Source organism: Amblyomma maculatum, chromosome 4 (genome assembly GCF_055883805.1).
Source record: "Amblyomma maculatum isolate TAMU_Amacu chromosome 4, ASM5588380v1, whole genome shotgun sequence".
In the NCBI taxonomy this organism is placed as follows: Eukaryota; Metazoa; Arthropoda; class Arachnida; order Ixodida; family Ixodidae; genus Amblyomma; species Amblyomma maculatum.
The window spans coordinates 179,997,212-180,230,049 of NC_139347.1; the positions used below are offsets into that span (position 1 = coordinate 179,997,212).

A 232,838-nucleotide genomic window follows, 5' to 3' on the forward strand; every position below is an offset into this window, starting at 1 on the left:
GCGCACGATGTCCTGTACTCAGTTTTGGAACATGTAAATGTGGGCAGCATAATACTAGACGGGCTTAAAATGGTTTACAGCAGCTGTACAGTTCAAATAATTGTCAATAAGAACCTGTGTGAACCCATCCCTCTGCGGTCCTCCGTACGGCGGGGATGACCGCTTTCACCATTGCCTTTTGCACTTTACCTTGAGCCCTTCTGTTTAAGCCTTATTAACAACGACCGAATAAATGGCTTCAGGTTTCAGTCATCTAATGTTAAAATTCTTGCGTATGCGGACGACATTGCTGTATTCTGTAGTGACCGCGGGAGAAGAGTGTGGGCTTTTGGCACGGAAGCTGGGGAATTACACCACCGTTGTTCGCGAATCTGCAGTGGACAAACATGCCGTCGAACTACTTGGGTGTGCCTCTCGAGCACTATAACAAGAGCGCAGATTACTGGAACGAGGCGACGTCAAAAGTGAGCGAGAAAGCAAAGGCATGGCAAGGACGAGACTTGTCGATGTTTGCGAGAGCAAAAGTATGCAACATTTTTTTAATTGCCAAAGTGTGGTATATTTTGCAGTTTCTATCTATGTCGCGTGTAAATGTTCAAAAAATGTATAATGTATTTGCTGTGTTTATCTGGAATTCAAGTTGGGAGAGGTTCAGAAGAACCAATTTGTTTCGAACAGTTCAAGATGGTGGTCTGGGTCTCGCGCATTTGTTTGTTCGCCAGGTTGTGTCCCGTTTTATGTTTATGAGGGATTAGAAAGACCCCTTCCTGCGCTCAATGATGCAGGTGCGTCTGAGCAGGGCTCTTCCTGATTTTATAGTATCCACTGTGAGATCGCCAACTTGTGGCGCTAGAGGTTATTTGAAAGAACTTGTTGACTTGGTGCAATTTCTCAAGGTTCGGTTTTCACAAGAGTATCTGAGCACTGTAAAGAGGAAAAAACTGTACAAAGATCTTATAGATGTTATCATGCCAGTGCCTCTGTATCGTATAATAAACTCTGGAGGCCTAGGACAAGATGTTCTTAAAATAATTAAAAGGATGCCAGTTAAAGCAAGTACAAAAACATTCTTCTTCAAACTGCACACAGGTACCTTGCCGGTTAAGACATGGCTACATGACAAAGGCATTTTTGTACCATGGACAACGAACTGCTTGCTGTGCAAAAAGCCAGAAACCGTTGAACATGTGTTCATTGAATGTTGGGACGCGATCTTCTATTGGGATGTCCTTCAACGTACACTAAAAAGGAACTACCTTTAACACCGATTGGAATCCGCTACTTACCAACAGACACAGATGACACAGGTGTCCCTTACGACATGATTATGCTCTTCGGCCTCCATAGTTTATGGAAACCTCGAATGGCGGTACGCAATGCTGATGTAAACGTCCGAACTACAAGGGAAAACTTTGTGGAAAGTGTATGTTATATACGTGATGTGTACCGAGTGCAGAAAGGCCCACCCGCGTGGATGAGTGTGCTTGACGATTTAGTTCAAATCAAGTCATTTTAACTTGTGACCGGCTGAAGCAGCCGGGGTGCTTTTAACAATGTATCGTGCTTGTCTCAATAAAAAGGCTAAAAAAAAAAACAGGATGGCCGAGCGGTCTAAGGCGCGAGACTCAAGGTTAAATGCCTTGCATACTAGTATGTGGGCTAAACGAGATTTCTGGTCCACGGATGTGGGCGTGGGTTCGAATCCCATTCTGACACATTTTTTTCCTTCGTATATTTCGAGCATGCAGTACGGTGCTTCACTTGAAATCTCTCTGGTGGGAGTGTCAGGATGGCCGAGTGGTCTAAGGCGCCAGACGCAAGGTTAAATGCCTTGCCTACTAGTATGTGGGCTAAACGAGATTTCTGGACAACGGATGTGGGCGTGGGTTCGAATCCCATTCTGACACATTTTTTTCCTTCGTATATTTCGAGCATGCAGTACGGTGCTTCACTTGAAATCTCTCTGGTGGGAGTGTCAGGATGGCCGAGTGGTCTAAGGCGCCAGACGCAAGGTTAAATGCCTTGCCTACTAGTATGTGGGCTAAACGAGATTTCTGGACGACGGATGTGGGCGTGGGTTCGAATCCCATTCTGACACATTTTTTTTCCTTCGTATATTTCGAGCATGCAGTACGGTGCTTCACTTGAAATCTCTCTGGTGGGAGTGTCAGGATGGCCGAGTGGTCTAAGTCGCCAGACGCAAGGTTAAATGCCTTGCCTACTAGTATGTGGGCTAAACGAGATTTCTGGACAACGGATGTGGGCGTGGGTTAGAATCCCACTTCTGACCTTTTTTTCCTTCGTATATTTCGAGCATGCACTACGGTGATTCACTTGAAATCTCTCTGGTGGGAGTGTCAGGATGGCCGAGTCGATTCCACTTCCGGCCACCGAGCGTGACGGACGTGATTATCATGGGCTCCCAAGGAGCGGATTCAGCGGCCCAGCTGGGCCGTGGTATCAGGAACACGGAAAGGCCTGCCAAGGAATATGAACTGGTTCTACCGCATCTGCCTACAGGTTCGAGTGTTTTGCATACTGTTTTTTTGCACGGCGACGTAAAAGCCAGGCCGTACCAGGTGGAGCACTTTCGAGACTCCCTCGCTCGTCTTTCACTGCTGCCGGAAGTGGTTGCCCTCGGGGCATATCAAATGAATCAAGTGTGGGCGGTAACGTTTAAAGGTGAAGAGGCAAAAGCGGAGATTTTGCAAGCTCAAGCTTTTGAAGTCAAGGAACACCGATGCGTGGTCATTGACCCCTGTAACCAAGGGATCAGGTTGAAACTTTTCTGGCTGCTTCACGGCGTGCACGACGATGATGTGCGAGCGGCGTTGGCGGCTTATGGAAAAGTTACGGAAATATCAAGAGACAAGTGGAAAGTGCAAGGGTGTGTCGACAAGGCTTCAACGACTCGAACGGTCACGCTGAAGCTAAAAGTGGGCGTTACCATCGAGGACCTGCCGCATCAGCTTCGGGTCGCCGAGGACGTCGCACTCGTCCACGTCCCAGGCAGAGCCCCGCTTTGCCTCCGGTGCCACGGGAAAGGTCATATACGGCGTGAGTGTCGTGTGCCGCTCTGCGGGCTGTGTCGTCGCTACGGCCATGACGAGTCCCAGTGTGTGAGCACGTATGCCAACGTTGCAGGCCCCGTGCCGAGTGAAGTGGCAGGCGAGCACTTGATGGACGCAGTGGACGCCGAGGAAACTAGCAGTGGAACCACTGAGGATGCAGAGCTGAAGAAGAATCCTCTGAGAAGATCCCGGCCCTTAAATAACACTGAGTCAGTTGTGATTGTTCCGTTGCCGAATGTTGCTGGGACCGAGACACCCACGAAAGAAGACGGCAATGCCAGTGCTGCAAGCCCAGCTTCGGCTACGCAACACAGTGAGGAACAGGGGGACACTGAAGCTGAGATGCCAGCTGCTTCTACCTTGCCTGTGAAGCGGGTGTATGAAGACAGTGTCAACGCGGAATCAACCCAAGGAGGAGCGGAAAGCGGACAGCCTCCACTGAAGGCGGCCCCCCTTCGCCGGGCGTCCTTCAAGCCAAGGCCAAACGTGCCCCCAGACCGGAGAACTGTGTCACCTGTGCCTCCGCCATAGCGGGGGTACCCTTTCCGGTCGAGACGTTACAAGCCCGGTCCATGATCGGGAGCAGCGCTTGGAACGACGGACGGACTCGCCAAAAAGGAAGAATGGTCATCCCGTGCAACAGATCAACCGCAATGCTGTCTTTCTGCAAAAGCGATGTGAGTGATATGTTTCGCGATTTATAATTTCTTGAGATGGCGGCCCATTTAACCACTAGCTTACGCGTAGCCACGCTAAATGTGAGGGGGCTGTCAACGCGTCGGAGACAACTGCAGCTGAACCGCATTCTGCTGGAAAATGAAATTGATATGCTAGCAGTTCAAGAGAGCAAAATGGAAAGCGAACAACAAACATAAAATGGCTCAAATATATCGTTCTAGATATAGTGTTTGCGTTTGTCATGCGGTTGGAAGATCGGGGGGATGTGTCATTTTCATTCGAAATTGCATAGAGTGCGTACAGTCTGTGTTCTCGTGTGAGAGTGGTCGGCTTTTGATATGTGATTTCAGTTTTTCTGGATTGGACTGGAGAGTGATCTGCGTTTATGCGCCTACTAGAACGTCTGAGCGCGAAGAGTTTTTTCACTATATGAAACCATTCCTAATACATGAGAGGCGTGTTCTCCTGCTTGGAGACTTCAACTGTGTCTGTAGACCGGAAGATAGAACAACAGACCGTGGCCTTCGTGACAAAAGGGCAGAGTTACTTATTGACATTGTTAATGAGGCAGAGCTTGAAGATGCTGGCTGTATACTGACGCATGAAGGCCAAGCAATGTTCACGCACTTTCAAGGTAGCTGTCATGCAAGGTTGGACCGAATATATGTTCCCATTGATTGTGTGCCCTTGTGCTCGGAATATGAAACACTTCCCATGAGCTTTAGTGACCACTCCCTCGTAATGATTACTCTAGGCATGAAAAGTAAGGCAACAAAGTTCAATTGGGAGCTGTGGAAATTTAATGAAAAACTGCTGCTGGATGAAGAGTTTACCACTAAAGTTAAAGAATATATTAAGCATATGTTACAAAATGACTCTAATTTTATGCAAGCATGGGAGCAGTTTAAGTGCGAGATAAAGATAGCTGCTATTGACCGAGCATGCACTCTCCGACGTAAAGAAAGAGAACAAGAAAAAGAACTTCGTAGCACACTTGAATACATGCTTAGCATGGAGAGCGTTAAGCCTGGCTTGTTCGCCCAAGATATTAAAAAGATAAAAACCAAACTTGAGGTGATGGACGAAGAGAAGTATCGCGGTGCGGTGATAAGAGCACGCAGCGAAAAATTGTGGCTCGGAGAGACGCCCACGAAAAGGGCACTTAGTGACGAAAAAAGGTACGCAGTGTCAAAAGAGATAAAAGAAATCTGCTATCAGAACGTAGTTACCTCGTAAAAAAAAAAACGATTGAACGGGCGTTTGTAGAATTTTACAGCGAATTGTTTAGCCTGAAAACACCGGACATTGAACGCTTCAGAAAAGACTTTCTGTCGCTGATGCCAAGAGTAGAAGACGAAGTTGCGCAGACACTTGAAGCAAGTATTATTTCCGAGGAAATTGAGGCCGTTATCGGGGAATTAAATTCCAATAAGTCACCCGGACCAGATGGTCTTGGTGCTGCCATATACAAGGCCTTTCCTAATGAAATGGCTGTTTTACTGGAAAGAGTAATTAGTGAATGCTACGAAAAGAACGTACCTCCTCCGTCTTTTCGAATGTCACACGTTGTACTAATCCCGAAAACAGATGACCCAGTTAAGCTTCAGTCTGTAGCGTCTTACCGTCCTATAAGTCTAACGAATGTTGACTATAAAATTTACATGAAAGTATTAGGGCGACGACTCCAACGTGAAATTACTTCTCTTGTAGGCCCACATCAGACATGCGGTATAAAAGGAAGGACCATTTTTACTAACATACACGCAGCAAGGAGTGTTCTCGAATGTTGTGACGCGATGCATGACCACGTAGCCATGATGCAATTAGACCTCCACAAAGCATTTGATAAAGTGGCACATGAAATTTTGTTCTCTGTTTTAGAGTATGTCAATGCTGGTTCCGTGATTACAAAGGGCGTGAAAATGGCTTACGAGTGCTGTTCAACGAGACTGGTCGTGAATAAGCAGTTAACTGATCGTATACCTGTTCAGTCGTCAGTAAGGCAGGGCTGTCCTCTGTCTCCCCTTTTGTTTGCGCTTTATGGAGCCTTTCTGTCTAAGATTGCTTACAAGGCCAAACATACGCGGTTATAGATTTTTTCAAAGTGAAGTTCGGGTTTTGGCATGCGCGGACGATATTGCGGTTTTTTGTACTGACCATGAGAGCGTGCAAGAAGTTGTAAAAGAAGCCACTGCTTTTTGCACTGCAAGTGGAAGTGAAATTAGTTGGGCAAAGTGTTTAGGATTTTGGCACGGAAACTGGCAATACGCGCCTGAATTATTCTCCAGTATGCAATGGACCACAACGCCAGGCAATTACCTTGGTGTGCCACTAAAGCATTACCGTGAAAGCAAGGAATGTTGGGCCGGTGAAGTTGAGCAAGTGAAAACCCAAACAAACAAATTGGGAGGACATAACTTTTCTATGTTCTCAAGAGCTACTGTTTGCAATATGTTCCCAGTTGCAAAATTTTTTTACATGCGGCAAGTCTTATGTATTTCAAGAATCTCTGTTCAAAAACTGCATAGGCTATTTGCCACGTTTGTGTGGGCTTCAACATGGGAGCGTACCAGTCGATGCAATCTGTTTCATACGGTGCATAATGGTGGACTGGGACTACTTAAAGCAGATTGTAACTAGGTTCTTTTTTTTTGCGCGAACAAAGCGATGTTTTTCTTAGAACGGTAATCCAAGTGCGACTGCGTGATTCACTGCCGGAATATGTAGTTTCCACTATGTCTACAGGGCCAATGGCTCTAAGTGCTTTTCTTCGTGAAGTTGTCGCGTCTTTCCAAATAGTGAAGGCGAGATTTTCAAATGAGTATATGTGTACTGTTAAGCGAACACGGCTTTACAAAGATTTATTGGAAACCTTTTTACCTGTGCCTCTTTATCGCTCTGTACATGCTTTGGGTCCGGAGCGGGACGTGTTGAAAAGAGTGAAAAGAATGCCCATCAGATCGTCCGCTAAATCTTTCTTTTTTCAATTGCATACCGGCACTCTTCCGGTGAAGCCATGGCTGGAAAGCAAAGGCCTTTTCGTGCCTTGGTCTGCTGACTGTTTAATTTGCAAAAAGCTGGAAACCATAGTGCATATTTTCCTTGATTGTCACGATGCGGTTTTTTTGTGGGACGTGCTACAGCGTACTATTAAAAAGGACTTACCAATAACGCCGTTTGGCATACGCTACCTTCCATGCGCCCAGCCAGGAGAAGTGCCCAGTGATTTATTGGTCTTGTGTATGCAAAGCATATGGAGAACGCAGATGGATGTTCGCCATGAGCATGTTGTCATACACCCAGCCCATCAGTATTTTGTTGAAAGTGTAATGTACACGCGTGATGTTTTCGGAGGGCAATCTGAACCACCGGAATGGCTGCCAGTCTTGGACAAGCTCATGTCACTTAATCCATTCTATCGCAGATAACCTGTCAGAAAGTGTCTTGTTTTTAATTCCATGCGACTTTTCATCGTTCTTTGTAGTTGCCATGTCGGTAATAAAAAAAAAAAAGTAAGGATGGCCGAGCGGTCTAAGGCGCCAGACTCAAGGTTAAATAAACGAGATTTCTGGTCCACGGATGTGGGCGTGGGTTCGAATCCCACTTCTGACAAATTTTTTTCCTTCGTATATTTCTCGCATGCAGTACGGTGCTTCACTTGAAATCTGTCTGGCAGTGTCAGGATGACCGAACGGTCTAAGGCGCCAAACTCAAGGTTAAATGCCTTGCCTACTAGTATGTGGACTAAACGAGATTTCTGGTCCACGGATGTGGGCGTGGGTTCGAATCCCACTTCTGACAAATTTTTTCCTTCGTATATTTCTCGCGTGCAGTAAGGTGCTTCACTTGAAATCTGTCTGGCAGTGTCAGGATGGCCGAACGGTCTAAGGCGCCAAACTCAAGGTTAAATGCCTTGCCTACTAGTATGTGGACTAAACGAGATTTCTGGTCCACGGATGTGGGCGTGGGTTCGAATCCCACTTCTGACAAATTTTTTCCTTCGTATATTTCTCGCGTGCAGTAAGGTGTTTCACTTGAAATCTGTCTGGCAGTGTCAGGATGACCGAACGGTCTAAGGCGCCAAACTCAAGGTTAAATGCCTTGCCTACTAGTATGTGGACTAAACGAGATTTCTGGTCCACGGATGTGGGCGTGGGTTCGAATCCCACTTATGACAAATTTTTTTTCCTTTGTATATTTCGAGCATGCAGTACGGTGCTTCACTTGAAATCTGTCTGGCAGTGTCAGGATGGCCGAGTGTTCATTCTACTTCCGGCTACCGTTCGGTGCGGACGCAGGATCATGGGCTCCACCGGAGCGGCGATAGCGGCCCAGGCTGGCCGCGAAAACAGGTCCGACGCAAGTACTGATAGCGAGTATCAGATCGTTTTGCCTCAGCAACCTACAGGACGTGTTGCGTTAAACACGCTTTTTTTTGCACGGAGATGTTAAAGCTAGACCCTTCCGAGTCGAGGATTTCCGCGATGCGCTCGCCGAGACGGACGCGCTCCCCGAGGTTGGCGCATTGGGGGCGTATCAGGTAAATCACGTATGGGCTGTCACTTTCAAGACCGCTGAAGCCACAAAGCGCATCTGTGCTTTGAAAGAGCTTAACGTTAAGGGGCGACGATGCATTATTTTCGACCCTCAAGACCAGCAAGTCCGCCTCCCACTTCACTGGATGCTCCACGGTGTGGCTGACGAAGAAACGTAACCGAAGTCACCCGTGAATGATGGCGCGTCTCGGGTGTAAACGAAAAAGGCTCCACAACACAGTCCGTACTCCTGAAGTTGAAGACAGGGATGAAATTGGATGACCTTCCCCATCAACTGAGGGTAGCAGGCGAGTTGGCGCTCGTCGTAGTGCCCGGAAGGCCTATGCAATGTCTACGTTGCCACGGCTCCGGACACGTGCGACGCGAGTGTAAAGTGGCGCGTTGCTCTCGCTGCCGGCGCTTCGGACACGCGGAAGTGGAGTGTGTGCGCACGTACGCGGCGGCAACGGTACCAGCTATGAGAGAGGAGACGCCCGAGGACGTGATGGACGTTGCCGAGGCTGAAGAAGCAGCGAAGGAAACTCAAGACAACACGGGAGGTTCCGCAGTGCCAGATAATGTGGCGACATCGAATGGCACGGATAAAGAGGTGTGCGTGGACACCAGCACTCAAGAGCCAGCGTCGGCTGTATCGGAGTTGTCCTTGAAAGAGGACGTGTTCAGTCAAGGCGCCGCACAACAGGGACCAACAATGAGTGTGAGTGCTACCACGGAAGTCGGAGCTCGGACAACGGGCACCGCTTGTGCGCCAAAGCGTCCGCATGCTGAGGCCGGCAACTGTGCTGACAAAGGGAACCTTAGCAACAACGAGGAGCCACCAGCGAAAGCGACACAGAGCCGACGACCACCGTTCAGGCCCAAACCTAATACCTCGGCAGTCAGGAAAACCGCTGAAAAGCCTTCCCCGCAGCAAGTCGGGCCCATCATAAGTGATGGCGGTGGGACCTCTGGAACTGTCTAGCGGCACGCTAGACGTGAAAGGTAAGCGCCTTGCTCCCGGTGTCCTCTTTATGCATGAAAATGGCGATGAAACAGGCCCTGAGCGTAGCAACGCTTAACGTCCGTGGGTTGGCAGGGAGACGAAAACAAATCCAAGTACATCGGCTTGTGACAGAGCTAGACATAGACGTGCTAGCGGTTCAAGAAACCAAAGTGGAAGGGAAGGAGGCGACTGGGAGCATGGTGCAGCGTTTCACGTCAAGGTATGATGTGGCTGTTAGTCACGCGGTGGGTTCATCGGCTGGGTGCCACCTGCTTGTTAGGCGGTTGCCAGGACTGACAGTGCAGGCCGTGACCTCGTCCGCATGTGGAAGGCTCATTGTCTGCGACGTCGTTTTTCACAATAGCGAATGGCGCGTTCTGTCTGTGTATGCACACAATACTGTTGAAGAAAGGTTCAACTTCTTCACAAGCATGCAACGATATTTAAGTTCAGAGAGGAAACTCGTGGTGATGGGGGATTTTAACTGCGTGTTAAGCGCTAGAGATAAGACCTCAAACCGTGCCTACAAAGACGCAAGCACCGACTGTTTGTCCCAGATGATTGGTGAATTTTCGCTGGAAGACGTTGGGGAGTGTTTGGATGGTGCGCGCAGTGTGCTTTACACTCATTTCCAGGGATCCAGTCATGCGCGACTTGATCGGATTTATGTATCGTTGGATGCGATACCAAACTGTCAAAATTATGCCGTTATCGTGATTTCGTTTTCCGATCACTGTCTTGTGAAGTGCAGTATTGGACCTAGAAATCAAAGCAAACATTTTCTCTGACTCTGGAAGTTAAATTCTAAACTCTTAGATGACCAGATTTTACGTGATACTATATTAGAGAAGATAAAAGAAATAGAGAAGCGACCTAGCAGTAACATTGGGGAGCAGTGGGAGCTATTTAAACAAGAAATAAAGATGAAAGCGATAGAAAGAGGTAGTTACATTCGTCATAACGAAAAACGAGAAGAGGCAGGACTAAGGTCAACACTAAACATGTTAGTTGCTCAGGAAAGCAAACAGCCGGGGGTGTATAAAGATGACAAGAAAAATATTAAAAAGAAAATAGAGTTAATGGATGAGGAACGATATCGTGGAGCGATCCTTCGTGCAAGGTTTGAAAGATTGACAGCTGGCGAGGCCCCCACTAAGCGAGCCCTCAGTCTCGAAAAAGCACACGCTTGTCGAAACGAAATACTAGAAATAGAATGGAACGGCAGCCGTATGGCGGATAAGGATGACATAGCAGGTGCGTTCTATGATTACTATCAGCAGCTATTCCCAATAAGGGACATTGAGTTGGAGAAGTTTAAGGGGGTGTTTTTTTCTTCATTACCCCTACTGGACAACTGCACAAAAGAAAGACTAGAGCAGGTAATTTCCGAGCAAGATGTAGCACGAGCAATAGAAAACCTAAACCCAGGGAAGTCGCCTGGGCCTGACGGTTTGAGCGCAGCTTTCTACAAAGCATTTAAGGAAGAGCTATCCCCGCTGTTGGCAAAAGTTTTTAACGAAGGTTTCCACCTTAAAGTGTTGCCGCCTTCGTTTGCCACGTCACACACTGTGTTATTACCTAAAACTAATAAAACGGAGAAATTAAGATTTGTGACATCATACAGACCTGTATCACTAACAAATGTTGGTTACAAAATCCTTATGAAAGTTCTTGCGGCCAGGCTGCAGACAGTAATTCAAGAGATAGTCGGCACCCATCAGACTTGTGGCATCAAAGGACGGTCCATAACTACTAATATACATAAGGCGAGGTGCGTGCTGGAGTGCTGCGACGCTGTTTGCGCTAGGGTCGCGGTTCTCCAGCTCGACTTGGAAAAGGCTTTTGATTGTGTTTCTCATGGTGCTTTGTTTTCTATTTTGGACTATATCAACGTGGGTTCTGTTATCAGAGAGGGCGTGGCCCTGGCGTACCGAAACTGCACCACGAGATTGATTGTCAACAAGGAACTGGGCGATCCAATAAATGTGCAACGCTCGGTGCGCCAGGGCTGCCCCCTCAGCCCTCTTCTGTTCTGTATTTATATAGAAACTTTGTGCTTGTCTATTATACGAAGCGAATTTGTCCAGGGCTTCCAAGTGCATATGTGCGAGGTGAAACTCTTGGCGTACGCAGATGACGTAGCAGTTTTCTGCTTGGACAAAGAAAGTGTACTCAAGGCTGTTGAGATAGTGAAAGAATTCAGTGCGATCTCAGGAAGCCCAGTAAACTGGGGAAAGTGCTTAGGGTTCTGGCATGGGGAGTGATCATCGACACCCAATGTTTTTGCCAACGTAACCGGGGTCACAACACCGGTGAAGTATTTGGGCGTACCTTTGGAATGCTATGAAGACAGTGATACATTCTGGCGTGCCCAAGCTCAAGAAATAAGCGAGAAGGTCGACAAGTGGAAAGGGGCGCTGCTATCTATCTTCGCACGAGCCACTGTGTGCAATCTGTTTTTTGTGGCAAAGTTGTGGTATGTCATGCAGGTACTTCATTGTTCAAGGTTAAATGTACAAAAGCTTCATCGCGTTTTTTCAGTTTTTATTTGGGCATCCAAATGGGAAAGGTGTAGCCGAGATAACTTGTTTCGCCGGGTTCGAGAAGGTGGACTTGGGCTTGCTCATCTATTTGTACGCCAACTCGTTAGTCGGTTTATTTTCCACCGTGACGTCTCAGACCCTTTCTTACGTACTGCGTGCCAAGTAAGGCTCGTTCGGGCAGTGCCCAATTTTGTTGTCTCTACGAGAAGTATTCCAGGGCGAATTTCCAAGTTTTTTCAAGAAATAGTAAGCAGTGTCCGAATTTTAACTGCTCGTTTTTCGGTAGAATACTTGAGTACAGTCAAAAAGAAGAAACTGTACAACGATATTTGTGACAACCTTTTTCCTCTTCCTATGTACAGAGCCTTGTACAGCGAGAGTCTAGGTCAAGACGTATTAAAACGCGTGAAAAGAATGCCAGTTTCTCCGGGGGTAAAGACGTTTTTCTTTAAGCTACATACAGGTACATTATCGGTGAAAACATTTTTCGAAGACGAGGGTTTTTATCTGCCTTGGGGTTCACAATGCCTAATATGTAAACAACCAGGGACAGTAGACCATGTTTTTCTGCACTGCTGGGAGGGGGTTTATTTTTGGGACGTATTACAAAGACACTTAAAAAAGAATTACCTTTGGATCCACACGGAATCAGGTTCCTGCCGACTGATAATGAAGATGATGTACCCCTAGGCACCGTAATGTTGCTAGGATTACACAGTCTTTGGCGGTCCCGAATGGCGGGCTTCCACGTTGACCCTGAAGGTCGCCCTGCAAGGCTCTACTTTCGCGAGTGTATGTACACCTTTGTTGAAATGCACAAAGCGATGAGTGCAGTCCCAGCATGGATGGTGAAAGTTGAACCATTGGTAGAGTTGAAAGAATTTTAACTCGACAACGTCAACCCCAATAGGGTCAACGGCTTTTTTTACCTGTGTCATATTTATGTGAACATCACGAGCTGGAGTGTTCAGTTCAAGTTGTGTGTCAACCTTGGTTATGTTTATGACAGCCGGCAATAAAGAAAAAAAAAGAAAAAAAGGATGGCCGAGTGTTCTAAGGCGCCAGACTCAAGGTTCAATGCCTTGCCTACTAGTATGTGGGCTAAACGAGATTTCTGGTCCTCTGATGTGGGCGTGGGTTCGAATCCCACTTCTGACACATTTTTTTCCTTCGCATATTTCGAGCATGCAGTAGGGTGCTTCGCTTGAAATCCGTCTGGTAGTGTCAGGATGGCCGAGCGGTCTAAGGCGCCAGACTCAAGGTTAAATGCCTTGCCTACTAGTATGTGGGCTAAACGAGATTTCTGGTCCACGGATGTGGGCGTGGGTTCGAATCCCACTTCTGACACATTTTTTTCCTTCGTATATTTCGAGCATGCAGTACGGTGCTTCGCTTGAAATCTGTCTGGTAGTGTCAGGATGGCCGAGCGGTCTAAGGCGCCAGACTCAAGGTTCAATGCCTTGCCTACTAGTATGTGGGCTAAACGAGATTTCTGGTCCACGGATGTGGGCGTGGGTTCGAATCCCACTTCTGACACATTTTTTTCCTTCGTATATTTCGAGCATGCAGTACCGTGCTTCGCTTGAAATCTGTCTGGTAGTGTCAGGATGGCCGAGCATTCTACTTCCGGCCACCGAGCGTGACGGACGTGTTCATCATGGGCTCCCAAGGAGCGGATTCAGCGGCCCAGCTGGGCCGTGGTATCAGGAGTACGGAAAGGCCTGCCAAGGATTATGAACTGGTTCTGCCGCATCTGCCTACAGGTTCGAGTGTTTTACATACTGTTTTTTTGCATGGAGACATAAAAGCCAGGCCGTACCGGGTGGAGCACTTTCGAGACTCCCTCGCTCGTCTTTCACTGCTGCCGGAAGTGGTTGCCCTCGGGGCATATCAGATGAATCATGTGTGGGCTGTAACGTTTAAAGGGGAAGAGGCGAAAGCGAAGATTTTGCAAGCCGAAGCTTTTGAAGTGAAGGAGCACCGATGCGTGGTCATTGACCCTTGCAACCAAGGCATCAGGCTAAAACTTTTCTGGCTGCTTCACGGCGTGCACGACGATGATGTGCGAGCGGCGTTGGCGGCTTTTGGAAAAGTCACCGAAATATCAAGAGAAAAGTGGAAGGTGCAAGGGTGTGTCGACAAGGCTTCAACGACACGAACGGTCACGCTGAAGCTAAAAGTGGGCGTGACCATTGAGGACCTGCCGCATCAGCTTCGGGTCGCCGAGGACGTCGCACTCGTCCACGTGCCAGGCAGAGCCCCGCTTTGCCTCCGGTGCCGGGGGAAAGGACATATACGGCGTGATTGTCGTGTGCCGCGCTGCGGGCTGTGTCGTCGCTACGGCCATGACGAGTCGCAGTGTGTGCGCACGTATGCCAACGTTGCAGGCCCCGTGCCGTGTGAAGTGGCTGGCGAGCACTTGATGGACGCAGTGGACGCCGAGGAAGCTAGCAGTGGAATCACTGAGGATGCAGAGCAGAAAGAACAATCCTCTGAGAAGACCCCTGCTCTGAAAGAACACCGTGAATCAGATTTGATAGTTCCGTTGTCAAATGTTACTGAGACCGAGACACCCACGAAAGAAGACGGCAATGCCAGTGCTGCAAGCCCAGCTTTGGCTACGCAACACAGTGAGGAACAGGGGAACACTGAAGCTGAGATGCCAGCTGCTTCTACCTTGCCTGTGAAGCGGGTGCATGAAGACAGTGTCAACGAGGAATCAACCCAAGGAGGAGCGGAAAGCGGACAGCCTCCACTGAAGGCGGCCCCCCTTCGCCGGGCGTCCTTCAAGCCAAGGCCAAACGTTCCCCCAGACCGGAGAACTGTGTCACCTGTGCCTCCGCCATAGCGGGGGTACCCTTTCCGGTCGAGACGTTGCAAGCCCGGTCCATGATCGGGAGCAGCGCTTGGAACGACGGACGGACTCGCCAAAAAGGAAGAATGGTCATCCCGTGCAACAGATCAACCGCAATGCTGTCTTTCTGCAAAAGCGATGTGAGTGATATATGTTTCGCGATTTATAATTTCTTGAGATGGCGACCAATTTAACCACTAGCTTACGCGTAGCCACGCTAAATGTGAGGGGGCTGTCAACGCGTCGGAGACAACTGCAGCTGAACCGCATTCTGCTGGAAAATGAAATTGATGTGCTAGCAGTTCAAGAGAGCAAAATGGAAAGCGAACAACAAACAGATAAAATGGCTGAAATATATCGTTCTAGATATAGTGTTTGCGTTTGTCATGCGGTTGGAAGATCGGGGGGATGTGTCATTTTCATTCGAAATTGTATACTGTGCGTACAGTCTGTGTTCTCGTGTGAGAGTGGTCGGCTTTTGATATGTGATTTCAGTTTTTCTGGATTGGACTGGAGAGTGATCTGTGTTTATGCGCCTACTAGAACGTCTGAGCGCGAAGAGTTTTTTCACTATATGAAATCCTTCCTAATACATGAGAGGCGTGTTCTCCTGCTTGGAGACTTCAACTGTGTCTGTAGACCGGAAGATAGAACAACAGACCGTGTCCTTCGTAACAAAAGTGCAGAGTTACTTATTGACATTGTTAATGAGGCAGAGCTTGAAGATGCTGGCTGTATACTGACGCATGAAGGTCAAGCATTGTTCACGCACTTTCAAGGTAGCTGTCATGCAAGGTTGGACCGAATATATGTTCCTATTGATTGTGTGCCCTTGTGCTCGGAATATCAAACACTTCCCATGAGCTTTAGTGACCATTCCCTCGTAATGATTACTCTAGGCATGAAAAGTAAGGCAACAAAGTTCAATTGGGAGCTATGGAAATTTAATGAAAAGCTGCTGCTGGATGAAGAGTTTACCACTAAAGTGAAAGAATATATTACGCATCTGTTGCAAAATGACTTTAATTTTATACAAGCATGGGAGCAGTTTAAGTGCGATATAAAGATAGCTGCTATTGACCGAGCATGCACTCTCCGACGTAAAGAAAGAGAACAAGAAAAAGAACTTCGAAGCACACTTGAATACATGCTTAGCATGGAGAGCGTTAAGCCTGGCTTGTTCGCCCAAGATATAAAAAAGATAAAAACCAAACTTGAGGTGATAGACGAAGAGAAGTATCGCGGTGCGGTGATAAGGGCACGCAGCGAAAAATTGTGGCTCGGAGAGACGCCCACGAAAAGGGCACTTAGTGATGAAAAACGGTACGCAGTGTCAAAAGAGATAAAAGAAATCTGCTATCAGAACGTAGTTACCTCGGAAAAGAAAACGATTGAACGGGCGTTTGTAGAATTTTACAGGGAATTGTTTAGCCTGAAAACACCGGACATCGAACGCTTCAGACAAGACTTTCTGTCGCTGATGCCAAGAGTGGAAGACGAAGTTGCGCAGACACTTGAAGCAAGTATTACTTCCGAGGAAATTGAGGCCGCTATAGGGGAATTAAATTCCAGTATGTCACCCGGACCAGATGGTCTTGGTGCTGCCATATACAAGGCCTTTCCAACTGAAATGGCTGTTTTACTGGAAAGAGTTATTAATGAATGCTACGAAAAGAACGTACCTCCTCCGTCTTTTCGAATGTCACACGTTGTACTAATCCCGAAAACAGATGACCCAGTTAAGCTTCAGTCTGTAGCGTCTTACCGTCCTATAAGTCTAACGAATGTTGACTATAAAATTTACATGAAAGTATTAGGGCGAAGACTCCAAAGTGTAATTACTTCTCTTGTAGGCCCACATCAGACATGCGGTATAAAAGGAAGGACCATTTTTACTAACATACACGCAGCAAGGAGTGTACTCGAATGTTGTGACGCGATGCATGACCACGTAGCCATGATGCAATTAGACCTCCACAAAGCATTTGATAAAGTGGTACATGAAATTTTGTTCTCTGTTTTAGAGTATGTCAATGCTGGTTCCATGATTACAAATGGCGTGAAAATGGTTTACGAGTGCTGTTCAGCGAGACTGGTCGTGAATAAGCATTTAACCGAGCGTATACCTGTCCAGTCGTCAGTAAGGCAGGGCTGTCCTCTTTCTCCCCTTTTGTTTGCGCTTTATCTGGAGCCTTTCTGTTTAAGATTACTTGCAAGGCCAAACATACGCGGTTATAGATTTTTTCAAAGTGAAGTTCGGGTTTTGGCATACGCGGACGATATTGCGGTTTTTTGTACTGACCATGAGAGCGTGCAAGAAGTTGTAAAAGAAGCCACTGCTTTTTGCACTGCAAGTGGAAGTGAAATTAGTTGGGCAAAGTGTTTAGGATTTTGGCACGGAAACTGGCAATACGCGCCTGAACTGTTCTCCAGTATGCAATGGACAACAACGCCAGGCAATTACCTTGGTGTGCCACTAAAGCATTACCGTGAAAGCAAGGAATGTTGGGCCGGGGAAGTTGAGCAAGTGAAAACCCAAACAAACAAATTGGGAGGACATAACTTTTCTATGTTCTCAAGAGCTACCGTTTGCAATATGTTCCTAGTTGCAAAAATTTTTTACATGCTGCAAGTGTTATCTATGTCAAGAATCTCTGCTCAAAAACTGCATAGGGTATTTGCCACGTTTGTGTGGGCTTCAACATGGGAGCGTACCAGTCGATGCAATCTTTTTCATACGGTGCATAATGGTGGACTGGGACTACTTAAAGCAGATTGTAACCAGGTTCTTTTTTTTGCGCGAACAAAGCGATGTTTTTCTTAGAACGGTAATCCAAGTGCGATTGCGTGATTCACTGCCGGAATATGTAGTTTCCACTATGTCTACAGGGCCAATGGCTCTAAGTGCTTTTCTTCGTGAAGTTGTCGCGTCCTACCAAATAGTGAAGGCAAGATTTTCAAATGAGTATATGTGTACTGTTACGCGAAAACGGCTGTACAAAGATTTATTGGAAACCTTTTTACCTGTGCCTCTTTATCGCGCTGTATGTGCTTTGGGTCCGGAGCGGGACGTGTTGAAGAGAGTGAAAAGAATGCCCATCAGATCGTCCGCTAAATCTTTCTTTTTTCAATTGCATACCGGCACTCCTCCGGTGAAGCCATGGCTGGAAAGCAAAGGCCTTTTCGTGCCTTGGTCTGCTGACTGTTTAATTTGCAAAAAGCTGGAAACCATAGAGCATATTTTCCTTGATTGTCACGATGCGGTTTTTTTGTGGGACGTGCTGCAGCGCACTATTAAAAAGGACTTACCAATAACGCCGTTTGGCATACGCTACCTTCCATGCGCCCAGCCAGGAGAAGTGCCCAGTGATTTATTGATGGTCTTGTGTATGCACAGCATATGGAGAACGCGGATGGATGTTCGGCATGAGCATGTTGTCGTACACCCAGCCCATCAATACTTTGTTGAAAGTGTAATGTACACGCGTGATGTTTTCGGAGGGCAATCTGAACCCCCGGATTGGCTGCCAGTCTTGGACAAGCTCATGTCACCTAATCCATTTTATCACAAGAAACCTGTAAGAAAGTGACTTGTGTTTTTAATTCCATGCGACTTTTCATCGTTCTTTGTAGTTGCCAAGTCGGTAATAAAGAAAAAAAAAAAAGTCAGGATGGCCGAGCGGTCTAAGGCGCCAGACTCAAGGTTCAATGCCTTGCCTACTAGTATGTGGGCTAAACGAGATTTCTGGTCCTCTGATGTGGTCGTGGGTTCGAATCCCACTTTAGACACATTTTTTTCCTTCGTATATTTCGAGCATGCAGTACGGTGCTTCGCTTGAAATCTGTCTGGTAGTGTCAGGATGGCCGAGCGGTCATTCTACTTCCGGCCACCGGCGTGTACGGACGCAGAATCATGAGCTCCGGCGGAGCGGCGATTGCGGCCCAGGCTGGCCGCGGTAACAGGCTTAACGCAATCGATGATAAGGAATATCAGCTCATTTTGCCGCATCTGCCCACCGGACGTGTTGTTTTCAACACAGTTTTTTTGCACGGAGACGTACGAGTGCGACCCTTCAGGGTTGAAGATTTCCGGGACGCCCTGGCCAAGACTGGTACGCTCCCAGGCGTGGTGGCCTTGGGGGCTTACCAAATAAACCATGTCTGGGCGGTGGCTTTGAGCAGCACTGAAGCAACCAAGCGGCTGGTAGCCTTCAAGGAGCTCCAAGTGAAAGGTCGACGGTGCATCGTCATTGACCCGGAGGACCAACAGGTGAAGCTACGGCTCCACTGGATGTTGCATGGCGTGGCGGATGAGGACATCCGAACTTCTTTTGCGGCTTTCGGTGAGGTGACCGAAGTGACCCGTGAGCGGTGGCGAGTAAAGGGCGTGCTCGAAAAGGGCTCCACAACGAGAGCCGTACTCCTGAAGTTGAAGCCCGGGATGAGGATAGAAGACCTGCCTCACCAGATAAGAGTAGCAGGGGAGTTGGCCCTTGTTGTGGTGCCTGGGCGGCCAATGCAGTGCCTGCGCTGCCGAGGGACCGGGCATGTGCGCCGGGAATGTAAAATTCCGCGGTGTTCGACATGTAAGCGTTTTGGCCACTCCGAGGAAGATTGCGTACGAACGTATGCAGTGGCCACTGCACCGACAGCGAGGGCGGACATGACGGAGCACCAAATGGATGTCGCAGAGACAGAAGAGGCCGCAAAGGGGGTCGGAGAAGCTGAAAAGCTAACAGCAACGACAGGCATGTTAGGGCCCCCGGGGGGCGGTGACAAGATACTCAGTAGGCCAGACAAGGAAGTCACGCTACCGAACAACGGACCGTCAGAGGAAGAAAGTGTGAGCGATGCCGAGAGCTCAAAAACTGAACTTCCGGAGTCTGCGGGCCGACAGGAAACCCTTGAAAAGAGCAGCGGCCGAGCGACCAACGTCCAAGGCCCTGCGAAGCGTGCCCACGACGAGAGCACAAGTGAGACAATCCAGGCAGAGGCAGCTAGCAACGACGAGCCGCCGATAAAAACGCCAATAGGGAGGAGGGCGACCTTCAAACCAAGACCGAACGTCTCGGCGGACAGGAGAGCTGCCGAAAAGCCGCCCCTGTCACAAGGTCTGCCAGTCCAACCTCATGGCTCTGGCGTCAACGAAAGCGTCTAGCGCCATGCTAGACGTGAGAGGTAAGCACCATGCTCTTGGCCTCTTTTCACTCTAAGAAAATGGCTTATGAACTGTCACTAAAGATTGCGACCCTTAACGTGAGAGGTCTAGCAGCGAAAAGGAAGCAGAGCCAAGTCCTGCGCCTTTTAAATGAAAATGACATCGATATACTTGGAGTTCAAGAGACAAAAGTCGAGGGTGAACAAGAGACCGAGAGCATGGTGCAACGTTTCACGTCGCGGTTTTACGCAGTTGTCAGCCATGCAGTCGGTACTTCTGCTGGATGCGTCCTGTTTGTGAAGAAGTTGCCGGGTCTTGTAGTGCAGTCGCATGCTTCATTTCCGTCGGGTCGGGGCGTGGTCCTTGATTTTAGTTTTTGCTCGGCTGAGTGGCGTGCTGTTTGTATATATGCACCTACGATAGTTGATGAGAGGGCTGCTTTGTTTGATTTTGTTGAAGAGTATTTAAACACGGATAAGCAACTTGTCTTACTGGGAGATTTCAATTGTGTACTGAGGTCCGGTGACAAAACTAGCCTTCGTACATTTAGGGATCGTAGCACAGAGGTACTTTCGCGCTTGATTGACGAGTTTGCACTGGAAGACGTTGCAGAGTGTCTCACGAGCGAGCGACGGGTTCAGTATACGCATTTTCAGGGTGCTAGCCACGCCCGCCTTGACAGAATTTATGTGGCCGCAGAACTGGCTCCAAAATGCCAGGATTATCATGTTTTGGCGGTAACGTACTCAGATCACTGCATGGTTCAGTGTAGAATTGGACCAAGAAAGGGAGGTAGCGGTTTTAATTGGGAATTGTGGAAGTTAAATAATAAACTGCTGAATGACGAGCAATTCACCAGACTAGTAGAAGAAGAAATTGGTAATATTTGTCAGGAGGACACCCACGAACTGGGTCAAGAATGGGAACTGTGTAAGCAACAAATTAAAATCAAAGCTATAGAAAAGGCCAGCTGCATACGGTTTCAAGAAAAACAAAATGAAATGCATTTAAGATCTTTGCTAGATAAATTGTTAGCCCTGGAGTGTAACACGCCAGGGTTATACATGGACGACGTTAGAAAAATAAAACAAAGACTTCAACTGAATGACGAAGACCGTTATCGCGGAGCACTGGTACGTGCGAGAGCGGAAAAATTGGCCATGGATGAGACGCCGACAAAAAGATCGTTGGGAATAGAAAAAGCAAATGCAAGGTTAAATCACGTGGCAGAGGTAGATTGGGCAGGACGCACAGAAACCGATAACGAAGGAATCGCGAAAGCTTTCCGGGAGTATTATGAAGAGCTATTTTCGTCCCGAGAGGTTAATTTGGACCGTTTTAAAGAATCCTTTCTTGACGCGATGCCAAAAATTGATGACGAACAAAAAGAAAGACTGGAGCGGCCAATAAGCGAAAAAGAAGTGCAGCAGGCAATAGAAAATTTAAACCCTGGGAAATCACCCGGGCCTGATGGCCTGAGTGCGGCTTTTTATAAAGCGTTCAAGCAACAGCTATCTCCTTTGTTGTGTACCTTATTTAATGAAGCGTATGAGCTGAAGGCACTGCCTGCGTCTTTCGGATCGTCGCACACAGTACTTATTCCGAAAACTGACCAACCAGATAAGCTTAGGCAGTTGTCGTCTTACAGGCCCATTGCTCTGACAAACGTTGATTACAAGATTTATATGAAGGTACTTGCTGGCAGACTACAAACGGTTATATGCGAACTAGTGGGCCCTCACCAAACGTGCGGTATCAAAGGGCGATCCATCTTTCAGAACATTCACAAAGCGAGAAGTGTGCTCGAATGCTGCGACGCAACTCATGCGTGTGTTGCTTTACTGCAGTTCGACTTGGAGAAAGCTTTTGATTGTGTGGCGCATACTATTCTGTTCAGTATATTAGACCATGTTAATGTCGGCTCTGTTATTCGAGAGGGAGTGGCCTTGGCGTACCGTAACTGCACTACGAGATTAATTGTCAATAAGTCACTGGGGGCCCCCATCAACGTACGACGTTCGGTGCGCCAAGGTTGCCCCCTCAGCCCTCTTTTGTTCGGCATTTATATTGAAACATTGTGTTTAAGCATCCTACAAAACAATGACATTGATGGTTTTCGACTGCAGGAGTCAGAAGTCAAATTGCTGGCTTACGCAGACGACGTTGCGGTTTTTTGTGTAAATAAGGAGAGCATAAAGAGGACAGTGGATGTGGTAAAACATTTTAGCAAAGTCACAGGGAGTAAAGTTAACTGGGGTAAGTGCCTGGGATTTTGGCACGGAGAATGGCAGCTGACCCCCGACACTTTCGCTAATGTGTCGTGGGTTACAACGCCTGCAAAGTACTTGGGTGTGCCCTTGGAATTTTACAAGGAAAGCGAGCCATACTGGCTAGAGCAGGTCAGAGAAACCCGTGAAAAAGCGGAGAAATGGAAAAGCGCTCAATTATCAATATTTGCAAGAGCCGCAGTTTGTAACCTGTTTTTAATTAGTAAGTTATGGTATGTTATGCAAGTGTTGCATTGCTCCCGCGTAAATGTGCAAAAATTGCATCGAGTTTTTGCGGTGTTTGTTTGGGCCTCGAGTTGGGAGAGGTGCAGTCGGACAAATTTGTTCCGGCAGGTGAAGCATGGAGGGCTTGGTCTGGGTCATTTGTTTGTGCGACAGATTGTCAACCGGTTTATGTTTTTTAGGGATGCCAGTGATCCATTCCTGCGCACAGTGTGTCAACAAAGACTTGGTCGAGCGTTGCCTGATTTCGTAGTTTATACGCAATGTATGCCGGGATCTCTTTTTGGATTCTTTAGGGAAATTGTTTTGAGCGTGAAATTCTTAAGCGCACGTTTTTCGAAAGAGTATTTAAGTAATGTTAACAGGAGAACATTATACAAGGATGTTTGTGAAGTGGTGTTCCCGGTGCCATTGTACCGAGCTTTATACTATGGAGGCACAGGAAGTAATGTATTAAAACGCGTAAAGAAAATGCAAGTTGCTACGGGAGCTAAAACTTTTTTCTTTATGCTACATACCGGTACTTTGAGTGTAAAATCATTTATGGAGGAAAAGGGTATTTTCCTACCGTGGGGGGCCCAATGTCTCATCTGCAAACAGCCAGAGACAATAGATCACGTGTTTTTGCATTGCTGGGAGGGGGTATATTTGTGGGATGTACTGCAAAGGACAATTAAAAAACAGTTGCCACTTGATTCCCATGGCATTAGGTATTTGCCATTGGATAACTACGATGATATGCCGTTAGACCAGGTTATGTTAATGTGCCTCCACACTATATGGCGCGCACGAATGGCTGGTTATCACTGCGATCCAGATGCACGGCCAGCCCGCATGTATTTCCGTGAAAGTATGCAGCGATGGCTCGACGTGCTTAAATTGAAACCATGTGCTCCTGAGTGGCTGTCAAAGCTGGAAGCTTTGACGGTGCTCAAGGAATTTTAAAATGACAATGCCTGCCCCTCAGTGGGGGATAGGCAACGCGAACTAGCTTTGTGTACATATATTATTCCTTTGTTCCTGTTGTTTTGTTTTCCAGTGCGTTGTATTTGTGTCAAAGTCAGGCAATAAAGAAAAAAAAAAAAAAGGATGGCCGAGCGGTCTAAGGCGCCAGACTCAAGGTTAAATGCCTTGCCTACTAGTATGTGGGCTAAACGAGATTTCTGGTCCACGGATGTGGGCGTGGGTTCGAATCCCACTTCTGACACATTTTTTTCCTTCGTATATTTCGAGCATGCAGTACGGTGCTTCGCTTGAAATCCGTCTGGTAGTGTCAGGATGGCCGAGCGGTCTAAGGCGCCAGACTCAAGGTTAAATGCCTTGCCTACTAGTATGTGGGCTAAACGAGATTTCTGGTCCTCTGATGTGGGCGTGGGTTCGAATTCCACTTCTGACACATTTTTCTCCTTCGTATATTTCGAGCATGCAGTAGGGTGCTTCGCTTGAAATCCGTCTGGTAGTGTCAGGATGGCCGAGCGGTCTAAGGCGCCAGACTCAAGGTTAAATGCCTTGCCTACTAGTATGTGGGCTAAACGAGATTTCTGGTCCACGGATGTGGGCGTGGGTTCGAATCCCACTTCTGACACATTTTTTTCCTTCGTATATTTCGAGCATGCAGTACGGTGCTTCGCTTGAAATCTGTCTGGTAGTGTCAGGATGGCCGAGCGGTCTAAGGCGCCAGACTCAAGGTTAAATGCCTTGCCTACTAGTATGTGGGCTAAACGAGATTTCTGGTCCACGGATGTGGGCGTGGGTTCGAATCCCACTTCTGACACATTTTTTTCCTTCGTATATTTCGAGCATGCAGTACGGGGCTTCGCTTGAAATCTGTCTTGTAGTGTCAGGATGGCCGAGGATTCTGCTTCCGGCCACGCCAGTGAACGGAAGCAGGATGCAGGGCTCCTCAGGAGCGGCTTCAGCGGCCATGTCAGGCCGCGGTAACAGGACTGCTGAAAAGGACAACACTTACCAGGTCGTTTTGCCTGCACTTCCAACAGGTCGGTTTGTTTTGAATACCGTTTTTTTGCACGCCGATATCAGGGCCCGCCCGTACCGGGTGGAAGATTTCCGGGATGCTTTAGCACAACACTCGCTAATCCCCGATGTTATCGCTATGGGGGCGTATCGGATGAGCCACGTCTGGGCCGTCACTCTCAAGGATACTGAAGCCGTCAACAAGATTGTCAGTGTAGGTGAGCTGTCTGTGAAAAACGGTCGCTGCTTGGTGATTGACCCGGCGAACCAGGACGTGCGACTCAAACTTCACTGGCTACTTCACAACGTGCCAGATGAAGATGTTCGTGCTGCATTTGCGCCGTACGGAAAGGTGTCAGACGTTTCCCGGGAGCGCTGGCGTGTTAAAGGTATGCTGGAAAAGGGCTCTACAACCAGACTCGTCACGCTGAAGCTCAAAGCTAGCATGAAGCTCGACGACCTGCCGCATAAGCTGAATGTTAGCGGTGAGCTCGCGCTCGTCATTGTGCCAGGCAGACCCCCGTTGTGCCTACGCTGCCGGAGTACGGGTCACATCCGCAAAGAGTGCCGGGTTCCTCGCTGCGGAAACTGCCGACGGTTCGGGCATGAAGACAATCAGTGTGCACGAACCTACGCTAGCATTGCCGGACCTGGGACCAGCGAAGACTCGTCCGAGTTAATTATGGACGAGGCGGATGCGGAGGAGGCTGCTGACATTAGAGGTCAGTCAACGAAACAGGACGCGCCTTCCATGACGGTTTTAACAAAGGATAAGGTGAGGTCTCAAATGAAAAGAATGAACCTCGGCATATCTTGAACGCTCCATCCCAGGACCATGAAAGCGAGTCAAAGGAAGGGTCAGAAGACTTAACCAAATTTTCTGACGCTGGGGATCATCTCAGTACTGAGCCTTCCTGTACTGATGCCATGGAGGTTGGGCCGGAGACAGCAGCCTTAATTGCCGCGAAACGTCCGCATGAGGTAAGCGTCGAGGAGACTCAGCTGCCAGGCGGTGTTTGTGGTGAGCCGCCGCCGAAAACTTATGGCATCCGAAGAGCCACGTTAAGACCGAAGCCGAACTTCTCGGCCGACACGCGGCAGGCGGGGAAACCGCCTCCGTAGTTTTTGTGGTGACCTGAACGATTTGTGGGTCGGCTGCCTACCGACCAGCGTCACGAACCTTCTACAGCCAAGTGGTGCGTGTGTTAGCAAAAATGAAACACTGGGCTTGGACTTCGTTTGAATGCATCCCGACATTCTGCTGGCAGGACATTACATGCATGCATACGCCGCTCTTTGTCAGAAGCGGAGGCCACGCAACCATGAAGGTAGGCACCATGCCGGTACTGGCCTCTCTCTAGTACATGACTCTCAAGCTTAATTCGCCGTTACACGTAGCTACTTTGAATGTTAGAGGACTGGGAGCGAGAAGGCGACAATGCCAGCTCAGTCGCCTCCTTGTGGATAATGATATAGATATAGCAGCTGTGCAAGAGTCAAATATTGAGAGCCAAGAAAGCACTGACCGTATGGTGGCTTCTTTTCAAACAAACTTCTATGTGTCTGCATGCCATTCTGTTGGTGTCTCGGGTGGATGCCTTTTATTCATACGTAACACGCTGGGAGCAAGCGTAGAGTCCGTTTTTGCCTGTCCAAGTGGTCGGCTTTTGGTTACCGATTTTACCTACTCTAATTTATGCTGGCGTGTTGTGTGTGTGTGTATGCTCCCAATTCAGGGCGTGAGCGTGAATTGTTCAGTCTATTGAGTTGTGGTTGAAGGTCGACAAAATCTTGCTTGTACTTGGTGACTACAACTGTGTGTGCGCTGCTGTGGACCGAGCGGCCAAGTGTAAACCTCGAAGAGACAGAAGCTCCGTGCTGTTGAATGCACTTGTGCATGAGTATAGCCTTGAGGATGTTGGTAGTGTGTTCTCCACTGGAAACCAGCCAGAGTTCACGCACTTTCAGCGAGATAGCCATGCCAGATTGGACAGGGTGTATACCTCGGTTGATCTGGTCTCCCTATGTACTGCATATGAGGTCAAACCTGTGTCTTTCAGCGATCATTGTCTCGTGAGTGCAGTGTTTGGTCGCAAAGGAAAGAAATCGCGCTTTAACTGGTACCTATGGAAACTGAATGCCAAACTTCTTGCCGATGAAGAGTTCCTTACTGAAGTTAAGACAGAGTTTGAAAATCGTCTTGCTATGCGACCAGTAAGTTTTGCAGCGGAATGGGACAGCTTGAAAGAGTGGGTCAAATTGAAAGCCATAGAAAACATTAGTAAGGTGCGGTACAAAGAGGAAGAAAAAGAAAAAGAACTGAATGAACAACTTGCTCTTTTTTTGAGCATGGAAAGTACTGTGCCAGGGCATTTCGCCAGTAAAATACGAGAGCTTAAAAGTGAGCTGGAAACAATCGACAGCGAAAGATACACAGCGGCTGTCATACGTGCAAGGGCTGAAAAACTTTGGGCTGGAGAAGTGCCGACAAAACGAGCCCTAGCAGACGAGAAAAGATACGCCTGCCAGAAAGAAATAAGGAGTATAAGGTATGCCGGCTATATCACTGAAGATGCTAAAGATATTCAGCGTGCCGTAGCAGAGCACTTCGAAGAACTGCTTAGCGCTAAGCTTGAGACTGTAGGCGGCTTTCAAACAGATTTTCTAAGTCTGATGCCTGCACTGGATGACGAAAGTAAAGCGCGCCTAGAAACACCGATAACGTTGCAGGAGATAGAATCTGCAATAGATGACCTGACACCTGGGAAGGCCCCTGGGCCGGATGGTCTAAGCGCTGCCTTCTTTAAAACTTTTCAGCAGTATGCGACTCAGTTTATGCTCGATGTAATCACTGAAGCTTATGGACGTAATACTGTTCCATTGTCTTTCGCTACATCGCACATTGTGCTAATACCCAAGACAGATGATCCGGAAAAACGACTGTTGGTGGGGTCATATCGACCGATTAGCCTCACCAATGTTGACTACAAGGTGTATATGAAGGTTTTAGCAAAAAGACTGCAAAGCGTAATAAAAAAACTGGTTGGGTCTCATCAAACGTGCGGCATCAAGGGTCGATCCATTGCCACGAATATACATGTCGCAAGAACCGTACTAGAATGTGTTGATGCACTCGGTGGTCAGATAGCCATGATGCAGTTAGATTTGGCGAAAGCCTTTGACCGTGTTTCTCACGAAATTCTTTTTTCCATTTTGGAGCATTGTAACCTTGGAAAAGTCATAGTGGAGGGTGTTAACATGGCTTATGCGAACTGCACGACCCGTATTATTGTGAACGGTGAACTGACTGACAGCATCGCAGTACGTTCATCGGTAAGGCAGGGCTGCCCACTCTCACCCCTGCTTTTTGCACTGTATTTAGAGCCACTTTGCTTGGCTATCATTGATAGCAATCGCATTTTAGGGTTCAAGCTGCAATCAGCACACGTGAAAATGCTGGCATATGCTGATGACATAGCAGTGTTTTGTGCAACTAGAAAGAGCATCTGTGAAGTTACGGGTGTCGTCCAAACATTTTGTGATCAAACCGGATGTAAGATCAATTGGGAGAAAAGCTCTGGGTTTTGGCACGGTGATTGGGACGTGACACCTGATTTCTTCTGTAAGCTGCGATGGTCTGCTCTCCCAACGCGATATCTAGGCGTGCCTTTAGATTGTTATCGAGATGCCAACATGCACTGGATGGAAGAAACATCCAGAGCGAAAGAAAAAGCGGATGCGTGGCAAGGAAGGCAACTCTCAATGTTTTCGCGCGCTTCTATTTGCAATGTTTTTCTTATTTCAAGGCTGTGGTACCTCATGAATGTGTTGTGTGTCTCACGAACCTCAATTCAGAAAATGCACCGCGTTTTTGCTGTTTTTATTTGGGCATCCACATGGGAAAAAACCGCCCGGACGAACTTGTTTATTTCTGTTAAAAGGGGCGGGCTTGGCCTTGCCCATTTGTTCTTGCGACAAGTGGTTTCGCGATTTATATTCCTGCGTGATCAAAAAGATACCTTTCTAAGAACTGTGATGCAAGTGCGATTGCAGAGGCTGCTCCCTGAATGGATTGTGTCATGTGAAAGCATGCCTGGTACTGTGACTGGCTACCTGCGCGAAGTTGTTTTTTCGTGCAAGTTGCTGGAAGTGCGGTTTTCTTTTGATTACCTTTTCAATGTTCCCAGCAAAAACTGTATAAAGATCTCATTGACGGGATTCTGCCGGTGCCTTTTTACAGGGAATTACACTGTGGAGGCCCAGGGCAGGATGTTTTGAAAAGAGTAAAGAAGATGCCCGTGAGGCCATCTGCTAAAACGTTCCTTTTCAAACTTCACTCTAATACGCTCCCTGTTAAAACCTGGCTGAATGAAAAAGGTATCTTCGTCCCATGGACAACAAATTGCCTGTTGTGCAAAAAACCGGAGACAATTGAACACGTCTTCTTACAGTGTTGGGATGCTGTTTTTCTGTGGGACGTCCTCCAAAGGACAATTAAAAAGGAACTTCCCCTAACTCCGTACGGAATCAGATTCCTACCAGTGCAGAACGATGATGCACCTTATGATTTAATTATGCTTCTTGGTCTCCATAGTTTGTGTAAAACACGAATGCAGGTGCGTCACGCAGATATAAATACACGATCTGCGCGTGAAAACTTCATTGAAAGTGCAGTGTATATACGCGAAACTTTCAGGATGCAGCAGGATCCACCACATTGGCAATGTCTATTTGATGAGTTGGTGAACCTGAAAAGATTTTAGCCGCGTACGCGTTAGCTCAAGTGTAGTTGACGTGTTTTATCATGTGTATTTTTGTTTTCTGTTTCACGGCAATAAAGAAAAAAAAAGTCAGGATGGCCGAGCGGTCTAAGGCGCCAGACTCAAGGTTAAATGCCTTGCCTACTAGTTTGTGGGCTAAACGAGATTTCTGGTCCACGGATGTGGGCGTGGGTTCGAATCCCACTTCTGACACATTTTTTTCCTTCGTATATTTTGAGCATGCAGTACGGTGCTTCGCTTGAAATCTGTCTGGTAGTGTCAGGATGGCCGAGCGGTCTAAGGCGCCAGACTCAAGGTGAAATGCCTTGCCTACTAGTATGTGGGCACATTCTACTTCCGGCCACCGGCGTGTACGGACGCAGAATGATGAGCTCCGGCGGAGCGGCGATTGCGGCCCAGACTGGCCGCGGTAACAGGCTTGAGGAAAACGACGATAAGGAATATCAGATTATTTTGCCGCATCTGCCCACCGGACGTGTTGTTTTCAACACAGTTTTTTTGCACGGTGACGTACGAGTGCGACCCTTCAGGGTTGAAGATTTCCGGGACGCCCTGGCCAAGATTGGTACGCTCCCAGACGTGGTGGCCTTGGGGGCTTACCAAATAAACCATGTCTGGGCGGTGACTTTGAACAGCACGGAAGCAACCAAGCGGCTGCTAGCATTCAAGGAGCTTCAAGTGAAATGTCGACGGTGTATCGTCATTGACCCGGAGGACCAACAGGTGAAGCTACGGCTCCACTGGATGTTGCACGGCGTGGCGGATGAAGATATCCGAACAGCTTTTGCGGCGTTCGGCGAGGTGACGGAAGTGACCCGTGAGCGTTGGCGAGTCCACGGAGTGCACGAAAAGGGCTCAACAACGAGAACCGTGCTTCTGAAGTTGAAGCCTGGGATGAAGATAGAAGACCTGCCTCACCAGATAAGAGTAGCAGGGGAGTTGGCCCTTGTTGTGGTGCCTGGGCGGCCCATGCAGTGCCTGCGCTGCCGCGGGACCGGTCATGTGCGCCGGGAATGTAAGATTCCGCGGTGTGCGACGTGTAAGCGGTTTGGCCACTCGGAGGAAGACTGCGTACGAACGTACGCCGTGGCTACTGCACCAACAGCGAGGGCGGACATGACGGAACACCGAATGGATGTCGCAGAGACGGAGGATGCCGCAAAAGGGGTCGGAGAGGACGAGAGGGTGACAGCAACGACAGGCATGTTAGTGCCCCCGGGGGGTGGTGACGAGATGCTCGGTGGACCAGACAGGGAAGTGGCACTGCCAAGCAACGGACCGTCGGAAGAAGAAAAGGTGAGCGATGCCGAGAGCTCAAAAATTGAACTTCCGGAGTCTGCGGGCAGAAGGGGGACCCTCGAAGGGAGCAGCGGCCGAGCGACCAACGTCCAGGGCCCTGCGAAGCGTGCCCACGACGGGGGCGCCAGTGAGACGAATGAGGCAGATACAGCTAGCAACGACGAGCCGCCGATAAAAACGCCAATAGGGAGGAGGGCGACCTTCAAACCAAGACCGAATGTCTCGACGGACAGGAGAGCTGCCGAAAAGCCGCCCCCGTCACAAGGTCTGCCAGTCCAACCTCATGGCTCTGGCGTCAACGAAAGCGTCTAGCGCCATGCTAGACGTGAAGGGTAAGCACCATTCTCTTGGCCTCTTTTCACTCTAAGAAAATGGCTTATGTACTGTCACTAAAGGTTGCGACCCTTAACGTGAGAGGTCTAGCAGCAAAAAGGAAGCAGAGCCAGGTCCTGCGCCTTTTAAATGAAAATGACATCGATATACTTGGAGTTCAAGAGACAAAAGTCGAGGGTGAACAAGAGACCGAGAGCATGGTGCAACGTTTCACGTCGCGGTTTTACGCAGTTGTCAGCCATGCAGTCGGTACATCTGCTGGATGCGTCCTGTTTGTGAAGAAGTTGCCGGGTCTTGTAGTGCAGTCGCATGCTTCTTTTCCGTCGGGTCGGGGCGTGGTCCTCGATTTTAGTTTTTGCTCGGCTGAGTGGCGTGCTGTTTGTATATATGCACCTACGGTAGTTGATGAGAGGGCTGCTTTGTTTGATTTTGTTGAAGGGTATTTAAACACGGATAAGCAACTTGTCTTTCTGGGGGATTTCAATTGTGTACTGAGCTCCGGTGACAAAACTAGCCTTCGTACATTTAGGGATCGTAGCACAGAGGTGCTTTCGCGCTTGATTGACGAGTTTGCACTGGAAGACGTTGCAGAGTGTCTCACGAGCGAGCGACGGGTTCAGTATACGCATTTTCAGGGTGCTAGCCACGCCCGCTTTGACAGAATTTATGTGGCCGCAGAACTGGCTCCAAAATGCCAGGATTATTATGTTTTGGCGGTAACGTACTCAGATCACTGCATGGTTCAGTGTACAATTGGACCAAGAAAGGGAGGTAGCGGTTTTAATTGGGAATTGTGGAAGTTAAATAATAAACTGCTGAATGACGAGCAATTCACCAGACTAGTAGAAGAAGAAATTGGTAATATTTGTCAGGAGGACACCCACGAACTGGGTCAAGAATGGGAACTGTGTAAGCAACAAACTAAAATCAAAGCTATAGAAAAGGCCAGCTGCATACGGTTTCAAGAAAAACAAAATGAAATGCATTTAAGATCTTTGCTAGATAAATTGTTAGCCCTGGAGTGTAGCACGCCAGGGTTATACATGGACGACGTTAGAAAAATAAAACAAAGACTTCAACTGAATGACGAAGATCGTTATCGCGGAGCACTGGTGCGTGCGAGAGCGGAAAAATTGGCCATGGATGAGACGCCGACAAAAAGATCGTTGGGAATAGAAAAAGCAAATGCAAGGCGAAATCACGTGGCAGAGGTAGATTTGGCAGGACGCACAGAAACCGATAACGAAGGAATCGCGGAAGCTTTCCGGGAGTATTATGAAGAGCTATTTTCGTCCCGAGAGGTTAATTTGGACCGTTTTAAAGAATCCTTTCTTGACGCGATGCCAAAAATTGATGACGAACAAAAAGAAAGACTGGAGCGGCCAATAAGCGAAAAAGAAGTGCAGCAGGCAATAGAAAATTTAAACCCTGGGAAATCACCCGGGCCTGATGGCCTGAGTGCGGCTTTTTATAAAGCGTTCAAGCAACAGCTATCTCCTTTGTTGTGTGCCTTATTTAATGAAGCGTATGAGCTGAAGGCACTGCCTGCGTCTTTCGGATCGTCGCACACAGTACTTATTCCGAAAACTGACCAACCAGATAAGCTTAGGCAGTTGTCGTCTTACAGGCCCATTGCTCTGACAAACGTTGATTACAAGATTTATATGAAGGTGCTTGCTGGCAGACTACAAACGGTTATATGCGAACTAGTGGGCCCTCACCAAACGTGCGGTATCAAAGGGCGATCCATCTTTCAGAACATTCACAAAGCGAGAAGTGTGCTCGAATGCTGCGATGCAACTCATGCGTGTGTTGCTTTACTGCAGTTGGACTTGGAGAAAGCTTTTGATTGTGTGGCGCATGCTATTCTGTTCAGTATATTAGACCATGTTAATGTCGGCTCTGTTATTCGAGAGGGAGTGGCCTTGGCGTACCGTAACTGCACTACGAGATTAATTGTCAATAAGTCACTGGGGGCCCCCATCAACGTACGACGTTCGGTGCGCCAAGGTTGCCCCCTCAGCCCTCTTTTGTTCGGCATTTATATTGAAACATTGTGTTTAAGCATCCTACAAAACAATGACATTGATGGTTTTCGACTGCAGGAGTCAGAAGTCAAATTGCTGGCTTACGCAGACGACGTTGCGGTTTTTTGTGTGAATAAGGAGAGTATAAAGAGGACAGTGGAGGTGGTAAAACATTTTAGCAAAGTCACAGGGAGTAAAGTTAACTGGGGTAAGTGCCTGGGATTTTGGCACGGAGACTGGCAGCTGACCCCCGACACTTTCGCTAATGTGTCGTGGGTTACAACGCCTGCAAAGTACTTGGGTGTGCCCTTGCAATTTTACAAGGAAAGCGAGCCTTACTGGCTAGAGCAGGTCAGAGAAACCCGTGAAAAAGCGGATAAATGGAAAAGCGCTCAATTATCAATATTTGCAAGAGCCGCAGTTTGCAACCTGTTTTTAATTAGTAAGTTATGGTATGTAATGCAAGTGTTGCATTGCTCCCGTGTAAATGTGCAAAAATTGCATCGAGTTTTTGCGGTGTTTGTTTGGGCCTCGAGTTGGGAGAGGTGCAGTCGGACAAATTTGTTCCGGCAAGTGAAGCATGGAGGGCTTGGTCTGGGTCATTTGTTTGTGCGACAGATTGTCAACCGGTTTATGTTTTTTAGGGATGCCAGTGATCCATTCCTGCGCACAGTGTGTCAACAAAGACTTGGTCGAGCGTTGCCTGATTTCGTAGTTTATACGCAATGTATGCCGGGATCTCTTTTTGGATTCTTTAGGGAAATTGTTTTGAGCGTGAAATTCTTAAGCGCACGTTTTTCGAAAGAGTATTTAAGTAATGTTAACAGGAGAACATTATACAAGGATGTTTGTGAAGTGGTGTTCCCGGTGCCCTTGTACCGAGCTTTATACTATGGAGGCACAGGAAGTAATGTATTAAAACGCGTAAAGAAAATGCAAGTTGCTACGGGAGCTAAAACTTTTTTCTTTATGCTACATACCGGTACTTTGAGTGTAAAATCATTTATGGTGGAAAAGGGTATTTTCCTGCCGTGGGGGGCCCAATGTCTCATCTGCAAACAGCCAGAGACAATAGATCACGTGTTTTTGCATTGCTGGGAGGGGGTATATTTGTGGGATGTTCTGCAAAGGACAATTAAAAAACAGTTGCCACTTGATTCCCATGGCATTAGGTATTTGCCATTGGATAACCACGATGATATGCCGTTAGACCAGGTTATGTTAATGTGCCTCCACAGTATATGGCGCGCACGAATGGCTGGTTATCACTGCGATCCAGATGCACGGCCAGCCCGCATGTATTTCCGTGAAAGTGTGCAGCGATGGCTCGACGTGCTTAAATTGCAACCATGTGCTCCTGAGTGGCTGTCAAAGCTGGAACCTTTGACGGTGCTCAAGGAATTTTAAAATGACAATGCCTGCCCCTCAGTGGGGGATAGGCAACGCGAACTAGCTTTGTGTACATATATTATTCCTTTGTTCCTGTTGTTTTGTTTTCCAGTGCGTTGTATTTGTGTCAAAGTCAGGCAATAAAGAAAAAAAAAAAAGGATGGCCGAGCGGTCTAAGGCGCCAGACTCAAGGTTAAATGCCTTGCCTACTAGTATGTGGGCTAAACGAGATTTCTGGTCCACGGATGTGGGCGTGGGTTCGAATCCCACTTCTGACACATTTTTTTCCTTCGTATATTTCGAGCATGCACTACGGTGCTTCGCTTGAAATCCGTCTGGTAGTGTCAGGATGGCCGAGCGGTCTAAGGCGCCAGACTCAAGGTTAAATGCCTTGCCTACTAGTATGTGGGCTAAACGAGATTTCTGGTCCTCTGATGTGGGCGTGGGTTCGAATTCCACTTCTGACACATTTTTCTCCTTCGTATATTTCGAGCATGCAGTAGGGTGCTTCGCTTGAAATCCGTCTGGTAGTGTCAGGATGGCCGAGCGGTCTAAGGCGCCAGACTCAAGGTTAAATGCCTTGCCTACTAGTATGTGGGCTAAACGAGATTTCTGGTCCACGGATGTGGGCGTGGGTTCGAATCCCACTTCTGACACATTTTTTTCCTTCGTATATTTCGAGCATGCAGTACGGTGCTTCGCTTGAAATCTGTCTGGTAGTGTCAGGATGGCCGAGCGGTCTAAGGCGCCAGACTCAAGGTTAAATGCCTTGCCTACTAGTTTGTGGGCTAAACGAGATTTCTGGTCCACGGATGTGGGCGTGGGTTCGAATCCCACTTCTGACGCATTTTTTTCCTTCGTATATTTTGAGCATGCAGTACGGTGCTTCGCTTGAAATCTGTCTGGTAGTGTCAGGATGGCCGAGCGGTCTAAGGCGCCAGACTCAAGGTGAAATGCCTTGCCTACTAGTATGTGGGCTAAACGAGATTTCTGGTCCACGGATGTGGGCGTGGGTTCGAATCCCACTTCTGACACATTTTTTTCCTTCGTATATTTCGAGCATGCAGTACGGTGCTTCGCTTGAAATCTGTCTGGTAGTGTCAGGATGGCCGAGCGGTCTAAGGCGCCAGACTCAAGGTTAAATGCCTTGCCTACTAGTATGTGGGCTAAACGAGATTTCTGGTCCACGGATGTGGGCGTGGGTTCGAATCCCACTTCTGACACATTTTTTTCCTTCGTATATTTCGAGCATGCAGTACGGTGCTTCGCTTGAAATCTGTCTGGTAGTGTCAGGATGGCCGAGCGGTCATTCTACTTCCGGCCACCGGCGTGTACGGACGCAGAATCATGAGCTCCGGCGGAGCGGCGATTGCGGCCCAGGCTGGCCGCGGTAACAGGCTTAACGCAATCGATGATAAGGAATATCAGCTCATTTTGCCGCATCTGCCCAACGGACGTGTTGTTTTCAACACAGTTTTTTTGCACGGAGACGTACGAGTGCGACCCTTCAGGGTTGAAGATTTCCGGGACGCCCTGGCCAAGACTGGTACGCTCCCAGACGTGGTGGCCTTGGGGGCTTACCAAATAAACCATGTCTGGGCGGTGACTTTGAGCAGCACTGAAGCAACCAAGCGGCTGGTAGCCTTCAAGGAGCTCCAAGTGAAAGGTCGACGGTGCATCGTCATTGACCCGGATGACCAACAGGTGAAGCTACGGCTCCACTGGATGTTGCATGGCGTGGCGGATGAGGACATCCGAACTTCTTTTGCGGCTTTCGGTGAGGTGACCGAAGTGACCCGTGAGCGGTGGCGAGTCCAGGGCGTGCACGAAAAGGGCTCCACAACGAGAGCCGTACCCCTGAAGTTGAAGCCCGGGATGAGGATAGAAGACCTGCCTCACCATATAAGAGTAGCAGGGGAGTTGGCCCTTGTTGTGGTGCCTGGGCGGCCAATGCAGTGCCTGCGCTGCCGCGGGACCGGTCATGTGCGCCGGGAATGTAAAATTCCGCGGTGTTCGACATGTAAGCGTTTTGGCCACTCCGAGGAAGATTGCGTACGAACGTATGCAGTGGCCACTGCACCGACAGCGAGGGCGGACATGACGGAGCACCAAATGGATGTCGCAGAGACAGAAGAGGCCGCAAAGGGGGTCGGAGAAGCTGAAAAGCTAACAGCAACGACAGGTATGTTAGGGCCCCCGGGGGGCGGTGACAAGATACTCAGTAGGCCAGACAAGGAAGTCACGCTACCGAACAACGGACCGTCAGAGGAAGAAAGTGTGAGCGATGCCGAGAGCTCAAAAACTGAACTTCCGGAGTCTGCGGGCCGACAGGAAACCCTTGAAAAGAGCAGCGGCCGAGCGACCAACGTCCAAGGCCCTGCGAAGCGTGCCCACGACGAGAGCACAAGTGAGACAAGCCAGGCAGAGGCAGCTAGCAACGACGAGCCGCCGATAAAAACGCCAATAGGGAGGAGGGCGACCTTCAAACCAAGACCGAACGTCTCGGCGGACAGGAGAGCTGCCGAAAAGCCGCCCCTGTCACAAGGTCTGCCGGTCAGGATGGCCGAGTGGTCTAAGGCGCCAGACTCAAGGTTAAATGCCTTGCCTACTAGTATGTGGGCTAAACGAGATTTCTGGTCCACGGATGTGGGCGTGGGTTCGAATCCCACTTCTGACACATTTCTTTTCGTTCGTATATTTGGAGCATGCAGTACGGTGCTTCGCTTGAAATCTCTCTGGTGGCAGTGTCAGGATGGCTGTTTGATTCCACTTCCGGCCGCCAATGCGAACGAACGTGTTATGTTGGGCTTCGTTGGAGCGGATACAGCGGTCATGTCTGGCCGCTGAAACAGGCTTTTTGTTTCGGACAGTGATTATCAGGTTGTACTGCCAAGTTTGCCTAGAGAGCGATTTGTTGAAAACACGTTTTTTGCACGGTGATATCAGGTCCCGCCCATACCGGGTGGAAGACTTCCGTGGTGCGCTTGCTCCGCTTTCGCTCATGCCGGATTTTATCGCCCTAGGGCATACCGCATGAACCACATATGGGCCGTGACCTTCAAGGAAGCTGACTCGATGAAGAGGTTTCTTCGCTTTGAAGACCTGTAAGTCAAAGGTGCTTGGTGTCTCGTCATCGATCCCGCAAACCGAAATGTCCTGAAGGTACACTGGTTGCTCCACAGTGCACCAGACGAAGACATGCGGTTCGCATTTGCAGCTTTCGGGAACGTGACATGTTTCAAAGGAGAGGTGGAGAGGCGCATGGGGCGTGTCGGATAAGGGTTCAACCACAAGACTTGCGACACTCAAGTGGAATGCAGGCGTCAATCTTGACGATCTTCCGCATCAGGTGAGCGTCTGTGGCGAATTGGCCCTAGTGATATAGTGCCTGGCAGGGCTCCGCTTTTCCTGCGCTGCCAAAGTACAGGTCACATACGGCGCGAGCGCCGCATTCCGTGAGGCAGCTCTTGCCGGCTGTTCGGACACGAAGAGAGTCAGTGCACTCGCACATACACAGACATCACCAATCCCGGCAAAAACGATGAAGTGTCCGTGTTCTACATGGATGAGGCGGACGCTGAGGAGACTTCGAAAGCAGGAAACGGACCAGCGGCCAAGGAAGTTTTGCAGCCTAATCTTAAAGTCCTGGTGCCGCAGAAGCCTAATGTTCACGCCAGCCCCCCTCCCTCCCTCCCCCCCCCCCCCCCCCCCCGAGAAAATCAAAAGACGCTGACCAAGAGTAATCTACGTTGAATAACCCGACGAACGACGACAAATTGAACATTGAGAACGCCGAAGTAACCGCAATGGACGTTACTCAGGTAGCAGCTGGCTCCGGTGCCGGTATACTTCCCGGAAAGCGGCCGCGTGACTAGAGATACCGAGAGTGAGCAACTGGACGGTAGTGGCAGCGGGGAGCCGTCACCAAAAACAACCGGGATGAGAAGGCCGCCTTTCAAACCGCGGCCGAACGTCCCGTCCGAGCCAAGGTTGGCGGTGAAACCGCCTCCGTAATCCTTTGATGTGTGTGGCCAGGTGGACATGGCAAAGATGCTGCTGGCTATGATCTGTACGACGATCTGGATTGGGGAGAGCTGCATGGAGGCTTTATGCTCTGTGAGCTTAGTGTCGTTTTGTTGCCCGCTACGAACTCTAATTAGCGGGGCTTTTGTTACTAAAACATGGCGGTTAATCTCGATGTATCACTTCGTTTAGCATTTTTAAATGTGCGGTGTTTGGGTGCAAGAAGAAGACAAAGCCAACTGCGTCGCCTATTTCTTGAAGATGACCTTGACCTAATCTCTATCCAAGAAACTAAGACTAAAATCGAAGAGCTAACTGATCATGTTGCCGCATAAAAGACGACGTCAAATATGATGAATGGGACGACAAGCGCGAGCCTGCAGGAGAAGGAAGTTTGAGCGCTAGACTCGTCCTGGTCGACTATTGAACCCGTCCGATCTCTGGGCCCTCCTTGCCGTTCTACCGATACGCGACACTGGTGGAGCGCGCTGGGGTATGCATAAGACTCCTCAGGCAGTTTATAACGGATCCCAGACATCGACACGCCGGTCCATCGTGCTACCTGACTGTTTACTTTTTTTTTGTACCGCGCTAAATCAGTTATATTTCACTGTTAAATTCTACTGACGTGCTATCTGCTACTGTCGCCTACCAATGAGAATATTTCAGTAGATTAATCCCCCCTCCCCCTCCTGAATATTGCAGGATTAAGTGTGACATGTACTCCACCCATTCTAACCTCGTGATATTTTGTTTTGTGCGCTGATAGTGGCAACAATCTTTTAAGTGATATATCTTCCTTTATTTGTGCAACATATTAAGATGCATGACCTAAGCGCAACACGTGTCATTCTGTCTATATACCTTGCACCTCCATTACATCACGCGCGTGGAATCTTGTTTTGATATTTTGATGTTTATTTGTTGATAGTGGCTGGTAACGTGTTCTTCGATTGTGCATGTATATAAGAAATAGGAACCGACAGCTTCTTTCTACATTCCTTGACAAAGGCCGGACCCCGGCCGAAACGTCGGAATAAAGTGTTGTTTGTTCCACCATGTGTCACCTCCTTTAAGTTTATATATATATATATATATATATATATATATATATATATATATATATATATATATATATATATATATATATATATATATATATATATATACACTCTCAAGGTTCGTATACAGACAACATAAATACCCAAGCAAGTAGCAGGGGGGACAGCGGCCGATGTAGCTCAGTTGGAAGAGCACCGCACGCAATATATCCGGAGGTCGTGGGTTCGGTTCCCACCATCGGCACGTTGTTTTTTCTGCTACTTTTTGTTTAATTATCTTCCCCTAAAGAAGATTACATTACTAATTTCTTTGATTATCCAAGTAAACATTAAAAAAAAAAGGACATAAAGTAACATCCCCTACGCTTTCCTTGGCCTCGCCGACTGTTGGCTTCTTTCCTTCATATAGATATATAGATATATATATACCTATGGCTTCAAGACTACCAGAACCGAGACCCCCGTAAGCTACAAGCAGATCAATTAAGGGGAAATGAGGGTGCTCGTTATAATACATGAAGGAAAGAAGCCAACAGTCGGCGAGGCCGAGGAAAGCGTTGGGGATGGTACTTTCATGTCTTTTTTTTAATGTTTACTTGGATAATCACAGAAATTATTAATGTAATCTGATTAGGGGAAAGATAATTAAACACAAAGTAGAAGAAAAACAACGTGCCGATGGTGGGAACCGCTCTCGATCACGTTCTACGTGACGCTGGCGGTAACAAAGGACGTTCCACGTCCGCCGCTATGGTTGAGGGTGGCGCTGGTGAACCTCTCAAGGTTTACAGCTGCTGTTGCGCTGACACGTGCACGACGCCACGGCGGCGAGGGAATTTGCCAGCGACGTTGTCCGAAGCTAAGTGCGCTTTTATATTTATTGTTTAGCTTTGAAAGCGTATTCTCCTGCATGCGTTAAAGCACTAATTTCAAATCATAGGACCAGGGAAAGCGGAGGAAACCGATTTTCCCTAGGTAGGTGTGTGTGTGGGGGGGGGGGGGGGGCTGCCTATGGGTCGTAAAGTAAAGGAAGACATGGGGGGCGAGGAGCTGGTGCAATGTGACGAGTGCAGGCGCTGGTGCTACATGGATGAAACTGGTTTTGAAAGCTTAGATGACGCGGGGGAGACTAGTTTCTCGTGCAAGTTGTGCGTTAGGTTTAAGGAGACCATTCTGAGGCTGGAGGGTGAATGGGCCATAAAGATTCAGGAGCTCGGGAGGGACCTGAAAGTTGGGAGGGAGAAAAGGATGACGCTGGAGGCACAGGCAGTAGAGCTGGTTAGGATGGAAGGGGCAAAGACCGACCAGCTAGAGGAGATAGGGTCTCAGCTCAGGGAACAAAAAAAGCGAGCCGAGCTGGAAGGTCAGGTGAAGGCGCTTATGGCGCGGCCAGCTAAAGACCCCGGGTCGGAGCAAAGTCAGGGGGTGGATGAGACCAGCGTGAAGTCCCCTCAGGATGAAGGAGATGGAAAGGAGGCGGGCAGAGAAAATCACCCGGTGGCGGTGGAGTCGCAAGAGGCGGCTACACGATGCTACAGCGAAGTAGCAAAACAGTTCGCGGGAGGGCTAGCGACAAGCCCGGAATCGCGCGAGAAAGGTTAAACGCCGCTACGACAAGAGAACCAACGAGAGCGAACCGGGCGGCAGTTGGCGCAAGCTGGAGATGAAAGGCTAGATCGTAGGAGAGTCCTGGTGGTGGGGGACTCAAATGTAGCAAGGTTTGAGGAGGCTGTCCTAGCAACAGTGAAGGGTGACAGGCGTTTGAAGGTGGAGGCCCAATCGGGGAAAGGTATGGTTGAAGCGATGACCAAAGCCCAGGAGGTGGTAGGGAACAACAAGGATGTAGAAACCCTGGTCATCATCCATGCTGGACTCAATGATGTCTTGAAGGGGACGAGCCGGAATCTCGGGAGGCAGTTACAAGTAGGTATATATAACATAAAGGAGGCCTCTGAGAAAGTACACGTGACTGTATGCACAATCCCGGAAGTAAAAGGGCAGTCCAGCAGAACAGAGGGCAGAGTAGTCGAGGCCAACCGGATCATTAGGAGCCTAAGCCGACGACTTGGGTACACCACAATGGAGGTTAACAGGGATGTGTACGAGGTCGGCCTCCACCCGTTTGCACGAGAAGGTATCCACTACAGCCGGGCCACCGGTAGGAGGGTAGGAGGCAGGATAGGCCGCCAGGCAACAGCGTTTTTAGGAGGGCCCAGAGCCCTGAAGCCACCAGCGTAAACAAAGGCGACCAAGAGGACGAGCATAGACTAGGGAAACATAGAAGCCAAGGAGAAGCAACAGGCATAAGCGCAAGAGCCAGATTAATTCAGACATAGGGTATATTAACATGCAAGGAGGCAGGAATAGGCTAAAATGGGAGGAAATAGAAGAGCAGCTTAGGCAGGAGAAGTTAATGGTTTATGGATTTGTGGAGACGCATCTTCGGGACAAGGAGCAACCACCCTGTAACCCTGATTATGCATGGGAATACTGCAACAAAACAGAGGGCAGCAGAAAGGGAGGGGGAATTGGGGCATTTATCCATAAAAGTACAAATTTGCAAAGAGTCAAACAGGAATGTAAGGAACATTTATGGCTAAAAGGAAAAGTGGCAGGGGAGCAAACACTCCTTGGCTTTGTATACCTGTGGACAGGAGCAACTGCCAAAGAGGAAAACAAAAAAAAAATTGGTAGAATGTATAGCAGGTGACATTAATGAGCTAGGAAAAGGATGCGAAATAATTATAGTAGGGGACATGAATGCTCATATAGAAGATATAGATGGATACACAGACTCGACAGGTACCATGCTGCTGGATATGTGTGAAAGACACGACTTAGTTGTCTGTAACAGTACTGAGAAGTGTGACAGGGTCATAACGTGGGAGGTAGGGAGTCTGCATACAACAATGTATTATGCGATAATGTCACACAGGACGTACGATAGGCTAAGGGTCATGAACATAGATGAACATGGTGCCAGGAGTCTAGGCAGTGATCATAAATGTTTCAAGATGAGTTTTGGAATAAAAACTAATTCAGGAATGAAACATGATGACCAGCCAGATGGGATCTTTTACTCGGAGCAGCAAATAGAAACAGCAAGCACCCAAATTGAAGCAGTAATCTCTAAGGATAATAAAGCAGAGTGGACATACACAAAGTTAATGGGACTGTTTGGGCTAGAGTTGGCTAAGGTACGAGTCAGGAAAAAAAGGACAAGACGAAAACCAAAGAGCTGGTGGGATGGGGAGGTGAAGAAGGCCATAGAGAAACGTCAGGAAGCCTCCAGGGAACACAGATATTCTAAGCATAGGGGAGACCCAGAAGCAGACGTTGAGAGAAAATGGGATAAATACATAAAATGTAGAAGGGAGACATCCTACTTAATCAATGAGAAAATTAGAAGACAAGGGTCCCAGTGGCTGTCAGAAGTAGACAAAAGGGATAAAAATGCAGCTAAGAAATTCTGGCAACATCTGAATTCCCATAGTAATAAGACTAGCCTAGAGCAGAGGTCTATTGTTACAGATCAAGGTATCCGGCTAGAAGGGGAAAAGGGAATAGAGCATATACGACTAACGATGTCAGAAAAGTTTAAAGAACAAAGAAAGGTCGTAAGTGCCTTAGTAGAGGACGATAGACCGGTTAGTGCAATTGTTCCAATTGGACAAAGAGAGTGGGAAAGGGCTGAGAAGAGAGTACCAAGTAGCACATCAGCAGGCCCAGATGGTATTCCTATTAGGTTATTAAAGATGTTGGGCCCAAAGTCTAAGGAAACGTTAAGAGAGGTGGTGAGCAAAATGTTAATGGATGGCAAGGTTCCTGATGAATGGAGACTAAGTAGAATGAGCATGATATATAAGGGAAAGGGGGACAAAGCTGACATAGGCAGCTACCGTCCCATAACAGTAACATCAGTGGTCTACAGGGTGGTGATGCAGATTATAAAGGACAGAGTGCAGTCATGGGTAGAGAGCAAGGGGGTGCTGGGAGAGCTGCAGAATGGCTTCCGGAAACAAAGCAGGTTAGAGGACAATCTGTTCTCATTGACACAGTGTATCGAGGTAGCAGAAAAGGAACACAGACCCCTATGGCTAGCTTTTCTAGATATCAAAGGAGCCTATGACAGTGTACATCAAGAAGACTTATGGAGTATTCTGGATGTGTTAGGTGTGGAAAGCGGAGTAACCAGTCTTTTAAAAGATATTTATAAGGATAACCAGGTGCTAATAAAATGGGAAAAAAATGTGTTGAAGCCTGTAGAGGTAAAGAAGGGGCTTAGACAAGGATGTTCCCTGTCACATTTGTTGTTATGCTGTACCTGCAAGGATTAGAGGCTAAACTAGAGGGGAGTGGACTCTGCTTCAACCTTTCTTTATTCAAGCAAGGAGAATTTATCCCAGTCATTACCAGGACTAATGTATGCAGATGATATAGTACTGATGGCTGACAACAGGGTAGATTTGCAGGAGTTGATGGATATCTGCGGTACAGAGGGAGATAAGTTAGGTCTGCAGTTTAGCAAGAAAAAATCGGCAGTCATGATTTTTAATGATAATGAGGCCGGCGAACATAGGATACAGGAGGACATGCTGGAAGTAGTGGATAAGTACAAGTATCTTAGGGTGTGGATAAATACTGGAGCTGAATACCTAACGGAGCATGAAAAATATGTGGCAGCTAAGGGAAGTAGAAATGCTGCCGTCATGAAAAACAGGGCGCTGTGGAATTACAATAGGTATGAAGTGGTGCGAGGGATTTGGAAAGGGGTGATGGTTCCTAGTCTGACTTTTTCCAATGCAGTCCTGTGTATGAGATCAGAGGTCCGAGCACGGTTGGAAATTAAGCAGCGCAGGGTGGGTAGGTTTGCTTTGGGAGCTCATGGGAATACGCCAAACCAGGGTGTGCAGGGTGACCTGGGATGGTCTTCTTTTGAGAGCAGGGAAGCTGGCAGCAAGATAGCGTTTGAGCAACGATTGAGAAAAATGGGAGAAAAGCGGTGGGCTAGGAAAGTCTTCAGCTACCTCTACATGAGGAATGTTGACACAAGATGGAGAAGGCGGACAAGAAAATTGGCAAGCAAATATTTGGACAGCAGTAGGGGGACCAGACAGGAATTATCAATTAAGAAAAAGGTTAAGGAAACAGAGAGGGGTCTGTGGAAAACAGGGATGGAGACTAAATCAGCATTAGAAATGTACCGAACTTTCAAGCATGAAATAGCCAAAGAAAATATTTACGATAATTCTAGGGGCAGCCCATTGTTGTTCGAGGCTAGGACAGGAGTACTGCGGACTGAGACGTACCGAGTCAAGTACCAAGAGATAGACACGCTGTGCAGGCCTGGTGTGTGGGGAAGATGAGGAAACGCCTGAGCACTTAATAATTTCCTGTAAAGGGCTCTGCCCTATAGTTCAAAGCAATGGGCCAGATTTAGCCAAAGCATTCGGCCTCAAAGGATAATGAAGGGAAAATAGACTTTAAAAGAGTAGAAATAACCAAACGAAGGTTAGCTGATTGGTGGCTGAAAGGGAGGCAAGAATAGGTCTACACTATATATTACTATTCACGGCTAGGCGGCCTGTGGCGCCGCCGCCCTATTCAAAGGGTTCAGCCTTATCCATCCATCCATCCATCCAGGTTCGTATACAGACAACATAAATACCCAAGAAAGTAGCAGGGGGGACAGCGGCCGATGTAGCTCAGTTGGAAGAGCACCGGACGCGATATTCGGAGGTCATGGGTTCGGTTCCCACCATCGGCACGTTGTTTTTTCTTCTACTTTGTATTTAATTATCTTTCCCCTAATCAGATTACATTAATAATTTCTGTGATTATCCAAGTAAACATTAAAAAAAGACATAAAAGTACCATCCCCAACGCTTTCCTCGGCCTCGCCGACTGTTGGCTTCTTTCCTTCATGTATTATAACAAGCACCCTCATTTCCCCTTAATTGATCGGCTTGTAGCTTACGGGGGTCTCGGTTCTGGCAGTCTTGAAGCCATAGGTAGCGTAAGAGGGTTCTAGCACAGCTTTCGCCCTCGCTCTTGATCCCGTTCTACGTGACGCTGGCGGTAACAAAGGACGTTCGACGTCCGCCGCTATGGTTGAGGGTGGCGCTGGTGAACACTCTCAAGGTTCGTATACAGACAACATAAATACCCAAGAAAGTAGCAGGGAGGACAGCGGCCGATGTAGCTCAGTTGGAAGAGCACCGGACACGATATTCGGAGGTCGTGGGTTCGGTTCCCACCATCGGCACGTTGTTTTTCTTCTACTTTGTGTTTAATTATCTTTCCCCTAATCAGATTACATTAATAATTTCTGTGATTATACAAGATATCCTCGGCCTCGCCGACTGTTCGCTTCTTTCCTTGTTGTGGCTTAGTTAAGGAGGGGCGTGAGGGAGGGTATTAAAATCTTTCAGATTTTTAGTGTAGTGTAATGTCGTTGTACGTGATCAGCCGATCCTTGGCGCTGCCTAGGTCCTCGGTATTTGTTGCTCGGTCGACATATGCTCGAGCAGCAGAATGGGTCACTTCGTTACCGGGGTTGCCCGAACGGGCTGGTACCCAGATAAGTTGTGTGGGTCGGCATGTTTGATCGTTGGTAGGTAAGAATGTGGTCGAGAAAGCATGTAGCTGGCCTCGGGCGAAATTTTGTATGGCAGTATTAGAATCGCTGAGGATAAGTGTTGGCAGTGGAAGAGACTATCGCGATGGCTATAGCGGATTCTTCCGCTTCTGCAGATGTTCGGGCAATGATGGAGGCTGATGTGATGTGTTCGAAGCGGCTTTATACCACACATATCGCGTACGCTGAGCGGTGTGGATATTCGGCGGCGTCCACGTAAATCGTGTCGGGTTCGTTCCCATGTGCTCTATGTAGGGCACATGCTCGCCATCCGTCTGGCCTGGTTATGAAGGGGATATTTTTTTAGGAAGTGGGTGGACAGTGAGGTGATCGCGGACTATCTTTGGAACTGCATAATTAAGTTTCCACTGGAGGGGCACTTAATAGCCTAAGTTGGACATGGGAAAGAATGTGGTGACCAGTTGGGGTAGTGGAGAGCCGTCCTAGTTGGGCTATATGCGGTGGGCTTTCACTAGTTCGACGATGGTGTCTTGTGAACTCCCATGCTTAAGTCGATAGGTAGTGGTGCGTTTAGGTAAGCCAAGGGCTGCCTTATAAGCCTGTCTGATGACAGCGTCCACCTTCTCCGTCTGTTTTTTGTTGGATATAAGTACGGAAGCGAGTAAAAATTGCGGCTTATATAAATGCCTGTACTAAGCGTCTTAGCTAGGTCATGCTCGCGCATTCCACGGTGCTTGTTAGCTATACGTGTTTGATGAGACGGTTGATCTAATGTGTTGTGTTAGTGAGTCTGAAGAGTGTATCCGTGTTGAGGCCGTTGTCTTGCATGAACATACCTAGTAATCGAAGTTTATGAGCTGGTATTGGCTGACCATCAATGGTGATGAACATAGGAGGGTGGTGCATGCTTCCGCGGGCTTGGATAGAGTATAACTGGCTTCACGAGGAAAAGCTTGTTGTCAGATTTTTCTTGATCACTTACAGACAGCCTGTCAGCAAAGTGTAGATGGATTCGAAGTTGAAAGAACCTATCGCTGCATTGCATTGGTGATTGCCTCTACACTTAGTTGGCGCGACGAGTACATGCGTACTCGGGGTATCTTCAGGACGCCCATTAAAATATGGATGCCTGCTAGGATCCGCAGCTCTTTAGCGTTCGTCTTCACGGACCTACCTCCTCTCTCTTGAACAGAATACAGATTAGTCTGTACCGCACATTCATTCCAAAAGTCTTCAGGGAAGTACACTGAAAAGTACTTGTAAGGAGAATTTGGCTCTCGCCCACTGATATCAGCTGGAACTTCAGCGATGTTCACACTTGTGAACCTGAAAAAAAAATTGCTATCAAGAGTTTTTTTATTTATTGTAACTACTGCTGATATCTATTTTGAATTGATTATACAAGTGCTAAAATGTAAAGATTTGAAAATAAACACACGTACGTTTTAGTTTTCCACATGCACGGTGCTGTTGAAAGCTGGTTCGGTTGATCCGTCAGTATCGTCACAGCTGCTTTCTCGGTCGGATTCGTCCGAACTTTCTGCGGAATAGTCGATGAACTCTGGATCATCACAGTCTGACAAATACGCATCACTCCAGAAGAGCCTGGATTTCTTCGTCCGTGAGGTACTTGCCTGTAAATCACCACAGAACAACTGAATCCCCAAGTACCCAATCGGGTACCTGAAATTTCACGCACACATAGTATGAATGTTTCGTGCAATACTCGTACTAAACATGTCACAGCAAGGTCTGTAGTATGTCTTCATTATCACAGCTACAAAGTTTAGGAGGAGGGCCGCAAGGCAACGTAACAAAACTTTACTTACCGCGGGGACGAAAACGTGCGCGTGGGCTGGAGGAAGCCATGTTTGACCGGCGATGCGGCAGCCGCGGCATAGGGTGCCTCGATGTAGCGCGCCGCCGTACAGGGTGGAGACACCGCCTTCGACGGCGCCATGTTGGGGTAAGCTCAGATACGGCGGGCTATGGAGCGTCGGTCCGATTTCTTGTCCAGCACGCGCTTGCGCTAGCAGGCTCAACTGTATACCGTTTTTACACACATACTCGCAATCCTGGGCGCTTTTTTGCTCGAAAAAAAAAATGTGAAAGCAACTACTGCTTGCTAGCATGCGTATACTTCTAAGAGTAAATTATCAAATTGCAGATGGTAAGCATTTCCTCTTTCGCCGTCACGGATGTTCAAATGCGGTTATTTTGACGACTGGCTGTTTTATAAAGCAATGCATTTTGCACTGCCGGACATGAATGAGTTTATGAGGTGCATAACATTCAATTGCGTCTATTGCTATAGATCAACAACCATGTGTACGTTTCAGGGAGCCGTATATCGAAAATAATTTGTATCGCAATGGCCCATCGTAAACCGTAGAAAAGACAGAGCAAAAAACGATGCGTAAATCAACCTTTGACACGTGTCGCATGCTGATGCACACGGCATTTTATTCCAAAACAATCCTTATTAAGAATTTGAAGCTGATTTTAGATGCACGCCTAGGAGACATTTTTTAATAAAAGTTGGCGCCAGCTACAGTTTTGCTGCCGTACCCACCATTCGATTTATCTGGCTGACTTAGCCAACTGAAGTAAATGCGCAAGCGCATCGTCCCAAACCGCTCTAACAGTCTGTTCATAAGCTTTGGGTATCCCGCGCAAAAATTTTTACACGCAATCAAACAATGTCGGGACAGCTGTTGACTTGAGGAGCCACCGTCCATACACTGTGTTTGCCCTCGAACTGGCGCTGAAATGAGATAGGCGACGAAACAGCTAATCATTTTGCGTATTTTGTAGTGTGCACGCAAATGAATGAAATAATAAAAACATTATGGAAGCAATGCGATATTTGCATGTACGATCGCAAAATTTTTCCATGGATGCCAAACCAGCGACTGCACTAATTCGGGTGTCAGGCGGTCAACTTTAGCTTCACCTAAATTTGGCTTAACCTCCGACGAGTACTTGCGGTGACGACAGGGTGTGAATATCGCCTCGCGATGCGTAATTATAATACAGGGAAGGAAAAGCTACATTCGGGATGAACTGTTGTACTGCGCAAGAACCTTGCTTCCTCACGACCGCTTTCACAAGATGATGCCGCTACACCTTCCAGCTCACGAGAGCAGTTTCTTTGAGACTTGTCGAGCTGCCAATCATATGCTTAAAACGACCTAATTTTCGTGAGAACCCAACTTTTTATATTATTGCGAATCTCAAACACCTCGCGTAAAACTGCTCCTGTGTATAATTTAAAAAGAACGGCTTCAGGTGACCTGTTATCTCGGTTTCGCGAAATATTGTACTAACGATAAGCCCGCTTGCCAAATTCCAGCGCGGCCAACTCACGGGGTGTTTTTTTTTTTTTCGACCAAAATAATTGTTACAAACTGCGTCTCACTTCCTACTCTGTCGCGAGATGACGTGCCATCCGTCGCTCTCCAATGTATTATTTCCCGAGAAGAACAGAGGAAATGTAATCTGTGTGAATCTGAAGCCTCGGCGGTTGCCACCAGCTTTCAAGATCGAGTGTAAAGGGGAGCGATCTAAAGGGCACAATGGTGCATTCCTTTGACAGATACAAGGCTCGACCTTCTCCACATGTTCTTGGTGCGGCTATGAACACAGAAAGGCAGATCCTCAACAACAGATATTATTGTGTGACGCTACGCGTATGATACTAAAGTCGAGTGTCACTCACTGAAAGTTACACTAAATTTCCCCGAGTGACTACAACATAAGCAGACGCATTTGTCCATATATTTAGCTTATAAGCCCTCACGTACGCTGAAAATTCAAAATTTACACTTAAAAACACAACGCGCTACTCGCGATGCCAGGCATTGCGATGCTTCGACCTGCTTCAACGTTGAAGAAGGCAGACCAAAATCTGTTGCGCACAATATGCTAGATGGGGAAGCCAAAAACCACACAAAGCTCGTGATTACAAGCAGATGGGTGAAGCGGCGTGAGATAATGTCATTCCAAACAGAACTGCGTAACTGCGTTGGGCGAGTACAAAAATATCGTTTAAAACGATTTCGTATAAACAGATACAGACCGCAAGAAAGACGACACGCTCACATACGCAATCGCTTGTGTGTGTTTGTCATCTTTTTAGTGGTCTGTGTCTGCGCTAGACCTTTTTACACGATTGAAATGCACCTATTCGCTCAAAAAAATTATGAATGCATAAAAGAAGCACAGGTATTGTGGCTTACTTCGCAGTCTTCACGCTTCACTTTCGCGTCCCATACATTTCTCCGTCTCTTATCCCATGAAGAACGAAAACATCTGGCTCCTTTTTTTTTTCTTTTTTGCTGAGCCAGCACACAATGGAACACAACAGCCTGGCATGCTAGTTTTCGCGACTGAACACAGTTCAATCGCCCAGCACCCAGCGCACACCGCAACCGCTTCGGACACTCCGCAGCAACGGCCCGAAGCGGCTTGCCCCAAGATGGCGAGCGCGGTGGCACGAGGCTAGACGAGGCATGCCAAAGGGTGTCACCACCCTGTACGGCGGCGCTGGTATCGAGGCACCCTACCGGATGGATGGATGGATGGATGGAATATAAGAGCGTCCCCTTTGAAACGGGGTGGTAGCAGTAGCTATCATGCTCATTTTTCTCCCTAGATCTTAATTATTGATTTAGAATGGTTAACTAAACCACCATTCTATTTATTAAATTTTGTTCCTACATTACTAACATTATGTCACTTCTCTGCTTTTAAGCCACCAATCTTCCAGTCTTTTTTTGCTAGTTTCCACCGCCGGTTTATTCACCCGGCCACTGTTATCTTTAAAGCCCAGAGCTTCAGGAACAGTGATTGCGCCTGCACCAACTTCCGGATGGATACCATTACATTCGAGTGTGATATGGTCAATTGTTTCACTGGAGTTTCCACATACAGTACATGCGTCATCTGCATTGTTAAATTTCTTTTTGTAGCTGCGTGTCCTAAGGCACCCTGATCTAGCTTCAAAAAGTAGGGCACTGCCTCTTGAGTTATCAAAGAAATCTTCCTTCCTGATCTGCATTTTCCACTTTCGGTCTAATTCCACACTCTGTTTCTTTTCCATCGAATTTATCCAATTTTTACCTTCTGTGTTTTTCATCTGTTGCTTAATGCTCTTTATTTCTCCGTCCTTGTTACTAGCATACTTACTAGTTAGTTTCCTGGTTCTTTTCCTCCATTGTGAGTCAACGCTTTTTAGGTACAGGTATTTAAATACTTTAGCTGCCCATCTGTTACTGTCCAATTTCCTCAGGCGTTCATCATATAATATTTTACTCTGAGCTTCCCGTACTTCGAAAAATGCTCAGCCCATATCTCCCTGTACCGCCTGATTTGTAGTTTTGCCGTGGGCACCTAGTGCTAATCGTCCAACGGATCTCTGATTTGTTTCTAATGTCGACTGTACCTCTGATTTTAGGCACGAAACCGCATTTCCGAAAGTAAGTCCGGGCACCATAATTCCTTTTCAAATACCCCTCAAAACCTCATACCTATTGTATCCCCACAATGCCTTATGCTTCATTATCCCGGCATTCCTTCGCCCTTTGGCCTTAAGTGATTGCTCATGCTTTCCAATGTATGCCAATCCTTCGTTTACCCATACCCCCAGATATTTATATTCTGCTACTCTAGGTATTTCGAGGCCTTGTATTTTAAGACCCTGGTCAGTTGAGCCGTTGAAAATCATATCAGACCCGACTTAACGGCGCTAAAACTAAAGCCTAGAGCGTCCCCTTCGTCTCCGCAGTACTTAACTAGAGTTTGCAATTCTTCTAGACTCTCAGCTAGCAGCACAATATCGTCTGCATGCATCAAACCGGGGAGGCGCTGCTCTACCGCCTTTCCTCCTAATCTATATGACAGGTTAAAACCTAAGTTACTGTCTTGTATCCTCCGTTCCAGGTTTACCATGTAAAGCATGAACAGCACCGGTGATAGAGGACAGCCTTGTCTTAATCCTTTGCATACTTTGACATCCTCCGTATTTCTTATCCCTTCCCACGTAATTTCTACTTTGTTATCCCGGTATATTTCCTGTAGGAACTCTATTAACTCATAACCGATACCTTCTTCTTTTAATATGTTCCACAGGAGTTCCCTGCTTACGTTGTCGTACGCCCCGTCTATGTCCAGGAAGGCCAAATACAAAGGTCTATTTTTCACTCTAGATATTTCGATGCATTGCGTAAGCACGAACAGGCTATCATCTAAGCGCCTACCATTTCTAAAGCCGTTCTGAAGTTCTCCGAGTATCTTGTTACTTTCAACCCATGCTTGCACCTTTAATTTCACCGCCTGCATGGCTAACCTGTACATAACAGATGTTATGGTAATCGGCCTGTAGGATTTTACGTGCATCCTGTCTCCTTTCCCTTTATAAATCAAATTCATTTTACTCTGCCGCCAGCTGTCTGGAATTTGCTTATTCGTTATGACTGTTTCCAGAGCTTTTAACAACGTTTCCTTACTTTTTGGACCGAGTTCATTAATCAGCTTGATCGGAATTCCATCTATTCCTGTAGATGTGTTTTTAGGAATATTTTTTTCTGCCTTTTTCCAGTTTAGATTGGTCAGTTCTAAGCTGCTTTATATTCTGCTACCTTGTGTTGCTTCCTGATTTGCGGAGATTACCCTATCGTCGCTCTTAAATGACTCGGCTATAACTGATGTAATGTAGTTCACTGCGTTATCTCCCTTTAAACAATTTCCCTCGTTATCTTGAATCCGATCCTGCTTTCTTTGATTCTTCTTCCCTAGCCAGCTTATATGGTTCCAGAATTTTCTTGCTCCGCCTCTAGTGGCATCGTGTATATCAGCCATCCAGCGATCGGTGGACTGCCTTATTTTACTTTGGACGAAGGCCTGCACTTGAAGTTTCTTTTGTCGATATGATTCCCATTTTTGGTCGATTTCCTCCTGAGATATCTGTACCTTCTTTGCCATTCGGTGTTCCCTTGAAGCAGCCCGTCGTTGTTCAATAGCGAATTCCCTGATTTCCTTATTCCACCAGCTCCGTGGCTTCCTCTTTCCATTCCAGCGGTTTGCTACTTTAACCTCGTGAATTTTCCTCCTTATGAGTAGTTCTACCTGTTCATAATTCCAGTCTTCCATGGGGCTTTTTTTTATTGCTTCCTCTATGTCTGCTGCTATCTGCGCAATTTGATCGTCGTTTAATTTTGTGTTTACGTTTTGTCTAAGTTCCATTTCTTTTTTCATCAAGGACCTCATCTGCAGACTAATACGTTTATGATCACTTCCCAGACTACACTCCCCTTCTTCGTCTGTTTCCATTTTTGTGACCTTGCTATAAATTTCCTGTGACATTAGACAACAGTCAATGGTCGTCTGCCTGTTGCGGAATTCCCACGTGATTTTGCCTTCACATTTTGTTTCTCTATTTACTATAACTAGATCGTGTCGCTCACAGAATCTAGCATTAGCTTGCCGTTACAATCCGTGTATCCATCCAGATCGTCGATGTGGCCGTTCATGTATCCCAATAGAATAATGTTGGCCCCGTTTCCAAACTGGCTTATATCGTCACTGAGACATTCAACAAGATCCCTGTTTTCTTGCCTGCATTGATGTCCTGTTCCTAAATAAACTACCCCTAGCCATGTTCTTATGCCGGCAATTGTTCCTGAAACCCAGATATGTTCTTTACAAGATGATTTAATTCTTTGCCAATTTGTTCCCTGGTGTATCAACATTCCTACCCCTCCACCCTTTTTTTCCGTTCTCGTTCTGTTGCACCCTTCCCAGACGTAGCCCTCTATAAACGGCGGATCTTCTAGATCCCTGAGATGAGTCTCGCAAAGAGCGTACACACCTATTTTGTCATCCTTCAACTGCTGTTCTATCTCTAGCCATTTCGGTCTTTTTCTACCTCCTTGCATGTTTATGTAGCTGATCCTAGTGTTAAATTTCTTTTTTGTACTTTTCTTTCTCGACCTACTCTTTGCCATTTTTGGGGGCTCAGCCTCCATTATTACACTTTCTTCTGCTTCACTTCTAACTACCTCTGTGCACGGAGTCCTCGCGGACCTCCTAAAAAAGCTACAGCCCTGCCTGCCAGGCGCCAGCCGATCTCTGCTCCCACCCTTCTGTTAAAATGAATGCCATTTCGCTGAAAAGCCCTACCAAAACCTGCTTTATGTACCTCCCTGTTTACCTCAACCACTTCGAAACGCTTCTCCAGGCTTAACTTTCTTATGTCCTGATTAACTGTCATCACGTCCTTTTCCATCTTTCCGTTCAATCCTAGCACCTCTGGTACTGTGCATACAACTATCTGCGTCTGCTGTGCTATCTCCCTGGTCTCGTCAACTCCCTTAGCTAAACTTTCCACCACTCCTGCAGCGTCACCATTTAGGACATCATTTAGCCCCGCGGCTACTATTACCATACTGCGCTCTGCGGAATTCTTCAACAGCCTATTTTTACTCTCTTTTAGCACTGCCCTCATTGTTCTCCCTGGGAAGGCTCCAACCAACACTCTCTTATCACCCCTTACACGTTCCAAGATATCTCGCTTGCACCTGTCCATGTTAGAATCTCCGGCGATAAGCACCTGGGCCTTCTCTCTCCCTCTCCCAACTGTTGGCTCCTGCTTTCGGTTATCTGTGTCCTTATCTCTGGGATTTTCATTCTGCCTTACTTCTTCCTTTTTTTCCGGCGTCTTAGCTGCTTCTGACGGTTCGGATCCGCCTGACCTACTTTGCTTATGCCTTCCATGCCAGTGCTGGCCCCAGCCACGTGGCCCGCCTTGGAATGTTCGTCCTCGTTGGTTCCGAGGATAAAGTCGGCCCCTTTTTTTTTCAATTTGAGTAAGCTGTCCAAGCAGTTTCTGATTTTCCGCTCTTAACAAACGTACTTCATTTTCTAAATCATCCACACGAGACACTAAACTGCCCCTTTCTTGATCAAATCTATCCAGATGCGCACTCAGTACGCAACACCGACACAAAAAGTCGCTGCCTTCCGCTTCACCTACAGAGTCAAAACGCGTTTCCTTGAGATTAACCTGCGCCTCACACTGAGTACACTTTACCTTCTTTTGATTGCACATCTTAAGCGCTCATCGACTGAACTATATCTATTACGAATTCTCGGAATATACAAATTGCCTAAAGAAGACACATGAAACGACTAGCAAACACGCGTTAAAAACCAATTCTGCGAATGCCAATAGCCTAGAAAAAAATTATTTATCTAATTAGATAAGATAGCTAAATAATGAACGCCAAAAAAACCTAGCTGCCGGCACGAAAAACCAGGCCGCTAGGACCAAGAGCTAAAATCTATTCTTTAGACTGCACCTTACCTAACTAGCTGAAAGCGAAATAAAGTTAATGAAAGAAAGAACTCATCTATTTGACGCTTCGGAAGCTCCCGCTAGAGTCCCTAGAAGTATTTGCTAGTCTGCCGTCCGAGCGGGGTTCCCTATGGAACCGGTTGGCCGCTTCCCGGATGAAAGCGCAGGGACGCGACCACGCATTCGGAGCGTGGTCGCGTTGTGTACGTGGTGCTGTGGCGGTTGTGCCGTACTGCGAATCTGCGCCGCGCTGATCTGTTGGTGCCGTGGCAAGGCTCGTGCACCACGTGCACTTTTTTTCGCTCGTGAGCCGGAATGCGCGCAAATTAGCTAGCATGTGTGCAAGTGTGCCTTTTTTATGGATATGTGATCGCGTCATGTCCAGAAAACGGGGTAAGCGTGATAGCATGTGTTTCTTGCCCGGGTGCAAGACCGGGTAGCGCTCGTGCAAGGTGAAATGTTCTCTCTTCAGGACACCGAAAGACGCAGGGAAGAGGCACGAGTGGGAGCGCAACATCAAGCGCGGCTGCAAAGGCAATAACATTGTTTATTGTCTCAGCTAGGGCATAAAGGAATATGCAAAACGAAAATTAAAAGGCGTAATAAATGAAAGAAAATAGACTGGCTGTGTTCTAATAAAATTCAAGGGAGAACGATGATAAGGCCCTTGCGTGCAAGCAATGTACGAAGATGGGTTGCTCGGTGAAAGGCCCACTGCCGTCAGGTGCCGATATTGTCGGCTTCAGTGGCGGGCAAACCCACAAGTGCTGAATATCTTCCTCATTATTTTGTGAGTTGCAGACAGGAAATCCTGGACGTTGATATAAATATCGGTATATATAAATATCGGATGATCCGGATCGGGGTTGCCCTCACATTACTGTAACACGAATAAACTAGTGTCGACGTTTGTGAGCGACACTTCAAACCCTGCTTTATTGAGCGGAGTTTTAAGACAGGTAATTGAGATTCCACGGGATGCTACGCAACTCACGAAGGATGCCATCTCAACGCTGTTTCCTGACACTCCAAAATACTTGTTGAAACCCCTGCCTCTCAAGAGAAAGGAGCGCAACTTGTACGAGCAAAAACAGTCAGCAGGGAGACCTGCAGAGAAAGAAAAAAAGTGCACTGATCCTGAAGCATCAGTGGAGCCAGTTGAAGAATACAGCGGTGGTGGATCGTGTGACGTGAGCCTGCTCCAGGAATGCAGAAAGCTGCATGCCACCGCCACTGGGGACAAATGTCGATCTTTCTGATGTTGAACAATGAACATTCGCATAGTGCCACTCAAGCGAGGACGAATCTCCGGAGGCAATTGCCATCGGCGAGTTCTGTTCCATCGCAGTGGTGAAGCTGCCATGAATGCCGCTATGTGCATTCGAGGAAAAAAAGTCAAGGAGATAGCTGTAAAGTCGACAGAAGAGGTAATTAATCTTATTCAGGACATTGCGAAACTCAGCTTGTGTCCTGGAAGCGGATTGAAGCCTATTACCAAGACCTTCCCACCTACAATGGGCGTTGCTTAATTTGCGACGAACTGTACCATTATTTCTGATGCAACATGCATATATAGCCTGCAAATACTTGCGAAAGTTAACTCAGAACACCCTGTCAAGAAGAAGAAAAAATTAAGAAACAGACTTCTATGTCTTGAGCAGTTTGTCGTACGAAGAACAAGGTGGCAAAGCTGGTAAAAGCTCTCGGTGAAAAGAAAAATGAAAATGAACACCTTCAAGTACAGAGTTTGAAAGAAGTGTTAGTGCCCTTCCTCTCAACTAACAGCTGGCTGTTAAAATATGTTTTAGAGGTTGCAAAACGGAAGTCAACAAAAGTGATGGCATATTCTGATGAGTGGCTACTAGGCTTCCTAAGTACCAAAGAATGCCTATCATCAGTTTGCCTGAAGCGCGGTGCGATTTCAAGGGCTCGGGTTCCCATCTTGCGTGCTTTAATTGTGCATGCATCCGAAAGTTTCTAGTTCTACATACGTGTTATAACTTAGCTAAACGTCCGAAGAAGTTAAGACGAAACTATAGCGTGGATGAAAACGCCGGCGACAGCGCTCCGTTGCTCGCACACATGGTCCTTGGAGCCTAGAATGTGCGTCTAGTATAGTTCTCCATGCAAGCGCAATTGTTTGCACAAAATCCTCAGAAGTCTTCATTACAATACGGCACGGCGGTAGCTTCAGCAGGATAATAGGGTATAAAAAGCAGCTTCGTTTCTACATCGGCTCAGGGGCGTGCGCGCAAAACTTCGCTCACGAAAAACAAAAGTCGCATCCGTGGTTATGCCAACAACTCGGCTGCGAATTCAATATTACGACTAAACTGAAATCAAAGACTAAAGAGCGGCATCGCATGCACAAGGCACCTGACAATGAGCATGCAGCGAATGCATTGTATTTCGAAGCGCACGGGCGCGCGCGTCGTCTGCTCCGTCAGCAGTGGCGCACTCCGGTTCACCGCAGCGCCACCACGGCGATCATTCAGCGGCAGCCACCGCCGCGGCCGGCGGACGACAGACTAGCAATATTTCTAGGGACCCTACTCCCGCTGTCGCCAGTCCGTCCGTTTCCGGTAGCCACGTGCAATCGGAGGAGCGATGGAACACGCGTCCGCACCACACGGCTGTCAACTGTCAACTCCGCGGCAAGACATACAGCGCCATCTCTTGCACAAAGCGGAAAATACAATGTACCCAAACGGGTAATACGGGTCTCAAAGCCAGCATTCCGTTCTGCAAATCACTGTCAAATTAGAAAACGAGGTACCCATTTGGGTACCCGCGGAGTTTATCAGAACCTCGGGTTTAGTGGAGGAAGATGCAAGGCCTATTGAAGCTGCGCACCTCGACACCATATCCACCCCCTTCTGAAGAGTTTCTTCCCTGCTACCTATATTCCCAGTGGTGGTCCGCAGGGTGATATCATCTGCATATAGAGAATGGGAGAGGTTTGGGATATCTGTGACAGATTTTTAGCCATGTGGATGAGTGATGTTAAATAAAAAAGGGAAAAGAATGATCCCATCGGGGTGCCCCTATTACCGAGGGTAAAAGTGGGGAATTTTAGGGGACCTAACCAAATTTCTGCAGTGCGATCCCGGAGAAATGCTGAAATGTAATCTCATGTTCGGTTTCCCACATTCAGATTGAATAATGCACCCAATATAGAGCAGTGATAGACATTGTCAAATCTCTTTTGCAAGTCTAGAGCCAGCAATGCTCTTGTGTGTTTGCAGTGCCGGGGACGGAGGATGTCTTCGGATATCTGTAGCATGACATCTTGGGTGCATAGGTGGCTGCGGGAACCGGGCATTGTGTGAGGTAAAAGGTCGCGGGTTTGCATGTGTGTGCATGTAGCCAATTCAAGACGTGTTCAAAAAGTTTACCAAGACATGAAGTTAGCGAGATGGGTCTAAGGTTTGATAGAGTGAGCGGTTTACCGGGTTTACCTGAGGGTGCGTCCATACTGAGGAAAGCGTTCCCTCTTGCCAGTGTTTCTTAAAGAGTTCTGTTATTGCCTCGACTGAATTTTCATCAAGGTTTATGAGTGTTTTGTTCGTTACCTGATCGGCTCCTGGAGCAGACGTATAGTGCGGAGCTGGAGCACGGCTGCTCTGACTTCACACTTTGTGATGTCTTCGTCTAGTTCATGATTTTGGGTTCCAAGGTACTGCGATAAGGGTATCTTCGGTGTGTTTGTGAGGTATGCATCTTTTAAGGATTGAATAATTGGGGGGGCGGGGGGGGATTACCGTTGGTGTTTCATCCTCCCGCCATCTTGGGGCTGGGATGTGGGTGGGATCAGTTGAGATACAGTGGTAGAGAGTAGCTTAATTTTCTAGAGCAGTTTGAATCTTGATATGTTGCTGCTGCACCTGCTGCTCGAGCACCGCTATCCGCGAGTCTATTCCAGCTGTCCTTGCGTTCGTGCTGGCGGTCATAGATTCGAATTTTCCAGCAAGCTTCTCTTTGAATAAAGTTATGGAGGCGACCAGATCAGGTTTTTGGGAGTCGACCTCTGTTGGAATGTTTTTGTGAAATGCTTTCCGTTTGGCGCAGGTGTAGTGTTAGTGGTGGATGCCGAGTTGTTGCATGATGACGAGGAAGTGAAGTGAGACGAAGTTGGAGGGAATGGAACCTCTGCGGGGGAAAGCCTGTGAATTAGCGTTTGCATTTGCTGAGTGAGGTTTGCAGTATGGTCATTGAGTTTTTTTATTTGATCATTCTGTTGCTGAATTTGCAATTGTCCCGAGTTTCTAGCTTTTCTTTAAGCTGCTTATTTTCCTGGACCAGAGAGGGAGATCGCGGGTCCTAAATCGCCTTATTTTCCGGCGGAGGCTGGTCGGCGGGCGGAACTTCCTGGCGTTGGTCGAAGCGGCGGACCTGGAGCGGACGCGGTTAGAACTTGTCTGGTGCTTGCTTCGGGATTCCCGGGTTGTTTGCTTGGCGTCTGTACCAGCTGCTGAGGTGTCTGTCTCGTTGCCTGGCCTGCTGAAACGCTCTGAGCAATTGCGGGAGCCCGTAAAATGGGGACCGCGCCGCATAGAGTGCGTGGGGTGGACAAGTTGGAGGGTCGGTGGGTTCATGGGTGTCTCCACATCGTTGACGTAAGTCCTTTTTTGGGTGCCGTGCGGCGTGCACACGTCACTGCGCCCTGCACGACGGCAGTTGAAGCAAGCTTCTGCCTTGGCGAGTTATTGGTGTGGCCGCTCCATAGAAGCGCAGCTGTTTAGAAAAATTAGCATCGATGAAGGTGGCCAGAATTGATTTGGTAGGTCCGAGTTGGCGGGCATCGGTGATGAATAGGGGTTTTGGTTGAATGGTTCCAGCTCCGTAAAAATTTCCTCAGATTTTTGGTCACAGATGGCATTAAAAATGATATGCCGTGCGGATGGCTTTGTCCGGAGGAGCGATGTACGTTTTGAGTGGGCAGTCTTGGTCGATGATATTGATAGGTTTATATATCCTACATATCGGCTGGCACGGTCGTTGGCTAGCATGCTGATAGTAGAATTGTGACTGGGGTTGAGTTGGATGGCATCCGGCGTTAGCACTGCGTCAATCGGTAGCTGCAGCGCGGAAGAGAGACAGTATATAGCCTCCGTTGTGTTTACTTAGGGATCGAGGCCTCCACCGGGGCGAAATACGATGGCAAGGTCTCGTGTCGGGAGCTTGGGTGTGGAAGAGACTTGCCTTGCGTAGGCTGCTCCGGTGTGGCCGTCGGCCGGTGGCCGAGGAGTCGATCTCGTGGTGGATTTCTGGGCAGCGAGAACGTCGGGGTGAGCCTACGTCAATCCTCCATGGCCCGGTCCTATCTCGATGAAGAATTAGAAGTCAATGGTGAGGCTACAGTCCCATCTTCAGGGCGCACCGTGCCGCTGTTGGTGGGCCATGAGGTCGAGGGAGTCACGCGCCGGCCTGGCGTTCGGGGTTAGGCCGGTCTAGAGTGGCGGTGGCCGGCTCCCAGAGCAAACTTTTGCTCAGAGCAGAGTTTTGCCGTAAAATCGGGAAGGCGAACCCGAAGACAGGGTGAGCAGGTGCACATGTATGCGTCGACTGCGACTACTCGAAACATGAACAGTAAAAAATTCTGCACTCACAGTCGAAAATTGGCCGAGCTGATTCGATCGGAAACCAAGCGTCCGTGTCAAGCGCCAGGCAAAGAATCCCACGAGGGTAGGGAACAGCGTCAGCGCAAACGAATACCCGGTCCTGACATTTTCCAAAAACCCTATATGAAGAGTCGAAAAGAAACGGCTGACTTAGTAGGCACCACATGCTTGACAGCAGGGGGTGATCAACAGAGCGATGGTTGTTTAGGTCACTGGGTAAGAATTTGTGCTTGTCTGATGAAAGTAGATCCGTGGCGAGTAAGATGTGGACAAGGGCGGAACAGAGGCGGCAGATGTGGTAGTTCTATCAGTCTTTCTCTTTGGCGTTTTCAGAGTGCAGCGCCTGCTCTCATTAAGGTTGTAATCATCCAGTCAAGTGGCAGGGCTGCTCTGAGACGTGCTGTGAGTGAGGACACATGCTTAGCTGTTGCTTTCTATTATCTGGTGACCCATTCCAGAGAGTTGTGTAGTTTTGGCTGCTGATGAAGGTAGGTGCTTGGCTGGGCATGACTGTCTCGGAAGCATGTTGGTTGAGAACTCGCACAGGGTATCCTGGCCGTCGACACACACTGTAATGGTATCAGTTTGGAGATACAAAGTGCATGGCACAGCGATTGTTTTTCAGCTGAAGTCGGGTCAAGAATACCTGTTTGATGACAAACTTCTCTTTGTGGTGTGGAGAGAGGCAAGGAACGTTGTCAGCCATACGTTTCTCATTGCTGTAAATGTAGTGTCTCGATTGTCATGGCTGATGGCATGATGTTTTAGGTGCAAACAATTAGTGCTGCCCGAGCAGTGCACGCTGCCAATAGCAAGCACTACTGCTTGTGGCTGTATGGCCACGGGCACCTGTGATGAGGTCTTGGTCTTTAGCACATAATATATTCAATGCCATGTCATCTAGTGTGCTTTGTTGCCCGTGCTGTTGAATATGCTGTAAAAACCAACTGCACATTAATTTTGGTCACGACTCAATTTAAAATGTACTGCTAACAGGATTATACATCTTATCATAGGAAGTGGCTTGTTTCAAAGTGCCAACTGCTATGGCTTCAATGCGAAAGCGGTTAGGCCAATTGCAACACCTAGCATGTGATGTGCTGCGATCTTACCAGCAGCGGGCATCTCGTTTCAAAAAGCATATCACTAGTGCTGCTGCACTGTATTCTTGCTTCTAGGTACCAAGTTAATCTATCACTATTTTTATATATTGAACTCAGATAGTGAAATACTTTGATATAATGGAAGTGTTTTGTGATCCCCTTGGAGTTCGGTATATCCAGGTTCGACCGTACTTCTAAGTATCGCGGCAACAAAACTGTATGAGATGAGACATTAGTGCGAGCAGGCCAGTGGATATTGGCACCATGGAAATCCACTTTAGCGGCTTGTGTGGTCAGAAGTACTAGAGTGAATTGGTCAAGATTTTGTCGTTACTTCGCTTCCACTCATAAGTGGGTACATAACCATAAACACCTGTCCCCTTGTGCTCAAGCATGAAGGAGCATCATTAACAACACTGTTTTTCAAGAGTGACATTTTTAATATTTGCCAGCTACCGAAGTTCTTGTGCTAGATGCATTCCAGACGAGTTGCGTATGGGCGGTTGAAGAGTAAAATCCTGAGGGCATTAAGGTCACTGGAGTTAACGTCAAAGGAAGAAAATGCTGTCAACCGAAAACAGGATCAAAGAGATTTTGTGTTCCCGAGGAGTTTCACTGCACATGGCAATGACAGAGGGCTAGTGTCACCAAAAGGATATGGTGCCAGGTTATGCACCAGTCTACTAACAGTCCAGTCTATGCCAACGTTGAGTGGACGACATCGGCATATTCAGTAGAGACCATGAAAATGCTACAGCAACGAATAAGCTGCTTACAGTGAAACAGCCTTGGAACCCATGGTGCCGGCTAGCTGCACAGCAGGGATAAGGAAACCGATAACATTCAGTACACAGCTAGCTACAAGCCATATGTTAAGTTGGACTGGAGTGGAGCGATGGTAGCCGAGGTCACATGTCTTTGATAGCAGAGTGCCAAAAGGGCACGGCTTGGATCACAAGAAGCCAAACTTCACAGAAAAACTAAGAGGGAGGGCAATCCACAACCCAATGGGGGGACTGAACACCTGTGACTTACGAGATTTGAGGCTTCAGCATCCTCTTAAAGGAGCATAAATATCAAATTCGCCAGTTCTGGATTTTATTCATATGGCGCTCACGGCTTTCAAAACAAGAAAAGTAGATATATGATGTATGGTGGTGTTTAGCTGTGATAATAGTAGCAGTCAGTGATGCCGGAAGTATATTTTCAGTGAGAGGGGCTGGAAACAAATTTGTTGCTCTATAAAAAACAAATTTATGTGAAGCATCTCTAATCCTTGCCTGCTTTTGTATTTTGAGAGTGTCAGTAACATAATATTTTGTAGAAACAAAGTGGTTTCAGGTTAGGTTACAGCAAGAAAATGTAAAGTAGGCAGGAAGTCAGGTGCAAGGAGGGGGGCCTGAGCCTCCACATGAGGATACTTGGGGGGGCTCTAACCCTCACACCGCAGTTCATTACAGCATCCCTGGGAGCAGTGGCACTTGGCAAAAATTTTGGTATCGTCCACGTGAAGCTTCCAAATACCCTCAGAAGCTCACCACCGCTTTCTAACCATCTCCCCGCTTCATTAATTCTTACCTTTATCCTCCAGTGGCAGTATCTACAATATGGGCATATCATAAGTTGCTGGATTATTGCTGAATGCAAAATATTATAGACAACCAAACATTTAAAAAACCAGTGTCCATTACCAGAAGTAAATCTCACAACCATGCATTTGTGTATGATAGCCTCAGATGCTTATGTGCCATTAAGGCGGGGGTCCCACTTCGGCAGCGCGAATGTGCCATTTTAGGCAATTTTTGCGTGAGCATTCTGCGCGTTGTTCTTTTTCGAAAATCACAATGTAGGCATCATTCGAAAGCTTAATATCCGCTCTGTCAAATGATGTGCGCTGCTTTAGTGTGCCAACGTTATCAACTGCAGATGACAAATTCGCTAGCGTCGTTGATATACCCTACTTCGGATTAATTTGCTGAAGAAACTGCTGCACTTAGAACAGTTTCCTTTGGCCTACACATAGAATGGGTATTTATTATAGGAAACGTGGTGCGTAATTAGCTTTAATTTAACCAGAATTTGATCGACAGCCTTTTCAACATGGTAAAGTTTGGCTATTTTGGGCACGAATATCTGCGCTCTGTCAACGTGCACAGCAGTAAATTTTTTACCACTTCGGGCGCACATTATAATAGTTAAGTGTACGAAGTTTCATCGAAATTTATTCGCTAGTTCGTTTTTAATTACCTTTCCAATTTGAAGATTTCCATAATACTGCCTCACATCGCATAGCTTGACCAGAAAAACCGCTCATTCTATAGCCTAGGAATCAAGCATGGTGAAACTAGAATAGTCGTTATTTGTGAACAATGATCGCAAATTGCGCTTTATACAAATAGCACGATTATACTGAGCCTTCAAATATAATCAATTTTTCGTACACGACATTCAATCGAGAAGGCCGTCATACTCAACAACGTGAGCCTTGTTTGAGTTGGCTTTTTTAATATTGTATTACTGTAAAATAAAGTTAAAATAAGAAGCACAAACCATGGTGATAATTAGTATTTGCACCTGTATTCGGACATTAAAGGGTTTTTACTGCTAGCGCCATCTAGGTAAAGCAGCAAAAGTGTGAGTTCATTCAATTGCCAGGAGAGGCGCGCGTGACTACACTCCTTCAAAGTATTGAAGCTAGTCAAGAAACCTAGAAGTCAGCTTCTCTGCAGTGCAAAAACCCCTTCACCATGGCGGCCAAACCTGTTTTGGGGGCACAAAACAGGTGCAGTGCAGGAGACGTCTATTGTGGTAATAATGGACACGTACATTTCCTGCACCCCTCTTCTTCTTGTCGCAATTATGGAATTAAGAACCCCTCCGTTTGTGAGTGCCATTCACAACACCTCCCCTGCCCCTACCTCCTCCAGGCTCTCAATAGTGAAGGAATTCTGCTCAACATGTTTGCGCATGACATCAGGCTGGACATACAGCGCGTTGCAGAATTAGAGGCGCGATGTAGAATGCTTCTCCCAGCTAAACCGCGGAATCCTTGCAGTTCAAATTTCGCACAGAAATCACATTTTGTCACTAGTATTTTTTAATACTAAATTTGTTTGGGGTACTTGCCTGATTCGATCAAAAGAAGTCAGATCTTCCCATCGCCTGCGGCGGCGGCGACGCCAGACGAACCGCTGCCCCAGCAATGGGAATGGTGGCGCCACCTCATGCTGCTTACAACAACTCTGTAGCCGGAAAAGAGGGGGCGAACCACGGTGTTAGAAGTACTTTAGGTGATACGACGGCGCGCCTCCGCCATGCAACCGCCGCGGAGAACATTTGGACGAACTTCCCCAGCAAGCCGAGAGGTGGCGCCACACTGAGCCGGGCCGGCGGGCCGCCGGGCCGGAAGGGCCGGCAGCGTCCCCGCCTGGAGAAAGAAACGTTCGCACGTGCAGGTCGTGTCATTTTGTAGCCAGCCTTTGTGTGGTGTTTGACGGTCGTCGGCGCTCTCCTGTTCACGAGAATTGTTACACGCAGAAGCGATAATTCTCAACGACCGTTGTGTCCAGTCTCGCAGTGTTTGAGTAAGTTATGGGAAAGTGACGACATGGGGAGAAAGTGCTTCGTTCCTCGATGTAACTCCGGTTACAAGACGTGCTCTGAAAAGGTGTCCCTGTTTGCTGCTCCAAAGGATGAAAATCGCCTAAAAGCATGGCGACACATCATACCTCGCAAGGACCGCTTGCTGCAGCCGAATGACTACGTCTGCGAGAAGCACTTTGAACAACACTTCGTCACCAAAACATGGGAGGCTCGTTACAACGGCCAAGTGCTGGCAAGTTCACCACGAATAGCTGCTCTGGCTAGAGACGCCATTCCAACTATTTTTCCCGGATGCCCGGAATATTTGTCGAAGAAGACAAAACGAAGAAAAGAGCCGATGGATCGTCAGAACCCCGGCGCCCCCAAACGTCGCCGTGCTGCTGACGACTGCCGCACACATGCATCCAATGACGGCGGAACTTCAAGCTAACTCAGGCAAGCATCGAGCGTGGACAGTGAATGTGCGCCTGAAAGTTGCTCAAACCCGAACAGTCCGGATGCTGAACTCATAAAAGATCCCTTCGAGGAGGTTTTTAATAATCTTCGGTGCATAACTCTGCCAACTGATGCGTGGGCATGCCACAAGATTGACATCGATGGGCTGCGGACGATTGTGTTCTCTGAAGTGCAGATTTCTCGAGCGGCAGTCGTGCTGCCACATGCGGTCGTGGCTGATGGCACGTATAACTATATGGCTGCTCCCCCTAGCCATATAATAACAAAGAAAGCTGTCAGCATCGACTCGGACCTGGTGGTAACTGTTGCCTTGCTAGGTAAGCGTGTGACTCTCCAGTCTCTTGAAATTAATTGTGACATAACATGCAATGCTGATATTGAAAAGCTGTTGGATGTGCACCAGAAGGTGCCTTTGTTGATGTCACTAGCCGGTGGCGGCACAACAGCTGTGCCTTCATTTTAAAGGGTACTGAGACTGCATGCACTCGCTGCAAGCACCTTGAAACAACGCTTCGAATACACTACAATCGCATGCTGAGCAAAAGTAGAGGAAATAAGTCTATACGGTACGTCCGCGTGAGAACTGCTAAAAAGAGCGAAGGTGCGGTCTTCAGAAGGGCTCAGTATGCTCTGAAGAAATCAATTAGCCGTCTCACAAAGAGAGTGAAGACACTGACCACTCAGCTCAAAGACACTAAAAAAAAGTCGTCCATTTCTGACGAGGATCTAGATGACAAGCTTCGGCATTTGAAGCTTCCAGAAGGACAAACAACAGCTATCAAGGAATGCATAGCAGCTGCCAAATGCACCACCAAAACGAGCAGGCGCTACACCGAAGAGTGGCTTTTGTTATGTCTTCTCTTGCATGTCCGTAGTCCATCAGGATACTCTTTCCTTAGAGACAACATCTTGCCACTACCTTGCACGTCAACTATAAGGAAGTATTTATCTATGGTGCGTGTTAATTGTGGTTTTGACACCCGGTTTTTCTCTGCGTTCAAAGGAAAACTAGCGACAAAAGATAGTTTTAAGCGGCATGGAATTCTGATTTTTGATGAGATCCATGTGCGCAAAGAAATGAAAGTTAATGCAAGAACAATGACTTACACTGGCCACGCAGACTTTGGAGACGAGGTACAAGCGCCTAACCAATTGGCAGACCATGGACTAGTCTTCGCGTTTCGCTCTTTTGGGGAAAATTATTTCCAACCTATCGCAGTCTTCGCAAGCCGTGGGCCAACAAAAGGGACCATATTGGCACAACTTATAATAAAGGCTATCCTTCTACTTGAAGATGCTGGTGCACTTGTTGATGCAATTGTATGTGACGGTGCTGCAACCAATCGGTCAATGTGGAAACATTTTGGTGTAACAGGAGCTCTAGACGGCGCCAAAAATAGCTTCTTGAACCCTGCATGCGACAACCGCAATGTTTTTGTTTTTTCGGACGCACCACACCTCATCAAATGTGTACGCAATCGCCTGTTACAATACAAAATGTTTTGCATAAATGGGAGCCGAGTGCTGTGGTCGCATTATGACAAGCTGTATGTAGAGGACACGAAATTTGAAGGCCGACTCAGGGCATGTCCAAAACTGTCATTTTCTCATTTGAACCCAACCAACACAGAAAAGATGAGAGTAAAGCTGGCTACTCAGCTATTTAGTATGAGCGTCGCGAACGGCTTGCAGTTTTATTCCAAGCGAGAGATCGAGGGACTCAGAAACGTAGAAAGTACAGTTGAATTCACAATCAGAATGAATAATTTGTTTGACGCACTAAATCGCAGACATGCAAACGAAGGCCTGAGGTTGGGTGGTCAGGATGTTAAGGTGCTGGAGTCTTCTTTACAGTGGCTAAATGAGTGGCAGAAAGACGTCAAGGCTGGAAAAATTGATCCCCGTAGCTTTTTATCGGACTCAACTGCTGAAGGGCTGCGAGTGACAATTCTTTCAACAATCCAGCTTTCTGCACACCTCCTGGAAACATGTAACTTCAAGTACGTCTTGACCGCAAAATTTAATCAGGATGCCCTGGAAAATTTTTTTGGCGTAATCCGTCATGCAGGTGGCCAAAATGAACACCCCTGCCTGCCAACTTTTCTGCAGCTTTACAATATGCTGTCTATTTACAGTCTCATGAGACCTCCTAAGTACGGGAATTGCCAGTTGGAGGCTAAAGAAGAACCACGTCTGCTGAGTCTGTCTGATCTGACAGCCGCATTTTTGGAAGATGCGCCCAGTAAGTCTCGATTGGAAGAGCTTAAGGCAAGACTTGATAGCTATGTGGAGAGCGAAATTGAATGCGAGGCTGTGTTTGAGAATGTCTCCGTGGAAACCAGTGTGACAGACTCCATTGTTTACTATGTGACAGGCTTTCTGACGAGGAAGCTACTGAAAACCACTAGTTGTTCAAAGTGTAGACTAGGGTTAGTAGCCACAGATGATGTGGCAAGAAAGCCTGAAGCAGCTCTCGTTTTATGCAAAACACGTGGAGGGCTTAAACATCCTCACTCTGCGCTCTTCTACTTCATGAAGCAGACTGAAGAAATATTCCAGAAGCACGCTGACGATAAACAAGTGTACGACATAGCCATAGACTATGCGCTAGAAAACTTCACTCTATCTTTTCCATGTGCGGAACACAAAAGAGATATAATGGCACAAGTGTTGCACTATTACGTAGGATTGCGAATGCGCCAATACTGCAAACAGCTCAAGAAAAATGAGCCGAACAAAAGCCAGAACCTTCGAAAACTGTCAAAGCTGGCATAAGCAGTAGTCCGACTTTCTATTGAATGTAATTGGCTCCCATGAGATGATAACCTCATCAAAATTGAACGTAAGATGAATGCTCCAAGTATTATTATTAGGAAACCAGCCAGCACGCAACTAAAAGGTCATGAGATGTTCGATACGAACTATTTATTAAAAACCGAGAAAGAAAAATTTCTTAACGCGCGCTGAGCGCCTGCAGTCAACGTTTAAGTTGCTGGGCTGTCCGGCTTTTCCACTCACAGTACAGACTCCTCACAACCCTCATTTGGATCAAAATATTTTATTGAAAAGCAAAACATGCGTATTTTCACGTCTCAAACAAAGCTAAGTGTTCACTGAAAAAAAAAAAAAAAAAAAAACTTCTGCCTTCTGTTACATGTCATTCGGCCTGCTTGATCATCCTTATATTATGATGACCCTGCATGCAAATCTTAGCGAAAGATTCACATTTTTTGGTGAGGTGTGGTTAAAGATATGTATTACTTGTACAGTAGGTACAGCTTTGCAATGTGTCGTGTATTTTTTTTCTACTGTTGCTGTAAATATTTTGTTAAAAATATCGTCACTACTGTATTTGTCCCTATTTAACAAGTGCTATCATTGCTCATTATTTCCCTGCTTCACTGGCGTTTGTCAAAATAAATCATGTGTATCCCAGACTCTGCCAATTTACTTGCCTCATTTCCTCTGCGCTGCAGAATCGCATCTGCAGCTTGTCTGTAGCTTCACACAAGTACTAGCTTGATATTAAAAGTATAGATATATATATTGCCTAGCCTCATGAACCGAGTGGGTGGCATTAGGTATGAGAAAAATAAATATTAAAATGGTGAACATAGATTATATTAAATAGCGCTGCGCCGCCCCACAGCACCTAACCATTGCGTCAGCAGTTCGGTATATCGCGATCAACGGCGATTTCGCGCTCAAAACCGCTTATATTTGATTGGCATGCACACTAAGGTGTTTCGCGCTAACAGTGCCATGTAACATTAATGGTATCCGCTTAAGGCGAGTAAATGCAGCGTCAGAGTTCACATGATCACCCATAGGGCAGGACGAGAAACAGGCTAGACGACCGGCACGGGCGGCCCTACTCACGCTAGCGCCATCTCGGGGCGGACGACGGAAGTTGGTACAAATGTTTGCCGCCTGCGGAGGCGTCGTCGTATCACTAGTATCACCTAAAGTACTTCTAACACCGTGGGGCGAACGTTTCTGGCAGAAGGTTTGAGTTGTTGTAAGCAGCATGAGGTGGCGCCACCAGTCCCATCGCTGGGGCAGCGGTTCGTCTGGCGTCGCCGCCGCCGCAGGCGATGGGAACATCTGACTTCTTTTGATCGAATCAGGCAAGTACCCCAAACAAATTTAGTATTAAAAAACACTAGCGACAAAATGTGATTTCTGTGCGAAATTTGAACTGTAAGGATTCCGCGGTTTAGCTGGGAGAAGCATTCTACATCGCGCCTCTAATTGTGCAACACCCTATAGAAGTATTCTGCGCTGCACCCAACTTCTGCCCTCAAAACAGGTTTGGCTGCCACGGTGAAGGGGTTTTGCTCTGCTGACTTCTAGGTTTCAGCAACCCACCTATACTACTTTTGTGCTGTGAAGTGTTTTGCTTGTTGCTATTTGCATTGCTGTTTGTGAGGTGAGTGTCACACTTTTCAAAAATTCATTGCCTGTCGAAACAACTTCTTTCCGCAGCAGATCCGGTTTCAAACATCCCATAGAGGAAGAATTTCGACAACTCTCTCACCTGATGCAGATGCTACAATTCATGATATAGAGGAAAGCAGAGAGTGTCAGTGGAGTGAAAGGAATGAATGGATACCTGGAGGCACCACTCGATTGAGAACGTGGTGCGAGACACCGCTGGTTCTTAGCACAAGGAGACGCATCTACTCAAAGTGGAAACACGAACAGTTCATTAGGGAAGGACCGCGGAGTGAAAGTTGTTTTTAGGTGACAAGACATGACACGCACACTACGTGCGTGCACATGTTTTGCGCGCATACACTGTGGTTTATGCGGGGGCTATTCGCTCGCACGAAGAACCTGCGCATGGTCACTGCATCATCCTTTGCACCCCTGCATTGTGTGCGAACAGTGGACGCTCGCCTGCAGTGCTAAGCCGCTAACCTTCACGCCCAATCGCTGAGGGGCTTTGCGCTATTTTGTGCTTTTCTGAATATGCTTCTGACCCATGTACTTTTTCCCTCACGCATTCGTATTTCGCCAGGCGCTTCAGGCTCGGATAGCAAGTGACACGGCTAGCAAAATCCAAACAGAATGCGCAGAATCTTCCGGTAAATTTACATGTATCGGGCTTGCTTTTCGGCTGGCGACAAAAGTGCAAATTTATCAAAATTAAGACATGCCTTGACAGATTGCAGGTTGCTTGGACGAGGTTCTTCATCCGTGCGCGCAGTTGGTCCAGTGGTATTTCTTGCAAAATCTAGACATTATGTGTTGACAGCGAGTGCTACGGATATCGCCACGTTATGCTGCATGGTGTGCTGGCAAAATGCTCGCACGTCACATCACGATACGCCAGCTGGCGTACCACGCGTATGATCCACCGTTTAGATGCTATGTGCGTCATGCGACTCTCAAATATTGGTCGAAAAAGGAATAGGACAGTAGACCAAAAGAAATAGTTTCGGCCGGCGGTATCGAGCGGTTGTCTCCACATCTTCGTTGGTGCCTGCTCTGTTCCCTAGAGCTTTCAGTTGCACACGTGTGCTTAGGTGCAGCTGTCCTCTCGGAAAGCACCGTTTTGAATGTAGCTTCGCAACCGCTACAAGAAACACAACTGCAAAAGGACGACGTCGCATACGGAATACAGATGAAAAAAAAAGAAAAAGGAAACGAAGGAATTCGACGCTGCTGAACCGAATTTCGAGCGTTAGCTGAAATGAGAATGTACACTGTTTTGGTTCAGTGCTTTTCATGCTTATAAATATTACAAATATGTGCTCATAGATAATCAAAAACCAGACGTCATCACCGATAATCATCGTAATGAAACGATAATGAAACGTAATAGCTGTTGTACGTCTGTCTAATTGTATTTGATCACTTACGAAGCGTGTATGGACATCTTCGCAAAGGTGGGACAATTGACCGCACTACGCTGCGTGGAAAGAGAGAAGTTTCAACTGCAGACAGCGTAACATAGACAAAGTGACACCGAGAGGGCAGCTGGGCGCATTTCACTGTGACAAGAGAAAAGTCTTGCCTACATGTAAACCGAATTACCGGATTCCTTCGGCGCACACGCAGTGGTATTAGTGGGGCCAAGTAGTGATAATGCGCGTGCGCAGCCGGTACTCTCTATGTGCGTCTACGCTATGCTCAAAATAGTAAGCCTCGAAGACGTGGATTCATGTTTCAAAGCCAGGGGTCTGTTTTAATAATAATAATAATAATAATAATAATAATAATAATAATAATAATAATAATAATAATAATAGTAATTATTATTATTATTATTATTATTATTATTATTATTATTATTATTATTATTATTATTATTATTATTATTATTATTATTATTCAATGCACCGTAAACGCTTTCGCGGACATTTAGTGCATGTGGTGGGTTGACGGAATGGAGCGTGTGTCTGTATCGGGCGGTCGTGCAGAAGAGAGTACTGTTATCCACCGCGGCAGACGCACATCGCCACTGTTTTTAGACTGCCGCAATGAAAAAAATCGAACGTATTTATTAGCACAATGACAGCCTCCCTTTACGAGCGCACATGGTCATCCCCGATTAGTCATCGCGGTGAAATTCCAAGCTTTTTGGGTGTTTCTTGCACCTCATTTCGGTTTTGTACCGAAAAAAAAAAAAGTAACTAAACGTCGCGTTTGGTTTTGACATCAGTTCAGTTCAGTTCAGGCGTTCAGTCGTGTCCGACTCTTCGTGACCCTATGGACCATGTCACGCCACGCTTTCCGGTCTCTCACTATCTTCTTAACATCACATAGCTTCATAGGACATAGGTTTTGACATAGGACATCGTTTTCTTCACACCTTCGAACACGTCAGTTAGTTTTAGTAAAGTAAGTAGAGGAGGCTGAGAATTTTTGCCTCCGAATGGCTGAATGTCGATTGACACCACCGAAATGAAATATGCGACGATGTGTGGAGCGGAAATCACATGACAGTCTGATTCGGCGCGCAGTTTTGACGCCGAGGTCATCAGCGGCATTTTTCTTTTTTACTGAAAGCATTTCCGATAACAAACATGCAAAGCAGTAAACGAAAATAAAACCAAAGACTAACGCTAGTTGTAATCCTTACTGCTTAGCATCAAGGAGCCACGTGGTCTTACTCAAAAAGATTCAGAAATATAAGCATAGTAGCACAGCTAGCAGTGCGAAAGCAATTCCAAGCAAACACGCAGATGACACGCGGCAATATCTACCAAGGCAGCAGTTGTTGCTTCCCTCAGGAGATAGGAGCCTGAGTCTTGCACGAAGGCACATTCACGAACTGGGCTGAACCTGTTCAATTCGTTTCGAAATGATTTTTGATAACAATACCACGTCAATTCGATGTAGACAGCTGTATGTCGAGACCTTGTGGGTGAAACCCACAGTTGACCGCGTCGAGTTATCGCTATAGCTTCGTTCCCACGTGTAGCGAACATCACCCATTTTTGCTGTGCACAGATAACAAATGGCTACCACGCCTTGCAAACTACTTTTTTTTTTTTTTTTTTAGTGATAGGAAGGCAAATTTCCACTCCTTTGCAATGATAAAATCGGAAATAAATGAGAGGGAATGGAAACATAATGTTCAAAAAACAAAATGACTTGAAACAACATCGCCGCAGAAGAAACTGCATAAATATTCGGAGCATCTGCCATTTTCTTGGTTTACAGAAATTGCTTCAAGCGTCTATCAACTTGAATCTTGAGCGTTCACGAGCATACTTCAGCCGAGTGATTGGAAAGTCATTCTAAGGAGTTCTTGTGTGGACAAAAAAAGTAGGAGGATAAGGGTTAGGGGCAACAAGTGGCCCTGAACCAGCTCTGCCATTGTTCAACTCTAATCCTGCTGAAACGCTGCATGGCATAGTGAAACAACAAAACATTGGGGTGAGGTCAACGAATTGCCACCATGATTGATCTCATGATAGAGGAAGAGAGAAGGACAGGGACTGGTCATTTTGGGCAAGGGCTAAAAATATACAGGCACGAGGGACAGGCAAAGCGCTTTGTCCCATGTCTCTCGACCATCCCTGCCTCTTTTTTGCACTTTGTCAAAATGAGCAAACTCCACCAACTAGCCCAAGAAACAGCATTGCAGAGAGACAGTGTGCCTAAAGCTCATAGCCGCTTTTTGTAAGCCTGCAAAAGCTAGTAAATTCAAACTAGATTGACCAAAATTGACCAAAATAATCTGGGCATGCACTGGGAAAATGTTTTGTCTAACATGAAAATGAATACATTCCGATGCCTGTGCTGCTTAGCATTCGTCAAGTTTTTTCTCTCAGTGTGGCGATTGAAGAAAGTATAAAGGCATACCACTTCCCCACAGTACATCCAAAATTGTGTCATGTTGGGGGTAGAAGTGGCGTGGGGTGAAGGGAACTACTGGAATACATAAGCCCCGACTCCAAACACACATGAGTCATGCACTGCCGCGCTAACGTCGTCGCACGCGTCAGCCAAAGCCGGTCTGCGCATGCGCGCAGCGCCTGCGTGCATCGCGAGCTCTGATGCTCTGATCTGTCCCTGCCAGATATCTGGCGCGTGCTACACACGTCGAAATCTAGCGAGGGGTTGGGACCGCGCGGCTGTCCCCTACTCCGTTCTTCTCGTCCTGAAGTCCACTTAGCTCCCCCTGCTTCTTTTCTTCACAGAGTGGTTTTCTTCAGGGTTTTCAAATTTTCTCAGTCCGCGCGAGAGGGTGAGCGAGCCAGCACCACGAACATGCAGGTGCATTCCCCTTTTGCGACGCCTGCCGTGACGGCGGCGCTGACGTCGCGGCGCATGGAAAGTGCTTTGGAGTACCCGCTTTATTTATGGCAGTTACGAGGGTTTACCTACAGAAGGAATGTGAGGATTGACAGCCATGTTTGTCAGTTCTTCGATTTTCCTTACTGTTTCCTCGGGCTGTTTTTCTTTTTTCCATCAATGATGAAACAAACCCTTCACACATTCGTGGGGACAATGTTTGCAAACGGTGTAGGTTCGCCAGTACTTGTCTAAATGGGGCGATCCCCCCCCCCCCCCCCCCCTTCTTCATTGGAACCGCAGATGAATCAACAAGGGTATCTTACTGTACGATCCCCAGACATGTAAAAAGAATTCCGGGGCTGGTAAATTTCAAATCATGAAATCATTGTCAAGAAACACGTGCTAGTTGCAAAGCGGCGCATATTTAGATAACTGCTCGTGATGTCTCATTGTTCTGGTCGTCTTATTGCTCAGAATATGTTTATTTATATATTTTATTTACATTACCCCTCAGGGAGGCATTACATATATTTTGAATATATTTCAGAAATATGTTGCACTCACGCTCTCGAGTGCTGCTAGTATGGCAGTCCGCTTTCTCAACGCACCTTATAGCTAAAAATGTCGCAACAAGAGCGCAGACTGACTTGAAACTAGAGCTCGCGGTAGTTATTGTAGCTGGAGTACCATTACCAATGTACGCTTACTACCAGCGCTGGTGCATTCGCCTTCAGCCCACCTGCTCATGTTGCTGTATATAGCACAAGGAGCTCAATCTAAAACATCAATCTATTCGTTGTGTCGTCTTCTGACCTTGTGCTCCCGTCCACGTTCCGCGCTGTCACCTCAAGATGCATAAGCAACACGCCCAAGCTGCTATTCTAAATAAAAACAAAAATGGGGGAGGGGGAGGGGCGGTTAGCTTACCGTCAACACTATATAGCCTGGTGTGTTTCAATGGAAATGCCTCCACCCCCCCCACCCCCCACCCCCACCAGGGAAAAAAGAAAGCGGTCAGCGCGTTATGGAAAGGAAAGTACGCACACCCACATATATCAGCGCGCGCGTTTTTTTTTTCTACTTTTATTACAACAGAAAAATTACCGACGATTACGTTACTTCCTAATGCGAAATTTGAGCATATCTCATTGGCTGTTCCAGCTTTTCGATAGATTGGGGCAAAGATTTCGAGCAAGACATGTATGTACAGTTACAGACAACTTTGTTATTTTATTTTTTCACACGTATTTCTTCAAGAAACACTCCACTAACAGTTCTTGACTGTCATGAAGGAAGCTTTGTGGATCAGGAGTTCGCGTAAGGCAGCGTATGGACCTGTAGGAGCGTTGCGCAGCGAAGAGATAGCAGCGACTGACTGATGCCGCTGACGCCGCTAGCGAGTCAAGTCAACATGGCTCTGCGTTTCGGCTTAGGATGTATGCACCGCGATCCACTTACACCGGAAAACACCGTCGCCACCACAAAGGAAAAAGGTAGGGAGAGGGGGGGGGGGGGGGGGACACGCAGCGGCGAATGGTGGCAGGAGCGTGCGCTGCCCTGGCTGCGGAGCTGGTTACGAGGGACAACGCAGACGGCGACGCGAAACGCAGGAACGGGCGCCAAAGAGCTGGGCTCTAAAAAAAAAAAAAGGAAAGCTGTTCAGCACGCCAAATGGCCACATCAGGGCAGCGCGAGGAAGTACATGTCCGGACAAATTCTAGGGGCAGTAAGTAACAGAAGGGACGTCTTGCATTATTCTTTTGTTGCACATACAACGACAGAAACGAATCCTTTGACTCCAAAGAATGCCTCAGTGGCAGCCAGTTATGCATTTTACCGTGGTTAGCGCGAGTGATTGCCGTTCTATGCTTGTTATGAAAGAAGGTGATGCTGGTAGTGAATAAATAAATAAGTAGAATAAATATATAGAAAGTACACTGGATTCGCAATGCAGCAAATGCGTACCTCTAACCAATGAAGAGTACAGAGGAGATTCAAAGGGGAAGGGTCGAGAAGGAGCGGTCTAACGCGCTTGCGAAACTAACCCGCTTCTACTGGCGACGTTGCCTCATAACTGTCTGCTACCCTCCCCTCTCCAATTCATTTACCCCAAAATTTAGCCTGAATGCGTTGCGGCAGCTGCGTGGTGCTTACCCTTTTGGTAGGTATTTCACACCTATTTCGCAATGCCGACTCTCCTCTCTAAGGTAAAATGAAATTGGCCATCGCCCTTTTCTCAGCTCATTAGGTTACCAACGTCAGTTTCTATGGTTAGAAAAGCCCGAACTAAAAAAAAAGAAAAAAGAAAATGATTACTGTTGATTGAAACCGACTTTATTGCAATTTTATTATGTGCAATAACGTTTGATAAAAGTAGTTCTGCACCAGAGAGCTCGCAAGAATATCCTTAAATGCCATAACTTCAAAAGTGATAACAGCTCAAAAGATGGGTATCAAAGGAAAGACAATACAGGTGTCGATTTCAGCCAGAGTTCATGACGAAACCACCAAAGATATATACTTCGTCTCACAAAATGTTTTTAGTACTGTGAAGGGCCGGGGCGCCATGGACCAAGAGCACTTGGACACTTGAGCGCGAGCTAGGCAAACGCGTTTCCCCCTTTTTTTTGTACTTTGTAACTAATGTACAAAGTTCCCCGTGTAATTTCTTGTTATAGCTCCCCTCTGCACTTCCCCTCGCTTTCCGCTCCCCATCATTTTGCTTTCCCGCCGGCTGCAGCTTGGGCGCTTCAGATTTTAGGTAGCAGTTGAAGGGGCCGGCAGCACTCTTTTCCTTACTTTTGTTTGAATAACCACTATCCACACCACCTATAATAGGCAATTGTGCTCCCACTGTCGCCCTTGCCGATTCGAGGGGTGCGTCGGAGCACAATTACCTATTACAGTGCGCATTTGAATGGGCCAGGGAGCCCCTGCCTTTAGCAGTGGTGAAATCTCTTGTGAGTCAAAGTATAGTATACAAGGGCCACAAGATATCTTCCATCATATCGCACCTTTCCATTTTGGTAATACACATGAGCTATCCTGAACATATATCGACGATGTATCATCAACTCGCTCAAGCTTCCACTCTATCCAGAACAGTGAACAACAAAACGAGGTGGTACTTTTCATTTACGTTATGCACATTCGGTCATGGCCGAATCGAGCGGCGGCGGTCCGCGTCGCCGCTCAAGTTCAGCCGTGGTAAGGCAAGCTAGCACCCCGCAGTCCTGCTATCGGCAGTAGTCAAGCTAAGAACAGGTGAACGCTTCCCCCTGCGCACGGCGGGGAGGAGAATGGGGCTTTGAAAACCCACCCTCCAATAAAAGAAAGCTTCTCTACAAAGCAATGGTTGGGTCCCTCGGCCAACTGGGGGCAAGGCCGATAGGCACTTTCTCAGTCCTGAATCAGTGGCGTAGCCTGGTGGCACAATTTGAACTAATTCCAAGATGGCCACCGTGGGACCCCCGCCTTAAAACCCAAAATGCACACATTTTCTCAGCCCAACTTCATGGAGTCTACAATGATACCTCTCAAGGCCTAGGTCACTTCTGGCTGTTAACTTCTATAATTTTATGTGAGGTAATATTAAAGCACTAATTCCAAGTAACACAGCAGGCCGTACACTGCCGATGGGTGTCACATGCGGTTGACACCCATCATTGAGCTTCAAAACTTGAAAGCCTGACATATATGATTGCAGCAAATAAATATTGAGTAGGCTGTCTTCTCTTTTTACATTTGTGGCGATATCAAGACTATATCTCAAGAGACAACTTAAAGACCCATTGTAGTAAAACAAATGAAGTGCTTTTTTTTAAGGCGGGGGTCCCACGGTGGCCATCTTGGAATTGGGTCAAATTCTGCCACCAGGCTACGCCACTGATTCAGGACTGAGAAAGTGCCTACCGGCCTTGCCCCCAGTTGGCTGAGGGACCCAACCTTTGCTTTGTAGAGAAGCTTTCTTTTGTTGGAGGGTGGGTTTTCAAAGCCCCATTCGTCTCCCCGCCGTGCGCAGGGGGAAGCGTTCCCCTGTTCTTAGCTTGACTACAGCGGATAGCAGGATTGCGGGGTGCTAGCTTGCCTTACCACGGCTGAACTTGAGCGGCGACGCGGACCGCCGCCGCTCGATTCGGCCATGACCGAATGTGCATAATGTAAATGAAAAGTACCACCTCGTTTTGTTGTTGTTCACTGTTCTGAATAGAGTGGAAGCTTGAGCGAGTTGATGATACATCGTCGACATACGTTCACGATAGCTCAAGTGGATACCAAAAATGGAAAGGTGCGATATGATGGAAGATATTTATGTGGCCCTTGTATACTATACCACGGCCGCTCAATGGAGGCGCACTTGGTGCGGCCCGTCGCGTCGCGCCTCAATGGCTGGGGAAGCGCGTATTGGGAGAAGTTACAGTTTCCGCCGTCATTCTCCGCGGGGGCGCCACCACTCCAGGACAAGACGCCGCCGGCACGGACGAGCAGACGACGCGGAAGGAGCGCGCTGGCTGGGTTGGCGCGTGTTATCGTTTTGACTACTCAGCATAACAGCGTCCTAAGCGTATGCAGCACCATGCCAGGCCACTGCTGTGTGCCGCTGTGCACCATGAAAGCAAGAAAAGATCGGTTACCATGAGTTCCCGTGCGATTGACAACGTCGAGCAGCATGGCTGAAAACATATCTCGGGAGGGCTAGGATGGAAGAGGAAGCCAGTGGGAGCCGAGTGACAAGTCACTGGTATACTCACTACACTTCACAGATGACGATTACAGGAAGAACATAAAACTGAAGATCCTGCTTCCTTCAGCTGTCCCCTCCGTGTTCCCGAACTGCCCACATTACAAGTTACTCACGCGGGCTCATGTTGAGCCAAACAACCTTGAAAAAATTAATGTGCGCAGGTCAATAGCTTTATTTTCCCCACTTGTTATAGCTACACTTCATTTCCTCCTGGACAACCCCCCGTGTCATCCTGAAGCATGTGTGTTTCAAGATAGCTGCGCTACGATCACTTTTATGACGATGATATCAAAATGGTATGCCCTGCCCAACATCGCATAAGTGAAGCCATGGAGACACCAAGAGGAGCCGCTCTATTTGCCAGATGACGAGCGACTATCTTGGTTAGAGTTGGACTTTGCCATATCGAAGACATTCAGGTCCAAGCAGGCACGTCAAAGCAAAGGCTAACCCAAGCAAACGTACAAGCAACAATCATGACAACCAGATCCACAGTGGCGCTAATTAAGTACCTTCTTGATCACATCAAGTATCTTACAACAATGTCTTCTGTGTGCCTGACTAATGCATTGCATTTACCCGAATCTTATTTTCAGCTTCCGATACGCCCTAAAGCAGGCTCTGAAAGCGGGTCTAAAGTATCGCTTTTTAGCAGCCTAAGGCAATTCAAAGGCGGGAACGACAAAGTGGACGCAAGGGCTGCAGTTTTCACCTCGGAGAAAATACTGAAGGTACCACTAGCGAAAAAAAAAAAAACATCGACTGATGTTATACACATTTTGCCATGTTTTGTGCAGGTTGGCATCTTGCAAGCATCGGTCTGCAAATGCACCTATCAACAATCAGCAGCTATAAAACTTGGAATTCGCGATTATGAAAGTCGTACCTTGCCAACTGCCATATCACGTCTGCTGCGACAGAGTTTTCGAGTCAGCTTGGATTCACTCATGTGTGGTGTGAACCAGCAGCTGAGATAGAGTTAGCACCGATTGCATTCTTGGCTGATTACCTTGCATGTCCATTTGAAGAGAAAGTATGAATACTTTTACAGAATCTCATGAAACATTTTTATTTATTCTGTTTTCAGTGCCTGCCCGTGTTTTCATTATTTATAAATTACCAAAGTTTAAATACCTTCTAGTGCTTACTTTAGAGTGTCAATAATTTTATTTTATTAGTCCTCATCCATTTATTAACTTTGTGCCTTGTGATTCCTGCAAAACCCTCGACTTATCAAAATTCTTGATGACGGACGCCTAAGGCATCTGAAAATGTTTAGACCATGAACGGTTGTTATCTTTATGTGTTACCTCCCCCCCCCCCCCTTATGTAATACCCCACCCGGGGCCTTTAAGGGTATAATAAATGATGATGATGATCACCATGCACCTTTGTTAGCAAGGTGATGAAGTGCCCGGAGGTCAGAAGCAGCAAGCTATGCAACATGTTAGTTTCATCCCTTCTTCCCTATTTTGTGCAATTTCCGGAGTTGATTTGCGATAGAGAAGACCGCAGTCACACTAAGGACCTAACCAAACTAATATGCGACCACTGCTGACCAACTGGACAGGCAAAATCAATCTAACAGTGGAAAAAATCACGCTTGCACATAACCTTTTTCGAGGAAAGTTCTTCGCTTGCAAAATAAGCTTGCGTGCCTTCTGTGCATCACGCGACTTCATAATCAAACGAAAAAAAATTGCCTGAGCCTGCGGGCGTGTCGATGAACTGGCTGTCTTGTGTTGTTTCTTTTGCAACAGTTTGTGTTAGCTAGTATGTTTAGGTGGTGGTACCCACTTGAATATTATTTCCAGTGAAAACTGAGGAACTGGCTGAACAATAATGTTGAACGCTACGTCCTCAATTGTAAGTTTCCAGAAAAGTGCGCGCTGAATAAATGGCCCCAAACCTTGTCCCGATTTCAAAATTGTAATATCTAATACGTTATTACAGTGGTTGAAACGCAACTAAATGGGTGCCCACTCAGCGAAGCACACGACTGCCTCGATTCTCGTTGTAAACGGAAGACCACGAATGACTTGGAAAAGCCCAGTGATGATGACATGCCGCTTTCACCTTATCAATAGCAAACTTGCACGTAGCATCACTTAATGTGTGAAACGCCGCTCATAAATCCTAAATTGAGCAAGCGCCGACCACGCGGACACCGAAACGAAAGCACAGCCACGGCCGCTGCGCGCAGCTCTCCGCCCGGACTCGTCCTGGAGCGGTGGTGCCGCAGCGGTGGCGATGAGAACTAGGCGCAATACTGCACGGCCGGTCTCGAGGGAGAGAGCGCGAAACGCGCTCTCCCTCGAGACCGGCCATGAATACGGCTCTTCTGGGCGACGCGACGGGCCTAAAACCCCTCTATCCAGAGATAGGCTTTAGACGGGCCGCATCCAAGTGCGCCTCCATTGAGCGGCCGTGACTATACTTTGACTCACAAGAGATTTGCCCCACTGCGAAAGGCAGGGGCTCCCTGTCCCATTCAAATGCGCACTGTAATAGGTAATTGTGCTCCGACGCACTCCTCGAATCCGCAAGGGCGACAGTGGGAGCACAATTGCTTATTATAGGTGGTGTGGATAGTGGTTATTCATACAAAAGGAAGGGAAAGAGTGCTGTCGGCCCCTTCAACTGCTATCTAAAATCTGAAGCGCCCAAGCTGCAGCCGGCGGGAAAGCAAAATGATGGGGAGAGGAAAGCGAGGGGAAGTGCAGAGGGGAGCTATAGCAAGAAAGTACAGGGGGAGTACAAGAAAAAAAGGGAAACGCGTTCGTCTCGCTCGCGCGCAAGTGTCCAAGTGCTCTTGGTCCATGGCGCCCCGGCCTTTCGCAGTACTAAAAACATTTTGTGAGACGAAGTATACATCTTTGGTGGTTTCGTCATGAACTCTGGCTGAAATCGACGTGCACCTGTATTGTCTTTCCTTTGATACCCATCTTTTGAGCTGTTTACTTTTGAAGTTATAGCAATTATAGTAGGATATTCTTGCGAGCTCTCTTGCGCAGAACTACTTTTATCAAACGTTATTGCAAATAATAAAATTGCAATAAAGTCGGCTTCAATCAACAGTAATCATTTTCTTTTTCTTTTTTTTTTAGTTCGGGCTTTTCTAACCATAGAAACTGACGTTGGTAACCTAATTAGCCGAGAAAAGGGCGATGGCCAATTTCATTTTACCTCAGAGAGGAGAGTCGGCATTGCGAAATAGGTGTGAAATACCTACCAAAAGGGTAAGCACCACGCAGCTGCCGCAATGCATTCAGGCTAAATTTTGGGGTAAATGAATTGGAGAGGGGAGGGTAGCAGACAGTTATGAGGCAACGTCGCCAGTAGAAGCGGGTTAGTTTCGCAAGCGCGTTAGACCGCTCCTTCTCGACCCTTCCCCTTTGAATCTCCTCTGTACTCTTCATTGGTTAGATGTACGTCTTTGCTGCATTGCGAATCCAGTGTACTTTCTATATATTTATTTACTTATTTATTTATTCACTATCAGCATCACCTGCTTTCATAACAAGCATAGAACGGCAATCACTCGCGCTAACCACGGTAAAATGCATAACATGGCTGCCACTGAGGCATTCTTTGGAGTCAAAGGATTCGTTTCTGTCGTTGTATGTGCAACAAAAGGCAATTTGTGCACGAGCACAGTCAATAACGGCTTGATGAGTCGATAGAAAATCGTATCCGAGGATGATATCATGCGAGCAGTTCGGCAGAACAATAAACTCGATGGGGTACAAGACGTCTTGAATGAGCACACGGGCTGTGCAAGATGCGGAGGGGTGAATGTGCTGTGATGAGGCGGTGCGGAGCGAAAAGTCGGAAATCGGAGTGGTCACTTTGCGAATTCGACGGCAGAGCGCTTCACTGATGACGGAGACGGCTGCACCGGTATCGACGAGAGCGAGAACTGTGGCGCCTTCTACAGAAACTTTGATAACATTAGCGGGACGGCATGGAGGACTTGAGGAATTCGAAACAAGCGCAGTTCTTGCCCCCGGAACTGCGACTGTTAGTTTCCCTCAACGGTGCTGGTAGAACGTCGCAGCATTGGAGAAAGCGATCGGCGCCGAGGAGAATGTGATCGACGAGTGGTATAGGTTTGGCGATCTTGTGGGACAAATTGAGAACCGGGCGGAATCATTTGCGAGCGTGAGTCGGTATCGTACGGGTAAAATCGAATGTCAGGCTGTGAAGGTTGGAGGCGCTGGCGACAAAGGCGCGCAACATGGCCCGGTCGACCGCAGGCATAGCAAATCGGAAGGTTGTCCGTAGTACGCCAAGGTTTCATAGGATGTGGGCGGAACCTTGAGGGTGGGGCTTGAAACGAAGGCTCAGCATGCGGCGGTGAACGGTAGGCAGGGACCTGCACATAGGAGCCAGACGTGGGCGAAGGTGGTGGCCTAGCCGTTACTTGGGCATACGTGAGAGGTGCCGTCACAGGCGGCACCACGGGGTTGGACGGCAAGGCATCAGCGACGTGTTCTTGCACGACACGGCGTATAGCAGGGGCCAAAGATGGAGCCAGTTCAGGAACGAGGCGGCCCGAGTCTTGAAAATGGGGAAGGAGTGAGATTTGACGTGCGACCTCTTCACGAATAAAATCTTTGATCTTTTGATTCAGCGGGCTCCCTTCAGAAGTTGGCGAACCACCCAGGGCTAATGCGGATACGCCTTCGTCGAACACACTGGAGCGGCGCCTAGAAGCGCGCCGCTTGCGGAGCTCGTCGTAGCTCTGGCAAAGCTTCACGAGTTCACTAACGCTGGTGGGATCTTTCGCTACCAGCATCTGGAAGGCGTCCTCAGAAATGCCCTCGAGGATGTAGCGGATTTTGTTTGCTTCCGGCATGGCCGGGTCGACTCGTTTGCAGAGATCAACGACGTCTTCTATGTAGCTGGTAAAGGTCTCATCAGCGCGCTGAACACGATCGTGTAAACGTTGTTCGGCACGAAGCTTACGCACTGCCGGGCGGCCGAACACTTCCGCGAAATTCTTTTTAAATGTCGACCAAGATGACAGGTCAGCCTCATGGTTGCGAAACCAGAGGTTCGCCACGTCCGTCAGATAGAATATGACGTTACTGAGCTTGTATGAGTCATCCCACTTGTTGTAGGTGCTTACTCTTTCATAGGATGACAGCCAGTCGTCGACATCTTGATCGGCCGTGCCGCTGAACAGGCAAGGGTCACGCTGGCGCACGACGCCAGCACACATGATCGTGGGTGGAACGGCCGGCAGCGTCGAAGTGTCTTGCATGGCGGTCGTAGAGGGTAGTGTACGACTTCGCAGTTCCAGTTTGGGTGGGATCGTTTCCGGCACCTCCACCAATTGTAATAGGGCGTTTATTGACGCTCAGATGGAGAGCTGTGAGGACAGGACCTTGCAGCGTACTTCTTCTTCGTCGCACAACGCACAGGTGCATGTCGATGGCGATGACTATCACAGTACAAATGCAAGACGTCCCTTCTGTTACTTACTGCCCCTAGAATTTGTCCGGACATGTACTTCCTCGCGCTGCCCTGACGTGGCCATTTAGCGTGCTGAACAGCTTTCTTTTTTTTTTGTTTTAGAGCCCAGCTCTTTGGCGCCCGTTCCTGCGTTTCGCGTCGCCGTCTGCGTTGTCCCTCGTAACGAGCTCCGCAGCCAGGGCAGCGCACGCTCCTGCCACCATTCCCCGCTGCGTGTCCCCCCTCCCCCCCTCCCCCTACCTTTTTCCTTTGTGGCGGCGACGGTGTTCCCCGGTGTAAGTGGATCGCGGTGCATACATCCTAAGCCGAAACGCAGAGCCATGTTGACTTGACTCGCTAGCGGCGTCAGCGGCATCAGTCAGTCGCTGCTATCTCTTCGCTGCGCAACGCTCCTACAGGTCCACACGCTGCCTTCCGCGAACTCCTGATCCACAAAGCTTCCTTCATGACAGTCAAGAACTGTTAGTGGAGTGTTTCTTGAAGAAATACGTGTGAAAAATAAAATAAAAAAGTTGTCTGTAACTGTACACACATGTCTTGCTCAAAATCTTCGCCTCAATCTGTCGAAAAGCTGAAACAGCAGCCAATGAGATACGCTCAAATTTTGCATTAGGAAGTAACGTAATCGTCGGTAATTTTTCTGTGGTAATAAAAGTAGAAAAAAAAAACGCGGGCGCAGATATATATGAGTGTGCGTACTTTCCTTTTCATAACGCGCTGACCGCTTTTTTTCCCTGGTGGGGGTGGGGGTGGGGGGTGGAGGCATTTCCATTGAAACACACGAGGCTATATAGCGTTGACGGTAAGCTAACCGCCCCTCCCCTCCCCCATTTTTGTTTTTATTTAGAATAGCAGCTTGGGCATGTTGGTTATCTTGAGGTAACAGCGCGGAACGTGGACGGGAGCACAAGGTCAGAAGACGACACAACGAATAGATTGATGTTTTAGATTGAGCTCCTTGTGCTATATACAGCAACATGAGCAGGTGGGCTGAAGGCGAATGCACCAGCGCTGGTAGAAAGCGTACATTGGTAATGGTACTCCAGCTATAATAACTACCGCGAGCTCTAGTTTCAAGTCAGTCTGCGCTCTTGTTGCGACATTTTTAGCTATAAGGTGCGTTGAGAAAGCGGACTGCCATACTAGCAGCACTCGAGAGCGTGAGTGCAACATATTTCTGAAATATATTCAAAATATATGTAATGCCTCCCTGAGGGGTAATGTAAATAAAATATATAAATAAACATATTCTGAGCAATAAGACGACCAGAACAATGAGACATCACGAGCAGTTATCTAAATATGCGCCGCTTTGCAACTAGCACGTGTTTCTTGACAATGATTTCATGATTTGAAATTTACCAGCCCCGGAATTCTTTTTACATGTCTGGGGATCGTACAGTAAGATACCCTTGTTGATTCATCTGCGGTTCCAATGAAGATGGGGGAAGAAGGGGGGGGGGGGGGATCGCCTCATTTAGACAAGTACTGGCGAACCTACACTGTTTGCAAACATTGTCCCCACGAATGTGTGAAGGGATTGTTTCATCATTGATGAAAAAAAAAACAGAAAAATAGCCCGAGGAAACAGTACGGAAAATCGAAGAACTGACAAGCATGGCTGCCAATCCTCACATGGGGAATGCACCTGCATGTTCGTGGTGCTGGCTCGCGCACCCTCTCTCGCGGACTGAGAAAATTTGAAAACTGTGAAGAAAACTATTCTGTGAAGAAAAGAAGCAGGGGGAGCTAAGCCTTTAGGACGAGAAGAACGGAGTAGGGGACAGCCGTGCGGTCCCAACCCCTCGCTAGTTTCCGACGCGTGTAGCACGCGCCAGATATCTAGCAGGCATCAGAGCTTGCGATGCACGCACGCGCTGCGCGCATGCGCAGACCGGCTTTGGCTGACGCGTGCGATGACGTTAGCGGGGCAGTGCATGACGCATGTGTGTTTGGAGTCGGGGCTTATGTATTCCAGTAGTTCCCTTCACCCCACGCCACTCTACCCCCAACATGACGCAATTTTGGATGTAGTTTGGAGAAGTGGTATGCCTTTATACTTTCTTCAATCGCCACACAGTGAGAGAAAAAACTTGACGAATGCTATGCAGCACAGGCATCGGAATGTGTTCATTTTCATGTTAGACAAAACATTTTCCCAGTGCATGCCCAGATTATTGTGGTCAATTTTGGTCAATCTAGTCTGAATTTACTAGCTTTTGTAGGCTTACAAAAATCGGCTGTGAGCTTTAGGCACACTGTCTCTCTGCAATGCTGTTTCTTGGGCTAGTTGGTGGAGTTTGCTCATTTTGACAAAGCCCAAAAAAGAGGCAGGGATGGTCGAGAGACATGGGACAAAGCGCTTTGCCTGGCCCTCGTGCCTGTATATTTTTAGCCCTTGCCCAAAATGACCAGTCCCTGTCCTTCTCTCTTCCTCTATCATGAGATCAATAATGGTGGCAATTCGTTGACCTCACCCCAATGTTTTGTTGTTTCAGTATGCCATGCAGCGTTTCAGCAGGATTAGAGTTGAACAATGGCAGAGCTGGTTCAGGGCCACTTGTTGCACCTAACCCTTATCCTCCTGCTTTTTTGTCCACACAAGAACGCCTTAGAATGACTTTCTAATCAGTCGGCTGAAGTATGCTTTTGAACGTTCAAGATGCAATTTGATGGACCCTTGAAGCAATTTGTCTAAACCAAGAAAATGGCAGATGCTCCGAATATTTAGGCAGTTGCTTCTGCGGCGATGCTGTTTCAAGTCATTTTGTTTTTTGAACATTATGGTTCCATTCTCTCCCATTTATGTCCGATTTTATCATTGCAAAGGAGTGGGAATTTGCTTTCCTATCACTAAAAAAAAAAAAAAAGAAGTAGTCTGCAAGGCGTGGCCGCCGTTTGTTATCTGTGCACAGCAGAAATGGGTGATGTTCGCTACACGTGGGAACGAAGCTATAGCGATAACTCGACGCGGTCAACTGTGGGTTTCACCGCAAGGTCTCGACATATAGCAGTCTACATCGAATTGACGTGGTATTGTTATCAAAAATCCTTTCGAAACGGATTGAACAGGTTCAGCCCAGTTCGTGAATGTGCCTTCGTGCAAGACTCAGGCTCATATATCTCCTGAGGGAAGCAACAACTGCTGCCTTGATAGATCTTGCCGCGTGTATTCTGCGTGTTTGCTTGGAATTGCTTTCGCACTGCTAGCTATGCTACTACGCTTATATTTCTGAATTTTTTTGAGTAAGACCACGTGGCTCCTTGATGCTAAGCAGTAAGGATTACAACTAGCGTTAGTCTTTGGTTTTATTTTCTTTTACTGCTTTGCATGTTTGTTATCGGAAATGCTTTCAGTAAAAAAAGAAAAATGCCGCTGGTGACCTCGACGTCAAAACTGCGCGCCGAATCAGACTGTCATGTGATCCGCTCCACACATCGTCGCATATTTCATTTCGGTGGTGTCAATCGACATTCAGCCATTCGGAGGCAAAAATTCTGAGCCTTTTCTACTTACTTTACTAAAACCAACTGACGTGTTCGAAGGAGTGAAGAAGACGATGTCCTACGTCAAAACCAAAGGCAACGTTTATTTACTGTTTTTTTTTTTCGGTACAAAACCGGAATGAGGTGCAAGAAACACCCAAAAAACTTGGAATTTCACCGCGATGACTATTCTGGGATGACCCTGTGCGCTCGTAAAGGGAGGCTATCATTGTGCTAATAAATATGTTCGATTTTTTTTCATTGTGGCAGTCTAAAAACAGCGGCGATGTGCGTGTGCCGCGATGGATATTAGTACTCTGTTCTGCACGACCGCCCGATACAGACACGCGCTTCATTCCGTCAACCCACCACATGCACTAAACACTAAATGTCCGCGAAAGCGTTTACGGTGAATAATAATAATAATAATAATAATAATAATAATAATAATAATAATAATAATAATAATAATAATAATAATAACCCAGAAAACCATATTATATTCAATGGATATTCAATGAACATCCATAAATAGATATCCGATGTCCATATGATGTTTACAGAAGTTGATATTATGTTGACATAACATCCATGGAATGTCCATTTTGACACTTGTGGACGCCCATATAATGCCCACAGCATGTCCACACACAATATTGATGAGACATTAAATGATATTGTGTGGATATTAACCAATATATTTTTTGGTGCTGCGAGTTGTGCATTAGGAGTACCCTACTTTATAATAAGCGAGTAATTGCTCAATAATGTCCACCCAAGCACCATATGGCTCCACCTGGGTGGATATTATTGAGCAATTACTGGCTTATTATAAAGTAGGGTGAGTGGGCGTTACTGTGCAGCTACTACCATCCTGCAAATATACTTCTCTTCGGGGGAAATGCCCTAAATACATTTAGAGTGCACTAAGTAATTGATTCCATACTTTGCAGCAACAGCTGAAAATCACCAAGAAAAATTGTTGTTGTACAGTCATGTTTATTTGGTCATTTATGTTTTATTTTGCCTCTGTGATATCAAGTCCGAGGTGCACATTGATGACCTGCAAATATACAAATGCACATATATAAATACATGACAATAGTAACGGCAGCACATTTATCACAAACATGAAAAAAGTAGAATGGTGGGTATGATGCAAATGAAGCATGTTCATTGATGCAATCTGAGCTTGGTAAAATGAACTCAGCAGCAGTCGCAATGCACTGGCAGTATATCCTAAACAAGCACACTTGTGGAGACAGCACTCTATTCTTCACAAAATATTTTGAAAATCCATGGCAAAAACTCATATTGTAAGCACACTGCAAGAAGTGGTAAAGACAGCCCTTTTAATATAAACAGGAAAAAAAAAAGTGAAATGGTGGGTATGCTGGAAGGAAACTGTTCATTAGTGTAATTACACCAACAATATACACATACATACAACGTAAACATATGCTGGGCCTTGCAAACAGTGGAAAGGATTTTGTTGCAATCTTCCAGTGTTCACGGGGCAACATTCAGCTTAAATTAAAAAGCAACATGTGTAAGAAAAAACATACAAGACCACCAGGGTGTCACTAAGTATGACAACTTAAATGAAAGGAAATTTCAAGGAATGAACACAGGAAAATTTTAGATAATGTTAAAAAATGATTAAATTCAGAAAACTGCAGCTGACTCCCAAACAAGAGCAAAAACATAGCAAATTTAAAGATAAGAACTTTAATAGCTATTAAAACCCAAGCCCTTGAATGCCTGCTATATATTCGAGAGTAGCAATGAATGATGGGCTCTTGGTAGTCTTTCACCATCACAAGACAAGGCCGGAACTGCCTTCTAGAGCTGCGCTAGGAAGCTGTCCACTTTACTAATAAGAGGTAATGTATATGGTAGGCGGCAGGACTGCCCTGCAAAGTGTTTTATTCAAGTTCAGGCTTTTCTAGACACCCAAAATCGCATCTGATTGCCTCTAGCTTGGCTGCCATCCCTATAATGAACAACAAGTCCCACACGCATGCTTCTTTCTAGAGGCAAAGAAGCGGCACTGTGTATTTTGCCCACATTGACGGTTCAATCATCCCAGCTCGAACTAAACGTCGTGTATTTTTAGCAATGTATGCCCTCAACCGAAACGATAATCGACTGGTAAAGTCACCGCCACTAAGATTGCACTCACCATTTTAGCTGTTCTCCCGCACAGTCGTCTGGTGCTTGGCCGAATTTGGGCGCGGGACTACGTGAAGCACACAACAAAAAGGCCGCCGTTGCGAGAACAACACAAACACGCGAAAGAAAAAAAAAAGAAACAAGCGAACGAACCACCACAACAACGCAGCAAACTGAGGCGGCTGCCACAGCAATGCTGGCGGTGGCGCTAGCGGCGCGGCCGGTGGCGATGACCGTGGCTACTAAGCTGCCAGCTCTGTTGTTGGTTCTCGTTTCGGAACTCTGGCGTTTGTGACTGCGCTCGTTTCGGAACACTAGCGTTTGGGACTGTGAACACAACGTGAGGAGTCTCTACAAAGTTTGGCCTTCCGCACGTGTTGGCAGCCATGAAAAAAAAAAAAAAAAGAAATGCGCCAGTCGATAGCCTAAATAATTCCTTCAGAAAAAAAAAGGACCAAACATTGAGTAAACATCTCTCCGACCTTGTCTCTCCCCTGTATGAGACGACACATGCGCAATATGTTTGTGCTATAACTTCAAGTTAAATATACATCCACTCAAAGCTTTTAAGCACTTTTCCTAGATTTCTATACACTGAAAGAACATCCACGAAATAATATCTTTAGAATATCCACTAAATGATTATTTCGAATAATCCTCTCAATATCCACACAATATCGACAAGTGACATTGGACATTAGGGCTATTTGTGGACATCCTCTGAATATTCATGGTTATCTGGGTAATAATAATAATAATAATAATAATAATAATAATAATAATAATAATAATAATAATAATAATAATAATAATAATAATTATAACATGAATCCACGTCTTCGAGGCTTACTATTTTGAGCATAGCGTAGACGCACATAGAGAGTACCGGCTGCGCACGCGCATTATCACTACTTGGCCCCACTAATACCACTGCGTGTGCGCCGAAGGAATCCGGTAATTCGGTTTACATGTAGGCAAGACTTTTCTCTTGTCACAGTGAAATGCGCCCAGCTGCCCTCTCGGTGTCACTTTGTTTATGTTACGCTGTCTGCAGTTGAAACTTCTCTCTTTCCACGCAGCGTAGTGCGGTCAACTGTCCCACCTTTGCGAAGATGTCCATACACGCTTCGTAAGTGATCAAATACAATTAGACAGACGTACAACAGCTCTTACGTTTCATTATCGTTTCATTACGATGATTATCGGTGATGACGTCTGGTTTTTGATTATCTATGAGCACATATTTGTAATGTTTATAAGCATGAAAAGCACTGAACCAAAATAGTGTACATTCTCATTTCAGCTAACGCTCGACATATTCGGTTCAGCAGCGTCGAATTTCTTCGTTTCTTTTTTTTTTTTCATCTGTACTCCGTATGCGACGTCGTCCTTTTGCAGTTGTGTTTCTTGTAGCGGCTGCGAAGCTACATTCAAAACGGTGCTTTCCGAGAGGACAGCTGCACCTAAGCACACGTGTGCCACTGAAAGCTCTAGGGAACAGAGCACGCACCAACGAAGATGTGGACACAACAGCTCGATACCGCTGGCCGAAACTATTTCTTTTGGTCTACTGTCCTATATTCCTTTTTCGACCAATATTTGAGAGCCGCATGACGCACATAACATCTAAATGGTGGATCATACGCGTGGTACGCCAGCTGGCGTATTCTGATGTCGCGTGCGAGCATTTGCCAGCAAACCATGCAGCATATAACGTGGCGATATTCGTAGCACTCGCTGTCAAACACATAATGTCTAGATTTTGCGAGAAATACCACTGGACCACCCGCGCGCACGGGTGAAGAACTTCGTCCAAGCAACCTGCAATCTGTCAAGGCATGTCTTAATTTTGATAAATTTGCACTTTTGTCGCCAGCCTAAAAGCAAGCCCGATACATGTAAATTTACCGGAAGATTCTGCGCATTCTGTTTGGTTTTTGCTAGCCTTGTGTCACCCGTTAATAATTAAGGGGGGCTTATTAACGATGTGCCCTTAACGGTGCGCAGAGTGAGTGGGGGTAGCTGTTCCGGTCGCAAAGGAGATACCCTCGACCTGCGTGGCAAGCTCAGCCGGAATTCAACTACCTTGTAGTGACAGAAGGGGGTGGCCGTTTGGTGCCCAGCTGTCGCCGGTTCAAACCAGAGTAAGGATCGGAGTCAGAAGTAACAAACAAAACATAATTTATGCACAGCAAGAGGCGATACAAAGGAATACACAAGAACACTTGAAATGCACAGACGAGAGGTTCACAGAATACAAACGCTAAGCATGCAACTACAGAATGATTCAATAACACAGAGGTTTTACAACAGATCAAACACGAGAGAAGTTACATAAACAAACACCAAATTGTTCACCGGGCACTGTTGCAGTCCGACGCCTCAAGAGTCACGATGTGGCCGCCATACGAGACGAGCGCCGCTCCCTTGCAGGTCCGTGGGCTTGCCAGCTGCGGGTGATCCCCGGGAGTCCAGCCGAAGCACAGGCGAGCACGTCGCAAAACACTGACGAACTGACTGACTCATCAAGCGGCGCGGTCTCTTTAAATGGGGCGCGCCGCGTCTGTTTGTTAGCACGCGTCAAAGCTAGCGCGCACACACACTTAGCTTCGCTGGTTATAGCGCTCTCTCTTCCTCCCGTCGAGCCGCGCGTCGTCATTGGCTAAGTCCCATAGAAAATTCTGGAATTTTCTGGCGTATTCCAGACCGATGAACCACCGTCCTCCCCGGGCAATGGGAAAGAGGGTCACGGCAACGCGTACAAAGGTACGCGCTCTCCCGCGCGGGGAGGGCGGTTTTTCTCTCCATGCTTTCCACGCGACGCTGCGCGGGCCTCGCGCCGTACCGGCTTGATGAAAATGTGCGCCGATTTCGTGACACCGTGTCACTTGCTATCCGAGCCTGAAGCACCTAGCGAAATATGAATGCGCCAGGGAAAAAGTACAGGGCCAGAAGTATATTCAGAAAAGCACAAAATAGTGCAAATCCCCTCAGCGATTAGGCGTGAAGGTTAGCGGCTTAGCACTGCAGGGGTGCAAAGGGTGATGCGGTGACCATGTGCTGGTTCTTCGTACGCGCGAATAGCCCCCGCATAAACCAGTGTATGCGCGCAAAACATGTGCACGCACGCAGCGTGCGTGTCATGTCTTGTCACCTAAAAAAAAGCTTTCACTCCGCGGTCCTTCCCTAATGAACTGTTCGTGTTTCCACTTTGAGTAGATGCGTCTTGTGCTAATTGAACCAGTGGTGTCTCGCACCACGTCCTCGATCGAGTGGTGCCTCCAGGTATTTATTCATTCCTTTCACTCCACTGACACTCTTTGCTTTCCTCTAGATCACGAATTGTAGCCACTGCATCAGGTGAGAGAGTTGTCGAATTTATTCCTCTATGGAATGTTTGAAACCGGATCTGCTGCCGAAAGAAGTTGTTTCGACAGGCAATGAATTTTTGAAAAGTGTGACACTCACCTGACAAACAGCAATGCAAATAGCAACAAGCAAAACGCTTCACAGCACTTCACAGCACAAAAGTAGTAATAGGTGGGTTGCAGAAACCTAGAAGTCAGCAGAGCAAAACCCCTTCACCATGGCAGCCAAACCTGTTTTGAGGGCAGAAGTTGGGTGCAGCGCAGAATACTTCTATGTCCAGCTAGCTGATGTCATATGTGCAAACATGTTGAGCAGAATTCCTTCACTATTGAGAGCCTGGAGGAGGTAGGGGCAGGGGAGGTGTTATGAATGGCACTCACAAACGGAGGGGTTCTTAATCCCATAATTGGGACAAGAGGGGTGCAGGAAATGGACGTGGCCATTATTGCCACAATAGACGTCTCCTGCACTGCACCTGATTTCTGCCCCAAAAACAGGTTTGGCCGCCATGGTGAAGGGGTTTTTGCACTGCAGAGAAGCTGACTTCTAGTTTTCTTGACTGGCTTCAATACTTTGAAGGAGTGTTGTCAGGCGCGCCTATCCTGATAATTGAATGAGCTCACAATTTTGCTGCTTTTACCTAGATGGCGCTAGCAGTAAAAAACCTTTAATGAGCGAATACAGGTGCAAATACTAATTATCACCATGGTTTGTGCTTCTTATTTTAACTGTATTTTACAGTAATACAATATTAAAAGGAAGCCGACTCAAACAAGGCTCCCGTTGTTGAGTATGGCGGCCTTCTCAATTGAATGCCGTGTAGGAAAAATTGATTATATTTGAAGGCTCAGTATAATCGTGCTAATTGTATAAGGCGCAATTTGCGCTTATTTGCAACAAGAACTACTATTCCAATTTCTCCATGCATGATTCCTAGGCTGTAGAATGAGCGGCTTTCCTGGTCAAGCTTTGCGATGTGAGGTAGTATTACGGAAATCTTCAAATTGGGAAGGCAATAAAAGCAAACTAGCGAATAAATTTCGATGAACTTTCGTACACTGAACTATGATAATGTGCGCCCGAAGTGGTAAAAATTTTTCTGATGTGCACATTGATAAAGCGCAGATATTCGTGCCCAAAATAGCCAAACTTTACCATGTTTAGAAGGCTGCCGATCAAATACTGATTAAATTAAAAGAAATTATGCGTTATTTTCCCTAAGACAAATACCCATTCTATGTGTGGGCCAAAAGAAACTGTTCTAAGTGCAGCAGTTTCTTCAGCAAATTAATCCGAAGTAGGGTATATCAACGACGGTAGTGAATTTGTCATCTGCAATACCACCTCTCATGCAGTTGATAACGTTGACACACTAAAGCAGAGCACATCATTTGACAGAGCGTATATTAAGCTTTCGAATGATGCCTACTTTGTGATGTTCGAAAAAGAACAACGCGCAGAATGCTCACGCAAACATTGCCTAAAATGGCACATTCGCGCTGCCGGAGTGGGACCCCCGCCTTAAACTAGCCAAATCCATCAAATTAAAACAAAGTGAAATTTCCTTTTAAAATTGAATGATCATCTATAGATAATCTTTCTGCAAAAAGTTTGATACCAAAAGGCTGCCAATTAAGACCAGAAACTGTGAGTAAATCCTGTCACATAAAAATTGAGCCAAATCCTGCTCATGCATGGATCAAAATGAGCCAACTCTCTCAGCTGCAGCCTCAAAGGTCGGACTGTTTAGAGTGTTATTCAATTATTCCTTCCTCAGCGCTACTTTCTCATTGACTGTCAAGGATATGCAAAAATGAGTAGGAGATATCTACTCGGAGGTCAAAATGATGGGATCATTAACCCCACTGTGGAAAAAGCAATGTTTTGTTTCCGCTGCAGACAGTGTGTAAAAGACTGCATATAACAGTTAGGCAAGTTAGCAGTGGCTTTCTCAATTCAATAACATAAGCGAAACAGCTGAGGCAGGAAAGAAACAATACCAGCTGTTGCCTTGTTTTGTGCCCTGTATGTGTCTAGTATTTCACGATCACCCCTGAATAGTCAATGGTACAGCGAAATATGTACAATAATTCTGATTAATATAATCTAGTAGTTTCTGCTGCCGAAGTGTGAACAATAGAAAAGAAGACTCTAGCAGAAACCTGCTATTAGTGTTTAATTGCTAGCTTTAAAGCACAGAAGTGCTGCTGATTGCAGACAATAAATATTCTGTTTTCCTGTTTCATTCCCAGTATAACCAGTTTTAGGTATTTTTTTCCTGAAGAGAGCCTAAAAACAGCTCTAAAAATATATATTTTCTTCAATCAAATATGGGCCAAATTTAATTTTTTTAAGAAGAGTCAAATCCAAAATGTAATTGCTGATATTGTCTAAATTAGTGTAAAATTTCATTAAACTCTGGTGTCAAGTTTCTCTACCTGAAGCACATAAAAAATAGTGCGGATATCTTTACAGCTCATGCTGATAACAGTGTTTCGCATTTTTCTGTTTGTATTTACCTGGATTCGTCTCTGAAATACAAAAAACACTTCAAAGCCATGTTGCTGTATGTTACTATCACAAATTCAGCCGAACACACAAGACCAGGGCTCTCGTCACCATGAACAAAAATGTGAGCGCTCAGCAAGCAGAAATTGCTGATAGACTGAATATCGATCTTTGATTGGCAGCTGAGCCTCGTGTCAACTATGTGCCAACATTAAGCGGGAACGCAACTAAAGGATGGCAAGCAAAGTTAGGCCGAAGATATGCAAAGATGTGTAGCCAGCTGGGGATCAAAATATATGCACAAATACATCAACTCGCATAACATTACATACAATTTGAACAAAGCAATATGCACTTTGAAAACTGTACACAAAACGAGAAGGCCGATTCACAGTTGTGAAATTCTGGGCAACAAGTACGTGTTTAGACCTTTCTTTTATGGCTGAAGTTGACTGAAGCCGATTTTTTACTTCCTGGTGGCCGCAAAAGCAAATAAGATTGCTATGCTTTGCTCCCACTATCAAATACGGTGGACTAATACAGCATACACAAGTACTTTGACCAGAGAACCATATTTTAATTTTTTGGGTGTTCAGCCTAGTACGACCACTTTGTAATCAAAATGCCAAGAGTTCAAATTCTAGTGAGCTTGTTTTTTTCTCCTTTCTTGTAACTTGTTCGAGCACTATCAAAGACTGCACCTCATGAGACTGCTACCAGGCATTTTTAAGTGCGCTTTTTAAAGGAAGTGATGCACTGCAACACTGGCTACGAGCTGGCAAGCATTGGTCCTACTTTGACAAGGTTAGTAGAGTGAAAGCTCGTTAATTCAAACTCGAAGGGGCCGAGAAAATTGTTCGAATTAAGCGAAGTTCGAATTACCAGTCGGGCACTGGAATTAGCGCCATCGTGGCCCACCGTGCTGGCCGAGCCCACATGTTGATTCATTACCATGAGTAAAGAGGGCTAGGCGCAACTGCACGTTTACGGAGGGCGATTCCGATAATTTTTGCAATTCAGCCGCAACGGCGAATGAACGGGAGTAATCTGTCAGTCATGCGCCGCAAACAAGAACCGGAATGCATTCGTGTGAGTAGCGAGCTTCAGAACATGTTTATTTACACGAAAAAATAATCGGTAATGTGCGTTTGCTTGCGTTTCTTGTGCCGCGACTCCACAAGCATCGACTGCAGCTTGCCCAAGAGTTCCAGCGCAGGATCCAATTCTCATCGGCGGAGTATTCAATTTCGGTACAAGATTGTGAAAGCCAACTTTGGTCTAAGGAAAAGGACGTTGCCCTGCAGTGAATATAGCCTGGCTGATGATACATACCTCGAGTTTGTTTTGACCGTTATCGGCCAAGGTTCGGCCACGTTTCTTAACTGGGGTAGATAAGTTAGCCCCATATTGCGCTGATGTTGCTTCCCTCCTTCAGCCATTATGTTGCCTTCTAAGAACTAGCCTTGTTCGATGTGTTAGATTAAATCAAATTAAGATGGAGATGCTCAGAAAAGCTTGGGTCATTTTGTTTTTTTCGAAAGCAACAAAGGAAGGTGATGCCCATGAGGCATGTGGTGCACTTAACTATGTGATATGTGCACACTCTCGTTTGAAATGAAACTCTGCTTATGAAGATGTTTAAGGAAGCCACACAAACGGCGAGTTTGGAATAACAATTCTCTTTGTACACTCCCTTTGCCCCACGACCTCCTTCTCTGTCTTTCAGCCCTTGCGCTTTTTGGCCCTCTCCATGTGCTTTTTCTTGACATGGTAGTTGAGCCGGGCCTTTTTCTTCCTTGCCTTGAGGATCTCCTCCTTGGTCTTGAGCTCACGGCGGAAGTGCTTCTTGGGGCCCTTCTGGCGAGCAGGGCCACTGTGACGTTTTCCCAGTCGGTCTGAATGCACAGGACAAGCAGACATTTAGCAATGTGCGCTACATACTACACACCAGACTCCAGCTGTATTACACAGAAAATGGGTATCTCAGAGGAGGCAACATGGGCAGGTAATACCATGTAATGTGCAATAAAAAAAAAAAAGGCAATGCAGTACCATTAGGATGTTTGCAACACTAATCCAACCAGATGTGAAACACACTGCAATCCATGTACATGCGCAGCCAGTTTTTACAGTGGAAACATAAGCACCAACCAACGCATCTACCAGCAACGCTGGACAACACCACCATGAAACTTGAAACTCTTGGCTAACTACCTCTTTATCATGTGCCTGCTGCAGAAGACACAAGAGTGTGTACAATTTCGACTTCTGTGCTATTAAGCATCTCACATGAAGTCAATGGAAAGTTGGAACAATTAAGGAGCTCTGAACATAAGTTGATCTTCAGCGGGCTCTATACATAATTTTCATGTGCTCATGTGGCTACCGTTTGATCCATGCAAGATGGCTGAACTAAGTCACGAGACTTCAGCCATTTCGCTCATAGTCTTCTGCACTGGCAATTTTCAACACTGCGACTAACAGCAGGGCTGAAATGTGTGTACATTTCGTGGTAGTGCTTTGCTAGATGAGTGTGACCATGCTTTCTCTTTACTTTCTGAGACTGTCTTATACAAAAGGGAGGAGAACTTAGGTGGGCATTCATGCTTGGAGCTGCAGCGCGAAAAAAATTACACAGAATGCGAGGCAGGAACAACACATTATTTCTATATGCAAAGTATGCATGCTTTCTGAAAATGGAATAACAATTACATATCCCTTCTATGTCCACACATCATGTGCATTGCAATGAAAGCTTTTTTTGGTGCTGGTAGGTACTTCTCCTGTGAAGCCTCCTTACTCTGGAGTTATGCTTTAAACTGCCAAGGGTGTCACAGTACTCTTTCCACCCATTTCGTTCCTTTTCTAAAAGGGTGTCTCGAGCATTCCAACACCCTTTATGCATGCACACACCCTTTAAACGTACACTAGTGTAAGGGTGTTGTGGCTTCAAGTGGTGTAAAGGGTGTATGGTAGCTGTCAGACCTACATCTCTGCACTTAATCGCTAAAAATGCTTTTTTAATACGATGTGATCTAGTCAAGATTTCCATTAATGGACAGGTAAAGGCTTGGTACGTGCACCTATGACTGCAATTTGTTTCATTATAATTTAAGAATTCACTAAATTATTTCAGCACAAGCACCAAGTGCCACTGATTCTAAGTGAATGCTCGCCCAAATGGCGTACATAACTGCAGCGAATGCGTGCCTGTCGTTTTCAAATATAGGGCTCACATGCCTGTGGTGTTTTCGGTGTTAAATGTTGTCACCTGCATATCTTGCATAATTTCACATAATTATGTGGCACACATGTTACTGTGTAAGAGTGCTTGCTGAAGGTTGGACCTTTTGGAGGAGTTTTTCTTTCGAATACTATGTCAAAAAGTCGTGTTGTGAACGACATGCAGACATACAAAATATGACTCCACCGCAAACAAGAGCAGCCATGCTATGACAAATATATCTGGCCATTGTCATTTTTGTAGGGGACACTATAATTCTAGTGCATAATGAAATAACTCATCAGTACCTTTATGCGGAGACTGTTCAGCTTCCTCCTAACAGTGCACTTAGAACAGAAATAGCAAAAAAGCGGAGGCAGTCAGTTTCTGTTCAACTGCAATGCCGTTGGGAAAAGGGTGTACTGTACTCAATAGCCATGTCGCCACGAAAGGATGCCATGGCAATGACCAAGCACCAAGAAATTACTGGTGCAACGCTGTGTGCCACCCATCCTTCCAATTGCCTGTGTTCCCTTTAGCCTTCCATGGCCTTTGGCCTGTCACTGTTGTGACTGCTGTTTTGGAGCTTTTCAGTGAACCATTGGTAATGTTAACAGATTCGCGACAAAAGCAGTGTGTGTACACATGAAACTGAGGCCTATGAGTCTAACGCTTACCCTCAGTGTTGAGCAGCATATGCAGGAGAAGGACCATCACATACTAACTCATCTCTTTAATTAACCTCGAAGCTTCCAAGCAAAGAGATGCCATGGCAATGACCAAGCACCAAGAAGTTACTGGTGCAACGCTGTGTGCCACCCATCCTTCCAATTGCCTCTGTTCCCTTTAGCTCGAAATTCATTCACAAATAATATTTGGCCCCCTCGAATCATTAACATCTGGTTGCACAAAACCCACCTTCATAGCAACTATTTGTTTTCGAATTCTGCTCTCCATTTTCGCTCAGTTCAAGCCTTCAAATGTCTAGCCCCAGCGTCAATGACCTTTGCCACTGCCGATGGCATGCTGGCTTTCACTGCAACACAAGTGGCATTGTTGTTTGGTGGTGTAGGCTAGGGCACACGTTAAGCCTAACCTCTTGGGATCTGTCTCGAATTTTTGTATGATGGCAAAAAGCTCGTACCCACACTGAGCCACTGCTGCGCATGCAGGCTGACACTCAAGTGGAACACGCTGATGCCCAAGAACCAGCTGCTGGGTGGCCCCCCAGGCTTCCACCAGCAGACCCCATCGCCCCCGCTGTCACCGCCATTGTGCAGCACCAAGGGGGAGCATGTGCGTGGAGCCGGGCAGCTCATGGCACGCAGAGCTGTCCCGTGGCCAGCATTTGCACTCATGGCACCCCCAAAGGAACCCTCCTCAAAGGCAATGTAAAGATGGGACCCCCCCTTCCTTCCAGTGCTGTCCCACGTTGTGTTTGTCACCATTGCTCTGCCACTGCTGTGGGCAGCCTGTGCCTTCAAATTGCCCGCAGCGAACTTGAACGGAAACAGTGGCACCAGTGGCCTCTGTCTTTTTGTGCGCGATTAAGTTTTGTTTGATTGCGAGAACTACAGCCAGCAGGGTTGCCTTGCTGGGAGTGAATGGTGTTTGGTGTTGCGCTATTAAATTGCTCGCGCTCTTTGGCTGCCTCACGTGGCTGCCTCCAAATGGGGAGGGTTGCCTATCAATATTACAATAGTCTGCAATTTTAATTAACCTCGAAGCTTCCATGCAAAGAGATGCCATGGCAATGACCAAGCACCAAGCCCCCAATGCATGGTCACTAGGTCCAACCACTTTAAGAATAAGTTCTTTACCATGTTCCCTTTTATGATCCAGTTTTGTCATGCATTTAATGCTTCCTTTCTCACTGTTAAATGCTTCTTGCACCATTCACACTGCAACAGAGCAGACTTCACAGCTGTAAATGAAGCTTTGAAGACATTTGTTCTCATAATGAATTTATTTATAATGAGCGCTAAATATAGAGTGAACAGCATGCAGGCTATTGGCTGTGAGGCCAACCTACCAGCAATTGTTCTATTATGTGGTAACGACTTGCACGAAAACCTGTATGGCCATGATTTACTTCAAAAGCTATAATGGGCAATAATACTATAAAAGAAGCGTTTGTCTGATTTTGTATGTCACTAGTGTGCACTGCGCCAGTCTTTGACAGGGTGTGCAAATCACCGCTCGCATTCAGAGAACCAATAGCTAAATGCCTATAAGCATGCTTATCGCACATTACTGCTAAAACACTCAATTTCTTCTTGTATTATTTCATGTTATGCATATTACTCTGATAACACTCAGGGCGATTACACACAAACACAACTAATAGCCTCGCACAGAGCGAACTGATATTTCGTTGTGTGCATAATTATGACATAGAAAGTTGTATCATGTGCAAACCTGGTTGTATTTGCAGTATATTTAACTGAATAAACATCTTTAGAGTTTACTCTGTGAAAATAACTGAATTGTCTTTGTATTCAAAAGCTATAAACTTCATGCAGCTGAAGAGTTCGGTGGCTACACTGTTGTGAAGTTAACATTGCCATGCAAACAGTGAAGCAAGTTAAAATATGTGAGGCATTTAGTAGTCTGACTTCCCGCACTCGCCAAGTTGGTGTGCCACACTGTTGCTCGTCCTTTTTAACTTTTATTTTTGCGTGTCAAAAATAACAGGCTGACTGAGAACACAGCTGATGCTAACACTGCTACACTCACTGCATAATATTGTCATTGAAGACGAAGCGCGCCGAAACATGAAGAAAAGTGATATCGCACGGAAGTATGAAATTACACAGTCCACACACACTACGATAATCAAGAACGGCAGCAAGATCGACGCCATTCTCGACTCATGGCATGCGCCAAGCATGCCAACGTAGAAGCCGCACTTTACAGGTGGTTCTTGTATGCTCGATTAAAGAACATCCTGCTCAGTGGACCCATCATGCCAGTAAAAGCTAAGGATATAGTCTTCACTCTTGGTCATGATGACTTCCAGCCGAGAAATGGAGCAGCAGCGTGGGCACGGAGCCTGCTGAGGATGAAGCTGTCGCGGTTGCAATCACTACAACAGCTGATGGTGTCGCCACGAGAGCCTGCTTAGAGCAGCTATGGGAGTCTGCTAATGAGTTGGACCTTGTGCCTCCATGTCTGCCCCAGATGGATTTCATTTCGGCCGACGACGAACTTGTTGCCACGCGGGACTTCACAATTGACGAAGTTGCTGGGAACGTCATAGAAGGGGCGGATAGTGCCTCGGAGAATGACAGCGATGACGCTGGTTGCGCCCCTCCGCAGCAGCCATCGCGGCAGTTGACACACTACAGATGTACAGTCATGAGCAATATGAGAAAGAACAAATATTTTGCACAAAATTGAGAACATTCTCGGTACTTCTCTATTAAATATGATGGCGACCTACAGATATTATGCATCCAAAGGAAACTTCTTTAAAAAACTAATCTGTTCTTGTCAAACAAAATTACAGAGTAATCAATAAATGAATGCTCAAACTTTGTTCTTGTTCATGTAGCTCATGACTTTACCTCGGGAGTTCAGAGCAGAACTTCGGTTCGCAGTTAGACGGTATGAAGGCTGCGATCCGTGAAGACCGCACTTGCAAAATGGTTTCAGGGGATGATGGACCACTTCATCCAGCAATGATAAAACAATTTATTCAAACTTGTCGCTTTTTTTCATAGTCCAGGGCCCGTTATCCGAGTTTGCGTCGTTATCGAAAGTGTCGCTATCTCCCTGACCTCGAGTCAGCTGATTGGTGGAAACGCCGGAATATGATGTTGCCACCTCTTCCGGTTCCATAGTGGAAACACCTGGTTCCAGCGTTTTGACCAATCAGATGAGTCCAGGTCACATGAGATAGCGACACTTCGATAACGGCGCACATCTTTGAATACGGGCCCAGATACAATAAAATAGCGGATACAGGGAAGCAATTTTCAATTCCCGCCGACTTCGTTATAGCCGAGATAGACTGTATGTCCACGTGTACTGAACAGTGAGAACTCACTGACATTATCGTACCTTGTTAAAGACTGATTCCACAAAATGGCTCAGACGCAACTCTTAAAATGCAAGTCGCAAAGCAACATAATGTTCATTATGCTTGAATGCGGCCTGGGATTGTTTGACCAACCCTCTGACAAGATAAACTTTTGAGCAGTATAGTAAAACAGTTATAATACCCCCAAAGCTCAATCTGTAGAGGACAGGAGAAGTATTTTAATCCCTCCTTCACAGCTTTACTAGCACTCTAAGTAGCTGGATATACTATGGAATAGCAGACCCTGTGGCTGGGAGCTTTTGACCAACCCTGTCAGCCCTCGCGAGAACCGGTGAAATCCAAGACACTGCAGAATGATAGACATAGAAAGACCCCAGGTGGTTGAAATTAACCCAAAGCATTCCACTGTAGTGTCTTGCTCTGCTTCATTAAACCTCTCACTCATCCATCGCCTCAGGGCACTGCTCGGGTGTCTACCAGACTGTAACAATTACTGCACCTTTCTTCTTTTCCATGCGAAATATCAGTATTTTTTCACAAAAACTGATTGAAAAGGTGATTCGTCCTTAACATTGTGCCTTCGAATATTAATGGCTTGAATCGTCATGCAGCAAGAAAACTGAACCACACAGACAAAGAGGGAATGAGTCAACCCCATGTAACAATCTCCACAGAAATTGGTGGAATAGGTACAGGATTCTCACTTCTTTTGTCAGGAGGCAGCAAAGCAAAAAATGCACAGAAACTACCGGACAAGCAGCTCTCAGTCTCACGTACAGGCACACTGCTGGTCAATAGGCGACACTACCTTTCACAAACTAGTACTGAAATGTAATAACTGCACTCAAATTTGTGCCTAATTCTTCCTGAACCTTTTGAATCTGTAGTGTGTGTGCTGCGGATCCACAAACTGTAGCAGGTGTCATGTTCGGTCAAGCTCGAAAAGTGTCTGTCATATCCACTCATCCACAAGCTAAATACATTATTGCATGTACACGAGCGGTTTTCAAAACTGTTGTGACGGTGCGGGCCACGTGACACCGCACCTGAAATGCCTTGTCGTCACTATATTCCACAGTGATGCCAAACGTGAGCTGCGCTACACAAGATGCCAAAATTGTTCCCCCATGTCGCATGCCAGCTGTCCTAAAATTGCTTGTTCCTCGCCAATGCGATGCACTGTACAAACTGATGGTGAGAACATTGAAAGTGTAGAACACATGTGCGTAAATTTGTGTTATCTGAAATATCACCTCATCGAAACGAACAAAACTGGCACTATACTAAAAGTGCAAGAAATGCATTCATGCAAATGTGTTTATGAATGAGAGGATTTGTTTTTAAGAATTTGTAAGATCCAGAAACTCGCATCCACTAGGTTTCTAACACTACCTCTTAGGCTACTGTGAATTAGTTAATGCTGTTATTTTCGTACCAAGATCAACAAACGTTCTTCAGCCCTTGCCATAAGTGCACTGGCTTGGCATCTGGCAGTTCAATTACTATATGTCAGGATGGATATCGTGAGTGGCTGATGTGTGACTAGCAGGACAGTGCTTATACCTAATGTACTGCTCCTCTGTACCAAGTTAGAACGAGGCTACCCAGGCCTGAAAAATAAAGTACAATTTCAATGATACAGTAGAACCTTGGTGATACGAATCTCACTGGGTTGTGAAAAAATTCGTATAATTGAAACAAAAGAAAATAAGTATGCAGAAGCATGGGAAAGGCAGTCGCGCATCTCTGTTTACGTCCGAGAAGGTTTATTACGGTTGCGCGGCCACAGCTTGCCACTCACGGCGCACACAGCTCGACAGGCGATCGCGGCGTTGGTGACGCGCGGGCCTCGTGCCTCCGCGCATTTCTCACAGCGCGTGCGGCACGACAAGAAATGGCGATGTGGCAGCCGCGTGACACCGCAGACTGCTCGCGTTGCGTACAGTGTGACTAGCAAAGTCTACAATGTGCGGCCTGCACGTGCCCGCCGCGTGCGCCGCCAACCAATACTCACGGCTGCGCGCCGCTGAAAACTTTTCGCGCTCTGGAAAACGATTGCGATGCCGGCAATGTGCAGACCGCCCACCTCCACGTACTTCTCGCAGAGTGAACAGCATGACTGAAGATGGCGACATGTGGGTTGCGTGGCGCCGTAAACTGCTCTCAGATCGCTATAGCGGAGTCAGTGATGTCCGGTTTATGTGCACCCACCGCTACCAACTACGACAGTTGCGACGTCTGCGGTTTATGGGCCACGTGCCGCTGAAAGCTTTTCGTAGCGTGAGCCCGACAGAAAATCGCGACGTCGGCGAGGTGCGGACCACGCGTCACCGCTAACTGCTTGTGATGCGTATATACAGCGCGGTTGCCGATCGCGGAGTCAACGATGAGCGGGCTCTCAAGGTTATGGTTCCAGTTCACGCATTCGCATCATCTGTAGTGGCACGGGAGAGTGTTCGGACCATCCGAAATTTTGCACATTGTACACAATGCACTTTGGCTGAGGAATTTCGCGATTTCGTATCATGCTGAAATTCGTATCAACCAGATTTGTATCACCGAGATTTTATTGTATAATCACACAGGGTTGCAAACTATATTTGCGTCACTCAAGACAAAGTCTACGTATTTAGGTAAGGGAAATACAGTCGAGTCCACTTATAATGATACCGGTTTTAACAATATATTGGTTACAAGAATGAAAACCTGCTACACTGTCCACTTTTGTATGTTTTCTATGGTAATATACCCCGCTTACTACAATGCCCTCTTGCCACATTATCGGTTATAACAATAAAGTGTGGCTCCTGAGTGCTCGTGCCAAAAGGTAGTGGAATGCAAAATCCTAGAAACGAAAAAAAAAAAAAAAGAAATCCAGCTGCTGCACCCTCCCCACCGCGTGCTCGTACAATAGAACCTGTTTTCTGGCCTTTTCCGTCATAGAGTTCTCTGCATTGTAAGCCACGCGCGCCTTTTTCCCGCTGCCCTTCCACCTCTCGAAACAAAAATGGACTGCGCCCATAGCTCTACACTGTGCCACCTTCCGAAACACAAATGGACATCGCCAACGCGCTCACAGCGCTGACCTGCTCACTCGCCCGCTCGCCCCTTATTTTGCTCAGCTCTGCCAACGGGTTTGGTTGTTTGTGCAAGTTGACTGCGTCGAAGTCGTTCCTGGCCACGCGGTTTCTCCGCCTCGTTTGAATCGCCGCTGAAACGAAAGATAGCTGATCCGCCCGCTGATTATCGGACGATGTTGCCAGTGAAAAGAAGCGCGCGGCTATCGATTTGGAGACGAAGTGCAGTATCGTGAAGGAGTACACACTATTGCAACCGATGGTGTTGACGATCATCCGCTCCGCTGAGAAGTTCGACAAAGAAAAGTCCTGGCTTGACAGTGGGTGCAAAAGCGTTCGACAAGGCGCCTGATGACGACAGTGATGGCGACGACAGTGACGAAGCGGTAGGGCAGGCTGCCTTAAGATTGTTCTCGCAGGAGGCCCTGCAGTTGATTCAGTCCCTCCACGGCTTTGTTTTCGCAAGGGACCTTCTGCTGCACTACGTGGGGTACCTAGATGCCACTGAGAAGGATGTCGACGTGCTTCGCGTGAGGCAAGCAAGGCTAACAGACATGAGGTTTTCTCGTGCAAGGCAGTGAGAAGTATGTGGTGAGATGCTTGTGGCGATTTCACCCCAGGGGCCTGCGTGCCCAGATCTCCTGCATTTAAATAAAAGTTTTGTCTCTCTCTCTCTCCCTTCACCCCAGCGTTACTTCGGGATTTCTCAAGCTGAGAGGCAGCTGCGGCAACCTTCTCGTATTTTTACAAGACCCCTTTCGGGGTGACCAAAACGATGTCTCGGCGGAGCTCGCATGTCACTTGCCATCCGTGACCCCTCTTTGCAGTTGTTATGCTTTTTTCGTGCAAACTGTTTATAACAATTATCGATTATAACAATAGAATTTCCGTGGCACTCGAATATTGTTATAAGTGGACTCGACTCTATACTACTCATGAAGGCTTATTGATGGCTGACAGTGTCTAATTATGGTCACTTGGCACTGTTCGTGCTGGTACTACGTGATTGGTGACTGTGGTGTGGAGGATATGTAGGCAGTGCTCAGTGCTTGTGAGTTCAGTCACGACTTGTGCATTTTTCTTATCTGTAGCAGTGTGGCAGAGAGTTTGGGATGCCCAAAATCGTGTACCATGCACAATATGCACACATTTCAGGAAACCATCTGTACTGTCATTCCGAAATTGATATGAACCATGACTGTGTCACTGATATTCCACTGTATAATGATACCAAAATGAAGTTCCATTTCATTTTTGTCTTTGCTGCCACTGGGTGAGATGATTCCTTTGCCCTTGCAATTACTGGGCATGAGCCTCTAATAAAAGAGTTAACATGAGGCATGGCATTGCTTCATTCAGTGGACAGGAAGTACAAGAATTAAACGGAATCGGTTTCAGAATCATTTTATTATGCATACCTAGGTCTGCAGGTGTACTGTGGCAAGCAAAATTAAGAGACTCCAAATTAGAAACCGTGCTGAACTGCATGCGGGTGCCACCTGATGCACCTGTTGAGCTGAGACTGGTGCATTGTGTCGTGCTCTGCTATTCATTGTGACATGGTATGGAATTTGGGGGAGGGAAGAAAAAGTTTTACCTTTTGTTTGTGATCGTAGGCATTCAAGTACCAAGATGTCCTCTTTTCCCACTCACTCATTCATCCATCAAAAAAAAGAAAAAAAAAAGAAAGAAGGGCTGCACATCCTAAGATTTGATGTGAAGCTCCATACCTCATAAAAACTCTGCAGCTGACTCAAACAACTGTCAGCCATGCCTGCCACTTAAACTCATGTCATTCTGTGTTAATGAGCTGCTGCTGCCAGACATGAGTTGGCTGTTTGGGAGCATGAACCCATCAAAAGGTATAAATAAGGTTAATCCCGAGTAGCAAACTTCTGTCTTCAGAGTTATGAGGTAATCTTGCGCCACAGACACAGAAATAACTGACTGTGATTATGGGACAGCTCAGTACTCACCGCAGGCAGACATCTTCTGCTTCCCGCGGCTGCTGCCAGCTCCCTCCTCGTCGTCGTCGTCACCTTCACTCTCTTGCTCACGAGCGTCCATCTGGGCCTTCTTCCTCCACTGCTTGTAGCTAGGACACTGAGTCAGGGATCTTTTCCTCCCATCCAAATCACACATTTTACACCCAGAATGCTTTGCAGCTAGAAATGATCTTGTTTTTGCTGTATGTTGCAATGAAAGTGGTATAAGCACTACACAGGGTGAAACAGCATGCAATTGTTAAAAAAAAACGCTTCAGTTGGATACTTTGTGGCCCACCACAGGTTGCAATATGCAAGGACAATACAGACTAAACTTTTATCCATGCCACAAGGTTTTTGAGCCCTTTGATTTGGCTGAATAATAAGCAAGCCTACCTTCTACAGCTTTCAAATTAACAGTACTACTAATAACAGTACTTACAATAGTACCATATATAGTACCATATATGCTTTAGTAATGAACTTACTTTTTTCAAGAAAAACTGACATCAATATTGGAGGAATATTTATTATGAGCGGAGAAAGTTGAAATTTTTTTTGGTTGGTTGGTTCATGGAAGGGAAAGGCGCAGTATCTGTCACACTTGCTCTGTGGACACCTGAACCGTAAGGGAAGGGAGGAAGGTGGGAGTGAAAGTGGATAGAGAGAAAGGGGGGGCCGTAGTGGAGGGCTACGGAGTAATTTCGACCACCTGGGGATCTTTAACGTGCGCTGACATCGCACAGCACACGGACGCCGCTTCGTTTCGCCTCCATCGAAACGCAGCCGCCGAGGCCGGGATTCGATGGAGGCGAAACGAAGCGGCGTCCGTGTGCTGTGCGATGTCAGCGCACGTTAAAGATCCCCAGGTGGTCGAAATTACTCCGTAGCCCTCCACTACGGCCCCCCCTTTCTCTCTATCCACTTTCACTCCCACCTTCCTCCCTTCCCTTACGGTTCAGGTGTCCACAGAGCAAGTGTGACAGATACTGCGCCTTTCCCTTCCATGAACCAACCAACCAAAAAAAATTTCAACTTTCTCCGCTCATAATAAATATTCCTCCAATATTGATGTCAGTTTTTCTTGAAAAAAGTAAGTTCATTACTAAAGCATATATGGTACTATATATGGTACTATTGTAAGTACTGTTATTAGTAGTACTGTTAATTTGAAAGCTGTAGAAGGTAGGCTTGCTTATTATTCAGCCAAATCAAAGGGCTCAAAAAGAGTCAAAATTTCATATCTATCTCGCCTTTCGTTCATTCGTCCTGTCTTTAATCATCAACAAAATCAGGTGGTTAGCCCGACCGCTGCCAGCTGCAGTTGGATGGAGGCGAAATGAAGAAGCCTCCGTGTGCTATGTGATGTCAGTGCATCTTAAAGATCCCCACATAGTCGGAATTACTGTGGACCCCTCAACTATGGTATCCCTTTCGCTCTTTCAACTTTCACTCCCTCCTTCCTCCCTTCCCTGATGGCACAGATCATGTGTCCATGGTTCAGGTACCCACGGAGCAAGTGTGACAGTGTGACAGATACTGTGCCTTTCCTTTCCTGTGAACCAATTATTATATTATGATCCAATTCAAAAGCTGCTGCTATCACGCATTATAATAATTTTTAGGATCGCGTTCACCCCAATCCGGGTAATAAAACGAACATTTCGATCCCCAGGCTTACGCAGCTGGGCGTGCCAAGAAAGCCACCTAGCGCACAGTGTCCAAGAAGAGACATTATCAGAACCATCTCCGAGCCCAAAATGGGGGGCAACAAAGCTTGCGGTTTGCTTCCTAGAGATGCTGTGCTTAGCACATTACTCACTCAGTGTTGCTAGGCCTAACTCATCTCATCAAACTCAGTGTTGCTAGGCCTAACTCTAACTACTATCTCCCTCGGTTTGAGCGGAGAGGGCGCGGAGGCCATAAATCCCGAAACGCGGCGGAACACGGGCCTTGGAGAATGCGCTGCAGAAAGAGCCGCCATTGACATGTCTTCTCGGGAAGACGCCTGGACGTCCCTTTGAATCCGTCGTCCACGCTCAACCTACCAAGGGCAGCGATCGGAATGTTTGGGCCTGAGGTTTGCGTGTGTGTGTTTATGTGTGTGTGTTATCGGAAGTGTAGCCATCGACGTCGTTTGTCTTTGTGACTGCTTGGCGCTTGCGTGAACTGAGAGAAGACCTCGTAGGCCTAACTCATCTCATCAAATTGCAGTGAATGTTTGCACCTAGTCACCGGTCATCATAAAATGTCGATCCTTGTTAGCAGCTCACTGTCCCAGAATAACCTCCCAGTAGGATGAGCGTACGACTGGTTTCCACAATACCTTCGGCAGACGAACGCCACGTGACACCGACGGCCGCAGGTCACACACACACACATGGATCACCATCATGAACTGCATGGCTCAGTGTTTAGAGACCAGATATTGTAGGGTGTTTCTCAAATGGTGCTCCGCGAACACTATGGCGTGTGTGAAGCGATTTTTGGTATCCGAGAACACCCATCCTCAAAAACAAAATTGTGTAATAGCTCTGGCCTGGCTAGACACAGGTTCAGAGCTGATCTTAGTTTCTCGAAGCAAGAGAAACATGAGAGGAGTGCGGAAATTGACAGTGTGAGAGAGAGAGCGGCTATGGCGTTTGTTGATGCCGCCATTTGTGAAACTCGAGCTGTGGATGCATTGCTGGACGAGGCTGCAATGCGAGGCTGCAATGCAATGGGTCTTAGTTGTCCAATGAGTGAACAACACGGTGCTAGAAGCTGAACGTTTTCTAACAGTATGCACACTTGTGCCGATGGGTCGCCTCTTCTTCACGTCATTTGCAGGACGCGCTGGCTTATCAAGTGCGTGTTTTTAGAAGCCAGTTTAGTTTTGACTCAACTCGAATTCTGCAAGCTGCTGCCAGAAACAATCTGCACAAGATTCCCACCCCCTTGTCTCAAGGGGCCCCACCACTTCCACTGGTCAACCACTGCCTTAGGATGACATGATCCCTGCCAGTATTGTTTTAGCAGCAGCCTGTTTTACTCTGGGCGGTTCACTCTGGTAAGCATTGCATCACCCATACTTTCCAAAGACTCCATGGAGCCACACTAACTAGTTATAAAAATGCATGCCACCACTTAAAACTGGAACACATATTTGGGGCTTCGTTGCGGTCTCTTGTAACAGCTACACCCCATCAAAATCTCACAAAATAAAAGTGGGGCATTGATATCTACAGTTCAACAACCTCCTGAGTGACACCTGCACTTCTTCGGCACGCAGTGTACTCGCAGCGGCAAAGGATACACGTCCGACTTGTACGATGCTGGAATCCAGGCACCGCTCTCCGTTCGAATCTTTTTCTTCTTGGGGTCCTCGTCACGCACAAAGCGCTTCTTCTTGCGGTCCCTGAAATGGGCCACAAAGTGAAGCATACTTTAATCCACATCTTCTGTTATGCTTTCAACCTTGAAGAAACTACTACCATTGGTGGTGAGGGAAGCCTGTGCTGTTGACTGCGACAATCCTATTCTTTTCACAGCGCAGTGGTATTGTTATGCAGATGACACTAGCAACTCCATATAATAAAAACCCTTTGCAAAGCTTTGCACAGGCCCTGTGTAAAAACAAAAGGACAAATAAAAATCATGAATGAATGACCGTAAAAACTTCTTAAGTGGTGTGGGGATGTTTTCCTGTCAGGAATCGGAAATTTTGAAATTCTTATGCCAGAATATAATAACAATGAGATTCAAGGTGCTATAAGAACAGGGAGACGGACATAATTACGGGCGAAGTTAAAGCTGCCCCAAATGTGTGCCTTGGGTTGGTCAACTCCTGGAAAGAGGCTGCACACTCACAGCACCAGTGATAGGGACAACATTTTGGAGCAGCTTTGTAGCAGGTGAAAATTCAGTTTGGTGCAGCTTGGTGCAGCTTTTTCATGTTTTGGCATCGGAAAACCTAAGAATGAGAAATAACATAAAAATGCAAATATAAAAGGTTTTAAAAAAAAATGATGACGCATTTCACGAAGATTTGAATGGCTCAGGATTCCAGGCAGTCACATTAGCCACATCTGCATTGTTTCTTAAACTGCGACCAAGCTTACTCGTTGTTTTAGAAGAAAAAATACATCAAATATTGTGCTGTTAAAAGCTAGAAATTGTGTTGAGAAACGTCCACCTCAATTTATTTTTTAATTTTCAGTACCACTTCAGTCCACACAGTCAAAAATAAGCACACGACTGCGTTCCTGTGTTACAATGTTAACACTTTCAAACAAGCTTCATTTGGAGTAACTGGGTAAGGAAAGCCAGCGTGAAGAAGCAGGTCAAAGGGTCTGCTCAGAGATGGGCACAGTGCCACTACGCTTGCGAGCTGCACCAGACCATGACGTCATGTCACAATGCAGTGGAGGCTTTTTGCAGCCGAACAAGTGTTTGTGTTGTGCATGCACAGCTCTGTTTTCATCTACAGATGAAAAAGAGTTCGGCGTTGGCGTATGGTTCCCACGCACTTGGCCTAAACTTACTCTTTAAGTGTTTGCCACGAAGAGGCTCGGCTGAGACTTCCTTGCACGATATAATTCAAGCTTGTGTGGCAGAAGGCGTCCAGCATTGGCACAATTAAGCTGTAGACCACGTGTGCACACTTGGCTCAATTTTATTAGGCCTATTTATTTGAATCCACCTTCTACGCGGAAAGCTAGATTTAATGTGGTCCTAATGTGCAAACAAACTGGAAGCTCGAATACTGACGGTGCTGTGAGAGCACGCGGAATTGAGGTCCCTAGATTCAAGCTCTCAGCATAGAGAGCACCCAAAACCTTCCTTGCGGTCTTACGTTGAACTTACGGCACATGTGATGGTGCTGCGCAAAAGCCTGACTAAAGCCTGAGTAATCTAGTAGGGCTCAAAAGTAGTTTGACTTGAGCCCAATGAAAGCAATTTGTGTTTTGTGCAGGCATTTGCCGCATTGCATGGGAGATCGTTGAAGCACAGTCCAAGCAAATGTGCAAAACATGTGCAAACAGTTAGAAAACGAAATGTACATCCCATCGGTTATTTTTCTCATCAGTCATCTGACGAAGGGCCATACTAGTCAAGGCTGAGCACATTAGGCAGCAGCCTCAGCTTCTGTGAATTCTTCAGCATGGTGAAACTGCTTGAGACAATGATAAACCCTTCTCTGCATTCTCCTTGGCTCTAGACTGCTGGAATATGTAGTGTTCAGTACAATCATGGCGAAACATCACCAAAAATCACCCTTCTGCAGCAGCAATGGGCAGACTGCTGCAATTGGCAGTGCTGAGGGTATTCCGTTGATGCTAGAACAGTGACATGAACTCTCTGGTCACAGAGAAAAACTCCCCGATGAAGGACAAATCCGACAAGGTTGCCTGAAGATACGTCATTCCTGTAGGACTAAAGAAGAAGTTGAGCTAGCCAGTCAAGATGGTGCCTTAAGTTGAAAGCGCAGCAGCAAAAAACATAATACAAATAAACCCCCCCACTGACCACTTCAGGGTGCTCTTCTGCTTGCGGAGGAGCTTGTCGTCATCCCCCGTCAGATCCAGCACTGCCTGGGATGCCTGCTGCTCAAAGGTCTTCTCCAGCTCCAGCCTGCACAAAGATGGGGCACGGGGTGAGCCTTCCAGATTCTCAACCCCAATCAAACTCGACAGAGCTTGTTTCGCTTCTACACAGCAAGCTTGATCACTGCCGAAGAGATTCCATCATCTTACAACAGTACTGTGGCGCCACAGTCGCCCCCAATAATTTCGTAGACGTGCAAACAATAACCCTATCATTTAACCTCAATGATCTGTTGCACTGATAATCTTCACTGTCAGAATAAATTTACTTGTTTTAGAGAAGCCGAAGATATTTGTGCACTTTTCAAAAGCTCGTGTTGGTTGTTTCTGCACTGCTGGCAATAATTTTATTGTACTTGCTGCAACGTTTCAGAAATGGGACTCCCTTTCTTTTTTTTTTTTTTCCTGGTAAATAAGCTCTATAATCTAAAGTTTCTCAATTTTTCAGTGATTTTGTGGCTCTGATTTCATTCCTCAGCGTGCTGTGATGAGTGCTCTGTGCGCGAAAGTGCACGTTGCCACCGCGCGAAAGCCTTCGAAATTTTGACAAAGTTCCAAGCTGTTCTGCTGGCTTGATAGACTTTTGACTCAATGACCGTTGAAACCACCCATGTAACGGCACTCAAAGGCCTTTAAGCCAAGAGACTATCAGTATGAGGTCCCCTGAAATGCCCGCGTGACAGGGGTATTTCCCTCGGTCAGTCCTTCCCAACCAGAGTGAGGAACGTGTCTTTGCATCACTGATTAGAAGAAAGGCCATATCAAAATCTATGAGCATGACACAGGCTCCTCCATGTGGTCAAACAAAGCAAAACGCTAGAAATAACAGTGTCACCACTCTCTCAAAACTAAAGTGTCAAATCTTGAGAACAATGCTTTCCACTATTTGTTCTTCTCTTGAATTTTGTGAAAAGCCTGTGGGGGTAGCAAAATGCAGCAGAAGGCTAGTTAAGCATTCACTGCATTTCTACAGGTGCGCTACAGGTGAAAACGTTCTCATTATTCTTTTTTTTTTTTCGTAACAAATTTTCAGTTCTGTAGTTTCGCGATGCACTGTGCGCAGGGACGACTTGACTGATAATGAAATTTTGCGCAAGAAATCTCGTTGAAAAGAGCAAATAAACAAATGCGGTAAAAATAAACCTAAGTTGCAAAGAAATTGGATGAACAAAATGAGCAACAAACCAGAAAAACGACAGTGAGAAAAGGTGTTCAAGGTTGGCCCCTACATTTGCCCCCCCTGAAAGGGCAATTGTAGCCTCTGGCGTCCTTTTGAATGCAACGTTTCTTTTAGCATACAGCGCCCTCTATCCCTTGTTGTGGGTTGCTGCATGTTAGTAACTTGGCTGCATACCCATAGCGTGCACCAGTCAAGACACTTTTTGAACACATAAAAACCTGAAGAGCTCGGATGTGTACCCATGATGCCCTCTATGATAAATTCACCCACGGCAGCCCCCACAGAATTCTTCATGCCATTCTTGGTTGTTGCTGATTTTCACAATGACAATGCGCCTTTGTAGCCTTTGTTTTAAGCCAACGCAGGCCTATAATCGCTGAAATGTAAACCTGAAACTAGTGCCTTCCTCGTTTTAGGGCACCGTCAAAACGGCAGCGTTAGGGGTGCTCTACATTTTCAAAAGTGTGAATAGTTTTTGAGCGGCGATTCAATTCAAATTTCACTTTCGATGCTCCAACTACTCGAACCTCCTACACGTTCAGAAACTGGCGGCGAACATTATGCCATTTCCTAAAGACAGTATCCTGCATCTGCAATGAATTTAACTTACTCTTTCTTCATGCAGTCGATCACGAGCTTGTCACAAAAGCCTGCCATTTGTCAAGGTGCTCATGGGCATTGAGAGCTTCTGTGGAATGCTGTGTTGTACAGTCATGTCTCAATGTAGTCAATGGCTGGATACGCACTGACTGGCAGCGATTCTCTCGTTTTAGACAAACTACAATAAGAGACATGGCGTGAACAGGAGCGGCCTGGCTTCAGCAGGAAGGAACGAGGATGCAGCACACATGCACTGTTGCAGTTTCTTTGTGGAGGTTGCTCTTAATTTATACCAGTTAGAATCTAGGAACTGCATATCATATGACTCAATGGGCAAGAAAAAACGTACAACAGAAGCAAGGGTTTGAATTAGGCCCACACAACAGAAACATGTTCCGTGCAGTGTGCAGGCTGAAGAATCTAATGGCATAGTTTTGTTTTTGCGACTTCAGTTTGCGAGACCGTTTGGGCTCATCGTGAGCCTTGCAGGGCAGTAAAACTGATAAGCAACAGCTACGTTGCCATTGCAAACCATGGCTATTCTTCCATCGTCTTGTGAATGCTGAGTTTGGGGGAGGGGGCACTCCACAACTGGTGCTTTGTGTTCAAATGTCACGAGGAAGCATAAAAAGGATGGTCCTGCTCGTGCTCCAGCTCAGATTGCTACTCGCGTCTGTTTCGAGGGTAATGTGCTGTTGCATTTGCTAGCAAAGCATTGTGCCTTGCCCCTTCAATAATTAAATTCAATTGTTTATTTCTATAAAATATATGGAGGAGGCCAACCATTATCAATTATACGAACGTCATGTCCAACTGTGACAGCAGACTTTTTTGTCATCGCTATGAATTTTAAGGAAGGTATTATTCTACAAAATAAAATTTATCACTATTATGACTACATGATTCCCCTAACCTAGTAGGCCTTCCAGATGTAGTAAATTATGCTGATGGTGGGTGATGCTTCTTTTTTTATCTCTGTACTAAGAAAAAAGTTTGTTTTTAGTTTGAACTACTATCTGTAGTGATATATACATACAGTAAAACCTCGTTAATTCGAACTCGGCTTATTCGAAATCCCGCGTAACTCGAAGGTTTTCAGCGGTCCCAACATTTTCTATGAAAATTTTGCTAGATAAATTGAACAGTCAGCGCGCCTCAACTCGTTTAATTCGTCGGTTCTGACTGTGGCCTCAGTGATCTGCGCTATGCAGCGCGCATCTCGGAGGTTAGAATCAGTTTCCAGAGATGCCACTAGGTGCCACTAGCACCACTAGGTCTTTCCGCATTTCCATTGTACCTTTTGTCTACCCTTTGCGTTGCGGTCGTCGCACAGTCCGGTCTCGTCGTCTTCTCCGCATTTCAACCTGTTCTGAGCCCGGAGTGGGCGTGTATGTGCTGTGTTCCTCGTTTCCGACCACGTGCATAGAGTTTCTGAGAAGAAAATCGCCTTCGCCGCGTGGATGTGCTGTGCTCTTCGTTTCCGACCACGTGCTTGGAGTTTCTGAGAAGAAAATGCCCAAGTATAAAGCCTTGACACTATGCCAAAAGGTGTACCTGATTGAAGAGGCAGAAAAATGGACGAGGTCCAAAACGCAGCTGGCAGAAAAATACAACGTTCCTCTATCAACCCTTTCGACTATATTGAAAAACAAAGCGAAGGTTCTTGAAGCTTACGGAAAGACCCATTCGGTGAAGCGGACAAGAATTCGTTTTACAACCTATCCGGACGTTGAAGGCGCTCTACTGAAATGGCTACAGCACGCAAATGCAGCGCACCTACCTGTTAATGGCATGCTGCTACGTGAAAAGGCCAATGAGCTTGCCCTGCGGCTGGACCATGAAGAATTTAAGTGCTGCAACGGCTGGTTGTGCCAATTTAAAGACTGTAACAACCTCACATTCGTGACAGTGTGCGGCGAAAGTGGGAACGTTGACACAAACATTGTCAAGCAGTGGAAGGCACATACACTGAATCCACTGCTTCAAGAGTGTGCAGAGGATGATGTTTACAATTTAGACGAAGCTGTATTGTTCTACAAAATGTTCCCAACAAAGACGTTTGCACCAAAAGATGTGGTTGTCAGTAGAAAAAAACAACTGAAGGACAGGATAACCATACTGTTGGGAGTGAATATGTCCGGCAATCATAAGCTCCCACTGCTAATCATTGGGAAAGCAGCAAAGCCTTGATGCTTCAAAAATGTCCGACTCCCTTCCAAGGACGATGTGCTCTATAAAAGCAACCGAAAGGCCTGGATGACAGCAGCGCTTTTCGAGGAGTATGTGCACCACCTCGACCGCAAGTTTGCTGCATTGGGCGGAAAGTTGTTTTCATTGCGGACAACTGCCCAGCCCATGGTGATATCCAGAATTTGGAGGCAATAGAGGGTTTACAAAAGTACGTCTGGCAACCGTGAGCGGCACCCTGATCCCGCGCTGGCCGCCATATTTTGTTCGCTCCATCCGTTCGCTTCGTGTCCGTCCGTCAGCGCTCGCCGTTCTGTTTGCGCTTTTCACGTTTTAACCTAGTGTGCTGTGCTTGGACCTCTGTTCGGTCCCTGGCGGTTTCTGTTAGAGACGCCTAGAAGCGTATTTTGACAGCCGAGACGTGGTGGGGCCCACCGGCTTCGCTGCCAAGCGCAGTTACAAATTGCTCTACGAGTCGTGCATGCCCCCCCCCCCCCCCCTCCCCGGCAATCCGCAGCGTCATCCATATATCCAGGTACAGTATCCAGAATTCTGTAATGTGGATTTTTTTTTTGTCTGTGCGCCTTTGCTGTTTACTTAAATGCTTATGAGAGATCATCGCGAGTTTGCTTGGTTTGTGCAATCAGCGTCGCTCATCCCACTGGAAGATACTTGGTTGATGAAATGAGCGAGGATGCATTTTATTTTATGATAAAAGGATCGTGCGTAATTTCACGTAAGTTGGACTGGCGCTTAGCACTTTCCTTCCCATGCAGTCGACGCAGTAGTTTGCATGAGTCTCGGAAATAATCGGGGGCTGCGTAAGAAAAAAGTGCCATGGTAATTTGTGCTTCCAGTGATTGAATATTGATTGGTGTGCGATAGGCGATGACGAGGTAATCTTTGTAATTAATTGATCAATTGATGAAATAAAGAAACGAAAAAAAGGAAAAATGGGAAAGTAAGGGTTTAAAGGTGTCAGAATGAAAAACCAGTGCTTAGTGATGCTAAGGAAGAAAATTTAGAATGTGTAATTGAAATAATTGAAGAATGTGTTCAAAAGTGTCAAATTGATCAGAATGGAAAGGCGATTGTTGCTGACGCATGCGTATTGGTGTATAAAAATATAAAACGTCAAATAAAATAAAAATAAAGAAATGATAGACATATAACATAACATACATAACATAGAAATATAACATACATAACAACATATAACATACTACACTTGTGTTTAGTATGTTACTTTTGATGAATTCATATTTCACTGCATTGTATTCTTTTCGCCCCTCCTGCTAGGGCCCAGTTAGGGCCTGCAGTATTTGGTAAATAAAATAAGTAAATAAATAAAAGAGCTAAAATATAACACGCGAAGAAAAAACATTGTGTGTGTGTGTGTGTATGAGAGAGAGACACTATCGCGTTATACCTTTAACGGCGGAGCTTAAGTGACCCCCTAATTTTTCTATAACGATATGATATAATATAAATCTGATTTTATGAACACAGCCAGTTGCACAAAGCAAAAACACTTCGCAGTAATGTGAGTTGACTTTTCAAATTTCTTTTCGTTTCAGCCGAGTTCTTCCTCCCCCGAGTTCCTCGAAGCTTCCAATGTAAGCACTTTCATATGAGATTACGGCTTCAAATGTTTACTTTCTGACAGAGGGAATAAACAAGAAATCGACATATTTAAAAATTCCAGTGAATTTCAGGTAGCTGTGAATTAGTGAACCATCGGGTGACTCGAAAAAACACAAAAGTGAAGCGCACGCTTCGTTATTTTATCGGCCGCGCTGGCAGGTATAAAACCTGAGCTGCGCGCTCTGGACATGGACCGGTCGAAACAGGCTGTACGTGAGCATGTTACAACACACTAGTGGGATGTCATCTTTTCCTGCTTTTCTAGACGCCGCGGGTTTGGCAGCCGCTTGCTTTTGCAGCGTGAAACACGCACCTCCGGCGCAGTAGACAACCTTATTGCTCTCTGCACCAAGCACTACCATTTCGTACGACTGTGAAAAGTAGTTTCGGTAGTCATGCCCGCGTGTCTTAAATCAAATACACAATGGTAAATGTAACCTACGTACAAAATGTTTCAAAGAGCGTATTTGCATAATAGCATTCGTTACACATGCATTGCTCCTTCTCCCGTGTCCTCCATCGCAGCATAAGTTTATCCTTCAAGTTCACAAGGCTCCAAAGCGCGCAAAACAATTAACCTTGCTGTTTTAGGTGATAGCACATTCTGTGAGCTAGCTCCCAGTCAGAGGGACGTGCAGTAATGCTTTACATGATGCAAGTGACCTTTGTAAAGCCGATTAGGACTGCAAACGAACGGTCGCATACACGTATACCTTGATTCCGTGCGCGTCTATGACGGTGCGCTGGCTGCAGAAGGGCACGCAACAACATGCTGGCATCATTCCGAGTAGAGCTTGGAGCTAACAGCGACTGCTGTGATGTTAAAAAATGAAACAATCGCTTGTGAGCATTCCAATGCACCTTGTGGTGCATGCTTGGGTTCTACGAAGGCGCACGTTGACAGCGTACTCGATGGGACTGAGCAAAACATGGCCGCCGCGCACAGTTTTTGTTTCTTTCACTAGATGGCGCTAACTTTTGTAAAGCCTCTATTAAGCTTATCTTTCTGCCACCGCATGTGACCGCAACATTTCAGCCCATGGACCATGGAATCATCCTGCATGCAAGGAAGATTTATCGTTACCATCTGTTGAAAAGGATCCTCCTCTGCTATGACAATGGCAAAGAGTGGATCTTTTAGGTGCCATTTGTTTAATTGCGTAAGCCTGGAAGCAAGTGAAGGGCGATTTGATTCAGCGTTGTTTCAAGCACGCTGGGTTTTCTAAGCAGGAAGATGCCGGTTTGCCCAATGAAGAGAGTGACGGTTGCAATGACTTGTCTGATACCGATGGTGTGTTAGACAATGAAAGGGAGGCACTGTGTGTGCGCATGAACGACATCGCTGAAGATGACGGCGGCTGCAATTTCATGAACTACATGAATGCAGAATGTGATGTACAAACGTCGTATGCAGACTTCGAAAGTGAGATCACTGACAGAGGACATTCCGACAATATGATCCTGATGTTGAACCAGCCCGTTCACTGGCTTTAGCTGCGGTCGTAGAGTCGTTAAATGTTGTGCGCAGTTTTGTGGAGTGTAGCGGTGGTAACAGTGATATGCTGTGCATTGTTAGTCAACTGGAGGACATGGCTTACGGTGCCGTGAACTACCGCGCCAAGCAGTCGCGCATCAATGACTACTTCAAGTGAACATCAAAATAAAGGGGCTGTATTGGCGCACCAAGGTATCATGCAGTTATTTTCCATTTTTCGTCCATTTTTGATAATTCGAAAACCCGGTTAATTCGAAGGTTTTTCGCAGTCCCAAGGACTTCGAATTAACGAGGTTTTACTGTATCTCAAATCATATGAGAATACTTGACAATGCCCAAATTTAATTGCATCGAATCTTTACGATCTGCACAACTGCTAGGAGCAAGCAGATACCAATACAGACAAGCGAGATTCATGAAATGATACATGGAAACTCTTGCTTTTTGTATCAATGCTCTGGAACGCAGTGTTGAACCCGAGTACAGTTAAACCGCAATCTAACAAAGTCGGTAAAATTTGTCATTTACATTCTTAAATTAAAATTTCGCAACAACGAAATTTGTCATCATGCATGCAGAGAACGCTCCAGAACAATTCACAGACCATTTTCACAGGGAAAGGCTTGAATTTTGGTGGAACTGGTCATTATGTGCGTGATGGGGACAATATGAACATATATTTTTAGTTTCACCATCATCACCGCCGCTCACCTGAACTTTGAATTCCCAATCACGTCGCCGATTCAACGCCGCGTTAGGCTGCCGCCGCCAGTGCAGCCTTATGGGAGTGAGGAAAATAAAGGCCTCCGGCAGCGTGTCATGCTGTATTTTTCACTTCGTTTCGGTCTGTTTCGAGGCAGCAGCGTATTTTTGCTACATTGAAAGCGCGATTAAATTTACGATGCATGATGTTCTATGGACACGAAGTTGTGAAAACCAAAATACTTCTTTGCATCAAGGAATTTGCTGTATTGAAGTTCGTTACATCGAGGTTTAACTGTATCAGATTTGAAGGCAATGAAGCAACCTTTCTGCTGAGCCAAAGTAGCTCTGATAGGTGACGCTTAGCCGCTGAGATATTGAGGTTCAAAAAGCACCTATTTTTCTACTGGATTGTGATAGCTGTTAGGCTTAGTGAGTGAGCGCTGTTTGGGCACCACGTAGATAAATTGCCAGAAAGCACGGGATATTCAAACAGTTTTGGGCTGTTGAAACTTCAACAAAGGCGGCGAGGTATTTAATTTCGCATGATACGCTATTTTTATTATGTTACTGTGGCATAAATAAAAGTAGAAATTAAATCAGATTTGCCTAATTTACAACACAACCCAGACACACTTGGTCCCCCTATTATACCCCGTTCTAAATCTCTCTATTAGCGTGGGCGTGGTGCTCTCGCCGAGCACGGAAAGTCAAGACTGGCGCTTAACTTTGCTCTCCTCCCTTGCTGTCACTTTCCTCTGTGCTGCCCTCTTCACACAGCATGCAACAATCAGATAGAAAGCACGAGAGAAAAAAAAAAAATGGTTCCGACGAAAGCGCCACCACTATTTTTAAATGAGACGTCGTGTGCCACACTAGAGATGATGGGCTACATGTAAATGCTGTTGCATCACATTACTGTGAGGCGCTACGAAATGGCGATGCGCTAAAGTCAACTTCATGTAAACACAGCTACAAACCATTTTCCTTGCTTTACTTCCCAGTCAGCTACCACAAAAAAATTGCTGGTGGTCTAGCTATGAATAAGCCTAGTGTGCATGTGATAGCTTCGATCGCATCCCTCTCCTCGAGCTCCATGCTGCAGCAATGGCCTGGTGCGCTGTGCACTCAACTCCCCTTTATATACTCGGTCTCAATGTGATGTCAATTATTATGTGACACTGAACCATGTGCCCACATCATAGTTCATAGCTTTAACCTATGACCTTGTCCTTTGTTACCATGGGGTGCGACACCAAAGCGACACCACAAGCATTTCGGGTTTGACCTCTAGCTCACTTGAAGGTCATATTCCTGTGCATGGGGACCTTGGCTTTACATCGCGCAGAAGCTATAGTTTCGAAAACTTTGGGACAGCACAGAACACTAATCATAGCAGTAGAGACGTCCACATTTGCAAGGCCAAACTTCTGGTCAATTTTCGTGATTTGAAAGCTGGGACCGTTGCCTTTCGTCTGCAGTTCCTTGAGCCAGAGGCAAACACCTCTAGAGAGGGGAAATTCGGGAAGCGAAGAACGCACCCTTTCTCTGTGTGGAAGTCCGATGAAAAGTGGGGGATGTAGAACTCCTTGTCCTTGAATGAGTCTGGCTTCGCCTTCTTGCTCTTCACAGGAGCAGCACTGGGGTCAGGCTTGGCACGTTTCCTGCTCTTCACCTTTGTCTTGTTGCTGATCACTGTTGCAAATGTTTTCTGAAAAGAACAAACGGCAGCGAAATGTAATTTGATATTGCAGAAAAAAAATATCTGCACAGCACCGTATGATGAAGGTGCGGAAAAGTCCAATTAAACCACTTGGCACAGTGACACTGAAAAACAAAAATATATATATATATATGTGCGGTCGCCGCCGCAGAGAAAGACGAGGGCTGAGCTGGGGGGCTGAGGGGGGTGGAGCTGGTTACGAGGCCCGATGCTGCTGGCGACGTGAAATGCAAGAATGTGCGCCAAAGAGCAGCGCTCTAAAATAACAACAAAAGAAAGACTCGGGGTGAGTACTGTGCGTCCGTCACTGCCATGCAGTTGCTCGCAGGCAGTGTCGGTTTCCTAGTGCAACGATGTAGGGATAGGTTGCTCGGGAGCGAGCCGGATCTTCGGAGCCGCTTCTTTCAAAGAGCGGGTGAGCCATCTGGCTCCGCAAAGTCGGAGCCGGAGCGGCCAGTCAGAACGGTCGGAGCCGTCAGATCTTTCGGAGAGCTGGTTGCTGGTGCGACTTCCGCACTATCTGTTAGCGATGAGAGAAAGCAACCTCCTGCCCTTTCTCACAAGATTCGCAATATTGTCTTCTCCCTCGGCTGTCTTTTGAGCAGAGTGCGCCATTCTTTTGGAAGGCGAGTGAGGTGGTTCTTTTGCTTTTTCGTGCAATGTTCGCTGGTGCAACAACACCATCTGAAGACGAAGTCTTTCGTGTCTCAAAAGACAATCGAACGTGCAGTTCACTCTTTTGATGAAATAGCGCGTAGGATGAGGACGAACATAAAAGAGGACACAGAGAGCACTGACTACAACTATTATACATCTGATTGGAAGAGAAGTGAAAGAAGTCAGAAGGAGGTAAGAAGAGGGTTATAATGACCATATGCTCGTCGCACAACTGCCATTCGCACCAAAAACAAAGGAGCATGTCAAACTAGTCGTCAAAGAATGGACACCGTGCAGCCATCCGGAACGCTTTGTTAAGTCATTCTATATCGCCTGGGCATCAGACACATGCACCTAACACATGGCTTCATCCTAAAGAAAGAACACAAACCTCTGTGTGAAAGGTGTAGAGGTGAACTAACAATAAATCACATTTTGCCGTCATGCACTAAACTAGAGAAATTAAGAAAAAATATTTTGCAATGTTTTACAATGAACAGATCCCTTTCCATCCCAGCCAGCTTTTAGGAGACGATGCACTCGTTGATATTTCTCACATTTTTGGATTCTTAAAAGAAGCAATGCTCCTTAACAAGCTATAAAAACTTGAAAAAAAAAAATAGATTAGTTTTTTTCAGAAAGTATAAACAAACCACCCTGCTCTTGGCACATGATAGCCTTAGTTGCTTATGTGCCAAATACCGCTTATGTGCCAAATACCTCAACACAACAATACAAGAACAACAACAAAGCAGCATCGCACAGGCAGAAACACGACAGTTGCCGTTCTGCCATCCAATGCCTCCTTACTGACTGTGCCCGAACAAGGCGAGGCGCCGAGAAGCCAGTGTGCCAAAGCACAGTGAAAAAAGAAAGAAAATGCAAGCCAGCATTTGTGGTCTAGGGATTTTTGTTGGGACGAATGTAACAGACTGTTATTCACTAAATCTGGAGAAAAAATAATTCTAAAAGAAAGCGTAAAAAGAAAATGAGGCCCACATCTCTGTCACGGCATTAAAGGCGAAAGGTACAGCTAGACCGTTGTTATGGCCTCTTTATCTACCATTCAGGCACCGTCCTGTTTATCCCATTTGCACTTTTCCCCACAACGAAAGAATCTCATTTACTATTCCCTCAGTGCATTCAACAAATCGGTTTTTATGCGTCATATTGCATCCATGAGTTGGCTCCGTCACGGTGTTACTGAAGGGGCTAGGCATTGACAGCATACAAAAAGCGGAGAAGGATAATCACATCTCAAAATGTTGCGCTATCTTTTTTAGGCTATGTGACGTCTGTATGTACTTAATAACAACTGTTTTTCGCTACTTGTTGTAGTTATCAGTAAGCTGGCTATGTCCGCATTTTCTTTTTCTGCCTCAGCACGGACGAAGTTAGAAATATATAAGAATATATATGAACCCACGGTTAGCTGCAGGGAAAGGCCGGGCGTCAGGGGATCGAGGCCAATGTTTTTGTACTGCATGGTACGCGGTATTTTTTAGTGTCCGGAGCGGAGCAATGCTCCAAAGAGGAGACAAGCAGGGTGAAGTGGTCCGAATGTTACGCGTTCTGTTGTAGCACCTTCCTGAGTCGTCGCAACAGGCAGAAACCGCAACTGCAATTACAATCGCAGGCAGCAACTGATGCTAAATGCCACCGCTTGCTGTGTCACGTGAAGGGCTAAAATTGATTTTACTTTGTATTACTATTAATATATATATATATATATATATATATATATACAGCAGAACCCCGTTGTTACTTTCCTCACTACTGCGTTTTCCCGGCTGTTACGTCGCTTTCATCCTGTCCCGGCATTGCTCCCGTAGGATCCAATAAGGAAAGGAAATAAAAAAAAGAAAAAAAAAAGAAATGTATTGGGATCATCGTTGTTACGTTGTAGCTGTGAAAACATTCCCGCATGATACGTCGCAACTGATCACCGCGAACCTGCCTGAGGCAACGCGCGCCGACCACCATTTTGACTTTTGAAGAGTCTTGGCTAGGCTTGGCTATGGAACTAACTTCAAGAAGCCGCGAGTTGGAGAGGCCGCCACTAGATGGCCACCTGCCTCATGAATGTTGGCTAGGTGGCGTGCACCGCCACCGACCGATTCAAAAGGTTCAGCTTCATCCATCCATCCATCCGTCGAACCAGTCCACGACAAAGCCGGTCGTGAACCAACCGAACTAACCCTTATCCTTTGTATCCGACGATCGTGATCTGATGTTCTTCGATGGCATCGCGCAAGCGGAAGGCGCTTTCCCTCCAGGAAAAGCTGGACGCACTCAACGCTGTCAAAAGGCAGCCAGCGCGAAAAAGAATTGATATTGCCAAAGACCTTCGTCTGCCACCATCGACGCTTAATAGCATCGTCTCAAAGCGTGCCGAGATTGAAGGCAATGCAGCGCTTTTTGGCCCGAAAGCTAAGCAAGCACGTGGAGCCATGTATGGAAACCTCGACGAGCTCTTCTAACCTGGTTTAAGCAAGCTCGCGCTGCCGGCGCCAACTTTGATGGCAGCATTTTGTGCAGGAAGGCAGTGGACATCGCCGACAGTGACCATCACGGACTTTGCGGCGTCGAATGGCTGGATCGACCGTTTCCGGAAGAGGCACGGCATCACGTAAAACACAGAAAGCGGTGAATCAGCAAGTGTGAACTTGGTAACGGTCGATGATTGGAAGGCCACACTATCTGCTATACTAATTGAGGGCTATGCGCCTTGCGACATCTACAACACCGATAAAACGGGCCTTTTTTTTCGGGTGTAGCGGTCGAAGTCCCTAAGCCTAAAAGGAGAAGCGTGTCACAAAGGCAAAAACAGCAAAGAGCGATTGACGGTGCTCCTTTGCTGCAACATGGATGGTTCCGATAAGTTAAAGCCATGGGTATCGGCAAATATCGGAACCCGCGATGCTTGAAGAACACTCACCTGCTGCCATGCCACTACAGAAGTAACAGTTGTGCGTGGATGACGTGTTCGTTGTTTGAAGAATTTCTTCGCTATTTCGACAACAAGATGGGATCCCAGTGCAGGAGTGTTCTCCTTTTTCTAGACAACTGTGCTGCCCACCCAAAAGACCCGCAGTTTCTTCGGAACGTCAAGCTTGTGTTCTTCCCACCGAACACTACAAGCCATCTGCAGCCGCTGGATGCCGGTGTCATAAAGAACCTGAAGCATTCCTACCGGAAGTGTGTTGTGAAGCGCTGTCTTGCGCATATTGATCGTGGATAGCAGCCTACAGCCATTTCGGTGCTTGACGCTATGCACTTTGTCGCTTCAGCGTGGGCTGCAGTGGCCGCATCAACTGCACAGCACTGCTTCGCGCAGTGTGGCTTTCACACGGACGGTGAAGGGGAATTTCCTGGCACAGACGCTGGGGAGTAGGAAGCAGCCTCGTGCGATCAAGAGCTCACTGATGTGATGGATGCGCTGGGTGCCACGGGACTCGCACACAACTAGGTCGAAGTGGATGCTGCGGTCATGACATCGGAATGCCAGAGTATCGGTGATATTGTTGCGAGCTCGGTCGCGAGTGAAGCCGCAGATTGTGATGACGAGCTCGAGCCACACGATTCCGAGGATTTGTCAGATCCAAGCTTTGGATAAGCGGTCTCGGCTCTGGATCTTTTCCGTAGGTATGTCGCACCTTAAAGCGACGCGGACAGCAATGTGGCTTTCCAGGCTATTGAGAAGCGCCTGGCGTTTTCTAGCGAGCGAAAGAAACTGCAGTCCATTATTCTTGATTTTTTTAAGTCCTAACGTCACTTTGCGGAAATAAATTGTTTGAAGTGAAAGCTGCACCGTTTTCGTTCCTTTTCGGAGCCTTCCTCACTGTTGCGTTTTCCCGCCTGTTACGTTCTTTTTTCTCGGACCGGTGTAAAATGTATGAACGGGGTTCTACTTTATATATATATATATATTGTAGTGTGGTAATCTTCATCGGTATAGCCGCTGACATGCGTCGCGTGCTGGCGCTCTCAAGAACGAAGAAGTTGGTCATTCATTGTCTTTGTGATTTTGTACGCCTGACACTCCTCTACAGATTCATCCTGAGCAGCTGAATCCATCTGCGTCGACTGAATAAACACACCCCTACAATTGGTGCAGGTGCTGCTGGGTACGTTCCCGTCCACCCTGGAACTAAGAAGCCGCACACTGCCATCTGCTTCCACCATGCCGGATGATACTGCCTCGACATCGCCGCCCCTCCTAAACACGGTCCTGTGTTCTGGAGCTCTACGGCAGCGTGACCCATGCCTCTTCAGTGTCACGGTCGATCAAGACGTCGATTGGTTGCCGGCGTACGAGCGTGTCAGTAGTTACAACCGATGGGACAACACTATAAACTAAGTAACGTAACCTTTTATCTGACTGACGTGGCGAACCTCTGGTTTCGCAACCATGAGGCAGACCTGCAATCTTGGTCTGCATTTAAGAAGAATTTTATGGAAGTGTTCGGCTGCCCTGCAGTTCGCAAGTTCCGAGCAGAACAACACTTGCGCGAGCACACTCAGCAGGCCGAAGAGTCGTTCACCAGTTATATAGAAGACATCGTTGACCTGTGCAAGTGTGTCGACCCCCTTAATGTCCGAAGCGGATAAAATCAAAAACATCCTGAAAGGCATCTCTGAAGACGCGTGCCAGACGCTCTGGGTGAAAAGCCCTGCCACGGTCGGTGACGTGATCATACTTTGCCAGAGCTACGACGAGCTTCGTAAAAAGCGCGCTTCTATCCGGCGGTCCGGTGTTAGAGACGACGCCATCTCTACACTAGCGCCGGGCGGTTCTACTCCATCAGAGGACAGCTCTTTGCTTCAACAAATCAAAGCCTTCATTCGAGAAGAGGTCGCCCACCAGCTATCAGTGGTCCCTCAGTTACAGGATACTGGCCGCCTTGCTCCTACATGGCTCCGTCTTTGGCCCCTACCATACGGCGTGCCATGCAAGATCACATCGCTGATGTCCTTCCGCCCAGCTCCATGCTCCCGCCCAGCCCCGTGCCGGCGCAAGTAACGGCACCACTGACTTATGCCCAAGTTGCGGCCAGGCCGCTAATGCTATCAGCATCTCTTTCCTACCAGGTCGCTCCTTCCAACCTTCCTTCGCCTTTGCCTGGGTCTGCATTCCATGTCCCTATTCCAAGGGTACGCCAACGCCCTATGAACCCTTGGCGTACCGTGGACAACCGGCCAATCTGCTATTCTTGCGGGCTGCCGGGCCATGTCCAACGCCTTTGCCGCCAACGCCTTCCACCTTCTCGACCTGACCTCTGGAACTACTCCTACGATACGGACCAGCCTTTGCCGAGAACTCCGCCCGGTTCCGACTTTGTATCTCGCGACAATCAAACGTATACCACTCGGCGATCATCGTCCCCTCGTTGTTGTTCCCCGTCCCCACTTCTCCGACGTTCTACTGGCGCTGTTGAGGGAAACTAACAGTCGCAGTTCCCGGGGCAAGAACTGCGCTTGGTTTGAACTCTTCAAGTCCTCCGTGTTCTCCCGCTAACGTAATACAAGTGTCTGTCGACGGCGTCGCAGCGCTGCCGTATCCATCATCAGTGAAGCTCTTTGCTGTCGTCTTCATAAGATGACCACCGCGCTTTCAGACTTTTCGCTTCGCAACACCTCATCACAGCGCATTCATCCCTCAGCGGCGTGCATGGCCCGTGTTCTCATCGAAGACGTCTTATACACCATCGAGTTTATTGTACTGTCTCACTGCTCACATGACATCATCCTGGGCTACGATTTCCTTTCCACTCATCGTGCCGTTATTGACTGCACCCGCGCGGAAGTTTCCTTTTTACCTCTTTGTGATACCGTGTTGTGTGACGTCCCTACCCGGTCTGCAAAACTCCTTGTCGCCAATGACACAGACATACCTCCATTTTCTGCTGCCCTCGTTCCACTCTCCTGTGAAAGCGTTACAACTTTGACTGTCTTCTTCACATCTTCCGACGCCGCTTCAAGCCATCCCGGCCTCCTGCTTCCATTTGCTGTTCTCAAGTTCGAAGATGGCCTTAGTGCAATGTATGGCTCAAATCAATTTTCGTACCCTCCTGTCCTGCTACGCGGCGAGTGTCTCAGTAGTATGAAGAACTTGATCCCGTGCTTGTAAATACTCTTCCTGCCACGCCTACTTCATTAGACGTTAATGTTCTCAGCTCTTGCGATATAGCGACCGCTTCAACACCACTCGATGTTCTTCAACAAGCTATTGACGCAGATCTTCCACCCGAACAATGCGATTAACTCGCTAATCTTCTACAGAACTTCACTTCTGCCTTCGACCTTCCGCACACTGCTCTGGGTCGCACGTCTGTCGTTACGCACACAATTGACACTGGTATAAACGCACCTTTACGACAGCGTCCTTATTGCGTGTCGGCCTCTGAGTGCCAAGTCACTGCTGATAATGTGGACGACATGCTTCCCCGGGGCGTCATACAGCCATCTAACAGTCCACGGGCTTCTCCGGTTGTTTTGGTCACCAAGAAAGATGGTTCCATCCGGTTTTGCGTCGATTACCGTAGGCTGAACAAAATCATGCGTAAAGACGTCTATCCTCTGCCGCGAATCGACGACGCCTTGGACTGTTTACAGGGAGCCGAGTATTTCTCCTTTTTGGATTTGCGTTCTGGCTTTTGGCAGGTACCGATGGCTGATGATGACTGCTCGAAAACTGCCTTTATAACACTGGACGGCTTATACGAGTTCAACGTTATGCCCTTTGGCCTTTGCAATGTCCCAGCTACTTTCGAGCGCCTGATGGACAGTGTTCTTCGTGGACTCAAGTGGCAGACCTGTCTTTGCTATCTGGATGACATCATAGTTTTTTCTACCGACTTTTTTTTTCTCACCTTCTCCGCCTAAAGCATGTCCTCACGTGTCTCGCCGACACCAGGCTTCAGTTGAATTTGAAGAAGTGCTACTTTGCCGCTCGAAAACTCACAATTTTAGGCCACGTAGTCTCTGAGGACGACTTTTTTCCCGACCCCATCAAACTTCGCGCAGTTGCAGAGTTCCCGAAGCCAACCTCCCTGAAGCAACTCCGGAGCTTTATCGGCCTCTGCTTCTACTTTCGACGTTTCATCTTGAACTTCTATCATCGCTCCTCTGACCCAGCTCCTTGCCGGCAGCTCCGACATTTCCGCCTGGACTCCAGCCTGCGATAAAGCCTTCGACACTTTACACCACCTATTGGTTTCGCCTCCCATTCTACGCCACTTTGATCCGACTGCGCCTACGGAGATCCACACCGATGCCAGCGGTATTGGGCTTGGTGCCGTCCTTACCCAACGTAAGCCTGGTTACAGCGAGTATGTTGTGGCATACGCCAGCCAAACATTGACGAAAGCAGAATCTAATTATTCAGTCACAGAAAGGGAATGCTTGGGCATTATTTGGGCCATTGGAAAATTTTGTCCCTATTTGTATGGCCGACCATTTTATGTTGTGACCTATCACCACGCTTTGTGCTGGCTTGCCTCTCTGAAAGACCCATTCGGTCGCCTTGCTCGCTGGGCTCTCCGTCTCCAGGAGTATGACATTCATGTCATTTATCGATCAGGTCTGAAGCATACGGACGCGGATGCTCTTTCCCGCTCGCCATTGCCTAGTGATACCTCGTCTGACCACCTCTGTGCTTACGATTTGTCGACTCTTGCCACTATCGACATGGCTACCGAGCAGCAGAATGACCCCTGGATCAATGTACTTTTGGATTTTCTCTCAAGTCCTACTCCCCGTCAAATAGCCAAAGCGCTCGTCCGGCAAGCCCACCACTTCTCCATTCGTGACGGTCTTCTCTAGCGCCGCAATTATTTGCTTGATGGACGGAAGTGGCTTCTAGTCATCCCACGTCATCTCCGTGCCGACATTTGTGCTGCGTACCATGGTGGCCCACAATGTGCTCACAGTGGCGTATTGAAAACCTACATGCGCCTACGTGTGCGATTTTACTGGCGTGGAATGTACCGCTTTGTACGACATTTCGTGCACGCTTGCGAATCTTGTTAACACCGAAAAACTCCTCAAAAGTCCCCTGTTTCGTTGCAGCTGTTACCCTGTCCTGCTCATCCGTTTGACCACGTTGGCATAGATCTCTATAGCCCTCTTCTTACTACTCCCGCTGGAAACCGGTGGATTATCGTGGCAGTAGACCATCTTACTCGCTACATTGAAACATCACCGTGACGCTCTGCCTCTGCAAGAAACGTTGCTTTGTTCCTTCTCAACAACTTGTATCTTCGCCATGGGACTTTGAAGGAACTGCTCAGTGACCGCGGACGCGTTTTCTTCTCCTACGCTCTTGAGGCCCTACTGAAAGAATGCCGCATCATTCATCGCACCGCTACTTCTTACCACCCTCAGACGAATGGCCTGGCAGAACACTTTAACCGTACTCTGAGTGACATGCTGGTCATGTACGTCAACAACGCTCATTCCAACTGGGACCAGGTTCTTCTCTTCGCAACCTACGCGTACAACACTGCGATACAGACCACCACTGGATTCTCTCCCTTCTTTCTTCTTTACGGGTGCGAGCCAACCTGCACAATGGAGGCGCTTTTTCCCTACCGCCCTGATGTTTCTGAATCAACGCCACCCTCAGACGATCAGCTCGCTCATTCGCTTACAAAGGAAAACCAGTGGCAACAAAAACACCATCATGACACTGGCGTGGCGCCTTCATATGCACCCAACTCCCTGGTGTGGTTCTGGGTTCCTGCCACAACTGCCAGCCTTTCAAAGAAGCTTCTTGCTCGGTATCACGGTCCATACCGAGTCCTTCAAAAAACATCTCCTGTCAACTACGTAGTTGAGCCCGTTACGCCCTCTGCGGACTTGTGTCGCCGTGGACGCGAAATAGTTCATGTGGACCGAATCAAGCCCTACTACAATCCGTCTGTCCTTTCGGCTCCATGAGTCGTCAGGATGGCTCCTTCTCTACCCGGGGGGAAACTGTAGTGTGGTAATCTTCATCGGCATAGCCATTGACATACGTCGCGTGCTGGCGTTCTTAAGAACGAAGAAGTTGGACGTTGTCTTTGTGATTCGGTACGCCTGACGCTTCGCTGCAAATTCATCCTGAGCAGCTGAATCCATCTGCGTCGACTGAATAAACACACCCCTGCAATATATATACACAGTCAAGTCCACTTATAACGATACCGGTTTTAACAATATATTGGTTACAACAATGAAAACCTGCTGTACCGTCCACTTTTGTATGTTTTCTATGGTAAAATAACCCGCTCACTACAATGTCCCCTTGCCACATTATCGGTTATAACAATGAAGTCTCGCCCCTGAGTTCTCATGCCAAAAGGTAGTTGAATGCGAAATCCTTGAAAAGAAAAAAAGAAAAGAAATTCCAGCTGCTGCACCCTCCCCGCGGCGCGCTCATACAATAGAACCTGTTTTCTTGCCTTCTCTGCATTGTAAGCCCGCGCGCCTTTCTCCCGCTGCCCTTCCACCCCTCGGAACACAAATGGACTGCGCCCATAGCACTGCGCTGCGCCACCCTCCGAAACATAAATGGACTTCGCCAACGCGCCGACAGCGCTGATCCGCTGATCTGCTCACTCACCCGCTCGCCCCTCATTTTGCGCAGTTCTGCAAACAGATTTGGTTGTTTGTGCAAATTGATTGAGTCGAAGTCGTTCCTGGCCACGCGGTTTCTTCGTCTCGTATGAATCGCCGCCGAAATGTAAGATGGCTGATCCATCCGCGGATTATCGGACAACGTTGCCGGTGAAAAGAAAGTGCACGGCACGGCTATCGATTTGGAGACGACAAGTGCAGTATCGCAAAGGAGTACGCACTATCGCAACCGACGGTGTCGACGATCATCCGCTCCTCTGAGAAGTTCGACAAAGAAAAGTCCTTGCTTGACAGAGGGCACAAACGCGTTTGACATGGTGCCTGACGACGACAGTGACGGCAACGACAGCGATGATGACGCGGTTGGGCAGGCTGCCTCAACGCTGTTCTCGCAAGAGGCCCTGCAGTTGATTCAGTCCCTGTGGGGCTTTGTTTTCTCAAGGGACCTTCCGTTGCACTACGTGGTGTACCTAGATGCCACGGAGATGGGACGTCGACACGCTTCGCGTGAGGCAAGCAGGGCTAACAGATATCGGGTTTTCTCGTGCAAGCCAGTGAGATGTACGTGGTGAGATGCTTGCGGCGATTTCACCCCAGGGGCCTGCGTGCTCCAATCTCCTCTGCTTTGAAATAAAAGTTTCGTCTTTCTCTCTCTCTCTTCACCCCAGCGTTACTACGGGATTTCTCAAGCTGAGAGGCAGCTGCGGCAAACTTCTTTTATTTTTTACAAGACCCCTTTCGGGGCCACAAAAACGATGTATCGGCGGAGCTCGCATGCCACTTGCCATCCGTGACCCCTCTCTGCAGTTAAGCTTTTTTTCATGCAAACCGTTTATAGCAATTATCGGTTATAACAATGGAAATTTTGTGGCACTTGAATATTGTTATTAGTGGACTCGACTGTATATAGACCGTTTTACCGAAAGCAGGAGAGGAGGAAAATACTCTCTAACCAGATTCCTTGCGCCGGGCCATTGTTGCCAGTACCGAGTGGGCTGTGCATTCGCACACTTCATGCATAGCAGAGCAGCCTTGCACCTCGGTATATTGTCGCTGGAGAGACTTAAATACCATTATTATCGCTCCTTTTAGTGGTAATGCCATCGAGACAGCAATGCGTGAACGTGGACTGCACAAACAATCAAAGAAATCACAATATGATTGCCCAAAGCGTATGCGGGAAGCATGCATCGACAGTCTGAGTTCGGCTGTGATATGTTTCTGCTTCACCGCTTTCCAGTCTATCCTTATTTAACTCGCCTATGAGCGTTTTATGTAAGCCAGATAGACTTAGTACCAATGACAGACTCACGAATATGGTGCCTCTTGAATATGATGACGAACGCCGGGCCTGCTAAAATCTGTTCTTCACTTAAATAATAAGCTGACAGCAAAAAAAAAAAAGCCCTTCTTGCAGATTTCTGACCCATACTGCGCTATTTATAATTGCAATACAGATACTTTAAGCAACACATTGCCGCTAGTGCGGCCCGCGGCTCATCGTCTGCACGCTAGTTCCGCTGCTAAGGCGTCACCGAAATTTACATCTTTCCTTCACTGATACTATGGGATCGGCAGTAAAGCAGTTCCATGAGAGACAATTTACTCTAGCGTTGAACAATTACAAAGCGTCGTCGGATGTGCCTTCGATGCGAAAGATTTTAGGCATAGCGACGACTAGGGAGTAGCGCTCGACGAGTGTGCCGTAGTCCGCCGCGCCAGCTGGCGGCGCCGTTTTCGTAAGTACTGCTGTATGTGCTGTGAATTTGTTGTTTTCTTTCATGGTGCCGCTAAGAGCGCACGTTTTTCGACGTTTGCTCAACAATACGTCATGCAAACGATGCTGCTACGAAGTACGGGACGGGAGTATACGATGTCTCGCCGCAGGATGAACACCAAGGCTTTATGAAAACGTCAACGGATGGTACTTTAGACCCTACTTCTTTTAAGTGATAGTCTTGAACCATAGTTTAACTTGAAATTATACATTGTTGAAGCAGGACAGCTCAATCGTATATCGAAATGGGTCGCACTTCATGTTAAATCAATGCGGCGATAACTGGAAAGCATCTTTCGCAGTATCTGCATTTCGAATTCGGTAGCTGCCCGTACGGTTCATTCGCTGCGTGTTTGTGCGTACACTTACCATTGCGATGACAAAATATAATTGAAAATACATGTATCGTGAAAGAGATATAACAGATACATCCTCACTGCAGAAGGGGAGCGCAGTCCTTCGCAGTCACCCCGGCCGCTAGTGCTGTTTCCAACAGCTGCCGCTATGTCAAACGGATAGTATACGGTTTGCAGGCACGCTCAAACAAAGCACAAATAGCACCAAGGTGTCGGATAGCTTTCACGAGCACCGCGAAACAGCACTTTTACACTGCCGCACCGCAGCATCAACACGCACAGCACAGCCCAAGATGGCGTCAAGAGGAGCCGGAGCGGACGTTCCCAGTTGGGCTCATACGGGGCGCCACCATCGAACTAAGATGGCTGCACCCAAACATTGAAACCAAAAAGGTCTATATATAAACGATCCGGCCCCTAATGAGCGACCCACTCACCTCTACAGATGTGAGCCGGTGAGCTGTTCAAGTGAGCGGAGCCGCTCTGATCCGCTCACTAAAGTGAGCCGCCTTGCACATCTCTACAATGGTGGTGGGCGAGCGTGAGCATGCTTGGAGGCGCAGGCGCCTCCTTGCTCGGCAGCGACGCGAGCATGCGCGCACTCCCAGACTGATTCCTTCTTCACCTCCTTTCCCCACTCCTTCGTAGACGTGTCGCGTGAGCCGTGACGGAGGTCGAGGCTGCCGCCGCTGTTGCGCTGCGCTCTCTCTCAGCATGATCGCGAATGTTTTCAGTTTCTATGACTTCGAATAATTCTGATTTACTGTAAACACTTTCCAGGTGGTTTCCCTTACAATGAATTCTGAATCTGGTTTTCGCTATGCACGTTCCTTTGGGTCTTGAAAATTGCATATAATGAAAACCTGGATAAATCGCGGACACTTTACAGTTTCGTTATAACTAGGTTTAACTGTAAAAACATTTATTAAAGACGTCTCCAGCATAAAAAAAAGACCACAGGTATCGGAAGGATGGCAAGAACATTACACCTTTTTACTTTACTGTTTACATTAAGGGGGGACACCGGTCTTAAAACTAGTTTCGTTATTTTCGAATCGAAATTGATGCAACTTGGTGGGATTGTGTAGTTTCTTGTGCAGATTCGAAAACTGCAATTATTTCTTGTTTTATTGCATAACAAAAGTTCAAAGGTCAAAATATAGCATATAATGGTCACAAAAAAAAAGCCATTTTATAAATTTTGAACAAGAAATTAAAAAATCTACTTGCAACATTGTGTGTTCCACATATTTGGCTTCATGCTGAAAAAAAAAATTATTACTCTATCTGCAATAGGTGCCGGGATAGGCCGCAAAACTGCAAGTGGTCGTCAATGTATGTTTTGAGAAAAGAGCAAAAAAGAAACAGGGGATTATTTAACAGACATTCACTGGTGCAATGCACACATTTACAATTTAAAATTGCTAGAAACCTCCAGGAATGTAGTCTCTGCTTTCCAACGTCCAAGTGTCGCCTCTTTCATTTTGATTTGCAGTTGCAGCACATTCAGTTGTCACTTTATCAGCTGTGCGAGTCACATGCAGGCAGCGTTTTTTTTTTTTTTTTTTACGTAAGTCGTTTTGCTATGTCCTCGCATCAAGACCGCGGTGAGGAACGTTTATTGCGAAAAAGAAATGTAATTTGGAGCTGTTTGCTAAGGACTATGAACTATGACTATGAACGAGGTCCGATCGGCGCAAACGTGCGGCGAGCTCTAAGAAGATGACGTGTCCCGCAGTTTACGCATTGGAGAATAACTTTGACGGCGATTTCTTATCTCTGTTCACTTTTTTAAATGCGAGTATCACCACCGTATGTTTAACGCTTCGCCAATTTCGGCAAACTGTTTAGACCTGACGATCGTGAACTACGCCTTGCCAAGCGGGCTGTCCACCGCGCTGCCGTCATCGTCACGAAAACAATCCGTCTACCGCTTCGTTGCTGGAGTTGGAGTGAGTTCAAGCTTTTTCTGTTTTGAGCTTATTTTTTTTTCTCATCTGCGGCCTGCGATATCACCGTCGTGGCGAGTGCGACCGCTGGCAGTAGCAGTCTCCTGTGCTGGGGAAAACGTTAGGCCTACTTCAGGCTCGTACACACGATCGTTCAGCGCACGACTTTCGTCAGCCTGAGCACGCACAGCCGGGGCAGGGCATCACTTGAGATGATTATTCAACAATTTTTTTCACTTTTTTCACAAATTCTTGCCGTGAACGCACCTCGCGGCTCGGAACCAAGCGCGGCCGGCGTCACGTCTCCGCCGTCTCCCCGCGGCTTGGACGCGCCGAGCAGATGCCGTCAGCCAGCTCCACCAATGCGATGAAACCTTATCGTCACGTGCACTCCGAAAGCCAATGGGATTGCAAATGCCACGTTTTCTTTTTTGCTATTTTTTATGCGACCAATGGCCGAATGTAAACAGCAAAGGCAGCAATTTGAAGACGAAAGGCGGCTCTTTCGAATGAGACCAAGATGGCTACGGTGCCACGCACAAAATGGGAGCTACGCCTCGCAGAAAATGTTTGTTTGGGGGCGTTTTCGGCCCAAATTTGGGCGACATCGATCATGTAAATTGGTATTGTGACTAAAATACCGACCCTAGAGATGAAAAACTTAGGAGATAGGTAGATAAAGAGCTACTGATTTCGCAAATCACATTTTCTAAAAAGTGATTTTTTTCGCGATTTTTTGGTCTGAAAGACCCATGTCCCCCCTTAACTGAGTGTTTAATCCTCCCAGTTTACTAATACAGTAAAAGCTCGTTAATTCAAATTCCACGGGGCCGCCAGGCCAGTTCGAATTAACCAAAATTCGAACTAATGAAAGTGAGCAAAAATGAAGGCGTTTGATGCCCGGAGGGCACGAAAAACATTTATTTAGCAAAAAAGTCTGTTATCATCTTCTGCTTCTTCTCTCTGAGGGCTACCGCACTCACTCGGTCTTCTAGCATGCGAATGCGACGCAGGGAGTCTTCTTCCCCCTCTTCAAAGCTGAAGAAAAGGCGCGCGACATTCAGCGCTCCCATAACTTCTGCCGCGGATGGACGCACGGGCTCTTGCTCCTCGTCGTCGTCCTCGTCTTCTGCCTCTTCTGGGACAGACTGCTCCCCAACAATTTCAGCGACAATGTCCTCATAACTTAGGGCACCACACACTGCTGCATCGCTGTCTACTCCAACGTAATCATCAAAACTGACGTCCTGCAGCACAGCACGCACAGCCGCAGGCAGAGGCTCTGGACTCCCATCGTCGCCACTTTCTTTCATACTTCCGGCAGCAAAGTCACAGTGGTGGAAGCAGTTTGCAATTGTGGACGGCGTGACCTGCTCCCATGCACGCACCAACATGTGCATTGCTGTGAGCAATGTGATGGTGCTGGTCTTCTGGTTTCCAGTGCACAAAGTCATGCGCTCGATCATGTGGCGCCTAAAGAAACATTTGATGTTTCTGATCACCCCCTGATCCATCGGCTGCAAGGCCGCAGTCGTGTTGGCGGGCAAAAAGACGAGCCTTGTGGCTTTCAGCTCGGCGTCGACTTTGTGTGCCGAGCAGTTATCTACAATGAGGAGAACTTGACGCTTCCCTAGCTCCATCCTCCGATCGAATTTCAAGAGCCATTTTTTAAACAATTCGCCCGTCATCCACGCCTTGCTGTTGGCGGAGTATTCCGTCGGCAGCGTCCTAATGTTCTTGAAACATCTAGGTTTATGTGCCTTGCCGACAACAAAAAGAGGGACCTTCTCCGTCCCGGTCATATTAGCGGCGACCAGAACAGTAATCCGCTCTTTGCTTCGCTTGCCGCCAGCGCAGCTGTCCCCTTTAAATGTTACTGTTCTGTCGGGCTGGAGCTTATAAAACAAAGCCGTCTCATCAGCATTGAATATATCATGTGCCGAGTAGCTTTCTAAGTACTGCTGCAGAGCACCGCTTCGCCACGTGGCACAAGTTTCTGCATCCACTTCTTTGGCTTCTCCAGACAACACCCGGAAGACAAGATTATGTCTGTCTCTAAAGCGGTGAAACCATCCTTCGGAGGCGACAAAATCTTCCACATTCAAGCGCAGGGCGAAATCGGCCGCCTTCGCCATGATAATTGGGCCGCTCAGTGGAATGTCAGCGCTTCTCATTTCTTTCACCCACGTGATCACAGCGGTCTCAATTTCCGGATACTTGGCTAACCGAAGCCTTTTTCTGTTGCTGGCGAAATCTTCGGCTTCATAGGCATCCTCGATGGCCTTCCTATTTCGGACGTACGTCGACAACGTGCTTGGTGGAATCCCGTGCTTTTTCGCGATTTCCACTTTGCTGGCCTTCCGTTCATCCACCTCGCGTAAAATAGCCACTTTCTCCTTCACCGTCTTGGCACAGTATTTCCCACGCGAACACATCTCGCGGACACAAGCTCACAACAAGCGGCGTGCAAAACGAGGGCTCACGAAATGCAACACGAAACCGTGGGCGATAACACTAAAACGTCGTTCCTCGAAGGAGTTGCGGCAGGAAAGACTGTTTAGTACTTGTTCCAGCACCCTAGCGGCGCCCCGATGGTTGTGCCATCTATCGTTCTGCCGTGAAAGCTTCCAACGATGGTTTTTAACAGCGCCGCTTGGCGGCGCCCAGTTCGAATTATGGGTGGCGGCGCCAATTTTTGAGTGAATTAACGAGCTGTTACGCGCATAGACTTCTATGCACTGCGGACCGGACCACGATGACTATTTCGAATTATCAAAAATTTCGAATTAACGAGTTGTGAATTAACGAGCTTTCACTGTAGCGGTGTTCTACTCTAGTGCAATCAGGCATCCATGGTGCAATATAGTTATGAAGTTTTACATTGGCAAAACTTGGAGATGTTTCAGTGATTTGCCAAAGGCGTGTCATAGGTGTAAGAGAGATGGCAAGAATGCTGCAAGCTTTCATACTTGGAATCTAATCAAGAGACAGCTTCCACCCAGTTTGTGATAAACATGACACTACAGTTGGAACCAAAAAAGCCTCCTGTTGTTTTTCAAGCCAAGCTGGGAGTCTGTATACTGTGTGATAGCTACCTACCAGTAACTTTTTCCCCCATGGTCAAAATCATCAATAAGAAAAATCATCAATCTATCATATTTTTCTTTTAACAAGATATATGCACAAGCTGCTGTACTATTCGAATAGCCTGCAGATAATATCAGCAATTCAATTTACTCTGTACTCCAACTATTTTATTCTCTTTAAATTCCAGAAGTCACAGATTTCCAGATCATCTACATGTGACAAAACATTGCAACATTTCCAAATGGTAGCATCTTGCACTTGACACATGGGTTAACAGGCAGTTTCTGCACAGAATCGACTGCCAACATGAGGCAAAATCCCATGTGTGTTAATGCCAAGCCTTGCATAAAACGAGGTGCACAAACAAGGTTTGCAAAAAACAAAGTGCTTCACAATAAGGTATGTCGCTGTGTAACACCCTAAGGCAGTTGAGAACTGGCTGTGAACCTGACTGACACCGATCATCTAGTTGTTATTAAAGACTTCGATAAGGGGCACAGTCCAGCTAGCAGACAACAGCGGAACAAGCGAAGCTGCAGTCGCTTTACAGAGATTGCTCTGATCATCTACAATTTTGCTCTATCTAAAAACAGAAATCGCATAATCTAGGCCAGAGAGGGCAAGAAAAAGCGTGAGAAAAATGGCTCAATATGACATTCATGCAGTTCCACTTAATGTTATCAACACCTGATAACACTCTGCCATGGCTTTCACTTAATTCTGTCAAAAAACAAGCGTAACAATCTTTGCTACAAGCTTCGCCGTGGATAACATAATGCCTTTTTATTAGAAGACCTCACCTCGATTTCCTCCTCTCCTGCCATGACAGCCGAGCTGTCTGCGTGCCTACTCTTCGCTGCAGGCGGCTTGTCTTCATCCGGCTTTAGATTGGCCTTCATAGACAAGCGGTTGATGAGGTTGTCATGCTTCAGCCTCTTGCTCTTCATGACAGCAAAGGCCGTGTTCTTGCCCGTGTTCCCGATCTCAAAGATGGTCTGGAATGCAAAAATTCACAACTACTGGGCACAAGAGACAGCAGTGCATGTGCAAGCTGTGAAACACACTGGGACAGACCTGTCAAATGCCACCAAAGTGCATAACACTACCTACTTCACCGAATGAACAAAAAGTCAATAATATAATGAGCTCTATGATAAAGAATATTATTGCGAAAGCAATACTACTCTAGGTTTCGAGCCTTCAGCGTGGTGCGGTCGCACCCACGTGACACTGTGATGTCACACCCCACGTGACACTAGGGTGAGAGCTGGGCTACCAACTCAAGCGGTCAGCGTGGCGCGCTAGAGGCGCAGCTGGTGCTCACGTGATACATGATGCCAGGCATGTTCATACGGCTTGGTTAAAGCGGGGCTTTATATGTGGGCTGGCAGGAGCTACCAACTTGGGTCTCTCATTTCAAATGGGACGGTTATGTCAGAATCAGCCTGCTAGGACCCTGGCATTCACGTTACCCCTATAGGCCACTAAGGCATGTCCATAGGGGTTGGTTAAAGCAGGGTTTTATATGTGGGCTGAGGAAGAAGAAAAAGAGAAGAACGCTCGGTCACCCGTAGCTAATGCTTTCGCTCAATATTTGGTTCAGCAGCGTTGAACCCGTGTAACTTTATTATTATATTAGAAAATAAGTAGTATGAGCCAAGCAAAGCAGTTTTAATGAAGTCTGCGAGTGATAAGCTGGATTCACTTTCGCTCTGTTACCAATTCCCTCCAAGTAGGTAGCATGAAACTAAAGGTAGCACATATGACACCGCTCCCTTCCCTGAAAGGCATGCTTTTGCAATGTGTGGCAAGAGAGATGAAATGTTAAAATATGCACTGGGCTCTCACAGAATCGGCGCCTACAGACATGGTTGACGACAGTAAAGATTTCCTTCTTTGAGCACTGAGTACCACAGATAAGGCAGCATGGCAGAGACTGCACATAGAGCTCTTCAAAGTGATTGCACATTTGAAGTGCCAAAGAGGAACAGTTCCGTACTTTTTTGTATGCAAACACCCAGCTTGAATCTTTCATGGGAACATAATCTTTGCAATAAGTACTTCCCAGCAAGGTTTACGTAACACTCCTCATTGCACAGCAAGTCGAGTTAGCACACACAAGCGGCACGGGAAGGTTTTCACAACACTCGATGTACAGGGTCGTCAGCTCTTAATTTGAACACAGTTGCCATCTTCAAAGCACCATTGCGTCCAACCTGGCTGCACATTAAGCCCAAGTGACAGGTGTGTGAAGCACCATATCAAAGTACCCCTAATACAGTAAAACCTCGTAAACCAATACAGTAAAACCTCGTTAAAACATACACGCTTTACAGTAGTTTTGTTTTAAAAGTAGTAAGGTCAAGTCCCCGACTCGGCGCCTATTCAATATAACGCATTTCGCATCCGCATAAACCATACCAGCTTATTGCGGACTTATCGGTTAGCACGTACCACTTTCAATTTTCATCGGACAATTCATGGCGGTAGTACCACCTCACAAAAGACTGTTTGACTAGCGTAGTGACAAACCTCAATAAACGCGACCAATGCAATAGCAAGCTACAATGCAACTGCGATGATGATGGTAAAGCGACTAGCGCCATCTAGCGGCGAGCGCGCCAATCCAAGCCGTAAAGTAACTGTGGCCTCCGAGCGCCAGGCCACTGGAGCCGATCACGGAGTCATCCACATACTCCGTCCTCCCCCTAGCGGGCCCTATTTTGGACTAGTCCGAACGACCACCCCTCCTTGCTCCGTGCCCCTTGCACGCCTAGGCCTTGGTTCACTTTCTTTCGAACGTGTGACGAGGTGACTTTGAGCGGTGTGCGTCGCGAGTTCTCCATCCGTCTGCATCATGTCGAAGCTTGGACCGAAACATCAGGTGCTTAGTATAAATGACAAAGTGGAGATTGTCCGTGCCATCGAGAGAGGGGCAAAAACATCTGTGCTGGCACGTGACAGAGACTTGACACTAACTACTGTGTGGGGCATTTGGAATGCCAGAGAAAAGCTACTCGGCAGTGCTGCTGCAACTGCGAAGAGATGTTCAGTGCGAGGATCAGCATTTCCAGATGTGGAGGAGGTGCTGGTGCGATGGCTGAAAACAGCTCGGCCGAAAAACCTATCAGTTAGCGGACCTCTCCTCGTTGAGAAAGCCCTGGTTTTCACCTTGCAGCTCAACCATGACAACTTCGTGTGCAGCAATGGCTGGCTAGCCAGATTCAAAGCAAAGCACAGAATAAGCACGAAGACCGTAGCTGGAGAAGGCGCCGCGGCTGACACTAAAGGCGCAGAAGATTGGAGGAATAGCCAGCTTGGACAAATTTTGGAAGACTATGCGGCTGACGACTTATTTAACCATGATGAGTCCGCGCTTTTCTTCAAGCTGCTGCCGAATAGAACGCTTGCGTTCAAGGGAGAACCGTGCACCAGCAGCAAGCATGCCAAGGACCGCATTTCAGTTGCATTCGCATGCAATATGTCTGGAAGCGAGAAGTTGCCACTCCTCGTCATTGGCAAGTCAGCCAAGCCAAGGTGCTTTAAAGGCGCCCCACTGCTGCTGTTGTCGCTGCTAGAGCACCGCGGCATCAGACTAAGATTACCGACTTTTTCAGTGCAAAATAAAGGCTGCATTTTTTTTTTCAACCTAGTGCCCGTTTCCGCTTGTTTTTTTCGCAGGTAAGTGGGTAATTTTACGCTACTCCTGTTAAGCCGTAGTACCGTTTAGTATGTACTTTTTCCGAGTTCCGGCCAACTACGGCTTAACAAAGTTTTACTGTAAGTGGCTGGATCGAACATAATGACCCTTTCAAGACAGCAACCATGTTCAAACTAAAAGTGCATAACCCTGCCCACCTACAATCTGCTTCAGTCAGGGAAGTGAGCAAATCTTTATCAGCCGCAGTTACATGTACGAAGATTTTACAGTAATGATTGCCCCGTTATTGGTCACACTTGGTGATTTCGTGTGACAGCAAAAACCTGCTGCAGTGGTTACAACATTTAGCCACTGAATCTACCTAAAGATGCTGAATCATCCCAGCTGCAGTGGCCCTCTTCCGATGATGACAATGTATGGTGGCCAAAATGAATCCACAACTCTGCACAAGGTTCCTCTTTCTCGCTTTTTCCTTCGTCACCCCATCCTCCATCCCTCCTTTCACAGAGAAGCTCAGGCATTCACCCAGAGTGAGACAATTACTGCACCTTTCATCTCCTTATGAAAGATCTTTCTTTAAAAGTACTATACCTAACTTATGCTGTGCATTGGGAGGGCAACAAAAGTCTAGCTGCTATTATGCAAGAATGGGCCATAATATTACAGACAAACCTGGACTATCAAACCCGGATAATTAGAATTTTGGTTACATCGAACTCACGGAATATGCCCTTGAAAATACCATGTAAAAGTATAGGAAAGCCGCCTCGTATATCGAACTCCAATTTCACCGGTGATTCGATATATCGAACTCCGCGCCACGCACTGGAAGATGCGTCTTCCCCAAAGACTATCGCACCCCTCTTGGCCATATTCAAGCCATGCGGCCAAGCACGGAAGGAATGAGAGAGTAGAGTTCGGGGAAGGCTGGTCTGGAGCAGCGCCGTACCCTTTCCCCAAAGGCGCGCGCATATGCGGTGATCATTTGCCGTACGCAAGCACATGACGTTTGCAAGCCATGTGCGTGAAGGAACGAAAGGGAACCAGTTTGGCAACAGCCAGTACGGAGCAGACACAGCCAATGTAGCCATGGCGTTCGGGAGAGGGGAACAATGTGATAGAGCGAAGTGCAAGGGTTTGCCCATTCTTCTGCCGAGCTTTCTCTCTCCCCTGCTCCCTCTTTCCAAGTCTTCATTCGCGAGGCGTCGGCTCGGCGACGTAGCATAAGCTATAGACCGTTTTACCAAGAGCAAGCGGAAGAGAAGGAAAATACTATCTAACCAAATTCCTTGCACCGGCCCATTGTTGCCAGTATCGAGTGGGCTGTGCATTCGCACGCTTCAAGCATAGTAAAGCAGTTTTGCAGCTCGGTATAGACCTTTTTAGTTTCGATGCCTGGGTGCAGCCATGTTTGATGGTGGCGCCCCGTATGAGCCAAACTGCGGAACGTCCGCTTCGGCGCCTTTTGACACCATCTTGGGCTGTGCTGTGCGTGTTGATGCTGCGGTGCGGCAGTGTAAAAGTGCTGTTTCGCGGTGCTCGTGAAAGCTATCCGACACCTTGGTGCTATTTGTGCTTTGTTTGAGTATGCCTGCAAACCGTATACTATCCGTTTGACATAGCAGCAGCTGTTGGAAACAGCACTAGCGGCCGGGGTGACTGCGAAGGACTGCGCTCCCATTCCGCAGTGAGGATGTATCTGTTATATCTTTCAGGATACATGTATTTTCAATTATATTTTATGATCACAATGGTAAGTGTACACACAAACACGCAGTGAATGAACCGTACAGGCAGCTACCGAATTCGGAATGCAGATACTGCGAAAGATGCTTTCCAGTTATCACCGCATTGATTTAACATGAAGTGCAACCCATTTCGATATACGATCGAGCTGTCCTGCTTCAACAATGTATAATTTCAAGTTAAACTACGGTTCAAGACTATCACTTAAAAGAAGTAGAGTCTAATGTACCATCCGTCGACATTTTCATAAAGCCTTGGTGTTCGTCCTGCGGCGAGACATCGTATACCCCCATCCCGTACTTCGTAGCAGCATCGTTTGCACGATGTATTGTTGAGCAAAACGTCGAAAAACGTGCGCTCTCAGCGGCACCATGAAAGAAAACGACAAATTCACAGCACATACAGCAGCGCTTACGAAAGCGCCGCCGCCAGCTGGCGCGGCGGACTACGGCCCACTCGTCGAGCGCTACTCCCTAGTCGTCGCTATGCCTAAAATGTTTCGCATAGAAGGCACATCCGACGACGCTTTGGAATTGCTCAGCGCTAGAGTAAATGGTCTCTCATGGGACTGCCTTACTGCCGATCCCATTATATCATAAAAGAAAGATGTAAATTTAGGTGACGCCTTAGAAGCGGAGCCAGCGTGCAGATGATGAGCCGCATGCCGCACCAGCGGTAATGTGTTGCGTAACCTATTTGTATTGCAATTATCAGTAACACGGTATGCGGTAGAAATCCGCAAGAAATATTTTTTTTTTTGCTGTCGGTGTATTGTTTAAGTGAAGAACAGATTTTAGCACGCTCTTGCGTTGGCGGAAAAGATCCACCGGAGGGCGCAGAGGGCTTGCTGGAGGCACGGCCTGCCCGGCGTGCGTGGCTACTACGGCGGAGGAAGTGAAATGGGTATCATATTCCTGTGTCTGTCATTGGTACTAAGTCTATCTGGCTTGCATAAAACGCTCATAGGCGAATTAAACAAGGTTAGACTGGAAGGCGGTGAAGCAGAAACATCACAGCCGAACTCAGACTGTCGATGCATGCTTCCCGCATACACTTTCGGCAATCATATTGCGATTTCTTTGATTGTTTGTGCAGTCCACGATCATGGATTGCTGTCCCGATGACATTACCACTGAAAGGGGCGCTAATAAAGGTATTTAGGTCTTTCAAACGACACTATAGACCGTTTTACCGAGAGCGAGCAGGAGAGGAGGAAAATACTCTCTAACCAGATTCCTTGGGCCGGCCTACTGTTGCCAGTACCGAGTGGGCTGTGTATTCGCACGCTTCATGCATAGCCGAGCGGCCTTGTACCTCGGTATATTGTCGTTTGAGAGACTTAAATACCTTTATTAGCGCCCCTTTTAGTGGTAATGTCATCGGGACATGCATGATCGTGGACTGCGCAAAGAATCATAGAAATCGCAATATGATTGCCGAAAGTGTATGCGGAAAGCATGCTTCGACAGTCTGAGTTCGGCTGTGATATGTTTCTGCTTCACCGTTTTCCAGTCTATCCTTATTTAATTCGCCTATGAGCGTTTTATGTAAGCCAGATAAACTTAGTACCAATGACGGACTCACGAATATGATGCCCACTTCCCTTCCTCAGCCGTAGTAGCCACGCACGCCGGGCAGGCCGTGCCTCCTGCAAGCCCTCCGCGCCAACAATACGGTGAGTCTCATCCGCCAACACAAGAACCTGCTAAAATCTGTTCTTCACTTAAACAATAAGCCGACAGCAAAAAAAAAAAAAGAAAGTCCTTCTTGCAAATTTCTGACCCATACCGTGTTATTTATAATTGCAATACAAATAAGTTACGCAACACATTGCCGCTGGTGCGGCCTGCGGCTCATCGTCTGCATGCTGGCTTCGCTGCTAAGGCGTGGCTGAAATTTACATCTTTCTTTTACTAATACTAGGGATCGGCAGCAAAGCAGTTCCATGAGAGACCGTTTACTCTAGCGCTGAGCAATTACAAAGCGTCGTCGGATGTGCCTTCGATGTGAAACAATTTAGGCTTAGCGACGACTAGGGAGTAGTGCTCGATGAGAGTGCCGTAGTCCGCCGCGCCAGCGAGCGGCGCCGCTTTCGTAAGCGCTGCTCTATGTGCTGCGAATTTGTCTTCTTTCATGGTGCAGCTGAGAGCGCACGTTTTCGACATTTTGCTCAACAATACGTCGTGCAAACGATGCTGGTACGGGACGGGAGTATACGATGTTGTTGCGCCGCAGGGCGAACACCAATGCTTTATAAAAACGTCGACGTATTGTACTTTAAACACTACTTCATTTACGTGCTGGTGTTGAACCGTGGCTTAACTTGAAAGTATACAATGCTGAAGCAGGACAGCTCGATCCTATATCGAAATGGCTCGCACTTCATGTTAAACCAATGCGACGATAACTGGAGAGCATCTTTCGTTGTATCTTCATTCCGCGTTCGGTAGAGGCCCGTACGGTTCATTCGTTGTGTTTGTGTGTACAGTTACCATTGCGATTATAAAATATAATTGAAAATACATGCATTGTGAAAGATGTAACAGATACATCCTCACTGCGGAAGTGGAGCACAATCCTTCGCAGTCATCCCGGCCGCTAGTGCTGTTTCAAACAGTTGCCGCTATGTCAAACAGATGGTATACGGTTTGCTGGCATGCCCAAACAAAGCACAAATAGCACCAAGGTGTCGGATAGCTTTCACGAGCACCGCGAAACAGCACTTTTACACTGCCGCACCGCAGCATCAACACACACAGCACAGCCCAAGATGGCGTCGATGGCGTCAAGAGGAGCCGGAGCGGATGTTCCCAGTTGGGCTCATATGGGGCGCCACCATCGAACTAAGATGGCTGCACCCAGGCATCGAAACTAAAAAGGTCAATAGCGGCTGCAGATCCTAAAGAAGCGGCAAATTTGTTTTTTCTTCCTTTTGCGAGAGTTGTCTGTCCTTGTCCTCGTGCTGAACGTGCGGCGTAGCATAAGCTATAGCGGCTGCGGATCCTAAAGAAGCAGCGAATTTGTTTTTTTCTTCCTTTTGCGAGAGTTGTCCGTCTTTGTCCTCGTACTGAACATGCGGCGTAGCATAAGCTATAGCGGCTGCGGATCCTAAAAAAGCGGCAAATGTTTTTTTCTTCGTTTCGCGAATCGTCTATCCTTGTCCTCGAGCTGAACATGCGGCGTAGCATAAGCTATAGCGGCTGCAAATCCTAAAGAAGCGGTAAATCTGTTTCTTTCTTCCTTTTGCGAGAGTCGTCCATCCTTGTCATCGTGCTGAACCTTGTGGCGTAGCGTAAGTTATATGCAGCTGCGGGATAAGAAGTGGCAAATTTTGTTTTTCTCTTTTGCGAGAGTCGTTCATTTTCGCATCTATGTATCAATGAAAGCATGCGGTCAGCTGCAATCATGACCATCGGCTTTTATCATTGGGTACATTCGATTTTCCAGACTCGGACTACTTGCTGACAGGTCTCGTCTTCTGCTCTGACAGGAAGCAGCGTGATGGTCACATGATCTTGCGAGCTCCCTCCAACGCTTGTTCTTGCCGCTCTTAGCAGATGACGCCAACCATCAGTCACCACGACTCAGTTTTTTCGCAGTGACGCCGTGCGCATGTTTATCTTTTGGCGTACGTGTAATACTATAGACAGCAGAGGCATGAATCAATTGGTGCTTTTCGCGAATGGTGTGTGACATGCCTGAATGAAAGTGCTTTGCAGACCTCAGTTTGGCAGGGTTTTCTTGCCGTCGCTGCTCACAAAGTTTTTCCAAAAGCACTTGAAAGCAGAAGAAATCTTTGCAAAACCATTTGCAACAAGCGTTACCTGCTCCAGCACAAAGCGGTTCGTTTGCGACGCTTTCAAACACTGCACGCTGAAAAGATCATGAAACAGCTGTGAAGAACTTCTGGGCAGCACGAAAAAGCAATCCGTGCCCGTGCTCGGGATTGTGAATGCTTCCATGTGTAGTGAAATTTAAGACTAAAAGTGAAGACGCAACATTCGAACGTCTTAGAGCTGTTTAGAGATAGCACACAATATCATACACAGAACCCCAAAAGTGCTCGGAACAGCTCGGGATCTAACTCAAAATGGCTGCCGGCCCAAGAGCTTTACTGGTGGGTGGGGCTCTTGGGCTGTCCTAGGAAAACCAAACGTCGGACAGTGCACCTTGTACAGTAAAATCTCGTTGGATCGAACTTCACGGGGACCGGGAAAAAAGTTCGAATTATTGAATGGCGTCAAAAAAACTGCCCAGAACCATTTGTATTACGGTAAATGTACCATATTTAGTCGCGTAACGAACTCGCTCGCATAAAGAACCCACCCAGCCCCAATTTGTGCCTACGAATCTGGAAAAAAAAAAATAAAGGCGTTGTTTCGCGCCATCACAGTACATGACATATTTCTTGGCAGTGCGCTAAGATGCTGCGCAGCGATAACAGCGTGTTTACTTTAGCTCCGGCAGGGGGGAGGGAAGCGAACTTGGCAAAGTGCCAGCGCTTGTCCGGTTGTGCAAGCCTCCTTTTCAGTATGTTCGCTTTATCATGCTATGGGGGACTGGGGAGGGCGCCGTCTCCTGCCACTCCAATCATCGGAACGAACGGTGCTAAAAGCCGGCGTCATGATCGCGGCTGACTCGCGTGCGTCCGTTGACAACTGATGGGTGGATGGATGAATGGCTATCGCAAAGAAAAAAAAAAGTTTAGCCCATTATGTCCGTCCGAGATCATAGCCTTTAAGGGCGTTGGCTGGGACTGCGCCGACAGTACTTATCCTTATTTCCAAATTAACAGGGTGGAATTAACGAGTATTTAGTTGCGAGCTATGGAGGTTGTGCAGAAAAGCGAGCAGGCAGCCGCCGCCGCGCGGCCATGCACTGACTTTGCCGCGGCCGCAGTCCCCTCCCTCCAACACCGCCAGCCGCCGCACCGGTCATCACGCCATTTAGGTTTTACCCACTCTTCCATGGTTTTACCTGGTTCCATCTTCTGTCCCCGTTTTGGACGTGTGCAGCTTCTTCCGATCGCGAAGGTGTTCTTTTTTTTTTTTTTTTTGCCGCGTGATGTGCGCCAAGCCGCCCAGTCGTGGCGGCGCGTAGTTCCAATTATCCGTAGCGGAACCGACTCGCGTTCGAATTGCCAGGCTTTTCTATGCACAGATGTCTATGGAGCTTGGCTGGACCAAGTAGTGTTGTTCGAATTATCGAGGTTCAAATTGACGAGCTTTCACTGTACAGTGAAATCTCGTTACTACGACCACCACATTAACGAACTTTTCAAATTAACGAATTTTTTAAGAATACCCGGCAGATTTGCCATGTTTTCAATGTAAAACTATTTCAGAATAACGAATTTCAAAATAGCGTATATTTCAGAATAACGAACGTATTTTATTTCTCGTTGTATAATTTTGGAACATCAGTATTACGAATTTGGCTAAAATTAACAGCACCGCAGATTGCAACTCTCGCGTGAAACGAAACAGAAACCGCCGTTTCTGCGTGCATGGTCCGTGGGCTGTAGCTATCATCATCAGGACATCTAGGACCAGCTCCTAGCGCCACCATGAAGCTATGGTTTATTACGCAGTAGCCGGCAGGCCTAGCTGCCTGCGTTTGTTTTCTTCCTGTGTTGTGTGCCGTACGCGACTCAATCGTTCGTGCGTTCGCGCGTGCGGGACGGTATTTTTTTTTTTTTGCCGCTGATTATCTTATTGTGAAGTTTGTGCGAGATTGGCGATGATATTAGCCAGCAAAGTGCCAAGAAGATATGAATGCAGCTGCTTTCACTGCAAGAAATCGACGCAGGGAAAAAGCGATTCGGCCTCTACAGACAGCTAGCATTGTCCCATCGACTGCCGCGATCATTATGAAAGACCGAGACAAGATTTTCAAAGCTCAGGAAGCATTGAAGATGGGGTTATAATGAACTCCGATGTGTTTTTTTTTTTTTTTTCACATGGACAAAGTCCGTACTTTCATCGCTCGGTGCAATCAAGCACGCAATGAGGTGTTCCGGAAAGCTGAAGGTGTATGTGCTGTAGTGGTGTAATGTAGTGCGCGGTCGTGTTTGCTGCACGCGGCAGAAGAAAATAATGGATTTCTTCAAATAAATCAGCTTTGGAGTTAGTGCAACCTTTTCACTTGAGGTTTTGCTTGTCTACACACGTGCCTACTGCCAAGGTACATCATTTTCATACCTAGGTTTGACCACTGGCCTATAATTGCAGATTTTTCATTACAACGATATTTCAAAATAACGAATGATTTTTCGCGATCCCGCGGGATTCGTTATATCGAGATTTGAATGTATTACATGCGGGTCCATATTATACGAGGGGTACCCAATAGAAACTGAACTTATTTCCTTTTGAACCTATTTACTCACATTTTAAGCCCAAACCTTTAATCCCAGTCAAAGTACTCTCCACTTGCACTAATACGTACGCTTGTCTAATCTTTCATTACACTTTTCAAAAAATTGTTTAAATTCATCTTTTATGATGGTTGACAGCGCCTGTGTTGTTTTTTCTTTACCTGCGCAACACCAGCAAAATGCTTCCCTTCATTTTTTTCATTCTGAGAAACAAAAAAAGTCACACGGGGCAAGGTCCGGTGAGTATGGGGGTTAAGGAACAGGGCTCATTCCATTTTTGGTCAAATATTGATGATTTGTACAGGCCTATGCACCTACATGTAGTTATGATGACCAGGCAGTTGAAAGCTTCTACGAAGATGTAGAATCGGCAATGCGAAAAGTAAAGACGCAGTATACTGTACTAATGAGGTACTTCAATGCCAAGGTAGGGAAAAAGCAGGCAGGAGACCAGGCAGTAGGTGACTATGGCATTGGTTTTAGGAATGGCAGGGGTATATTACTAGTTGAGTTTGCAGAGCGCAATAACTTAAGAATCATGAATACCTTCTTCAGCAAGCGGAAGAACCGGAAATGGACATGGAAAAGTCCTAACGGGGAGACTAAAAATGAAATTGACTTCATACTGTGTTCAACCCCCGCCATTATGCAAGATGTAGAGGTAATCAGGAAAGTGCGATGCAGTGACCACAGGATGGCGAGGTCCCGAATTAGCCAAAATCTAAAGAACGAACGCAACAGATTAGTAAGAAAAAAACCCATCAACGAATTAGTGGTGAGGGGGAGGGCAGAAGAGTTCAGGATCTCGCTACAGAATAGATACAGTGAAAGCTCGTTAATTCACAAGTCGTTAATTCGAAATTTTGGATAATTCGAAATAGTCATCGTGGTCCGGTCCGCAGTGCATAGAAGTCTATGCGCGTAACAGCTCGTTAATTCACTCAAAAATTGGCGCCGCCACCCATAATTCGAACTGCGCGCCGCCAAGTGGCGCTGTTAAAAACCATCGTTGGAAGCTTTCACGGCAGAACGATAGATGGCACAACCATCGGGGCGCCGCTAGGGTGCTGGAACAAGTACTAAACAGTCTTTCCTGCCGCAACTCCTTCGAGGAACGACGTTTTAGTGTTATCGCCCACGGTTTCGTGTTGCATTTCGTGAGCCCTCGTTTTGCACGCCGCTTGTTGTGAGCTTGTGTCCGCGAGATGTGTTCGCGTGGGAAATACTGTGCCAAGACGGTGAAGGAGAAAGTGGCTATTTTACGCGAGGTGGATGAACGGAAGGCCAGCAAAGTGGAAATCGCGAAAAAGCACGGGATTCCACCAAGCACGTTGTCGACGTACGTCCGAAATAGGAAGGCCATCGAGGATGCCTATGAAGCCGAAGATTTCGCCAGCAACAGAAAAAGGCTTCGGTTAGCCAAGTATCCGGAAATTGAGACCGCTGTGATCACGTGGGTGAAAGAAATGAGAAGCGCTGACATTCCACTGAGCGGCCCAATTATCATGGCGAAGGCGGCCGATTTCGCCCTGCGCTTGAATGTGGAAGATTTTGTCGCCTCCGAAGGATGGTTTCACCGCTTTAGAGACAGACATAATCTTGTCTTCCGGGTGTTGTCTGGAGAAGCCAAAGAAGTGGATGCAGAAACTTGTGCCACGTGGCGAAGCGGTGCTCTGCAGCAGTACTTAGAAAGCTACTCGGCACATGATATATTCAATGCTGATGAGACGGCTTTGTTTTATAAGCTCCAGCCCGACAGAACAGTAACATTTAAAGGGGACAGCTGCGCTGGCGGCAAGCGAAGCAAAGAGCGGATTACTGTTCTGGTCGCCGCTAATATGACCGGGACGGAGAAGGTCCCTCCTTTTGTTGTCGGCAAGGCACATACGCCTAGATGTTTCAAGAACATTAGGACGCTGCCGACGGAATACTCCGCCAACAGCAAGGCGTGGATGACGGGCGAATTGTTTAAAAAATGGCTCTTGAACTTAGATCGGAGGATGGAGCTAGGGAAGCGTCAAGTTCTCCTCATTGTGGATAACTGCTCGGCACACAAAGTCGACGCCGAGCTGAAAGCCACAAGGCTCGTCTTTTTGCCCGCCAACACGACTGCGGCCTTGCAGCCGATGGATCAGGGGGTGATCAGAAACATCAAATGTTTCTATAGGCGCCACATGATCGAGCGCATGACTTTGTGCACTGGAAACCAGAAGACCAGCACCATCACATTGCTCACAGCAATGCACATGTTGGTGCGTGCATGGGAGCAGGTCACGCCGTCCACAATTGCAAACTGCTTCCACCACTGTGGCTTTGCTGCCGGAAGTATGAAAGAAAGTGGCGACGGTGGGAGTTTGGAGCCTCTGCCTGCGGCTGTGCGTGCTGTGCTGCAGGACGTCAGTTTTGATGATTACGTTGGAGTAGACAGCGATGCAGCAGTGTGCGGTGCCCTAAGTGATGAGGACATTGTCGCTGAAATTGTTGGGGAGCAGTCTGTCCCAGAAGAGGCAGAAGACGAGAACGACAACGAGAAGCAAGAGCCCGTGCGTCCATCCGCGGCAGAAGTTATGGGAGCGCTGAATGTCGCGCGCCTTTTCTTCAGCTTTGAAGAGGGGGAAGAAGACTCCCTGCGTCGCATTCGCATGCTAGAAGACCGAGTGAGTACGGTAGCCTTCAGAGAGAAGAAGCAGAAGATGATAACAGACTTTTTTGCTAAATAAATGTTTTTCGTGCCCTCCGGGCATCAAACGCCTTCATTTTTGCTGACTTTCATTAGTTCGAATTTTGGTTAATTCGAACTGGCCTGGCGGCCCCGTGGAATTTGAATTAAAGAGCTTTTACTGTATTCAGCTCTAACCGAGGATGGCGACATTACTCCAGAAGCAATGAACAATAAGTTCAGAGATATCATTACTGAGTGCGCTGTAGAAGTAGGCGGTAGAATAGTTAGAGAGGATACCTGTAAGCTGTCCAAGGAGACGAAAGATTTGATTAAGAAACGCCAGAGTATGAAAGCTTTAATCCAACAGACCAGATAGAATTGGCCGAGATATCAAAGCTAATCAATAAGCGCAAGGTGGCTGATATAAGGAAGTACAGTTGAATCCCGCTATAACGAAATTCACGGTGCACGAAAAAAAATTCGTTCTCGCGGAACTTCGTTATTGCAAAAATTTGACGTGAAACGCAGAAAGAATTGCCCAAGCAGCAGCAAAGGCGTTTAATGCCAAAAATCTGTAAGCTTGGTTTGCTTACGCTTCACGGCGAGCAACGCCGTCACGCGATTTTCGCACTCGGTCAGCAAACCCATTGCAACATCGTCGTCTCGGACAGCAACGAAATTCCTGATGACATCAAAAGCGTCCAACACCTGTACGGCTGTTGCCGCAGCCGGCGCTTCCTGTACGTCGTCGTCTTCTTCATCGGAAGAGTCCTTATCATTCCGGGCAGCTTTTATGATCTGCTCATCACTCACATCTTCGTGAACAACAACACAAGCGTCAGCGCCGATGTATTCGTCGAGCTCGAGATTAGGCGGCTCGGTTCCTATTTCTCCCAGCGTTTTCCAGGCGGCCGCGATCCCCGGAGCCGGTGACGCCTCTTCGTCGTCGTCTGTAACGCCTGGTGTTAGGCCAGCAGAGTGTACGGGTCGACCTTCGGCAAATCCGGCGTGCCTGAAACAGTTCACAATTACTGAGCGCCCCAGTGTGCTCCAGGCAGCAGACATAATCTGCAGTGCCACGTACAAGTCCACCTTCGTGTCTCGGCCGGTTTCAGTGTTAAAAAGCAGCCGCTGAATTAACCTCCCGCGGTAAGCGCGCTTCAGGCTAAGAATCACGCCCTGATCGAGAGGCTGTAAGACAGACGTGCAATTGGGAGGGAAAAACCTCAGCTCCGTGTTAGTGAGCTTGACTTCGTCGGAGTGATGCGCTGAACAATTGTCCAAAAGCAAGCAAACTTTACGGCCCTGCCGCTTCATCTCGCGGTCGAATGCCATCATCCACTCGCTGAAAATAGCGCGGGTCATCCATGACTTGTTGTTCGCCTTGTACTGCACAGGTAGGCTACGAGTTCCCTTAAAACAGCGCGGCTTGGCACTTTTGCCTATGACTAACGGCGGACGCTTGTCCGAGCCATCCATGTTTGTGCAAAGCAGCACTGTGATGCGTTTTTTGCTGTGTTTGCCGCCGTGACAGCGCTGCCCCTTGAAGTCGAGCGTCCTAGCCGGCAACATCTCGTAGAATAGCCCGGTCTCGTCGGCGTTGTAAATGTCTGCAGGCGCGAAGTTGCTTAAAATTCCGGCCATGTTACTCGCCTTCCAAGCAGCTGCTCCGTCCACGTCTGCCGACATTGACTCGCCGCACAACACTTTTCCAACGATGTTGTGGCGGGCCTTGAAACGGTTTAGCCAGCCAATGCTGGCTTTAAAATCATCAATGCCAAGTAGGCATGCATAGTTCAAGGCTTTCTGCTGGACGATGCTTCCGGACAGGGGGACGTTGCTGGCTCGTGCTTCCACAAACCACGCATGCACTGCTTTGTCCAACTCTTCATGGAGGGGCCGCGTCACCTTTTTGTGCTTCGAGGATGTGCCTGAAGCAAGTGCCATTCTCACGCTGTCCTTATTGCCTAGAATCGTTGACAGCGAACTTGCACGAATTCCGAAGTCTTCAGCAATTGCCGCTTTCTTCCTTCCGCTTTCTGCTTGGGCGATTATTTGAGCTTTTTGCTCAAGGGAAAGAGTTTTGCGTTTTTTCACTTGCGTTGCCATCGTGTCCGGCGGATGAAAACTCGTCGTTGTCGAAGAGAAAGGCAGCGAGTGAACAACGCGACCACGACACAAAGCCAAAATGGCGGAACTGCAATCACGTGATTTCATGCTTAATGTGGCTTTGGATTTGACTTGGACTTCTCGCCAATAAAACTAGTTTCGGTTTCGATTTTAAACGCGAAAATTTCGTTGAAGCGGAAACGCTCTGCAAAAATGGTTCGTTGTGCAGAGAAATTTAGGCCATTAATTCTTATAGGATACTCGCGGGGAATAAAAAATTATTCGTTGTCGCGGAAATTTTGTTGTGGCGGTATTCGTTGTGGCGGGATTCAACTGTATAACACAGAGAAAATTGAGCATGCTGTAAAGAACGGGGGAAGCCTTAAAGAGGTAAAAAAGAAATTGGGCATAGGCAAAAACCAGATGTATGCGATAAGGGACAAGGCGGGCAACGTCATCACGAATATGGACAAGATAGTCAAAGCAGCCGAGGAGTTCTATACAGATCTCTAAAGTAGCCAAAGTAGTCAGGACCGTAATGAGAATGGCGGTAGGGAAAAACAGTCAGACGTTCCACCAGTGACGAAGGACGAGGTCAAGAAAGCATTAGAAACTATGAAAAGGGGGAAATCAGCTGGAAAGGATCAGATAACTACAAATTTGTTGAAGGACAAAGGGGATATCGTGCTAGAAAAACTGGCAACCCTGTATACAAAGTGCCTGGTGTCATTGACTGTACCAGAAGCATGGAAGAATGCAAGCATTATCCTCATCCATAAGAAAGGGGACTTCTAAGGACCTTAAAAATGATAGACCAATCAGCTTACTGTCTGTTACGTATAAGGTATGTACTAAGGTAATCGCTAATAGAATCAGGACAACCTTAGACTGCAATCAAGCAAAGGATCAAGCAGGGTTTCGGAAATGGTACTCTACTATCGATCATATCCATACCATCAACCAGGTGATAGAAAAATGCTCGGAATATAACCAGCCCTTATACATAGCATTCATTGATTACGAAAAAGCATTTGACTCAGTAGAAACCTCGGCAGTGATGCAGGCATTGCGAAATCAAGGGGTAGACGAGCCGTACGTGAAAGTGCTGGAAGATATATATTTATTGGCTGCACAGCAACCATAGTTCTGCATAAAGAAAGCAACAAAATTCCCATAAAAAAAGGAGTTAGGCAAGGAGACACAATCTTCCCAGTACTAGTCACAGCTTGCTTAGAGAAAGTATTCAGAGACTTGGAATGGGAGCAGTTAGGGATAAGGGTAGATGGAGAATACCTCAGTAATCTGCGATTTGCTGATGACATTGCCTTGCTAAGCAACTCGGCGGATGAACTGCAAATAATGATTGATGACTGAGACAGGAAAAGTAGAATGGTAGGCTTGAAAATCAATATGCAGAAGACTAAGGTAATGTTTAACAGCCTCGGGAAGGAACAGCAGTTAACATTAGGTTGCGAAGTGCTGGAAGTAGTAGGCGAATATGTCTACTTAGGACAGGTAGTAACCACAGATCCGGACCATGAAAAGGAAATAACAGAAAAAATAAGATTGGGATGGAGCGCATTTGGCAAGCACTCGCAGATTATGACTAGCAGCTTATCGATATCGCTCAAGAGGAAAGTATACAACAGTAGCATCTTACCTGCACTCACCTATGGAGCTGAAACGTGGAGGCTAACGAAAAGGGTTCTACTTAAGTTGAGGACAACCCAGAGAGCTATGGAACGAAAAATGGTAGGGGTAACATTAAGAGATAGGAAGCGTGCAGAGTGGGTCAGAGAAATAACTCAAGTTACCGACATTCTCGCGGAAATTAAGGAGAAGAAATGGACATGGGCAGGACATGTAGTGCGAAGAGAGGATAACCGATGGTCACTTAGGGTAACGAACTGGATTCCGAGGGAAGGAAAGCGTAACAGGAGGCGGCAGAAAGGATGAGGTTAAGAAGTTTGCAGGGGTGAAGTGGATGCAGCTAGCACAGAACCAGGTTAATTAGAGAAATATGGGAGAGGCCTTCGCCCCGCAGTGGGTATAGTCAGGCTGGATGATTTCACAATTTTTTTCCACATTTTCATGTGTTTGGGCCATGGAAGGACGACCAGAACGAGGTTGGTCATCAATTGACATTTCACCAATTTTTAAACAGTTGAACCACTCACACTTGAGTTTGCCCCATAGTATCATCCTTGTACGCTGTTTTTAACATTTCAAGAGTTTCTGTTCCCTCTTCTTTCAAGCAGGAAGCACAATTTCACCGCCACATGCTTCACGAAAATTAGCCATTGCAAAAACGACGCTCACAGAAAACAGTTGTCACTATAAACTCTGCTGAAGCTAGTACGTCTGACCTTCAGTGACGCCACTCGGGAATTTGGGTTTTTACCGTACACTGCTACACAAAACGGGCTTTAGTACAGATGCAGTCAAGTGAGAAGGCCTGTTTCAGATAGGAGTTGCTTGAGAGGCCCAAGGTTAAAAATGCTCTGACTGGCATTCTCTTTTGCATGTGCCTAGCACTCCTATGTCCTATCTTTGCACTTGTGATTTAAGTGCGATTGTGCGCTATTCGTCCTGTCTGTCATGTATGTCACAGCAGCATGCAGCAAGCTAAGGTCACAGCTGCCTCCCTTTATGCAGATTTATATTGTGTCACTGCTCAGAAGAATATAGATAGTCTGAGGACATTCATAACGATAGGTGCTCCACTAAGGACGATGCACTTATATAGCAGCCTAACGTACATGTGGAAGCATACATCAGGGCTGAAAAGCTGGAATGCAGCAGCCTTTACCTGGTGTGCTGGTTTCTCAGTGTTTGAGTGCAAATGGGTGAAGTAACAAAAAGAAAGAGAAATGCAAACACCATGCAAATATATTAGTGATCTGTTCCTGTGGGGATGAGACACAAACAGGAAATATGGTAGGGAATATGGCGGCATGCAAAAGCATGTAAGCCCTTGCAATGGCAGCTACCACAGGGGGCAAAGCCCTCGGAAACAATGAGGAAAGGATTTTGGCTACTTCTGTCATTGCAGTGAGTGGTCCAGATGTGCTGTGAACTCCCTTCTATGCTTAAGACAATGCAGATGTGCACAAAAATCTCTAAGCATTACTAAAGGGCCACCGTGCCAAGAAGTGCTACATTTTACAATGTTAAAACGGTCGACAGATACCCCTGTATCTGATTCAACAGTAGCATCCTTCAGAATTTGGCAGTGTACATCACACATTTCCCCACATTTGATTTTGCATATTTTCTTTTTTAGGACCATGTGAATGGGGTTTTGCTAATCTAATTCATCAAGCCGCACTTTAGCCTCTGACAATTGGGTACATTGTCACAAACAGGTTTAACACACTTAGACTTTGAAAAGAAACGAAACCTCTGCTTTAACAGGGGTTCCCGACATGTGGACAGGGGCAGAGCAAGGGTGAGGAACTCACACTGGGTGGCTTGAACTTCTTCATGCCTTCAAGGAGCCTGGCACGCGTGTCATCCTCGGCTGATTTTACTGGGAAGAGCAGGGAGGAACAGAATGTGAAGAAAACAAACAAAACAAATGATACTGATTGCAGACATCGACAAAAGACCAAAAACGTTGAGCTAAAGCTTGTGCGTAGGGACACACGAGAAGACAACACCTTGTGTACAATGTAGAACCTCTTTATATTAAAGTCATTGGGACTGGCAAAAATCTTTATTATATCAGTTGGTGACAACATGGTCCTGAAGATGCTGTCTGTTAATTAAATGGCTACTTAATGACTCACTAAACACATCTTGTTGCTTAATTAAAAAGAAAAAAAAAACACTCTAAAATACCTCCCACCTCTTATCACCTCTACATGCGATTTTCTTCTTTCAGTTATAGAAGAGTTTTGTTTAGGTCTTGCGAAAGTACACCTTAAGCACAAAGGTAATGTGGCTATAAATACCACAGAGCTTGACTTCACGTGAAAACCAAGACCTTGCATGAACATGGCATCATCTCTTATCACCTCTACATGCCATTTTCTTCTTTCAGTTATAGAAGAGTTTTGTTTAAGTCTTGCGAAAGTACACCTTAAGCACAAAGGCAATGTGGCTATAAATACCACAGAGATTGACTTCACGTGAAAACCAAGACCTTGCATGAACATGGCATCATCTTGCATTGTTTCTGTCTTTTAAAAGGCAATAGATAAGAAAAGGGCCCAACAGTCAAGTGCTGCAAAATCGCACACATTGCGCCTCCAGTTCTTGTCACCACTGCATCGTGCTTCGTGCTGCACAGTGCTGAAAATGTTTGGCCATTTCTTCCCTTCCCTATTTCTCATTGCACTTTTACACTCCTGCACTTTCTAAACGGACCGCGGCACCTTTTTTCCACGTTGGTAGACAGCTTTCAGTATTATTTTTCTACGTACGCGCTGTATGCTTTCCGTCATGCCTCCAAGTTTACGTAAAGTTGGCTTCTCCTAAGTGCTGCTAAGTTTAGTGGTAAAGCCATTAAAAAAAAAAAAAACAATTCGGTTTCCTTTTTTTTTCTTCTTTTTTTTTTCCCCAAGAACATTTGTCTCGTGATCCTCGGTAGCGTGCGTGTGGCAATGCCATTTCTTGGGAAGGTGTTGCCATTGCTAGAAAGCACTTTCTTATAACTCATAGCCTAAGTCACTTTGGGATGTTAAACCCCACAAACCAAACACAAACCAAACTATAACTGATTTTTAGCAAAAATATCTATATAGGGGGGAAACTGCACTGTCATCTATAGAAGATGAACTGGGACTTAAATTCACTTTACCACATAAGTTTACTATATCGGCTATAGCGGGGTTCTACAGCAACCATCACAGTCTCTGTCAATGTTTTTTGTTTTGTTTAGGTATTCCTAGAGAGTAGTTTTTTGCTTTTTCAGCCTATACCTGAGATGGAATAACCTGGTAAAGAGCTATATTGGTTCCCTTTGCAATAGTGCAGTTATGGTGGGTGACTATTATAGAAGAAGAAGGGCAGACAGCAGGCCACCTCTGACTATCTTTATCCCAGACTGTTCCCGCTGCCGTCAATGCCACAACATGGCGCTCAGTCTCTTCTTCTTGTTCTCCTCGTTTTGTTTACAGATTCTTGTTCGAAACTATGTTGACGGACTAAATGCCTCATCGGTGACCGGGTCCATGTAATCTGGGAATGAAGACCAGGTTCCTGGCTTTCACGCCGGTCGATGCTTGTGCTGGACTCCTTGCGAGGCAACTGCACTGATGCGGTGAAGGCCGGCACCGACCTCATTGTGATACCTGGTGGCATGACATCCATGCTGCAGCCACTCGATGTATGTCTGAACAAGCCGTTCAAGGCACATGTGAAGCATCTATATATGCTCAGTGGATTGCTGATGGCCTTTACACCCTCACACCGATGGAATGCATGCGAAGTCCCGACATTCCACTGCTCTGCCAGTTGATCCTGGACGCGTAGAAAGTGATACTGGCCGACATGGCGCCATCAGTAATAGCTTGGGTGGTTCCGGGGATGACTACGTCTTTGAGAGTGGCGATGAAGCCTCGGATGGTAGCAGTAAGAGCAGCGATGATTGAGAATTGGATAACCAGTGACGTTGTGGTGATGGTTTAAATAAATGTTCAAAAACGAAATGATCGCTGAGTGTGCAGTTGCATCTTTCTAGCGCTTTTCTTTTCTTTCTTTCTTTCTTTTTTTTTTTGTAGAGTTCAAAGTTACAGTAATCCCTCGTTATAACGAAATCGCTTTATTCGAAATATCTTCCGGTCCCGACCCAAATGCATGCATATTAAGCAGCATTACTCGAAGTGCACGAAGAGCTTGACCCGCTTACAGCGAAGTGGCGAGCGGAGGCATCGCCGAGCGGCAGCGTCCCTTTTGCGCATACAGCGGTAACAGCCACTGGCGATGTGTCACGCGACGCCAACGCCTGTCGTTGCCGCTAGCGCATACCGCACCGCGCGGAGCGGGTATCTAAAAACCCAAAAACTGAGCAACAGCAACGAGCAGCAATGCTTTGGCAGTCCTCAGCCGTTGCGCGGCCTGTCAACTCCGGTCGGAATCGTATCGCTGGTGTCCCCCGTGATAGAATCCGCACAAAATTGATGTTTTTCTAATGATTTGCGATGCCAGAAAAGCGCGGTCTCTTGAATGCTGAATCGGCCAAAAGACTGCGTTGGCATGGGGTGCGTTCGGTGAGCAAATTTTTACCGCTGTAAAGAGCTCTTCTGACGCTAGCACAAAAAAAAAAAAAAAAAAAAAAAAGTCCGTCGTTAGCTTTGTTGCTCTTTTGACGGTAGAAATCGACGGACAGCTTCCCGAAAACACACGAATTCGAGCGTCGCAGGCGGTGAGGCCAGCGAGGCAGTGGCATTTGCGGCGCTACCGCGCTACCCAGCGTCCCGCGCACCTACCCCCGGCTCCCGAAGTAGATTCGCCTAAATTGACGGACAGCTTTCCGAAAACATCGGCGACGAGGCAGCGTCAGCGGAATTTGCGGCGCTACCGTGCTACCCAGCGTCCCGCGCTAGGGTGCCTTGATGCGCACCATGCGCGCGCGCATGGGGGTGGCGGGAAATTGCGCGCATCAAGGCACCCTTTCCCGCGCACCTCCCCCTCACCTCCCAAAGTGGCTTCGCCTTTCCTCCCCAAGATAGGCATCTGCGAAGTGCGCATGCGCATCGACTGTGCGATCCGTTTGAACTGCCTGCTGCCAGTTTTGAGTGGTGTTGCTGTTCCTGCCTCCTCCTGACCTCGCGAGGCCTTCCGTGCTTCATACTTCTCGGAACTCCGGTTGCCTTTCTTCCGTCTGCACACGCGAAGCCCGCCATTGCAACCGTCATCCCCAGCGTGCTCCGACGAGGACAGCGAGATGACCTGAAGGCATGACCCCATTTTGAAGCTTCTGCCGTCTGCTTCACCCGCCCCTTTCGCGTCGACGGCACATGCATTGGATCCGTGCTGCAGGTCACGTGGTTGCGTGTTATTCGGAATGCTACGTTAGCCTTGCCTCGCGTGCGCTGGTCTACAGTGACAAATGGCTCCGTCAGTCTCCAGGCGAAAATGTCTGACTTTGGAGCAGAAAGTTCTGCTGATAAAAGAAGTGGAAAAAGGCTGCCGGCAGAAAACTGACATCGCGAAGGAATTCGGCATACCACCGTCAACTTTATCAACTGTGTTGAAAAATAAGGACGCTGTGCTGGATGGCTTTGAAAAGAGCATCTCGTCAAAGAGAAAGAGGAATCGTGATTCAAAATATCCGGAAGTGGAGGGTGCACTTCTACAGTGGCTGAAGAACGCCAGGAACGCAAATCTCCCTGTAAATGGACCTGCACTTACTGCAAAAGCCGAAGCTCTCGCCCTCCAAATGGGGCATAAGGATTTCAAATGCAGCAATGGCTGGCTTGAGCGCTTCAAAAAACGACATGGCGTGACCTCGAAGAGGATCGTTGGCGAAAGTGCAGCCGTGAGCCGTGACACTGTAGACGTATGGCGCCAATATCGGCTCCAAGCTCTACTTCAAAAATATGAAGACAAAGACATCTACAACCTTGATGAGGCAGCATTTTTCTACAAAATGCTACCGAATTGCACGTTCACGACCCCTGGCACATCCTCATCCGGAGGAAAACAGAGCAAGGAGCGTGTCATAGTGCTTTTTGGTGCTAATGCAACAGGCGAGGACAAGCTTCCCTTGCAACTGTTCGAAATGAATGCGTCTACAGAAGCAATAAGCGAGCTTGGACGACTGCTGCAATTTTTGAAGACTACGTGCGCCTAATGGATAAACGGTTCGGCGCAAAGAATCGGCAAGTGCTCTTCAAATTGAAAATTGTCCGAGCCATGGGAAGATCGACCACCTCAAGGCGATCACTTTGGAATTTTCGCCTGCCAACACTACTGTGGTATTGCAACCGATGGATCAGGGCATCATTGAGACCATCCGGAAGCTGTACTGCAAGGCTCTTTTGCAGTGCATGCTCACAGCATACGATGCCATGCATACGAAATAAGGTTGAATGTATGGGCGGCAACCACGGCCTCGTGCAGAGCTTGTTCAAATTAGAGCAGGGGTTGCTTGCGCCCGGTAAGAACTTCAAGCAACCAAAGCTCACTGCATTTTTTGCACATGAATAAAGTTTTAATTCACTGAAAATAGACTTCGTCAAGTGGTCGCTTATATCGAAATACCGCTTATAACGAATTGTTTTGCTGTCCCGCTGATTTCGTTATAACGAGGGATCACTGTACGTGTGCGGTTATATGGAGGGGTGGGTTAAACGCGAGTAAATGTCGTATGTTGTGGCACTGGGCACTGTACATTTTCAATGGGGCCCAACAATGGATACAAAATTAACAATGTATTTTGATTTTCTGCGAGCACATTGTGTATTCACATCATTAAACATTACATTCAATAAAACCATCACCAATACCACACCATGAGAAATCCCTCAAGTTTGTCCACTCTAAGACTATGCGGTCAAACTGCACTTTAGCCACCAAAAGCACTTCAGTACCATGTATGTGTTCTGCCAGTGTAGCCACAGTAGGTTACCAGCACAGCTTTTAAACAACTCTGGAGCCAGTGCTAGCTGCAGCAACTGGTGCACCTGGCTTCTGTTCTATCAATGTGAAATCGGTGCCACCACCAACCCACCATGGATGTAGTGACATAACAGTGTAAGGTACCATGCTTGTCTGTTCAGTGCTGCAAAAAACAGGCAATGAAAGCATGAGTGCATAACACAGTTTTAGAAGAGCAATGTTTCACTATTACTAGACGTACCCCAGATGTTGCATCAGGCTTATGGAAGCCTCATGTCTGGCCACAGAGTGGATCTACCATAGCAGAGTGATTAACTGCGGTGAAGTGACCCACCTTGGAAGAGTGGGTGCGGTGGCAGGTCTTCACGAAGGTACTGCTTCATGCGCTTTGCCGACTCGCTCGAAGGTGCTGGCCGGGACTTGAGGTACTGGATCATGGCATTGCTGCACACGCGCTCCATGTTTTGCTGCAAGCCAGTTTTTATGTTCTTTTTTTTTTTTTTTTTTCCATTTTTTTAACTTCAGGACAACATTAACACTTTTAATCTGGTTTTACATACGTACAGGTTATAGCGGAACTAAAGTTTCCACTTATAACTGGAACCTATGTGGAACCAGATTAAGAGTGTAGAAAAAGGTAGCACACACAGGCAATGGAAGGGTGCCTTCCTATGACTGCATTCTGTTTCTGAAAACTCGCACATAACAGAAGTTGCAACATGGGGATAACAAAAGTGAAAAAAGAAAAAGAAAACTATTTATTCATGCATTAGTGCAAGTTATGAAAGTTTGTTGCGTTTATTTGCACTGTATTTTGTGCTTCAGTGAGCGCTGACCTGTGTGCTGCATTCTGGGGGTCCTTTGACATAGTTAACTTTCTACAAAAGCTCCTATTTGGCAACATATTCGACTAGCGAAAGAAACAGAAACACAAGAAGAGAAGTACGTGGGAGTTCATGTGTTTCTGTGTCTTTCGCTGGTTCAATATTTTATACAGTTGAACCCGGATATATGGAACCGGGATATTTTGAATTTTGGTTATATCAAACTCACGAAATATCCCCTTGAAAATCCCATGTAAAAATATAGGAAAGCTACGTCGTATATCCAACTCAATTTCACCGGTTGTTCGATGAGCGCGGCGGCAAGCGGCCGATGATACGATCGTCTTTGAGGAAGGTGCACTGCACCGTCCAATGCGTGATGCGGACTTCGATATATCAAACTCCGCATCACGCATTGGACGGTGCAGTGCACCTTCCCCAAAGACGATCGTATCATCGGCCGTTTGCCGCGTGACGTTTTCAAGCCACGCACGGAAGGAATGAGAGGGCACAGTTAAGCGATGGCTGGTCTAGGGCAGCGCCGCGCCCCTTCCCCAACGGCGCCCGCATCTGCAGTGATCGCTGCCGCACGCCAACACCTGACGTGAAGGAACGATGCAGCAGTGGTGTTCAGGAAAGGGGAAAAACGCGATAGAGCGAAGCGCAAGGATGTGCTCACTCTTCTGCCGAGCTTTATCTCTTCCCTTCCTCTCTCTTTCCCCGCCTTCGTTCGCAGCAGCACGCACTACACATGCGCGGACAAGCCAGCTCGGCCAGTGTCAGACGCTTTCTCCAGTGTGTGTTGTGAATGCTCTGCGCGCGACGGCTGACGTGCGATGTGCATCTATGGCGCGTTGTGCTGCACATGCACGGCTGCGCACGCAAAGGCGGCAGTCCTTTTTTTCTTTGCGGAAGTTGTTCATTCTTGCTGTCGTGATGATTGTGCGGCGTAGCGTATGCTATGACGGCTGCGGGCTTCAAGAAGCTGCAATCACTTTTTTTTTTTTCTTCAGCTAGAGTCGTCCTTACTTGTGCTGAACCTGTGGCGCAGTGTAAGCCATGGCGGCTGCGGACGTTAAGAAGCAGCAGGCTTTTATTATTATTTTTTTTTTGCGGGAGTCTCCATTTTTACATCTACGAATCAATGAAAGCATGCAGTCAGCTGCGACCATGACACCGGCTTTTAGCATTGTTTTCAAACGGCATTCGCAGCTATCACGCTTCTAGTGATTTTGTGGCAGTGGACTACGCCCGCCCCAAGCGTGGCGTGATAAATTGAACCAGGTTTATGCAATCAAGCCATCACGGGCACTCTGCCAAGTTCGCTCCCTGTCACCGCTGGATCTATTACAAGATAAACACGGGCAGATGTTATCGCTGCGTAGCATCTTGGCACGCTGCAGATAGATGAGCTGTGGATGCGACGGTCAAAACGGAGGGACGCGCCTCCGAACGCTTTTCTTTTTTCTCCATATTCTCAGGGGAAAGAGTGGGGGTAAATGAGCTGTGGATGCGACGGTCAAAACGGAGGGACGCACCTCCAAACACTTTTCTTTTTTCTCCATATTCTCGGGGAAAAGAGCGGGGGGTGGGCTCATTATGCGACTGGGTTGATCACGCGACAAATACCGTATCATTTTTCACGATCCCAAGTGGCGTCTCAAGCTGATTTCTGTATATCGAACTATTTCGCGATCCCCTTCGAGTTCAATATATCCAGGTTCGACTGTATTTGCACCAACTAGCCCAAGTGGTCACCATGTTAAAGTTCCTATTCGGTAATGCTGAGTGTGTTTGGTATCCTGCATTTCTTGAAAGCATCACAAACGAGCTGAGCTCCTCCGAAACACTTGCTTAATCGTCCTTGACCTAACTTCAGAGCATAGCAGGAAAGGTGTGTTTCACTTATCTGGTGGCTGTACAGTAGACTCCCCCCCCTATACATTCCATATACCAGCACTTGATGTGGTGCTGTTGTTTCTGGCAGCTGAGTACCGACTTTGTGGTCGTGACAGTGTGAGGTGTGTGATCGTCCAGCTTCCAATAGCATGGGCGTTTTGAGGTCAGCGTGGTGAAGTGACATTGAAATCAAAGCTACCAACTGACAGTGCCGTTAGACAGTGCCTCCTTGCACTGCGAGAATGACAGTGATAGTACTGAACAGTAACGAAACCAGAACTGAGAATATTGGGTCAAAGCAGGTGTGCGCGAATACAGTCAAACCCACTAATAATAATACCGCTCTGTACAATATAACTGTCGAACCCGGATATATCGAATTTCGGTTACATAAAACTCACGGAATATCCCCTTGAAAATCCTATATAAAAGTATAGGAAAGCCGCATCATATATCAAACTCAATTTCACTGGTCGTTCAATATATCGAACTCCGCAACACTCACTGGATAGTGTGCCTTCCCCAAAGATGATCGCATCACCCTTGGCCGTTTGCCGTGTGACGTTTTCAAGCCACATGCAGAAGGAATGAGAGGGGATAGTTCGGCGACGGCTGGTCTAGGAAAGCCCCGCACCCATTCCCCAAAGGCGCGTGCATCTGTGGTTATCGTTTCCTGCGCGCAAACATGTGACGTTTGCAAGCCATGTGCGTGAACGAACCAGAGAGAACCAGTGAGAATGAGAGGGGAAAAACGCGATAGAGCGAAACGCAAGAATGTGCCCATTCTTTTGCCGAGCTATCTCTCTCCTTCCTCTCTCCCGGCCTTCGTTCGTAGTAGCACGCGCTCTACACATGCGCCAAGCCAGCTCAGCCCGTTTTCAGACAGAACGTCGGACGCTTTAGCCAGCGTGTGTTGCGAACCCTCTGCGCGCGACGGCTGACGTGACTATGGCGCCTGTGAACGTTAAGTGGCAGATCTCTCTATCTCTCTCTCTCTTTTTTTTTTGCGAGTCGTCCATTCTTATCGTGGTGCAGTATGCGCTGCGTAGCGTAAGATATGGCGGCTGTGGACATTAAAAAGCGGCAGTTTTTTTTGCGGGAGTCGTTTATTCTTGCATGTATGAATCCACGAAAGCATGCAGTCAGCTGCGATCATGACAATGGCTTTTAGCATTTTTCGATTCAAACAGCATTTAGCTATCACGCTTTCCAATGATTTTGTGGCAGTGGACTACGCCCGCCCCAAGCGCAGCGTGATAAATCGAACCAGGCTTGTGCAATCAAGCCATCACGGGCATTCTGCCAAGTTCACTCTGCCAAGTTCAGCCGCAGGAGCTATCAAAAGATAAACATGCAGTGACGTTATCGCTGCCAAGAAATGAGCTGTGGATAAGACGACCGAAACGGAGTGGCACGCGCCATAGACATGCAAGCGAAAACGCTCGCGATTTCTGCCATGGCGACACAGAAACCTTGTTTTGAGCTGCCACGGTGGCCCGAGCGGCGAGAGGGACGCAGTTCTAACAAGCTGTAAATTTTTCGCTCTGTCGCTGCTGCTCGTCGCTGAGATCGCTCAATCGCTCGTAAGTAAGCGATCTGGCTTTAACGTTTTTTTTTTGTTTTTTTTTTTAAATTCTCGTGTGCAAAAGTGGAGGGTGGGCTCATTATCAAAGTGGGCTGATTACGCGACACATACGGTATCGTTTTTCGCATTATAAGTGCCGTCTCAAGCCGATTTCTGTATATCGAATTATTGATATATCAAACTATTTCGCGATCCCCTTCGAGTTCGATATATCCGGGTTCGACTGTATTGGATTTAACCATAACCAGCCGTAGCACCGTCAAATTTGTCATGCGCTCTATGGTAAAATAACTCACATAGAACAATGCTGTAACAGTAGATTATTAGTTATAACAATTACATTCGGTTACTGAGTGCAAGCCTTAGCAGGAAAAAATTCACAAACACTGCGACCATGCCAACCAAACCATATCACGAAGTCCTAAGAATGGTCTCTGCGGAACATCATTTGTGCTAAAAATCTTTCACTTAGCTTTGTGCAGCAGGTGGATGCCCTGCAGTCAACAATATTGGCTCAAAGCAGTAAATTAAATTTAAGCTTATTGATCATGTATTTTTTTCTGCAAATAAGTGAAAAGTGTAAGCTGCTTTCTCTTTAATAAACTTTCTCAAGTCTCTCATGTTTTCATAATCATTTTGGCTTAGCCCAGTAATAAGAATTATTGGTTATAACAATGATATTTTCGAGGCACTTCAATACTGTAATAAACGGGTTTGACTGTATTCGACATTTCCAATACGAATTGAAAAGCTCCTTATTCAATCCATATTTCTATTTGTGCAACTGATATTCAGAATTTTCGAACGTTCAAAAGTTGCCGAATACACTGAAAATTTTGAATTTACTGCAGTTCTATCGTATTGCGTGCCTCACTGCAGTGCCTGACCATACTGACTGCGTAGTGAAGCATCCTCAATTGTGACTGAGCCGTAGAGGGACCTTGTAGACACTGTGTGCAAAATGAAGCCAACTACGAAACCGGGAAGAAACATCATTGCCACTTCGGTGTCTCAAATGCAGACAACCAACATGCAGGTGCTCATCAGATAAAATTAAAAGCTAAACATTTTGACAGATTTTCCTGTCCGGTTGGGTTGCTAACTAAGTGAAACTTGACATTTCTCCAACCATCACTTTTTTTTTTATTTTCTCGGCTCCTTCTTCAAGGGTGCATGACGAGGGGGTGCATACAGCTATAATTAATTAGCAATGGTTAAAGGGGGAGAAGAAAGGGGGTGAGATGGGTATGAAAGAATTGAGAAGGAAGGGGGGTTAAAACGAGTTACGATGTCGCAGGTGCAGGGGTGCTCACTCCGAAACGTCGGGTTTTTGTAAAATAAAAAAAGTGATGGTTGGAGAAGTGTCAAGTTTCACAGATAAAATTAACGCAGTGCAAAAGGTTTTTGGCAGTTTTTTCAGGCCCCTCCGATAATTCAAGCTTTTGGTTATTGCATACATTTTCTAATGGTCCCTTGGAGGCCGAATTAACGAAAATTTACAGTAGTCAGTAGATATATGACAGCTGTGCCGTTTTATGTAGGTCCTTCCCGTACATACAAAAATCCAATACATGAAATCCTGTACAATATTTATACTGGATTTTTCAGTAAGGTATACAATTCTGTGCAATTCTAGTTTACGTGCAAATACCACGTGAATTATAAAATAATCAAGGTGTACAATGTTTTGCTGTTTTTAAATTTTAAAATTTTTTTTTTCAGTAATCAGATATTTGATTCGATATTCAAGGGCATCTTTTTTTTTCCATATTTGTATTCGAATTGTGCACACCTCTAGCCAAAACTTCTTTGAATCTGCATAAAATATGAGGTGCGAATTTGACATGCTAAAATTTGGAAAAAGAACAGACTGCACATTAGTCATCCTTTGTCACTGAAAAATTCCACTTGCCCCATATTTTCCACTCAAGATCAGACGATCACCATTGTCAAATTTTAAATTATATTAATATGCATTGGTGGCCAACAGACTTCTTTCTTTAGCTATTTGACGACGATGATGAATCAACATTTACTGGGCCAGAAATAAATCGGTGGTGCACGCAGGCACCAGATGGGGTGATTCCCTAGTTGCGGGACCCATATGTCACCAGCAGCTTCTGGCCCCTGTCAGTCAATGCGAGCTGAATCGACAGGGTGGGGCTGGATAACAAGGTCTCCCATCGCTCAAAGTGTTCGGGATTAGGGGTACTGGTGGGAAGGGAAGATTCGAACGGCCCGTTAAGCAACTCCTGTTTAGGCTTGAATCACACATGAAGACGCACTTTTGGTAGTTCAAACAAAGATCTCCAGTACCTTGAGATTCCCTTTCATCATCATCAGCCAGACTATACCCACTGCAGGGCGAAGGCCTCTCCCATACTTCTCCAATTAACCCGGTCCTCTGCTAGCTGCATCCACTGGACCCCTGCAAATACCTTACTCATCCACCCACCTAATTTTCTGCTGCCCCCTGCTATGCTTACCTCCCCTTGGAATCCAGTTTGTTACATTAAGCGACTATCACTTATCCTCTCTCCGAACTGCCTGTCCTGCCAATGCCCATTTCTTAATTTCAACTAGAACGTGAGCAACTTGAGTTATTTCTCTGACCCACTCTGCATGTTTCTCATCTCTTGACATTACACCTACCATTTTCTATTCCATGGCCCTCTGCATTGTCCTCAACTTGAGTAGAGCCCCTGTTTCAGCCCCATAGGTCAGCACCGGTAAGATGCAACTGTTATACACTTTTCTCTTTAATGATACCGGTAAGCTCTAAGACATAATTTGCAAGTACCTTCCAAATGCTCTCCATCCCAATCTTACTCTCCTAGTTAATTCCCTTTCGTGGTCCGGATCTAGAGACTTCCTTTAGGAACACTCTATTCAGTTACTACTAAGCACAGTCACTATGCTTAGTGCTTTCTGCAGTGGCCACCCCCGAAATTCTTTGTGCTGCTGACAACAACTGAATCAGCTGAGCTGCGACCCTGAATTTGAGTGAGGGAGGCAGCAGAGTAAGACAAGCATGAGTGTACGCACCAAGTCAATAGACTGCTCCTGCATGGTACGGAGCATCTCCGATTCCTCATCGATGAGCACTTGAGGCACCCGGCCACAAAGGCCACTCTCTGTGGGCAGGATTGAAACACCACTACTGTAAGCGTGAAAAATCAGTTCCAGCCTGAGCAGTTATAAGGGAACTTTGCACAAATCCTAAAGACCTTCCTCCTGCTCGCTACGCATTCGGCACCAAAGAGGGATACGATTCGGCAGCTGACTTCAGGACAGTCTCATTAATTTGAGCCTGGATCAGCAAAATGGATTCAATCTGGTGATTTGCACTCATCGACATTAGGGGCAATGAAAAAAGAAGCTTCCACTAATTTCAACCATGCAATTCAATGTTAAGCTAGAATTATTGTGAAGTGACATTAAAGGAAAAGAAACTGACTACCCGAGTCCACACTGTCCCACTGGAAGCAGGTGTAAATCTACTGCAGTTGAGCTGTGTGTAATCCCCTATGATAAAGCAGCATCGAGGAGCACGAAAAACGTTCATATGTAATACCCCTGTCACACAAACACTTTCGATCCGCATTGAACTCAATCTGTATTCAAATCAATACAGATCGAGGTAGACACATGGCAACTTTGAAGTGCAATCGCGCTCGAGCCTGCTTGACTTCAAGCTGCTTCTTCAAACGCTCTTGAGATTTCAAGCACGCTCGAAAGCGGTCGTCGACACTCTCATCATCCAGCGAGCTGTAAAGTTTGAAAACAAATGAATGCAACCGAGCGGCAAATAATAACATATAAATGTATTAAAAGGAATGATATAACATATTTAAAACATTGTTAGAATATGCGTAGAACTTAAGCTTGATTATATTGAGCTAATTTCATCTCGACACCACAGTCCACCGCTTGCAAAGATGGCGTCCTCTTCGACTGCATAGGCGCGGAAACTGTGGAGTGAAAGAGAAACTGCAGCACTCATCGGCTACTGGGAAGATAGCGCCAAAAGCGAAATGCTGCTGTGTATGCTGAAATCGCGCAATCATTACCCCAATCTCGCGCTTCTTTCCGAGACTCATTTCCGCTGACGGCAGATAACAGACCAACATGCTTTAGCTGTCGGCAGAACATTTGGCGCCACCTAGCGCACACGAAGGAAATTTCTCAATGCTCATTGAAAACGCCCATGTAGCACCGGATGCTTCAATCCTTTTTGAAAGCCTCAATGCAGATCGAGTTCAATGAAAATCGGAAGTGTTCGTGTGACAGAGGTATAAAAAACAAAAACGAAAAAGGTGGAGCACAAGACTAAAAAATGTCCCAACAACGTTGTAAGGATCTGCAACCTAATGCTTTCTGAAAAGCGCAAAAGAAAACAGCATTACAGTTACACTGTGTCGCAGTATTCTCAATAAATTGGCTCACTAAACTGCAAATGCATCGCGATAAAAATTCAGTTCATTGAAATGCAGCCAAAATCTGTAAAGCTGATAAAAAATATGATCTTTTTTGTTTTGTCCTCGAAGGAGAAAAAAAACAACGCCAGGACTCCTATGTGACATATCCTGCAAACAGTGCAGTTGTACAAGTGCCAGAACATGTAATATAAAGCGACTCTGATCCCATCAATTTGATTTTAAAAGTGGGTGTGTCTACCTAAAGGTAGGCACACTCTGCCCCATTCTTCTTGGTTTCTAAACTAAGAGAAGGCTCTGAAGAGTTAAAAATAGCTTTCTTTCAGAAACTTGAGGGAATGCAATGTTATAAAGAACTAGCGCTCTTTGTTGTTTTTGTCCGACCAAAACCTCAGCCACCTGTCCCATGCAAGAGCAGAAGAGCAGGAGATCTCATTAGGTCAGCAGCAATGATGAAAAGGCACTGCTGCAAATGGCAACCATCTTCCGAGTGCATGCAATGGATGTACCTAGTTTGCTCCACTACAGTAGTCCCCTCAAGTGCCTGGTCGATGCTGTTGTGACATTAATAAGAGATTAGAGAGCTGTACATTGAGGGCGCAGCACTCACAGAGGCGTGTTTTGATACCCCAAAGAGTGGAGAATAAACACAGCACACACAGTGGTGAAGCCGCTTAGTATCCTCCACAAGGGGAAAGCGATGAGCGAACAGACGTGCCTTGGGGATCGGAGGTGGCGTCGGGAAAGCGAAGCTCTCGTCCCAGAAACAGGTGCAGATCGAGCAGGTACGGAGCCTCATCTGGGGCAACCAGGGAGTAGGCAGTGCCCGTGCGGCCCGCACGAGCAACACGACCTGAAAAATAAGATAGGATGGGGCATATAGAGAACACAAGCTGGAGTTTTTTTGCAATGCCAGCAATTAGTTTCTGACGAAGAGGAGAAAAGCAGCTTTACTGACGCGCAGCCACGACCCTGCAGTGCACGACTGACTGCGGAGTACAGTGCAGTCCACTTATAACGATATGCCAAATATAAAGATATATAGATTATAACGATCACATTCTCGGGATTGATGAGTTTTCTCATTGGCCCCAACGTAAAAATAAACCAGATCTAACGATAGATTATCGGCGTAATATCGGATACAACAATAGCCTTCTGGCTGCCTAGTAGATGTTTACCACGAAAATTTGTCTGTATTTTTAATAAAAAATAAAATACTTAGAAGAGAATGATGTGAAAACTTGACATATGTGGCAAAAATGGACTGTCGTGGAGACATCCACGAGCACCATTGCATGCAGTTAGGAAATGAGCACTACCCTCATCATTGCGCAATCGCTGCTTGTTGTTGCGCAAAGGGTGCACCGTATCATCATCGCCATTGTGTCCGTTATAGGCTAGGCGGCACAAGCTGCGGCTCGATACAAAGAGTAAGGCCACCGTCCATCCATCCATCCAGATGGCGCCGACCACATTGACGGTACACTGACGGTGCAATAGCTCTCGGGATGGCAACAGCAGATTCATTGGAATTACTGGCACAGTTTCGAGGTTAGAAGCCTTGTGAAAAATATACGGGGAACCTCACTCTATAATCTTAATGATCATCTAGGCTAGGGATGTCATGCCTGCAGTTAATCCAGTCGCTTATCGGTTTCGTGCATGCAAGAAGGACAGCCGCCAGTGTATGCACTACTGGAAGCGATGCTTACAGCGATTGTGAAGCTTCAGCTGCTGCTCAAGCGAGCGCGAATCTCAGACTTCTTAAAGTATGCTTATTTATTTCATGGCTATTGATGTATCCTGTAATAAAGTGCTTAGTGCTCTTTACGATGATTAGCATTGTTAAACACTATTTACTCATCGCTGGTAAATAGGCAAGCCTATGTGCAAGAGAAAATACGTGGGTGGGTGCTTTTTTTTTCGCTCGTCCAGATACAGTCGAACCCGGATATATCGAATTTTGGTGATATCGAACTCACGGAATATCCCCTTGAAAATCCCATGTAAAAGTATAGGAAAGCCGCGTCATATATCGAACTTAATTTCACCGGTCGTTCGATATATCGAACTCTGCACCACGCACTGGAAAGTGTGCCTTCCCCAAAGACGATCGCATCACCCTTGGCCGTTTGCCGCGTGCCATTTTCAAGCCACGTGCGGAAGGAATGAGAGGGGACAGTTCGGCGACGGCTGGTCTAGGAAAGCGCCGCACCCATTCCCCAAAGGCGCGTGCATCTGCGGTTATCGTTTCCCGCGCGCCAACACGTGACGTTTGCAAGCCATGCGCGTGGGTGTGCCCATCCTTTTGCCGAGCTCTCTCCTTCAGCACGCGCTACGCATGCGCCAAGCCAGCTCAGCCCGTTTTCAGACAGGCGTCGACGCTTTCTCCAGCGTGTGTTGTCTGCGCGCGCAGCGGCTGAGGTGGCTATGGTGCCTGCGGACGTTAAAAAGCGGGAGCTCTCTCTTTGTTGTGCTGTTCGGACGTTAAGCGGCGGCAAGTTTTTTTTTTTTTTTTCTTGCGGGAGTCGTTTATCCTTGCATGTATGAGTCAACGAAAGGACGCGGTCAGCTGCTACAATCATGACGCCCGCCCCAAGCGCGGCGTGATAAATCGAACCAGGTTTGTACGTACAATCAAGCCATCACGGGCACTCTGCCAAGTTCGCTCCCTGCCACCGCAGGAGCTATCAAAAGATAAACGTGCCTCGACGTTATCGCTGCGCAGCATCTTGGCACGCTGCCAAGCAATGAGCTGTGGATGAGACGACCGAAACGGAGTGACGCGCGCCATCGACATGCAAGCGAGAACGCTCGCGATTTCTGCTGCGGCGCTTCGAGCAGCGAGAGGGAGTTAGAAATTTTTCGCGCTGTCGCTGCCGCTTGTTCCTGAGATCGCTCAATCGCTTGCATGTGAGCAAGCTGGCCTTAACGTTTTTTTTTTTTTTTTCAAACTCTCCGTGCAAAAGTGCAGGGTGGGTTCATTATGCGATTGGGTTGCTTATGCGACAAATACGGTATCGTTTTTTGGCATTGTAAGTGCCGTCAGAAGCCGATTTTTGTATATCGAATTATCGATATATCGAACTATTTCGCGATCCCGATATATCCGGGTTCGACTGTAAAACAATAATCGATTAACGATCGAATTTTCCGGTTTTCTCAATATCGTTATAAGTGGGCTGCACTGAACGAACAGCTCGCCCGCACGGGAGCACGTCCCAGGCGCCATCGCACGTGCACACGGAGGAACAGGTGCAGAGAGACGTGCGCAAAGTCGGCTCTTTTTACCAGTGGGACTAGTCATACAGTGAAAGCTCGTTAATTCACAACTCGTTAATTCGAAATTTTGGATAATTCGAAATAGTCATCGTGGTCCGGTCTGCGGTGCATAGAAGTCTATGCGCGTAACAGCTCGTTAATTCACTCAAAAATTGGCGCCGCCACTCATGATTCGAACTGCGCGCCGCCAAGCGGCGCTGTTAAAAACCATCGTTGGAAGCTTTCACGGCAGAACGATAGATGGCACAACCATCGGGGCGCCGCTAGGGTGCTGGAACAAGTACTAAACAGTCTTTCCTGCCGCGATTCCTTCGAGGAACGACGTTTTAGTGTTATCGACCACGGTTTCGTGTTGCATTTCGTGAGCCCTCGTTTTGCACGCCGCTTGTTGTGAGCTTGTGTCCGCGAAATGTGTTCGCGTGGGAAATACTGTGCCAAGACGGTGAAGGAGAAAGTGGCTATTTTACGCGAGGTGGATGAACGGAAGGCCAGCAAAGTGGAAATCGCGAAAAAGCACGGGATTCCACCAAGCACGTTGTCGACGTACGTCCGAAATAGGAAGGCCATCGAGGATGCCTATGAAGCCGAAGATTTTGCCAGCAACAGAAAAAGGCTTCGGTTAGCCAAGTATCCGGAAATTGAGACCGCTGTGATCACGTGGGTGAAAGAAATGAGAAGCGCTGACATTCCACTGAGCGGCCCAATTATCATGGCAAAGGCGGCCGATTTCGCCCTGCGCTTGAATGTGGAAGATTTTGTCGCCTCCGAAGGATAGTTTCACCGCTTTAGAGACAGACATAATCTTGTCTTCCGGGTGTTGTCTGGAGAAGCCAAAGAAGTGCATGCAGAAACTTGTGCCACGTGGCGAAGCGGTGCTCTGCAGCAGTACTTAGAAAGCTACTCGGCACATGATATATTCAATGGTGATGAGACGGCTTTGTTTTATAAGCTCCAGCCCGACAGAACAGTAACATTTAAAGGGGACAGCTGCGCTGGCGGCAAGCGAAGCAAAGAGCAGATTACTGTTCTGGTCGCCGCTAATATGACCGGGACGGAGAAGGTCCCTCTTTTTGTTGTCGGCAAGGCACATAAGCCTAGATGTTTCAAGAACATTAGGACGCTGCCGACGGAATACTCCGCCAACAGCAAGGCGTGGATGACGGGCGAATTGTTTAAAAAATGGCTTTTGAAATTCGATCGGAGGATGGAGCTAGGGAAGCGTCAAGTTCTCCTCATTGTGGATAACTGCTCGGCACACAATGTCGACGCCGAGCTGAAAGCCACAAGGCTCGTCTTTTTGCCCGCCAACACGACTGCGGCCTTGCAGCCGATGAATCAAGGGGTGATCAGAAACATCAAATGTTTCTATAGGCGCCACATGATCGAGCGCATGACTTTGTGCACTGGAAACCAGAAGACCAGCACCATCACATTGCTCACAGCAATGCACATGTTGGTGCGTGCATGGGAGCAGGTCACGCCGTCCACAATTGCAAACTGCTTCCACCACTGTGGCTTTGCTGCCGGAAGTATGAAAGAAAGTGGCGACGATGGGAGTCCGGAGCCTCTGCCTGCGGCTGTGCGTGCTGTGCTGCAGGACGTCAGTTTTGATGATTACGTTGGAGTAGACAGCGATGCAGCAGTGTGCGGTGCCCTAAGTGATGAGGACATTGTCGCTGAAATTGTTGGGGAGCAGTCTGTCCCAGAAGAGCCAGAAGACGAGGACGACGACGAGGAGCAAGAGCCCGTGCGTCCATCCGCGGCAGAAGTTATGGGAGCGCTGAATGTCGCGCGCCTTTTCTTCAGCTTTGAAGAGGGGGAAGAAGACTCCCTGCGTCGCATTCGCATGCTAGAAGACCGAGTGAGTACGGTAGCCCTCAGAGAGAAGAAGCAGATGATGATAACAGACTTTTTTGCTAAATAAATGTTTTTCGCGCCCTCCGGGCATCTAACGCCTTCATTTTTGCTCACTTTCATTAGTTCGAATTTTGGTTAATTCGAACTGGCCTGGCGGCCCCGTGGAATTTGAATTAACGAGCTTTTACTGTATTTGCGATTTTTGGTTCCTGGGCTGATGAAAAAGGCCGGTTGGAAATGTATTTTTTATTGGTGTTTTCAAAAGTGAGGAATTGTGATAAGCTGATAAGATGTTACCACTGCGCGCCACACTTCAGGTCTTGAAAAACGAGCTGCAGACATTGTTTTCAAAGCGCGTGTGTCTGCAGGCTCTGAGAAAAAAAAAAATGAGAAGAAATCATGAATGCGGCATCGCTACTCGAAGGCGAGAAGCAAGCTACAGGTGTTTTGAGGGACCCTAGGTGGCAACTCTTACGCTGTTAAAGTGCAGGAGAGTCGAGAATAATGCAAATGTCCCGATATCTCTGTTCCCGCTGTTCAGAGAAAGCAAGGGTGCAGTCTTCTTGCAGAGAATCATAGCCAAGCCTGCACTCCCGCACATAAACACGTGCTTGATTGCAGCGTGGAGCAGACAATGCGGCAGCGCTGCATGGAGGTTTTCACGAGGTCTCCATGAAGGGTGCTGGCACATAGAACAATGCAGCGCCCCCTGGCCAAGGTTGTTTGTCTTATAGGTGATTTTCTTTATTGCAGCTGTTGGCACGTGCACCACTTGACCATGTACTGGAGATGCACTGGCAAGGATCCTCAATCTTTGCTTTAAGAATGCGCCGAAGATCCTCATGTGAGTTGACATTCATCCCTAGTGTGTGTGTGTGAAAAAAAAAATACATACAGGCATGTTTCACCAAGAACTGCCCTGATTAATCTCATGACTCGTTTAAATGATTATAAGCTCGGTCTGTTATAACTTATAATTACAGTGTGATGTAGTCACACAGAAAAATATGCCAAAAGAAAAGGCAAATGTAGAGGCCTGAATGGATTTATTACACAAAAAGCTCAAAAGACTAACCAATGCCTTAAAGCTGGGTGTTCCTAGGGGTGCTGAGAACTCACAGAAACTGAGATGGCTTAATTAAGAAGCGGCCGCAGCAGCAAGTGGCACATACAGTTGCATTCACTTCTGACAGAGAACACTGAGGAACTGGAGAGTGCCCCGAAGGGCAGACCACCCACCGACGCGGTGCACGAACAGTTTTGGCCGGGGTGGGAAACTGTAGTTGACCACATTGTCCAGCAGGGGGATGTCGAGGCCCCGGGCAGCCACGTCCGTGACCAGCATAACGGGCACCTGGCGCGCCCGGAACTTGGACACGTTGATGCGTCGGGCAGCCTGGTCCAGGCTGCTGTACACGTACGTGCAGGGCACACCAGCACGCTCCAGGATCTTCACATTGCGTGTGTCAAGAACACAGGTGGAGGACGGCAGAAATGAAGAAAAAAAAAAGAGGAACAGAGCAAAGATGGAGAATGAAGCTTCAAAGAGACTAGTCTATCCACTGCCCTGACAGAACAGATCTCCCAGTTTGACTAAACTCAAAACTCATTTTTGTCAAAAATACTCATTCCTCAACAGTGCTTGGTGGGCACACTAAGCCTATGACCACTAGTTTCCTGCAATTCTGCTAGAAACCACAGATTTCAGCTTTTTTCCTTTTTTTTTTTTGCAGAATTTCGTGCAAGCAGCCACATTATATTTTTCAAGCATAAGAATTGGGTTTGCACACAAATAATGATACAGTGATGGGAACGTGATTCATCTATTAGTTTGAATTCACTCAGAAGAAAGAATCCATTAATGAACTAAGTTCTGTACATGCCATGAGCAGCTTACTATGAGCTAAACTTGACTAGCTAGCTGCCCCATCTGCTTAAGCAAGCTAGCATGGGAAGATACTTACACCTGTTAAACGCGATTTTACAGCGTTTGCACACACATAATGTGAATTCCGGTCTCAAATAATCTGCTTCAGAAAGCATCTCGAGCTACATTTGGAACCGGATCAGCAATACATAAGCAGCAACTTTTTTTTTTTTTTTTTTTTCGGTTCTTTGAGATTTTTACAGCGTGATCTAAAGAAAGATCCACAGTAGGCAGGAAGTATGTGAGAAAGGGGGAAAAAGGAAAGGACAAAAGGGAACAGAGTTGTGCAGCATAAAAGCACCAAGCATCAGGGTAAGAATTTGTGGCACGGCAGCCACTGCTGTAGAAACGATGTTTTCTTCCCTTGGTTTGAAGAATGAAAAATTTTCTCTGGCAGCAAGCAATGCCCTCAGACAAAACAGTGACGAGGGTAACTCACATCCCGAAGGTACTCGGCGTGATGGCGGGTGGCAACAAAGACGAAGGTAAGCTCATCGGGTTTGACGACTCGTTTGAGCAGATGAAGCAGGATGGACGTCTTGTCATTGTTGCGGCACATCACGTACACCGTCTGGAGAGGAATCAGGAGAACGACTGCTAATGTGAAAAACCACTAGAACTATGCCGTGGTTTCTTAACACACTCGTCAGAACAAGGCTGGCTCCAAAATGACCCAATGAAGCTCATACTCACTAGTACCAGCACACGAAGCACAGCCTATTTTGAGGACAATCCACGAGGTCAACTTAACACAAAGTCTTGAACAAGAAGTTACCATATTACTAAGCAAGCAAATACAATGCGGTCTTTTATTAGCTGAGAGTAAAGCTTCTGTTTATTCCAATGTGGCTTACTGCATCAGTTTCTAAAATGTGGTATACCGGTGGTATGAACTCGTGGTGCTGTCTGGAACAGATATGGTCAGGGCAGCTGCTAAAGCTCTATGGGCGAGCTCAGTCTAAACTCTTTGTTGAACTATACCATACTGGAGAAATTTAAGCTCATGAATGTGCTTCAGAGCATCACTTTTTGTTGTGAGCCCAGTTCAATAAAGATGCCTTATTGAGAAACGTTTTATGTGGAAGCACAGGCTTCTTGAGCAAACACAGAAGTTGCAGACAAGACGAGGGTGCTTGTTATGATAAATACATGTCTGAAGGAAGATAACAGAAACCAAGGAAAGCACAGAGCAGCACTTTGTGTCTAGTTTTATTTGCAGTGCTAATATAAATGCGTTATTACTTATCAGTGACACAATCATATTCACAAGAAAGATAATTAGAGAAAGGTGTCATACTTGCTAGATTCTAACATACACCTATTTTCTACAAAAAACAACAACAACCACAACCTATAAATAAATGATGCGGGCATAAGACGCGACTAAGGAAATTAACTATATTTTGTCCCCAACACTGTACTATCACTCGGAGCATAAAATGGTGGCTTGCTAATTCTTGTGAGTTGACAGCAGTGCTGGATATTGACAAGCCTGTGAACTATCCCTTCCATGATAGTCTGATTTCGTTTCGAACAAAGTGCCAGTTGTGAAGAAATATGAAGCTTGCAGCAGCCTATAACGAAAACGTTATAATAAAGGTGTAGATTTCTGTTTCGGATGTACCATTTACTTCATCATGACACCAGAGCGGTTGCAATAAAGATTGACTGTTGCAAGTCAAAAGATTTGGCTCTTTATTGAAATATGAAAATCTTTCCTTTGTTACAGTTTAAAACATTGCACACTTTTTTTCTGACAAAAAGCAGATGTGGCTTAGAATCAAGTATATCGCGGTAGACGAAACGACAACAACATGACACGCAACTGGTGGGATTCAAACCCACGGCCTTCCTTTTTAAGAGTGCTGCAGTAGTGTGTGTGGCTTAACTTTTGATAGTTTGCACTCTCTGAACAGCAAATGCTGTAAAAGCATCCACATACAGTAGCCGACCGATTTTTCGGACTTGCGCTATATTTCAGACTTTATTCAAGAACTGTCACGCAGCTCATAGGAGCGTGCACATTTTTACAAACAATATTTCGGACCCTATGGTGTCGAAAAGTTTGATTTTTCGGACCAAATTTGGCACAAGCAATACTGTGGAGGTTATGGGGCTGAAACGTGGAGGCTAACCAAGAGGGAGAACTTAAGTTGAGGACAACCCAGAGGGCTATGGAACGAAAAATGGTAGGGGTAACATTAAGAGATAGGAAGCGTGCAGAGTGGGTCAAAGAAATAACTCAGGTTACCGACATTCTGGTGGAAATTAAGAAGAAGAAATGGGCATGGGCAGGACATGTAGTGTGAAGACAGGATAACCGATGGTCGCTTCGGGCAACAAACTGGATTCCAAGGGAAGGAAAGCGTAGCAAGGGGCGGCAGAAAGTTAGGTGGGCGGATGAGGTTAAGAAGTTCGCAGGAGTCAAGTGGATGCAGCTAGCACAAAACCGGGTTAATTGGAGAAATATGGGAGAGGCCTTTGCCCTACAGTGGGTATAGTCAGGCTGATGATGATGATGATGATGAATACTGTGGAGGTCGTTTTCCGGCCGAAATCTTGTTTTTTCGGCATCAGTCAGATGCGAGAGGGCATCGTTTTTGCAAACAACCAGTTTTGCGTGGCCATGAAAGCTAGGCAAAGCAGAGTTATTCGAACAGACTAGCTTGGCATTTTGTTCATTGCTGCCATTTGAGGAAGTGCCAATAAGCAAATGCTCGATGTTTTCATCGCGGCAGCCTACTAACAGTGCGCACTCAGACTGAAATGGAATATGAGCGCCATATGCCATGGCCAGCTCTGACGTCACCTGCCACTACCCGCGCGGGAAAGAAACAAAGGGAGGGGGGGGGGGACGGTGCATTCATGATTCGTGGGGGCTGTTGTTCCACTCACTTTTTTTCCCGTGAGCTTTACCTCGCAGTCTTTAAAACCACCATTAACCATGGAAACTTAATGTTATTGTTTCGCGCGGTACGTGCATTCCTTCGCGGCATGAGCTGCGGCACGTCGTGAAGTGGCACAGACATGACGAAAGCATGACTGGCCGAGATATTCTAACTGTAGGGTTATCTTGGTTACAGCTTAGCATGATCTGCTTCTACGGGGCACCACTGCACATGCGGTGGCCACCTTGAGCGGGTTGCATGTTTCCTGGTGGCACGCACACCCGCCACATCTGCAATCAGTCAGAGTGCGCACACAGGTGGCTCGTGGAGGTCGATCACAGTAGCAGATCACGCTACGCTATAACTCCCTATTATCAGCATATAAACGAAACATGGGGAGCGGCTAAGTTCGTGATAAATAAAGGTGGTTTTTCGCAGAAGTGATCTTTTTCAACTTCACAAATTTTTCGAACTGTTTGAATATTTGGACCATTTCCCGGGTCTCAACAAGTAAAAAAAAAAATGGTCGGTGACTGTAGTACCTGCTTACACATAATATGAGGTGCGATTTTGGATACAAAAAAATGATTCACAGTTGCCTCGCAAGGCATACACAGTAGACCCTTGTTGATATGTTCCCGGTTCATACGATTTCCCGTTTCATACACTGAAAATCGTGGGCAGTAAAAAATCTTCCATAGAGTTACACTATCCTCTCCTGGTTAATGCATTCCCAGATAAGATGATTTCCCGCCTGCTCTGTTCTAAAGTTCGACAAACTGTGGTCATATAATACATTTTGCGATCAGCCGGACATGTGCTAACGAGTGGTCATGGCATAAAAATCTTATCAGCAGCACTCGCACTTGCTTTCCTGCAGTCCTAGGTGCAAAGCGGCGACGCACCAAAGAAAGCCAACGAGCCAGCATGTGAGGCGCCCAGTTCCGTGGAAGCATGGTCATGAGGAGAAACGAGGTGGCTTCTTTGCGCTGCCTTAAAGGCATAGAAATGAAGCATTCGATGACTACAAGTATTCGCTTGCATAAGAGCGGGCGCTGGGTTGGGGGACACAGCATGAGAAAAAAGCATGCAGACTGCGCGACATTGCAGTGGCTTCTTCACATATCACTGGTGTAAAGGGGCAAAGCATCAGGAAGCAACCAAGGAAGCGATCCTGGCTTGTCATTGCTTTCTACGAATCTGATTTGTTCCTAAATCACTTCTGCGCTTAAAATAATGCAAACACGGACTGAATTCTGCAAGAGTTAAAAAGGAATCTCTTCACATTTGATGCCTACATACTAAAGTACAGTTTTATGCAGTGAAAGCCTCAAGTATTAAATGCCTTTGTACTTCCTTCCACAGTTAAATTTTTCAGAATAGGACAGTTCGAACCATACGTTTTCCCAGATAAATTTTTCTCCACATTTAAAAAAAATATATATCAATGAGGTTTTACTGTACACTCTGCTCTTGCAACTCCAATGCCACCTCCCACCAGACATTGCACCTCCATGTGCATGGTGATACATTGCACTCCCCTTCTCACGCCAACATGCAAAGAACTTCACGCTGTGATGACAAGAGCAGCTCATGACCAGTACTCCACTTCCAGCTTGTGCACAGGACTGCAGCACATGGACGGGCATGAACTGCCCCGGCACTGTGCGTAGTTGTGCTTCTGAAGTGTTTTCGGATTCAGTGCTTTAGCGATCATGGCCGTTCGGTGTACTATCTGCTATGGGTACCTTGCTAGAGCCACCTTCCTGTAGAAAATCTGCTTCAGCACTTCTAAACACATTCGGAACAGCGCACGTCTTTAAAGCATGACCGACGAGTTCCTTGGGAATGCTGGCAAAGCGGCCACAATACAAGTGTGGCCAGCGTCGCTTGAGAGGCCCATTCCAGCCTTTCAGTGAAAGTAGCTGCAAACTCTCTTTGCCTCATCCAGTCCGACAGCGCTTTACGCCATGCTGGTACTTTCGGCAGATAAGACGACTTTCCTTTCAAAAACACTGCGTGCTGTTTTTGCAGTCTTGATATCGCACATGGTTCTGACACCACGCAAGGTGTACTTGTTCATTTTTACGGTACTACCACGGTTCCCAGAGTTCTATTCACTAATAAAGAGTGAACGGAAGGTACTCACGCTTTAGGGTTCGGGTGTCTTCGGAGACATGCGGTTGTCTCTTGCTATAGTTTCTAATACTTTTTAGCTGAAAATGACATCGCTACAGTCGTGTCCCACCAACCAACACAACAGATAGTAAAACTAAAGAAAAAATGTTCCCCATACTTTGCTTGGCTTCAGTAAGCATTTGCTTCCTTCACGACAGCAAGGGGTACTATTTTGGCAGGGCCTCATGAAATCGACAGAATACACTGCCCCTTCAAGCACACCTTGTACATACCTATCAACTGAGAAGGGATAAGTGCACTCGTAGATTAGCAGGGCTCTTCTGTGTCTCTCTCTTTTTTTTTTTTTTCAGTCTAACTGCATTATCACAAACAAGTAAAAAGTTGCCAAATAGCTCGATATAACCAAAAATCACAATGCAAAATTTCATTAAAAACAACAAAAGCAGTGTAATTTGGTCAGTGAGGGAATGGCAACTTGCTGACATTTACTAAACATATAAGGAGACTGTTTCCAAAGCTATAGTTCCATTTCGAAGGCGCTCTCAGTGATTCCGAAGATTGAGAAAAATCGGGCACCACACAGGCTGGCTTTTCCGCATAGCACCGCCACCATGCAAAAGCACCAGGCCAAGTGCCAGCAGTGTACCAAATGAACCTTCCCTTAAAGCACATTCTTGCTGGCAAGCCCGAGTTGATCTAAACGCCTCTGAAATATGCCACAACATCATGAGTGCAATGGGGGAGGCCAGACCTTGAGCTGGTCGCTGAGCTTGTCCTCAACGTCGAGGCGGATGAGCACGGGCTCGGAGAGGCCCGCCCGGGCAAAGTCCACCAGGAGCCGGGGCAGGGTCGCCGAGAAGAGCAGTGTCTGGCGGCCCTCGGGCAGCCGGTGGAGGATCTCATTGAGCTGCTCCTGGAAGCCCATCTCAAACAGCCTGCGCGCAAGTGCGAGAATCCCCGATGCAAAGGATCACAGGATGCACTGCACGTGCATGCTACTAATAACCAATCCCACAAAGTTAAGCTGCAACTGAAACGCACACCAGTGAAAACTGCTGCATTAGTGCCGCACACACGGTGCTTGTGCTGAACTTAACCTAACCAAAGAAGAACCCCACTTTTGAGACATTAATGCCCCTGTTGCACGGGAATTGCAAAGGCCCTCAAATCAATGGCCTAGCGACTCAAAGGTATTTAAGCGCTGCTAGATTAACAGTTTTAATGCCTATTTCAATCATTTTAGGAATAATAATATTATTGTGATAAAAAACAACCTTGTTTTAAGCTTTGCGATGTTAAAATTCCATGCTTATTGCTTGCAAGACTGCAAAGTTAAGTTAAATCTCGTTACAAGAGACACTGTTACAAGAGACACTCGGTTATAAGAGACATTTGAAAATTGTTTGGTTGGTTTTCCTATGTCTGCCATGTTAACAACATTGCATACAAGAGACATGGTTACAAGAGACACTCGGTTACTAAGGACAACTTTTTCAGGTTCGTGGAGTAAATTCTTCACTATTTAGAAGAGACACAACCCAGGTGTGCCCATGCAATGCATCTGGAACGTACAAACTCGTACATGATGTACTTCAGATTCTCTTAGCTAAATTCTGTTCCATATCAGTGTCTTTTTTGTTGTGTATGTCAGGAACTGAGTGCTTCCCCATGACTGGAAAGTCAAAACGGCATCGCATTACTGTTACCTACGAAGCAAATCAAAATGCATGAAGGACATTCAGCATTTTTAACTCCTCACTGTTAAAATTTGATCACAAGATGAAAGCACAGACTCCTGATGTCTTTCTCTTTGTGAATCATCTGAGGGTGATGAGCCTGTAAGCATCTGAGGGTGACGAGCATGTGAGAGTGCGTCAAAGGTATTAGGGCAATAGGAAGGCTTACAAAGTGAAGTGCTTTACCTCCAGAATTTGGGAAGGAATACACTTTGCACTCTCAAAGGTATTAGAGCAATAGGAAGGCTTGCAAAGTGAAGTGCTTTACCTCCAGAATTTGGGAAGGAATACACTCTGCACTCACAAAAATACATACTAGTATAAATAACTGCTTTAAGCTTTCCTGAACAATTTCCTGTTAATGCGTGTGAATGCATTTATATGCTAACGCGCACTTAAACTGATCAACACAGTGCTTTTACAATTTTTGGTTACAAGAGACCTTGCTTACAAGAGACATGTTTTTCAGGTCCCTTGAGTGTCTCTTGTAACGAGGTTTTACTTAGGGTGATAATGACACTACATCACCTTGGTGTGAAAAGATGGAATAGCTTGACTGTGATCGAGTTTGCTATGTAACAGTGAGACAACTTTTTCGAGTTTGACTGTAACTGAGGATCTCACAGGCCTTGACTCAATAAATAGCCTTTGAAAGTGGCTGTGCGATAGGACTATCACTCAATAATACCGTGCGCCCCTATTTCCTTATTGACATTTTGTGAGTGAGACATCACAAGTGCGCTTCTGTGACATAGCCGGGGACTAAATGCTTTGCAGATTCTGTGATGTCACGAGACAACATGACATAGCTGAGTAGGCGGAAGCTTTACAGAGGATAAAATGGGAATTCAACCCAGGAGCTTTGAAGTGCAAGTTAGACAGGCTTCTAGTCAACGCAGGCATATTCACAGAGGGGCTTTATAGTATCCATACAGGGTGGTATTTCACATAATGTGGTACCTTACGACTGTACACTAATGAGCACGTGCAAGATACCAGAGGCAGATATTATGGCAGTGCATGACCCCTAAATGCAGTCATGCAGTTCTTATTGACAATGTTTCTTTTTTTTTTTTCATTATTTTCAGAGCTGCACCATCATACAGGTCTCTTTCCACTTTGCATAGGTTGTGTTGCAGAAAAAAGCTAAATAGAAGAGAAGCTTCTGCAACATGTGACCAATAAACTAGTTATTTTGGCAGTTTGCAACAACTTTGAGACATACTGTGCACCTCAAAGTGTTCACTGCACTGTTATTAGGTATGGTTTTAAGGAAACTGGGAATAATTTCAATTGGCTAAGTAAGATCACCTGCACTGAACTGTTACAATGGCTTTGTTTCCGTAATACCCAAAAATCTCTTCAATGAGAACTGCATGTAACAGACACCTACATGCAAAAAAAAAAAAAAAAATGCCAGAGTTTATCGATTTTGCTGATCTAGCTTCAACTGTAAACGCTCCTTTATGTCTATCTCAATCAGCAAAGCACAAGAGAAAGAGACCAAGAACTCTAGGAGCCATACCTGTCAGCCTCGTCAAAGACGACATATTTGACAGAGTTGAGCCGCAAGCTCATCTCCATCACAACGTGCAGGAAACGCCCCGGTGTGGCGATGAGTAGGTCAGGGTTTTCGTGCAGTGCCTCAAACTGGTCCTCCATGCTGTCACCACCTAGGATCACTGTTGACCGAAGGTCAGTGAACTTGCCCAACTGCAAACAAATAAAGCTCTTTTCCAGGAAACCTACCAAACACCTTTATTGCTCTTTGCCCTTCTGAAATGTGACAGTAAAAATAACCTTCCTATGCAGAGAATCCAGGTAGAACGAGAGGAAGAATATGACTACACGGTATGAAAGAACACTGAACAAGGGTAGAGGGGGGGGAAGGGAAGCCTCAGTTCGCAGGTCGAGCCAATGTTTTGACAAGATTTGGCTTCCTGCTTTAGTTGGCCCTAGAACCTTTTTTTATTTTTATTTTCGTAGCAGATGTGGTTCACTGTCCTGTTACTATTCTATTTCTTTGTCCTTTTCCCCCCTTTTGCGGAGCTGTTCCCCTGCATATGTATTCCTTATCAGGATCCTTTGGAATGCCTGTCCCTTTTCAAGAAAGGGGTGTCTGTACCGAACCTGCTTTAGGTGCTCAGTAAACATCCACTCCTCATTGTAGTTTTTCCTGGTAGTACTGCCGCTTCTATTTCTTTTTCAGGCCACAGGATCACCGGTTCCAGGCTAAGAAATACATACAGAAGAAACATTTTTTTCACTCCTTGACCTACTTCCTCCTCACCCACTATCCCCCTCCTCAGCTTTTCTTCTTCAGAAGCAAAAGCATAGTTAAACTCCTGCCAGTGATGATCGCTCCGCCCAGACGAAGAGAAGTCCACTTGTCGAAACACTGACTCGACCTGCAAAACTGAGCTTTCCCTTCCGCCCCTCTACCATTGTTCAGTGCTCTTCCTACACAGAGAAACACATACCATCAGATGCCATGGTATCAAAATAACACAGCACAGAGCAAAAATTTTGTTGACGTCACTGATATACAATGGCTGATGAAGTAAATCGAAAAGCTGCTTCAAGTACAATTCTCGTTGGCACCCTACAACCACCGCCTGATTTTCTTTTGTCCTCCTCTGTGCTGCATAATGAACAGTGCCTTTGTGTATGCTCCCAAGTATTTCTTCTACTTGTTCTTCCCGATATGTTGCACGTCCTCCCTAGACTGAGCAAAAATTTTTGTCACAAGAATTGCAGGAGCAGAAGTCATGAAAAAATGTTTGGTCTCCTTGAAAACCATTTCTCAGCTACTTTTAGAATGTCTAAGTCATCAAGAGGGTTTCGTATGCACATTATTTCCTGCTTCCGAGGAACTTTCAGAAAAAATGGGAATCAGCGTCAGCATGTTTTATCGTGGAGTTCAAGAACAGCAAGCAAATTCACGCTCTATTCATGGCGAATGTAATACAGTCGAACCCGGTTATATCGAACCCGGATATATCACACTTTGGTTATATCGAACTCACGGAATATCCCCTTGAAAATCCCATGTTAAAGTATGGGAAAGCCGCGCCATATATCGAACTTAATTTCACTAGTCGTTCGATATATCGAACTCCGCACCAGGCACTGGAAAGTGTGCCTTCCCCAATGACGATCGCATCACCCTTGGACGTTTGCCGCATGACGTTTTCAAGCCACGCGCGGAAGGAATGAGAGGATAAAGTTCGGTGACGGCTGGTCTGCGCAGCGCCGGCCCGCCCATTCCCCGAAGGCGCGCGCATCTGCAGTTATCCAACACATGACGTTTGCAAGCTGCACACCATGTGCGTGGGTGTGCCCATCCTTTTGCAGAGCTATCCTCTCCTTCAGCACGCGCTACGCATGCGCCAAGCCAGCTTAGCCCGTTTTCAGACAGGCGTCGGACGCTTTCTCCAACGTGTGTTGCGAACTCTCTATGGCGCCTGCGGACGTTAAAAAGCGGCAGCTTTTTTTCTTTTTTTTTTTTGCGAGTCATCCTTTCTTATCGTTGTGCTGTTCGGACGTTAAGAAACGGCAGGATTTTTTTTTTTTTTTAAATTTTGCGGGAGTCGTTTATTCTTGCATGTATGAATCAACAAAAGCACGCGGTCAGCTGCTGCAACCATGACGCCCGCCCGCCCCAAGCGCGGCGTGATAAATCGAACCAGGCTTGTGCAATCAAGCCATCACGGGTACTCTGCCAAGTTCGCTCCCCGCCACCCCAGGAGCTATCAAAAGATAAACGCGGCCCGATGTTATCGCTGCGCAGCATCTTGGCACACTGCCAAGAAATGAGCTGTGGATGAGACAACCGAAACGGAGTGACGCGCGCCATGGAAATGCAAGCGAAAATGCTCGCGCGATTCTGCCGCGGCGACACAGAAACCTTGTTTCGAGCTGCCGCGGTGGCTCGAGCAGCGAGAGGGACGCAGTTCCAACAAGTTTGAAATTTTTCGCTCTGTCGCTGACGCTCGTTGCTGAGATCGCTTGCATGTGAGCGAGCTGGCCTTAAAGCATTTTTTTTTCTTCAAATTCTCGGTGCAAAAGTGGAGGGTGGGTTCATTATGCGAGTGGGTTGATTAGGCGACAAATACGGTATCGTTTTTCCGCATCGTAAGTGCCGTCACAAGCCGATTTCTGTATATCGAATTATCGATATATCGAACTATTTCGCGATCCCCTCCGAGTTTGATATATCCGGGTTCGACTGTATTGCTACCAACACACAGAGACAAATGATAGAAAGGTAAAGGACTCTAATTTTCTCATGTGCCTTGGAAATACCACAATTTCCTGTGTAACACGCATTAGAAAGCACGCATTTAAACAGTTCGAAATGTAGAAGAAGATAGGTTAACTTAGCTTTTATTCAATTTATAATAACTAAGCTGTTCACAACGAACTGGTGACAAAATTTATACAGTCGAACATCATTATAATGAAGTTCGATTGAGTGAGAAAATTAGTTCATTTCATCCGATATTAGTCTTAAAAGTATGCATACAAATTCCTGCAAACAAGTCTGCTAATAAAACCAAGCAAAAGGTGTTCTAATATGAACAACACAGAGGAGTGAAACCTTGCCTTTCATTCTATTTTGAGGAGACCGAAAATGAACACACAGCTAGGTATGTTGCCCCCCACGCACAGACAGACTTATTAAAAAAAATAAAATAAACAGCACAATATTCCCCAAGGCGACAGCTTCTGCACTTTTCAGAGCTCCATTATTCTCTTTCCGGTTCACTGTCATCTTTAGTACTTGTATCATTGACAGAAATCAGCTGATTGATGATTTCTTGGTAGGTCAGTTCGGGTGCCACTGCACCACAATAGAGTTGTCATCAGCAGTGATGAAGGCCTCAAATGTAACATTCAGAAGCGCAGCTTGATGTGGTGACAAGGCTAACATGCTTTCTGTCGTTCTTCGCAGCACCTTTGAAAGGGATGTCTTCAACTGTCTGCCTCACATTCAAGACTGCCAACACAGTGCTAGATAAAACATCAAAGTCTGCGCCAACGTCCTTTTACTGCGCGTGCCTTTGACCATCCTAAAGGTTCAAGAGGAACTGCTTTACGCCCCTGCCATTTTGCATGGTGAAGTCAACGAACTCGAGGGTCGGAGAGTGAGCACTAGTTTTTATTTCTGCCCCAACATGGCACTGAAAGTGAAGTGCGGGCGATTTAAACACACTTCTCTCGTAATAATGCATTTCTTGAAGCAATTTTCGACTCCTTTACGCATTTTTGGCCATACGAATATGAAAAACCGCTTTGTTATAACCAAATGAGCATTAAATTTTCTTTGTATTATACAGGTAGAACTCCCCCAGAAATAAAGCAGAGACAAACCAAACTTTGCGTTTACTTCCCTTTATCCGAAAAATCACTATATCTGTGTCCGTTATAACAGAGCCCGAATGTATTCTGATTTATGGGAGGCTATTAATCCCTTCACCGTTTTGTTATATCAACGAATTTCTTAACAAAACTGCTTATTTTTTTTAGTCCTGATTTCGGTTATTATTGCAATAAAAAGCATGCATTCGATCTTTAAAAATATTTGAAGCAAGCACGAAGTCAAATTAGCAAATTGAACTTTATTATTTCTCACAATACGGAAAAACAACTTCCTGCTAGTAATGAGCAATAAAAATTAAAAAATGACCACAGCCAACCATTTCTTAACTCTTTCACTGAGTTATGGCGATTGTCCGAAGAAGATGACGACGAAGAAAAGTGTCGTTTCCGAGAAGACGGGCCAGCAATGCACGCGTCGCCTCCGCCGGGTGCCATATTTAAAACCCATGTTGCCATACGTAAATTTATGTGGTAGAAAAAAAAAACGAAATTAACAGGTCAGTGCTGCCATCTGTCGAGCAAAATGCCATCTAAGCCACAAATGAGCGCTGCTCGTCCGAAACGCTGAAGGGAAGAACCTATTCAGCGAGGACGAGCTATAGTCGTCCAAAACGGTTAAGGGGTTAAGATGCTTTCACAATTTTGAGCCACGGCTAAGGGACTTGAAGAAATTAGCGCAAAAACCCACTGGAATGAAAAATAAAAGCACATGCAGGCAACAATACATGCAATTGGCACTGAGTGCTTTGTTGTTGTCTTTGACGGTTTTGTCAGTATTTCTGTGCTGCTCTGTTGAAACTTGTGAACCATAGGAGAACATAGAAGAACAGTTAAAAATATTTTTCGCACAGAGTAAATCTGACTCAAAAGAGGATTTTGTACCAGAGTATCTACCAGAGGCTCAAACCAATTAAAGAGCAAAAAGGAGCTTGGAAACACTACAACATACATTTACTTTGATCAAAATGCTGAACGGTAGGAGATAAAATTGTAGGCACAGCAACCCATAAGTTTCTTTGGCAAGGACAGATGGGATGCATACGTAAAAAGGCATGCACACTTCCCCTAGCACATCTTCATTCAGACATATCAATAGAGAGTTCTAGTATACCGCGATACACAATCCATTTCCGTGATTCGCCGCCATGCATTCCACTGCATATGCCTAGATCCCCTTGATGGCGCTAGATGGTGTCGCATGCTTGACGTCGGCATAAAGACCTGCCGCGTCGGGACCAATCGGCGCATATCATACCCACCGGTAGCAGGACACGGTGACGGATCACGGATCGCGCTGTTCTAAATTTCTCAAATACCAGCTCCTGGTCATCCCTGGCACCACTTCAGGGGTGCCAAGGGGTACCAAGAGTAAGAGAAGGGTAAGCCACCCACCTCTTTGGCAAACTTGTGCGTCTGCAGGGCTAGCTCACGGGTGGGAGACAGCACCAGGGCACGGGGTCCAGTGTGCGGGGATCGGCCCCCCAACCGCTCCAGGATGGGCACCAGGAAGGCAGCCGTCTTGCCACTGCCCGTCCGTGCCATGGCCACCACGTCACGGCCTTCCAGCACCACGGGGATGGCCTACAAACAAAAGAGTACAAAAAGAAAACACCTTACGTATTCATCTTTGGTTCCTGTTCAGTGTGAAACTGCGTTTCTAGCTAGTCGTTCATATATATCGGGTATGGTTAAACTAAGCTCTCAAATAAGCAAGGGCTAAATGTCCAGTGAAACCAACAGAGGGCTGTCAAGAGTCGTGCGGCCTAGCTTTGAGTATCCTTACCATGCTAGTAAGCGAATTTATTAGTAAAGACCAGTTGGCCAACTCTTTAATTATTGGCTTCAGGATAAAAGTGCCAATGCTGTAAACTGCCTTTAAAACCACTGAAGTGTTTGCTCCAAGGTATTGTTTATATTACCTATTGCCTTACAGAAAAGGCAATAGGTAACCAACTCCTGGTTCATCTCTCTCACCCCTTGCACAGACAAAGCCCCACATAGAGATAATGCTTCAGACAAAAACTGCATTTTGCTCTCGGGATGGTAAATCAGCCCCTTTCATTGTCATTTATAGACCCTTTTCAGTTTTCAAACTGCTCCTCCTAAAGCGGGTAGTATATTTCGCACATAGGCATTGAGATGGCACAGTGCACATAGTACATGAACAAGGATCTACAAGGAAAGTTGTGGACGGGAGCCATTAACCCTGTCGCAACCTACCCCTAAGGAAAAGCTTAAGTGTACCTCCAACTCTCTTTGGCCTGTGAAGGATACGAGTAGTTTGCAGTGCCCATTCACTTATCCCTTAATCCCTTAATTTGCACCTCTGTTACCTCACAACTGCTTTTAATACAAAAGTGTTAAAGATCCTGTTCTCGAGGAAATCTAGGATCAGTGTTGTGAGTGAAAAGTCATGACCATGGTTCTGGCACGTGATATCTGGCAGGTGACATGATTGATCACTTATTTGATAATGCGTTGTGTGGTGTACTTAGGGCGTGCGAATACCGAATAGTGCTTTTTGAATTAATATTGAATATTAACAAATTGATTCAAACGTGATGAAGTGCTTATAAGTTTTGAGGCAAAAAGAAAGCAGCTGCTACGCGTGATCCGGCAACAGCTTTTCTTGCCTGGAAGTGACAATGTTGCCAGAGGTAGAAAATAGTTTTTCATTTGGAGCTTGCTTTGCTGGTACAGCCAGATATTTCATGGCAATTCTGCCCAGACCGGTAAAGTTCTGCTTGCCTCTTTTCCTGCAGCATTCAAGAGGGTCTTCATTCCTGCTGCAAACTGGCTCTCGAACCCCTCTTAAAGCCATTTCTTTTATTTATGGGCAGATTGCACCATATTTGCACCATTTGTAGACTTTCTTGTGCCGATTCCAAAACTGCAAACTGTTCTCACCTACAGCTGGTAGCTTTAAATATGTGAAGGAAAGCTGATCTTTTGTTTGGAGGAAGCATGGTTTATAAACATTGATCTTCTGGAGAAGATTTCTATACTTAAATGATCTAGACTCACAAAGGATTTAAGTAAGGCATAAATGAGCATTCTAGGATGATTTAGACGAAACTTAGGGCTTGTCAAACTTGCCAAAGAAAAAGCTTCTTTTGGTGACTGAAACAAATGACTTATATTGATAATTTTAGCAAATAAGCAGTAGTTAAAAAAGTAGTGTCACTGCAGAGCTTGTGAGTTAATCTTTTTAGCAAAAAAAAAATTTTAGCGATAGCGGATAAATAACCGGAGATATCGCTCCTCCAAAACTCTGACTGTGTCCAAAATGCAATTATGAGAAAAATCAGCAAGAAAAAAAATAATTTAGGCATGTATTTGAATTTCCAAGACAAACAACAACTCATTAAGGTGAGTTCTGAATGGTTTCTGGTGTGAATGCACCATTTTCCATTGAGATGATTGCCCCTGCCACTCAAAAGCAAGCTTATCTCATCACGGTTTGCAATTCCGCATGCCGTACGTAACACCGTCTCGTGATTGCCACTGATTTTTCTGAATGCCCGCTCTGTTGCGTCCTTGAAAACTGCTTAGGTATCGCTTTTTCATCTGCACTGTCATAATTACGCTGCCCATACGCGGCAGGAATCGCCTCGATGAAATCGATCACGCTCCTCACTGTCACACCGAGCCCCACTAGGGCCCGTATTACCGAGTTTGCGTCGTAATCGAAGTGTCACTACCTCACATGACCTTAAGTCACCTGATTGGTCGAAACGCCTGAAAAGGGCGTTTCCACTTCAGAACCGGAAGAGGTGGCAACATCATGTTCCGACGTTTCCACCAATCAGATGACTCGAGGCCATGTGAGAAAACGACACTTTCGATCACAATGCAAACTCGGAATACGGGCCCAGCTACGCTGTTATCGGTCCATCACGGAGTGTTGGCACTTCGTCACTGATTGCAGACAATAAGATGCGGCGATGTTTCGTCCCCGACGCACCTCTTACTCTACCTTTCTTTGTTTTTTAGGACAGTACTATGCCCAAATCTATACCTATTTTCAGTGTTTTATGCCGTGATCGTGATGACAAAATAGAGCTATGCTCACTAGGCTTAACTGTGCAACCTTTTCAAAACAGCGGCAAGCCGCAAGCAGTCGACGCCGGCAGCCAACCAAAAATGGTCAGGTTGGTTACATATTCTTGCAGCCCAATAGCAGCGCATTTTTCACGCAATTTGACCCTTTATTTCCAGCTTCAGGTGTTTGCTCATGGACGCCAATCAAGATAGGGGAATAGCCTGAATCAAGATCTTTCGAACGAGACCAAAATGATGCCGGAGGAGCGCATATTTATCGAAATGTGGCCGATCAAATCTAAGGGTGATTTGACCTGAATTTAAAGAGCCAAGCAGCCAGGTTAGTGTCACTGCTATCAGGTTTGTGCTATTGAGAATATATTTCCGCCTGCTGTGCGGTGGCTGCAGATTAAAAAAAGAAATGTGTTCTGCACGATCAGAAAATAAGCGAATCCACTGAAAAATTGGGACAAGATGGAAGAATGGCAGATCTCGCATCGGCACGTTATTCGATTCGCGAATCGTTTGAAAATTTGCTATTCGATTTGTAGTTGAGTATTTGCACACCCCTAGATGTAACGCTAATAAGTGCTGTCACGTTGGGAGGAGCTGCCAACTCATATTGAGATGGAAGGATGGCATACACATCAACCTTCCACAGTTCTTGGATGCCGAGTCAGGCATGCTACTCATAGGCCATACAGGCACATGCGCTTAAAGCAGGGCCAGGTGGTCGCTTACACCCAGTAGCTGGATACAGTAGTTGTATTTTCCTGTGTATAGCAGCAAGTGAGCGTGAAGAGGAGAGAGAATAAACTTGATTAATATAAAGTAGTTACACACGTGGTTCACCTTGGTGCGGAAAACCATTGGCAAATACAGCCATCCAGGCCTGACCAATCAGATGGCGCTGAAGGGGGAGCTCAGTGCGAGCCACCTTCGCGTACCAAAAGAATGTTAGTGAATCTAGTCTAATAATTCAGTTGTCAGTGCAGCATCAGCCTTTTCTGTGTTTGTTCAGTGTCATTTTCTCAACTGCAGTTTATAGTGGCGCTTTCATGACTACCATCATTTCTGATTCAGTTAGAGTAAATGGGCCATGCAACTTTCTTTTTTATTTTGAAGCGAAAAGCTTCACTACGAGGGTCAGAGCCGAGCTTCGCGTATGCCGTATGCGGTATGCCGCGACCGAGTGATGTCACGGCCAAGGGCAGCTGCGCAGCCCCCTCACCAAGCTCTGCCGGCGTTGCAGATGCTCATAGGAACCCATGCATTTACAGGTCATTTTAACTATCACTTTCTAGTTAAGAGGTGTTTAACACTAATCAGACATTAACTAGTACTCAGAAAGTGCAAGTCATGGTTAACTATCACTAACCAATAGCAATGGTTAGACGTTTCGAGACATCCATAGCCGTCATATGGTGACATCATCGGCCGTGACGTCATGACTGGTGGTGACATCACCAGGAGATTCACGCATATACGAAGCTAACCTTGTCGGGCATTCCATCCCTGCATCCGTGCGGCGCCTTTCATTTGGAGCTTCCTTGAACGCCGCACCACAAGCATATATAGAAATAGATTAAAAAGTAGTTAGGTGACTCAATTAGGGTGACGTCAAGGATGTGACGTCACCCATTTACCGTCAGCTATGAGGACCAAGCGGGAATGAGTGCACTCCAACGTCACCGGGCGGCGCTTCTTACCTTCCGCGAGTGACAGATGCTGCGCCTTTTCTTTCCTGTAAACGAATTATAGAATGCCAGTGAACTTAGAGACGCGCTCGACATGGAAGCCAAGGAGAGTTTAGCTGCTGGCGAACGGCGCAGAAAACTGGAGAAATTAATTTCTTCTGATCCCGAGGTAGTCACTGCTTTTTGCTACGTATATCCAGGCATAGCAGAGCTAAGCCATCTTTCAATTTTTTTAAAAGAAACTATATAGGCTTGTCCACCAAGTACAGAATATTCTCAGCGATGTCTGAGCTAGATATTGCATGCGCTTGTGCAATAGTTGACAAGGTGTGGCCTTTACAAGAAAGTGGCATTTTTCCATATAATTTTTCCAGCTACTGTGCAGCCCAAATTATGCACATCCTGTTTTTGTAACAACCTGTGTTTGAAAAATCTGCATGTTCCTGGTGTACTGTTTACAGTAAGAAAACACTGGGATTCTGGGTGACACACCAATACTGGGAACCAGCTGCAACAAGCTAGACTGGAAGGTCACGTAACTGCCTTACTTCAGATCACCCCAAGTTACCTTAAGTAATAACCGAGGTCTAGACATGTGCAGACATGTGCATCAGTGATGGGTTTCGGTTGGCGTGTGAGAGACGTGACAATCGATGGCAAGTGGCTCATGCCTCATCTGCTTTCCAGCTCACTTTGTCAGAGTAGTTGCAGGATGTAGAACTTAGTTGTGCTCTTAAGGGACTCGGATGACAATTTTGTTTGCATGTAAGGGTGATCCATGATTTGTTGCCACAAGTAATCTGCCTAGTCACGAAATTCAGCGATACAAGGGCCAAAATGATCACCACCGATGAACGTATCAAGCTTTGCATTCACCCACCTTGCGCTGGATTGGTGTTGGCTGCTTGTACCCCCGTTTCAGGATGCCCTTCAGGATTGCGTGAGTCAGACCTGGAAATGGGAGAGAAGCACAAATCTTATTGCTGTGAGACAACTTCTCTAATTTATTAAATTTAAAAGAGCCCTGCGAAGTTAGACAAGCATGAGGTCTTTAGTGCCTGAGAGATCTAAGAGATAGTCAAAATCGTAACATTTGTTATTTCAATCTTCTCCAGAAATGCCCGTTTAGAGCCACCGGAACGTGACAGTGATTTTCGGCAGCAGCAATGAGGTGGCTAGCCAGTAAGTGCTGGCTTTCGGATTGGTTGAGTGTCCAGCTGTAACTTCGTTTCTCTACATTCGGGATGTGGACCTAAAATATAATGTGTGAAAGTGCTGTACGATGTTTCGCAAGGAACAAAATCTAAAACAATGTGTGAAAGTGAGTGAAAACTAATAAGAACAATGCAAGGGGTGACACTTTAAATTTAGTTTCAAACTTTTGTGAAGGTGAGCACTGCACGCTGCTCAATTGCCCGAACAAGGCAATGACAAAACAAGGCCAGTTCGGACATCTCGGCTAAAGATGTAAAAAAAAATTTTCAGCAAAAAGTAAGAAAGGCCGAACAAGAGGCGAGGTTGGGGTGAGCTGGTGTACCTTCCAATCATGCGAATAAACAAACATAGGGGACACTTCCTTTGTTGAGTTTGCCTCCCCCGCCTTAATCTCCCTATTTTGAATTTTCTACTGGATTGAACTGGATTGGCGTTCCCCTTTACAACGGGTGGATTTTACGAGCCCTAGCCAAGTCCTGACTGTGGCGAAGTCTGTCCAGCCATGGCATCAGCACCACCAACACCATCTATCTTGTTCGCCTTTTCCAGTTCTCAATGCAGCATTTTGTTGTTGCCATGACACTTTCATTCCACTGTGACGTTTCACCACCAACCGCAATGCCCCCTTGCAGCAGTCCAAAAATGAAACCTAGAACTTTCATCAAGGTAGACCCACTAGGGTGGGATGGTAGGAGCACCTCACAAGTCATAATTATAACTTCAGTCATCTCCGTCTCCCATCTGCAGGCCAAACACATAACACCAGCATTGTACTTGCCATCGATCCGTGCGAGCCTCAAAGAGCAGGGCACGAGTTGTCGTAGAACCGCTCCTGAGCTATGCTTTTTTGTGTGTCGAGTACACACCAACAGCAAGCTTGGCCACTGCACCGGTTCTCCACCACTTCATCATTGCCACACATTCTTGAACCTTTGCTTTGGTCCAGCAGGTATCTTTAGTGTTTGTTATTGCTTGCAACAGTATATTGTACTTGGTTCTCAGTACACGAACCCTTTTCCAGCATGTATATACAATGAAGCAGAGACAACGGAGCGCTTGATATACCCTGCATTTTCCTCCTAGAGTCCATGAGCGAATCTCAAAACTAATCTTAGCCTCTGCCGCCCTTACCTCTATGGAAGACCATCCGACGTCCCTCTGTACTACTTCAATGGGAAATGAACGACAGGCACCCAGTGCCTCTTTCATCATTTCTCTCTGCCTTCCTTCCACGAATTCTTGTCTCCCGGAGAAGATGCATAGTACTGCATTTGTGCATGTCAGTCCAGTCACCATCACCGCCTTCAATATGATCTGCAGTATCTCCGTCCTAGTTAACAACTGCATCGCCTTCGCTCTGAGGACACTCTGGTTCCACATCGTCTTTGCACGAAAGCCGTTCTTGTAGTTGGCTAGGGAGGTACGCTGTGTCATGAGGTCTATCCCGAAGTATCAGTAGGTTGACGCCCATAGGATTTCATGGCCTTGTAGCAGTATTTTCAGCTCCACAGTGGTCTTGACGTAGGACCAGCCCAGTACCGCATCCTTCCTCATGCGGAACTGAAGGCCCAACTGCTCCGTATGCGCAATGCAAACATCCAATAGCTTCTCGAGAACTGCCTCCTAGCCCACCACAAGTAAAATGTCATTGGCGCAGAACAGACCTCCCTGGTACGACCTGTTGCAGTACCTGCCTACCGTCCAGGTATATCAGGTCAAATCTGCCACCATACCTCTCTAGTTCACCTTCCAGATCGCTCAACAGCAGTATGAACACCAGAGAGAGGGCATCCCTGGTTTAGGCCTCGCTGCACCTCGACAGGCCAAGACCGGAGGTTTTGCCACTCAATCACTAATTTGGTTTTCGTGTAGAGAGCGTGCAGCCGGGCGACTACCTCTTCTATTCCATACGACATTGTGCTTTACGAAGTCATGTGCCCATACACCGTAGTCAAATGCCCACAGTTCTCTGCCCTGACCCACTGCAAGTTCCATGCACTTCGTGAGGGTGAATAAATTGTCCTGAAATTGTTGACCCTGGTGGAAATCCTGATGTAGATGTAACGAGCGGCCTGTATATAACTGGGGCGTATATAGCCCACTGTTCGAGGTTATGATCCTCTGCTGCATATAGCTGGCTCCTTTCTCCTCATTCTCCTTACACACCTTACGCAAGTGCAGAATCAGCGCCAGTCGATGCTGCCGGCATGCTTCCTTCCTTTCCATGATCGCCCTTCGAACCTCAGTACCTAACCAACGCTTGGGAGTATGCCTACCATGTCTACTGCTCCATCGTCACTTATTGTGAAGCATCGGCTGCTTTTGTTCTACCAATGCCTCATACACTTCCACTGGTGACGTTTCCAAGCTCTCTTCCAGGTGGTCTATACCATGACTGAAGAGGTAACAACGCATGTTGTCTGGTGTCTGCTCTATGCAGCTATTGCCACCAAAACTAAGTTGTATTCTGTTGTGGTCAGTTCCAAAATTGTGCTTCCCTTCCTTGTCTACGGGTATGTTCAAAAGGGACTCACATAGAGCCAGTGACATTAATGCGAAGTCAATAAAGGACCCTTTGTCTCTTGACGCCAAGGTAATCTGGTCATCACACTTTGGTTGTAGGCTTCCAGAATTAAACCAAATTGATCAACAGAACGAAGCAACTCTTGGCTGATCAAATCTGTACTTTCATCCAACTCCTCTAAGTGGCCACTGAAATCCCCTACAATCAATACCTGGTGGTCCTGTCAAAAGGCTCCAATGTCTTGTCTTAGACAGTCCCATAGGATTTCATTTTTCTCTTTGGCTGCATTACCAGTCAACATATATACTATAGCTACCATTGTCCTCTTTCCCAATAGCATCCCGGTGATCCACACATGTTCCTGAAATTTTTGCTTTGCGCTCGACCACCCACGGTCTGAGTGCAGGACTACACCAACCCCTCCCTTTTTCCTTTATCAGGTCACCCTGTTGCATCCCTCCCAGCCCATTCGGGGGTGCCCTGGTGGTCCTCCTTATCCTGGAGGTGCCTCTCTACAGCCCGAAAATAGCTTTAGACTCGCTACCTCCATAGCCTGATAAGTTTTTACCAATTTTGTAGGGCCCTGCATCCTTGCAGCTTCAGAAATGCAATGCAAAGCTTGTTCATTCCTCTCCGCCTCCCCCCTTTTAGTGATAGTGTCCTTGCTGCTTCGGCCTTGAATATGCCCAACCCAGAATGTGGCGCAGCACTTGCCTCAGCGACTCAATGAGGGGGTCGGCTTGCAAGGAGGAATAACTGTGCCTGTTGTTAGGCGGCTTCAAGGGTGCTATTCTTAAGGAACACGGAGCCAATGATCCAGCTGAGCGCAGGTTCTGTATAAACACGTTGGGGTCGACGTTCTTGTGTACAATGTTTTTCAGGCTCGTGTGCACCAACACAGTGGCCTCTTGCAGTGCCCAAAAATCTGCCTCCATCTATTGCTGCTATCACATCCTGCAGTTTAGTCCCTGCCTTCGTTCTGAATTGCACCACCCTTTTCCAATAGGTCACCCTTGATACAGGCTGTTTTCGACGGCCTGCATTTTGACCTCTGTGCACTAAATTGCAATAAGTTTTTTATCATGCTCGGATTTCAATAATTCTTCTTGCACTGCCATCAGAAACACATGAGGAAGCCATTTCACCAGAATAATCAGTAGCGACTAAAATGTTGCAGTGCTTTTACATGCTCATTTAAGTTATATGTAAACTGACTTAGCAGAGCCCTACTAATGCATTGTCAAACTTTACAAATCCTGTAGAATGGTCACATCACTCTAGACCCCCCCTCAACCCCAAAACAAACAAACAAAACAAAAACAAGGCCACCATGAGTGGCTCAGTTGGGGACAACAGCTGGGTGACCCGCACGTTTCAAATGAACAGTGTGTAAAAAATTCTTAGCCACTGTCTAGAGAGCATAGATATCACTGGCCTGGGGTACCTGTGCCAGCAGCTTATGCTGATGTACCACAAATGCTCAGATGGTCAGCACTGCTCTTCAGATACTGGTCAGGGACCATTGCAACATATGTACACAAGAAACAATGAAATTGCGGCATTATCCACCTGTATATAAGGGGAAAATGAGAATTTCAGAGTAAACGACACTTTACTATGAACATTAGGCGAATGGGGCAAATGGCAAGCTAGTACGACGGGTGTGACATTGATCACAGGGCACCCAAAGACGTAATTTGCTGTCCACATTCAAAAACCACCGATCTTTCGTTCGCTTGCACGCCTTCATCTTTCAATACTTTCTAGCACAAGAACTGCGCAACCTTATTCCATTGCAGTCCATCTGTTCGCCAAGCCATGGTTGTTACGTGAAAATACTGGCGTTTTTTGTCAAAACAACAGCAATTACGCCTAGTACATTTTTGCTAATGTGTTACTGCTGCTCACCCATGGCCTGGAAACCACCCGATTTCTTCTTGGTCGACGCCGCTGCCGCTGCGTCCAATTTCATGCTGTCGAAGTCTTCCTCCCCTTCGGATTCATCCTCCAGAAACGTTTCCTGCATTCAGGCAGAACGAAGTATGTAGATATGATGACAGCACGCAGACTGCACGTAGATGCGGCGACTGAGAGCCTCCAAGGTGTACCAGACCCGGTTCAACAGAGCCGGCGCATATGTATAACTCAAAGTTATAGAACACGACAGCACGCATTTGGTCTACTCAGAACTTCAGGAAGCCGATATGATCAAGATCGTCCGATCGGATTGGATGAAATGCGGTACAAGAGCCCTGTCTGCACACTGGGAAACAGCAAGGCGCTCACCTGTTCCGGTTCTTTTTTCTTGCGCATCGCAGGATCCCGCTTCTTTCTGGGTCCCTTCGACTTTTTATTCTTCATGTCTAGCAAAGGTCAAAGAACGATAGCGAGCAAGAAACCGTCTGGCACCGAACACTTCACGTAATGGCAAAGCGCAACTAACGACAACCACTGGGAAGGCACGTGTGTATGTTGTTTCGGTACTGTTTCGACGGTAACCGTGGGAATAAGAAAGAGGATATTAAAACGATTATAAACGTTAGCTATATACCACTTAACTCCTAACGAGTCAAAACAAAATTAAATAATAACCTTAAAATTACAATTTAAGCAATATATTATGCAGCTTTTCGTGGCATCACACAAAAATACGTCACACTCACATGACCTGTGCATCATGGCGCGCTTTCGTTTAAAATGACGCGCTTCGAGGCGTACGGTCTGTTGCTGGGTGGCGTTTCGTCAGTGCAAAATTTGCTCGTTGCTGCAGCTTGAAAGGCGTTTGTTGCGGCGGTGTTCATTGCTGCTATCGATACGCATGAGTTATTTTGTGTTGTGAGTTTCTCTCTGTTTCCTTGGTTCGAACACGGGTACCCCGGAATAGTAGTCGGTTGGTTATGTGGAATGAACCCGCCTTTCTCGTACATTAAGTATTCCTTTTGGCCTTTTTTTGCATATTGTTTGTGCATATCGTGGCGCGCCTGAGTCAGGATTTAGCGACGTGGACGTTTCTGAGCGGTTCAGTTGAAATGAATTTTCCTTTTATTCACCTTCAAATAGTGCGTCGTTGGTTGGTTGGTTGGTTGGTTGGTTGGTTGTACAACTTTTAATTCCATCGGAAACGGGGAGTCGTGCGCCCGCGGATTAGAGGCTGGCAGGTAGCCCCACGGCCGGTCTCGAGGGAGAGCGCGTTTCTCTCTTCTCTTACGGCCTCCCCAACGGGGTCTGTTTCCACCGCCCTCCGCGCCTCGGTGGGGTCGCCACCGCCCCGCTGCTGCTCCTCCGCTACAGTCGTTCATGCGCAAGGGAAACGCGCGCTCGCTCTTCGTACTACCCAACAGTACACCATCGGCGCGTCGAAGAGTCGGCGGTGAGCAGTCCACGCCGCCACACAACACGTAATCAGAGCAAGCTTGGAACGGGTTGAAATCCACACCAAAATTCACGGCACAAAGCACAACGCTGGCTGCAGCGGCATAGTGCGATGAGAGCACGCGGCGTGTGCACCAAGTCCAAGGGAACAAAACGCGAGTCTCGAGAAAAAGCCGGCAAAGCACGGGCTGCCAATCGCTTTGCGCTCAGGCGAATGGAAGGAAATGGAAGTTAGGTTGGGGCGCTTTAGCGCACGCGTCCATGACTTTAAAGCAGCGTCCCAGATGGTTCCTGTGAGTGCTTTCTTGATGGCAACCGAGTCCATCTGTGGGCACGGGCAAGAAGCGGGGGAAAAAGAAAAAAAGGGAAGACCCAATCTGTCTACCACGTGTGCGGTAAGCTTTCTGGACGCCGCTGCCCGTGCCCTCCTCAGGTGCCCCAGGGCACGGGTGGCCGCCACAACCCTGTAACAATCGTGTAGCGGCCTACCCGGCGCCACTCAAGTGGGTTTGTTTAGAAAAAAAAAAAGAAGAAAAGAGGCAGACATCAATATTCCGCAAGACCGTGTACATATAGGTAAGACCGGAAATTTATCTACAAGCTAAAGTTCCTCGATCGTTAACATATAAGCCGCGTTGATATGGACAACTCAATTTTGGGCAGTTTTTCTGGGGACCAAGCTATTCAATCGCATGAACAGCCGTGGTAAGAGTAAGTCATCTAGACATAAGATATGCCATTAAGCGTATAAATATCCAAGCGAGTGAAGCGGAACTATGTTATTTCAGGCATAATTACAACGAGGATAATGAGATTGGAGCGGCAAAAATATTGTCTAATTCCAACTTCAATGAACTCCACTATGCGTAGAAGCAGATCCTATCATGGCATAATATTGGAAAAAATTTTATTCGCGATTCGTTATTACGGACAATTCGTTTTAAGGATAAATTTGCTCGGGAACAAAACTATACTAATGAGGCATGACTGTAATTCATTTTTTTTTTTGTTCTCCTTCATTTCGGCCCAGCTATCGCTCAAAATATTACAGTAGTGTTCAATTTCAGTTTTGGTCAAATGTTATTTCGGTGTTCCTAACGTTCTTTTCTTTTTTAACGCCTAATAGAGCTATAAATAAACGTTACCATAACCTTTCTATAAACATTTTAACAACATATATCTAATATATATGCAGCATTACACTAGCGTTCTTGAAAATGATAAAACAACCCTGCACGAGCATGTAGCCTACCATTGGTGACGGTACACAACTACGCAATACAGCGCGGCATACAACTCCTATAGTCACCTTTGAATAAATAGCACAGAGAAAAGTTTTTATATCCATTATTGAGGAGTGTCCCTTGAGTAACAGGGGCTAATGTGTAATAAGCAAAGCATTCTACCAAAATAATGGGGCAGCGATTGCTCTCTAAGGCAGGCATTACTGCACAGATAGTTACAAAAACTATTAGTTCAAAAACATACTAGAAAAAGAAAGAAAATATTGCTAGGAATTAGTGCTTGAAATAGATTTCCTGTTTTTTTTTCATGAAATAATCATGATATCATGTAAACATTTCATTAAACCAACGTTTATTTACAAAATTAAAATAATGTTTATAATACAACATAAAACATTTGCTGGTCTATAAATTATAGCAAAATTGATAACAAAACTTTTACTCTGACTTTATACTAATACTTTGTCATGTAAGCATTGTGCAGCTTATATTACATTTTTATAAAATTATTTTCATCTTCGGTGTTACCTCGATGGTTTCTCATCAAGCGCTGAAAGACGGTTTTGCTATTGTTGCTGTTATGTTTGCCTTGAAGAAGCTTCGATGTGATCACTGCTCATTCATTATTTTTTTTTTTCATCTTCTTGTACAGGCTTGGGAAAAAAATTCAGATTAAAATGAACAAATGTAGATACCATGCCGAAATACATGTCATATGCTTGTCGAACGTTTGCTGAGCGACAGTGTTTTTTTTTTTTTAATATAAAGACTCCATTCACGTGTATAGCACGTTGACAGGATGCTGCTGCAGCATCTACCTTCTGCAATCTTTCATTTAGGGGCTGCACTCACCACGAAACCCGCGGGCGACAGCGCAAAACCAGGCAAAAGCCACCCGCCGCCACTGAAGCAGATGCGGAGCGAACAGTGAGCAGGTCGCGCCCCTTGCGGCGGCGGAGAGCGTGACTCAAGGAGAAAAATTCCCATTGTTCACGCGGCGATTGAGAAGGCCGTAAGAAAGAGCGCGCGCTCTCTCCCTCGAGACCGGCCGTTGTAGCCCTTGGCTTGTTGCGGCCTCTTCCGCCAGATGGACGGTGCGGTGCTGGATCGCAGGGTCCGCGCTTCGCAGCAGGGTATCCCAGGCTTCTCTACTTGTAATATTTTGACCTATTCCTGGAGATTGTGGGCACGCCCAAATTATGTGGTCGAGGGTCCCTCTCGCCCTCCAATGTTTGCAGAGATCATTGTCTCTAAAGTCTGGTAGCGCGTGAAACGCCCAGACCGGGTTCATGAACGTATTAGTTAGCCGCCTCCACGCGACAGCTTCTCTATTATTTAGTCTAACATCTGGCGGGGGTACCAGTTAAATATGTTGACCAATATTCTTCGTCATGTCGCAGTCACAATTTTGTACGACTGGATTGAAATGGGTAAAGATTTTGTGCAGGACGATAGGTAAATGACGGCTTGAGGGGCTAGTTGGTGCGTGTGTTGTGTATCTTCTCTTGTGTTTGTGTTTGTTGCGCCACATTTCTGAAAAGATAGGTAAATGACATCGACTTTCTCGTTTACCAACTCACTCGACCGGTTAGTTTACGACATTGTCGAGAACAAGCCTTCGGCGTAAATACCCGGCGTACATAGCTTTCTCCGTCATTCTCCCGTGAGACCAGAACGAGTACACAGCTAATGCAAGCCGTACCACTCGGCTGCTACAACGTTGGCTGCTAGGGACTGCATTATGAAAGTTGGTGCAACAGTGTATGGCAGGCTCTACCGGAGGCCGACTTCTTGGCTGCTGTTGCAGAGGCTGCATGGTGACTGGTGTTACGATTCGCCAACGCCATCAGCTACAACTGACGTGCTGGATACATTATGAAGTTAATCAGTGACTTCGGGTGTGACGCTTGTGCTATATCCTTCTTGAAACCAGCGAAAGAAGCAGCCCCATGTACACTATTCTGCGAGGACAAGATTCTAGCGGACCGCATTATCCAAAACCAGAGTTTGTAGCCCTCTTGCACAAGGTTGTGTCTCTTTTTGAAAAAGCTGTCGTGCACCTACCATACACAAATGTCCTTGAAGTCCTTCAAATCTTAATCCAGCCAGCACTTGAGAACTCACCTTTGCTGAGTTGCCCGGAAGGCACTGACAATAGCCTATAAGGTCCGATTCTTTAATATGTGAGAAATTTCTCAGAATTCTTCTTGACAATTATGCTAAGGAGGTGACAGACAGGAATGAAAGGCCAGCTCCTTATGTGCACAAACCGTCCAGAAAGATTTTGAGACTTTAATTTCCTAGCCGCATGTACCGTTTTGATGAATGAGTGCAATGTGTTAACTTTGAAGGACATTTTTTTTTATTGCTTGCTGCTCTTTTCAATTATGCATATCTGTTTATGCCTATTTCCTTGATTACATGTTGTTTTTATCACTGTATTAAACTGACTACGACTGTCTACGTGTGCGTCAGTCGCGAGTCTACGTATACATCTGCTGTCTTTCAACCTACTGATTTGTTTTAAACGAAGCTAGAACAGCCCACTTCACTAGACAACTGAAATTTTAGCTGTATGCGTGAATTTTTGTTCCTTACTCTGAATCTGCGACGTGCTATGAATTTTCGTCAGTGCCCTTTTGCTCTAAACGAAAACGGCAGCGGTTGACAGAATATCCACCGAACAGTTTGCGATGCACTAGCGTCAGGTCGCGCTATACCTGCTTACAACTTTCAAAGGCACACTGCATAAAATGGTACATATATAGTTTTGTGAAAAATTTTGAGGCAAAAAGTGTTTATGTAAGTGCACCCGAAACTTCATTCGACCGTGCGCGACAGCACTGACGAAGACGCGCGCGCTCTCACGCGCACGCGCATTATTGACTATTTTATTGCTCATACATAAATCAGACGCTGATTACGGCTTCTTCCTATAAGCCATAATGAGTGAAATATGAGGACCTGCGGGTTGCAACCGATGCGGGCGGAGCGAAGAGCGAGCGCGCGTTTCCCTTGCGCGTGAAAGGCTGTAGCGGAGGAGCAGCAGTGGGGCGGTGGCGACCCCACCGAGGCGCGGCGGGCGGTGGAAACAGACCCCATTGGAGAGGCCGTAAGAGAAGAGGGAAACGCGTTCTCCCTCGAGACCGGCCGTGGATGGATAGAGCCGCCGAGCTAGCTGAAGAGTTTGTGACGCGTCGTGCTTGTCGGGCTCGTGGAGCTAAGGGGAATTCGGGGGAATTCGGCTCGAAGTTCGAGATGCTCAGGTTCACACCCTTTAGAGCCAAAGAGAATAAACGTGGTGCGGATGCAAGTGAAAGCAGTCCGGCCGAACATAAAGAAATGGCGGCAGCCGAAGCCGAACGCGAAAAGAGGTTCGAGGCAAGGCAATCGCGCGTCTGTTATACAAGCCAGAAGCCTGCTCATTTTTCGCCGCAGTGTCCAGAGACAAAACCAAAGATCGTGATTTTGTCGTTATGTAGCAGTGACGAGAACATGAGGCTTCTCGAACTGTACACTCGAGACCTCGTGAACGGGAAAGAGTGTCGAGTGCTTCGCGATTCTGCTGCTACCATGGATGTGGTTCACCCCTCTGATTTCACGCGAGTGCGCGTGAATCAAACAGGCTGTGGAAGTTCGTAGCGTGCGTTTCCCAATAGTCAAAGTGCTTATTTAGGGGCCTTTCGGGGCACTTGAGACAGAAGCGGCGGTGTCATCTGTGCTTCCTCCTCAGTACTCGTACCTCTTTCCAACAATTCCGATCACCTCCTGCGCGAAAAGCGGCTTGTGTTTGGAAAGGGTAGCATACAGGCCTTGACCAGATCTAGAGCTCGGGAGCTTGCGGGAAAGGCGGTAGTTACGGAGAGGTTGTCAAGCAATGAGAAAGGGTCGGAGGCACAACAAGCTGAAATTAAGACCACGTACCCTGTAGACACAAGTGAGCCTGAAAAGTCAAAGGTACTAGAGAGTGAACTACAGCTTGGGGAAGCAGCCGAGCAATGCGACCGCAGCAGCGAGCCGACCGAACCTCAAACAGAAGAGTATGGTGTTAACTTGGTCAAGCCACAGGTAGCTGAGATGGTTAGCGGCGGCTCCATCGGCGAGGAATCCGCAGGGACGTCGTTCAGTGCAATTGTCCTAGTAACGTTGGTTCAGTGAGGTGGCCTGCAAGCCGAACCAAGTAGCTGTAGCTGATCCGGTTCCATCAAAGGAGAGTGGGGAACTGGCAGTAACTGAAGCGTCCCTCGAGTCAGAAGCAGAAGCTTGTGTAGAGCATGGCGGAGATGGAAACCAGTCAGGAAATGACGGAATTGCGGTTTCCAAAATCGACTGTGTGGTAGAGCAGGGCACGCAGAAAAGCGTGTTGCCGATCAGGGAAACTACGCAGCCCGCGAGTTGTGATCAGCCAGGGCAGACCCACAATGAGTGAGCGTCCGCTGTAGAAAACCAGGACTTGCGAAGGAAGTCTTCTGGCTGACTGGGCTCAAGAGAAGCAGAGTCGGGCAATCCCGGTTAGCAGCAACATTTCAATCCCTCCGGACAGCGGATGCAGTCCCCTGCCCTTCGGGATCTCCCTCCCCCGGCGGGGCAGTGTGACAACCGACGCGGCCGCAACGTAGCATCAGGCAAAGCCGCGAGCGTTTCGGCCATTTCAGCGCCGTCCGGCCGGCCGCTCAATGCTTCCTCCCGCGGGTGTCTCTCAGCACACCGAAATCACACGTGCCTATAGTGTGTGTGCGTGTGTGCACAAACGCTGGCCAAGCCCTGCGCTCGAGGGAGAGTGCGTCGCCCTCGCCCGTCTGCTGGAGGTGGAGGAGATTCTATCGCGCCACCGGCGATTGAGTCATCTCGTCTTGTTAAGACACGAAGTTTCTCCCTTTCCCTCTGAACTGACAAGCGTATAAAAAGCAGAGGCAGACTCCGTTGAGAGAGAGAGGCCGTAGAGACGACGCCAGATACCAGCTGAGTGAGAGTGCCAGTTTTTTCTCCGGGCAAGCGTCTCTGCCCGTTCCTTTTTGATCATCATCATCATCAGCCTGACTATACCCACTGCAAGGCGAAGGCCTCTCCCATATTTCTCCAATCAACCCGGTTCTGTGCTAGCTGCATCCACTTGACCCCTGCGAACTTCTTAACCTCATCCGCCCACCTAACTTTCTGCCGCCCCCTGCTACACTTTCCTTCACTTGGAATCCAGTTTGTTACCCTAAGCGACCATCGGTTATCCCCTCTTCGCACTACATGTTCTGCGCATGCCCATTTCTTCTTCTTAATTTTCACTAGAATGTCAGTAACTTGAGTTATTTCTCTGACCCACTCTGCACGCTTCCTATCTCTTAATGTTACCCCTACCATTTTTCGTTCCATAGCCCTCTGCGTTGTCCTCAACTTAAGTAAAACCCTCTTGGTTAGCCTCCACGTTTCAGCCCCATAGGTGAGTACAGGTAAGGTACAACTGTTGTACACTTTCCTCTTGAGCGATACCGGTAAGTTGCTAGTTATAACCTGTGAGTGCTTGCCTAATGTGCTCCATCACAATCTTATTCTTCTTGTTATTTCCTTTTCATGGTCCGCATCTGCGGTTACTACCTGTCCTAAGTAGACATGTTCGCCAACTACGTCCAGTGATTCGCTACCTAACTTAAAATGCTGTTCCTTCCCGAGGCTGTTGAACATTTCCTTAGTCTTCTGAATATTGATTTTCAAGCCTACCTTTCTACTTTTCCTGTCTAGGTCATCAATCATTATTTGCAGTTCATCCCCCGAGTTACTTAGGAAGGCAATGTCAGATCGCAGATTACTGAGGTATTCTCCATCTACCCTTCCCTAACTGGTCCCATTCCAAGTCTCTGAATACTTCATCTAAGCAAGCAATGAATATTACTGGAAAGATCGTGTCTCCTTGCCTAACACCTTTCTTCATGGGAATTTTGTTACTTTCTTTATGCAGAACTATGGTTGCTGTGCAGACACTATATATATATATATATATATATATATATATATATATATATATATATATATATATATATATATATATATATATATATCTTCCAGCACATTCATGTACGGCTCATCTACCCCTTGATTTCGCAATGCCTCCATCACCGCCGAGGTTTCTACTGAGTCAAATGCTTTTTCGTAATGAATGAATGCTATGTATAAGGGCTGGTTATATTTCGAACATTTTTCTATCACCTGGTTGATGGTATGGATATGATCGATAGAGAGTACCGTTTCCGAAACCCTGCTTGATCCTTTGCTTGATTGCAGTCTAAGGTTGTCCTGATTCTATTCGCGGTTACCTTAGTAAATACCTTATACGTAACAGACAGTAAGCTGATTGGTCTGTAATGTATAAGGTTTTTAGCGCCCCTTTCTTATGAATGAAGATAATGTTTGCATTCTTCCATGGTTCCGGTACATCGATGACACCAGGCACTTTGTATACAGGGTGGCCAGTTTTTCTAGCATGATATCCCCCCCCCCCCCCCCCGCCTTCCTTCAAAAAATCTGTAGTTATCTGATCCTCTCCAGCTTATTTCCCCCTTTTCATAGTTTCTAATGCTTTCTTGACCTCGTCCTTTGTCACTGGTGGAACGTCTGATTGTTTTTCCTACCGCCAATCTCAGTACGGTCCTTACTACTTTGGCTACTGTAGAGATCAGTATAGAACTCCTCAGGTACGTTGACTATCTTGTCCATATTCGTGATGACGTTGCCCGCCTTGTCCCTTAGCGCATACATATCGTTTTTGCCTATGCCCAATTTCTTTACCGCTTTAAGGCTTCTCCCGTTCTTTACAGCATGCTCATTTTTTTCCATGTTATACTTCCGTATATCGGCCACCTTGCGCTTATTGATTAGCTTTGATATCTCGGCCAAATCTATCTGGTCTGTAGGAATGGAAGCTTTCATACTCTGGCGTTCCTTAATCAAATATTTCGTCTCCTTATCTTTCGTCTCAAAATCTCGTCCTGTTCAAGATTCCATTCTTTCACTCGCACATCATTTGTTGCCGAGAGGAGTCAATGGGAGGCTACAAATTTACAACTTCAGCATTTAACATATCCATGAGAAAGATCCCACTGACAATAGGACATCCCTGTTATACCAGCTAAAGCACATTAAGCGAACATTAGTAATGCGGCGCCTTAAGGAAAACACGCAGGAAAGGGAGCCGAGCGGAAGGCTTTGCGCAATGGAACACGCGTCTTGGGGACAATAAAATCTCACCTTTACCGTTCAATTAAAATAGATGCAGCGAGACGCCGCTCGTGCAGACGTGCATCCGTTAAACAATCCGCCCTCTTTTTGCAACGTGCCTTGGAGGCCTACCCGCCGAGCTGTGACGCAGGCAAGGAAGTTCTATATAACTTCCTCGGACGCAGCATTGTCCCATCGTCCGAAAATGAGCACATGCAGCGGCAATCAGTTTTTCTCATCGAGCACGCAAAGTCTTCGCACTGCTGTAAGGCTGTACCACAACCAGCAGAAAGAAATACTGCCTGTTTGACACAGATAACCCACTTTGTACGCAGCACATAACGTTGAACGTTGAACCGGGGCCGATGACGTACCCACCCCGCGGGTGGAAAAGCTTCGGTCTGAGCCATATCTGAGCTGGAAGGATATTTTTGCAGATACTAGGCGCGCAATGGCACAATCACGTGATACAAAAGTTGATTGGTTTGGTTGGTTTGCGTCCCAAAGCAACTCAGGTCAAAGTGACATAGGTTCTACGTCACTTCTGCGCGCCTTATGGGTGTTTTTTATCATTACTAGAATTATTTTCTTCATTTTACTGGATGGAGTGAGAGGGTGGCTGCAAGCTGTACTTCAAGTCCAATGCGCGGGAAGAATGCAAGGAGGTGGGTCGGAGCGCGGCTTCGAGCTAGTGGAAGGGAGCGTCTAGACGTCGTGCGAGCAAAGCACAAAGCAGCACGCACGCACGCAAGCACGCACGCACGCTTATTTTTTTCAACTGGAAGTGCGGAAAGGATGAAATGAGAAGCAGGCTGGCTAGCCAACGTATACACAGCGCGGTTTCAAACAAGTGACGGCTTGGAGCTACCCACGGCAAAGCACGGAGCAGTTTCCGCGCTTGCTTTCTTTCGTTTACTTTTTTTCCTACCAGTTAAGTATGGGCTGCTTCGGTCTGATGGGCAGCTTTGGTAGCGCTGAAGACCTGACTGCTTCTGTGAGCGCGTATTTCGCTGCCAGGCCGCTGTTGCATCTTATTACGCCTCTTATGTGAAACAACTATAGTGACGAAAAACTGTGTGTCCATAAGTATAGGCAACATGTTGTATAATTTCACGCATTCAAAATTTACGCGGCCTTGGAAGATGCTCTCAGTTTTGACAGTTATTTCTTTTCCGCCACTGCAAAGCTGCATGTGTATGGGTGCGTGAGTGTGCAATAACTCCTGCTTAGGTACTAAATATATGTGTGGCCCCGCATACGGTCAGTACTCCAAGTTTTCATTACAATGCGGAAAGTAAACACACTATCCCTGTAGCGCGCTGCGGAGAAGCGGACTCACAACTCGGAGTCCTTGTAGATGCAGTTCCCCAAGAATGGGCAGCTTTCTCAGGATAGCAGCTGAGTTGTCTGCTTTTTAACAACGGCAAATAAAAAATAAATGAAAATGAAATGAAAAATGTTAAAAAATGATGATGCTGATGCAACATCACCAGCATGGGGACCAGAACATAGCGAGGCACGAGAATCCGATGACCCCAGTAGAGCAGGCCGTCTGCGCTCGACAGCTCTAGGCGCCTGCAAAAATAAGGCTAAAGATGACCGCGGCACGGCAAAAGTTGTTGAGGCCATCCATTGAACACAAAATTTCGAACAATACAGAGGCCTTCATCTGCGTCGTTAGTACCTGTAAGGTACCAGGCGGTACGTAATAGCTGTCAAGACTCTCAATCGAGAGCGAGTGTTCTGGTAACTCGCTCTCAATTGAGCGAGTGTTCTGGTAAACCCCTTCATGGATCACTGCCTTGTCGTGGCGGAGGGGCTTGCGAAACTCGATGAAGTCGTGAGCTCTGCTGTGTAGGGCAACCCAAGATAGATAGGCCACGGCAGAGAGTTCTGACAAAATGTGATTCACTGGAGAAGGTAATGGCAACCCACTCCAGTATTTCCTGCCAAGAAAACCCCATGGCCAGTCACAATACCATTAATGATATGGCGCCGGAAGATGAGCCCCCAGGTTGGAAGGCGTCCCACATGTTACTGGGAATGAACAAAGGGCGATTCCTAGTAGCTCCAGGACGAATGAAGCGGCTGGGCTAAAGCCAAAAGGACGCTCAGTTGTGGATGTGTCGGGAAGCGACCGGAAAGTCCGATGTTGCAAGGAGATATATCACATAGCAACATGGAATGTAAGATCTATGACGCAAGGTAAACTGGATGTCGTCAAGCGAGAAATGGACAGATTGAACATTGATATCTTGGGTATCAGCGAGCTCAAGTGGACCGGAATGGGAGAATTTAACTCCGGCGACCATTATGTCTTTTATTGTGGGCACGAATCCAAGAGAAGGAATGGGGTCGCTCTCATAGTAAACAGAAGAATTGGCAAAACAGTGCTAGGGTACAACCCCAAAAAACGACCGAATAATTTCACTTCGGATCCAAGGTCACCCTTTCAACATAACAGTTATCCAAGTCTATGCACCGACCACTACTGCTGAAGAAGCTGACGTTGATAGATTTTATGCGGACCTACGATGCCTTTTAGACCGCACCCCATCATCAGACGTCGTTTTTCTCATAGGAGACTGGAATGCTAAAGTCGGGAGTGAAGAAATATCTGGAAATATAGGCATGTTCGGTCTTGGCGAGCCAAATGAAGCTGGGCAGAGGCTAGTAGAGTTTTGTCAAGAAAACAACCTGACCATAGCGAATACTCATTTTCAACAGCACAAGAGGCGCCTGTACACATGGACTTCACCGGACGGTCTGTACAGGAATCAGATCGATTATATTTTTAGCCGACAGAGATGGAGAAGCGCTATACAAGCAGTAAAAACAACGCCTGGGGCCGATTGTGGCACCGATCATCAGCTTCTTGTTGCCAAAATTAAGCTTCGATTGAGGAAAACGCAGAAAACTAGAAGTCCTTTCAGGTATGATCTGGATCAAATCCCATCAGAATATGCTGTTGAAGTGAGGGATCGATTTCAAGAATTAGATCTAGAAGACAGAGAGCCCGAAGAGATGTGGACTGATGTTCGTGATATAATACAAGAAGTTGCTACTAAGGTAGTTCCAAAGCAAAAGAAATGCAAGAAAGCAAACTGGTTATCTGAAGAGGCTTTGTAAATAGCTGAGGAAAGGAGGATGGCAAAAGTTATGGGGGAAAGAGAAAGATACAAGGTTCTCAATGCGGATTTTCATTAAATAGCAAGGAGAGATAAGAATGCCTTCCTGAACATACAGTGCCAAGCAGTTGAGGACAACAGCCAATTAAGGAACACAAGAGCTCTGTATAAGAGAATCAAAGATATCAAAGGAAGCTTCTGTGCTAAGCTGGGCGTGATAAAGGACAATCGAGGCAAGGACCTCACTGAAGCCTCAGAGATAAAGAAGAGGTGGCAGGAATACACAGAAGAACTGTACAAGAAGGACCCGGATGTGCAAACCCAACATAAGACGGTTGTGATTACTGATCTCGAGCCGGGCATTCTGAAGAGTGAAGTTGAATGGGCCTTAGCCAGCCTTGCTAAGAACAAAGCTAGCGGAATTGATGGCATTCCAGCTGAGGTGCTTCAAAACCTCAACCATGACGCTATTAACATTCTGCATACATTATGTCAGAAGATTTGGACAACCCTGCAGTGGCCACAGGATTGGAGGAGGTCAGTGTACATCCCCATTCCAAAGAAAGGCAGTGCCAAAGATTGTTACAACTAAAGCACGATCGCGCTTATTTCGCATGCTAGCAAGATGATGTTGAAAATCTTCCAAGGTAGGCTGCAGCAGTATGTGGATCGGGAGCTTCCGGACGTGCAAGCTGGGTTTCGCAAGGGCAGAGGAACTAGAGACCAAATTGCCAACCTCCGCTGGATCATGGAAAAAGCAAGAGAGTTCCAGAAACCCATCTACTTCTGCTTTATTGATTATGCGAAAGCGTTTGACTGCGTAAATCACAGCAGATTGTGGCAAGCTCTCCAAGAGATGGGAGTTCCAATTCACTTCATCTGTCTCCTCAGGAACCTGTATGAAGAACAAGAGGCTACAGTCAGAACTGGGCATTGTCTTACTGATTGGTTTCCGATTTATAAAGGAGTGAGACAAGGCTGCATACTGTCGCCCTGCCTATTTAACCTATATGCTGGTTGCATCATGAGGAAGGCCGGTATGGACGAGTCTTCAGCTGGAGTGAAGATTGCTGGAAAACGTATCAACAACCTTAGATATGCGGATGATACCACTTTAATGGCAGAAAGTGAAGTGGAACTCAAGAGACTTCTGATGCGCATACAAGAAGAGAGTGAGAAGTTTGGGCTTAAACTGAACATTAAAAAGACAAAGATCATGGCGTCTTGCCCTGTCAAGTCCTGGAGCATCAATTAACAAGAAGTGGAAGCTGTGACAGATTTTCTGTTCTTGGGCTCCAAGATTACCTCGAAAGGAGACTGCAGCCATGAAATTAGGAGACGCCTGCTTCTGGGAAAGAGAGCAATGGTTAGCCTTGATCGCCTAGTAAAGAGCAGAGACATTAATTAGTCTGCCAACCAAGATCCGTATAACTCGTGCTTTGGTCTTTCCTGTTGTGATGTATGGATGCGAGAGTTGGACTGTGAAAAAGGCTGAGCGCCGAAGAATTGACGCGTTTGAATTGTGGTGCTGGCGGAGACTCTTGAGAGTTCCTTGGACTGCCAGAAGATCAAATCAGTCGATATTGTCGACCATAAACCCTGACTGCTCATTGGAGAGTCAAACTCTAAAGTTAAAGCTCAGCTACTTTGTTCATCTGATGATAAGAGAGGAGTCGCTGGAGAAAGATTTGATGTTGGGAAAGGTTGAGGGTCGCCGGAGAAGGGGTAGGCAGCGAACGCGATGGTTAGATGGCATCCTCGAGGTACTGCAGATGAAGTTATGTGATGTTAGGAAGATAGTGAGAGACCGGAAAGCGCGGCGTGACATGGTCCATAGGGTCACGAAGAGTCGGACACGACTGAACGACTGAACTGAACTGTTCTGGTAAAGCTCCCTCGGGACAGACATCTGGGGTCGGCACGGGCCAACGACTGAGTGCATCGGCATTTTGCTTCCCGGTCCTATATTGAACGCAGTAGCGATCCTGGCTTAGGATATGTGCCCATCTTTGAATACATGTCGACGCCATTAGCGACACCGGTCGATCTTCTCGTAGAAGTCCCACTAACGGTTGATGGTCCGTTACCAGCAGTAGAAATGAGGTTTCACACCTTTAGTTTTTCCACAGGACTCGGTTGCTGGCTCCAGATGGTGAAAGCAGTCATGGGTATTAACTGCTACGTGAGATCGTATGTGCCTGATCAGTGGAAACAAATTGATATTTAAATGGCGTTACGGTGCAGCAACTGCAGGCAGACGCCGCAAGGCTAACCATACCATTGCCAGCACCAATCTCAAGCCCAAGGTTTTTTGGCCGCTTTATACTGAAGAATGGAAACTTAAGGTATCGACTATTACGTTTTTGTTTTGTTTCAGTCACGCCAATGCGCACGGTAGAGTAACTTTTGAAGACTCCTCAAGTTATGCTGAGAGTCAGAAACGCCAGAATCGCACCGGACAAACTCTATCGACTTGCAACTATAGTAGCCACTGCAATCTTATTCACTGTCATCGCCACCGCTAGCATTGCAGTCGCTGCTCCGTTGTTTTGGTGGCGTCTTCGCATGTGTTTTTAATTTTGCGTGCTTGAATTTTCTTCGCTGTGTCGACATGTTTGTTGGGTGCATTATGCAGTGCAGCGCCAAGATTCCGGAAGGTAAAAGAGGACTGACTGGAGAACAGCTAAAATAAGTTTTTATGTTACTGCCTGGGAAAACAATGCGTTAATGCTCCTTTGTGGTACTGTGTAATTACAAGACGGATCGTCAGTTCACTCATGGTTAGAGGTGGCTTAAAATACACCATGTTTAGTTATAGTGATTCGAGCTAAGCTAATTCCACCTTTCACGTAGTGGTGGTTGTCCCATACGCTTCGCATTTATCTAGCATAGGTAAAAAGAGCTCTCAAGGAATACTCGGTGCCCCTTATCTGCCTTTAGAAAGCTACCTGCGACTGTGAAACATAGTTGTTCAATAGGAAGGGCAGCCAAGCTGTAAGAAATTAGGTGCGGTCTCCGATAATTGTCTGGAACAGGCTGCGCTTACATATAGCATTTCGCAAGACTTTCGCCGCTTAGCATACTAACTACACTTCGTCTCACAAGATATCTGCAGCACTGCGAAAGGCAGAGGAGCCCTTGTGCTCCAAAGTGCCTCCCGTCCCTGCGCACTATAATAGAGAATTGTGCTCCTACTGTCACCCCCGCCAATGTGGGGGGCGAGAGGCGCGTAGGAGCACAATTGCCTATTGTAGTGCGCGTGATCCTGATTGGACCGGGGTGCCTCTGCATTTCGCAGTGCTGCAAACATCTTTTGAGACGAAGTATAACTGCTACTACTAAGTGGAGAGTTCCTGCTTAGCTCAGTTCTAGAAGGCAATTTGGCCTTGTCTTTTGATGGTAAAAGAAACTGTTAAAAACTGTCAACGTCCGCTCATCGATTGCTCTCTATCTCTAGCGTGATGTCAAACCTTGAAGAGAGCTTGAAAATTGTATAGTATTTACAGAAATGCTTGGCTTTGGTGGTTTTTTTTAAGCTTCTTATGCATATTCCTACCATTTAGATCTGCTGTGCGTTCTTCCTGTTTGGTAGTCAGCTATCAGTTTTCTGCATTTATTATTTTCCTCTAAATATTGTTGCTGTTCATTCCTTCAAGATTTTTTATTTGACCTGTCTCCTACTTAGCGGTGCACTTGTGTATTTTGGCTTCCATAATGTTTTGATAATGCTTTGTAATTTAAACTGAAGGTGGGCCTGTGCAAACGAGAAGGCTGCCTGAAAATCATTACCGCTGTTTGTGGCGCCCTGAAGATTTGCATGATTATGGTCACTGGTTGTTTCAGTGAAGCCAGGAGGCACCATTCTTCAAACTCTTTTTAGATATTTTGGAGTACGCGTTCAAACAAGGTATATATTAAATAATTAAGTCAATGACTAGCTGCATTTAAGCCCATAAAGAAAGATCACGTATCAAACCGCTTTGCTTATAAAATTTGAAGTTAGTTTTCTAAACGAATTGTAGAAAGCTAGGAACTGTCACCAGGTGTTATTAATTTGCTCCAGCCATTTCACCATACCTGCGCCCCTCGCATCATAATTGCATATCAACATTTCAAGCTTGTAAATTTCACTGGGCTGAACTCCTTTCAATAAAACCCGCGAATCAAACCCTTTACAAAAAACGGTATTTAGGTTTTAAAGTGAAACACGTTTTGATTATCATTTGCAATTGACATTGCATTTGTATCTTTTGAGTTTGTATGAAATTCAGTTTATAAACCTCTGCAAGATATTTGTCTGTGATAAGTAGTAGATTTCTGAATTGAAATAGTTACGTTGGCGTTGACATCTTCGTTATTAAGTGACTGCTAATGAAACTGGCTCTCCTGACGTTTCAACAGAATTGTTGAACAAAATTTTCGGTCTTTAGGGCTATGTTTGAGTCCACAGTTGCAGTTATGCCTCTCGATGAGAAAATTTGTTTTAAATATGGAACGTTTCCTTGCAGCCAGTAAATTGAAATCCATAGCGTCTAAGGTACACATGAGTTCTTGGCCACCCATTGTCGGTCGATGGCGATTAGGCCTCTTCTAGAAAATGTTAAAAATTGCAGTGGCATAATAGCGAAACGCTTCTGCAAACGGCTGTCGCTTGCAACAATGCACTGCATTCTTCGAGACGTTACAGACTTTGAAAGCACAAGAAGGCAGAGAGAAGCCAACCGTAATATGTACTCAGTGGTCTTCTAACATTCGTTGCTTACTCGCAATGAAGCCCCTGTTGTTATGGTGAAGTTAACTAACCCCTCCCGCCCCTACGTCAGGGTGTACACCCGATGCTCTGCACCTAGAACTAAATCACCATCTGGTGTAGTGCCAGACAGAATAAAACCTGCATAACCTGTTAATACGGTTCATAAGAATAGCTGCCAAATGTATCGATAGCGCACCGCCCAGTACCACTCTGTAGTAGCCTGCGCAGTGACGATAATCTTGGCAGCTCTGACGACGCGCTATCGTGACGAAGAGCAATAGACCACTGCTGGCACGTGCAGAATAAACCATACCCTACTACACGCCAACTCCACATTAGGAAGTGATTCTGGTGTCCAGACTCGTGAACGTTGCAGTGGTCACCTTTTTCTCGCGAGAGTATACATCAGTCGCTATGCTGGATGCTCATGGATGATATTGTGTGTGTGGAGCGTCAGGTTGTGACAGATCGGATGTTGACACGTATCTAACAGACGATCGCTCTTGGGACGCTGCGAGCGAACATGCCGCATGACAAGATGCTCACGTTAGCGCCAACGCATTTTTCACACCATCAAGCTCCGCTTTAACCCTCCAAAGTAGAAATAATGCCTTCCATGCACATGCGTTAACATCAGAATGAAAAGGAAATGTAAATATTGGTTACGCACAAAGTCGAATAACTAGCGCTGTTTAGCCAGATTGCCACGAGAGTAAAATTCATTTATTAATTATTTAGTTAACACGGAAAGTACGCGCAGTGTATGTTGTACCCCAGGCCTACGTAAACGTAAAAGCTATGGCAAATCACAGCAGGGTGACTTTAAATAACCAGTCAAGCACGATCATCAAAGAAGGTGCCGTTGAAAGCGAACTCCCTTCAAGTTTTTATTTGCGGTAAAATGGTTTCGCATTACCCGACCTCATCTTGGTAAGGTCTTCACCACCATCGTTTCTTGCGGCCAGCTCGGCTACGCTAAGCACAGGCACGCCGGGGTCGACCAAGTCCGAAGTACCAAACAGCACTGAGCGGGCCATCTGCCCGAATGCGCTGTCCAGGCTTCTGACGTTTCTTTCGTTGATGGGTGCGTTGTGCAGAGGGTCGTACGGCGACTCTGACCTGTTGAACATGTAAGTGTGCATCGCGATGGCATCTCGCCACTTGGGATACGCGTGCGATTAGTAGAGAACTCCTATCCATCTCGATCTCCAGGCCGTAGTACATGCGGTTTAGTGGGCAACTTAGCTGGCGTTGTACCTGCAAGCGAGGTGGACATTTCCTCATGAGTGCGCGCTACAGCACTGCTGTCGGACTGCCGGCGGCGTTGAATGAGAAAATATGGGAGCTTGCTAACTGCTGAGAAATGGGTTCATCCATTTTCACTAATCTTTCTTTGCATATTTAATAATGCAGCCTTTAAGGAGCAAGCGCAAGCGCGAAAGCATATTGAAAACTTGACAAAATGGGATACAATATATTAATATTACGGGCAAAAAGCTGAATCAAGCAATATATCATATGTCCATACATGAAAAAAAAAACAAAAAAAAATCAGGCAAGGTTAAAACAAGGTCTAAAGACGAGTACAGAGCAAGGAGGAAAACAATGCGCAAACAAGCGCTGAGTTTTGTTTGGAAACTTCACTAAAACGCTGCAAAATCCCCCAGAAGAAAGCCCATGGAGGGTACAGAAATCTAAATAAGTGGCGAAAAAACAGAGCACAGTCGATCATTTTTGTTGTTGAATAAAAGAGGTGACACTGATTCTACTATCGACGAAAAACAACAAGAGGTGGAAGAAACATGGCATAAGCGCTGAAAGCACCGAAACAGGAAACCCGTTTATGGCGAATCAATACTTATCGCTTCCTCTTTTCTTTCTTCTTTTTTACAACCAGTGCATTTGGAACAACAAATGGAATAAGAAAAAATTGTTAACTCAACTGAACAAAAGAGATCATCAAAAACGAGTGTGACATGAATGAAATAATAGCGGTGCATATGTTCAATCAAGAGTGATAAAAAAAAATTGATACGAAAAAAGGAAACAAAAAACAAAACAAGAATGACTTCGTCAAGGAAGTCAATCTTGTTTTGTTTTTGTTTCCTTTTTTCGTATCAATTTTTTTCTATGAAGATCAAACGACAGTAATTAAAGCATGCGACAAGGGAGTAAGTGTAAAAGGTAAAAATGAAATTGATGGAAAACCTGCGGAAATCTATGAAAAACCAACTAAGCGGACAGGCTGTCGTTTTAAAGCAATGACAACCCAATGAGGATACGCTGGCGCAGACCATGCATTGTAAATATAGACAGAAGAAACGCGGTTATTGAAATTTTCTTAAAGCCTGAGTCTCGGCGAGACCCTATAGCGCGGAGTCACACTGCAGAAAGAGTTGGTCAGCTCGGTCCGTCAACAGTGTGTTCACGTAGTGTTGGCGACCCTGTCACATCGGCCCAATACGAACTATTCAGAAACATGCCGTCGCTTCCCGCCAACAGCGCGCGCGAACTTGTTCTTCGACAGTTGTGCAACGCCGGGTCACAGCGCGGAAACTTGCTGCTCGTTACGGCGCCGATGTCAGGAGCCGCCCATTTCGCTATAATTTCGCCCAAATTCATGCGCTATACGCGGGCCTGTGAAATAATTAAATAGACAAAGAGGCTGTCCCTTAGTCTGAACTTGCTTTAACGATGAAGGAGGGCACGTAAATGCTCAATTATGGCCGGACTTTAGTTCGCACTCAGGCACCGCTTTCGTGCACCGTCTTGAGCGCTGCGTTCTTGTGTACAAAATTATTGTGGATAAAATTCGCGGATATTAGCGAAATAAAATGTTCATCGAGTATAGAATTAACTACAATCAACTGAAATCGACGATTGCTTACATCGAAAGACGCGCGTACAATCATCACGAAGCGCCGGTGCGACCCTGTCCGCCGAGCAATGCTACTAGCGGCCGGCAGTACTTGTGGAGAACTAATTAAGTACGGCCTCCAAACGCACCTCTTATCCGACGTATTTTACTGAGATGGGCTTCCCTGTAAAGCGATGAAAACAAAAACAAAAACGAATCGTTATTACAGTTTTGAGGCCGTTGACCTGTTCAGGAATCAGGAGTGCCGTCCGCCGAGACAGACTAGGCCTAGCGACGAGTACAGCAGGCAGGCAGCAGCGCATATCATCACCTTGCGCACCCGCGGGAGGTGCCGTTGCCGAAGCTCCGCGCTTTGTGCAGGCATGCTGCCGTTGTACAAATATAGCAGGCAGTCTTGATAGCAACTTTTATCTGGTACGAACGTGCACTGCATCAAACCAAGCAGCGCTACATGGCCGGCTCACAACTCCGTGGTCTCGGCTGCGGCAACGGACAACATGGAACATCGGCGCGCCGTCTGCGGCAGCCTTCACAAGTTTTAGTGAATGAAAAGGTCAATTAAGTATAGTTTTGGATATAGTCAGGCGCACTCAACAGTTGTTTACATCGCAACATGTACGTACAATCAATCCCCACGAAGCGCCGGTGTGCGGCCAGAGCAATCTCGCTCGACTGCTCATGCCCTTGGCAACGAGACGAGCGATGATGATGATGAGCTCTTTATTTACTCACCCAAAAAAGGGGAACCAGCCGAAAGACTTGTTGCACTGCTTAGAGAAGGTCGACAGGGATCCCTTGGGACTCTGCCGCCTCCAATGGACGCAAAATGAGCTGGTGCTGTTGGGCGAGCTCGGTGGTACGCAGGAGGGACTCCCACGCATCCACTGTAGCTGAATTGTCTGCGTTGTGTCGTGTACACGTCCTCACTATGTGAATGAATGTGGCCGGTTGGGAGCAGTGTTTGCAGCTAGGTGCAATAAGATTTGGAAAAAGTTTGCTATATAGCCATGGGTTTGGAAATGTTCCTGTTTGTATTTTGTGCCAATGGACGGCCTCGCGCCGGGATACTTCCCGATGTGTAGGAGGGGGTAAGACACCATTCGAGCCGATAATGCTGGAGGATGTCCGTGCACGTAACAAGACGTAAAGGAGTGCCTTGGGGAGTGTCAGAGGATGCGGCAGGCTGAGGAGGGTGCTCCGCCCGGTAGTTGAGTTCTCGGGCTAGAGCATACCACTAAAATGCAGCCGGAAATACATAGGACAGACAAGCAGATGCCTCAATGATAGGTTGCGGGAACATAATGATGTCAGGAATGGTGTAAGAGGGCATCTGGCTGGTCACATCAACGAAAAAGAAAAATATGGTAAAACAAAGAAGTGTCCTGATTGTCATCCTGATTTTAAAAGCTCTTCTGTCATTGATTGCCACAAAGATCAGCTCATCAGGGAAATCGTAGAAGCGTTCAATATACTATCCCAAAAAGAATATACGTGCTTCAGTGCCACCTCAGTGTTTTGTTCTGACAAGGAAATGCAATTCCTCTCTGCCAATCTGTGAATGTCGCTCGACGATAACACTGTTTAATTGCTTCCATGCATTTTCAATCGTTTTATGTCTCCTATTCATTGTTTAGAGAGTGCTTATAATGCCTTCTTTCATGCAATAAAAGTTCAGTTGTAAGTTAGCGCCCGTCCCGTGTTTCTCGCTGTGTCCCTGTCCGTTTAGCGCTATGTTGCAAGAAAATTCATAATGCGTCTCAGCCAATACGGTCTGATCATATGCGTTTGCCCTTTGCACAAGAAAATAAAAAAAAAAAAAGTTTGAGGGGATAATCAGTTTGTAATATATTCAGTTTACAGAAACGTTTTCCACAAAGAGCGCTAGAGAGGGAATTGATTAAAAAAACAAAAAAAAAAAAAAAAACGAGTCGACGCCTGACGAGTTTGTTGAAACGTTCTAGGCAATACGGATAGTTAGGAGGACGCGATAAATGAACTACGTGGTTAAATTAAACATTTGTTAGCACCTACACATACTATGGGAATTCACATGAAGCTTTTTGGCTGTCTACAAGCTCGTTGCCCCTAGCAATAGCGGGCACACTGCACCGTGCAGCCGAGTACCAACGCGCCGGAAGCCGTCAAACCAGAAGACCCGAAGGCTATAGTGCTCTAGAAGATTGGGCAGTGTGTCGACCGCGCCGCGAAATGCATGGGAGCGAGGGGCCGCTTTTGCGATGACGGAGGCGCCGCAGCGCAGAGGGCGCCACCAGCAACTGGTGTGTCAGCCGTCCGGGCGCCCGCGTATGCGCGCTGTGCAGCGGGGCGGATACCGCGCGGACTGTACGTTCTTGTTTGCTTGTGCGTCGTCTCGAGCTGTTCACGACAAGATTTTACTAATATGCCGGTTAACGGTGCTCAGTACTGTTAGCAATCACCTAATTTATTTTCCATTTTGGCCGTCGGCAACACCTCGGGGAAGTAACATGACAGGAGTTGGCTCCGAAGAACAGCTTGGAGAGGGCCGGCGTACGACTCGCACAGCACGCTTCACTCGCCGTACAGCTTGCTTTAGCATTCCTAAAGCACCTAATTCACGTCCAGAAATGTAGTCGTTTTGAAAAGAGGGCAGTGTGAAGGCAGGATGTATGAAGAAGTGAAACATACAACACGTGCGTTCGAGCACTGACTAAAATTGGTCACAGTAGCCCCATTATCAAAACAGTCCAAAATGGTATATTCCGTTGTTTCCCACGCCAACTATGCCGACTACAGTACGTCACTGAAGCCACAAGAGAAGTAGGCATTCAGTTGGAATGAATTAAATGTGGACTACCCCGCATGGAGGTAGAGATGACCTAATTTTTCAAGAAAATGTTTCCATTCTAGGGTGCGCAAGCCACCGGTAATATGCAAGTCATGGCCTCCAGAAGATAGCTCTAGTCCTGTTTTATGTACGTACAAAATAAAAAAAAAATGAATAGCTTTGAAAAAGAAATAATGACGGAAAATAGAGGACGCAGAGGCTATAGGGTACGCTTATTCGCTTCCGCTAGATCATCCTTCTGCGAAAGAGGTTGTGAGGCCGCACGGTTTCTCACCCCGAACAAAAATAGCGCTATAGGTTCGAAGCTAGGTCGCAATTTACTCAAGAATTTGGCTCGGATGCACGGTCCTTTTCGATTGCGTTGCACTTCAGATTGTGCAAACGTCCTGTAAAATGTGAAGGTTCAAAAAGTTTACCTACTTAATTGGAGCACCAAAAAATCTCCCACTTGAAGCAATGAAATTTAATGTGTTTTTGCGGCTTCGCGCTTTGCGAAGTAAGCGAGTCACGACAAGAGTTCCCAAAGGGAAAATAATTAAAATCCCTTGGAAGTATTTTACGTGTAATATCAACCTTGTTAACAATTATAGTCTGGTTAGTATTGCAAAGAGCACCCGCGGCAAGTAGCCCGATTATACATAGTCCGGTTAGCAGTAGTTGCAAGTATATCCAGTCGATTACTCATATTTCATACCACACACTCAAAGAATAAACACGCATTATGTCCGCATTTGATTTCGGCATTATATTAATCGCTTGCGTATTAGGTGCTCGTCATCTTTTTCGCATTTTTCCGCTTTCTCTCGGTGCGCGCCAAGAACTGCATCATACCTGCCAATTCGACGTGCAATTATCAGTGCACTGTACTTGACTTTTTGATTTTTTTTTATATCTAAACAGCTGGTTCACCCTTTGGTTAGTGGCACGCAAACAAATGTCCGCGATATATATATATATGTTAATCACGAACAAAGAATAAATGCTTGAGTCGCGTATACCTTGTTTATTTTTTTTTTTTTGCCGGTAAATACCACAGTGCTTTAAATAGTACGGTAGTGGATAAATGTGTTTTGCTCGCACACTGTATTTATAATTTATATAAGCGGTGATTAGGGCACATAAAGAACGCCGATTAAAGAGATATATTACAGATTACTGGCGATTTAAGATAAACGTTGTTATGTATTAATAAGCGCAAGCTGCAAAATGCAAGCAGGTGTTCGTAAATAAGGTTTGTAAAAAATAGGTGCTCCTAAAGAGGCCTTACGAAGCACAAGCTTTGATTCGCATATCTACACTGTTTTTCTCCGCGTGTTAATAGCGCTCCTGGGCATTAGCCTTTATTCCCTTACGGGAAAAACGAATGCAAAACACCACGCTTCGTTGCAAACATTAAGTACAAATTGCTCATCTGGACGATTTGTAACTGTCCGCAGGAAGAAATGTTGAGAGTTTCAGATAGCGATTCAAACATCGCGCGCTGCTGCGAAGGACAACCCAAGCGTGCACGATGTCTCCAGATAGACGTAAAAGAATGGCAGGGATCAGTTTAAGCATCTGGAATAAGTCGCCTCTTTATTAATTATCCCACTAATTGCGTAGCGTCTGAAAATCGCTCCAAAGAGAACCGCACCCCTCCGCTATCCCGCGGCCGCTACGCGCCGAGCGGCAAACGTGGCACCCCTGTTGCACGTCGCGCCCTCTCGCGGGAGTCGGTTCTTGTCATCGCAAAAGCGGCCCGCTCTCCGGCGCCGGTCGTCACACTGCCCAATATTCTAGAGCACTATACGAAGGCCGGCGATGGCGGAACGGTCACATGATCAAATATGGCAGTGCCCATGTGCTTGCGCTGTAAAGGGTCTATGAAGTCTGCGGCTGTGCCGACGTAGAATTGACGTTTTTGGCTCTAAATATTTCACCTCACGAAATTTTGCAGGTACAGATAGAGTTACCTTATAAAACCATTCTTGTACTCATAAATCACGTCATTCTTCAGTAGGGACTGCGTGCAGACGAACACATTCTGCCCACACCCGTAAACCTATACAGACTTCCGTCTCAACAACCCAACTATGCCAAGACATACATTTGCTCCACCCATGATTAACGAGAGTGGAGGAACGCCTGTTTCCTCATCTCCTCACAAACAACATTATGTACCCGGTATCAACACCCACTGCAGTATGAAGGTCTCGCCCTACTCTTCCGAGCTGAACTGGTCATTTCTAGATGCATCCATTTCTGTCATGTAAAGTTCTAACCTCATCCGTCACCTGACGTTTTGCCACCCCCTATTATGCTTTATTCCCTTGAAACCAAATTTGTTACCCTTGTCGACCATAGGTTACCTTCTCTTCACACTAAACTCCCATTTAGATATGCGCTACATGCTCCCCAAGTCCGTTTTCGTCTCGTCTGAAGTATTCATCGCCTGCCAAGTCGACGGGCACCTTGAAGAGGCGCGGAAGAACTCAAAAAAGAAGACAACGACCCTGATCTTCACGGCGCCCTTCCGAGGCCTATTCATGCTTACTTGAATAGTGGGGTTTTCAAAGAGCAGCAGGATTCAATAAACAACGAACATTTCCAATTCAATATGTTATGCCCGTGAACTGTATGTTGAAAAATTTCAGTCCGCCTATTGCGCGTGACCAGTGGCTGGCTCAGTGAACCTCGTGGATAGCCAACCAAGTCCTTACTTTGGGCCATTTCGGGCTGCGAGAACCTGGGTGTTCATTTTTTCCTGCTCTTTTTCGATTCTTGGTTGAAGGACTGGCCCACGAGTAACCAGTGTAATTGGCCGCTTACAAGGAACCACCTTTGGGGCCAGCGTTGGCTGGCCGAGAATACCGGCCGGCTCTCGAGCTGCACCCAGTTGTTTAATTTGAGCTTAGGGTGCGTAGAGCTGAGGGTATATAGATGGAAAGGTGGTGCGCGTTTTGTTGGGTTTTTACTTCATGGCTTATAAGGAAGCGATGGTGTAATGTTGCTAGGGTTGAAAGGGGGGAGGGGTGGTACCTATGATCCACGGCACACGGACAGATGTCCGTCACCTTCACGTTCTCCCTAGCCTCTGGTGTTTAGTGTCACATAAACTACTGACAAGTATTATTCTTGATGGCTGTAATAAAGATATGACGTGCAAAAGGTAAGCACTCCCACAGGAAGTTTCTGTTATCTTACCGGAAGTAATGTAATTTGCCATTAATTACTTTATTACGAACTTCTACAGGAGGTATAGATGTCCTTATCGCTGTTCCCTCCTCTTAGACTGCCGGAAAGTTTTCTTGAGTCCACCTCATATGTTACAGGTAATAGGGAAGAAAATTAGAAACTGGCTTTTCGCCTCAAGGTAATGGTATTACTGTATCCATCTTGTTTTTCATCTGGCCTACACACACATATACGAAAACGCCAAACTAGCCCTATCCCGCCGCTGTTCCTCACTGTTTACGGCGCTCGGCTGCTGAACCCAAGGGTGCAGGATCGAACCCCGGGCCGTTGCGACG

General features: G+C 46.6%; 4 protein-coding genes, 1 long non-coding RNA gene, 11 other non-coding genes and 1 pseudogene across 16 annotated transcripts; 16 read left to right on the forward strand and 1 right to left on the reverse strand.

Annotated features, from left to right (window-relative positions):
• Positions 1-482: 482 nt before the first annotated feature.
• Positions 483-1,614, forward strand: LOC146193738 (uncharacterized; annotated as a pseudogene).
• Positions 1,615-2,258: 644 nt separating this feature from the next.
• On the forward strand, positions 2,259-3,602 carry LOC146193739 (uncharacterized). Its single transcript, XM_084600123.1, has one exon. It carries the CDS (start codon positions 2,316-2,318, stop codon positions 3,600-3,602), a length of 1,287 nt encoding a protein of 428 aa, XP_084456249.1. The 5' UTR covers positions 2,259-2,315.
• A 3,659-nt stretch (positions 3,603-7,261) lies between these two features.
• TRNAL-CAA (transfer RNA leucine (anticodon CAA)) lies at positions 7,262-7,361 on the forward strand. Its single transcript is given in 2 exon segments — positions 7,262-7,299; positions 7,316-7,361. It is a non-coding gene; the product is annotated as a tRNA-Leu (tRNA).
• Positions 7,362-13,053: 5,692 nt separating this feature from the next.
• Positions 13,054-13,177, forward strand: TRNAL-CAA (transfer RNA leucine (anticodon CAA)). The gene is made up of 2 exons: positions 13,054-13,091; positions 13,132-13,177. It is a non-coding gene; the product is annotated as a tRNA-Leu (tRNA).
• Positions 13,178-13,242: 65 nt separating this feature from the next.
• On the forward strand, positions 13,243-13,366 carry TRNAL-CAA (transfer RNA leucine (anticodon CAA)). The gene is made up of 2 exons: positions 13,243-13,280; positions 13,321-13,366. It is a non-coding gene; the product is annotated as a tRNA-Leu (tRNA).
• Positions 13,367-23,813: 10,447 nt separating this feature from the next.
• On the forward strand, positions 23,814-23,937 carry TRNAL-CAA (transfer RNA leucine (anticodon CAA)). The gene is made up of 2 exons: positions 23,814-23,851; positions 23,892-23,937. It is a non-coding gene; the product is annotated as a tRNA-Leu (tRNA).
• A 65-nt stretch (positions 23,938-24,002) lies between these two features.
• TRNAL-CAA (transfer RNA leucine (anticodon CAA)) lies at positions 24,003-24,126 on the forward strand. Its single transcript has 2 exons — positions 24,003-24,040; positions 24,081-24,126. It is a non-coding gene; the product is annotated as a tRNA-Leu (tRNA).
• Positions 24,127-29,175: 5,049 nt separating this feature from the next.
• TRNAL-CAA (transfer RNA leucine (anticodon CAA)) lies at positions 29,176-29,299 on the forward strand. The gene is made up of 2 exons: positions 29,176-29,213; positions 29,254-29,299. It is a non-coding gene; the product is annotated as a tRNA-Leu (tRNA).
• A 171-nt stretch (positions 29,300-29,470) lies between these two features.
• Positions 29,471-31,624, forward strand: LOC146193746 (uncharacterized). The gene has a single exon (XM_084600593.1). It carries the CDS (start codon positions 29,471-29,473, stop codon positions 30,716-30,718), a length of 1,248 nt encoding a protein of 415 aa, XP_084456719.1. The 3' UTR covers positions 30,719-31,624.
• A 3,063-nt stretch (positions 31,625-34,687) lies between these two features.
• TRNAL-CAA (transfer RNA leucine (anticodon CAA)) lies at positions 34,688-34,811 on the forward strand. Its single transcript has 2 exons — positions 34,688-34,725; positions 34,766-34,811. It is a non-coding gene; the product is annotated as a tRNA-Leu (tRNA).
• Positions 34,812-34,876: 65 nt separating this feature from the next.
• On the forward strand, positions 34,877-35,000 carry TRNAL-CAA (transfer RNA leucine (anticodon CAA)). The gene is made up of 2 exons: positions 34,877-34,914; positions 34,955-35,000. It is a non-coding gene; the product is annotated as a tRNA-Leu (tRNA).
• A 65-nt stretch (positions 35,001-35,065) lies between these two features.
• On the forward strand, positions 35,066-35,189 carry TRNAL-CAA (transfer RNA leucine (anticodon CAA)). Its single transcript has 2 exons — positions 35,066-35,103; positions 35,144-35,189. It is a non-coding gene; the product is annotated as a tRNA-Leu (tRNA).
• A 65-nt stretch (positions 35,190-35,254) lies between these two features.
• TRNAL-CAA (transfer RNA leucine (anticodon CAA)) lies at positions 35,255-35,378 on the forward strand. The gene is made up of 2 exons: positions 35,255-35,292; positions 35,333-35,378. It is a non-coding gene; the product is annotated as a tRNA-Leu (tRNA).
• A 1,330-nt stretch (positions 35,379-36,708) lies between these two features.
• On the forward strand, positions 36,709-36,832 carry TRNAL-CAA (transfer RNA leucine (anticodon CAA)). Its single transcript has 2 exons — positions 36,709-36,746; positions 36,787-36,832. It is a non-coding gene; the product is annotated as a tRNA-Leu (tRNA).
• A 3,442-nt stretch (positions 36,833-40,274) lies between these two features.
• On the forward strand, positions 40,275-41,477 carry LOC146193752 (uncharacterized). The gene is made up of 2 exons (XM_084600594.1): positions 40,275-40,656; positions 40,858-41,477. The coding sequence occupies exons 1-2, from the start codon at positions 40,275-40,277 to the stop codon at positions 41,475-41,477; spliced, it is 1,002 nt and encodes a 333-aa protein (XP_084456720.1).
• Positions 41,478-91,536: 50,059 nt separating this feature from the next.
• On the forward strand, positions 91,537-102,295 carry LOC146193753 (uncharacterized). The gene is made up of 2 exons (XR_014706866.1): positions 91,537-91,732; positions 100,876-102,295. It is a non-coding gene; the product is annotated as an uncharacterized LOC146193753 (long non-coding RNA).
• Positions 98,139-206,409, reverse strand: LOC146193754 (ATP-dependent RNA helicase DDX54). Its single transcript, XM_084602812.1, has 18 exons — positions 206,208-206,409; positions 205,830-205,941; positions 201,063-201,133; positions 195,837-196,025; positions 190,588-190,775; positions 188,078-188,261; positions 182,739-182,870; positions 181,612-181,822; positions 175,949-176,083; positions 173,840-173,928; positions 166,821-166,953; positions 161,383-161,450; positions 142,168-142,362; positions 123,742-123,911; positions 114,316-114,420; positions 112,103-112,204; positions 108,799-108,917; positions 98,139-98,375 (listed from the first exon to the last, which is right to left on the reverse strand). Exons 1-18 carry the CDS (start codon positions 206,280-206,282, stop codon positions 98,203-98,205), a joined length of 2,451 nt encoding a protein of 816 aa, XP_084458938.1. The 5' UTR covers positions 206,283-206,409; the 3' UTR covers positions 98,139-98,202.
• Between the last annotated feature and the right edge of the window lie 26,429 nt (positions 206,410-232,838).

Coding starts and splice junctions, on each gene's coding strand:
- LOC146193739 (XM_084600123.1), top strand. CDS start 2,316: ATGCACTACGGTGATTCACTTGAAATCTCTCTGGTGGGAGTGTCAGGA.
- LOC146193754 (XM_084602812.1), bottom strand. CDS start 206,282: ATGAAGAATAAAAAGTCGAAGGGACCCAGAAAGAAGCGGGATCCTGCG. Junction 190,776..195,836: donor CGCACAAGTTTGCCAAAGAG/GTGGGTGGCTTA, acceptor ATTTGTTTGCAG/TTGGGCAAGTTCACTGACCT. Junction 161,451..166,820: donor ACCGCACCCACTCTTCCAAG/GTGGGTCACTTC, acceptor TGCTCTTCCCAG/TAAAATCAGCCGAGGATGAC.
- LOC146193746 (XM_084600593.1), top strand. CDS start 29,471: ATGATGAGCTCCGGCGGAGCGGCGATTGCGGCCCAGACTGGCCGCGGT.
- LOC146193752 (XM_084600594.1), top strand. CDS start 40,275: ATGGGGGGCGAGGAGCTGGTGCAATGTGACGAGTGCAGGCGCTGGTGC. Junction 40,657..40,857: donor AGACCCCGGGTCGGAGCAAA/GTCAGGGGGTGG, acceptor CGCTACGACAAG/AGAACCAACGAGAGCGAACC.